The 288,358-nt window shown below is 38.9% G+C and overlaps 3 protein-coding genes across 9 annotated transcripts in view; all 3 read left to right on the forward strand.

Annotated features, from left to right (window-relative positions):
* The window catches only part of SALL3 (spalt like transcription factor 3), a 48,149-nt gene extending 40,685 nt beyond the window's left edge, over positions 1-7,464 (forward strand). Inside the window, exon 5 of the transcript XR_005627794.1 lies at positions 7,397-7,464. The gene's annotated coding sequence lies outside the window, so the exon portion shown is untranslated. The remainder of the gene's footprint in view (positions 1-7,396) is intronic.
* Positions 7,465-21,975: 14,511 nt separating this feature from the next.
* On the forward strand, positions 21,976-176,456 carry ATP9B (ATPase phospholipid transporting 9B (putative)). 2 transcript variants are annotated; one of them, XM_039712256.1, is made up of 30 exons: positions 21,976-22,100; positions 37,338-37,511; positions 46,344-46,494; positions 49,930-50,043; positions 53,631-53,739; positions 62,407-62,465; positions 68,875-68,926; positions 84,303-84,397; positions 92,377-92,457; positions 98,884-98,959; positions 105,915-105,991; positions 126,495-126,655; positions 138,006-138,148; positions 145,918-146,030; positions 150,280-150,528; positions 158,584-158,745; positions 159,348-159,440; positions 160,579-160,662; positions 161,220-161,390; positions 162,778-162,876; positions 165,349-165,438; positions 165,894-166,038; positions 166,372-166,436; positions 166,868-167,023; positions 167,176-167,240; positions 168,447-168,555; positions 170,136-170,193; positions 170,876-171,079; positions 173,548-173,580; positions 174,373-176,456. In XM_039712256.1, exons 1-30 carry the CDS (start codon positions 22,006-22,008, stop codon positions 174,507-174,509), a joined length of 3,420 nt encoding a protein of 1,139 aa, XP_039568190.1. In that variant the 5' UTR covers positions 21,976-22,005; the 3' UTR covers positions 174,510-176,456. The 2 variants fall into 2 exon arrangements, with proteins under 2 accessions (XP_039568190.1, XP_039568191.1); XM_039712257.1 differs by lacking the exon at positions 173,548-173,580.
* Positions 176,457-193,833: 17,377 nt separating this feature from the next.
* Positions 193,834-288,358, forward strand: part of NFATC1 (nuclear factor of activated T cells 1) — a 110,618-nt gene continuing 16,093 nt past the window's right edge. Inside the window, exons 1-10 of one of the 6 annotated variants that reach the window (XM_039712260.1) lie at positions 193,834-194,346; positions 203,221-204,319; positions 213,357-213,516; positions 237,495-237,697; positions 240,830-241,002; positions 242,927-243,067; positions 258,232-258,287; positions 259,517-259,649; positions 272,218-272,597; positions 272,709-272,904. In XM_039712260.1, coding sequence (XP_039568194.1) covers positions 194,214-194,346; positions 203,221-204,319; positions 213,357-213,516; positions 237,495-237,697; positions 240,830-241,002; positions 242,927-243,067; positions 258,232-258,287; positions 259,517-259,649; positions 272,218-272,597; positions 272,709-272,904 — 2,674 coding nt within the window. In that variant the 5' untranslated portion in view covers positions 193,834-194,213. Of the gene's footprint in view, positions 194,347-198,180; positions 198,401-203,220; positions 204,320-213,356; positions 213,517-237,494; positions 237,698-240,829; positions 241,003-242,926; positions 243,068-258,231; positions 258,288-259,516; positions 259,650-262,260; positions 263,501-272,217; positions 272,905-288,358 lie in introns of those variants that run through there. The other 5 variants (XM_039712262.1, XM_039712263.1, XM_039712264.1 and 2 more) reach the window with 5 other exon arrangements.

Here is a 288,358-nt window from a genome sequence, read left to right on the forward strand (position 1 = left end):
AAAACCATCCTATAACACAGTGGTTATACTTCTTTATGTGATACCTTTATTTAATTCCCAAAGTAAGGATCAGAGGAAGAATGCATACCATCATTCAAGGATGAAAAAAAGGAAAAAAATACATGCTTTGGAAATCGCTTCTCATATCATCATGTCATCATGTCATGGCTGAATTTTAGTTACTTAATACAGACTTCAGCAAGAAAATCAGAGAAGCAAGACCTCTTGAACCATATATTCCAATAATAATTGCTGTGCGCAGTCTTTCTTTTTCTTCTTTTTTTTTAATTGGATAGCTTATGTGCACATGGAAATATATATATAGTCCAGTTGACTACAGGCTTTTTACTCATGAATATGACCTTTGTATTAGGGATATGGAAACCATCTGAGGTACCCACCAAAGGAATTAGCACAGGGACAAGGCCAGTTATCTTAACTGTTTTCTTTTTATTTTGTAGAGTGCCTCCTCAATCTTGTATTGCAGTTTAGTAATGAGGAGTAAGTGACTGCGAGGATTTACACTATAATGATATTATAATAATTGTATCATGTCACCTCTTATTAATCTACCTCTTAAACAGACCTAATTTCTCCCCATGTGGAATTATTTCCTGGCGTCTGATCACTTGCTTGTGAGTCCTTCTGGTTTATTGTATTTTTGCCCTGTTTTGTGAGAAATGCTGATAGATAGTAAGCAGGATCAAAACTGAAGGGCAGCTATTAATTTGTAGGATCATATGATAAATGCCTTCTAGATAGTGTCTTCTATTCCATCTCTTAATACTTCCTAAAACACTGTGGTTCTGTTTGTGATGGTTTTATGTTCCCTTTTAACTTATGGCTGCACATTGAGCAGATGGCTTCATTTGAGCCACACACAAGGATGTCAAGGTCTTTTTCCTGAATGTTTACAGTTAATTTAAAAAAGCCCAAAACTCTCACTGAAGTCAATGAGGAAATTCAACAAGAACTGCTGAGGAAGGCTCAGAGGTTGTCAGGATGTTACAATCTAACAATCTTCTGGATAATTTGGAAAAAACAAAAAGAAGATAGATTCTTTTTCTGAGACACAAACTTATTAAAATGATAGTGCTAACAGCTTTCTTTTGATAAAACTGGATGTATGCAATGTGGCTATCCATTTCTTGTAAATTGGATGAGGTAATTAGAGAATTAAGCATTATAAATAGGTCACAAAATTGTTTTCTCATTCTACAGACCAGAATGATGTAGGACAAAACTTCCACAGCTGGAAGTTTCAGCATTCTTCTGGAGGCACATGGAGACATTGGTGTTTAGCATAACTGAGAATCACACTTTATTTAGGTGACTCTGCATGGAATCAGGATCCATTTTAGTTATTCAGCTTTTGAGCTAAATAACTTTTTGGTTTCCCTGGGTCTAATGGTAATGCTACAGAGGGTAATGACTCCTTCACACAAACCAAGGAAAAGTGACAGAGGGCAGCCCAGCAGTAGGAGCAGGACCATAAATTGGGCTGTTCTCATTACTCGCCTCCTTCTCCAGAAAACCACACATGGAAGATGTACAACAGCACAGGATATATTTCACATAAATCTAGAAGTACAGGGTGTAAATAGCTATATGTCAGCTCAGCTTCAGTGGTGGGAAACAGGTACTACTTGGGTGCCACGACTGATGTTTGGCACCTCTGTGGTCTTGGCTTAACTAGATGAACAAAGGCATCTACAATAGGGGATTTTACAATCCTGCCTGGAATTAATAAATGACTAACAGTGTGTGAAGAACTCTAGATATATGCATGTCCTTGACGTTGCTGGCCACATATGTAGCTGAACTTTCTGTAAGATGTCAGTAATATTTCAGTAGCTCATGCAGTTCTTATAGGAACTCTCTTTAGTATTTGAATAAAAAGCATACCGTCCTCTATCAAACTCGATTTCCATTCTTGTATCTTGGTGTTTGGTCCCTACATTTCATTAAATTTGTATTTCTTTTTGTAATGCATTTACATGGCAATATAAATCTATTCAAAGCAGTAAGTGGAATCCGCATGAACCTAAATTTTTATGAAATTAATCTTATCAATGCAGTTAAAATATCACTTTCATGTGTTATTGCAGTTTTTGCTATGCAGGTAGAAACTGAAGTTGTTTGTTGGAAATAATTTGGCATTGCCAAAAAGTCCTATTCTTTCTTTAACTACTTCACAAGTAATTTATGCAAATTGCTTAAATAACAACTACTTATATGCATCATATGCTAAAACAGATCTTATCTTTTAAGTCCATAAGGGAATTAGGGAAAACCATTTCAGTTACTGATTCTCTTCTATGAGTTGATGAATAATTCGACAGTTGTCTTCTTGCAAGCTTGTATGTTCATAGATAACCATTCATCTCTAGTGTGGCTATTTTACCTGTCAAATATTTCTTTTGCAATGGGAATTTACTTAGGGAAAAACAGAGAATGCCATGTCCAGCTGTCATAGGTCAGTAAGCATTGAAAGAAAAGAAAACATTTCTGTGAGGCTTTCGGTTTCTTATATTGACGTGGCTTGATTGGGAGAAATCCTTTAAAATCTTATTAAGGGTAAGAAAAAACCAAACATGTCAACTTTTCAGACAAAAGAAATTCTATCAATAATTAAAATCTATATGAACCACCAGTAACTCAGTGACAAAACTGCAGCTGGGTTCCAAATGATCAGGAGCCTACTGAGAAAGGTTTTATCTAGTTCCTCTGGCTGTCTCTTGAGTAAGAGTCTCACACAGTAGTTTGTCCATTCCGTTACACATGGTAGTGCTGTCTAAACTAAGAAGAACAAGAAGCATCAAGAAATGTTAAATAATGGATTGAAATCATGATAACTTTTTTTGAATGCTGACACCTAAAGAAACCAGATAGAAAAATCTGATCTGGCTGTGGTCAGTCCAAGAGGTAGTGAACATGCTTGTTCTGATCCATATTTCTGGCCAAGATGACAAGAAGTGGCATTTTACTGGGACATAAGAGGCCTGATCATGTCTCCTATGTACATATGTATTAGTGCCATCTGAGATTCCCCCAGGTATCCCATCTGATGCCCCTGGCCCACCACTGCAGCAAGGTTAAGACCTCTTCTAGTCCTATATCATACTTGCTAGGCCCATGCAGAGGTCTTAGGCACCACTTCCCTGGTTTTAGGAAAGTGAACTGTACACAAGGTGATGGCTGGAGCGCTTTTTTCCTCATCCAGTATTACATATAGATAAACTACGTGCAGTTTTTGGTATGTGTGCATATTGTATTGTATCTATGTGCAGTTTTGGTATGAGTGTTTTATGCAAAGGACTGAAGGTGAGACGTAGCTGAGTAAAGTGTTGGGTAACAATAAACTAAACCACCATAGCTGGTTTTGCAGTGAAGAATTCAGAGCTTCTTTTGCTGCTTAGGAAGGAGAAAATGGTGGGGGGTTTTCATGAGGGTTTTTAAATTGTTTTGAAGAACTATTGGATAGCAACAGCTTACACCATTACACAATAACAATACTGCAACACACAAACATTGTTTTTAACAAGGGGTCAAGATATTACTTTTTAATTAGGGAAGACAAAGGTTAACAGTTTACAATACTCCTATGTGTTCTTCATTTGGCTAGGCCCTTAGTTAATTATAAATCTAGGGAAAAAACAATATCCCCTCACACAAAGACCATACCATTATCACTAATTATTCACATATTTTATAATATCTACATTCAGGAGGAAATAGAGGACTAAACTGAAACATGGATTCAGTACAAACGAATATTAGCTTTATTTAAAGAGACAATATTCTCCAATGGCTAGACTCAATCCTATCGACTGCTTCCTGTGTTTCAGCCACAACTCTCATGTCACCCATGAATCTCAAGCTTTAATTTCTAGTCAAGGTATTTATTAAGCCAGATTGACTTCAAATGTCTACTGAATACAAATTACATCCGCCTCATGTAATGGTTTTGAAAGGACTGGTCCTGTGATCCTCTACCTTCATCAGTTCTTTGGACCTGTTCAGAAAAGTGTACAAAACTTGGAAGGCACCAGTGGATACTTGTAATGGTGTTGATTGCTATCCCATTTGTCAGGACTCTGCTTCCTGACAGCTTCTGCAGCACAGGAGGTGCTTCATGATCTATGCTGCTGATGGTCAGGCTGGGCAGGTGATTGGCATCTTTGAACTCCTAATTCTCGGGGGGTTTTTTTTGTTGTTGGTCTGTTTTTGGTTGTGGGGTTTGTTTTTTTTTGTTTTTTTTTGTTTTTTTGTTTGTTTTTTTTTTTTTTTTTTTACCTCCAACAATCTTGCTCTGTATCTAAATGTTTGCTATCCCATAATTTGATTTTTGGCCAGGACTTCAATGGTTCCTTGCTGACAATTTCCAAGACTGCAGAAGGCTGCCAAGGGGGTCATTAGCACAAATCCATAAACATCTGCTGTGAGAGGGAGGTTTTTTGCCAAAGATAGTAAAATTGGGAAGAAAGTAAATTTTGGGAACAAGGACTTTTTCTTCTGTGCTCAGATTGATGGTTCAGCAGTCTGGTGCCTGAGCAATCTCCTGGAAACTGGAGCTAAAGTAGGAGGCATTTGCTTCTGGAAGAAGAAAGATGGGAACTTAATATCCCTTCAGCAAGATGTTGAAGGAAGTGCAAGAGCATGCATACATACATACTTTACATACTGATTAGGGTGCAGTCATTTATATATGTTGAGGTTTATACAGCTCATCTGCCCATTGCATGCTGCCAAATGTCAGGTGATGATAGTACATAAGTGCTCTGGTAGAGTGAATTTGATATCCTTCCTTTTCCTCTTTTTTCTCTTACCTGATAAATCTGTGTGTGTTAAATGCACACAGATGCTTGTGTCTAATCCATTAACTATGTGCTAGGGAAGAAAAGGACTGGACTAATTTCTAGGGGACTGGGATGTCATGCAACTGAGTACCAGATCAGTGCTCAAGTCAACTTACTCAGGTGAAAGGCAAAACTTTTTATCCACCCATGTAGAACCCAGTGAGTTACTGGGAGAGGAAATGAATTGGGAGAACACTCTCTGCAGGTTAAGTATATTCCATTATAAATGAGACACAAAACTAAAGATTGTAGACATCTGAATATGTCTGATGCCCCTCAAACTGGCCTTCTAATGGCACAAGAGATCCTTCTCACCGCCAAAAATACAAAGAGCACAGAGGACCTAAGAGAGGATGAGATCAAAATATCTATGATGGACCACTTTGTAGGCACACTGAACAATTGCCTCATTAAGTACATGTGGATGTAACTTCAAGCACAAACTAATGAGCAATTAAGTAATGTGATCTAGGGGAAATTTAGCTAGCAAATAATTTTTTAAAAAATGTTTTTCAGAAAACAGCAAATTAAAATATTTACCTTTATGGATTACCATTGCTGCTATTTCTTTCTATGTAAATAAAGATGATAGGAGACCTAGAAAACAGTATCACCCATTTAAAGATATGATATAGCTAGAATTCTCCAAGCAAGATCACTATACTGAAATGGAGGATGGCCCAAATCAAACTTTCCACTCACCTTCAAGTGACATATCAAATAAGTCTTTTGGACTCTTGTGCTATTTTTTGCCAAAGATTATATATTATATAGAATTATCTATGTAATTACATAGGATATAATTATATAAGCAAAAATATAGTGATTCTATAATTATACAGAATAATAAATAAGAATAATTGGGTCCCAAGAAATTTTGAGAATATTATGGAACTCTTTCAGCCAGTCTCTAGTAGGAATGGTCTCTCCCTGTGGTATAAAGATACTACTATCTGTTGTCCACAATTTTGCTGAACTTTTAATCAAAGATTAACGCCATGGAGAATTGTGAGGAGGTGGGATTTTTTTGTTTGCTCACTGTAAAAATATTTCTGTTGCTTCTAAAAATGAGTTTAAGGAAAACACATCACTTTGCCCATATTAACGGTGCATAGAACTCTTTCACTAAGATGTCCTTATGCTCTCAAGGCTGGGAACAGAGATTTGAGGCTTGATGTGACACTGCAATATTTTCTTTCAGGGGTGTTTCTTTTGTCATTATTGCACATTAACTGCCCAGATATGGCCCCATTACACATCTTTAGAAAATGTCTGTCTTCATATGCTCTTCACAGGGTTGTCAGGCTGGCTGCTGCCTTTGTGAAAGGGCATATTTACAGTGAATGTGCTCTAGTTTTTGACAGCTGTTCTTCCTGGGTCCTTTGGTACCAAAAATGAGATCAGGCACATCCCTTCTCGCCCTTTCATGCCCTTCTCATGTACAAAGGAAAAAAAATACCTGAGTGGAATAAAAGGGAGAACGAACAAGTCCTAGACTAGAATGGTAAAGATGAAATAGGGTAAGGATCTGATAGGTTGGACTGTAGGGCCTTGGGGAAGTCTGACTGAGAGAGTAGGGGAGTCTGGCATACAGACTGAGGCAGAAAGGATGCCTGAGACTTAGTAATGAATTCAGAGGCAGGACAGAGGAGGGCATTCCCCCAACATAACCTGGGAGACTAAAATTATCATGTCAGAGATGAAGGTTAGCATGGGAAGAAGAGGTGTGAAGAGCCTAATGGAGTTGCTTGACATTAGCTAAGCCAGGAGTTTTAAGAAAATATAGTCTGTGTTCAGTGTAACTAAATGGCCTCATGAAGTGCATAGAGCTGTATTGAGACTGTGGGAATTTGGAGGTCAAACGATGATGCCATTTTTGTCTTGCTTTATTAGACTAATAGAGAAAGGCTGAGATTTTGGTTGGTTTGTTTGTTTTTTTCTTTGTGCAACTTTGAAAGGGAATTAATCCTTTTTTTTTTTTTCTGACAAGCAGAAAAAGAATTCTGTTCCTCAAAGTGCATTTATGAGGACTCGATGCAAGCAAGAGCCTGCAAAGCCTAGGAACATTTAGAGTGCTTGCCTTGGAGCATGTGTTACACCCTGCATGATACTAAGCACCTAGAGGACTGGTGTACCACAGTACACACAGTGATACCCTGCAGTGTGGTCGCTCCTGATATTTATACAGCCTAGAAAACACAGAGACTCCAGGGAGAAATGATCTCACAATATAAATACTTTCTGGTAGAATAAGGAGCAATGGCCTGAAACTAAGAGAGGAAACATTTAGGCTTGCTATTAGAAAAATGGCCTTAATGGTGAGAGCAATTGGGCAGAAGAACAGATTACAATGAGAAGAGATCAAGGAACTGCTGCTATTTTAGATTACATTAGGCTGAGGCTGACAATAATACCAAAAGCCAACAATACCTGTGGAAGTTCACTTCAAGTGTTTCATACTTATAAAAGGTAGAATTTTAAAATAACAATATACAGTTATTAAGGATTCTTTTTCTTCTGATTGTTTTTCAAAGCAGTGGATACAATATATGATTGCAACTAAAGAAAATGGACTGGGAGAAAACCATAGGAAACTGAAAAAATGCCTGATGGGATTTTGAAATTTCTTCACCAGAATGAAGCTACAGCACATCCACTCATGGTATTTCCTGCTTATCACTTCTGAACAATTTAGAATAATGCTGAGTACTGTGAACTGAACTACCTGCAAGAGCTAAGCCAGTTAGTGACAGAAGGGATGCGTTCAGCTGTAGCCAAATCATGTGCAACCTCACTTTTCCACTAGGATGAAGCTTTGCAGCTCTGAAACCTGACTGATCTGTCATGATGGATGCCTGAGGAGAGGTCATATGGAGGAAAAAAACTACATGTGTTGTAGCACCAAAGAATGTGTTTAATAACTTTGCCATTTGAAGAAGGTAGACTTCAAAAACCTTCACAATGCTAATAGGTTTTCTTCTGTTTGTGTGCAGTTTACTGTCTCTTGCCAATGCCTTTGTGTCAAGTCAGAATATCAGTCATGCACTAACTCTAAATGATGGCAGTAGTAATAATGAAAAAACTAGATAGTTATTACAGTTTTGGCTTACTACATGATCTAAGAGAACCAATAACATTATTTGAAAAAGAGAGGCAAGCATAATACCCAGTGCAAGATGTTGCAGAAATAAAATAATAATCTCATAATGTTGCTTTGTTTCTGATTTTTAATAGCAGGCAACATCTGGAATAAGTAAATGTTATCTAGTTTCATGAAGAATCGGAAAGGCTACATACCAAACCCTTTTACAATTGAAAATAATGAATGCCTGTGGAAATATTTTCAAGTTATGACAGAAAGGAAATTTTTATTGTTCTTAGTTACTCATTTGCACTGTTGATATTAGAATTTAACCCATCTTAGCACAAAGTCTCTGAACCAGAAATAAATACTCACTGACTGAGATAGTGAGATACCTGATTTAATGTAACACCTCATAATGGTATAGAGAGGCTTCAAAGCCCCAGCAGATATTATGGCTCAAAGAGTATGTTCATAAAAATATGAATCTATATATTCTTTTGCAAAGTGCTTGTCTCTTTCGGCAGTAACTTAAATCAATTAATATCAATTAATATCCTCTACAAGAATTGTGAGGGGAAGGTAACTACAGAAGGTAGTTACTACAGGAGCTGCAAAGGTAGTTCTTGAGCTCAAAATGTATTTTCCAAGACTAATGTTTCACTGCAGACATGATCCATAGTGCCTCACCTTTTTGTTACATAAAATATATGATGGCACAGGTACTTCAACTATTTGTCACACCAAGCACAGGAGACTTTTCTTGAACCTTCACTATCCATTGATTATTTGCCATACATTCTGTAGCCTGAGCTGATCTATTTGTTTTTATAGTTTAAAAATATACTGAGGACACACATTTTAAAAAAGATTTTGCTGTTGTTAAGACTTTATTCTTAACTATGCAAACAGAAGTATATAAAAAAAAACAGTGAGGATTTCAGCATCACCATACAAAAATAAACTTACTTGTGTCACATAGTCTTGGAAGATTAATTGATAAAGAGGCAAAATTAGCTTATTCTTATCTAGGCTGTCAATATTTTTATTTTGAAATGTAGGGGTTTTTTTAACACTATTTAAAAGATCTGCTCCATTACACTGTGGCTTTGCAATAAAAACTCAGTGTGGGACAGAGGAACAGCTGTGCTATCTCAGAAGTATCTTAGTGAACCTAAAATTGCCTCACACAATTTTTTTTCTCTTTGTCAGAAATTTGGATAATGTGGTTGAAGTTAGTTTGAGTTTTCTTTTATTTTTGTAAAGCTCTTAGAAAAATATATCAGCTTTTTCCTTTTGTCTGTGGGATAAATGTTTCAAAATATGTATTTAAGTATCCAATTTTCCTTCAATCAGTCTTATATGTATTCTTCTGATAAACCTGGCTTAGAACCACAAATCATCATATTTTCCATGGTCCAGAAGGGGACTAAGGTAGTTTTTCCATTTGCAGGGGCAGAACTCTGCTAACAAGAGCCAAACCTTCCTTTCAGCTCCTCCCTTCTTGCCTTTTCTTTGTAACTAGGAATCTGTATGCATCACTGGTCTGTGAAATAAGTAAAATAGTTTAGTTTGTGCCCTTGGAAAAAAAAGCATAAGGAGAAGATGGTCAATCAGCACCTTGTCTTTTGTTTCTTTCTTCATAAATAAGCACCCTTACTCTTCAAAGACATCACAAATGTAGATAAAAGATGGGTGAGAGTTCTCTCTGGTTCATTTACTGGAGCCAAATGTAGCTCTCAAAAGAGACCAGTAAGGACCATATTTTCAAACAAAGCAAAATGTGCCAAAGCACAGGGCAGGATTTGGGGATAGGTAAGAGGGCACAGACTAGGTAATATCTGCCTTAAGTATTGGATGTGAGTGACAGAAGTAGCTGAAATACTAGCAATGGTCCATCAGTTACATGCACTGAATCCTATTGTTTCTGCTTAACCTACAGAATTCAAGGAGGAGTGTCTTGGCTACAAACCTGATAAGGGTGGAAGGGTGTAACCTTGTGCTCTACAGAGTTGTGTACAGCATAAAATTGAATTATGATATCATAAACCATAAGAACAAACAATTCTAGCAAAATACTGAGTGTCTTTAGGATGGCAGGACTGCAACTGTAACAAGATGGGTACAGTCCAGAGTGGTTTGTGAATGCTACATGGACTTCATCTAGAACAAGATATTTTTTAAATCTTTCCTCATAAAATGGATATGTAGTTTTAAACAAGTTCATTTACAGGTAAAATTTAAGAATATTATAAGCAAATGTCTGCTTATGTTGTTATATTATTAATATTATATATTAAAATTCAAGAATAATATAAGCAAATATCTGTACACTGAAACTCTAAAAATAATAATAGTACAAATTTCAGCACTGCAAAGCTCTTTCTTGCCTCCTGGGACCCAGACACTGGAGAACACTGATTGCCAGATCTGTGCAGAACATGATGAGACTGGCGCTTTGGGGCTACATCTCTCTGCTGAACTGTGTTAAAAAGAGCAAGGGGTTATTTTGGTTTTTTAGAGCAATTATTATTTTTGTCATGTGGCTTTATAAGATCAACACTTAGAGAGAATATATGTGTGTGTTCATTATTACCAGCATAACAAAAGTGTTTCTGAAATATGCAGTTGAAAAATCCCTTTTTTGGTTATTTGTGGTATTTTTGCATTACTGTGGAAAAACCAACTCTTAGAAAAATAAAAACTTAGTTTACAAAAGAAGATGTTTGCACATTATGGAAGAAATCTGCTTTGAACATGCTCAATCATTTTGTTAGTGACAAGGAGAAGTCATATTCTTTGAGCAAATGAAATGCAGGACGTGATGGTTGCTCAAAGCAGCCTAAATTTGCAAGAACAGCAATCTTTGTCTTTATTTTCTTAAATCATTGAGGAAGACCTCAGCACTGTCCTGAAAAAGACAAGAATGCAATATGATTGGGTTCTTTCTACTTTTTGTTATGTATTTAATACAAAATCATTGGCATATGGGAGGCTGCTGTTAAGAGATGGGATTGCACGAATGAATGAAAGGCTAGAATCCTTGGGTCCTTTCTCCCTTCTTAAGAGGGTGCAGTCCAGCAGGATTTGAATCTATGGATGGGGTCCTATTTGCCCTGAATGCACAGCACACTTGCTCCAGAGCATGGTTTCAAGACTCCATGTCTTTTGGTCAAACACTAGTGTAGCATTTCTAGTCTTGTGGCTGACTGAATAGGACAAATAATTTGAGTTCATTTCAGCCTTAACCATTTGTTGAGAGAAGGAACTGTGGATAATTTTCCCTGTTTGCTACTTCTTCAATGCAATACAGAATGGGCATTACCTATGCCAATGTGCTCCATGAATCTGAAGCAGGAAAGAAATTAAAATACCATAATCATCCTTTTGGAAATTTAGACAGAAATTGGAAGATTTAGACAGAATTACTGAAGCTGGAATTTAGCCAGAATGCTGAGTCTGAACACATTTTCTGTCCCAAATACTACTGTGGATCCTTTCCTGACTGCATGTGGCCAGAATCTGATTTTTTGCATGTGTTATAGCAAGCTGCTATCTCCTTTCATCCTCATCCCAAATTAAGAATGACATATTACATCCAAATCATAGACCTGCATTATCAACAGCTCATAGAACAGTCTTCAACATAATCAGTGTAAGTAATTTACCAGATAAAAGAATGTTAATAGCAAGTACAGTATAATTTATGTGGACACAAATTGTACCTATCTTTCAGAAGAAGAAAGGCACTGCTGTGTACAAAGAGTGGATCAAGAGCAAGGTCAAGTGTAAGCACTTCTGTTTAACATGCACAGCCTGAAAACAGCAGGAAGAGCTTTCAAAGACAGACGGAAATTATACCAAATAAAGTTATTATAAATAATTGCTGTTTTTATGCTCCTAGTGGTTTGATATGAGAGGCAGTTATAAATGGAAGACCTATTCTTTAGAAGGCATTTGATGAAGACCTCAATTCATCAAAAGGGTTGAAAGTTTATAACTTGTAATACTAGAGGGAAATGGTCATTTTAATTAGCTAAGTTTCTTAGCTGGTGTGTGTAGATATATGTGAAACACTGGTACAGGAGATTTTGTTCACAGTTCTTGCATCTCAATTATACATGTCTTAAAAGCAAACACAGGTGAAATTTTGCCTTTGGATTTATGGACCGTCTTTTCTTTCTGAAATTACCAGTGCCTAATATGTACTAGGAATGGACTAGACTGTGAAAATTAAGTATTTTCTTGATGTGTTCCAAGGCTTGGGATTTGTTAGCTGCACAAAAGATCCCATTTTGCCTATTTTTTCTCCTCTTTATAACGCTGTTTAATAAGATTAAAGGAAAACATTCAGAACTGTCATGCTGTATCTTCACAGTATCTAAGGACAAATCTTCCACTTCTCAGGGAACCTGCTCTTTGTATCATGAGGAGTTTCCAAAATCTACTCCTTCAGCAAAGGAAGAAACCTCAGGCTCTTCCTTCTTGTGGTAAAACATAGACTTTCTGAAGCACAGGAGAAAATGCCCCTTTAATAACCGGCTTTCAGAAGGTTACTCAGGCAAGACACAATTTGTAATTGATGCAATATGAGGAATGGTTATTAAGAGTTGAAATTGCACTCTGTGTGGCATGGAGATCACCCCAAAAATGTGTTGTCTACCATTCTGAAAACCATTCATGCTTCAGAGATCAGCTATGCAAACTGGTGGATGGGGGCAGATTTCTGTCTAATGAAGCTCCATATTTTTCAGCAAGTTAATTAACCTGGAATAAGCCGGCAGACAGACGACTTTCCGGAAAGATACTAGACTAGGACTGAGGCAAAAATGAATTTTTCACTGGATTTTCCGTAGTCTTTTTTAGTTCATTACTGTTCAGTTCTGGTCCTATGTTTTTATGCTGTGGAAAAAAAACCAAAACAACTCTATCCCCAAATTTACTTGGGAAAAGTAGGGAATAAATGAAGCCAGACATGCCACACTGATAGTACCTTGTCAGCACATATCAGCACATTTGCTTCTGGGTATCTACTAATTTTCACCCCAGTTTCTTCACCTTCCTGTGTCAGCCCTGTGTCCAAAGGCCTGTGCCTCAGGCTTGTGCTTTGGGAGCTTTGCACAGCTGATAACATAACTCATCTGGTCAATTCTCCTAAGTCTATCCAGGCTTTTAGTCATGCTCTGACCAACAGTAAGGGCAAAATGATTTTAACTGGTAGGTGAACAATAAGAGATGTCAGCATTCTGCAGCATTTCTGATCCCAGAAACAGTGCTGGCGATACAGGGATGCTTTAGCTGATGTCTTTTTTTCTTGAAATACATGCCACGGCACATAACAAAGGCAGACTTTCCAAACTTCAAAGACAGAACAGGAATCTCAGCCACAGTCTATCTCCATATGTCTATGGATATACACACACATCTCTACTGAACAAAGGTAACTGAATGAAAGTCAGATAGCCACAAGTCCCCTTGTACTTAGATCATGTTTTCCACTGCCCTCAGTTGTGTTCTTCCCTGAGCTCACTGCCAAAAAACCTTTCATGCTGAACCCACTGCAAGGAAGCAAAGAAGACAGCAGAAAGGCTCCTTGCTGTAAAGACACAAGAAGGTGATTGGGGTGACTGAGGAGAAATTGAATTTCAAATACTCACACACACCCCATTCACCTCACAATGATTCTATAGGTTTACGAACCCGAAGGCTACAGGCCCATTCTGAACTCCACCTTTTATGTACCACTACACTCACATTGTTCAAGTTTCAGAAAGGGCACAAGGATACATTTCTCCTCTCTATCAGTGATGCTTCCATCTCAACAAAGTCTTCAAATAAGAATCCTGCAATGAAATCCATTTTTTCTTCTTAGAGACCATGTTGCACATTGGTACAAAGGGATATGCAGTGTAAAAAATTAATTTCTACTTTCCAGAAGAAACATCTTTGATCTTAAAATAAAGTTACATTGATTTTCTTGAAAATGTCATACCAAATTTGCAGGGTATCCTCTCTCTCTCTTCTTCTTTTTTTTTTTTTTTTTTTTTTTTAAATACTGATCAACTTGCCTCTTTCCAGAAAGCATACTGGATGCAACTTGAGACTACACATGCATCCTGGAAGATCAATATTTAATAGTAACGTGTATAATAATCTATACATTTAATAAAGAAAAAGGAATGGGCCTATGATCTTGGCAGGACAGTATGACACAGTCCTAATCCCAACTGAATCTGCTTGTGAGCACATAGTTTTAATCTGCATTGCCATACTGCACCAGAGGTCTGTTAAATTATTTTCAAGCGCCTATCACATTGCTTTCGAACTGATCACTCAGATCTTTCCTTATTTTAAATGAAAAAAAAAATAAAGCCACAAAAAAACCCCAATAGGATAGGAAAAAAAAGAGTATATAATTCCTCCCAAAAAGTCTACTTTCAGCAACAAGAGAAAATAGCCTATCTTGTGACATTGATAGAATTCAGAGAAGAAAGTATGGCTTTTCTTCTTCTTCTTTTTTTTTTTTTTTTTTTAACAGGAAATGTATGGGAGAAGAACAATTCCAACTTTTCTGAAGAGCTTTTTCCTTGACTCTTACCCTGCTTTCCTCTTGCCAATAACCTTCTAACTCAAAGGTGCAATGCACATCTTTCTCTCCCTTTTTCATTTCTTTTTAGCCTTCAAAAATGAATTAATTAAATTTCCCTGAGGTCTACACAAGACATGGACTCCTTTAGATTCCTCTCACAGAAAATTTACTTAGGGGTTAGAAAAATCTTTCCTTTGACCAGAAGACTGAAAAGTGACAAGCCACAGCTGACTGTTGTATGTACAATCTGCAAAAGAATTTTGTGCTGTTCATTCCCTTAGCTGTTCGTTTCAATTGGATTTTTTCTGTTGGGTTGTTGCACCTATAATTTTGGTTATATAATTATTTTCACTAACAACATGGGTTATGACTCCACACCTCTGTCATCCAAGAAATTAAATCCTGGCAACATCAGTCTAAATGTATTTCAGACCTTAAGTATTATTTTTAAACAATGGACTAATAATTGATATAATCACAGTCAATTTTTGTGGATGACCTATTTACTCTGCTATATGAAGTACATATCTCTTTTCAGTTTAAAGCCTCTTCACAACAATATTATCTACTTTCAAAAACCACTGTGTTTGGCTAACAGTTCTTCCAGATTTAGATAAGTTAGAATCAGATAAGGATATTGGAAGTTGTAGGTAACTAATGTTTGTAGAGTGCTAGGTCTTTATCCTAGCACTTTGGAGACAAAATTGATTTTCTTTATCCAGTATTATTGAGGGAAACCCTGGTTTCAATTTGTTTTGTGGAAGGAAGCTGACCCTTCTTAGTTCTGAAAAGAAGCAATGATTTCAATTTATGGGAAATTTCCCAAGGAATGGGAGAAAATGTTTGCAAATTATAGAAATAGACAAAACCCACTGGAATTATTTGATTATTATAATGGGAAGCAATCCCCCAGTGACAGAGTGCTGAAACAGATTGCTGCTCAGGGTAGCACTGAAAAAGAAGGTAGAGGAAGGACATGGTGGAGCCACACCTCAAATCCTGTGTCCAGTTCTGGGCCTCTCAGTAAGAAGGACATTGATGTGCTGGAGTGTGTCCAAAGAAGGGCAGTGGAGCTGGTAAAGGGTCTGGAGCAAGTCCTATAAGGAGTAGCTGAGGGAGCTAGGTGTGCTAAGCTTGGAGAAAAGGAGGCTCAGGGGAGACCCCACTCTCTACAACTGCCTGGAAGGAGGGTGTAGTGAAGTGGGGCTTGGCTTCTTCTGCCATGTCTCAGGTGAAAGGACAAGAGGAAATGGCCCTCAGTTGTGCCAGGGGAAATTCAGATTAGACATCAGAAAAAAAGTTTTCACTGAAAGTGTAATTGGGCTCTGGAATAATTTGCTCAGGGAGGTGGTGGAATCTCTGTCTCTGGAAGTGTTCAAGAGCTGTCTGGATGTAGCACCTGGGGATATGAATTAGGGGTGACTATGATGGTGTTGGGCTGACAGTCAGATGATGATCTTGAAGGTCTCTTCCAACCTAGATGACTCTGTGATTCTGTGAAAATAATGTTTCCTATATGGATAAGAGATACAAGAAAAACCTGTAGGTTCAAACTGCTGCTTGGAGTGAAATCAGTGTACAAAGAGAAGTTTAGGTTTTAGCAGAAAACAGATCTGATTGGATAAAATATCTGAGAAAAAACAGGTTTCAGAAGCATGTCTGAAAAAAAAAAAATTTTTTTCCCACTATTAGTCGGAGCTGATGGCTGAGACAGACATAGGGAGATACCAGAGAAAGAGGAGATTTCAAGTAATTTCAGACTTTTGTAGGATATGCTTTACAAGACACTAAGTATTTTTTCACTTAGCATTTGTGAACTTTTTCTTCATCTGCTTCTGTATAGCTCCCAGAACAAAGACTCCCTAACCCCATGTGAAGCTTCTGGTCATTATTGTGCCAGAAACTGCAAAAGAAAATCAGATCCAATCAAGTTTGATACTAGCAATCACAACTGGATACTTGCGTTTACACTTGGACCTTGTTTGTCCTTCCACGACCTTTTGAGAAGCTCTGAAACAACATAAAATTTGTAATTAATCCATGGGTGTATTTTCTTTCAGTTTCAAGAAATAGTTAAAACAGCTGTATTTATTTATTTGAAATATCAACAGCATGAAATTTGAAGAAATAAACCTACTGAGAACACTCAAAAAGAAAAAAGGGCCCTTTGAAAGTACTGGTGTGCTTTGCTGTTAATTTTGCACAACAGATCATGGGAATATTTCATCGGATATTCTCTCATTTTAAGAGAAGATCAGAAGTTGGTAATACAGCTCAAGAGTTTTAAGTCCATAGGGCTTTTTATTCTGCAATTAGAAATTGAAATCTAGCACTGAATATACATACACTAAGAGCATTAGAAAGAATACCTCAGAAGCTAACTAAAAAATCAAAGGCATGGGAATTTGAAATGTATATTGAAGCAATGTTTAAGATAGAGGTTAACTTAACTGAATAGATACTGTGAAAAATTACTAGAGGATTGTCAGTGAAGGGTCATTGTGAAAATGCAGTAAAATAATGAACATTGTATTACAAGTTTCTCCTTTTGTTTATTCACAATCAACACTTAATATCTCAAAGTGAAAGCATGACTGATATTTATATCAGAAGTCACCAAAGTTTATCTGTTTCTAAACCAATTTTATTTAAGTACTCTAGGATTTGCACTTTTTCTGCCTCAAGTGTTGCCAAGCAAATTGGAGAAAAAGCCCTATAAGCCAGGCTTGTTACTGTCTAGAAGACATATCTCTAGTAAAATCCAAAATACAGCATATACCTCATTTTTCTTATGTAATTGGAGAAGATATTGCTTGCATTTTATTCTGGATGTCTGACTTGGTGGAATACAGGTCAGGGTGACACAGGACTGATGCCAATGCTGAGGGACGCATGGTTTGGTAAGGATGGACTACAAAAGGAGGAATAGAGATTTGGCAGTCCATAAATCCTGCAAGGCTGCAGGGAGTTGGCATTTACCTAAGAGAATACCTTGAAAGAAGGTGTGAAAGAAATGTAACAGCTGGAAGTGCAATTAATTGACAAACACTGAATGTTGTCAATATTAAAGATAAAATGTGTAGAAATAGAATTTTCTTCTAGCTATGTAGACAATAATATTTTAAATATGTGAGCAGCATTTTATTTTCATTATTTTTTCAGTATAGTAATATTTAAAATTATTATTTTTACTTTTTCCTGTTTTTAAGCTCATTTATTTTGCCATATAAGTGAATTGCATGAGGCTTCATTATCTGAATAGGTCTTTTAAAACAAGGATCCTTTCAGAGAAAACAGTGTCTCCCCTTTTGTTCTTTCACAGAGCAAGATAAAATTTTATTAAATCCTACTGTAATATATTGAAGATTATGAAGGCACAGCTATTAGCATTATTAAAACTGATAACTGCATCTGGTTTAGTTCCCTCTATTTAGTATTTGTTTTGTTCCCTTTCTATGACAGTGTAAGAATTTATTTGGTGTAGCATTCCTTGTTGCCTTTAGCTCTTCCTATAAACAAAACCGTATTCTTTCTGTGTTGGTGTGCTTAGATCTTGCCAGTGATTTTTTTTAAGCCACCAGGTGTTTTGGACCAATTTACAATTTGATGAAAATTTGAAGACAGATACCAAGCTGGTTCACCACTGATGAAGAAAGTTACACAATTAAAAGAGAAATACCTGGAGGTTTGAAGGATAAGATGAGGAAATACCTATATAAGTAATGAAAATTTTGTACCTGTAACGTTATATGAGGCTTACTGAAACTTTTTCTTTTGTTTCATATTCAATGCTTTTAGTATAATTTCCACAGATTTACTCCAGTATAAATGATTTTATAATTTGGCTTTGAGAAGGATAGCAAAGAATGAATTAGCTTCAAACTGCCTTTCATTTCCCCTGTTACCCTAGCCAGACTGGATACGTAATCAGGATTAGGAGGGAGGGACCACTTAACCTTGAACATTTACAGCAGAAGTAGAATGGCAACAGAAGTATAAATTATTATGAAATGGCCTCTGGGGATATCAGGCAGAACTCGTTACAGATAGGTTCTGCACCTGTAGCAGATACATGAAACAAATGCAAAACAGTTTCCATGCCAGCTCATTCCTAGTCAAACCAAGAGTTCACCAGATCCATAAATCATAGGTTCTGGATCTCCTCCACTTATTAGAAATGCAAACGTTATGCAAAAAAGAAGCACAGAAAGGATGATATAGAAAGTTTATTTCAGAGTGGTGCTATATTTACTTATTATCACAAATGTATGTTATCATGATATTTAAGTTTCAAACATTACTTAGCCAAGTATTGAAATTAATATTACATTAATATTGAAATTAATTCCTGAAATGAAAAGCTTTTTTTTTATAAAGAAATATAACACCTTCCTAAAACACCTGAATACCAAAATCTGGATCAAAAGCAAGTTTATTGTATGATCAATCAGTATTGCTAAATAAGAAAGAAAATATATTTTCAAAAGGCAGGGATATTTTCTAAAGGCAATTTGAAAAGTCATCACATATCATTTGCCAAACTGTCAATTCTGCATGATGAAAACTTTTTCATAAATGTTTAGAATTTTCTTTAAAAAACAAAAGAGAGGATCACATCATAATCCAGAGGCAAAACTGAATGATAATGCATGCTAAAAAATCAAAGGTCCTGCGCTTAAGAGCTTCTACCATTTTATGAAAGTAGTGATGCAAAAAGGCAATTAGAGTGATCAGGAAGGTGAAATCATGATCGATTTCCACCAACTGACTTAACCACAAGCTTTAAACGTATATTTGAAATAATCAAAACAGCATGTATTTAAAATTATTTTGTCACTCTCTTGGCCATTGGCATACTAAAAAACTCATTTTGCTCTTCTTAGAAGGCTTTCTGGTCAAACTCTTCTCTGTACACAGGCAATAGAGAACTCTTTATTAAAACTTTAAAGTAATCATAAATAAAATAATGCTTTATAGACTACATGCAAGTCAGTAAGAAATGAAGACTCTAAAGGTATTTATGGTTCCTAATGATTGTCTCATGCTGAGTCCTTTACTAGTCTGATAATAATAAACCTTTCTTTATACATTCTTGATCATTTATTGGTCTATGCATATGGAATTTACAAACACATGCACATAATTGACTAACATTAGAGATAGTTACAGGCCAAACAACCTGCTAAATAACCAGAAATCTAACCAATTAACCAGAACCAAAGTTCTGCACAGACAAGAAGATTAATCTTAGGCTACTAACTTGTGAATGAAGTGCTTTCTGTTCAGTTCAAAAATTGCCCTGTCATGACCAGGAATCAATTAATAAACTGGAAACAATAGCTTTAATTCTTTTGGCCTCAGTGACCTGCAGTAATTTACTTAGCCACATGAGAATTTTGAATATATAGTTATTAATGTTTAATATTTTAAAGCTGTGAGATGTGCAGAATTGCAGTAACAACAGCCATGAAAGCACCTAGGACTGGCATAATTGTTACCCTGAAAGTTTTCCAGGCTGCGATTGCTTATTCCAGCATGTAAGCTACAGCCATCATGGCAGAGCAGGCAGGAGACGGGCAGTACCCCACACACCCCATAAACTGCCAACAGCAACGCACCCTTGGGCAGAGTCACCCACCCACACCTCGGGCACTATTACTAACTTATTGTTATAAACTTACTAACTATTACTAACTGTGTAGCCAGCACCTACAATAGGGAATTTACCCTTCTCCTCTGTCTGGTACTTGTCGGACTGCATCTGGGTTACCATGTCCAGTTCTGGTCTTCTCATTACGGAAGCTCATTGTCATTCTGAAATGAGTCTATGAAAAGGTGACTAAGATGGCCAGGGGGCTGGAGAACATGATGTGTAAGGAAAGATTGAAAGTTCAGCCTAGAAAAAGTTAAGAAACTTTGTGGCTGAATAAGATTACTTAATGGCACAATATCAAGAAGATGGTGCCCAGACTTTTCTCAGAGATGGATGGTTTTGGCTGACCCTGTGTTTCCCAAGTTGGAACACGGGAAGGGTTGAGTACTTATTAACAATTTCTTTATCACAAGATAAACACTGCAACAGGTAGCCCAGAGAAGTTACGGAAACACTGCGCTGTCCTTGGAGGTATTCAATACTCCACTGCACATGGCCGTGAACAACCTGATATTAAGCTTAATGTCTTGGTCTAGTTGATGTCTAGACATCTCTTTCAACATAAATTACAATTTTGTGATTCTACCGGTGAACTGATTCTAATGCCAAGAACATCAGAAGGATTAACAGAGTTAAAAACCTAAATACATATCTTTCCCCTTTCTAGCATTTCCATGTGTCACCTTTTGAACACCCAGCAAAGTCCTGCCACATGCCCAGCATATTTTTCCCTTATATTCATAGCCTTGTGCTTTCTTTGCAACTCTTGTTCCCATCTCCTGGTTCAACTTCGTGAGTTCTGTATCTGTCAGTGAGTTCAGAATGCAGATAGTATGCTTAAAGTTGAAATTCTGCTCAGAAATTTGCACTTGGGAAGCACTGCCAGTGCTCCAAAACCTTCACTCCAACAGACAGGAGCATCCTTCATTGTAAGCTGTGTGTTGTGGTGCCTCCACAATGACCATCTTCCCTTGGGTGAAGGCACACCTCAGGGTACAGCAGCACTTCAGTCCAAAGCGCCTGGGTCATAAGAGCAAACTTCATTTAGTAACAGGCATTGAGGAAAAGAAAATTATTTTCTTTTTCTCCTACTGTGGAAAGTCTTCTGTATTTGTAATGGTGTTAGGCATTTTGCTCCCCCACAGCATGTGATTTCAGAGGAATACCAACAGATAAAATCCTATAGTAGGTCTATGAATTCATCTATCTTCCAAACCAGCTTTTGCTGGTGGTGACTAGTACATCAGCCCTGTGAGGTAATACAGACTGGTTCATTACCCCTGACACACAGAATGCCCTCATCCACAATACTTGTCTCTGTTTAATGGCAGGAAACCATCACTGGCAGGCATGTCACCTCAGAAGCTGAATAACTATGGAATCACAGAACGGCTCAGGCTGGAAGGGACCAGAGGGTCCAACCTCCCTGTCCAAGCAGGGTCCCCCTAGAGCCCAGCTCACGGCGCTGGAGTATCTCCATCAAGGGAGACTCCACAGCCTTTCTGAGCAACCGCACAGGAAAGAAGTTCTTCCTCATGTTCAGGTGGAACTTCCTGTGCATCAGCTCCTGCCCGTGGCCTCCAGTGCCGGAGCCGGGCAGCACGGAGCAGAGGTGCCAGCCGGCGGCCCGTTCCCGCACTGCGGCTGCCCGCGCCCCTGAGGGCTCCCCGAGGGCTCCCAGGGCCCGGAGCTCCGCGCCCCGCCCGCCCCCGTTTGCCCCGCGCCCCCGCCCCGCCCCTCCCCTCCCGGCGTCACCGGCGTGGCCGTGACGTCAGGAGGGCCCGGGCGGCGCCCGGCTGGGCGGCGGGGGGGCGCCCCCAAGATGGCGGACCAGATCCCGCTGCGCCCGGTGCCGCGCAGCGCCCAGCGCAGGGCGGCCTATTACAGCAGCGCCGCCTTGGCGCAGCGGCACAGCAGGTACGGGCAGGGCCGGCAAGGCGGGCAAGGCGGCCGCCGCCCCCCTCCTTCCCCTCTCCTTCCTCTGCTCCCAGCCGCGGGCCGGGCGGCGTGCGCCCCTTGCCCAGTCCCGCTGCCCCGCGGGGCTCCGGGACCGCCCGCCCGCTCCGCGGGGAGGGCGGGAAGGGGTGGCGGCCCCGCCGTGGATGGCGGAGGGCGTGTTGGCAGCCGTTGGCTCTCGCAGGCCTTCGGGGCGGTGGCCGCCTCTCCCTGGCCGCTGTTGCCGTGTCCCGGCGGCGGGGCTGGGGCTGGGACGGGCTGCGGCGGCGGCGGGAGGATGCGCAAGGCGCCCTCGGCCCGGCTGCTCCCGGCGCCAGCCCCGCGCCCGCGGGTGCGGCCTTCGCCCGCCCGGCCCCGCCGCCCGCAACTCCGCGCAACTCGCGTCCCTTGACAGGAGTTCGCTTAGGAGAGGGATGCTCGCGGCGGGGGGCTTGTTTGGGCGTCCTGAGTAAATACGTTGCGACCTAGTTGTTGGGTGCTAGCACGGACACCATTCCTAAGCGTGGGAATTAAAATAGTTTCAAATTTCCTCAAAGATACACGATTTGGCATAAACAAATTGGAGAAGACGGTTTAAAGATCTGCCGTCAAATTGTTTCCAGGCAAAAATTGAACGTTGTTTTCCTTCACAGTATTCTGAATGATTTCTACTTGTGCTGTTGTTGTGAGCATGGAAAAACTCTGCTCCATAATTTTGGTATTTCCATTGGATAGCACTCTTACAGTGGATTGTGTGATTGTACTTACTAGTTACAGGTTTCTTGCCTCTTTTGGTTGTTGCAGAGCATTGTCTGTGGGTACGACTGGAGGGAGCAGTTGTAGGATCTGAAGTAAATAGACTTGCTAAGAACAGAATAGTTGGTGCTCTTTTTCTGGTTCAAATACAGTGATAAATCTGTTTCATAATGAATAAAATGTGATAAATGTTTCATAATGAATTAAATGTATTTACTTCTTTGGATGGGATAACTAACAAAAAAGGTAGTTTAAAGCTGTGCAAAATAGGTTAAGCTTATGTTGTCTTGTCTTATTATGTTGTCTTGATTCTTAAACTAGATAAAGGTTTTTTTTAAGAACATTCACAAGTTTATAGGACAATCTGCCACAGTATTAGCCTTCCCCATCTCACTAATACTTGAATGTCTGATAACTTGTTGTAGGTTTGTCCTCTGTCTTGAGGTAGGGCAGTTTCTCATCATTAACCCTGTTCCTTAGAGAACTGAATCAGAGAACGCTCTCACTGAAATTTGCTTCTCAGTAGGTGCTGTGCTTGGGAATAAAGAGGAGGCTTTGGTAGGCAAAAATTTAGTCCAGACTGTCAAAGGTATTGGGAGTGCTGTTGTAGGTTAATGAGAAGCATTCTGGTGATGCTGTAGATGGGATGGCTTGAGTCCATAAGTCAGATGGTTGCACAGGTTAATTGAAGGTGTGTGCACAGATGTCATTGTGGTTCTTTAGGTAAACTGTTTAATTGTGGCTTTATAAGCAGATTTGGCAATCTGTAGGAACTAGCAAGGAACTACCAACTCATTACAGATTTGCTTCTTGCCCTCTGTCTTTGGTCAACATTGCCCTCCGAAGATTGTGGATTACATTCCTTCCAGTTTAGATGACATCTTTCAGAGTTACGGTCTTTCATAATCTGTGTATTTAACATATTGATCCTCCATAAAAGTGATTATCTATGTTTTAGTTATGTTTTTGCGGCTTGTTGTAGGTATATAAAAGCTTTAAAAATTGACAGGCTCATTTATTGTTTCTTAATTTTTGATCGCTTGATTAATAAATTGCTTATCTGAGCTCTGTGAGAATCAGAATACTTACACCAGCCTCTTCACTCACTTTATTGGTTTTATTTTTCTTAATGTGAGTTGAGTAGGTTGGTCATTCTCCTTCAAGAATACCTTACCTTGGGTTTGTGAGAGCACCTCAGGAAGGTGTCCTATGGACCTGCAATAAAAACATGGGAATGCTTGTGTGGAGTCTACCACAGCTGTCTTGTGTAGTGTCACAGGGGTAATACAGCAGTGCAAATAGCTGAATTACAACTTGTAAGTCTTATGGCTCTAAGCTTGATTGAACTACAGCTTCTATGTCTTTATGAATGATTCATCCTGCTTTTCTAATCTTTATCTTCAGCACAGACTCTGAAGAAGCCTTGCATTCCTGTGGAAACGGCAGCAAAGGTCCTGATGTCAGATACTTATGAGAGTGTTGAAGTGAAGTCACTGAGGTCTCTGATATGCACAAACCTATCATGTGCATGTATGCTTGAGGATTTTGCCTAAAAGGGTGTAATGCATATCTCTGAAGATGTCTAGAAACAAACACCTATTAAATTGTACTGGAGTTGGTATGTCAGGTTTAATCCAGTGCTATTGTTTCTGGACCCTCAAGACTTTTTGACTTGCTGTGATTTAATTTTTCAGTGAAGAATTTACAGTCTCTTGGAAGTCTTATACACACATCCTTAACTTTAGTGTGGTGGTGTTTTTAACTCCAGTTAATTGTCCTGCTGCTGTGCAACATCAGTTAATACAACTCATCAGTTGCTAACCTTTATTGGCCTCGCAGCTAATTTGTAGGATGACTTCTTTTGCTTGGGCTAAGCAGTCTGTAGGAGTCTGCCAGTGTTGCTGTAACTCACTTTGCAGTGAGGACAAAGATTTTCATACTTAAGTGTTTGTCTGTAGTGCACGTTGTGCTTTTGAGATTTATTTAGACAGACTGATAGTGCGTATTTTAAAGATGGAATATGTTTTCCCACACACACCTAAAGAAACTTCAGTAATTGCGCAGTTCTGTATAAAATTGTAGCCAGCTAAGAATCATGAAATGTCCTGTCCAAATGTCCAAATAAACATGACCAGATTAATGTAATTTTATATATTCATACTGTATGTGTTAAGGCCTGTTAAAAGTATATTACAAATACATATTAAATATTACCTATGTTTCAATGAACACATGCATCCTGTTCTGCTTTTATTTCTGATGTTTAAGCATAACTTATTACTTTTGCAGTAGAAATTAAGTTTTTATATTTTCTCTCATCTTTCCCTACCTCAGATGGACAGAGAACTGTTCATGTGTTGCCGTTAACAATTAGGGAAATCTATCTTGGAGGAAAAAGCTGTTCACCTTAAAATGAATTTGAAAAGTCCTTGCTATTTAGTGTATTCAACTTGCATAGTTGTAAAAAGGCTTGGGAGAAAAAGCTGATTGGTTCAGCACTTGTTTCAACACCTTGTCCTTCAGCTTGAAGGTTGTTATCTACAGGAAAATAATTGCCGTTTTTTGTTTACATCGTGATGGAGAGAGAGGATCAGAGAACATTTAAGTTCACCTTAAATGTGCAGTGAGGCTTATTCTCATCTGTTTGACTTTTATTTGTCATCATCAACCACAGAGTAATCAACTGCTGACCACAGGAAGGAAGTTGAGTGTGCTCTCATGTGAGGTTGGTGGCAGGAAAACAAGAAGCCTGGTGGAATTTTGAAGCTGATAAGGAACTAAACAGTAGTCAACTATCATTTATCCATAAACAGAATACCTGGTTTATTTAGGTGTTCTATGCTTGCTGCTGTCAGTGCATGATTGTATTTGGCCTAACAGGGCTGAGGTAAGAGGTGTTGGGACTCCTGCGCTGGTACCAGAAAATCACATCTTTCCAGCTCTCCCTTATGTGACATGAATTCACTTGCACTCCAGATATTCATGAAGGTGTAATGAAAGATACCCAGCCACTGGAAGGAAATACCTTGAGCGCTTGTTCATGGTGTGGGCCACAGCAGTGTATTTACTAATGGCACAACTGGATATATTAAGTGGTTGTTGTAGGGCAAGTTGTGGAACAGATCAACTGCTGTTGCTTGTCTCTGCAGTTTGCCACTGATGGAGCAACTCTATTTGGAGGCAACTGACTATACTGTTATTTTGGAATTCTTTTATGTCATTGGTGAATAGGAAAATTGCACAAGAAGGAAAAACGAACCCAGTAATAGGATAATGTGTCTTTTGTACAGGTAAATGTAGGGTACTTGTTGCTTAACAATTTGTGAACTGTTATACATACTTCACATACTTTAATATGAAGTATGTATAGTAGAAAAAAATGAAATCTGTTCCAGACAAAAGGGAATGGAAGTCTGCAGAACTTGAAGTTCAGTGAAAATTCACATGGTTCCCTGATACTTACAAATCTCAAACCAGTTTTTGTAGTACGCAGAAAATAAGATTACTTAATGTAATAATACTGTTCTAATGCTTTTGATTTGAATGAAAGCTGTTCCCAGCAATCTTGTAGTCTTTATGGTTATGATTTCTCAGAATGTTTGGCTAGGTTCCACATTGAATCACCAAAAAAGAGATAAAAATGTCAATAGATAATAGTCAGGGCATGTACTGTAATTCTGTGGGATTTTTCATTTCTAACATAGTCTGATGTGAGCTTTGTTAAAATACCTTTATTTCCCTGCTGCCTTTCAGTTGTTTGTCAGAATTATGTCCTAATTCTAAACGACAATGTGATTTTCACAGTCTGGATGTTATTCTTTGTATTCCGGTGGTTTTTGATATTTCATGTGTAATAACTAAGAATAATGTCTCCAAATAACACAAAATATTATTTGGTAAGACCGTGTAACAATCAGAGCTTTTAGGACCTAACATGTCCTGTAGAATGCCGTTCACAGGAAGTTCATGACTTAAATTGCTTTAAGTGCAGGTCCGGAAAGCCTTTCAAAATGTCCATAATTGTTCAACCCCCCCAAATATTAATACATATTAGTGGAGTTTACCCATTGAATGGGCTATATGCAGTGATATTTGGTATTTTGTACAGTTTTGCAAAATGCTGCTGGTTCTTGTGAATCTCCTTCCCTGGGTATTTCTGAATGTTTAGAAAAAAAGTTCTTAGAGTATCTGGGCAGAGTTATACAGGTTTCAATTTCATCTTCTCTCCAACACACCTGTTAATTGAATGGCTCTACATATTTCATCCTGAAAATGAGCTTGGAAATGATGGATGAAGCTCAATGACTGACAATATTGGCATTAATTTGAATTTTAGTATAGTTTCTGTGATAAAAAATTCCAAAGATGGAACTGAATTTACTTTTGAGCATCTGTGTTTTAAAACTGCTTTTACAAAGTGACAGTAACTTCTTCCAACATCTGTTGTTTGACCAGAAGCAATAACTTGTTAAATCCAGGAACATAAACTGTAAATATCTATGGTTTTGTTGGTTTTATTTTTGTAGAAATAGCATTGTTAATGCTATTCATTCTGCTACTCTGGACATGATCACAGAAACTCCTGAAGTTAAGCAGCTGTGGGAGTGTGTGGGAGTGGGTACTGCTTATTAATTCTCCATATGTATACTGGCACACCTGCACATTCTTGTGGACAAAACTCCTAATGTCGTCCTGCTTCCTGTGGTGCTTCCTTTAAATCAGAGCTCCTGTCTTGTGTTGTTTTTCCTCTGTGACAAGCAAACAAGAATGGCAGCAAAATAGATGCACCATTACAGATGAGTCTTCTGTCTCTGTTGGACAGAAATCTTTGCTGGAGGTAGCTCAAACTGAAAATGAGATGCATCAGTAGTTACTGTGATGCCAAAATCTGCAAATGTTACAGGTTCTTTTGATACTTGCTAGAAACCTCATGAACTCTGAACAACTAAATATATTTTTCCTGGGAAGTGTTTCAGGCTACAGGTGCTGATACGTAGATGTTGTAGTGTATTGGTAATGAGAACATATTAAATTACACAGCTGTATGTTATGCTGATGTATTAAAATATATTTATTAATTACAATACACCTCTGTCTTTTGTTCCGGCATAAGGAGGAAAAGATCAAATGCAGCATGAAGAAATCTCTCTAGAATAGCTCTTAGGAGAGTTGTCTCTACTTTCATGCCATTCTTGGAAAGAGGATCAATCATGTCCTTTGTCCTTTTCCAGGAGAACTCTCACCTCTTCCTTTTTTATAGACTTCACCTGAAATTCGAAGTGTTTGTCTCTTTTTCATTAAAAAAAAATTCTACACTGATGTCACTATCTTGCAGGATGTACTGCGCTTTGTTTATTAGCCTTTCCTAGATCGTGGTTTTGGACAGAGATTCATCCCTGTTATTTGGAACTATGTCAGTGAATGACTTTTAGGCTTAGTCTTAGATCCCATCTCTGAATTCTGATTCTTCCAACAAGGTTGTTTGTGTGGCAGATTTTTACTTGGGATGCTGTATTTGTGTAGTAGTGGTTGAGTTTGGTCCGTTTTCAAGATCTCAAGTTATGGAGAAACTAGTCCTCTGGGTTTTAGAAAAAGGAGTAGTTCATGTATTCCCATTCCTGGACTTGTTTTTTGTTTTGTTTTGGTTTGTTTTTTTATATTTCTTTGCTAAACACTTTGTTTATAGGTTATTACTGCTGGTTGGGACTGACGTCTGATTTAGGATAGGTGCAGATTCTGAAACTTCTGCTTGGAACAAAGGTCCAAGGAGTTTGATGTATAGGTCTTGAAAAATAGTCTTGCCATATATGAATATTTTCAGGCCTTTTATGCAGTGCGTGTTGCCATTGTTAGGTTCTGGGGCTTTTACTTTTCAGAGCAAAATTTGATGATTTAATGATGCAGGTAACCATATAATATGTATATAAAGTTGTTCACATTAGCAATTGTAAAATAATTTTGCAAACAATTAAGACTTTCATTGGCGCCATGCCTGAGAAGCAGTTTGTCGTATTTTATCTGCAGACACAAATTTAAATGACATGCGAATCTTAGGTGATTTAAGTAAAAAAGTGGTTTTTAATTACAGTTCTTTAACTTGACATTATGTAAACTGTGCATTTGGAAAAAGTTGTCTTTATGTTTTTCTGTTCACTAGTAATGGTCTTTCATACCAAGATATGTTTACAGAAAGTCATAATTTTTAGCACCGTTATTCTTACAGAAACTATCCTGATTTGAAGTATTTCAGTCATTGGGCAAAAAAAAAAAGCTTGAGAACTTCAAATTACTATTGCAGGTGTTACTATTGTTTGCATAAGCACAAGTGACTGCATGTGTAAGCTATTATTTTTGCATGCCTTCCTGGTTTGTACCTATAGTATTTAAATACAGTGATTTGTATTGCTTGGGCAGGCATTTGGATTGTTAAGAAGAGTGAGAGAAAACAATTGATTGGGCTACAATGTCAATAACAATACCCAGTGACAGTGATAAAATGGCCCCGTTGTTCTGATCAATGACATACCCGACTAATTAAAAAAGGGTTCTGCTGAATGTAGATGATGTTTCCTGAGGTCCTACTGTGTACTTAGGTATTTCTGGTATCTATTTGTTAAATACAGGGGCTCACTCATCTTGTCATGGATTGAAAAAGATCTTGTGTTAAGGTATATAGCCCTTTCTAAGGTGAGCAAGGGGTAGTAAGGATGGGCGCCTTTTATCATGGAGTCTCCATTACATATCTTCTCAATTTGCTTCTTCTGTATGTTGTTCTAGAAAGAAGGTGTGATGTAGGAGAAAGTGAAGGCAAATAGCATTCAGAATATTTGATTTTTGTCTAGTGGCAGCTGTAGTTTTAGTATCTTTTTTAAGCAATTTTTTAAAAGCTACTGGTGAAAGGGAGATGCTGTGGTAATATGCTTGTAAACCTTTACCTGAACAGATGTGTGGAGTTTCCCCTTAGTTGTGCAAGGCTGAAGATATCAGCTTTTTGTTTGTTTGGGGTTTTTTGTTTGTTTAGTTTGGGTTTTTGTTTGCTTGGTTTTGTGGTGGGGTTTTTTGTTGTTGTTTCTTGGTTGGCTGGTTGTTGTTGTTTCATGTAGTAGTAGTAGTAGTAGTAGTTCAACAATGCTGCCTTGTGGTTTTCTGTATCATTTGGGGCAGGGAGGCAGTGATTTATTTGGTCTTATTGCAGAGTTTGGTCTTACTCATCTCAGTGACACAGTAATAAACTTGCCTGTGTACAGTAAAAGTACTTTTTCCTTTTATTTTGTTGTTCAGTCAAGAGACATGCACTATGGCAAGAATATTGCACTAAGTTTTTAAAAGATCCTGGATGTAAATGTTCTGCTCTACAAATATCCAGCATCCTTAAAAGCTGTTAGTATTAAATGTGGTTAATCCATAAAAGTTTGTAATAGCAGTATTTTGTGTGAGTGTCTGATTTTTTTATTTTTTTTTAGGTCAGGACCTGTGTTCAGAGACTTCCCAAGTAACACTGATTAGAGTGTTATACATGCATTAGAGGCACAGCTGAAGCTGAATAGGAACATAGATCCTATTCAATCAATTTTAAAAACTTCAGAAATACCTTTTCTATGTTTTTTTTGGGAAGAGGTTGAAGAAAATTCTTTAAATTTCATGCATTTAGCTGTAGAAGATTTTTCCATTTTCAACTTCTGTTGTAATCTAGGAACAGCATGATTGCTTTGTATTTAACAGAATTAACTGCTGTGCAAAGCACAGAGGTGTTTGAAATCAGAGGAAAAATATAATTTTTAATTCTTAGTAATGCAGGGTAATATTTGATGAAAATAATTATTTGTAACTTGATTTTTCTTGAGTAACTTTCTAGTAAAGCAATTTGTTTTATGGGTAAACTGGTTATTTGTTTAAGAAGAAGGGTTACATGAAACTACATTGTTTAGTTATAAATGTGGTTATGAATGAATGTGCCTTGCTAAATAAAATCTATGCAACTGCAGTTTCCTGGGAATTTTTTCTTCATTAGAGGACATGATCTGGACAGTTTTGTCAGTGATACAGGTAGTTGTTGATTTGGTGGTTCATCCTTTAAGAAACAATTTTTGCTCTTCATATGGACATGCCTGTCACTTTCTTCATTTTTTCTACTGATGCTTCTCTACAATTTGGCAGATTCCTCCTTTATCTTCAGACTGGGAAAGTGTTCACATAGATTGGAGGTAGAGCAGGATAGGGTATGAGTGAGACAGATTGTGCAGCTTACTGGGTCCTCTGCCCATGATGGGAAGCAGAGGGAGTCCTGTGGCTGCCACAGCCATGCAGCCAAATCACCACCTCTCAGCAGGATGGGACATGGTCACAGCATTGGTTGGCAGTAGCTCAGCAAGACTTTCTCAGCTTTTTTACTCAAGACTTTCTGCTGCAGCCTCTCTTCCATGCTACTCTGCATCTCACAGCCGTCTCCCGGGCCCAATTAATGCATAGGCTCAACCATGCATTCCTTTTTCCTCTCTCACTAGGTTTGAGAAATACTGCTTTGTTTTCCTTCTTGTGAATGATCATCTACAGCAAAACTGATAGGTGATGAGGAACAAATGTTTATGCAGGATCTGACACAGTGCTTACATTTCTACCTGTGTCTTTTGATGAAGCAGATAAAACATAAATATTGCTTTTACATTTGTTCAGTGAGTAAAATCAGAAAAGCATGCAGTCACAATTGCCCTGTGTCTTGCACCTTCCTGCTGCACCCTTGGATATTGCTCCTTTGGAGTAATGGAAAGCTGTCAGAAACATAGAAATTATTATGGACCTGAGTAGGTAGCCAAGTTAGATTTAAATAACTTATTACGGCTTCCATTAGCTGTTATGGTGCCTATGAAACTCTGCATCTGCATCTATTCTGGCAAACAGCTGTCAAAGTGGAATGTCATAGGTACATCTGACTTGAGGCATCATTTTCACAGCAGATATTTATATAAAAATTTCACTTAAAATTATTTATTGTACGTGACTTTCTTTCAGTTAAATCTGTTCAATGAGATTCCTAATAGTCAGTTTTTGTGGAAAGTTTTTTAATATTAATTTAGTATTAATGTTCCTTTTTTCTTAGGAAACCATATTTTGTCAAGATAGTTTTCTTCATACCTGATTTAGTAGCAGTCATGCTGAGAGTTTTGATGTCTCCACTCTGGCTTCGTTATTCATGTTGCTTTCAGTGCTTCCCTGTTTTAATAGAAGTTTCTAGGATTATACTTAATTGATTTGTCACTCAAGGAAAATCAGCACTTCAAGCAATTAAGTGCAGCAAAATACTAGGTAACAAAGACGCAAAGATTTTGTTCTCATCCTAGTTATGAAAAATCCATTATTCATTATCTTACTGTTTTTAAATACCGAAGTACAATTTTCCAACACAATAGCAAAATTGCTTTTGAAACAGAATAAATTGCTTGCCAGTTCACAGGCTGTATTTTGAAGTCAGGCTTACCAAATACGATGCTGCTTATGCTTATTATCTTCACTACTTGGTGAAGCTCTATATTTGAAAGTGCAAACGTAGATACCAATTGTGGGGAAAAACCCTTGTCTTTAATATAATGATAAACAAATCTTAAAGAAATTATGATTAGAAGATCAATGTATTCTGCAAATATTACCACATTTACAAAATAGATTTTAACATTAACCGTATCTGTGAATGTTTTTCTGTCAAATCTCTCCCATGATACTCTTGCATTAGTGTGTTTCTTCATGAAAGATTTTACCCTGTTTACTCTGTTACTGTTGTTTATAAGAGATACTATTTTTCAAATCAGATACTTGTTAACTTTGTAGGGAAGTAAAAGGGATGTGTTACTTTGTGATATCTTATACCCTCAATTACAGCTGTCAGACTGTGATCTCACTGGGTGGTGTTAAAAATACATCATTAATTAGCTGTCCAAGAGCAAAACACAATGCAACATGAAGCTCTCTATTAAAACTGTGATAATGTGATTTACAAATTTAATTAGAAAAAATTATAAAAGCATTGGACAGGTGTATGTTTGAACACAGACCTGTCTTATTGGAAGTCTAAGAATAAAGTAATATCTTGAGTTTTTACTATGCAGTGGTTTTATTATCTAGTGTTGATCTAGTCTGAGAGAAATCAATGTGATTTGGTATAATATGGAGGTTAACCTGTGTTTTGTGAAGGGAATTTTTTGTAAAATGTTTTTTCATAATGTCCATTATTGATAATAGTAAGAGAAAATATATTTCTAGATTGTCATATTAAACTAAACATCAGATACAGATTTTTGCAAACCTCATTGTGAAGACCAAGTTTTCTCATGTTTGTTTTAAATTTTTTTTTAAGTACACACTCTTAGCAATAATTTGGAAAGCATTTTCCATGCCATATTCTCACATAACTTTCTGGAGACTCCTAACTTTTAATATTAGCACAGTTTATTTTAGTTTGAAACATTGGTTGTGTTTTCTGCAGTGTGGCAGTGCTTTTGCACCATTTGAAACATTGATGAAGATTTCTCGTCACAAGGCCTAATGTACTAAAGGTTCCAATACTCAGTTGACTTGTAGTGGGGTATGGGAGATGTTTATTTATTATTACTCCAAGTTATGCAATATTGTCTAATCTAGTCTGAACACATCCCTTAATGGTGTTCCATGCCAAATGATTCCAAGGCAGTGCAGAGATCAGGGCATCACCTGCCAAAGAAAAGAGGGAGTGTCTAGCTCAAGACTTGTTAAACAGTAGAGGGTTTAGGACTTTTTGTTCCCCTTCCCTGTTAGGGTTTACTTCTTAACTGTGTTGATACCAATGTATTATATAGCCAGTGTAAAGTATGTGGTGTACCTTTCAAATAGAAATCTAATATTCAGTCTCTTGCTTCCTTCCCTCCCTTTCCTGGCATCCAAAAAAGTTAGTAACTGTTTTAATATATATCCTTGTATACATAGAAGATCTAGGGGGAACAGAAATAGTTTTGGGTTTTTGTATTAAATATATAGTGAGTTGAAAAAATGCAAGCCTTTTCATGCTTACCCCTTGTGTTTGTAATATTGCTTTAAAAAAAACCAAAACAACAAAACAAAACTGTATTTGATAGAATACTGTTCAGTGTGCTGTTCTGTCAGCAGAATTCCGTCCTGCTCAAACAAGACCATCTACAGCTTCTTGCTCAGGATCATGTCCAGACTGGTTTTAAATGTCTCAGGGGATGGAGATGCCACAATCTCCCTGGACATGCCTATGTTCAATCATCCTCAAGTTAAAAGTGTTTCCTGATGTTGAGATAAGGATGGAGATGCCACAATCTCCCTGGACAGCTCATGCCTATGTTCAATCATCCTCAAGTTAAAAGTGTTTCCTGATGTTGAGATAGCACCTTCTGTGTTTCAGTTTGAGCCCATTTCCTCTAGTCCTGTGACTGGGCACCACTGAAGACTGCCTGGCTCATTCATCTTTGCAACCTCTCTTCAGGTTCATAGACATTAATAAGATCCTGCTTGTGCCTTGTCTTTGCCAGGCTGAGCACTCCCATCTCTCTCCTTTCCTTGTAGGAGAGATGCTTCAGTCCCTTCATCATTATCATCATCATCATCATCATGGCCCTTCATCTTCATCTGTTGAGCATAGCCATGCCTCTCTTGCACTGGGCACACTGCTCCAGGTGTGGCCACCCCAGTGGTGAGGTGAGGGGAAGAATCTCTTCCCTTGATGAGACTGAAAGCTAAGGGCAGGATCCCTGGGTCCTCCTTCTTACCCTTCTTGAAAAGGAGGAGTGGCATTTGCTTTCCTCCAATCCTGAGCCACTTCCCCCAATTGCCATGATTGAGCCAATATTATTGGAAATGACCTTGCAATGACACCTGACAGGTTCCTCAGCACTTGTGGGTGCATCCCATCAGGGCCCAAAGGCTTTTTAAATATTTTTACATGCAAATATATATAATAGAATATTATATAATTATATTGTTAATACATAATACATATTTCATTGCATATTATATATATTGCATTTTTATGTAATATTGCACTATATAAAAGATATATATAGATATTTGTATTCGGTTTGCTTAAGTGTTTCCTCACTCCTCTTCATTGCTTTAGGCTTTTTTCCTATTCTCTGAGACCTGAGACTCCTGAATGTCAGTCTTGCTAATCAAGACTGAAGCAAAGGCATCCAGTACCTCAGCCTTTTCCATCTCCTGTGTAACTATATCCCCTGTGTTATTCAATGAGTCCCCATTTTCCCTAGTCTTCCTTATCTCACCTATGTACTTAAAACTTCTTGTCTTTGCAAATCCAGACATCCCTGTCTGGATTCAATTACATTTGGCTATAGCTGTCCTAGCTTTGTCCTTGGAAGCTTGGACAATGTTTTTGTATTTCCCCAGGTTACCTGTCTTTTTTCTACCCTCTCTGCACTTCTGTTTTGTGCTTGGACTTGAACAGCTCCTAGTTTGTCAAGTCAGAGTCATCTCATTGGATGGCAATCTCTTGAACTTGGAGTAGGTGATCCTTTAGTGCTAGCCAGCTTTTTGGGTGTCTCTTCTCTCTCCAAGACCTTATTCCATGGCACTCTTTCAAGCACTTGAAAAGACTGAATCCATTCTGAATTCCAGGGTTGTGAGTTGCTTGCTACCTTCTCCCCTGCCCTCAGGGTCTTGAACTACACTGTCTTACGGTCACTGCAGTCAAGGCTGTGTTGACCTTCCCATCCCCAGTGAGACCCTCCTTACTTGGTGAGTATGAGGTTCAGCAGAGCATCTTGTCTCATGGGCCTCCTCCAGAGCAATTAGAGGAGGAAGTTGTTGTTGAAGTGCTGCAAAACCCTCTAGGATTGCCTATGTCCTTTTGTGTTGTTCCTCCCGCAGCTACCAGGGTGGTAGAGGTTCACCATGAAGACCAGGGCTTGGGAATATGAAGCTGCTCTTCTGTGCCTGTAGAGGCCCTCACTCACATGCATTTCCTGTTCAGGTGGTCTTGCAGACACCTATTAAAATGTTGTCTTAACCTTTTCTCTCTTTGTTCTTAATCCAGAAACTCTCAGTTGCCTCCTCATCCATCCCTAGGCAGAGCACCATGCAGTCCAGCTGCTCACTTACATAAAGGGAATGAATTTCTAGTTTTCTTAATTACTATTTTTAAATGGTTTGGGGAGAAAATGAGACAGTCCCGGGATTCACCTTGTAAGAGATGACTTTAAATACAGCTTCATAAAAATTAAACTTACTTATTAGAGAAGTGCATCTTCTTTCAATCATCTTCCTTAAGGTACAAAAGTATGAAATGAGCAAGTCAGTAAATTTACATGCACTAAGAGGAATTTTCTTACTGAATATGCCAGTGTTTTGTCTTAGCTTAAAAAGCATTCCACATGTGTAAAATTAGAGTTTTAGGATAATAGTTTCTGGGAAGGAAAGGACCATTGTTAGTCTAACGTTATTTCCATGGGTCTGATGCCTTAAGTTTTAGCTGTCATATTTTCCAGATTGTGTGCTGCATTATTATATAACTCTTAACTTCATATAAAGTGTTAGCAAGTTCTCTTCACAGTTTAGTTAGACAAAACAATTCTTTTCCAGCCTGAGAACCAAAGACACCGTGGCAGCTTCAGGCCCAAACAGTGCAAACAAGAGCGAATTGAGTAGAACATGGGAGGATGGGACTTCATAAGCTGAAGCTGTAACTGGGCAATTAACCCCCAATATGTAAATGGACCAAAACTTATAAAAGTGTGAAAACTTGTGACCTGTCATCAATGTTGGGTGTAGCCTTCGCTAGGCTCTTGTACTGCTTGGGATGTATCCTTTGAAGGCCTTTTTAATAAATACCTATTTTATTCCTTTAACACTGTCTAGCCTCTGTTCTAGGTGACCTCTCAAGGTATCGGGTCCCACAGGCAAATCTTCTTGACTCACTGAATGTTTTTGTGTAGAATTTTAAGAGTAACTATAATGTTTTCATAATTAAAACCAAGATACTGATGAGTGGTGTAGAAATTGAGGCTCAAAGGCCTGCACACACAAGAAAATACATCAGGAAAGCAGATTGAAAAAGCACAGTGGAACTACAAAGTCTGTACTTCCATGAAAACTCAGTCACTTGTGTCTGCTATTAGCTTTACAAAGTAGCTTCTACCTAACAAAATCTTACAAAGCATCATTTGAAAAGTAGGAAGTCGCAACTTTGTATGCACAGATTATATAAAACCTAAGAATTTTCCTAGAATTATTTATAGTATGATTGACAATGATTGCAAGCTTTCTGCTGTATTATACAATTTTAACTAAAATCAGAATATCTTGTTAATGTGTTGACAAAAATGCATGAGATGCCTAGATGAAAATATCTCCCTAATGAAATTCCATATGGCAAAAATTAACTTGTTAGTTTAGGAGATTCCCAGTAATAAAAAGTGATGTACTGGCTATTTATGTAATGCTTTTATCTCATTTTACCAGGTACCAAGCGGAAGATGAGTCCTCTCATTTGGATGAAATGCCACTAATGATGTCAGAAGAAGGCTTTGAAAATGATGAGAGTGATTACCATACTTTACCAAGAGCCAGAATTTCTCAGAGAAGAAGAGGCTTAGAATGGTTTATCTGTGGCGGCTGGAAGTTCCTTTGCACTAGGTTTGTCACACACTAGTACTCCTAATTAAGTTTTAAAAAAATTAAATAAATAGTAACTTTGTATGATGTGTGCAGAGTACAGAACACAGAATAATTTGCTTGTCATTAATATTTTATTAATTTTATTTATTTGCCTGCATTTTCCTTACTAGGACACTGCCAGCTGTTAAAAGCAGTTCTGAAGAGCTGATGCTGTTGTGCTTCTCCTGTCTGCCTTGCTGACTTGCAAGAGGCATCATGAGCTAAACTTAATCTGAAGTCCATCATTTAGCATGTAATCCTGGTTCTCACTTCACTCAAAACTACGTTAGGGTAGAGGGGTTAAATTTTTTACTTTTGCAGATATTGTGTTAAATTTGCAATATATATAATAATTATATATATATATATAATATATATATAAATTTATTGATGTTCCTGTAAGGAAAAAGCAAATTCATCAACTAATGATTAGTCGACCCTTCAACTTTAATGGTTAAAATATAAATTGAACTGGTGGTCTTGGAGTGAATTACAACTGGAATTAACTCTTGTGATTTGGTTCTTACTTAAAAACTTTCTGTGCCAAACTCTGCTCTATGCAAATACTTTGGAATAGTAATTTTCTAATGAATTTTTAGCAAAACTTCTAAGTAATGAAACTGCTGTTAGAATTATTAAGGATCTTCCTTTTTATGTAGTTTGGAGCAATAAAATCTGACAATCAGTAAGGTGAAGTTTTTTGAGTGAAGCATTTTGAGTGCATTTAAATGGCAAATGCTTTATTTCTATTTTTAGAACAGATTTAGATAGAAGTCTTCACAGATGGTTTTCATGGCACATTAAGAGGCCTGTTGTTTTACTTAAGCAAACCTGTGTTTGTACACCTTCAGTTTTTTGAAATAATTGTTAGAAAGCTTTAAAAAAATGATCTGTGTTGATTTCTGTTTCATATAATGATTTAACAAAACCTCATGGTTTATTAATTTTATTATAGAGGTTAAGTGTATGGAAGGTGGAAGGAAGGTAGAAAAGTATACAGAAGTAGTGTTTGTATATGTAAATGGGTTTTAGAAGGAGTGTTAAAGCTGTTAAAAACATTTATAAGTATTTAAAGAAGTTGTTAATATTTTGGACATGTCTTAAAATTTAGATACCTTTCAAAACTATACTCCTATGTGAGTTCAGTTCGATAAGAATTAGTGATTATTAGTTACTGTGGTTATATTGCTGTAAGTTTGATGAAGACAGGGAGATCAGTAAAGACTGCACCCTGACATGGAATTTACAGTGTTTGGATAGAGACAGGCAATTACAAGTTGAGTTTATGTTAGAATTAATTAAACATTGTAAGAGAATGTCACAAGAAATGGTCATTAGTGCTGAAGATTACAAAATTTCATGTTCCCGCTTGCTTTTTAAAATTGAGAGATACGTCTCAGCTTTCAAGCCTAGAAACTTTCAAACCTGTTTTTTAAATTATATGAGTCATATTTATGATGGATATTTGAGAAGGAAAAGAGAAGGGAAATTGCACTATGGATTCTTTCTTACTTTTTTTTTTTTTTTTTGCTATGCTCTATACATACTTTACTGCTGATATAGGTGTGTGAAAACAGAAGTCCTCGCTAAGAAAGAGGCTTTAGGGGAGTATTGTGTGTGTATTGAGTTCTGCTTTGCTGATTTCCTCAACTGAATTTGGACACAGTAAAGAGTCCATTTGGTCTTGCATTTATACCTGCAGGCATTTTAATCATTTTAGTGTTCTCTAAAATAGAACATCATAGCAGATAATTTTCCTTTTTTAAATGGAAAAAATAATAAAAAAATGAGCATGAGATTCTAGCAGAAGCTTGAAGTTAGATATGAGGAGACAGAGAATACTCCCATAGGAAAGCTGCAGATGCCTGCTTAGATGAAGTAGGGAAAAAGATGTGGAAGGGAGGTGAATCCTATGGTATCTTATCTACTGGTCCAGTTAGGCTGCATAGAAACCTCCTCTTGGGTGAGAATTTCTGAGAGTGTAAATACCTGTCATTGTAGTAGGGAGATTTCATCTGGGCTGAGAGCATTATTGAGGCTTTGTATTTGATAAAAATCAGGGATGTGCAGTCGGTGTAAGTTACTCTTTTTGATGGTTTCTCATTATAATAGCACTTTACAAATTTTTTCTGGGGCCCATAAAATAGTTGAGTTTTTGAAATGCCAATTTGCAGTTGATAAAGTTACCTAGGATCATACAAAAAATCATGCAGGAAACTTGGAGGCTACTGTATTGTTACACCCACAGTATTTACTTTCACTGTGTAGTAGAATTAGGTAGTGTTTTTATGTGGTGTGAAGTATTGGTTTGGGATACAATTGTGTGTTGATGCCTTCACACTTGAAATGGAGAGGAGCATGTTAGAAAACAATTTTTTTGTGTGTTAGTGTATGGAAGTTAAAGGAACAACTGAAACTTTTTTTCCAGAAGACAAGCAGGCTTCTTTTAAATGTGATGTAAGATTAAAGAAGTCTGAGACTTAAACAGAACTTAAAGTTTCAGTTAAACAGAACCTAAAGTTTCACCCTATTTTTATGGAAATCAGTACCTCATACCTGCATCTGGGTGAGGCTGAAATCTCTGCTTCAACATTTAGAATGTCTTGTTGTGCTTTAAATGAAATTGTAAATTTTTCACAGCTGTGACAGAAAGATGAACACAAAAAGACTAGGCATTATTCTGAAGCCAAGCTCAGGGGGCCCCTGATTTCTTTTGGATTCTCAGCGAAAGTTTTGTGTTTGTGTTCCAAATCACTTTACATGTTGCAAACAAACAAAAACCCCCATACCCAGTAGGAGTTTTGGTCTGTCTTGCATTGTTAGGATTAATCTCATTTTTGTGAGAGGAAGTTTTCCATCTCTTACTTTGCAGCTTTAGAATTTTATATTCTATAGATTTTTGTTGCTACATCACAAACTCTTACTCTTTAGTCTAAAAAGTTTTACCTGCTTTTCAGGAGCAAATATGGAAGGTTTGACAAAGTTCTTTGTACTTGAAAAATGATTTTGTAAAAATCTTTTATTCAGCTTTTAACTTCAGTTTAGACAATACACTTGTTGATCACATCTGAATGGTGTGAACTTTCTATGCAAGTTTTTCCATTTGCAAGAAAAGCATCATAATTAAATCAAATGTTTTCTTTGATTTTGAACAAACTGAAGACTTAATTCAACCAATATAACTTTTAACTTCAGAAACTGCTTATTTCTTGCTTTCATAGCACAGTTAAAAGAAAACTTTGTGATATAGCAGCTGTTTTGTGGTTGTAATCATTTCCTCTTTAACTTACAAATTCTCTTCAAGCTTGTGAAATTATAATGCACATAGATCAATACTCTGGAGTTCTTTGGGCTGGATTGATTTCTTTCTCATGAGATTTACATTCCACTTGTTATCAAAAAACACTTTGTCCCTATGAAAATGGTGCCATTGAATAGCATTTCCATATGAAGTGAAGGGGATATCAAATGCTCGGATTAATTTGGGCTCTAAGATGGCCTGTACGCTTTCAATTAATCTGCAACGCATTTGTTATGCAGAAGCATGGGAAAATGCTGATCTTTTGAGAATGACATGACCACTGTGTTGCTTTTGGCCTGATTACTGAAGCTACCTGTTGAGTACAATAATTACAGTATGTTTTCTTTGCAGAACTAGTTTCTGCTACTTAAAACCTAATAAGGAAAAGCTGACCCTTGCAGACAATATAGAGCTTTTATGTTATCTTTCCATTCTGATGAAAATGCTGTTTTGTGAAAGATACTGGCAGTTAAGCTTGTAAGATAAAAGTAATGAAAAGAGAAAATTTAAAAAAAGCCTTTATTATTAGAGCTGCGGAGTCAGTTGAGACTTTTACTTTAGCTTTTGACTTGTAGAGATATGCTCTATTTATGAAAAAGTTAAGGGTGCTTATTTAACAATTACTCCAGGTTTTCGTTTGTTGGTGGGGAGTTTTTTTGGTTGGTGGATTGTTGTTGCTGTTTTTAGTTTAAATATGGTATTGGTTGCTAATATGAAGACAGTGCTTATTGTTCCTCCACATTAAAATAATACATTAGAAAGTAGGTTAGTAAAATGCTATTTAATAGATATGCCTTGAAGTTGTTTTATAAATTTGGTTATTTTTTATACATACAGTCTGTTATATTGATACAGACAATACAGCTTGCAACCAGTTTCAGGAAAAGACTTTCTGTACATGTGTTGAATTTTCTAGGCAAGGGCATTTGAAATACAAACTTAAATCGGTAAACAAGGATGCACTTTATATTTTGTTTACTGCTGAATCCCTAGCATTATATGTGGTTTTACATAAGAGTTGAAAAAATCTGAAGTGTGTCTCAATCATGCTGCGTGTTACATTATGTTTCTAGGCGTTTTGAAGCTTGGAGAATGCTACTCTCATTTATTATACAAATTTACTGGGTACAGAAAGCCCATGAAAGGGTCTATACCCTCGCTCAAAAATATGTTCTGTATTGGGGAATGTTAATTCAAGAACAGATTATCAATGTGTTGGATGGTGACAATCTGAGTTAAAAAAAAAAATTGGGTAGACTTCATAGGTGTTAAATTTTTTAATTAATGTAAATTGATTAGGATTTCTGAGGCCGGCATGTCCACCTTGTATTCTTTCTGTGATAAAGCAGTAATTGCTCCTGAAACTGTAAATACAAGAATTTAACTGATTTCTAATGTTATGGTAGTAAAGCTCATCTGAACCATGACAATATTGATTGGGCATAACCTGTAATATTTTCATAATCTGTGATTTCTCACATCTGAGAACTTGACTGTTAGCTCTGTGCCAGTCAAACCTTTTATCAAAGGTATTGTAGTTGTTTCCCAGACATGACTCTTGTGTTTGTACTTTTTGCATTTACTAATCTAATGGTCTTGATGGTGTTTGTTGATCTGTATCAAAATAAGTAGTTTCAAGGAGGGGAGACTGTGGCAGAGAAGGCAGTGTACTTATGTTGCTTTAGGTGAATGCTTCATTTTAGCAGTAGGGAAGTCCTTAATGTCTGAGGAAAGGATTCTACAAAAGAGACTATGCCTAATCAAATATTCCGTCTGTTTGCAGTTCAAATTCAAAAACTGATTGAACAATGCTGGATTTCAAAGATTGTCAGGGAATTTCTGTCTATGGGACTGTAGGAAGATCTGTCATGCTAGCTCACTTTCTCCAGGAAAAAAAGTTATTTTTCTTGGAACTTTTTTCCTACAGGTCTGTTCTTACACTTCTCCTGTATAACTAAGCTGTCTCTTCTGTCTCCACATGCCTGCCCTGGAAACTAGCAAGTTTAAAGCTTTAATGCCATGAGCAGTTTTATCAAGTTGGCACTGAGTGGAATCATTCTTCTGCCGCAAACATATCACCTGCATTGTTTCAACTATTTTTACAGTTTTTTAGATTTTTAAAGGTTGGCGATGGATATAACTGAAAATAATCCCCTTTTATTCTGCATTAGTTTACAGCTGGATTGATTTGCAGGCCTAGTTTTCCCATGCAGTTGCATAAGTATTTGTGCCAGCACAAGGGAAGGAACAAGAATCCACACCTTTGTTATGGGGGGAGGGAGGTACTGGACATTTTGGCAGCAGCAGGATCTGTTCACAGTCATTAAACTGATTGTGGAATCATGAAAAGGAAAGACTGCTGTTTATTTTGCTTTAAAGACAAGTGTAATAATGTTTCTCATTTGTATGTTACTAAATTACAGGGCTGAATTTTGAAAGCTGAATTAACACTTATAGTTTTTGTGATAGAGTAATTCTTTGTCACTATTTTAAAGTGACTGGGAGAAGCTGATGACAGGACATTTCATTTTTGTAGCAAAAATAACTGCATGTTTATGTCCATCCCATAGTGACAGTTTCGGGGAGAAAATCTTAAGAATTCAGGAGAAAATCTTAAGAATCCAGCATTTAAAATTGAAGTATTTTAAAGGTCAGCTTGTGAGTATTGATGTAGTGGTATTTCCATAACAATGTTATTGTTGCTATTAACAATTTTGCTATTGACATAACCTTTAATTTTCTTTAAAAGGAGCCAACAACTTTGAATTCCATTCTTTGGAAAAATTAATTTGTAATAAGCATGGGATTATGTAGACTACACACAAGCACACTTTAATAGGCGTTATGGCAATGTAAGCTATCAGTCTTCCTTACCTGCAGTATTTGTATGTTTCATGATTCTGTAATTGTGAATAAACAGACTAGGAAAGGACCTTAAGAGATTTCCAGTTGATTCCTTGCCTGTACATAATGAATTATATCTACCACTGATGTCTGATTTAACTACATCTTAGTGATCTGCAGAAATTCCAGCCTCCTTAAGTGTCTCCTCCACCCCTATCATGAAAAGAGTTTGCTCAATATCTATCCATGTTATGCCCACCCTGCTTATTGATTTGCTGCAGTTGAAGGTCTGTCATTAGTTAATGATGGTGGACCTAGAGAATAATGGTCCCTTTCCTCTTTGCAGCTGGTTCTTACATACTTGAAACCATATTAAGTCTACACTCAGCTTTCTGTGAACAGCTTTGTTTCTTTTGGTGTATCTAGTAGTCAGACTGCCCTGCTTTCTAGACCTGTAATTGTTTTCTTGCTCTTGTGTGTGGTCTCTGTTTTCCCAATAGGCCTGTTTGTTGAAATTTGGTATTCAGAATGGTCCTGAGATCATGCTAGCACTGCCTGAGAGAAAGGAATACATTCATGACTTGCTACAAGCATTCTTGTCCACACTGAACAGATTTGCACATGTATAACATTCTCATGCAGTAACTCAGCTGCCACCTGGTTTTTGAGCATTTCCTGGTTATGTATTTGTGTAGTTGGTTATTTCTCTGTAAATTGTGTTGCACTTGTAGCTGTTCAACTCCATTCTATGTCTTCCAGCTACTTTCTTAGGTTTTCTAATCTGTCAAGACAGCCTTGAACTCTGATCTGCTTTTTGCATGTACCCCTCTCTCTTCTAGTGTTTTTGTGGTCCAAAAAATGAAATATTCAACTGTCAATTACCCAGTAAGTTCTAAATAAAGCTTTTGAGACCTTCACTGAAATTACTTTGGTTTTATATAAGCTACTTTGCAATTATGATTTTTCCAACTGTATCAAGTCCAAGAGTATGTTCCTTTACTTTTCTTATAATGAATGTCTTGAGAGTTAAATTGTATTAGAGACATAGAATCATAGAATGATTTTGGTTGAAAGGTACCTTTAAAGGTCATCTAATCCAGCATCCCTGGCATGGGTACCAACATCTCACACTGGATGAGGGTGCTCAAAGCACCAGGAGTCCATAGAGGACGTGCACTCAAGCAGTAGTGCAATTAGTTCTTCTCAGAGTGAAATTAGTTCAATTTTGGAGGTTGTTCTTGACATGTCATTGTTGGCTGTGACTTCTGTTTTCTTACAGGTGTGTACAAATACATATGAATAGGTTGACTATACAGAATGAGTCCAGTATACAGTGCTGAGGTGATTTGATTTTAAATTTCTCTTTTGTTCTCAGCCAAATTCTACCTGTTGTGTGAATAAAATTTGTAAGGATTTCTTAATGTTTTTGCTGCATCAAAAATACTGCCAGTATATTCAGAAACCTCACTAGAAATTGTTTCTCATGTCTGCTTCATTAGCTGATGTAGCTGAAATCTGTTGTTATCAGCTCAGTCAACTGCAGTAGGTGAAGAGCATGGAAGGCCTGTCTGCTCAGTGTTCCTGATTCACTTGTCTAAAACAGATGCCCAGCCTGATTTAGGCACCTGCTCACTGTATTAACAGATAACTACAAATAATTTTTCCTTTAATGTATGGGATTGTAAATCAAGAGTATGCAGTGTACAGCAAAGCTACTTTTCTTTGCAAATGGTCTCTGGGTAGTCTTTCTGCCTTTGTAGATAGCACTAGCAAGTACTTAAGCTGATTACATTATGTGAGTTGAGTCACATCCATGTTTGTTCCTTGTTTTATGGCTGTTAGTAAATAGTCTGTTGAGCCTCAGAGGCATCATTCCATTTGCCAGCTTTTGTTCCTCCTTGTTGTGACCCCCTTCCCACCGTTCCTGTATCCTTGTCCAAAATGCAATTGTTTAAACGTTGCTGTGAGCCCTTCTCTATCTCACTGCTCATGGTTTGTAGATTTGTAAACTGGTTAGGCAAGGATGCTGTTCCTTTTTTCTGTGAACTGAAGTTCCCCTATTGCAGGTCATTGTGCAATCTGCATTTATGTAGTGGACTTGTTTTGCATGGTTTTCTGGTTTTGTTTGTTAGGTTTGGTTTGTTTGTTTGTTTGTTTGTTTTAACATTTGGCTGTATGGCATTAGCAGTGGTATGGAGGAAGCTGAAGATTTGCAAATTATGTGGTAATTGTATCCAAAGCTGCTGAAATCTTTTGAACTGTATCAAACATAAGCCTTAGTTCCTTTTCAATCATTAGCATAATCTGAATGTCAGTAATCCAAGATAAAGAGTTCAGCCAAAAGACTATAAGGCATAATGCAGAATCTTATTAACTTGAATTTTTTTAACCTGTATCAGGGTGTGATGTAGTGAAACTTCTCATTAGTTTATTAGGATTTTCTACAAAGAATGTGTAGGTGTTTATGTGTGTGTGTCTGGTTGAGTTCAGTACTCTGAATTGCCCTAAATATTAGAAGCTAACATCAAGCTTGCTTATATAGATATGGCAAACATTTTTTTAGCCTGTTTTCTTAGGTATTTGCCTTCGGGAATTCCAGCTTTGGAAATTGTGATCTTGTGTAGTACATTTTTAGTTTTAAAATAAACTATTGTCTTTCTTTTCAGTTGTTCTGATTGGCTCATAAACATTTGTCGAAGAAAGAAAGACCTGAAGGCTCGCACAGTGTGGCTTGGGTGTCCTGAAAAGTGTGAAGAAAAATACCCCAAAAATGCCATAAAAAATCAAAAGTACAACATCTTTACCTTTATACCTGGGGTAAGGCCACTAAACATTTTCTGGTGTTCTGCTTGACTGTATGTTCTGTAGTGTTTTTTGACTAATCCACAAAAGTTAATTTTATTTTACCAGGTTCCTTTTTCTATATTTGTCTCAATGACTTCAATGAAAATTAACAGTTTGAGAGCAAGGCTCCATTTTTATTAAATTGTTTGGTTTTTGAAGGAATATGTACTTAATTGCAGTTTGAGTAGTTGGATTTCAATGAAGCTTTTGAAATTTGAGATGAGTTTCTTTGCACTTTTCTATTCAGCATTAGAAATTTGTAATCCTTTTATAAAAAAGAAGCAGTTCTGCATGCAAAGGATTGATTTCACTTGAGAAGTAAATAGTTGAAAATTTGAATTTAGTCCCATGGATCTTTCCTCATACTCCTTGCTGTTGAAAGTATAATAAATAATGAATTACAAAATGGACAGCTCCTTAAAGAACAAACCCAACTAACATCTTCAATTTGTATGACAAGTAAGCCTAATTTAATGCTTTTCAGAGTTGCATTTGTTATTGCAGTCTTTTTGCAGGTATTTTTGACTTCGAGTGCAGTTCTTCAGCAAATACTTTTGTTGTGGAGTGAAAAGTCTTTTTTCCTAAGAAGTCGTATTGTGCCTTAATTTCAATTTTTTGCTTGTACTATACACCATGTATGTGAAGACAAAAGAGACATTACAGTTTTGTCTAGTTTATAGTTTTTTTTAAAAGTGTTGTTATAATGAAAGTTAGCAACAGAGAAACAATTTTTGAAACTTAAGTAGTTAAACCTAAAAATGTATCTTAGTGTGATATTATAAATTTTAGTATTACACTTTTAGTCATATATTTACAAATACCATCCAAGAGTCGCGTGTCCCATAGCAAAGACTGTCTTGTACTTTTGAATACATTGAATGCTTTGACTTAAATTTTTTATTTAAGTGATCATGCTGATTTATAAGAGTATTGATTCTATTCTTCTGGCCTCTTTAGTCTAAAGACTGGCAGGTGTTTTGTAATGCATTTCCTTATTAAAACAACAACAACAAAAAAATGGTCTTGTAATTAAGACTGATCTCCTGTCAGGAAAATAAAATGTCACTTATCACATGTGGATAAAATATTCTCATCATTATTGGACAAAGTAAATGTTTTCTTCCAAAGTTTAAATTATTAAATACACTGAAATTGGTTAAGCCACATATGCTTTCCTAAAGGTCACAAAATTCATTAAGCATATAGTAAGCCATTGATTATTGCAACTCAAAGTCTGCAGTGTGGATTACAAATCGTGAACAAGATTCGCGTTCCTTATAGGGATCAGACATAGTTTGCAATTCCCTATTGTGAAAGAGAATGTTTGTTCTTTTCTGATCTTTTAAAAATCTTGGTTTTACCCACTAGGTGAAGTCAGATTTTTAATTTGGTGCTAGTATTTGAAAACTCAATAGTAAGTTCAAAATGAAGTGAAATCCTAAATGTAAAGCCTAATAGTTGGTGAAAATGAAATGTTTTCAAATTTTAATTTTAGATATAAAGTAAGACTTTTCATTTATTAAAATATTGTGTAGCTGTCTTTTTTATGCTGCTTTACTAGAAGTAATTTGTAGGGAACATCACTGTATTGGTTCCAAATCCATAAATATAACAAAATCATAAATATTGACTCCAATGGTCTTCTCTGGTTGAGGTTTTCATCATGTGAAATTTTATGTTTTCTTCTATAGTTTTTTAAACATTGAAGCTGGCAATGGGTAATATTCAATGATTTCATATCCAAATACAAACTTAAAATAATGCTTAGATTAACAGAATTTTACTTGCTGACTAAAAGAGCTGTAACATTTCCAAACTATCAGCAAATTTCTGAACATTCCATAAAATACTTGCTGCTTCTTCCTTTATACCAGTCTGTTCAATTTCCATTTACAATTTCATATACATCTTGATACAGCTGCTTATGAATTTTGCATGAGTTTTCATAAAACATACCTTCTGTGATGGGTGGGTTTTGAAGATACCTCTCCTGAACTTCGAGGCAGTAGTTTCATTAGTTTTATGTAGCTGGAGAATTTTCAATTTGCCTAACTGGGCTGAAGTGCTTAGCTTTGTATTGAATGAACTGTCAGTGGTCTGCCAGGATTCAAAAAATTTGTAGGAAGGTGCTTTTTAATTTCCACCTTCTCCTACAAGATCTGCACCTCCTAAAGTACTGTCTGGACTTTTCTTTGACCGTGTGTATCAAGTTTTTGTAAATAGTTAAACATACTAGCAGAAATGAGTGTATGAACTTCATCAGGATCAACATAAGGTGCAGGTTGAGCCTGAAATACTTGTCTTTTGTAAGAACGCTCTGACCTTTTTGACAACTTCTGATTTCACTTTTTTATCTTTATAGTTTTATTGGTATGTCATGAAATAGCATTCCATGCTCTTTAAAAAAATCTTATGCTTAGAGGCTGTTTCAGTAGTCTCTAGCTGAACTGACAGCTTTGAGGTACCAGTACTTTGTTGTGCCTGCCAGAATGACGCTTTGAACTTTCCTGAATATTTTTTCCTAGCACATATGTTTTTACATAATTAATTAATAATGTTGGACTGGTAGGAGCAATAAATATGAGTCAAATAACTTTAATTTCTGTGCAAAAGTCATTGTAATATTAACTGAATTTTAAGATGAAAAGATAGAGACAATCCATGAATGTGGCTTTTTGTTCTATTTTCAATGTTTTATCTTTTAAGTATTTGGTTATTCATTTTCTTAAGTCTCAGTGTTCCAAGTCCAGTAACCACTTCTCTTAATGCTACTGGGGGTGCCATATTACCCTGGCTTACTGAAGAAATATGTGAAGACTTTGAAGATTCAAAATTCTATGAAGTGAATAATGTTCTTAACATTGTAATTACAACCAAAGCAATCTTGAGAAGGTGTGCTTGCTGAAGTGGTGCTTTTAATTACCAAAGGAATCTCTGCATCTGCCATTGCTTTTGAGTATGAGAGAATGTATTCTGTGATAAGTCTACTGTGGCTTCACTTAAAAGTTGGATAATTAGCTCTGAGTTTAAACCAAATCTTTGATTTAGTAATAAATATATCTTAATACCAATATTTAAATCTTTGTACAGTGATCTTGATACATAGTCCAGTTTTCAAAATTCTCAAAATTTAGCAAATTGGTTTTTTAGGGTGAAAAGAGGCAATACTGTCAATGGCTTTTTCTCAACAAAAATAACAATATAATATAAAAATAGCAGTACAATATTAAAATAATGTAGTAGTGTGTGATGTTATATAATATATTGTGCTATATAAGTACTGTAATAATGACATCTATAACAGTATGACATATAATGCTTTTATATCTCCTATCATGAAAAAGTATACTTTATGTATATTATGATTGGGAATTTTAAGACATTTATCTACTTTCTTTTTCCTTTTAGGTTTTATATGAACAGTTCAAGTTTTTCTTGAATCTCTATTTTCTCATCGTGTCCTGCTCACAGTTTGTACCAGCACTGAAAATAGGCTACCTGTACACGTACTGGGCTCCTCTGGTAAACAGAAAAATACTATTAACTAGAAATTTGGGGGTTTTAATATCAATGAAAGGTTCATGTCTGTGTACATTGCATAAACCTGCAACTGGTAAACTACAGGGGTCAAAGAACATAACAGAAGTAAAATGCTTATTTGAAAGCTGTTCTTTAACAGCCTTCCCTTCCACTTGCCTGCTATGCCTCTGCCCCACAGGAGAGGTTGTTTTTATTAACCAGCGTGTCAGTGTGTAATGCTCCATGCTGCCTGCTGGTCACTCAAGAGTTTAAAAAAACCAGCAAAAAAAGCTCCAGCTACTAAAGAAACTTACTGGGTAACATAGGTAATTTGTGTGTTAAATATCTTTCAATTTATTGTTATTTGGTGACTATTTTGTGTTTTCAGACTAGGCCAGAATTGTGAGCATAAATTTTTTGCATTCCTTCTGTATCAGTTTTGATCACAACCTTTTCTCACAAAAATTGAGATAAAATATTTTAAGTCGTGGATAAATCAGGAGGAAATTGTTCCTTGAAAAGAAGTTATTAATTAAACATGCTTCATCTAATTGATCACCCTGCCAGTTGCACTGACTTTCTTTTGATACATCTTTTTATTATTGAGTTCTTTGCAGTATTTTCTTGGGAGACTGTTCAAACCACTTGCTTCTGACTCAGGTTTCCTATGGTTTGAAAACTGATTTCTTGTCAGAGATGACCTTTTTGGTAGTCTGCCAGCTATAATGCCATGATTTGGAATTATTTTCTTATTTGTAACCAGAACATTACCTTTTCTTTCTTCTTCTTCCTAGTCCCTCCACACTAGGTTTAAAGGCAGGAAGAGCAAATGACTTAAGTTTTAAACTTTCTTTGAAAATTGGTATTTTTCAGTAGCATTTATTTTCAGTAGTATTCAAGAAGAACTGTGACATGCTGACTGCTTGAGTAAAGGTCGTTCTTAACAAGTCAATAGAGTAAATATTCTGGATTGATTTCATTGTTTTAATTGTTGTAACGTGTTCTTTTAACTATGGATAAATAGAGAGACCATCCTAGATGTTCTTCCCACCTCTCTTCCCAGAATTTTGCTTCTTCTACAACAAAAAACCACTTTCAAGATAGAAAGCTTGTTCAACAGTGGGATTTTAAATGGATATTTACAAATCTTTGTCACTGACACAGTAAAAAAAGACAGAAGTCAGCCTTGTCTGGAAGTTGCTCTATTCACCATGATGTACTGTGTACAGCACTATATATTAGTGGGATAGTAAGGAAAAGAAACAAGTAAACCCTTAGCATCTCAGCTCATTTCTGTCCTGCTCAAAGAAGGGGAAAATACTGTATTTTGTGAACACTAGTGATCTGTTCTGTATAAATATGTTTGTCTTATTCAAAGCTATTTTGAATTATGCATCCCAGTTTTCACATATAGCTTGAAAATACCAGTATCTCAGTATGTTTTTTTTGCTAAACTGACTTGATTCTACTTTAATAGCTTTTCTACTAATAATCAACCTCCAGGTAAAAGGCAGCAATTGAATGTTGAGCAAAGCTAAGCATCTATGAGGAAAAAACAAAACATTTAAGTCTGATCTGTTGGTCTGTTTTTGGTGCTTCAGATAACTGTAGGTTTTATTTGAAGAACATGTAACTACTGATAAATCTTCAGTAATAATCAGAGGAGTAGCTATGACTTGTATTTACTCTCAACATTTTAAAGGAAAATTGTTTTCCCTGATACATACAACGAAATGACTAGAAGCTGACTATTGCTAGAACTGTTTGGGGATTTTTTTCATCGTGTATGTGGATTTTGTGCATTGTTTTGTTTGGATTTTTTTTGCCTTTGGTTTGTTTCAACAGTTTTTTACAACACAGATACAGTTATATCAAGCCCCAAAGTTCTTAAAACAAGACTATTTTGCTAATTTATTTTCAATTGCTTTAGGGAATGGACTTCTCATTTCCATTCCAGCATACAAAAAGTTTTAAAGGATACAGGTTTGATTGCAGGCAGTACATTAAAAATACTTACCTGCTTACAGTTAAAGAAAGATGAGAGGTTCCCTTGATAAACTGACTTCACAATTTTAGCTCTCCTTTGGAAGAATATCAACTTCCTTTGAGCAAGTGAGTAAAAAGAGAAGTGTCTTTTTAAATTGTTTCTCATAGTCATGAGGTTAGCTGTACTCAGCTGCTCAGCAAGAGGCTGCTAGAGTAAATTCTTGCAAGTAACACCTTGCATTCTGTGTTTTGATTACTGTCTAGTAACAAAGTGTGTGCAAATGAGAAATATGTTTGAAGGTGCTTCAGGAGTGCCCTTTTATATGCTGCTTAATTATCTATATTGCCAAAGCATATGAAAATACCGCTGTTAGAAAGGGAGAAAATCTGATTTTTAAAATTCAGTTATGCCCTGTGGAATAAAAAGAGAATGCTTTTTGTATAGGGCATTTTTTGTTCTATGTAGTTCCACTATAAGTATAGCCAATGTAAACTTGAACAAATAAGTAGTGCTAAACTATAAGGTCATAGCTGGATAAGCCATGGAACTTTGGTCTGGAACTGCAAAACATTGCTAAAATTGGTAGGAGGATTTTAGTCAACACTTTCAGGAAAACTCTACACCTTCACTCCTTTCATATTGCTGGGACATTAGAGGAAGTTTGGCAAACTGTGGACTTCTGTAAGAGAAATCTAATGGCATACATTTTCTTCTATAAAATTGTGGTGTCTGTCTGAAGCTAGATAGATTATGTAGAATCTTGTTTCTTGGTGGATTTGTTAATATTTGAATTTTATATCCATCTTATAATAATGAAAGGTCCTTTTAGTGGTAAAAATTTTCTTTCTCTTTCATTGGTGAACATTGAAAAACTCAAGTGCTGAGTCTAAGCCAGAAGATCTGATCTGGGGAGGTTTAGAGAGGTAGAGAGGAAATATATGTTCTTACCCCTGAATTGTTGTGTTTTTTAGCTTACCACCCTTTCTAGCCAGAGACCATCACAGCTGAGTGAAGCACTCTTTGCACTTCCAGTAGAAGCTGCAGTAGTCTTGTCTGTGAAAGGAGCAGCCCAAGTATTTAGACACTTAGTTTTTCAGAACAAATCCCCTTTTCCTTGGTCCATATTTGTGATGTGTTGCTAAATAGCTACATTTAAAATGCAAAATTATAGAACTAGCCATCCATTTATCTTTTTCTTTGTATTAGGCACAAGGCAATTTTTCAACATTAGAATTGGAGGCTTTTTAAATGTTTTTGGTAAAGCCCTAAAGTTTGTGGATGATAAGGAAATAAGCTTATTGAGACTATAAAGGCTGTATTTAGGTAATCCAAAACATCTTCCTTTTTTGCATTTTGAAATGCTGTCTAAATTATATGTATTTGGAACTTAATTATATTAGTACAATGTGCAAGTCTGATTTTGTCTTTCCTGGACTAAACCAAGATACTATTTTAACTTATTGAATAAAAGACTCAAATCCAAATTTAAAAAAAAGAAAAGTAAATGTTCTGAGCACATGTTCTTACTCTGTGTAGTGTTCCTACTTGTCTATTTCTATTCTAGCACTGAGAATTCTGAACTGCATAATTGTGTCTTTAACAGGGATTTGTTTTGACGGTCACAGTGGTACGGGAAGCTGTTGATGAATTTCGACGTTACAAGAGAGACAAAGAAATGAACTCACAGTTATATAGCAAGCTGACAGTACGAGGTTAGCAACACCATTTTATAAATCCTTAAAATATTTCATCTTTTTCTTGTATATACATTTGCAGGCTTTCAGTTAAAAGAAATAACTAATAGTTTCAAGCTGTAATACTCAGTATGAAACTTACATTCAACTAAATAAAGCAAGTGATTTTCCTTAGACAAATATGTTTGTTAAATTTGGCCTGTTTAGGAACTTTGATAAATATTTGGGTGTTTGTCAAAGAAAGGTGTATGTATATAATCGTACATATTTTTAAGAATTCTGCTGTTTAGTACCCTGACTTCAAAGAGCAGTTTACCACTGAAATTGATGCTGAACAGTAACTCAACAACATTGTTAACTATGTATCAAGCATATATAGGAAATAAAGGAGTAGTAAATAATGAAACTAATTAAAATTCTTGGAGCTTTTCAGATTTGGTGGATATATTTGTGCCTAAGAAAAGGAAGGTGTATTTTAAGTCAGCTTCAATATAAAAATATTAATTTGAATCTTTGCATGTAATTTGAAATCTGTTTGATCATGCAGTATGGAACAGCCAGTTTTCTTTAATGAAAGGAGAAATCAGATATGACTTTTTTTGGACTCAACACCTTTAACAAGTTTTTGTGAAGACTTTTAAGGAAGTGAAGCACTTCAGATGTGAAGTGACAATTACATTTGGTAGGATATTGTAAATTTTAAACACGGGCAGAAGAGAGAACTGTGCCTTGCTCTTCACTTTTGTGTGCTTAGCACTTCTTACTGTTAGATTCAGAACAGAGTGCCACATAGAAAGAGGCAAAAAAATATTATCAATCCAGTTAATAACCTTACAATATGACCTTGCTATTACCTTCAAAAGGGGTTCTTTGTTAATGATTTTCCTTGGCATACGAATTCTAAAAGGGGAAAGTTTAAGGGAATTTAAGGTTGCACCTAAGGCAGAGTATATGGCAGACATTGTGCCAAATGTAAATTCTTTTTACTTCTTCCTAACATACATTTCAGTGCACTCTTTAGTATATCTTAGTGAATATTTTCTGAAAGTCAGTGGGAAGAGTAACATCACCAGTTCTTGGAATCTTGAATAGAAACTAAACTCATGGAGTAGCTCTGGATAATATTCTCTCCAGGAAATAAATGGATGAAAAGCTCGTAATGTAACACAAGTATGTTCTGTATGTTCCCATTTTCTGGAGTAATTGGGAGGTAAACAGTCAGCAGTCTTGCTAGAGATGGCATAACTTAGCAGCTGAGAGGCATTCATGCTGCTTCCTTGCCATGTGGCTACTTGCATTGTTTTCTGGAGTTTCCATCCTGAAGTGAGCAACTCTAGGAAATAGTCTCATGTTCTTTCTTTCCTTTTCAGTCTGAGATAGTGTTATCAAGATTTAGAAGTACAGCTGTTGAAATTTGGCATATGGGACAATTGGCATAACTATAATTTGTTTAACACAAGGGTTTCACTGCTGGCATCCAGATCTTTTTTACAGTCATTAATACAGTCTGTTAGGGAATGGACTCTTAATGGCTTTTGTTTCAAAGTTGTAATTTAAACTTCTAGTTAGCCTATTCATTTTTTAGATCTCTCATGGTAGGCCACTGAACACTCACCTTGAAACAGATAGTACAGTCTTACCCTATTCAGCAACAGTGTTAGTAATCTGAAACTCTTAATTTGGGAAACATATATACATTTTATAGTTACCCTTGTGATGTATGTGTTAAGAGTGGCATTTGCTCTTTTAAGAGCAAAGTGTGGTACCTTTTGTGACTCTCTTTTTTAAACATATGTTTAGAGTTAACAGACATTTAAGCAGCATTTAAGTAGAAGTTTTGGAATTGCAATTTCCTCTTTCCCTGCTCATGAAATATTTTGTGAGGGCATATGTATTTGAAAAACCCTTCATTTTGTGGCTTCTTCTAGAAACAAGGACGGTGTCAATGAAAATTTGATTTGGTCACCTTGGAGATTTAAAAGTAGTATACAGTAGTGTATAGGTAAAGCCCAGCAGTTATATCAGGAGCTGACACATAGAGAGAAGGGACTTATTAAAAAGAATCTTTAAAAATGCGCCTTTTTAAAAAAAAAGGATATCAGCTTTTAACCTACAAGAGTGTTTGTCATTTTGACTTTCAGATTTTGGTGTCAGTGCCATCATGAATTCATACTTGAGTTTTGTTCTAATTTATGTGTTTTTTGAAGACTGGTCTTCTACAGAACTAAAGATTCAAAAACTGCTTAAAATGAACTCTGAATCCCATGTTGACAATTATGTGTGATCATTGAATTAACAATGTTTTGAGTAATAACTAATTTTAAGAGTGAAAACATTACTGCAGTCACCACTCAGTTGTACTACATGTTGCCATAAATCCATATATAAAATCATAAGTAGTCATAAATTTCACTTTTTTCCTAATATAGGGTTCTTCCATAATGAGGTATTGTGAAAAGTAGAGGTATAATTTTGATACAAAAAATGGGACTTCCTCCCATCATAATATTAGACCAAAAATTTTTAAATGTTTAGAAAAGATGTTGGTTTATTTTATTTATCTGTGTAAATTAATAAAATCAAGTACTTTGCTTCCATACACTATTAATAACTTACAATATAATTACCTAATTTTTTCATATTGACAGTATTCTTCAAGTGGAAAAATTTGGTTAGGTCTACTATACTAAAGTACAACCTAATCATTTGGAGAAAGAAGACTTTGTTTCTTGTGAATGAATAAACTTGATACTGATTTAATTAAAAGCCTGAAAACTGATGCCATTCTTAAGAGTCACTTTTCAGAGTGAAACTGCACTTTATACTGCTCTAGCATTTTTTTTTCCTAATGATTTTATGACTTGTGCTAGTTTTATATTCTTCTATTTGAAATATTTATTTTTTTCCATCTTAAAGTGAGAGAAACTGACATAGGGATGTTAAGCAGGTTGCCCATGCTTAAACTGGACAGTAGAAAAACTTAAAAGTAACAAGGCTCAGTGTTCAGTTTTGGTTGATAAAAATGAAAATTTAATGAAAATAATATCTAGTTAGTTGTTTTCCAAATTATCTATTTACTAAAGGAAAATAAACATATTTGTTGCAATAGAAGTTATTGGGATCTAAATTGTGATTAATTACTTCCATAAAGATAGTGTGGGTCAGCTGATTTGTAAACTAATTTTTTCTTTTATACAGTGCTGCAGAAGATTAAAATTGGGAAGTCTGTGACTATCTGTCAGGCTAAACTTTCTGTTGGAGTCTTCCTTAGTCATGGGGAATCCTAAACATGTAAAGCATGTGAATGCTGTCTTATGACTTGCATATTGCTAGTGTAACAACTGTCAACTTTTGAGGATAACAATGTTCACGCTAGTAACTGTTGAAGACTTAGAATTTCTTTCTAGTAATTAAAAAATTTGAATATGTATTTATTGTAATCAGCTTTTAAAAATAATAATGAACAGGAAATCAAGGAGGAATGGGACATCTCCTTCAAATGTTACTTATTTGGACAGGTGTTGACCAGATTAACATCCGTAGACTAATTCTGATTAATGAGATATTCAGTGATATGCAGTTCCCTGTTTGTCATGTAACATGGAAAAGCTCACCATGTTGAATGGACACCCCTTGTTGAATTTGCAGCGTGTAACTTTGCACTTTGTGAGTTGGTGAACCTACTAACCATAAAGTTTGAATTGTTTCTATTTTTTGAACCCTTCATGGCAAGTGATGAAACATGCAAATCAGTAAATGCATTGAAATCCTTAAGTGAGCAAGTCAATTAAGTGTACCTGTCTCGTGTCTGTCATGTGATTATTTTCCTTTGTTTACTTGATGCTTGTTTATTGTATCGAATATATTACATTGTTCAGTGTATGAGGAATTCTGCTGTCCTAATCTTATCAAGATGTTTGCTGAAAAATCTGTTTTGCTGCATATGAAATTCTGCAGATCCCCAATAGACAGTTTTCAGTCAGCATTCAAATTTAAATTGGAAGGAGGAATTTCTGTTTCAGAGCAGTTCACCTGCATATCCTTTTCTAGAGTAGAAGACTGCACTGGGAAAAAATTTAGACCTGGGCATGCAGGTTTGGGAGGTCTGTTTTTCTTACCTAAAGGACAGTTATGCTTTTGACACAGTTTATTCTCTTGTGCAGTTAGGTATGACCAGTTAAGTGCCTATAAAAGACTGCAGTTCTGAAGCAGAATCACCTCAAGGTTATAAAAAGGCTATTATCTATTTCATTAGCCTGTGAAAAGCCTATTTAGATAATAAAATTGTAAAGCAATTTTAACTCTTCTTTTCTCCCTTTCCATTCTTGAAGTTGGCAGTTCTGAACCTTTCTTAGTGAAGTTTGTCTGTGCAGTGTTACTGCAGTTTCCAAGAAAAAAAGAGATCAAGAATAACTTACTTTTATAGTCACAACTACTAGTGGCAGAAGATTCCTGCATCTGTCACTTTATCTCATAATGTTCAACATGTTGCAGAACTCTCACTCTGCAACCTGCAAAGCAAAAGAAGAATTGAATGTCAGGAGACATAAGTTCAATTAAATAATTCCATCCAGGATTCAAGTGTGAAAGCTTAGGTCTTGGCTGTATCCTTAAAAGCTATTAAGGAATGTAACAAAGTTGAAAGCATGCATTTAAAATAGTGTGAAATTAAGAAAATATCAATAACCAGTAATTACTGTACAAGAGGAAAAAGTATGAAAGCTAGTATGTTTCTTCTGGAGACCCAAAGTGATTTCAATTTTTTTTTGTTAGAATTTCAGCTCTTCAAGAACAGGTTCTCCCTCTGCTTTGAAAAGCCAGTCCATTAAGAAACCACACTATATATAAGTCTAGAGCTACAACATTAGGTCATTGTTGCTTGTAACATTTCAGACCTATGGATGATTTTATTCCTGGTATTCAGACCATTTGCAACAGAAAAGTTTTTTTTAAATTACATAAATTTTATCTGATTAGAGAATCAGTACTATCAACCGAAACAGAATTTGAAATTTTAATGTAAGAAAGAATTTTAAATAGAACCAGAAGAGAGGAAAAATCAAGGGGACTGTTATTCCACTTTTTTGCAGCATTGAGGAGATTGGATAAGGAAGAATTTTACCCAAGAGTACACAGGCCACATAGGAGAGAAGCTAGGAAGCTTTTTTGTGAGTTTTACAATTGGTGGTAAAAGACTAACCTTTCTTGACTACGTAAGATGGAGTTTGAAAGAACAACCTACAGACCGCACTTGGTCTGAAAAATCAGCATCCTCACCTTGGGATCACTGGAACTTTAAGTTTTCCTCCACTGCCTGCCTGCTGTGTTCTCCTCCAACTCCCCATTATGTTATGTTATGTGTACTCTAATTATGCTGACAGTCAGGAAGAGCTTTCATATGATCTACACTGCCATCAGTCAAAAGAGTTTTGTATTTATGCGTTAGAGACAAATGGTATTACTAACTCCACAAACAGTACTTCAGACAGTATTAAAGGTACCATAGGTAAGGTGTAATAGCAATTTAAAAAGAATTTGAAAATGCCATTTTCAGAAGTGTCTGTTCTTTCAAGAGTGGCAGTCAGGTGATGGAGACACTTTTTAATAAAAAGAAGCGTAGTTTATACCCACATTTTGTTTACTTCATTTCCTGGTTTTTTTTGTGTGAAGTTCTTGTTAGCACATATGAGATATTTATTAGTTTTTCAAATCATTGCAGTTCATTTAAACTGGTTTATCTCGGGAGTATAATGACTTACTACAGACACATTTTAGTGTTCCTGTTCTGCATAATTTTATACATTGCTTTAGGCGAAAGCCTTGCGCCTTGGTGGACTATAAAGTCTGGATGCGCAGCCACTTCTGACAGCTTTGGACTTTTTATTGGTAATTACACAGATGGTGAGATGTGTTTTGCTATGGAGATGTTTTTAGAGAAAAAATAGTTTGCAAAAATAATTTATGCAGTGAATAACATTCAGTGCTTTTTTTTCCGAAATGCATCTTCACGAATATGTAGTATTGCATTATTTTAATGTTCTCTGAAATAGTATCTAATGAGTCTCATTTTTGCTAGCCTAAAAGAAAGTGTTTATGTTGACTTTCCAGAATTTTAAGTCACTTTTAAATTACTGCCACATTTTATCATTTAGTATTTAATGTAATGTATCCTGCCTTTCAAATTTATTGTAGAATTGTCCTGTATGTATGTAAGGCCTTTTCCTTATGTGTGAGGATGTACAGGATAATCCAACAAAACATGTTAATGTCTGATAAAGAGAGCATTTTCCTTTATACTAAGCCACCTAGAAAACAGTCTGATAAGGAAAATTTTCAATTCATTAAGTGACATTCCTGGAGTTGCTAGATGAAATACAAACACAGGTGCAGTGTGGGTTTCTCTTAGTGTACTTGGCACCAAAAATCTTTGCTTTATGTCTGCCCTACATCATGTTGCACATGAATGTTCTACCTTCTCTTGGTCTTTTAGGCTTAGTGTCTTTTGGTCTTTACTGTAGGTGCAGTTATGGGCTGACTGGAAAATCTCATTGTTTAAGGTGGTAAAATTGCCAGTAGTTGCATTTGGTTAGTACCTTGAGTAGTTTTACTCATACATGACTGTATAGGTAGTGTAGATCTGAGACTTGACATAGCTCGTACTAGAATTTTTGTGGTTGATACTGCTATCATAAAGTGATTGACTGATAAATTGATGAAAAGTGTTAACAGAAGAATGGAAAACAATATAGGTAATGCTATTCTTTTGGTAAAGCCAGCAAACTTAGAAAGCAAACTAATGTTACAATGTTTCTTCTGGTACATACTATTCACTTCTAGTCAAAACTTCTGAAATTTTAAGGAGAATGCACAGGCTTGTGCAGGTAAGCAGGTGAAATATGTTGATTTTATGTCAGACTGTTCCTTTAGTGATTGAGTTTTAGTATTAGTTGCTTTAAATTAAAAAAAAAGCTTTTGATGAATTGACACTAATTTAATTTCCATAGGTATCTCAAAATTCTTGTCGAGAATTGCTGATGTTCTTGCTACAGCTTTTTATATCTCTGCAGTCTTCTGCTACTTCCTCTCCCCTCACAAATTTATCTATTGAAGGTAGCATTTCTCTTATATTTGAGAGCAGAGGACAGAAAGTGCTTAATGGAAATGAAAAATGGAACTAGTGTAAAAGGTCACTATCAGTAGCAAAGTCTGGCTCTCAGAAGTAACTTTGCAGACAGGCCAAACAAAAATTGTGGTTTTCCTGACATTGCACATTTTTGAAGTGCTTTTTTAATGGAAAATATATTAAATATTAGCTATTTGTTACAGGAATACATCTATTATTGACTGAAGTGGACATAAAGCAACTGCTGCTTTTGCGTGAAGTTTAAAGAGCAAGTACTCTAAATAATTACTCATAATGTGAATCTTACTGCCTTTTACTAAATGTAAATATAAGGAATTATGGTCTCTCTTTATGGAGAGTTATAATGAGAAGGTCTCATGGATTTGCATCCTACCCCATTTTTTTTTTGTTATACTTGGTATAAATGAGATGTGGCTGTGCATTGACAAATCTGCCACTCACAGTATTTTTGATTAAACTTCAAACTTCTTGCTGCTCATTCTGTGCTTTTTTGTGTCTTCTGTTCTAATTCATTCCACTTGTCATTTAGAGCTCTAACACCTTGCCATGTTTTGACATACTTTCCATCTTATACCTGCTGCTTGGAATCATGGTAGTATTTCTGCTGAGGGAAGATCATACTTCTGGGGGGTGTGTTTCAGCTCAGCAGGCTATTCAAATATGTGTGTGTGTTTATATCCTTGGGGGATTTGGGGTTTTGGTTTGTTGCTAACTCAGGGAAGCCACTTTATTTTGGAGTTGTAGACCTGGGACTAGAACTCCTGAATTCTAATGAGATCAATAATAACATATTTTGGGCAATAGCTTGGCTTCTGTGTCTCAGTTTTCCAGTCCATCAAATAAGAATGCTAAAACTTAAGAGTCTTACAAATAATAATACCCTACAGATGTATGGAAATTAAATTGGAAAATGTGTTGTGTCTGTTTTTGAGTGAGTTGTTCACAGCAGTTACTGAATGGGCGGTTTTAGAGAATGAAAAACTTCTATTTCAGCTTTGGATATTTTTCTTTTCTAGAATTAAATCTTTAGGCATTTGACTTTAGAGAGTTTTACATCTTTTCTGCTACAATTGCCAACATTATCAGACAATGCCAATTACATCAGGAACTTTAGTGGTCAAGCAAAGGTACCTGTTGGTAACTGTGCTGTGAATAACAACTCATGTGTGCAAGACTGCCCCATGACTATAAACCTAACAATTCTTGTCAGACACAGAAGTGCTGCCTAGTAGATGTGAAAGATTCCTCTTTCCAATTTTACAGCTCTATTACAGCTACTATAGATCTGACTTGAGCATCTGTGATGTGTATTTTTTTCTCTAATACTTCTACAATAGCTAACTGGTTACAAAAGTGGAATTTTTTAAACCACTGGGTTATTTATTCAAACAGATGGAATGTATTTATCAATGTATTCAGCAGAGATCTGTTTTGTATCAATTGTAACATTTTCACTTAATATAAATAACACTTGCATTCTGGGATTTATGTTTTTGTTATTCTTTATTAATGTTGATTACATTTCTTCTTTTTTTTTTAAGGTAAAGTGCAAGTTAAGAGTTCAGACATACAAGTTGGAGACCTCATCATAGTGGAAAAGGTTGATACTTTTAAAATATATTTTAGAGACTAAAGATTATTTACATGCTAATTATCTTCTGAAGAAAAGTGTATCAAGGTACTTATCTGTGAAGTCCTAACCTAGCTAGTATTTTAGTTCAAGTCCTCTTTTAGAATCTTCAAGGAACTCTATTATATAATTAATTATATTTTAATTGAATGTATATATTTATATTTTATTAATAGTACTATGCTTAAATCAATCTTGTGAAGGGAATACAACTACAGAATTAAATTCCCTGACATATGCTCTGCTGAATGTTTTAAGATGTCTCCTTACTGATACCTTCCTTCTGAAGGATGAATCAGTGTTTCTCTGTCTGAAACTTTCAAGGTTCATCTTTATTTATGCGTGTGTGTGTATGTATATATATATATTTATATATCTGTATAATTTTAATATAATATGTATCTAACTATATATAATTAAATAATAAGAATATTTATATGGTTTTTAATGGACAGAAAGCTTTCCAGTTTGTTTGCAGATGGTGAGTGAGAGCTGTGAATTCTTCTTTGCTCTATATTAACATAATAAAGATTTTTGCTTATTTCAGTTGCCTTTCTGGGCTACTAAGAAATTATTGTGATCTTAGAAGTCAGCTTAAATTTATTGTCAGAAGTAACTATTTTTGCTTAAATTAATTCTGGAAAAGTGACTCACTTTCTGGGTGCCTACAACTAATTCCCATTATACTTTGTATCAGAGAGCTGATCCATTGAGGTGCTGGAAGGAGGTGCCTAAAATTGAAGCTTGCATCTACTTCTTCTTGGTTTGGAAAACTTTGTTTCCTTCATTTCTAGTTCTTCTAGTTCAAAGAAAAATACAATGCACCCAGGTCTCATTTGGCTTGCTGGTCTCAGCTTAAAATAGATATATTTTTATGTAGTTTTCACCATTTCTTGCTTTTTTTTCCTGTTCTTTTTTGTCCACTCTGTGTACCTATATCTTTTTGGGCCCATCTGAGCAGCAAGTATTAGGCTGTACAAGAAAGGCACTGGTACATCTGACCTTCAAATCTGTTTTGCTTTATACCTTGTTACTTTAGAGTGCAGGTGGAATTGGCTTGCACATGCTTGCTTCTGTCTATTCCAGAACTTCTAGGAGACTGAGATATTTGCTTTGATTTTTGTTAGGGAAGTTTTTTGGCCCTTCTTGAACTCTAAACCTGGAATTAATTATTTTAGAGTGTAGGGAAGACTCTGATGGCTACTTAGGTAGTCTGCCTTCCCTGAAATTCACTGTGATCCATCTGTCTGTTGGATTATACTAGAATTTGGAAAACTGGAGTTACTTTGGGGATCATTCTGTCATGCATGAAGTTGACAGAATTTGCAGTATTTGCAGTAGTGTAGAGCTCATATGTTGTGAGTACCTGTAGTTTCTAATGAAAAAGCCATGTTTAAGGATTTAGGGAAATAATGATTAATGGGCTTTTTGATGAAGATTTTAGTCAGGTATTATCAGTAAGGTGCATATAATGGTTTGATTGTAGTATTTCAGCTTCAAGCTCCCTACTGCTCCGCAGAGCTGTCTTTTTTCCTTTTGACCTAGCTGGGGGTGCTTTGAGGCTAATGAAATTAAATGTTTTCTGGTTCTGTTGAGGAGTGTATTTTGTTGGAGCAAGCAGTTTTCAATTTCAGAGTATGACTCTTAAGCCAAAGAACCAGTCAGGAGTGAAATGTTCAATTGCTCACTCTAATGGCAGAGAAACAAGTTAACATTGTATTTGACTGGTAGATGCATCAACAGCATCTGCAGTGAAATTAATGACTCATTTGAGCTGAAGATCCATATGTTAACTAGTAACTGCATCACAACTACTAACAACTTAAGTGAAAGGCTTTTCTAGATTTAAACTTTTCATATCCTGTGATTGTCTTTTTTTTAATAGTCCTAATTAATTTCAAAGTATTTCTTAAGTGACTGTAATATGCTTAAAGTGGTTTAGTTTTAAGTAATAAATCTATTGTTCCAATTGAAAATTTCATATAGCACTATTACTAGGCAGGATGAAGCCTGAACAGATGAAAACATTGCCTAATTTTGAAAGCTCCAAGGCATTCATATCTGTTAGCTGAAAAATGCCTTGAGCAGCCATGCTACTTCTGGATGTTCTCCTTGGCTTGTGTTAAGATACATTTTTAGTTTCCAGTGGAAGCACAGATGCACAAAGTGTTCTAAATAAGACAGTTGAAAGGATGAGTTGTTGATTTCAGATATTGTTATTTAGACACTGTACCTTATTGACTGGAATACATTTTGGAGATGTGAGTAGGACATAAACTCAACAACATATTTAGTTAATTATAATAACTACACATTTATGGGACATTTAACAATAACAACACATAATAGTGATTTAAAGCATGAGAACAGTAATGTTTTTTCTTCAAACCTTGAGAGCTTTTCTTGGAGTTGTAAGGTACACAATTTTTACCTTAATCTTATGTGTAAAGTGAAATGAATCCAGTATTTGTAAGGATTGCAGCTAATGCTAACATGCAGTATTTCACAGCATGCAGATCCAGGAAGACAACTGGGAAGTGCCTGTTCTATTTATAACTTAGAAGCAAGTGGGAGTACTTCAGTTAATGACAGATGTACATGGTTCATTGCATGCATGGAGAAGGAAGGACAATAAATGCAGAATTCCAAGAGTCTGTAGCTATGCACAATTGAGAGGAATTGGAAGACTGACTGGGGAATTGGAAAAGCTTATGTAAATAACAATTTCTTGATAATAACATGAGAAAAATATAAAAGTAATTTGAAAGCTATGGAAGAGTATTTTTTAAGTGAATATTGTAGCCTGTGATGCAGGAAAGTATAGATGTCTTTATGGGTTTCTTGTTTACCAGTCTGGCTGGTATTCCTGGATGGCATAGTTACTTATGGAAACCCTGGAGCTGGGGAAGCACTTGCCTTGTATTGACCATTGGCTGGCTGTAGCTAGATCTCTAGGACTGAATCTGGAAGTCTGTAAACACTGAGATAAATGGAAGCCCCCCTTCTCTGGATCTCTAATTCTGCCCAGATTTAAGAAAAACAATGTATTCAAGTAATTTTCATTACTTATATATTCAAATTTCAGGATATGTTAATTAGCATTTCTGGTATGATCTCAATGGTAATTCAGATTATGTAGTTTTTTCATGGGTTTCTGGATGCTTGAAGTTGTATCTATTGTCATTTTAACTTGTTCTACTTTGATAAATATGACATGAGATGGCTAACGTGATTGATATACTGCTGCTGTTTGACTGTGACAATGTACAACAGAATTTAATTTTCTCCATAATGAGATGTTAAAGATTTTTGTAGCATACTTGCCATCTGTTTCTATGTAGTCACACTTTTATAGTGGCTAGGTATGTATCTGCAGAGCTACCTTTGCTCTCCAGAGTCAGCAATAATAGTGACAATGTTTTTGGTACGTAGTACTCCTATAGTGTCTTTCCACCCACTTCCAAATTATGAAAAACCTGATAATAAAACAAGATGACAATTTAAAATACTTTAAAGACAAGTCAGTCTCTAGCCTTCCCTACATGGTAGGATACATTCAGATACATTAATGCAGAAAAGGTTTCATTATTTTACAGGAAAGAAAAATGAGCAAGAGAGAACACAAAAGGAGGAAAAATCAATATTTATTTTTTGTATTAAAATGAGAAAATATTCACATGACTAATTTGATCACAGTCTATAACTTTCTTATTGGGGGGCAGATAGGGAGGAATGGCTGATCACCCTCTGGTGATCAGCGTCAGGACACAAGGAAATGGAATCACAATGTTATGCAGTGACAGTACAAGGAGTAATGGCTTTAAATTGGAAAAGGGTAGATGCAGATTAGATAGTAGCCAGAAATTCTTTACTGTGAGGGTGGTGAAACAGTGGAACAGATGGCCCAGAGAAGCTGTGTATTCCCTGTCTCTAGAAGAGTTAAAGGGCAGGCTGGATGGGGCTTTGACCAACCTGGTCTAGTGAAAAAAGGTGTTCCTGCCCATGGCAGAGGATTGGAACAAGATGATAGTTAAGGTCCCTTCCAACCCACACCATTCTATGATTCTATGAATGAAGCTGTGTTAGGGAAAGTTCTGGGAAAAGGCTTGTCACTGAGAGGCTGGACAGTCACTGGAACAGGATTCCCAGAGAAGTGCCCATGGCACCAAACCTGTTTCAGTTCGATGTTGCTCTTAGTCAAATGATTTACTTATAGATAGTCGTTAAAGCTGGATATTACTTTAGTCAAATGATTTAGTTATAGATAGTCCTTAAAGCAGCAGGGAATTGGACTCTGTGATCCTTATAGGTCCCTTCCAACTTCAGATATGCTATGATTCTGCCCAATTTTGCCAGGCATAAAGTATCTGAATCTTGGATGCTCTGTGCCAGGCTAATGTTTCATTCACTCAATGTGAACTGAAATGTGTCCTCTGTGGAAATTGGTAGTAACTTGTGGGTACCTCCTTTGTATTACCAGAACTTCTATTGAATTCAGTATTAGATCATTTGACAGTTATTTTTGCAAAATTTTTGGATTTTGGTGAAGTGTTTTAACTTGTTTACAAGTAATTGGAAGTTTGTAGGCATGAAGTCAGTAACCTGAAACTCGTGTAATGGATTTATGTCAGAGCTGTCAAGGAAGCTGTAAAAATGTATAGCTAATCTATATGAAGACTGGATATCTGTTTAATCGTTATTGTCATTTAAGGACAGAATTATTTAATTTTGAAGTTCCCTTTTCCTTTTTCTCTTTTTTCCTTCTAATAGGTGCAGAATAATATAGTTTAAGGATAATATTTTTTTCTCCATTTTTTTTCCAAATTTGAATGAGATATTCCTACTTGAATCTGAGCTCATGGTGGATAATAAATTTCACTACATCCTTAATTATTAGATCTTATAAATCTTGCCTTATAAGATTTGTTTATTATTAAAGAAATGCTGTACTAGTTACAGATGAACAGCCTCTTCAAGGTGAATATTCTTGGCATACAAGCAAGTAACTTAATTTGTAAAAACATAAAGAGTTACATTGGGAAATGCTGCAAATCAGGAAATATTAATGCATGAAAATGCATAATTTTAAGTTATGCAGAGGGATTTTTGCTACCTATGTAGAATTTTCAGGTAAACTAAAACATGCATCTATGTTTTAGTGTTTCCCAACTTCCTCATTTTTCAAGCTTCATCTTTGCTTATGATGGGAGCCCTCTCTGTAGCCCTTTATGGCCCCTCTTGACTGAACTTCCCATAGGGAATACAGTCACAGTTGCTTCCAGTCCCATTTATAAACTGGTGTTGCTGACAGTATGTTACAGGCAATGGTGAGAAGTACTGGTGTCCCAGAGATTCAGAGAGCTTACATCATGATATTTTGGAAGCTAAGCCCATATAACACATAGTCTGGCAGTTGACTCTGGCAGATCTCTTCAGATCACACTATTTCAAATGGCACTGTTGTGGTGGCATGCTGATTTTGGGAAGGTTTCTTTGGATTAATGGAAAACCTTTTTTTTTTTCACTTTCCAGTCCTGTGTCTTGCAAATTTTGATATGTTGGTTATTTTTGCTTTCTCTGGTGTTTTATTCCTAAGCCCTTTGTTGGCTATGTGTAACTGGTGCTGGTAGATGCCTTGGGAACAAGAGAGCTGAGGATTTGGGTGGTCATGTAGCAGATACCATGTATGTGGGAGGCTGGTATTGTTCATTTTGTTTAACCTGTGAAAGCTTAGATTGGCCTTTCTGTGATCAACAGATAATTGAAAACTTGATACAGGCAGTTCTGTGCTGGAAAGGGAAATGATAGAACAGGTATATCTGACTGTGCATGTGATTCTGTGTCTTAGTGAGGAAGAAATTCTGTTCATTTTACATATGTGGAATAGGAAAATGCTGTTCCCTTATTTTCTATTTCCCCTGTATGTGTCTATGTGTATTGGAAGAGAGAAGAATGCTTGGTATACCTAACATTTGCAACTTGAGTGCCAACATAGATATTTTAAATTTACCTTTTTTTTCTTAACTGAAGTCAGAGTTTTGCTCAATGAAACTGTTTTAAGATGTATTGATTACCTATTTATATACTTGAAGTACTGTTTTCAGTCAAGAAAATGTTAATCTGTTCTTCAGGTATTTATGATTCACTTATAAAGAACATCTGAAAGGATTAGCTGTTGTTTGCTTATGGTATAATTTTTCGAAAATATTGATTTCTGAATTGCAAATGCTGAATGTAAAGTACTGTGAGAAATCCTCTTTTAATTGAGTTTCAATCCAAGTGTGACCTTTTGGTGATAGATCTTACTGGACTTTTGATTGGAATTCACTTTTTTTCATACTTACAAAAAATATACCTTTTTTCTTTCTTCTTCTCTCAGAATCAACGAATCCCATCTGACATGGTGTTTCTGAGAACCTCAGAAAAAACAGGTACGTTTTCACAATTCACATTGGTTACATGATAAGTTTGTAGTTGTGGTAGAATTTTAGATTGTACTTTATGGCCAATTTGAAATGGTTAAATAGATTGATGGAGCTCTACCTTCATCATAATAATGGGAGAGAGTCCATATGTGAAACACATTATGCTTGCACTGTAAACCAAAAGTAATCTTACTGTGAACATGAGACTTCAATAGATATGTTTTTCTAAGTGAATAGTTTTATGGGCTGTTTTAACAAAAGGTTTAAATACTAAAATTGCTAAAATATTTAGCAAAATTATAAGACTGCATTTGATCAGTATGATTTAACACTATTTTCACATTTTGACATGATTTGCAACTAGACATTGTCTTGCAACATACATTTAAATGTCATGTGATTGTGTTTCTTTTATTAAATTTGAAAGAACTCAAATCTGAACCTACTAATGTGTGTTTAAAATAACTATTTTCAGAAAATTTATTTCAACTCCTGAAATAACCTTTTTGCGTTCTTTTACTTCAAAATAATACTGCCTTTTTGGTCAGTCAAAAAAAGCTAAAAATCCACAAATTTTCTTGCATGAGAGAAAGTGCTGCTTCTTAGCTCCATTTCTCTTCACATGGTGATAGGTAAATACTCTTAATCTTTGAAAAACAAATATCTCCTTTGTAGGAACCCTATAAATTATAGCTGTTTTGTAAAGTTTAGAAATTACTACTGGATGCCCCTGTGTATAACTCAAATGAGTTTTCCTCCTTTATATTACCATTTCTCTTCAGATCCTAAAGAACTGTCTGGTATTTGTCAGCGAGCACTAAATTTCACAAAGCTAATAGCTGTGATATTGGTAATCCCTGTATTAGTGGCACATAGTATTTCACTGGAGTTCTATCATATATTTCAGATAAAAGCCTAAATTTGTAGAGATCATTTGAAAGAGAAAACAAAAATACTTCTGATAGCCTACGGAACTCCAGTAGAGCTATATATTTGCTAAAAGAATAAATTTCTGTATAGTTACTATGTCTTGTTAATGCTGATTCAATGCAGTGGGCATCTGTAACTGGCCTGGAGTGACAAAGTCTTCTAGTGGTCTTATATAAGCTCCATTTTTGTTAACCACCCTCTGGTTCAGTATACAGGGAATTTCTTTTTATTCCCTTTTAGAACCCCAATCTATTAAAAAGCCTAATTTTCTGTTAACTAGTCAACAGAAGCAACAGGTTAACTAGTTTTATTGGTGCTGCATTTCAAAAACAAAAAAAAAAGAAAGCAAAACCACGCAAAAATAATTTCCTAAACTTCAAGCATATGGCAGTAATTGTTTTTTGACTAACGAGTGAACACTTACATCTGTAATTGTTTCTTCCTGATGTTGCAGTTTTGACTGATTTATGCTTTAATTTATAGTTGAAACTTGTAAGTACTTTGTGAAATAGTTTTTGTATGGTTTTATGTTCTCTATGTAATTTTATCTTCTGTGTAATAAAGCAGTTTAACTATAGTTTCTTACTATAAATCTCTAAAGAGTAATGAACTCTTTAGAGTTTGAACTAATCTCAAAATCCAAACCTCCCTCTAAGCTTCTTTTGGGGTAAAGTCCAATTTTCCAGCTTCAATATTTACATTACATATTAATGTAGTCTGTAGCACTGCAGTATCCTACATCATCACTCAAAAAAAGAAGCAATTTGAGTTATAAATAGGCAGCTTACAAAGTGCATAGAGAAACTTACCACCCCAGTGCATTTTTGTAGTTTTCTAGGATATTTGTAACACTGCATAGCAGAAGCTGCATTCTGGAGTATCAAGCTTATCTTGATAAAACTAATTTCTTATTAGATGTATTTTTGCCTTTCTTTATCAAATGCATTGTCTTTTCAGTAGAATGATCTCTTCAAAGATCTGATATAATAACTTGATGTCAATTGTGTGCCTGTATCTAATTTCTAAGTTTCCTGTGTTTATTAATCAGACTTTACAGAAGTTATAGTCTAAAGGCTCATATTGGTGGGACTTTCTTTTGTATTCATGTGACAGTCTGTAACATTCATCTTCCTCTCTTTCATGGATGGAGGCAGCTAGATGGCTGTTTGTATTTTCAGTTAGGATTACTTTCTAGGGGGATGGAGAAGGTGGAAATCATTGCTCAAATGTGAATTCTTTGCTGCTGTCTGGCTCCCTGTATAACAGAAGTTTCCAAAATATTTTCATTGACTTCAAAAATAAATAAAAATAATTGTAAGAAATTAGGCATGAGAAGCTTATGGAGTTATGTGTCGGAGTTCTATGTATTTGAAAAGATAGGAGGGGATTATCTGTGACTGAATCTTGATTTTATTCATTATATATGGCAGAAGTGACAAGCGACTTGGATGATTTGTCCCATTTATCAGCCTTCCACCAAATGAAAGGAAATGTTCATGCTGAGCTGGCTGCAAAAGATGGTTTAAATGTTGTTTTCATTTTCCGTATAAGCAGGCAGCATGCCAAAATCAACCGACTACCTTAGTATAAAGCTGTTATCCAAATTTAGACAAGATCTCTGTTACACCAACACAAAACTCCCTTGGTGAAATTAAACTAGATCTTAAGTGGCCCTTAACAAGACTTTCAGGATAATTTTTAATTTGTTCAGCCCCTTCTCTGCATTTCATTTGTCTATATGCCGTCTCAATCAAAAATCAAAGGCTAGACAGGGCATTCCAGAGATTATCGTATAACTTTATAATTGTCCACAGAAGCTGCCAACTGAAGCATGTGTTAATAACCTCATTATGGGAGTATCAAAGATACTGTGTATGTAAAACACAAGAAAAACTTCAAAGATAAACTCTTTCCTTCTCAGAGCTACAATCCTTGCACTCCACATTGGCTGTGCCTTGGTGCAGTGACTGGCTTCTGATCATGGTCAGGTATTCCTATGGTAACACATGCTCTGAGCATGGGTCTTGTCCTGTCTGAAAATCTGGTGCATATGACTGTAAGATTCAGTGTTTCTGGAATATTTGTACTCTTTCTGCTTTCAAATGTGAAATTCTGAGAGGAATGCAAACTTTATAGGGTGACTACAAAGTGTCAAAAAAGAATGAATGAAGCTTATTTTTTTTCCAGACAAGCTTTTTATGTACATGCCTCTAATAATTCCAGATTCTTATTATTCATGGTGAAAAGCTAGCAAATGCAGTGGCTAGTTCTGAGCTAAGCAAATGTTGATTTTAATTATCAATTTTTGCTAGGTCCTGAAACAGATAACTGTTGGAGTTAGCAGCTTGGCTTTTCTTTTATTCATATGGTTCTTTCATCCTCTCTTGTTTCACAAAAACTCAGGCAACTTCCTAATTTTGAGATCATTGTGCTGTCATACTAGGTTGAAATCGGCCACAAGTCAAAAGTTTGTGGGAGAAAGACGGCATGGAAGAATGGCATTGTACCTGGAATTACAGCTAAAGGAACTAATTCTCTATGTCTGTAGCTGGAATAGCCAAAGGGGAAAAAAGCTTTAGGTTTTGTGATATGCTCCATAGACACTAGGACTGCAAAAGATTTTTTCTGTATTACTGCTAACTACTATGACAGACTACTCACAGTGCTGGCAGGATGCTGGCTTTCCTTAGTTGCTTTTTACAGGGGGAAGAATTGCTTAATCTTAGTCAAACCCGTCTGATTGTTCCCAAGGTCCTCTTTGTCACAGACAGTGCTTTGTGATGGTATGAAAAGAAAAGCTGGATTTTCTCTTTAGCCTTTTTTGGTGAAACTGAACTATCCAAAGGGTGAACAGGAAGTGGTTTTCCTGGTCTGCTTCATCTTTCCTGACCATAGTATTTGAACCTAGCACATGTCTTCTGCATAGAGTTAAAATTTTTGGTAGACACTTGATTTCATGTAGAGTAACAGCCAATATTTCTGGAAAAGTATTAATTTTTTTTTTCCAAGAGAGAGTACTGTATTAAAATATTTCTTTTTTAACAAACTTGTAAAAGTTCATAAAAAAGATGTATATGTAGATGTCTGGAAAAATAAAGTCACAAATTTATTTTAATGTCTCAGCTGCTCTAGATTTCTCAACAGCTACTAAATTGACAAAATAGGTTGTTGTTTTGGTTTGTTTTTTAGGGGGTTTTTTGACTGTAGAGGTACTACTCTGGAGAGAGCAACTCCCAGTGGCTGATCAGTTCCACTGCTCTCAAGCATACTCTCATAAAAACGTTTTTATCATAAACCAGTTTTGGTACTTTTTGTCCTTAAATCCAGTAGATAATAACTTAGTGGTGTGGACATTGCAAAACACTGTCCTCCACTACATCTGTGCAATGCAAGCAGTAGGGAAATGGAAAATCAATTAAACAGTCTTAACAATCCTTTGTGAAGAACATTTAATTCTTTCCAAGATAATACAAGTTGCACAGTTGCTACATGCAGTATTTTTCAGGCCAGTGTTACATTGTTCTGGTGCTTGCTGCTCAGCCCATTTCCCCGGCCTGTCAAGGTCCCCCTGGACATTTCCCATTGCACAGATCAGTGTTTTGAATTCCACTTATGAAATTATTTTAAGATTGTATATTTACTCAGGCATAAATTACTAGTTGCAAACATGTTTATACTTTTTAGAATTGTAGCAAAGTCAGTCATCTCCCTTGCATTAAAATTTATAGTTAAGAATTTTCAGGATTCTTTACTTGTAATTACTTTAACAACAATGGTATAAGTAAAATGTGGGAATAAAACAGGAAAATAATTTTTATTTTGAGGCTTTGTAGCAATTCATTTCTGTAGTAATATAACTCTCAGATGTGATTTTTATTTTAAATGCTAACCATTTAACTGGCATAAACTCTGCAATGCAAGTACAGACTTAAATAATCACTCATGCAAGTTGATTTTCTGTTGAGTTAACCAGTAAAGGCATACACCAGCATCTACCATCTGAAACAAAGTCTGCTCATTAAAGACATTTTTTGAAAATGATGAGTTCTTAGGCATTTCTATACAAAAAGTGAACATTGTGCCACCAAATACGTTTTACTTGTTTAAAATATCTAGTTTTGTAGGTATTAAAAAGCAAATATTAGTAGAACATTTATGTCAAAGAATGAAACTCCAAACTCACTGCAAGGAAGAATATAATAAAGGTGATGCTAGCACTGTCTATTTATTCTGCACAGTTAGGAGTAAGTGTTCTACAAATAACTTGATTGTCTGGGCCCCAGCCTGGTCTGGAAATTCAGATATTTAAAAATCAAACCAGAGGAGAAAATGTCAGTTTGGAATTCTGTTGTGCAGCTGATGTCACTTTTTATTTCTTCATAAAACCTGCTGCTGCAGAATAATAAGGCTGAAGGAGTTGCATTTGTCACACATTCTGGAATTTTCTATTATGTTTAGAAAACAAGTGGTGTAAAACCTACCTGTCTGGAAACTAAAATGCTTTGAAAATCTATTGCTATAGAGAATGATAAATGACTAGAGTTAAGTTTTGCACATACGGCCAGATAAAAGTTTATCTTCAGGGCATGAGTAGCTGCCAACAATCTGTCCGAACTACTTTAATCTGTTTCTCTATTTCAGTTCCTATTCTGTTTTTAGCATTTGATTTAACTCAGGTTTGAAATGTTTTGGTATCTTCTTTAAGCCACTGAGTACTAGTGATTTGACATGATCAGCTACTTGTTTAAGATGCAGTCAGATAGTATGAATGTTATGTGGTGGAAGGAGGTGGTATCAGCTGGCATTAGGCTCCCAATATTCTACTCTCTCTATTAGAACTGTAAAATTACCCAGCAAAATATTATTAGAAGACATGATCATATATACAACTTGCTAATTATTTTATTTTCTCTGCACACTTGTCTGATTAGTACAATACATGTGTTTCATTAGATTTGCAGCAAAATAAGCATTAGCAAAGAAATATTTTAATTTTTCTCTGTATTTAAAAAGAAACTAGTAAGCGTTGAGAAAATGGATGTGTAAGGAGACTGTGTATTGTGTTAGGCATAAATTAGCCTTTTCCTATTTGCCAGTGATAGTGTATTTTCCCAGAAATTTCAGGGGATTTGGTGGCTTGGCTTGAGTAGCAGCCTGAACATCCCAAAATTCCAAACAATTCCCCCTTTTTGGGAAACAATGCAGAGAAACTGAAGTGAGAATCATCAAAGCAGATCTCAGAGGCAGGGCAAGTCAGGCAAAAAAATATATGATATTATTATATTAACAGCTGATAGACTTGTTGATATGTTGTCAAAGGCTTTGAAAATAGGTAAACCAAAATAACTCTTGCAAAAGTAGGGTTCAAGAATTCCTTGTGTAGAAGTTTATAACATGTTGTCTGTAAAGTATCTGTAAGGTCTAGTGTTAAATCTTCATAGCTGGGTCTGTTGTTTCTTCCCAGTTACCAAACAGTAAAGGAAAATTTGCTTTTCCCTGCTAAACTTGAACTAAAAATTTATCTGTGGGGTTTATGCTGCCCTCAGTAGGTTCTGAGGGTGACTGATAACCTAAAATGGTGTCTAGGAAAGTATTTTGACAGTTTTTGTGGTGAATGCTCCCTCAGCATAGGTAGTAGCTGAAGCCAAATTTCTTTTTTTTCTTTTTGTTTTTCTTTTAATGACCTAAAACCAGGGGTCTTCTGGGTTAAACCAGTTGGAAGGTGAAAGCCCTGAGTAGGGGAGCAAAGTCGATGCCTCAGCCTAAACTGGGGGCTGTGGTGGTCCGAAAAGCCAGTTGTAAAAGGTTAGACATCCTTGGGCCAGTCACGCTGAAAAGGCCAATCCCAAAATTCTCCTATGAGCTTAATGCCAAAGGCTGAAGCCCTTTAAGCACTCGCCCATGCATTAACGCCCATTTTCTTTCTCCCTCTTAAACCATGTGAGCGACACCAGTTGCCCTCTTAGCCTTTCTCCCCTCTTAGCCCGCCCATTTTCTTTCTCCCTCTTAAACCATGTGAGCGACACCAGTTGCCCTCTTAGCCTTTCTCCCCTCTTAGCCCTTCCCCTCCTCTCTTGGCCCTTCCCTCCCCTAGGCCCTTTCCCTTTCCCCTTCCCCGTCAGTAACCACGCTGCTGCCGGGGATGGGATCCCCAGTAAACCCCCATCTAATCAGCACCCTCAGAAGCCGTGTGGAGTCTCCTTGCCTGCTGCTGCTGCCAGCCAACTCACAGCCTAGGGGGCTCTCCGGGGACACCCCAGGGTGCCCCCCCCCCCCCCAACAAACTGCAACATTTATCCTCTTGTTTTTCATGTGCCTATTGTACCCTGATGACTTTGTCCACTTCTTTGACTTGTACTTTTCTGTGTTTAAGCTTTATGAGATACCAAGGCTTTTATTATTACTCCCCCTAATTTAGTTTGACTGTCCTTCAAGTTGATTATTATTGCTGCTGCTAAAATCTTGGAAGCAAAACATGTTCTCAGTGGATACTGGTATATTTGGCCATATGCTTTTCTCAACCTCCTCTCTGAGCTCTGCTTTCATCAAAAGAGGAAATGCTCCTTAAGTCTTCTACAAGCACTCTTCTTTGAGATGTATATGTATTTTTTTGTGTTACTGGTCTTTAGAAATACATAAGTGCATTAGGGATGTTGATGGGGACAATGAGTTCTGCTGTGCTTCCAGAGCTCTCAAATCATGGAGCTGTTTAGCTGGTATTCATAATTTATGTGAAACGTGAGAATTTTTTCAGTGTTCTAAACATTGTCTATGGCAGACTGTTTTATTTTGCCATTACTCTGAAGATGTAAATAATGCACACCATCTTTTTTCTGTATCACTGGGTTTCTGCAAAAAGAGATTGCTAGTAAGCATCAGAAGAATAATGGAGCAAAGTGGTGCATCAAATCCTATTAAATGGAAAAAATAATGGTTTTTGAGTATCCTTCTGTATATCTCAAAATAATATAAATCGGTAAGCTAAAATTTGAGAATGTGAATATGAACGTAGACTTTTTAAACTTGGAACATTGTTTGCTATATCTGAAAATTCCATAATGTTTTAATAGAGATAAAAATTCCTAAAGCGTACTGAATCAATACTGCAATTCAAAAAAGATGCAATGTGATCAAGCTTGGATTAAAAAACATCTGAGTTCTTGTCAATAAGGAGCTGTGATGAGTTTAGGGGTATCATATTGACTGTGTATTAATACATGGTATCCTATAAGACCATCAGCTGATTGTTTAGAATGTAAATGAAACTGTTCATGGATCCAGTGACTGATGGCTTAAATTCCAATTAATCAATTGCTTCATCGGTTTCTTAATTCAGATCAAATATCTCAAGTACACACAGTTCTTCCCTGGTCTTAAGAGAAATTAATGCTTTTAAACTAATTTAATCAGTCTTTCATAAATGTGCATTCTCTGGAATGACAATGTAGCTTAAAGGTTCAGGATGTTTCAGGTGTCTTGTGGTTTTGTTCCTTCTTAGAAGCCATCATAATTGAAAGCTGCTCAATAAGATAGTAAATGAAACTCTGTACTCCAATATGTCATCTTGGTGCTGCTATTCACCTTATCATCAGTTTAAAATTTTCATGTACATAGTCACTGAAGTAATATAAATGATTTAAAAATTAAATTGTTTGTAAATGATCTGGTGTTAAGTGTGCAAGGTCAAAGTCTGTTTTTCTTTTGCTGAGTACATTCTAGTAACCCATCTCTTTAAATATTTTTCACTTAAAACAGGGAGGCTGGTAATATTGCCAGAAAATATAAAGCTGTTTATGGCACTGCAGTTCCACATGCCCTGTTTCCACTGACCCATCAATTAATTTATCAACACTTGACACAAGCTCTTCACTCTGACACTTATACCAGTTGATCTTAATTTGATTGCCGTTAAAACCTTCCTTTCCTGACAACTGTTGTCAATTATACAAAATAAAATCAAGTATTCATACGTAGGCTGTAATAGGATATAGGCAGACAGATTTAATAATTCAGTTTTGCTGAGGCTTGAAAGGCTTTAGTTGTAGCTGTTGTTCTCATTTGTAAAAAATTCATTGGATACAGCTTTGGAGAGAGAAGGCAGACATAATTTTATTTATTTAGATTTGACAGAGAAGAACCCAGACATGTAGTGATGGTTTAGCATTACCTCTGTTTAAGAATAACTGACAGGAATTCTTATCAGTTACATATTATAGAAAGTAAATGTAATTTACTTTTATGATTTTTTTTTTTTACTAATGTAAGTGCACACATTATAAGGTTGCTTTTTGACAATATCCGTAATGGAGTGTGGAATTCAACCCTGCATTTATGCAGAAAAAACAATACCTTTTCAAGACTGGGATGCCTGGTTTTGATTGTGCTTGTAAAATATGCATATTCCTGTACATCTGCTATATACAACTAAGCAACTATAGAACTATAGCTGCTTCCATCTGATGCATCTTCCTTACAGTATAACATTAAAATGTGTGCTATGGCATACTTGAATTATACCTATAAGTTTACTGTAGGGCTTTTTGGCAAGTCTACTTTTTAAGCTTGCTGATAATTGGCAAAAATTTGCAAGCAGAAATGTATTAACTTTAATGTTTTTTGAGAGAACATTAAATATATTTTCTAGAATTTCTGTGTTGATTAACTTCTTATACTTTGTTCTTTACTGTGTATATTGATGTTTGTAACAAATACCATAGGTAGGTTGACTGTAAGGCTCTGTGGATTTCCATGTATTTGTGAAATCTAAAAATATAAATATTTTTAAAAATAATTTCACTTGTAAAATGCTGATTAAATAGATGTAGTCAAAGACAAGAGCTGCTCTAAGTTATTGCTCAGTGCAAGAGCAGAAATAGTGAAGGATAGAAATGTGCAACTCCTTTTATAATGTGTCATTTACTTTGTTGCTTTTTAATGCTAGTCAGAACAAGTTATTTCTTAGCAGAGTTTGGATTTTTTTTCCTGAATTGAGAATCTTCTTTTGTCTCATCTCATGACTTAGAACTGCTTTCTCAGACCCTTCTTCCAGGCCAAGAGTTGGGAAATGAAAATTAAATTTGAATACAGGACAAATTGAATAGTTTAGTTATGTCAGGAAAAGTATCTTAATTTTTGATGTTGCTATTTGTCCAAAAACATGGCCAGTCAAGAAAGCAAGTATTAGCATGTTTTAGCTTTAGGTATTAGCATATTTTCCAACCTTCTCATTGTAAAAGCAAAGCCAGTAGACTTCATGATCAAGAAGGAAGTAGGGAGGAAGGTCTTTTCATCACACCACTCTATCTAAACTTTTTGCTTGCCATTTTCAGAGTCTGATTTGCTCATAATTTCCATCAGTTGATTAATTCATTTTGAGACATTTGAATTCAATTATGCGGTCTAGGATTATTCAAGAGCATTACTGCCTAACAAAGAAGATTAGGTCATACTTTTATATCTGGTAGGATATTCTGTGTCTGTCTGGCTATTTAAGGGCACTATTAGGCTACTAAGTACACAACAGAACAGTCTTTGCTTAAAGCCAAGTCTGAATGAAAAATGTCTGTTATATGCAGGAATGTATGTAATCTAACACAAGCGATGCTACAGATAACAGTTTTGATTCTGCAGTGAACGAAATCAACTCCTCTAGTGCAGTTGAGAATTTCTTCCACACATATTTGAAATGTTAAATCTCAGTGTGATTAAGATAACATGATTTTTTTTTCATTACAGCTTTCCATTAAAATCAGGGGATGTGATTTTACAAAAAATAAATTATTTTCCTTTTGTGAAGCAATTGCTCTTAGTCTGTCAATTTTGTGTCTCTTATGTTAAGTACATGTTCTATAAAAACTACATATTTAACAGGCTGAATACTAAGCTAATTGTTTTGAGGAGAAATTATCCATCTTTCTGCCTAACAGAAGCAACAACATTTCCAAATCAAATAAAATAGAAACAAATAATTTGATTAATACCCAAGAAATTTCGTTTTGAGTGACTTTCTTAGTAAACCTGGAAGACAGAATTCATTTAAGAAAATATGTAACATCCCAAGTAATAGCTTGTTTTCAGAAGCTTAATTTAAAAACTGTATTTAATATCCTGGAGTATATATATAAAAATAAAATGGAAGTGTTTGATAGTATCACAAGTTCATATACATTACTATCATTTCAGGAATTTAAAGATATCCATATAAAAAGAAATTAATACATAAAATATGATTAGCAAGTTTGGTAGTATAAAAAAACTAGATTAGGTTATCTGGTGATGATGCATAGTATTAATTAAGAGAAAGATCATAATATAAATGTGTTTTACTTTATTTGATTAAAGAGCTTCCCTTTCTGGTTTGGGGAAGAATTTTCCCCTTTTCTTTTCTTTTCTTTTCTCTTCTCTTCTCTTCTCTTCTCTTCTCTTCTCTTCTCTTCTCTTCTCTTCTCTTCTCTTCTCTTCTCTTCTCTTCTCCTACACATTTTTTAAGGTGAAAATATTACCAGCTTTTTCACAGGATGACCTGTATTTAGTTTAAGAATTTTTGTTCAGGGCCCTTTTCTTCAGGATTCCTTGAGGCAGGTAGGTGGCTGCTGCTTGTGTACATGTACAGCATTCCCAAAAGTGTTTGACGTGTACACGTCCTTCAGGTATTATCTGATTGAAGCCTTAAGTCCAGCACACACTAAGTAGAATTGTTCCTGCTCACTCTGCATTAACAATACAGAGTTTGTTTGACAAATCTAGGCCAGGCATTTCATGGCCATAGATTATTGCAATCATAAATGAGCTTTTTTATCACTATTTCAAAACACCATAAAAACGACTGAAGTAAACATTATTTTTCTTCCATATTCTTTTAACACACAAAATAGCTTTAAAATATGTTTTTGTCCATAATATCTCAAAAAACATAAATAAGAAATCTGTTAATAATTATCAATGTATCCTTATAATGTGAAGCTACATAGTTATTTCAAACTCTTAAATTTAATCCTTTGTACTGAGGTGCAGTTTTTCCATGGAAAGGCAACCTCAGGGTAAATTCTGGACAGAACTCAAAGAATTGAGCTCTTGCTAAACCACCAAACAGAATTGTAAAGCCAAGACAGAATTGTAGTCCCAGGACGTTCCTAACCATTCAAGTTTTAAAGTTTCAGCTGAAATGGTTTCAAAAATCAGTTTAATTGCTACTTGGCAGCACTTTGCATGCATTTGCTCTACATTGATTTCTGCCTCTCTTCAACTGATTAGGCTAAATGAATATTACATACTTGTAAATTAGTTTAAATGTGCTCATGAAGTTTGCACCACTTTTGATAAATGATTAATCTATGTAGGTCCAGTGTAATTTCCTTGAATCAACCTTAAATTCTAATTCAGGTAATTCCAAAATTTTCACTTGAATGATGGAAAGTCAGATGGATGGATAAGTCAGATATTTACAATGTACTTATTTGTCTACTAACTTTGAAGAACTGTATAGTTATGGGAAATGAGCATCTGAGTGCGTCACTGTATAAGGTAGAAGTTTTAATTTTGTGCATTCTCCTTTAAATGTAGCCTTATGAAAATTTGTCATGTTCAGTGTGTAATTAAATTTTTCTTTTTTAATTTTTTTCATTGTGCAAACAGCTACTTTTGATTGGTAAATACTTAAAATACTTAATGGCATTTCCTTAAATGCCTCCTTTTTTAAAGCAGCACAGACTTAAAAAAATTTCATTCTTTATGTGCAGTAAAATAATTATCAGGTTCAAGAGTTATTTCTGTACTCAGAAGGAATAGCAACTCCTGACATGTATAGATGATTTGGGGATTTTTTTTCCTGGCAAGTCATATTCAGGTTAGAAATGTAAGAGACTTTTCACACTATCCTAAAGTTTTCTGCTGAACTATGTAACACAATTATTACAACTTTTTTTATATGAGCTTTGTGGTCTTAATTTTGTTATTGGAGGAGGGGGGTGCAATGCTTAAAGCACTTTAAAATGGAAAAATGAAAATACTTATTTTTTTCAAAAGACTTTGATTTTTAGAAGTTTTATGTGCTGCTGACTCAAATACCTCTCAAAGGTAAAGTACGTGTGACTTCCAGACAATAAACAGTGGGGAATATTTAGTTTTACAAAAATTCAAGGTTTTTGGTAGGGGTGAAGAGTTCTTTTTTAATACTTTCTAATTACATATTTAATCTTCCATGTTTATAGATTAGTTAAACCATGTTACCTTAGGGAATAGTTAAAATTACTTAGTCAAATCTACTGCAATATTTGAGGTGGAGAAGAGGATTGTATTGTTTCGGTTTTGCTTTTGTGATCACTATTGAAAGCTGACTTGGCAGAAAGCAGTGCCTTTTTCTGGATAAAAGGGAAACAGGCTATGAGATAAGTTATTGATGAAATTAACTGCTGAAGTGAAGAGGAAATGTAGCTGGCCAATACATGTCATAGTGTGAGCTCTATTAAATGAATATATGTGCAGTCAACCATTCACAGCAGCCACACTGGTCTTGAACTGCATTGATCTATAGTATAATTCTAAATGAAATTGATGCAAGAGAGCAACCATTGACAGCAAGGGTAAAGAGAACCATGAAATGTCTTGTACAGGAAAAGTATGATGGAGAGTAGGCTCATCTATGCCATGGATAGAAAATGCAGTGATACCATGGGGTTTGTAGGTGTTCCTAGGTATGTCATGCTTCATTATAATGCAGTGGATGTTGCTGACTCTTCAAAAAGTGCTTTACAGTATTTTGTTCTTAGAAGACAATTCATAAAGAATTCTGTTAAGAATTTAAACGCAGCTTTTCAAGAACTTCAGACACAGCTTTGCAGCTTGCATCTCTGAGCTTTGGGTGAAATTTAGCTGTGATAATGTTTTCTGAGAGCTGTCTATATTAACATTTAAAGATTTGTTTATTTACAATGCACTTAATATAAATAGAGTTGTTACATGAAAGCTTGTAAGATTCTTTGAAGTCTGTTGTGCAAAACCACTGCTTTTTAGTCAGGTACAATTTCAGGTGGCTTTTCTCTCAAGCATGTCCTTTTAGGCAACCACTCATCAAACTGCTTAATTTTCAGGCTTTGATGGATAAAGCATTGGGTTCTGTTAGACTTTACTTACACCAGGGTCCACTTGTCCTATAAAATAATCTTTCTCTTAATTTATGTTCACTGATAGGTACCTTTCTTGGCATACTGCCTTGACACATTCTAGCAGACTCTCTTCTTATCTGTAATAAGACTCAAATCTGGACAAACTCCTTTGCAGTGTTTCCTTAATTGCTACCACATCACTTCTAGGGGTAAAATTACTTTGTTAGTTTTTATTGGATTGGTTGAAGTACAGATGGAAGTATGTGTGTGTTTATATACATGTCTGTTAGTAAAAATTTATTTGTAACTTGTAAAATCTATTCTTTGCACACCCATAGCACCCAGTAACAATAGTGTATACATTTGTTTAGTTGTAGTATAAAGGAAATTGTAATAGTACTTCAGAAATATTTATGGTTTCCCTAGTGTAGCAGTTGTGAAGAGTGTTGCTAAAATTTAACAACCTTTTTAAATGGCTTCAAGCTTAATGGAATGACAGTTAATTTTGTACTTTTAATAGATTTGCAGTGCTTGTGTGTGGTCTTATTTGAATCTTACATTAGTAATGTATGTAATACTCCAGACTTGACGATATCCATCAAACTAGGTATGGGGGTAAGAGCAGGCTCTGCAGTGGTCTCAGCTTTCTGTTTCTTCAATCCTGCTCTTCCGTCTGTACGGCACACTGATTCTCTTCAGTGTATATCAGTGTGTATCTTGAGTTTCCCTCATGTCTTAAGTACTTTGCATATGTTGACAGGTTTCTTTAGTATTGGACCACCAATAGTTGCAGATGATTCAAAAATACTTATTCTAAGTATAATACATTCAGATCCACATTGTTTTGAATGTTGTCCGTGTTAAGGACTTACTTAAATTTTTTTTTCAGAGAATCCAGGCGACAAAAAGCAATGAAATTTTGTGATGTCATACCAGCATGGAGAAAAAAAATCACAGTATTCTATAGTGCTGGAATTGTATGAGTGACAGAACTGCATAAAGAAATTAAATGAAACCTTTTTCAACACAAGTTGAAGTTGTATCTCTTGATGATAATATTTTAAAATTTGTTTAAAAACTTTAAAGACATTTGTAAAATAGAAGTTACCTCCATTCATAAACAAACATATTTCTAATTTTATTAGAAAAAAATGGTGCAATTTTGTGATATCTAAAGCATTCCTGGAAGAGAGCACAGAGACAATCCAAAATACCAATCCTTTTATATGTTGCATGTTAATTTTTAAATGGTTGTAAGTTGTGGGTTTTTTCACTCTTTTACATGTTTTTAACCCAAACTGAGTTTTTGAGATTGAAATAATAGTTTGATGTCTCTTTGTAACTTCAAGGTTCATGTTTCATTCGAACTGACCAGCTGGATGGAGAAACAGACTGGAAACTGAAGGTTGCTGTCAGTTGCACACAAAGATTGCCAGCTTTAGGGGTAAGCATTCTGTTTGCTATTAAGTTATCTTTCTGTGTGTGCATATATATTCTGCGTGTGCATTTATATCTGTTATCCAAAAGATTGTTACAGTAACTGTTGAAAGATACCTGTTACCAGAACCTTAGTTTTTACAATAAATAAGACACAAATATTCGTGGTTTAGCATTGAGAAGAAACTGAGTCACAACTGGATTTTTGTCTTTCAACCCAGTGGTTCTCATTGTTGTCCACACAGAGATTCACACTCTCCAGAAGCAAGTCACAGTTACAGTGTTTTCAACTGAGTGTTAGACTGCAAGTACAAATTATTCTTGTCTTGGGAACCATTGCTTTAATCACTTACTTGTGAGCTTGGGAAACAATAGTTTGTTCCTGGAAGTTGAAGTGCTTTTTGTTGTCACCATTCTTTCTGATCCAACTAGGTGCAATGTGCCAGTTCTTGCAAGCAGGGCCCTCTAAGACTGGCCAGAATGCGGGTATTTTTTGAGTGCATATATGTATTGTGTCACGAGTAGATCTAAAATCATGAAAGGATCACAGGTATGTGTGTGAGTGTGTATGTATATATACACATCCAAAATAGACACATACCTACAAAAGCAAATGTAAAATTGTATAAAAGTCTCCTTTACAAGAAGCAGAATTGTTTCCCTTGTACTGGGAAAGCTTTCTGTTATACCAGCGAGTTGGCTTGTTATTAGGAGACCTCCTTTGAAAACATACTCAAGTGACAAGCTTGTGGAAATCTACCTCTACAGAATTTCTGGTGTTTTTCCACTAAATCTTTTAGGTGTTTTATTAAAGGAAAATACACCTTAAGAAGACTGTTTATATTCCATCTCTATAGCAAAAGTATTAGATTATCTGCTGGATCTTAGCAAGACTTCTGCAGTTACACTTCCAGAAATAGAGTTGCTGCCACAGTCATACTAGCAAAAAGGAGAGGTTTTCTCCTGTGTTCATATTCTCTGACTACTGCCTTCACAAGTGACAGAAGGAAGAAGTAGTTACATTGCAAATGCACTTTAGAGGATTGAGAACAAGGTTTGAAACCAAAGGTTGGTCATGCCAGACAGATAAACCAAGTCAGGCTTCAAGTAATAAGTTCTGGTACCAGAACAGACTTTAACAAATATTCTGTAACCTGCAGTTGCATTTAGTGTTTGTAATGATGCTTCTCCTGTTGTTTTTAACATTTAATCAAGGCCTTCTCTTGTTTCCTCATGAAAAGAAAATAATATACAAATTTGGGACACATGTAATGTGTTTGACTAAAATACAGTCAACCTTCTATTAAGCTTTAATTTTTTTTTTAATTTAGTAGTACTCCTCCAACAGTTACTCCTGTATTCAACTTTGTCTTTTTTTTTGCAAACGTTACTGACTGCAGTTGCAAATACTCTGCAAAGCACTGCCTCAGAGTCTTATTTATTGATTATAATTTTGATATTCTGAGCTTAGAAGTCTTGGTCTACTGAGGCTGATGAAATCTGGAGTTATAATGCAGAGGCGTCTTTGAATTATCCTTTGGAAAAGAAAAAAAAAAACCTTTTGCATTAACTTTTCTTTTTCCCCTAAAAAATTCAAACACATGTTTAAAGTTTTTCCCTTCTTAGGAAGAAAGCATGGAATTACCTTTCTAGCTCTCATGTTAGGAGGAACATGAAATTTTTGAATTGTAATTTTTATATTATGATCTTTCTTTAAAACAAAATTATCAATAGACTTGATAAATAAAGCATTAGGCATCTATGGAGATAATGCACAATTATGGTTGAATCTATGCAGTATGATTTGGAGAATTAAATTATTGTACTTTTTTAGTCTAGTAAATCAAAATTGATTGAAGTTGGGATTTCTGCGTTTGAATGGTGGGCCATGCAGCCTCATCTTCCTGCAGACATGAAGGTTTGCTTTGGTTCGCTTCAGGTAGTGGTTGTTTTGGATGAGAAGGGAAGGCAAGATATCGCCAAGAAATTATTTGTGCATCTTGGAAACACTATAGAGGGGTCAACTGTTCAATATAGTAACCATTTCTTCCTTAGTTGTTTCCACTTTCCAGTATTAACATCCATCTAACTGATCTGGGCTTCCTGCAAGATCTTTATACTCTCCCTCTTGAGCTGTAAGTGATAACCTGAGTCATATTTTAAGTGTGGTTAATCAGGAGCTGCTTCCACTTAACACACCTTTCCAGGCTACCAGCAGCATCTGAAAGCCACAAACAGTTAATGTGCCTCTGCCCCTTCTCACACCTCTCAGTTATTGGTGCTTACCAGGTGCTAGACAAGGCTTTGTCTGACATTTCATCCTAAAGTGACTGATACTGGGTGTAATAATTCCTGTCAACTAAACTAAAACACTTTCAAGTTTTTCTAATATGGGGTTTGAACAAACCACTTACACTTGGTGATTCTTCATTGAGCTACTTTTAAATGGCTGCTCTGAGAAAGGCTTAGACTGCTTGCAGTGCTCATGTCTTATATCTGCTTTGCTCCTAAGCCCCGTCTGACTTACTTTGGTGGAGTGGTAGCCTAATGCACCCAAATGTAAATGGTTTTTAAGGGATTCTCATATCTGTCACAAAAAATGATGCTCAGTGCCCATCCCAGAATATTATTTCCATTCCTGTGGAAAAGCACATTGATAATTCTTAGATTTCTGCAAAGATGCTTTTACCTTTACTCAAATTACAGTAATATGCAGGAGTGTAAGTCATGTAAAGAAACTCTGTGGATAGACAACTTCAGAGATTGCTATGGAGGTCTAAGCAAGCTATGAATGTCAAACTAACAAAAAATAGCATTATGAAATTATTTTACTGTCAGCTTACTTTTTGTGCTTTATAATACAGTCATAAGCTATATTTGTATGTGGGCCCTACAGGAAGTCAAAATGCAGTGTCCAGAATTATTTCGCTCTAGTTCCACAGTCGGGTTCCCTTCGTGTACGGAATGCCAGGCAGGCCGTGCAGCGCCCCCGCCCGCTGCTGTCCGGCCGTGCCGCCCGAGCGCCGCTGCGTGCCGGAGCAACCCGCTCCAAACCCGCCCTGAGCGCCGCGGGGCCCGGCCCGGCTCCAAGGCTAAATCCCTCTGGGCATGTGATGATCCGGCACCCGGCTGCTTCTCCCAGGCAGAGCCCGTGCCAGCCAGGGCAGCGGGTTCAGTCCCTGCGGCTCTGCCCTCTCTGTCCCTGGGCTGACGTTATGGGGTGTTACTGGATGGATCACATTATTCCAGCCACCCTCCGCCCACAGTGACCTCCAGAGACTCATCACACATCCTTGCCATAATGGCTTCTCCACATGTTTTTGATGTCCTTTCAAAGCTGAGACAGTTCGTACTTCCATATTGAAATATATTTTTAATAATTGAAAAATACAATTTATGCAAGTTGAACATAAAATAGACTATGAACAGTTAGCTCTTGTGTTGGATAGAATAAACTCGCCATATTTGTCACTCATTTTGATTTCTTTAGTTGTAAAAACATAGTCAGTCATTAAGGTTTGAAAACACCTCTAAGAATGTTGAATCTGGTGAGCCGCTCCACTGTGTTCACCACTAAACTGTGTACCGAAGTGCTACATCCACATGCCTTTTGAACACTTCCAGGAATGGTGATTCCACCACTTCCCTGGACTGCCTGTTCCAATGCCTGACCACCATTTCTGAGAAGAAATTTTTTCTAAGATCTAAACCTCTCTTGGTGTAATTTGGGGCTGTTTCCTCTGCTCCTGTCACTTGTTACCTGGGAGAAGAATCTGACCCCTACCTCACTACAACCTCCTTTCAGGTGGGAGAGTGAGTATCTTGTGTTGGCATGAGCTGTCAGCTGTGTCACCAGAGCAGCACTGTAATCCTACCCACTGTGGCACCCAGAACAAACAAACCTGCAGACCTTCAGAGCTTTTCTTAAAGAACAGATGATACCACCAAGATGATCAGTACAGATTTTGTTGTCTTTCTAAAGCACTTAATGTGATCAGAGAATTAAAATTTCAGCAAGTCCCTTAATAATGGCTGAGCAGGAAAAATGGTAACATGTGGATTAGGTTTCTTGCAGTTTCATAGTTATAGGTGGGACAGTTCTGGCAATACACAAGTTCTGAGGCATTCTTCTCTAGCTTGTGTGATCAGCTATATTTATTAACAGCAGTGAGGTCACTGTAATTTTCAATAAATGGTGACTTGCTGATTTATATCAGAAGATCCATACGGCAGTAAACAATACCATTTACATTTAATTAGTTTTATTGAACCAAAGGCAATTTTATTTGCAATGAACTACATGTTATGATTAAGAATGTATTTTAATGATCTTTAAGTAAGGTGAACAAATGTTGCCCTTGACCTAATAGAGGAGATTTTTCTATGTTATTGATAACTGGTAATTTTTAAATTGTGATATGCAAAAGAGAGCATTTTCATTATTGTACCATCACAAAGTCATTTTCTGACTTGCAGTTTAGAAGACTGAAATGCATTCTTCTCAATTATTATTTTTAAGTATGAGATCATTAAATTCCTATCAATTTTTAAGAAAAAACACATCTGCTGTTGTATAAGAATATTTTTTTACTTGAGATTCAAGTCTATCATGTATTTTTTTAATCTAGAGCTGTTAAAATACCCAGGTTTTATTGTCTTGAGTAAGAAAATAACTGAGATCATTTGACCTTATTACATCCTAAAAGCGATGTAATTTTAGGTGTAGAATACTGTTTCCATTGAAGGTATCAATAAAACTAGTTGGCATCAGTGAATCAGCAGTGCAATGTATTAGTATGAAAATAAGTCTTTACTGGAGATGAGTTTCACAAATCCCCCATTAGTTAAATCATTAATAAAAAGTAGTTGCCTTTTCTAAAAATAATAGAATCAAATCCTTTGTTTAAGGTAATTTCCCCTGCTTTTGTATAAGGGAAAGCAATGACATAACTGAACACGGTAATTTTTTCTTGCCTAGTGAGCAGAAATTATATTTACATGTACTGTTGCTTACAAATCTTGATATCTCCTTGTTAAAGTCACCCTCACAATTTCTTTCAAGACATTGAGAGGAGAAATGCACAGCTTCCATACTGGAAAAGCAGCACTTGGTCAAAAAACACCTTTGTATTACAGTAACCTTTCCTGGTTGTTGAATGGAGTTCATAGGATATATGTCTTCTGGAACTGTATCATTCTTCAAATTTTTCTTTCTTTACCTTGTATTATAAAACTACCGTATTTTAGTGACCTGAGAATGGTGTCCAGTTGGATTACAGAACACTTGGCTACAGCAAATAAGAATCTTTAGCTCTTTTCTTTACCCTAATAATGAAAATAATACTTCAGAAACCTGCTGAGCTCATGTTTTTATGTCTTATGTCATAAAAGCTTATGCTTTTATGTCTTTCTGCTACTCATGAATGAAATGCCAATGGGATAACACTGTAGATTTCACTCAGAGCATAGGTTTTTCTAATTTTACAAAAAAACCCCATGAACTTCTGGAATACTATGCCAGTTCTAGCATGTAGAATTTCAGAGTAATGCCAATAATGTAGAGATCTGAGTTTTTCATAAAGATAAATAAGTTTGTTTCATAGTTGAAATTCAAAAAAGAAAAAAAAAAGAAAACACAAATTTAGGTGTTAAATCAGAAATACAAAAGAGGAACTAAAACATAAAAAGACACCAAAGGATTGTAGATAGGTAGACAGAAATTTTTACATTTGAGATGAAACAAAGGAGAAGATCACAGTAGGAAAAAAATAGATGACAACCAAGGAAAATATATTACTGTACAAATGCCAATTCACTTTAAAAAGGTGGATATTTCTACTTTCTTTTTTTTTTTTTTAAATTTTGCTTCCCACTAAGGCATTCTTTGAAAAGAGAGAAGTTGACGCATTTCACTAGCAGTTTTTATTGTGTATATGAGCATGTGTGTGGTATTAGTTTTCTTCTGTTATCCACTACTGAGAGACTCTTTATTTTTCTTTGCATAATAAAGCACATAATAGCTTAGATTAGCTAAATTGTAGGTGATAACAGATTGAAGAGAAGTGAATGATGAAGATATAGGACACCACATGTGTATTAGTTTCATATGAATTATTTCTCGTGAACTCGTTGAAAGTAGGTTGGAAGAACAAGGGTGCAATGAATGAACTTTGTGTGATAGACTTCAATAAATGTCTGGTGGTTTAAGATAAAGATAAGTTGTGAGATTCAGTGTTCAGATTTCATTCATGTTTTGAAAATCATATGAAATATGAAGTGTTTTTTGCTAGCTATGAAAGATGTATTGTCTGCAGAATATAAACACAATTTATTATTTATAGGGCTACACATTTTTAAATTAAAGTCAAACATATTTCATAAATGTACATTAGTTTTTTAAGAAAGCATTCATTTGATAAGGAAAAACAAAAATATAGTGATATTCATCAATCTAGCTATTGTATCAGCAATGATAAAGGATATAAATATGTTTGGCTTTAAGACATTAACACAGGTAGACAATTGCACCTTTGGTTCATTTTTTTACTGTTCAAATTGTGAAACATTCTTGCATTCAAAACTATGGGGAAAAAATAATGGCCTACTTTTAAAAGTAGCATTTGAGCCAAGCTGTGATTTCTATGTCCTTGAAAGAGGCTGTAAAATTAATTCTGCTTTGAAAGGCAGCACATTCTAGCTAGCATGAACAGGGTATTATACACATGTAATTTGGTCCCCAGAGATGGTGTTTGATTAGGCTTTTGCAAGATTCATCTGGTTGTAAGGGATGGAGATAACCCGAATAATTAGATGCTACATAGAGTGGGAAGGTGTACAACCTCGTGTTTGATCAGAGGTTGGAATTCTTAGATCGACTGGGAGTTGGTATCAGGCATCTGCTCCTCTCCAGAGCAGAAATTGGACTGTTGTGTATTCACGCATCAATGCTCAACTCCTTTTGAAATCCATTTGCTGCTGTTGGTTTTTACCACCTAAAAAGTACCAGAAATTTGCTTTCGTGATTGAAAAATTCCTTTCTATCACGGTTTTAGTCTGTAGTATTTTTGATGTGGAAGGTGGATGTTTTAGAACAATTATTTGATGAAATAATTGTTTCAGAATTTTAAGGTGAACCTCCCTGGGCCTCTAGGGACAACTCTTAAAATCTAACAATCATCAGATTTATTAGGGTTTTTTTTTTCTTTTGTTTATAGTATACTATATACCTATATATGTATATATATATATACTATATATATACATATATACCATCTATTTATAGAGGCTGCTACTGTACTGTCTTAAGTGTTTCCAGTTCTTCTTAGTTTTAGGGTAGGAACATTTGTGGATTGTTTGCTGTCATGAATAGTGGTACCACATATATTACACCAAATTTTATCACACTAGTTGTGATGTATCCCTGAATTTAAAGATTTGAGTAATCCCGTTGATGTAGTCAGACTTTCCTGAAGCTGATAGGGTTTTCTTGTGGGGTTTTCACCGGGGTGCTGGAGCATTCAAGAGAACTCTAATCTGTTTATTTGCTGCCTTTTGTACTCAGTTGGCTTTGCCCTTGCTGGAAAAGTATTTTTTTTCCTCTTTCATTAAAAAACCCAAACTTCAAACAAATCAACCCTTCTTCCTCCCGTTTTATTTTGAAAAGGACAAATATCTGGAAAATACTTTAAGATTGCACTATGATTAATTAAAATGAGGCTGTTAAAAGAAATTAGATAAAAATATCTAACTCATAAATGTAACACAGTTTAGTTTTGGAACTATCAGCACATTAAGGATATCAAATTGAAAGTGATTCCTCTACAGTAGGATGTACTGGAAAAAACCACCATGTTTCTTAGTTGGGTAAAAGTTGTGTGAGCTTAGTTTGGGGTGGGTTGGTGGAAGTCATCAACTGGAATCTTTACCAAGTCTTCAAAATAAATGATTATATTTAAGTAATAATAAGTGCATTATTCTGTTTTACAGGATCTCTTTTCAATCAATGCTTATGTTTATGCTCAGAAGCCACAGCTGGATATCCACAGTTTTGAGGGTACCTTCACACGGGTAAGTAGTCCATGGAAATACCTATTCTACTTTCCTCTTTAATACCTTAGTTGTACATGTAGTGTCAACTTTGTACCAGATCTTGCCTTGGTTTTACAGCAGTATATTTTCCTATGTTCCTGCCATGGCAATACTTCATATAAAAAATATCCTGTTAAACATGTATGGCAGAAAACTAATGCATAAAGAATATCTGAAAAAATCAGAATTGTAGAGTTGAATATTTATTGATTGGCATCACTTTAATCTTTTTATGTGAAACTCTTTGTGAATAGTATACTGTTTCCAGGCATGTGATGTATTGTTCATATATGTCAAAAACTGACAAGTTGAATAATAGCAGTAGCCTGAGACAATGCATCTGCTAGCTTATGTGCAATAAAAGTCTGCCTTGTTTAATAGCATTTCTGCTGTACTTCCAAAGTTCAGTTTTCTCAAAATGTAAAGAAAGCTAAAAGCTACTTATGGGGGCTTTGCATTGAATCTCTTCTCCATGGATAATGATATTCAAAACTAGTTATGAAAATAATAATGCGATAATATTGTTAGTCTTGTTTCTGTTGTTTTCAAAAGGTGGCCTGCTAAAGTTGACCTTTTAAAGCAGTGTCCTAATAGAATAGAAATCTATCTTTCTTTTAAGATAGTTTTACAGTTTTGTAGCAGTATGTTAGCAGATATAGTGATTATCGTACTGTTTGTTTCAGCCAAACTCAGTGGTGTTAGACTCATTCTTCTTGATGGGTTGTTGCTAAAATAATTTGAGAGAATTAACTGCTGGGGAGGTAAAGAGAAGGGGTTTTTACCCATTACTCAAATTGTTAATAGATTTTGTTTTGTAACTGGAATTCCAGTTCACAATTGTAAATACACTGATGAATGAGATATTGCAGTTGCTGGCTCTTGAAGACCAATTTATACCAGTTCCATAGTCCATGATGCCTACAAAGTAAATGTCATTTGTTCACACCTTCTAAAGCAGTAAGCAACAGTGTTTACTTAAGTCTTGTATTGACCAATTATCCAAATGAAACTTCTGTTAACAGCTGTAAATTCATATTATTCCTCTCAGTGGCTAAGTGTGAACTTTACTACATATATATTGAACTCTTTGGAATCTTTTTAAGAACTCTGGTATAAGTAATTGAGCCATTGGGAAATCATCACAGTAATTTGTGTTGTGGGTTCTGTTTGTACACATCGTAAGAGTGGTATAATTCAAATATCCCAGCGTGTGTAAATAAAGAGTGGTATAATTCAAATATCCCAGCGTGGTGCATTTTATGGTTTCAGGATTGTGTATATGGCTTTTTGGGTGCTTCAGTAGCAAAGATAGTTTAAACTGAACTTCTGTGTTCAGTTTAAAGCATCTGAGGGCATTGCCCTCAAATTTAGTTCACAGTGAATCACACTAGAGATTTTTCAAAGATTGGGTTTTGTTAGTGGTGTACCTTCTACATTGTGAAATGCTGTTTTAGGACACTTGTTTACTGATTTATCTTTCTGCTTTTGCTTTGAGCACTTGCTTCTTACAATAAATCAGTTCTTGGCTCTAATTTCTATTTTATGTTAAAGCAAAAAAAAAATTAGTGTGCTTAGTGATGCTAATGCATACATTTTTTCTACTTAAGCATTGATGTTCAAAGAATTCTTGTAAGGGTAGGTTGACAGGGTAATAGCACATTGATTTTTCTTTTTCTTTTTTCCCCCCATTATGGAGACAGAGTACTAACAATGTAAAAGACAGACTTAGATAATTTCAAAAAGTATGTGTCCATAAAGCAAACCAGAAACTTGGGAGCACAGTGCTGAAGTTTTTATGAGCGAGCAAGGTCTAAGTACAAATCTTTCCACAAAAAACCTGGGAACTGACAGAAGATATCTTTTGCAGAACAGCTGCATAATCATGTCAGGAGGCATAAAAGATTTGCTGTACTCTAGTGATATCTGCTAGCTTCACATGAAGTTGTTTTCCATTGTCCTCCATAGATTTTTGATGTGGTTTTCCATTGCTCTCCATAGATTTTTGATATGCAGTCAGTGCATGAAAGTGAGTGCATGTCCTTGCATGATCATGTCTGACCTTAAATAATGGCATAAATTAATTACTCTCCTCCTTTCACATTTACTAGACAGCCTATCAAAAAACAATAGAAGAGCTAAATTAGTGTTTTGTGGAAATTTATGAGGTAGTTTTATTTGTTCTGAGGGCATCATCCATGTCTTTGCTGAGCTTATTTTTAATAGTGGTGTACAGAACACCACATATATATATATATATGTTAATATATAATTTATATATATATATATAAAGAGATGTTATATACAGATATAACTTCTAGAGTTTCTCTTCTGTCTGATGCTCTTCTGTAGGCTTCATAAATGAGGGAGAAATTTTATTAATGCTGAAAATCTGTAAAAAGACAATAAAAGGTAACCATACTTCTTAACCCGGCTTTTACCAGTTATAGCCTAAAGAGTGTTCCAGAGCATTACATCAGTGTGTATTGGCATAGCCAGTATTATTTAACCTTTGCTTACTTCTGTATGGAATCATGGAAAGTCTCTCTTACTTTTAACCTTAGCTATTTTTTGTTTAAATTTGGGGGTTACTTTCGCTATTCCCTTAAGAATATTTTCCTTTTATTTCTTCTATATTGCAGCTCCGTTCTGTCCCCATGGTCTCTTCATTTACTTTGGAAATATATCTTAATTTTTTTAGATTCTAATAGCAATCTTAGAAAACAGAGTTTGGTTCAACTGCTTCAATAATCTTTTTCTTATGGTACAGAACTATATTGTATAATATATATAATTTTTACAATATAGCATCTTGTTTGATGTTTAAAATAAACCTACCCTGATGTAAAACCTGGTGCACGTAGCTGTATTCATTTATGAGTAGAATCTCTGGCCTGATGCTAGCTATACAGATGTTTTCTTGGATATGCCTTGCATTTTAGTAGAGAGGATATTAAGTAATTTTTTTCATTCATGTTTGTTAAAGAATTACCTATTTTGAAGCAATGGTTGTATTCACTTCAATCTGGCTTACTTTTGTATTGCCACTGAAGAGAATGGCATTGTGTTTTGCAAATCCTTTTGACTCCACTTCCTTTATGCTTGCAGTAACGACTACACAGACAACTTGACTAGGGAGCTAATGTGTATGGAACCTAATCTGATCCTGTATAAAACACATGCCAGTAAAAGGAACATAGCCAGGAAAATTAACTGTGGGGTTGGGTTGGGGAAGGAATCTCTTTCGGTGATTCAAGTATAAATTTATGTGTATTCCACTTCCCTACAAAAGTTGATGGGGGTTGTTGTGCTGCATCCTATCATGCAGGAACAGAGATAGAAAAGGTCAAATAGAAGTGGTACACTGGTTCACTCAAGGATTAGGTATTTCGTCTCGAAGACCTCTCTTGTTATTTACAAAAATGTCTAAAAAATTATAGCTTTGAAATTTTTTAAATGACTCCTTGAAATTTGTCATGATCCTTGGTCAGCTGTATTATGAATTCATGAAAGGACTTTATGACATTAATAATAAAAGGACTGAAAATGGGTTGTATTCAATTTTTATTTCACTGATCATCTTTCCTTTCTCTCTGCACATGCAAGAGCTACAGACTAATTTCTGAAAAGAAACTATAAACAATTTAAACCTCTATGATCAATGCTGCTCACAGATTAAAAAATTGAGCCTGAATATGAAGCTTGAATATAATACTGAACTCCACTATTTTGGTAATGAACTTAATTCAGAACTCAAAGACCAAGAAACATACAGCTGCCAAATGAAATTCAACCCAGCAGACCTTAAGTGGAAACTTTGTCAGCTGGACAAAGAAGCCCTTGTATGTCAAATTTCTGCTATAAGAGTGAGTGATGGCTTTCATTTAACCCGAAACATACATTGTTCTGTTAGTGTCAGAAAATTTCCAGAAATATCTCCTTAACACAGGTCTGGTCTCACTCAGGAATTGAAGTTCTTGTCCTTCCCTGCTTAATCTGTCCCTACCATCTTTGTAGAAATACAAATAAAAATAGTGTAAAACAGCTAAACTCATAACCCTGAAATGCACCCTGTATTTTTCATTTGAGTAACGTAGGACAAAAGAAAAATAAGGGTAAGTCATCATCTCTTTGGACATGGAAGGTGTGATATTTTGGAAATGAAATTAACTGTAGAAAGCTGAAAATATTAGGTGATGGCATAAAGACATGAAAGTATCATAAATAAGCAGAAGATAAGGGATTGGCAGACGATTCAGTGGATGAGCATGAGTGGAAAGAGAGAGCTCATTTGATGTTTTCCTATTTTGAATGTCCTAAAAGAAGGTATTTCACTACGTCTTGTAGCAGTGTTAGACATTGAACAAGTGACTTTTCCCTCACCCTGTTGTCAGCTCTGCATGATCATTGCAGGGCTTTTGATTTCTTCTTTCACAATTCAGTCTTACAATCTGCTAACTGAAGAATAAGGGAAAACAAAGGATTTACCTGGCTTAGTATCCTGTTCTTGACAATAGTCAGAAAGAGTACTGGAAAGCAGAATACAACTAGAATAAGGACCTCCTCAAAAGAGCTATCTGTCTCTTAACACAAGATGTGGGAAATTTCCTGAGTTAGAGCTGTTTTCTGTAAGTAACTTGCAATGAATTTTCCTTCTCTAAACTTACCCAGTTCACCCTTGAACCTGTGTAACCTTTTAACATTGAAATGGGAGGAAGTTACACAGGCTATGTTAAATATGTTACACATATTTAACAACGATTGCCTGTTGTTTCAATTTTGTTGACTTTATTTATGACTTCTTTCGTCTTCGGTAAAAATAAGCAGCATCTATCCTTGCTTTTTAGGTGCTTTCATAGATTTTTTTAGGTGCCTGTCTTATTCCCCATTAGAAGTCAGGTTTATTTAGTCATATCTAGTACAGAAGCTATGTTCCCTTATGGCTCTGTTTGAACATTTTCCAGTTCTTTTTACTTTCTGCTTGGAATAAACACAAGAAATAATCACAGAACCCAAATAATTTGGGAACAATTGTAAATCAAACCACGAATCTAAGCATTAAGATGTAGGAGTATAACAAATAATTCTTGCAGTACTAATTCCTGAGGTAAGAGCCAAAAATAATTCTCCTTTTTCTTAATTTAAGGCTAATCTTATAGAACATTAATGATTTTTCACATAATCACAGAATATTCTGAATTGTAAGGGACCTACAACGATTATCAAGTCCAAATCTTAGTGAGTGACTCATAATGGAGATTGAAACCATAACCTTGGCATAATTAGCACCATGCCCTAACCAACTGAGCTAATCCCAAGATCATCAGAATATAAGTCTTGATTCAAAATTTGTGGTTTTCTTCTTAGGGCTAATTCCATATCCTCCCTCTCTTTCCCTCTGTTTTTGACAGAATGGTTCTCCATGCCTTTTAAGTAACAGTTTTTCCTCACTTAGGAGAGTAAGAATTATAGTTTCCTTGCTATATTGGGAACTCTTGATCTCTGTACAAAAAGTTATGTATTTAATTGGAGATTTTTCTTTTTTTAGAAACAGAAATTTCTGTGCAGCTCATCCCATGCTTGGTGGTTGTTTCAAAATAGAGATGAAAAATGGGCATAGGTGTTGATTATTGACAATATGTAGAATTTATTCTGTACTTTGATAAATAAGTCATTGCAAAATATTTAGCGACAATCTGTAATTTGATCAAATACACTTGATTATCCTACCTCCTAAATTTTCCTTTAGTTGTAAACAGCACATTTCACAGCTGCTAATGAGTAACAAATCTGTACATGCTCCAAATTGATTATGAGGGATTGTTTACAATCTGCAGATCATTATTGCTTGGGAGGAGAGAGGGGAGGAAAAAAAGAGGATGTTTAACGTAATCATGGAAACAGTTTTCTGTTGGAAGTATTTTCCCAAGGGGTATATATTTTGTAAGCATGTGGTAAGATAATACAAGCCTGTGTTTCGTTTTGAAAGTTGCAATATTTTTTCCTGAAGTTTATATGATGGTCAGGTGCAAAATGATGATGACCATGACTTACTGTATGAATTATACATGATTTAAATACAGAACAGGGTGTTAATTTTTGGGAGGTAGTGTTCATAACTCACTGCATACTATAACATACTGTTCTGTAGTTTGATACATCTGAGGAAAGAAATATGTTACTTTTAAAATACTTTTGACTAGTTCTTTTAGAATTATTGCATAGAAGTAATATGAACTTCAAACATTATTTCACTTTTAGAAAGTTATTTGTATCTGTGTATGTGCAATGAATGCCATTATACAGTGATTGACACAAGGATGCAAGCATCCTGTGTTAGTTATTCAGATGGTTTGACTTAGTTCTTAACTGCTTGATTCACTTATTAGTTGCTCTTATTTTTAACAGGAAGACAGTGATCCTGCAGTTCATGAAAGCCTAAGCATAGAAAATACATTATGGGCAAGCACTGTTGTTGCTTCGGGTAAGTGCTGCAATACAAAGCTGCTGCAATACAAAGCTGCTAATGTATCTAAAAACTTCCAACGAAATGCATCCTTATTTTTCAAAAGCCATTAATGTTTCACATTGTAAAATACTTTCATCTTCCATGCTATTAAACTGTTGCTTTTCTGCCTTCCCATTGGTTTTATCATGCTGCTTGGAATATTTTCATACATTTTTAATCTTCCTTAATAGCTTTGGTTTTTTTTTAACTTAAATTTTGATCTTTCAGTAGTGCAATCCCTTGTAGCCCACTGACATCACTGACCTTTTTGATTTAATTAAAACTTTACGTTGTAAGGTGCTCTGTTCAGTCACAGTGGATGCTTTTCCCTGCTGAAAACCAAGGGTGGTTTTGCATTTTTTAGGAGTTTTTCTTCTATGTATACTTTGTGATTAGTATCTTCTTTCTTAGGGCAAAGTTTTAATCAGAAAGAGTAGATAAATTTCGAGGCAATTTTAAAATACTGGGATCTAAATGTTATTAGTGTTTCATGTATATCACAGATATTAGGAATGAGTACACATTAGTACCTAGATGTTCTATTCAGATTTTAAGCCATTGTAACATTTTTTTTTTAGAGCAGAAATCTATTTTCTTTAATTTTTGCTCTGTGTAAGAAAAGTCAAAAGGGCTGTGGTTAATCTTCTGCATGAAGACTGAGAATAAGGAATTGAGAGAGAATGATATCTGAAGAGAACTAGAATTTAAGAAGGGGAATTGGAACAACTGGGAATAGCCAATAAATGGGAAGAAAGTAAAAGAGTCTCCAGCAAAATTGTAAAGTTAGTCCGTACTATGAAGACTTCTTATATCAGTGAGGGGCCTGCTGGAAGGATGTAGGGAAGAGATTAATTCTGAGGAGGTAGAAAAGAAGTCTGTGGCTGAGCACTCCTTTCCTGAGTGCTGAAAAGATGTTCAGTCATGTTCTTTGATTCTTAGTGTTGTTTGATTTGATTGTGCTGGAAAATTATTCTCTCTAAAACTGTTTGGTCAAATGGGTGATGCCTAAAGTTGTTCTTAGGTTTTTAACTTAGGTAGCCAAGATCTTTAACTTTATATAAAAAGATGCTTCTCATGAATTATAAATTTCAGTACTGTGGAAACTTGGTTTGAGTTTCCTTTTCCTCAAATCTGTGTGTGGAAGAAAACTACAAACAAATAATATGCATCTGCAAACTCTTTAATTCTGAATCAGTAAATTTGAATTTTAATTGAAAGCTATTCATGTTTTCATTCCCATGAAAATAGATGATTATTTTGTTTAGAAGTGTAGCTATTGACTGATTGCTTTTAATCTGCTATCTAAATTTGGCACCCATATTAATGGAAACAGCTCTTCTTAAAATTTATACCTTAGGATAAGTTTGAGTTTTTTACTTCTGAGGGGTCTTGTGAAAGTTTAATTATTTGTGAAGGACCTTAGCTTGTTATTAATGATGGCAGTGGAAAAACATAGGAAAATATAATTCTCTTATTGGGACATATTTTTAATAGTGGAATAAGACTAAGGCAGACTAAGGGCAAACTCACTGAACAATACAAAGTAAAAAAAATTAAATGGCTCTTCAAGGCTGCAACCCCTTCTGAAGAGAAAAATGTGATCAAGAAATTAAAAATTGTGCCATGATGTGTATATAAAGAAGTTAGCTTGAATTTAGGTACCAGACAAAAATAATTTCCTTCAGTAACTGATTTTGTGACATTAATTATATCTAACCTTTGGAATATCATTCATTTAGCTTACCTCATTTCATGTATTACCTGCAATTTAATACCATGGTAATGTGTTTCTCTCATGTAAGTGCTCATTGTCCTGTAAGGCAAAAATCCAGATCTTAAGAATTACTCAGGAACTGTGTGGATGTAATTTTAGCATTTGATAGGATTAGCCCTTTAGCAAAAAGTAGGAAATTATTTCCTTCAGTCTGTTGCTTATCTAATAAGACATTTATAAGATCTTAGAGGTACACTGTGCATATAGTCGCAAGACCATAAGGTAAAACATCTAGCAAATTGTTAAAATTTAAATGTTCTAGATCTGGTTGATAACTTATGCATCATTCAGTTGCTTCCATCTCACTTCCAAGCTGAGTGTACATAACTAAGTTAGAACACTTGATGATGAGCTAATTAAATTTGCTTAGTTTTTTAAAAAAATTAGACTTCATAATCGAATTTCCAAGATTTATGACAACTGAAAATCTTAATAAAAATGCTGGTCACTGTCTGACTGCATTATAAACATATATAAGCTGACTTTCTTAAACCTGACATGGAAGGATATGAAAGGTGGACTCTGCCTACAGAAGTTTGCAGGTACCTCTGCATTCTCTCCCCTAGTAAAATCAGTCACAGCCCTTATTATATCTGAAAAATATAGTGGAAGAATATGCTTGTGGACAGCTTCTACAGATAAGTGACACTAGGATTCCATGAAAACAGAAGAATAAACAGCCTGTAGTATGTGAAAGTGTGCAGTTTTTCTACTCTGTAGACAGCTACCTCGCCTACACTTGTATCTGATTTCAGTGTCCTCACTGTTGAGGTTCACAGTTCTGTTACACACAGGTATTTTTCACTGAAAAAGTCTGTGGCATATGTGTTCAAGCTCAATAATTTTATTACTATTGCACTTTGGTTCAGGAAAAGGGTTTTGAGGCCTGAGTCCAGGTAGTGGAGGGTAGAGTTCCACCCTGCAATATTTCCTGTACATCTCTTCATTTACCCTAAGACTCTTCAGTATGACATCTTTAGTACTGTCTAGCTTGAAAGGCTGCTCCCTCCAGTGGTCTCTAAGCAGCCTGGACATCATCTGTTACTAAGCCAAGCAAATGTGTGACTCACTGGGACCCTGTTAGACCCTTTCCAACCCATTCTAGGTTGTTACAAAATGTTCTGGGTCAACCTAGCACTGTTATCTCGACATATTACCTGACTGATGCTGTCAGTCTCAGAGAGCTACATCACTGACACCCAGGAAGGGAATAAGTATCTGAGTTGCAGATATAAAGTCTTATTTAATTTTAAAAATGGTTTTGTATAGGACATACAGGACAATTTTTGGGTGAGGGGGCTCTCCTCCCAGGGTTTAATAGATGCTGAGTTTCCTGATAGTACTCTTTGACATATTACAAAAACCACATTGCATCAGGTAGGATAGCCCACTATCTCCAGGATAGATGCCATTGCTATTTGTCAAGGTGATACAGAGGGTCAAGGTTAGGCTGGGAAAAGTGTTTGGGGAATTATGTGGGGAATACCTCAGAAAACTTGAGCTCTGGTTGCTGATGCCATGACAGTTCTAGAAGAGAGAGACCACAAATCAATTATTTCACAGATCAGTAACAGTAAATTTAAGTGTATAACGGTTTCAAGAAATCTTATCAACTGCATCTTGAATGCAGATTACCAAAGCTCATGAGAATATCAGAATACTACAATAATGGATTCTGCAGGGGAAAAAAGCACCTATTGCTAGAGCAGTAGAAGTGACAAGAAAAGTGTTTGCTATAATTTAAGACTTTTTTGTTTTCTTCGTGAATTTTGGGAACAAAATATTGATTCAACAAAATTGTGTCATTCCAAACAACATAAGAATAAACTATTCCGTGTCATTTTTTATATCAAAATATAACGTTCAGAAAAGTAAGATTACTCAAATTTGTACATTTGGAAGGCATTTACTTTCTCTGGATATAGTATGTCTCTTTAAAGAAGAACAATAAGCTAAATGGGAGGGGCAGGAATCCATTTTACTATACCTAATATATACCCAGTTTCAAAACTTATAGTTTAGAAATCTAAATGGAGATTCCTACTGATATCCAATCTGCAGGGTTTTTGCCCTTTGCTGTAAAGTTCTGACAGAGATCTGGTGACCATCTGTATGATGCTTATCCTAACCCTAAAAAGGACAAAGATTAATGTGCCTGGATCACACTGGAAGCCTCTGGCAGGGATGGAAATCAAAAGCCTTTTTCCCAAGTCCAAAGCATGCAGTCATCCCTTAGTTATTCTTAATTAAGTGAGATAGGAAAAAATATTCTACTTTTCCACTAAAAGGCAGTATTCTAGCAGGTTTTTAAAAAGCAACAGTAAGGCACGGAGTCTCTGTCATTCTTAATATCTGTATTATCACTGTGGAATTAATAACAGTGCCTGAAGGAAAGGAAATTTTGGTTAGTAAAAACTTGGAAAACTACTGTCCCTGTAGAAACACTTCTAAATATAAGCAAGTAGCTTAAACCACTGGGTATTCTGAAAACCTCTTAGTTTATCTTCAATTAAATTACTTATCTTTCAGATCATTTGTGCTTGTGGGATCAATGACTGTGGTGTTTGTGCTTATTGAAAGCTTCAGTAGGCTTCATTTCAGAATGGGAGAGAGGAAGGTTAGCAGTTAAATTTTAAAAAGCCTCAAAAAGTCCACTACAGTAGGGACTTTAGCTTTTTGTTCTGCATTTGTGGTAATGATCAGTGTGGTTCAAATGCTGAACAAGATAATGCAGCTTTCTGAGAAACCTGCTGAGATACCTATTGAGAGAAGATTTGTATTAATGAAATTGCATCATCATTTTGGCAGATGTCAGTCTTGTGAAGTCACTATAGATAAAATCAGAACAATTTATATAAATGCACAGCTGTCAAAAGCAGTATTTTCTGCCAACTCCTACCTACAACTTTAATTAATTTGAGCACACCCTAGTTTTTATATGGTTCGTACCGTGAGGATGCATGCTTGGGAGATACCAAAATTGGTATGATCACACACCGGATTCAGAGTATGCCTGGCTATCACAAGTCTGCTCTTCCTTTTTTTGTCTGGGCCCACAATTGTTCTAGTGGTATCTCCTAACTTCTCTCCCCATCATTAACCACTCCACCCGTACCTATCAGTGATTGCCCAGCGTAGGAGAGCCAGTTTGCAGAGGCCCCATCCATAAAAATACATGAGTCATTGCTTTTAGTAAGCTGTAGTACAGCTAGATTCAGTTCATGTTATTGGACACCAGAGCTGTCCCTGGTACAACCACTGTGGGACAACAATGAAACTACAGATAGAGTTCCCTACACCAATGTACTTCAGATCTAAGGAACACTTAGCACTGATACTGTGCTAATGCCAGAAACTTTAACATCTAAGATCAACGACTTGTTAAAAGCAGCAGTTTAGTCAGATCTAATCAAAATTCTGCTCTAAGTTCAGTAGTTAAAATGGAATTTATCTGACTTTCACCTTTGAAACCAACTTTTCGAGGAACAAAATATCAGACAAGTAAGACAGTTTGTTTTTATGAGCTGCAGCAGCCAGGAGAAACTTTGTAGAAATGTGGCATCTGGAAGGTAGAGTCTTCCCCCACTTCTACTGAACTAAATACTTGTGAAGGCAAAGGTGGAGTGTACAGGGGGAGATTCCCTACAGTGTATTGTCCAGTACCTTCTGACTACTGGACAGAGGTCAGCTCAGGATCACTCCAAAAATAAAGTACCCCAAAAGGGATAGGTGGATATGGGTTGGAGACAGACTAAAGGGTTCAGAAATTATGGACTAGTGACTATTGCAGGAATTTTGGGATGGCCTGGACATTGATCAGTAGGCATGAGCAATGGTACTATGCATCACTTGTTTCACTTGGGTCTTTGTTTTCTTTTGGGGGGATGGTGTTTGTTTAGTTGTTTTTGGTTTTTGGTTTTTTTGGCCTTTTTTTTCCTCATTGCAATATTTATAATTATTAATATGATCACAAGTATTACTAGTATTGCTTTTATGTTTACTTTGTTTCAATCATTAAACCATTCTTATCTGAATCCATGAGTTGTGATGAGATTTTTTTTGGATGAAGGGATTGGTTGGTTTTGATTTCTTTTTAATTTTTTTTTCCTTATTCTCCTCACCATCCTGTCATTGGTGCTCTGGGGAAGAAGTGAGTGAACAGCTACATAAAACTTAGTTGCCTGGGGTTAAACCAGGATACATTTTTATTTTTGACTAAATGCAGACATCTTTAATGCAAACATCTTCCACTATCATCTTTTTTGTCTTTGGGAGTTTCTTCAATTTTTTATAACCTGTTACACTACAGGAGTAGTGGTAGCAGATGTTATATGTGGTTTTAATTGCCAAAGACAAATTAGGTTAATGTCAGACAAACATGCAATACTTCTACTTTTTTTAAAGTTTTCTGAAGACGGAGTTTTAGCATAGTTATGTTTATTATTTCTTTATATCATAGTGACCACCAAAAGAATCGTGTTATTGCTTGTACTGCCATAAAGCCATTTCAGATCACTTTATGAAGTAATAGAAATAAGGGAAGTTTTTAATGCCAAAAAGTGGTATGTGACATATTAATAAAATAATTTTTTAATATTAAAATTTATTTAGTTATGCTGAAGCCAAGTTTTCCTATACCATGCTGTAAAAATTGACTAAAACTAATTTAAAAATTAAAATGTTTATAAGCTAATGAAGAGAATATTTCTGTATAACATTCTATCAAGGTAATTCATGGGCTGAACCAGATTTTACTTCATTATAGATGGCAGAGGTAGCAGGCAATTGCTGTGTGATGTGTTCAGCACCGCTTTACTAATTTTTTATTCGCTGTGCAGTTATTTATGCCATCCTAACTTCTGAAAACTGTTGGAGGAAATTTTAAGTTCAAATACAAATTTCTAACCAGTTCCATTGGAAGTATTGTTTCCATAAAAAAGAAGGAAAGCATGTTATCATCTTTATGGATGTTTATTGCAGAAGTTAAAATAATTCTTCATTTTACTTTCTGAAAATCAGCACTCATAGTGTTATGCAGAAATGTCGGGGTTTTTTTATACAATTGATTTATTTAAGGAACTGAATTAGTGCAAGTTTTAATTTGGGAACATTTTCTCTCATTTACTTGACATCTCTGGGGTTTTTTTTGTTTTTCAGGAACTGTAATTGGTGTTGTTATTTACACAGGCAAGGAAACACGAAGCGTAATGAACACATCCAATCCAAAAAATAAGGTAAGTTAGTCTTACTCTGGAATTGCCAGATTCTGTTCTCAGAAAACTGAAAAAGAGATGCACCTAAACCCAAAAATCTAAAAGTTTTTACTGTGATGTGTTTTGTGTGTTCTGCTGTCTTGAATTTTGGTAGTCTCCTTTTGAAAGTAAAATTATTTTTCCTTTAGTCAGGAGTGTTACAGGTAGTAATAGGGGCATTTGTCTTGGCATCAGTGTTCATCTTCAGACCTTTATAACTCTGTCTCACAGCTAAATATTAATTTTCACTTCTCCCAGATTATTTTACTGTACAGTAGTTGGCTAAAGGTAGACAGTAGTTTTAAGTAGTGTTTATAACAGAATACAAACGTTTATTGAGGCTACCAGTGGTGGTAGAACAAGATAACTGATGTTCCAGTCAGTACCCAGAACACTCTTTCAGGGATTTTTGCAAGCAATTAAAATATTTTCAAGAGATTTTTCTGTCAAGAAGATAGCAGAGGTTTCAGTGCTTCTCTCTGTACAAGATTCTTTCTGTTCTAAACAAAGCAAATAGCTCTTCACTTAATCAGTAATGTTTCTAATGTAAGTTGGGGAGCACTATCAATTTTAAAGAAATAGAACTTCAGCTGTGGGCTGTACCTTACAACCTAGACCTGTGTTTAGTAAGAAGATAATTATATTAAGAAAGGAAAAAATTATTGCAAGAGGTTTAGAAAAAAAATCAACAGTGACAGGTTGCCATTTTCACGCCATTCATAATAAGTTGCTCTGAGTAGGAACATCAAGAGTGAAATGATAATACAAATTGCTTGAAGCAGTTATTGCAGTCCCCTGAGTGTATTGATTTGTGTTTCTAATAAAGAGATGCTTTTAAATGTCTCATTGACAGAGACAGGTGATATGTACCATTATGAGGATTAAGATGGCCTTTTATTATTTTAATCTTTGTAACATGCATTTTAAAATAATAGAGTAAAATGGAACCAGAATGTTTGTGGTGTATGGTTATTTTCTCTTCTACCTGATACAAAGATGAGCCCTTTGGTAACAGAATTTTTCTCTTAAGAATTCTGAACAACTTCTCTCTAATAAATAATTCGCACAGATGTTTAGAGTGAAATTATTTAATGTAATAAACTGATAGGGAAGTATGCATGAGTGTAACATGCATTACCTAAATTCAGCAGATTGTAGGGATGTATTAGGCTTTTACTAAATGTTAAATTTTTTGTATGTGACTATTTCAACAAGAGCATTGGCATGGAAATTTTGTCTCTGTGAACTGAACAACCATGTTTAAAGAAGTAACCAGTCTGTAACATGGCCAGTAAGGATGAAGTTGGGAACTGAAAACAGGAGAACACTTACAGCTCTCACAGCTAAGTGATAAAATACTGTACTACACTGTAAAAAATAGTTGTCATCATTTTTAAGATGTAATTTTAGCTTTACCTTTATTCGCAGTCTGCATCTTACTGTCTCTATCTTCTACCATGGGATGGAGATTGGTTTGCATACTTCTGTATGATGACACTTGTTGTCTGTAGGTGATATTTTGTGCTAGCTAGCCATGCTGAAGGTAGACAAACAGTTCTCAGTTCATTCCTCCTCTGTGTATTTGGGGATCTTCCCATATTTTCTCAAGCTTGAAAATAATGGTTACATGTTAGCTAGGGTATGTCACATTAGGACCCAAAAGGAGGGCAAAGGGAGGCTAAAATAGCTTTTGGAAGTAGAAGGTACATTACATTTGAGAGATTAAAGATTTGAACATTTAAAAAATAAATTAGCATACAACTTGCTGAAACAAAATTAAAATTAAATTGTTCAGTTTTGCTATTGCTGTGAACTTGAGAGGAAGTAAGTCTGAAGCCTTTTCTGCTTTAGGAAAGAATTGTTTGAAATACTGTTTGAAACCAGTTTTAAATGGCACATTGTTTCTCTCTGCTGCTTTCTGGAGACAAATAAATATAACATTTTAGAGATTTTCCTGTACAACATGTTGATACACTCTTATTGGGAACATAGTTCAATGATGCTAGTGTCTTCTTTCTCTGGGAGAAAGGAAACATTGAGATCTATGATTCCCAAATTGCACTGTCAAACTGAAACTCATAGGTCCAGAAATAAACAAGAAATTCATGGGCCTGACTCTTATCATTACTCTCTTCATTGAAATACAGATAAGTGGTACAGTTGTATTTTTTTCTGGAGAATAACATTGTTGCTGTACTTCATATTATAAATTTGTTTTTTCTAATGGTAGATTTTTAATATGCCTTGTTAACGCTTTTTGAATGAACCAGTATTAAAATTTAAAGATGCAGACCTGCTCTGTAAACACTCAGCAAAAGAGTAAAACTGAAATAAGTTTAGGAAAACTTACATAAGAAAAATTCTGAAATTTATGTACCCGTTCAAGCATGGGATTTATCTGTATGTTAAACTTAGAAGGATTTATTGTGTTTGCTGAAGTATTTAGTCATTCAAGCAACAATTTTCTTAACTTAAAGTCAACGCTTACTTGTTTTATTACAATTGTAAAAATTGTTTCATTGCCTAAGGATGCAAACACAGTCTGAAAAACGCAAAGATAGAGAGTGTAGAATTTCCTTAATGGATCAATTCAATATGTTTTTAATTCCAACAATATAAAGAAAAATTATTTCTGGCAAGGTTTAATTTCAGTCTAAAATTATATACGTTCTGTGCTTCAGATAAATGTGGAAGTGGTAACATCAACATTATAGTGTAATGACTCTCTGCATTTTACCTCATTGGCAGTCACATCAGCTTACTCAGGAATGCAGTTCCAGTCTTTAAAGCAAAAAAAATCAGATTGAATTGTGCTCCTCACAATGCTGTAATCAGTAATCAATCCTATTTGGATAGATATTCTTAAACCTTGGCTTTCTGGATGAAGTTGGACTTGTCAATGCTAAAGGTCATTTATAGGTGTTAATTAACCAAGAGGGAAATTAACAAACTAAGGTTATTTATTTATTTTGTCTGACATTTTGCAGTGTTCTCATTCTTCCTTAAAGTGCAGAACAGTTTTTTGTTATCTAAATTCAGAGATGCTTTTGCAGCTTTAGTCTTCATAGAAAGCAAGACTTTGGTGCAACCCTTCTGTAAGTGTGACTTGTTTCTATCAGTGGAAACAGATTTTGGGGGTGGAGTTAAAATACCACATCCTTGGCAGGAGATGGAAATAAATTCAAGGTAATGTATTTTGTGTATCAGTATTGAAACATTAAAATTTCTTGGACTTTGCAATATATATGCACACAGAATATACACAGTAATGCATCAAAATTAGTAGAAATTATCTTAAATGGAACTGCTGAGAAATCAGTAGCCTCTCTAAAGGAGCTACAGCATGTAATCTGCCTAGTGTGCTTCAGATTAGTATAAAAATAGTTTTAATGTTGCTAATCCTTACAAGCAGCATTCAAAACACTTTTCCTCTCCCCTTATTTTATGGAATTCTACATCTGCTGTTAAATTTTAACATCAGAAGTAAAACTTCATAGTAACTATTTTGTGTTCATCAAAATAGTAATATTGTCTTTACCCTAATTCTTAACTAGCCTGAAAGCTAACTACTCTTGTGGTTCCTGCTTTTGTTGCTTGTTTGCTGTTTTGATTTGTTTTTTTTAACATCTGAAAATCTCAAAAGTGTGGTTGGGTTTTTTTGGGGTTTTTTTTTTGTGTGTATATGTTGCCCTAGGTTATTTGAAAACAGCCTTGCTATTCTGGTAAACTGAGGCAAAATCACTTTGCTGCTCTCTCTCTCACTCTCTCTCTCTGTCTCTCATTCTTTCTCTCCTCCCACAAAATTTCTTTCTGGTGTTTTGTGACCAAATTTACTTCTCTATGTTTAAAAGGCATTTATCTATGTTCTTCCTCCATTTTTTTATGAGGATGATTTTTGAAAAATATTTGCTAAAAAAAGGATACCCCTCCCTCCAATTCATTATTTGGAGTGGAGTGGCTGGAGCAGATTCATGTGGTCCCAGAAACTGATGCCACTTCAGCAATTTCCCTGTTCAGCATAGGTATTTCAATATTCAAAATACATACTTCTTCTGCCTTGACACATTTTTTTGAATGACAATAAATTAGGTTGTTCAACATCTTGTTCGTGGCATTAGTAAGCCATTCTTGTCTCTTCTACCCAAAAGACTGACATTTCTAAGTCCAATTTGCATTTCTGTTCAGGGCTTCATAAGGGCATTGACGTTATCCTGCTGCTACGTTGTTGTGCAAGAGCCCAGTAATTTCACTTGCATTTTTTTTTTTTACTTAATTGATAATTTCATGTTCATAGCCTGTTTGAGAAGAATGCCTTTCTCTGGCTGTTTGTCTGAAGGGTCAGGGTCAGAGTAGAACAGTGAAAATTGTTACATGGCTCTTCATGGCAAATGTTAAGGATTTATAAGGAAAATGTTTATGCAACACTTTTTGTTGGAGTATAGTCTGCTGTATTTAATTCTCTTAAACTTCTCTTTGTATTGGATAAAACTGAGAGAGCTGTCACCTAAAGGTAGTATATCGGTGACATGTTTAGCTTGTCCCCTGACACAGAGCTTCTGTCCAAGGAAGTGCTTAACTACCAGCTTCCCGTGAATTATGAAAATCCCTTTCTTGGTGTACAGGAGAATTTGTGGGATCAGGCCACAGGGAAATACATATCATGTAGTGTTGTTGATGCTGCTGTCTCTGTGTGCTGTCATCTCTGAAAAAAGGAAGGAGAGTAGCACCTTGAAAAGCCTAGTGTCTCTCAGCAAGAGGGATGGAACAGTATTGGGTAAGGAGGAAGACAAAAGGTACTTTTCTTTAAAAATTTGGAAAGAAAGGGCTAAATGGCAGAGGAGGCACCTTTGTTCCAAAATTAGAATGTAGGAATGTTGATGCTTGGAAGCAGTTAGCAGTATTTTGGCAAACCAAAGACAAAATTTGTATGTCCTTTACTCTGAGACAGAGGGAACATAATTGTCTTTAACATCATTAACTGAATTAGCAAGAGTGTCAGAGTGGGGATTTCAATCCTTAGATGACTAGTATGGGAAAAGCATAATTCCACACATAAAGGAGCTGAGGTTTTCCATTTTCTTTCATATATAGAAAACTGAGAGAATGCTAGATTTATACCATGATTTTAAGACAATAAGAAAACAATAAGACTGGAAGCCTTGACTGACTTCCTTGAGTGTATATGAAGACAAAAGTCACTTAATGCAGTCTGTTGTGCTGGGGTGTTTTGTACACTCATGTATCTTATTTACAGCATGCTGCTTCTTTTCAGAGACTTGGTGGGGCACTTTTTATCCCCATTAGCAATGCTTTTCAAGTAGTAGTGTATATATTTTTATAATCTTCTTCTTTACATTGTTCTCCTCAAAAGATGTAAAATGGTAGTACTACAAATGGGAAACTGAGGCACAAGAGATAAAGGAGGTGTTGTGGGGGGAAAGCAGAACAGCCACAAAATAAACAGGAACTTAGAGTGGTCCTTTTAAGGTATTCAACTTCATTTCTCATCCAACCTTGCTGAATGTTTTACAGTACTCTTAGGTTTCAAAATCCACTAATTTTGGTGTTGTGTGCACATGATGTGTATGGGTTTCTGTGTACGTGATGCCTGTAGCCTTAAAGTTGATCCTCATGCATCTTCTTTAGCATCTTAAAAAAATTAGATCATCACTTGCTTATCTACTTTGCTGTTATATCCCCAAGCTGAAGTTGTTCCATGATGTGTCCTGCTATCATTTCACAAGTTAAAGTTACAGAATAATCTATGCCCTAGCTTCTTATTTGTTCTGAAACCAACAATTAGACATATCATGCAATTGATATACCAAGGCACGTGTTAGGTCTTTTCTGGCTGCATGTAAGTTGTGTGGTGCACTATGTTGCTGTGTGGTGCTTGAGGCACTCAACCTGCATGCTGCTCAAGGACTAGGCTGAAGAGGTTGGCTGTGCTGTATTATGGTACTGCTGCTTGGGACATGGATGTTGAATCACTTTTTCAGTTGGTGCCACTTTCTGTTTGCAATCCTATTGCAAAGCAAAGCCAACAATATAGAGTTTAGTTCTAAACAAAATTATTGCTGTGCAACAATATACAGAACAAGCTCTGGGGACGGCTCTTCAGTAGTGAGAGAGAATTCTCACTGTACTCTGGGTATAATCCTGAGTTTACTGCGTATTTTAGAGTTCATGCCAAACCCTCTCACTGCTTTTGCAAAGTCATATAATTTATTCACAGCTGTAAAATTCCTACAGTGTTAAATTTATTCCCTATTGCAAAGCTGTAGAAGGATGAAAATTGATATGTGCCAGAATGTTGATGGCAAGCCACAAACCATGTCTAACTTGGAATCCTAAATTCCGGTGATTCTCATAAAGAATGTTACTTGATGTTCTGTAATCTCTCTTTTTCCATTTTGGAGACTCACATAAAAAAGTTCCTTGGATTTTGTTATCTTAGTATTTTTAGAACATATGTAGGTTAGAATTTGTCTCAGTAGTTCAATGTCATTTCACACTGGTGTTTAAGGAAGGATCATTGGTGGAGTATACCATTTCTGAAGTACTCTATTAATCTATTAGAATAGATTAACCTCACAAAATAGAACAATTCTTAAAATGAATAAAGTTGTGGAATAGCAACAGCATGCTATTCAGCTTATTCACCAGAAATTACATGTATTTTGCCTGGGGTGATCTAAGCTAAAATTAGTGATTTATGGTATAATAAAGAAATCATCTGAAATGTTGTCATTCTACAGGAAACAGTGCAAAAGGGAGATTCCCTGCACATTTGGCTTGTGTGGAATATCCCAGTAAGCTCTCAAAGAGGCAGACCCTGATGGCTATTTCCTCTCAGTTGCTGCCTCCACTGCTACTAATCAGCTGAGGGAGTTTGCTTTTACCTTTACATTGCTCCTTATGGCTTTGTTGCCATTCAGAATTTAATCATGCAGCTGCTGGGGGATGAGAGAGGGTAGGGGCAAAGGGCATGGCCTCTCAGAGGGCATTTGGAATCTCATCCCATGGCTTAGAACTGCACCATTTTCAGAAGGCTCTACCTGCAAGGCCTTGCTGGCCTTGAGCAAGCCGAAGTGGTGGCAACTAAAATACTGATGTTGTGGAAGGAGGCTGCTGTGTGTTTTCCTACATTAAGGTTATGTTCTCTGCACTTGGTGTTTGTTAATAAGAACAATATACCACAGCCAGCATTTTTTGTTGTTTGGGGTTTTGTGTTTTTTTTTTTGTTTGGTTTTTTTTGTGGTTTTTTTGTTTGTTTGGTTTTTTTTTTGTTTTTTTTCTTTATTGTGTGTATTTTATTGGAAATCTGAAACCTTTTTTTTGGAATTATTTTTTCCTTAGTTAAGATCCATGCAATCACATTTTTTTGATGTATAGTATGTATAGTTCCAAAAACTTGATGCTTCAACTGTAGAAAGTCAGGTGTGCCTAAGGTCCTTATGAATTCTTGTTGTTATTAGGAAAAGCCTATATAATGTTGTTTGCATTATTTTCATTATTGCTGCAATTGTTTTCATATTTTTCTGAATAAGCTTAATTTTTTCAGTATGGAAAGGAACTCTATAAGAAAGAGCAGAGATATTAGTTTTAGTGATGGGTAAGTTGAAAGTATATTGATTATTATTTTTTACAGTTATTAGGAAAGAGGGATGTCCCAAATGTCAGAAACTAGGATGTTTAAGACCTGCAGAGCATTCCTAGAATAGATGCTCATCCAATTTTCAAAACTTTTATTTGGATGCTTACAAGCATTAATTATTGTTTACTGTTATTATTGGATAGCCTTCTCTTTGTGTAAAGTGTAAAAAACCCCATGTTTTGAGGTTTTTATGTGACTCAGTTCACATTCATGCAACTGAAATCTCATGTATTTCTCTAATTACTGGAGGCTCAGAAACCATCATGATTCACGTGACCTGAAACCTTAGTCTACAGTGATGGATATCTAGAGGGAAAGTTCGCTCCATATCAGAACATAGTATTTGTTTTGGTGTAGGCTGAACATAGTGATCATAACTAAGATAATTTACTGAGTTGTGTTTGACGCTTGAATAACAAGCTTGTCATAATCTTAACAAATACAGTCTTTGCCCTTCTTTTTTTACCTCAGTTCAGAGAGCAAGCCTGTGGATACATTGAGCATAAAAATCAGCATTCCAGCTTGTACCAGATGAAAATAAAGTGGTTTAGAGTATAGATTAGTTTGTAAAGAGTGGATTGCTCTTCATATTCTTAAAGCTCATTTCCTTCCCATCATATCTTTTGGAATGTATCCCAAAATACTGTTTATACAAAACAGCATTCAGTTTCATTTCTTTTATGATTTTGAGACATTGTGGAATCTTTCCTTAATCTCATAGTCTCCAAGGAATCCACTCAAATGTTTTCTTTTATAAAAGCGAAGACGGATGACTTGTGACAAAGCTCAAGAAAGAAAATAAGATTCTTACTGATGCCTACTGGGTTTGAGGGATAGGCTTTTTTTGTTTTGTTTTGTTTTGTTTTTTTTTTGTTAAGCCTATCACATAGAGCTCTTTTTCTAGTCTACATGTGACAGTGGTTGGACAGTTGTTTATTTCAGGTTTTTTGAAAGAACTGTTGAAAGACTTTTTGATTCAGTTTGTTGAGATTCCTTGACAGTGGTTGGACAGTTGTTTATTTCACTTTTTGAAATACACGTTTTTTGAAAGAACTGTTGAAAGACTTTTTGATTCAGTTTGTTGAGATTCCCTTCTATGTGTATGGTCTTTGGAAGAGATTCAGCCAGCATCAGTCCTCTGCTTTGTATTCAATATATCTTTCTTCTGACTTCCTTACTCCTTGCCTTGTTCTGCTTCTCCACCCTGTTACTCTGGTCTGTCTAATACTTTTACTAGTTCCACCTACCTCTTTCTTTCTTTCTTTCTTTCTTTCTTTCTTTCTTTCTTTCTTTCTTTCTTTCTTTCTTTCTTTCTTTCTTTCTTTCTTTCTTTCTTTCTTTTCTTTCTTTCTTCTTTCTTTCTTTCTTTCTTTCTTTCTTTCTTTCTTTCTTTCTTTCTTTCTTTCTTTCTTTCTTTCTTTCTTTCTTTCTTTCTTTCTTTCTTTCTTTCTTTCTTTCTTTCTTTCTTTCTTTCTTTCTTTCTTTCTTTCTTTCTTTCTTTCTTTCTTTCTTTCTTTCTTTCTTTCTTTCTTTCTTTCTTTCTTCTTTGCACTTCTTACACATTTGTTTTTCCTCTGACAAGGTAGTACATTTGTGAAAGTTTAAGTCTTTGATCAGATGAAATTATCAAATAATAATCTCTCACAATTTGTTTACCTTGAAAAATGCTGTCTTGGTTAGTGTGCTCTCATTTTGTGATGATAAAAGATGATGATCCTAGTTCACCTCTGCAGCTCTTACCTGCATCTTTCCATGGGTTCCTTCCTCCTTATCCTATCCAGCCCTGTCACCTTCCTTTTAAAGCCACTTCCGTCACAACTCATGTATCTTTCATCTGCTCTGCTATCGAGTTGTTGGCTCCAACTTGTGAATGCATGGTTGATTTTTTAACAGTTTTATGCATGGGAAGAGATTCCCCATGAGCAGCTGAGTAGCCATTTCATTGACTTTATCTATACATATTTTTGAAATTCCCAAAGGTTCTCTGGCTGTATGTCCAGCTCTTATTCTCACTTTTGGATGTTTGTTTCAGCTATTACTGTATCATTATTTTCTCCTTTGCACTCGAATCAATTTGTCTTTCCCTGGCTTGTTGAGGTAGTTCATACAGTACCTAGTGCAGTGCTGTGCTCCATCTAAGGGGATCTCACTCTTGATTTGCAGCTAAAAAAAATGAAGCAAATTTGTGTGTATTTATAAATTTGGAGATTGTGGGAATTAATTTTTGCAAATGAGATATTTTTAATTGTGTTTGAGCTGTGAAACAGTACTTTTGAGGGCACAGCAGAAGTGTGGAGGGGCATCCATTAAAGTGTTGTATTCCACATACGAATCTTTCCCTGGCCTTTTTTTCCTCTTGCATTGGAGCATGTTTTCAGTCAGTATCTTACTCATGAAGAAGAAGTGTTTATGTATCCCCTCCTTTGGGACACAGGTTTGAATTGTTTAGCAGATACATTAGCTGATGTTCCTACTAGTTTTGTAATGACTCTCCCCATTGTGAGGTTCAGATATGCTCTGTATGCACTGTTTTATTTTTAAATGTATTTAATTCTGTAAACACTAGGTGAGTGTTTTTAATGCTTTGCATAATATTTTATATTCTATTTTGACCTTCCAATTTTCTTTGAGAATGTGAATAATTTATTTCTAAGTACTGAAGTGTTTTATAGTTGTACTGCACAACAGTTTCCTTGTGGAAGGTCTGCTAGCTTCCAATGACCCTTAGCTACCATCTGGTACAAATTCAAAGTGCTTCTGTCATCTGCTGCTAATTGCTGTCACCTGCATATTGCAGTCACTGAGCAACTTGGAGTGCAGTAAAGCAGGAGGCATACTGCTTTGTATAGCTGCAATCTATCCATAATACCCATGATTTCTTTATTAATATTAATTTAATAATAAAAGAAGTACATGCCTCATGAAATGGTATGAATTAATGTAAATGACATTTCATGTTCATTTTAGTAACTTTTAGGGTTTAATCTGACATTCAAAAATGCGTGTAGATTTGTATTATAAATATATTATTTTGGTATTCTTCAGCCTGTTTATTCTGCTGAGATTGTTCAAACTGAATCTTACAGAAGAGTTCTTTAATCTTTTTTGTAAGCTGATAAGCTTTAGTCAGGGCACTAGCCTACAGCACCATATTATATTAATGTATTTTACTTGTAATTTAGAGAACAAGAAGAATATCCTGATCTGAAGGCTAAACTGTCCCCTGTGGCACTTGCACAGCTGATAATCGTGAACTAGAAAGATGTGTATATCAAATAGTTTACAAAATGAAGCCAGCTGTGTTTCCCTACATACTGTGGCTTCCTGACATGCATCATTAAACCTTATTAGCTACTTCCTTTTACAAAGATTCTTGTAGTCTTGAACATCGCATATTAACATTTTCTGCCCCTCCAACTGGAAATTATTTGCTTTATTGTAGAGTGTCAACTTGCTCTAGTTTCTGATATGCGTTCTAATTGGTACTTTGGAGTATAATCATAGTGAAATACCACTCAGTGCATTTCTTTATTTGGAAAATTAATACAGACCTTTTCACTTCATCTGTCAGTCTGTGCAACTTTTCACGTAATTCCCAACTGTTGGGATTGCTTGCAAACCATTAAGTATGAAGTGGTTCATAAAATGTCTTTAAGAATATAAACACAAAAAGAAGGAGTTTACTTTTATGGTAAGATTTTTTTGTTGCTGTTGTTGCTTACTTAATAGAAATAAAGCTATTTCAGCTGATAAATTCAATGATGTAAAAAACCTCAAAAATGTAGTGATATTATAAAGTTAATTTTTGTTGTTCAGATGAGGCTTTGTTTAATAAAACCACCATCCTGCACACATGCACACACACACCACTTGATTGTTGAATTCTGATATAATGAAATTCAGCTATTAAACCTTAGGAAAGCAGAATTTTTGAAATATTAATCTCTCTGTGGGTAAAAACAGATTTGGAATTAAGTAAAAAATTAAAATATGTGTTATATATATATGCATGTGTACATATTTACAGCTCTTTTGTATATCTGACAAGAAGGACAATTAAATACTTCTGATCTCTATGGACAACATTTTGGAAAATATTATTACAGAACCTTATTTGTTTGTATGATTCCAAGAATAATTTCAAAGCAACATGTTCTGTTAATTGTGTTGAAACATATTTTGTGTTTATTTTAGGACAGAAGAAGGCACTAGTAAGACTGACATTATATAGATTATGAATAACAACAAGTAACTGTATGAAGAAAAAAATTAAGAACCATCTTAAAAACCTTTTTTGTTGATATTCCTCATCTAAAACATTTAATAATCTGAAAATTGATGTTTTTACATAATACTAGTATGAAATTGCACATCAAATCTTATCTAGAAATCTTCACTGAAAAAATGTTTTTTATGTACCTTAAATGGCTGCGGACATTTGCTCTGGATTTATTTTGGGTATTTCTACTCAGACTTAAAGAAGGGTCACTCCCCTTTCTTGGGCATTTTTCCATATATTTTGACATTTAATTAATCTTTTAGGAGACTACTGCTGATTTCCCACTGTATGGAGCAGCTTTCAAGCTCCTGTTTAATTTTGAAGTAAAAATAAAAACAATTTTTTCTTTCAATATGTGTCTCAGGCTTTTTGAAACATTTCTTCTCAATTTGCAGGCTGACAGCATTTTATACTTGGGAATAGCTAGGGGCAGAGACAAAAGTTTGATGCAGTCAAAATGCTCTTTCTCAGTTCCTGTCTCACATGTTTTTCCATTTATTCTTGAATATTATTATATGTGAATATACATTCATATTCCTTATGAATAGGATTCAGATTTAAATGCTTCAAAACAAACTTTGAGATGCTTTGTGTTGTGTGGCTGTTCATTTTTTTTAACCAGATTTCCTGTGCAAGAATACCTGGATGGTTGTGTTTGTATCTGGACCTGTGCTGAGACGGGTTTAATGATGGACATGGAGTTTACAAAACAGAGGAGGAGGGAGGTTGTAGAAATGCTCTAGCAATTAATGAATCACTGCATACTGCCAATTGTAATTCTTCATTCAAGAACTTTTATTCATTCTTTTGCATTTTTTGACTAATCCATCTTCAGAAAGTTTCCTCAGTCACTTTAATAATCTGTGTGTCTATCTACTGTATTACCTTATTTACATTTCCATGAAGAAAGGTTGCAGCTCTGATTTCCATCTACTTTGTGGCATAAGCAACAATATATCAGTGTTTCTCATTGAAGTTTTTTTTCCAACTTACATTAACTTTTAAAATAAGAAGGTGTAATAAAATAAAATGTATGTAATTTACCTAGAAAGAAATTTTAAAAATGCACCTCTGAATTTAACCTCTAATAAGATGGAAGGAGAGCATATCCTTTCAACTGTTTTTAAGCTTACTTTCAGTTTGAGATAAAATGAAATTGTGAAATTTTAAAGTAAGCTTAGACTTTCTGGGTCCTTGGCTTCATTTATTTAATTATATTCTTAATGGAAAAATTGACATGTGTTTTGATAACCTTAGCTCTGACCTCTCTTACCCCAGCCCTGTGTGAGATTATACTCATTACAAAATGTAATAATCTCTGCTAATAGCTTAATCTAGATAGTCTATGAGGAGATGAGTTACTAACACCTTCTTTCGAATGTGGAGTACAGAAAATTTGGATTTCTGTAGGTATACATTTTGCAGTATTCAATTTCAAAGATATCTTGGAGAAAGTTGTAAGGTTCTCATACCATTTATGAAATATGATTAAACATACTGTGTGATATGTAAAACCCACAAATTCAATCCCTACTATGAAAATACTACATTTGTGCAGTTTTCTATTGGAAAAAGTTATTTAGACCAGTCAGCCACATGGTCTGAAGTGTAGATACATTACTATTCCCAACATTAAGCAAATGAAAGAGCTAGCTATTGTTGTCAATTTGGTTGGTACCTTTTGTAATTCTATTTTCTTGAAGGAAGTAGTACTCATTACTGAGCTATTTTTTTTTACATAGATGTCAAATTTTTGCATTTATTTATTTATATGCAAATTTTACATAATAAAAGTTTTGGAACCAGTTTTCTCTGTGCTGATATTGCAGTTATTTTGGTACAGCTAATTATCTTAATCTGTGAGAGAGTAAATCATGTTTTTTAACCTATTCAGATTTGAAAAAATGCCATCTCCATTGCATGTGTTTAAACAATAGTGTGTAATGTGTAAAGCTGTTTATTCTGTATTCTGACCCTTGAAAGACCTGGTTATGTGACAGCATCCTTGAAAAGTCTTGAGTTGAAGCTGATGATGGCTGAGTTTAAAGAAGGTATAACAAGCACATGTGAAAGGTACTTATGAAATATAAATCTGATTATAAAGTTCCAGTGTAAAATCAAGCACTTTTAAATCTTCCTCTTCCCCCACCCCCAAGAATTCCATGTCTTAGCAATATTGATCAGCTATAAGGAGGATTGCGAGTGCTTAGAAACTCTAAATGCCTTCTGTGCTGTTTACCTAGATTTTTTTAAATTGAAAAAAATCCTGACGAATTAGAGTTTCACTGTGTGAATGCTTTTGGTTGAAATTTCCAGTATGACTAGTTATCTTAGATTACTGAAGCAGTTATTCTAAATTGATGGGTGGTCTCGAGGAAATGTTTTCAACTGGTAGCTTTTAACAGGAGAAGAGCCTGTAATACAGCACAGTCCCTGTATGGATATCGGAATTCCAGGGGCTGTTAACCTTTTCGATTTCTTAACGCGCTCTGTATACGGTTTACTCATTCGCGTTCATGACAAATACGTAGCGAAGTCGGAGAACATATGGTCGCACAGCATCTGACTGCTGCTGCCTTGAGGTGCCAGACTGTGGCTGTATAAAGGTGTGTGGGGTGTGGCGTTTCGCGCGGAGCAAGCAGAGCGCTGTGAGCGCACGGTCCAGTGCCGGCGCGGCCACGGGCTGCGAGCGCCCCTCGCTCGGCCGCCGGGCGGGCGCGGCCGCCCTCTGCCGGCCAGAGCGCGCGTGGCAGCGCTGCCCGCGCCAGCCTGCCCTTCGCCTGCGGGCAGAGCGCAGCCAAAGCCAAATATCCACGGCTTGGCTTCACCGCTCTGCGTAAAGACTCGTTCTAAGAACAAACATCGGATTGGAGAGTATTTAGAGACAGTACTGTGGTTTACCAAACCGCAGAAGTGTTACTGAAATCCAGATTTATGGTCAGAAGGATATTAAGGATATAAGGATATAATATAAGGATATTAAGAGTCGTGTTCAGTTTCTCTCATTGGGATCATTTGAAGCAGTGTGTTTTACTACCAAAAGAGTAAATCGTTAGCATTCAGGTAAACCAGGATGCAATTGAAAAAGAAGACACATTTAGGAAGGTTATGAAATCTGTGACTAACATTCGACAAAACGAGTGCCTTTCTTCAAACAACTGAGCCCTACCGAAGTGCAGTTGTGGAAATAGCTCACTTACAGTTTTTATTGTAGTAGACAACTAGAGAGAGCTAAGCACCTCTAAAATCCCGGAGAGGACTCTCAAGCTTCAATTTGAGTATCCAGACTCAGATGATGTTGAGTCTGGAAAGGCAACAATATAAAATGGATGAATAAATGAGGCAGAGAGAACAAAAAGAAGGCACATTTAGGAAGGTTATGAAATCTGTGACTAACATTCGACAAAACGAGTGCCTTTCTTCAAACAACTGAGCCCTACCGAAGTGCAGTTGTGGAAATAGCTCACTTACAGTTTTTATTGTAGTAGACAACTAGAGAGAGCTAAGCACCTCTAAAATCCCGGAGAGGACTCTCAAGCTTCAATTTGAGTATCCAGACTCAGATGATGTTGAGTCTGGAAAGGCAACAATATAAAATGGATGAATAAATGAGGCAGAGAGAGAAAGAACGGTATGAGTCCTCTTTTTTTTTTTTTTTTTCGTTTAGAATTATAGATATTTCTATTTAAAAAAGGGAATTCTGTTTCCAAAGTGACATAAATATTAATTTATGAATAGTGTGTTAAAGTAAAGCCAAGCAAGTCAGAAGGGTAATTTCAAAACATAATAATAGTATAGTGCTTTTAAAAGCAGTTAAACCTCTGGTATGGAATATGCATCAAAACACTACAGAAATGTACTTGAGCATCTGTTTCATTGGACAATGAACTATATTGCTTCTTGAGTTCTAAAATTTCTGCTGTTTTCAATGCCTATGCATTGGAGACAGACTGATTTATGTAAGAATAAAGAGAAGTAATTTGTTTCTTTGGGGATATAATTAACACTAAATATCTAAAATTATTTGTTGCAATCAGTGTAGAAATTACATAATTCAGTTCTGTAAAACTGCAGTATTAACATGATACCAAATATTTCAGTTTGCTCAAAGGTTCAGTTGCATGAAGGGTGAATTTTTTTTTTTTTGCCAAAGGTAAGACAGAAAACGTTACTGGAATCAAATGAACTATTTTCTGGTAATTACTTCTGCATAAGTCAAATGGAGTGGACTAAATAAGTAAAGTTTATTTCAGTTTTATGAACTTAAGTAGACCAGTCCTCCCCCTGCATTATTGCTCAGTTCTAAAATGAATTTTAAATTGCTCAATTTTAAAACTTGTAAAAGGTTTTTAGTGCTTCACAAAATATTTTCAAGGTTTCATTGTTGCTCTTGCAGCTAAACCAGTGATGAGACTATGTTTGAAAATCGATATCAGAAAAAGCAGGGATAGGTGACTTTTTGTACTAAATGATCGCTTTATATATTTTTGTCTTTTCTTTGCTTTTCCCACCTTTGAATCTACTGATTAAAAGAATTAGAAAGATATTGATTAAACAGTGTACCACACTGTATGCAGGATTTGGTAGGTATGACATAATCCAGTCAGGTTCGTAGAGAAACATATTTGTGCAGACTATTGCATGAGTAGAGGGAATTAAGGCAAGATGCTTCCTAAACCTGAATTTACTTGTTTTGATTCATAGTTGTATTTATCTTAATATGGTTACTTGGATTGCTGAGCAGCCAAGACTTTGCATCATAGGAGACTTAAGAAAGAAAAAAACATTTACAGATTCCAAAGTTGCTCGTTGTGGTTTTAGTGTCAAAGATTAAGATAGGTAGATAAGGATGTGTTGCTTTATTTAGCTTTTAAACACAGATTAGTAATCTGTTATTTCCAGGGACTATGGGGAGGATTTAACAGATTACTCAAGAAAGTCATGGGGGTTTGGATAATGTAGCTGACTATACAGTAGAATATATATATATATATATAATTTTTTTATAAAAGATAGAATGCTACTAATCATTTTTCTTAGGCAAACCTTGTTTTTGTCATCCTGAAGCTGAAAGATGTATTATTTGAATTTTAGTATTTTTAAATATTTACTGTTACATACCATTTGGAACTAAGTGTAAGCTACAATTAATGGAAACATATATAATATACTAGTATTCAAGGATTGATAAATTAATTTCAGAGCATGTATTAAGAATAAAAAGAAATTTTTATGTTTACAGTGCAAATTAAAATCCAAGTCCCTCTCAAACATGCATACCATGAAATTTCATTGTAGTCAATGTAGTGTTTGACAGTGCAGAACCAGGCTGATTACTGAAATATAATTACCTTTGTGGAGGAATTTGGTTGCAGGGGGAAGTCTGCCCTAAGACTGTGCCTTAATACTTCAGTAGTATTAAAGTAGGGCATTTAAAGGCTATTCGTGGGCAATTATTTCTAATGCACTTTAAACTGTAATTGAATAAAAAATGGCTGCACTACACTATTTTGAGAAAACTTTACCATTTTATAACATTTAATTATCAAATTTTGCATTTCAGTATTCTAGCATTTTAAAAGTTCTCATTTTCAAAGTAATATACATTTTATAGTGCTAAAAGAATTGTTCTATTGCTACAATAATAGCTTCAGAAGATAACCTTCCCTAAAAGTTAAGCATCTAGGACAGAAACAGCAATATTGTTCAGATTATATTTCAGTAACCAGAAAAGTTCTTGTTGTTTTCAGCATTTTTATTAAATTAAGATAAATTCTCATAAGATAATGAATTATACCTCGTGGCCCAAAGTGTAAAGTGTAGACTTTGAATCATTCTCTCATTCAAATATGAAGTATTTTAAAAACTTGTCAGCTTTTTTACCATGCAAGTAGACAATTGATGGTATAAGCCATTACTTTATTGAGAACCATTAGCTATTTAAAACTCTGTGCATAAATTAAAGAGGAGCTAAATGGATTTGTGGCTGTTGCCATTAGTAGCATTTAAATTATACAGGCAATTATTGTGTTCATTTTCATTATCGTAGAGCAGTCCCTTTGCAAAATTATTGTAGTTTTCTTAGACATTACATACAAATTTTCCCTGGGAGATTAAAATTTCCAGTGATGTGTTTAATTTTGTTAAGTTGTTTCAAATAGAACAAATATTATGACAAGTAGAAGAAAATTTGTTTTACTAATATGGGAAATAGCAATAAACTTGGAAAATTACTCCAATTCTTAATTCATCTATTTCTAATATTTTCATAGTTATTCTAGTTACTATTTTCCAAAGAAAAGAAATAGCCTTTGGAAGATGGCATATTTTACAAATGCTTTGGTAAAATCACAGTCTAGTTAAAATGAAATTTATCCATTTTTCCAATATTCAGATGCATTTTAGAGAATGTTAGTGAATTTCTACATGAAATTTATATGGATAGTTCAACGGTGTTTCATTAGTTGACTTCAGAAATTGTTTAGTGGAAAGGCACAGAATTAAACTAAGTAAGTATCTTTTACTACATTGGAGTAAGTAGTTTTTGAGAAATGGAGAATGCATTTCTATTAAAACTTTCTTTGTGTGCCTTCTTAAGTAGAATTTTGCAATTCACTTTACTTACTATAGTAAAAAAAAATTAACATTTACTATGGCCAATAGTATGATCTATATTAAAAAGAATGGCATTATTGGTAGCAAAGCAAGTGTTCTCGAGAAAAAGATTTATAGTGTGAAAAGTTTTTCAGCATCAACTTTTTTATTATCATAACACCTCTCCAAACACATTTTTTTGGGTCCCAAACTTGAATTCACATCTGTCTTCATCAATTAGAAAGGTATTAATGCTTTGAGTTAGCTACATATGAATGTGCTGTGGACTAAATTTAATGTTTCTGTCCTAAAAGTGGCATTCTTTCCAAAGAAGCTCTTTATTCATTTCTGTTCTGGGGTGGGGTTTTTTATGGGGGGTGTAGAGGGGAGAGATAGGCTTTCACTACCATGATGCAGGGGAAAAAAAAGTGTGAGGTAGTAGTTATGCATATTGCAAGACAGTGATTCTTTATTTTATTACAAAAAAAGACCAACTCTAGAAGGCCAGATTAAATCATTCCTTTCACTTTTTAATGGGATTTGGATGAATAGAGTAAAATATGCACTTTGCATTCATTGATAGCATCTTTAGGTTGAGGTAATTGAGTCTTTTTTCCCTGACTGAATGAATAATGACTTCATCTGATCCTCAGCGAGGCCTGAAACTTAGGCTGCCTTTGTCAACGCAAAAAGATCTGGGCTTTGAAACATGCTCTACTTCCCTGGCTTCATTTTTCTTCATTTTAATCCAAAAACCTATTTTTCTCAATAATTCAAGCATAAACTATGTAGTAGTTGAAGCAGCGGAAATTGCAAGATATTTGTCCTCGTTGTGCTGCTTTTTAAATGCAGCTGATAAATCAGCCGCTGTGGTCTTCAGCTGCCTGGTTCTCTAGGGAAGGGACAGCCCATGTGTAAGCAAGATTGCTGGAATTTTTAAGAACTATATTTAAAGTGCTTCTTTTGCAGACTGTTTGTTATCTAAGGAAGTGTTATGTTTTACTGCTCTTACTGGCAAGACTTGGAGATAAAAGGGGCATCTGTGATGGGGCCTAGGAAACTCTTCCTGACATGATTTTCCCACATATTTTACTGACTACTAGAGCATCCCAAAAAGTCAATTAAAAATACCCTAGCTTACACCATACATGATTGAAATGGTGAGAGTCTTAGTTACATAGCTTAAATATATTTTTTCTTGAGAAACAGTGGATGAAGGATAGCTTTTCCTAATGTTTTAATTAAAATGTTTCTAAATCAAATGCCTTTTTATTCATGTGAAGTTGAAGCCCTGTTTCACTATATTGGTTTGAAAATGGATATTCCACTTGATTGTTGTTTTTATTATTATATTGGATAAGTGAAAGCTTTTTACAGTCAAAAGTAAGTTCTGTGGCATTGATTCAGATTTACAGAGTGGGATGAGAGCATAGCGATGAGTTGCAGTGCACTTGTCACGTGAATAAGTCACAGGCTCCGTCCCATGTGCCTGTTGATTCTTGAATCTAACAGGTATTTGATCTTCTAGCAGTCAATGATCTCCCTACAAATGTAATACACCATACCAGTATTTTTGCTGCAAGCATGACAGAAGAAAATTGTCCCTGCTCATTTGTTCATCTGTAATTATCTCTTCTCCTTGCCCTTCTGTGTTCCTGTCCTAGAACAAGGAACGGAGAAGTGATATGTCAGACTTGAAGGTATTCAGAAGGCTTGGCTGGAACAGTTCACATTGGTTCTAGGAATTGTTATTGCCACAAAACCAGGGAACATCTTTTGTGTGCAAGCATAGGAATAACAATCAATGCAATTATCAAAGTTGAGTTAATAGTTACAAGTGCATGGATTTTTAATAGGTAGGAATAACCAAAGCAAATGATCGCTAATTGTTTGCATTGCAGAAGCATAAATTAAGAAAAACTCCTGACTAACTGGATTTCTTTTTCTTCCTTCAGGTTGGCTTGCTGGACCTGGAGCTGAATCAACTGACCAAAGCCCTGTTTTTGGCTTTAGTTGCACTATCAGTTGTTATGGTAACTTTGCAAGGATTTGTAGGCCCATGGTATCGCAACCTTTTCCGCTTCCTCCTACTGTTTTCCTATATCATCCCAATCAGGTATGTATAAGAATGAAAGCAAAATACAGTTGCCTAATTTTACTGTCTGTGGCTTTCTTGAAATTTATACTTGCTTCTCATTGTAAAGGAAATTGATCTTATCAGGAAGCTGAAGGAGAAGGTGCCAACAAATCTGCTGATTCTTGAAGGATCACTGTACAGAAAACAATACTGCTGTATTTTTTTTTTTTTGTATAATGTTCATCTTGCTGGAGTAATCAGGATATCTAATCCTTTGCTAGCATAAATGTATTAATAAGGATACAAGGTATATGAGAAAGTGGTTTCAGGAACCATGCAGTTGAATGAACTGCTAGATGCATTATGGAATTTTATTTTTAATGCCTTAAATACAAAAAATGTTCTATTTCTCTGGTTAAAATACAGACATTTTACCCCAATAATGATTAATTTAAATTGGATGGCTGAATAATGTAAGTGCTCTTTTACAATGAGAGGAGTTTTAGCATGTAACCAAGTAGAGACTTGCCCTGAATTAATTCATTCATTAAGCATGAGTACTGTATATTCAAATTGCAGATAAACTGGAACACGAAATAATATCCATGTGTGTAATCAAGTCTGCTGTGGACACAAAAGTGAGAACACTGCCTCTGAACTGAATTATTTTCTTTGCATGGTATTGCCTTTGCAAAATGGAAATACTGTTTCCTGTTAAAATACCCAGTGTTTAGGTTAAGGTAATTGTTAATTTTAGATCCTCTTTAGAACTGTTCAGTTTGAGATACATCATTCAGTAAGCCAAGTGATCAGCCGGAGTTAGCAGCATCTAAACTGTAGCTAGATTTAAGACCTGTCCCCTCAGGCATGCACACAATATTTAAGTTCATGTAGTAAATAAAAGAAAAATAACAGGAGGATTTCATTAGGCCTTTTAATCTAAGCTTACATTACTTACACATTACTGTGATCACATTTTTAAAGTAGGTGTCTGTGTGAAGGAAATTGTATCATATTTGACCAATGGGATACTCAGGAAGCCTCTGTCTGAACATTTTATAACTTAAGACTTAATTTTTATAGTACTTTTGTGTTGCAAGAGAAACTGATTCTGTGGGAAGTTGAAGGAGAAGGTTATGGCAAATCTGCTGGAAACACAATTTTGATATATCTTTCTAAACACTGTCACTGTCATAACTCCTTTTACTGCTTGAATGATGCTGTTCAATCATGTTGCCATCCACCCCCCCCCCACACACAGTTACTGAGTATTAAGCAATTTATCCATGTGAAGAGGCAAAAAGGTCTCCATTCAAATGGCTAAATCTACATTTTACTCAGACATGCTCTTTAAAACTTCCAGGGGAGGGGAAAACGAGCTAAGGATATAAAGGATCACTTCTAACTAAGGGATAACTTTTAACCATTTAAATGTCTTTGTTACTGGATGCAAGAGAATTAAGGCCATATAGGTGTTGTAAATAAATTTTACTCTATATTGAAAGTTCAACATATGGCATTGAAAAATGTTTTCACTGAGCAGCTCATTTTCAATGAAGGAGTTCTAGAGTGGACTTGTGGAATAGCTTTTCTCCAAAAATAACTTCTAGTATGCATCTAATCCAATTTACAATTGTTTGTGAGAGATAATATAAAAACTAAAATTATTAGAGAATGAGGTTGGTCTAGTTCATCAGACAGGAATTTATCACAGAATGCTTTCATCCCTAGAGATTTATCTGTTTCTCTACCAAATTTTCTTCAACCCGAATCTTCATAAATACAGGGTTTCTTCCCACACTGTCAGCAAGATGGACAACTCGATCATGCTGGTGTTCAGACTTGACTGCACTTCCCTTCCTCTCTTCTCTATGTTAAGCATGGGAATGACTTAATTTTTAGGCTGTATTTTGAGTGTAAACTCTCAAAGATGTAAATTACAAAGCAAATTACATCGAAGCACCAGGTGTTGTATCCTCCCATTATTTTTAAAATAGCTATGTGGGGGAAATAATGAACTTAAAGATGTAAATGAAATGTCAGAAGTTAGGATTCACTGGTAGAGGCAAAGCATATCTGGACCCCGGCACACATGAAGTGTGTTGCTTGATACTTTCAGAGAATTCAGAAGGTTTCTAATTGTGGAGCTTTTTTGGTTTGCAGAGTAAGGGAACTGCCAGGTATGCAATAAAAATAGTTGTTCATGGCTAGACATGTTTGGTGAAGGTCATCAGGAAGATGATGATAGAGTTAGTAGAGTTTAACTGATCTCTGTGCAGCCTCTTCTGTAATTAGTAGAAAGAGGAACTTTTCAGATGCTTCAGAAAGAAGTTGGTTCCTTGTGTTTCAGCTGCATCATAAATACTCATGTATATCAGTGTCGCTTCACTTTTTGCAGGGTATTACTGTGGGGTATGTAAGACTTTAGAAGTATAAACATAAAACAACTGTAAAAAAACCCCAACAGCACAGCAAAATAAAAACCACCCTGATAAGCAACACTTACCCACCCCTCACCTTCAAAAAATCAGCCTCCAACATTGCACACATTCTGTGATGTACAAGGAATCAAGAAAAATGGAGAAAAAGTTGTAATAAGCAGATATCAAAAGCTTAGTCCATCTCTAAACTGTTTTAAGTTAGAATAGTTCCGTACAAAATGTTTTGAACAGCCCCACACCTCCAGAAACTTTTGGTCCTTGAAAATATTTATGTCATTGATGTTTTCTTTTGCCAAATGCAGAAACCATAGCCCAGAGAGCCTCCATAGGCAATCTGCTGCCCTAAAAAGTCAAGCTATTTTAATTTCTTAAGATTTATCAGGGAAAGAGGATATAAAGCAAGTCCTTGACAGGCTGTTCAAAACAAAGTAAATCTCTCTATGATTATCTTCATCCATTATGAGTTTTGCCCTGTTCCTTAGCATTTTTAGGCATTTTTCTAGCTTGCTCTAGTCAACTAGACTGTAGCACCTAGTGCAATTGTCACATAGCAAGCTAGCAGGGAGCATGTGTCCTCAAGTATGTCCATGATGCTGCTCTTTGTGATACCAGTTTGGAAGTTCTTAAGTCTGTGATGTCGCCTTTACTTTTTTAATAAGGTGCTTTTGTTGAACAACTTGTATTTTTTGGATTGTCTATTTTCTGAATGACAAGGGTCAGAGGACAATAACAGTCATGCTAATGAAAAGACAGCAGCCTGGGTGGGGGAAGATTTTTGAATTCTAAGTGGAAGAGAATAGAAGAGGTTTTAATCAGTGTGGGAAGCTAGATACCAGCTACTACTGAGATGAAAATTCCAATATTTGTGTGTATGGGTGTAGGAAAGGTGTTAAGGCTGTTAGAGAGCCTTGTCACAAAATGATTCTGTTCTTTTCCCTGGTCTTGAGTACTAACATGTCTTTATCAGCTCACTTGAGCTATCATAGCAAATGGTTCAGAAAGCCCAGGCTTAGAAAGAAAAGACTTAGTGATGGCACTGCCCCACAAACTCCCCTCCATCAACAGTGGACTTTGTTAATTCATTGTCCAGTCTTCTTCACCACCTTGAAAGACAAAGTGAGTTGCACTTTGTGTTGAGGTCTTCTGTATGTTTGGGTTTTGTTTAAAAAATAAATAAATAACTAAATAATGTAGCCAGGAGAGTTTTCCAAGATAATTATCCAAACAATGTTTGGTGGAATTGCTGCCTCATGTACAGATGTGTGAGTCCTGTAGCTGTATGTGCTTCTGCTTAGTTATTAAGAACTGTAGAGGATTTACCATAAAATTATAAGATATTGACTGAGGATCTGTTAAAAATGTGTATCACCCAAGCTCTATATTTAGTAGCAGTTTAAAGCTGGATTAACAGGGGCTTAATCAGCCATCATTTTAGAAGGATCCTTTAGTTTTAGTGTGAACAGAAGCTGAAATGTCTCTTGTCCTTTCCTTTGTACACCCCAAGGCTCCTTGTCACGGAGCTGTTCTGCCAAAAAAAGCTGTCCCAAGTGACTGGAAGGAACTGCCTTGCACTTAAGTAGTAAAGTTTTGGGGCACTACGTGGTTCCCAGCTGGGTTTTCTTTGGGGTCTTTAAGAGAAGCACTTAAATCAAATCCTTCAGATTATGTCAGTCTGTTCTCAGGGGCAGTGAGGAAAACACTGCTAGGAGGTCTTGCAATTCATTAATAGCCTCTCAAATCTCAGATCATACAGATAGGAATTTCCTTGAGATCCAGGGAACTCACACCTATGCAGACTGTCTAATAGCCGCAAGCGGCCATGCTGCTTTCAATCATGCTGTAGTTTCTGCTGTATTGGAGATTATCTGTATAATCTGTAGATGTGAGAATCTACCTGAAGTCTCACACAGAGACACAGAATATATATTAGATGTATGATGCAGAGATTTCAGTGTGGAAGAGCTAAGGAGCTGCTTATGAAGTGGCTTAAGCAAGTGGTTTAATACACATTTAGTGTATTGTGCTTTAATACCATATAATGATATATAATGCAATCTCTATAGAGACTGAAAATCACTATTATGTGATGCTTCATGACATTTTACTAATTAATTTTGCAGGAGAGGTTAAGGTGTGTCTCTCTTGTGCTAGGACTATTTTACACTGTCCAGTGTGGTGCTGTACTACTGCCTGGGCTGGCTTTTTGCTTCTCTTAAAATGTCTGATATTCACGGTACACAGAAAAAACACAGAATCAAAAAGTTATTTAGATTAGAGGAGACTTATAAGATCATCAAGTCCAACTATTAACCCAGGACTGCCAAGTCCACCACTAAAACATTTTCCTAAGTGCTAGTCAGAGCTATGGGTCTTTTGAAATACCTTCAGTGATCTAGACTGTACCACTTCCCTAGGCAGCTAGTTCTAACGCTTGGCAACAGTTCTGGTGAGGTAATTTTTCCTAACATCCAATCTAGAGTTCCCCTGGTGTGACTGGACACTGTTTCCTTTTGAGACCAACCCCCACCTGGCTACAGCCTCCTTCCAGGCAGTTGTAGAGAGTGATAAGGTCACCCTAAACCTCCTTTGCTCCAGCCTAAACACCCCCAGCTCCCTCAGCTACTCCTCACAGGACTTGTATTCCAGACCCTTCCCCAGCTTTGTTGCCCTTCTCTGGGCACGTTCCAGCACCTCAATGTGCTGCAGTCTTGTAGTGAGGGGCTCAAAACAGAACACATGATGTTGTGGCCTGATCAGTGCCAGGTACAGCGCTGATCGCTGCCCTGCTCCTGCTGGCCACACTATTGCTGATACAGGCCAGGGCCATTGGCTTTCTTGGACACCTGGGCACTGCTGGCTCAGGTTCAACAACTGCCAGCCAGCACCCTCAGATCCTTTTCTGCTGGGCAGCTTTCCAGCCAGTCTGCCCCCAGGCTGTGGAGCTGCCTGGGGTTGTTGTGACCCAAGGGCAGGACCTGGCACTTGGCCTTGCTGACCCTTTGACGCAGCCTGTCCACACCCCTCTGTAGGTCCTTCCTTCCCTCCAGTGGATCAAACTCCCACCCAACTTGGAGTCCTCTACAAACTTACTCACGAGGATCTAGATCTCCTTGCCCAGATCATTATTACAGATATTTATAAAACAGGACTGGCCACAATACTGAGCACAATCAGTCTAAAAAAGAAGTCATTTTTTAAACTGATCTATTGTAGTAAATCTTCCTCCTTTCAAATCTTGCAACATTGCCTATTTGTTTCTAGGTTTTTTCCTGGTTTTACAGCAAGTAATACTGAATTTGTGTAGAATATATTAAAAAACCTCCATGTTTTAAATATTATTTGTATTGGACCTCCAATATCAATATTGTCATGTTGGTATGAGGCCTAATGAAGGACAGCATCTGAGCTGGTAAATGTGATAATAAAGAAACATTTTTCATAGGAAGTGATCACAGTCACTCTGATCTGCACATGCTACATCTCTTATGCAAAAGTGCTTGTTTGACATGCGGGATTTTTTTTTTTTTTTTTTTTTGCATTCTTCTGTGTTTTAAGCCTGAAAGAAATTCACAGATAATTTTTTTGATTAATTATTCCCCAGATTTCCCCCTGGATTTTTAAGTTCTATGTATCTGTGTTACAACACGTAATTATCTGTATCTGGGTTGCATTTGGCCCTTGTAAAACTGCATGTGCCACAGTCACTATAGCAATACAGAGTCGATACACATTTTTTGCCACAAATATTTAATTGTAATTATGTGGGGTTGAGTTCTCTTTTAAAGTTGCATTCACTCCTAGGTTTCATGCAAAATGCTATGTGTACCTTCCTTAGTTTTCTTTTGGCTCATATAATAGACAAAATTTTGAAAAATTAGTGCAAGAGAAGTAGAGAGACCAGTTATGAACCAAACAGGAACACAGTTCTGAGGCTCTTCTTGGGAGTCCCAAACAGAGAGCAAAAAAAGCTAAAAAAAAAAATAAATATATATATATAGTGGATAAAACACAAAGGAATATTCTATTCCAGTTTCCTTGTCAAATAAAATATGAGAGATGGGGAAATTAAAGGATGACCTATAGGTTGATTTTTATTTGTTTAGATATTTATATAATATCGTGCTTAAATGTAGTAACTTCTGTTTTGTTCTATTTTTATTTCTTTAATGCCAGTTCATACCAGTTACTAGGTTCCAAAAAATCAATTTCTGTGAAGATTTAACTTTCCAGGCATGTTGACTTGAAAATATTCTGGTTGTTTCTTGACCAATAATTTAAAAACTATTCAATTTTTTCTACATTTTGAATAATGCATATATCAGTGTATAGTTTAAGACTGTTTCAAGAAAGTAGGGATATGTTAAGAAGGTTAGGGGTTGTAGCAATAGGGGATTCTGTACAGTTTTGGATAATAATGGGATCCAAATATCACTTTCAGTATCATTTTCACAGAGAAGGAAGTCCTGAAAATAAGACTACATCTCAATTACTTCATTTATTTTAAAAAGTAGATACCACTTTGGGTATTCATACTGTATCTGGAGTTTTGGCAGTGCTCTGGTGTTTTGGTTACAAAATTCTTACATATACAGAACTGCTCAGGAAGTTAGGGAAAAAACCTACCATCTAATTTTTAGTCAAAATCATAGTTGAATTTTATTTGGCACAATATCGCTTTGTTCACAAAATTGTCTACTGACTTCATTAGGTCTTGATTGCTTTTCTCTGAGTCATGAATGGTGGAATGTTACTGGAGTTTCTAAATGTATTTGTCAAACTTTCTCAGTGAAGGCCCTTGCTTATTGGCAAATTTGTCCTTTTGACACTGATTGCTTTTCTCTGAGTCATGAGTTTCTAAATGTATTTGTCAAACTTTCTCAGTGAAGGCCCTTGCTTATTGGCAAATTTGTCCTTTTGACAAAAAAAAAACACCTAAATCTGACACCTTTAGAAAGGGACCTTACATCATTAAAATTAAAAAAAAAAAAAAAACAAACAAAAAAAAAAAAAATTTAGAAGTCCTGTAAATAGGATTGTTTAATCTAAAACACTGGTGTTGTTTTTGAGGGAATAAGAGCAGAATTATTAATTTTTAACATGTAGTTAAAAGCAGTGTGAATTCTGAAATGTTGTTCTGAAGCTGAATTGAAGAGAAACCCTGGCTCATGATGGAATAAATCCTCAAGCTGGATAAAAGTTTCCTTAGGATTGCCTGCTCTAGAGTAACTAGTGCTGAGGTGGAGAGACAAGAAACGTATTACTGTGTTTGCTAAATATGCTCATTCTCTGCAACAGCCTTCAAATGCCTATATTTAACATACTCTGTCTAAATATTGCATGTTAATTGATTTGCTAAAAATTAGTTACTAATGCAACAGTTGCTAATGCAACATTGGATGCTGTTCTGTGTGTTTTCATGAATAACTGATGTGTTTGAAGTTTGTTTCATTTGATTAAATTGAGAAGGATTTGAAAACTGGTAGATTTAAAATGGTTTTTTTTTATATATAATGAGGTTTCCTAAAGTCTGCAAAGAAATTATGAGAAATGATAGCTAATATTATCAGGCACTGAAAGTAGCTTTATTTTGAGTAGGCTTAGTGTCTCCTTGTTTTATTATGCAAAAATTCTTGGACTTTTCAGTGAAGTATTTTTATCCATTCCTGTGAAGCTGTGTTGGAGAGGTTTCTAGTTTCAAAAGCAAACTCACTATTAGTAGGCCATCAGCATTTTTAGTATTGCATCAGTTTCCATAATGTGCTAAGCAATAGCTACAATAATTTCAAAGACAAAGATTTCCTCTAAGGCAAAAAAGCATAAAATGAAGGAAGTCAGAAAAGGATACAGTGTACAAATTTTAGAATTAATATTAAAAAATTAATGTATGGCACTCATTATTATTCCCATTTAATTCTTTATTAAATTTAACAATTCAAGCATGTACCCAATATCTTTCTGTGTGCCAGAAAGCTGTCTTGAACTGTTCTAGTCATTTGGGCTACATTATTTCTCTATAGACCAGCAGTGCCAGCTATTAGGTCCATCAGCATAAAGGGGGTATGTTCTGTTCTACCTAGCAGTGCATGCTGGAAAGCTAGAGTAATTCCTAAGATGCCATAATGCAGGAGAAATGTGGATTTCTCCTCACTGCTCAGCAAGAGAAGTTGGAGTTTTGTTTTCTTTTCTCTTTTTTTCCTTACCTTTAAATTATATTCAAGTATATTATAGTTAAATGCATAGAGTGTTTAGAATGTCAAAACCAGGTGATACACATGCTTATAAAAGGTGCAAGTAAAGATGCCTGCTGCACTTCAGCTTTGAGAGACTTTTCTGATTTTATCTTACTGAAGCACAGTTTTTCCCATCTGAACAGGTGTAGATCTCCATTGGTAGAGCAGCCATGTGTGTGCCATGTACATGAGACTGAAGTGCTTAAATAGAGTGTCCATCTCAGAATTTTTGTCTTGGTAGATAGCCTAAAAGCCTCTTTGAAGTGGGGTGGTGAGCAGCTTTCATCATTCAGTTAATCCACTTGCTCCTGGCTCGAGCAAATGTCCATCTGGTTTTGAATAAACTAAGTGTGCTCGTGTGTCTCTTGTCAAGTTAGACGGCACCCTTTGTACTTGACTGGCTAACTAGCAGGGTCGCATCCCCAAGAGGAGTACATCTTTTGCTCTTCCTTTGGTTTCAATATGAGGTGTGTTGCTTTGGTCTTTATATTCACTCTGAAAGTTAACATACAAGCATAATAAGAATGCAATTTGCACAGTACTGGCTCAGGATTGAGTAAGATGGGGTAGAACTGTAGTTAACCAGTGTGAAGCAAGTTACTTCCAGTATTTTTCTCACTATATTGTAGCATTTTCAGTAAAAAGAATCTGTAGAGTCCTCCTTCTGTCCTTTTGGTTCATGTATTTGCATGTCTGAAGACAGATGAAATTAGGGAAAATATTGCAAGACTAATTGGGGTATATCACCACAGAGAAGGATAATTTTCAGATGATGACGATTTTGGTGGGAAAATAAGATGTAGTTAATACGATCCTAAATGGTAAATCTTGTATCTAAAACGTACGTTTCTTTTCTGCTGCAACATGTTTTGTCTTCTGCTGTACAAATTCAGGAGGTAGGGGATGTAGAATAAACTCTTTTTCAGTGTGTGTCAAAATCTCAGACTCTCACATAATTCTGATTAAAGGCATCTCTTCTTTATGGGATAGTGCAGATTGTGACTCACTGTTCCTTCCACTGTTACCTCAGGTAATCCACAATCTGTTGCTGTGATTCCAAGAGGACAGATGAAAACTCCTGGTAGCTGCTCTTTTTGTTATGCAGTTAAGTCAGGATGATGTCAGGACTGTTACAAAAATGTCTGAAGTGCATTAGCAGTATTTTGACCTTGACAGGTACCTTTGAACAGTTCTAAGAGTTACATTACTGTAAGCCTGTTGCTTAACTTGGGACTCTTGTGTTGGCAACTTAGCAAGAAATAGTTTGCAGAATCACAGAATATGCTGAATTGGAAGGGACTCATAAGGATCATCGAGTCCAACTTCTGGCCCTGCCCAGGACCATCCTCAAGAGTCAAATTGTGTGCCTGAGAGCGTTGTCCAAACATACCTTGAACTCTGTCAGGCTTGGTGCTGTGACAGCTTTCTTGGGGAGCCTGTGCCAGTGCCCAACCATCCTTTGGGTAAAGAGCCTTTCTCTAATATTCAGATATCCCCTTACACAAATCAGGCCATTCCCTCAGATCCTGTCACTGGTCACCACAGAGAAGAGATCAGTGTTTACCCCTCTTCTTCCCCTTATGAGCAAGCTATAGACTGTGATGAGGTCTCCCTCAGTCTGCCCTTCTCCAGGCTGAACAGACCAAGGGACCTCAGTAGTTCACGTAGCTACTGTCCTACCTGTCTTTTCAGTATTTCTGTTAGAGCAGAGTCAAGAGAAATCAACACATGCCTTTTTCTTAGTCACTGCTCTTCTGACATGGCAGAAACATGGTGAATAGCCAGAGAAAAGTAGCATTTTAATGATTTAGAACAAGGTGGATAGAGTCTTGTGTTGGAGCAATTTATTATGGGGAAGATTAATGTGATTAAATGAATGAAGACTTTTTTATTGTAACTTAGGAATACAAGATGCATCTTACTTCTTATATGATGAAGACTTGAAAATATTAAAAAATGAATGCACAGAGTGAACTGGAAAAACATACTTTTGGTTTTAGACTTCTATATATAATCAGTAAAACTTGCTGCAAATTGTGTATTTTCTGTTAATAAGCAACCCAAAGATTACTTCATGTCAATGTGATATCACAAGGGTGCATTTTTCTGCTTCACACTCTTCTTTCATGATGGACCGTCTCTAGCTACAATATGGAAAAGACAAAAATATCATCGATTTGTTGGGAAAGAGGAATTGACAAATATAATTGTACTAACATAAAGAAATAATGTTGTTGGTTATTAAAAAAAAAACAACAAACAAACAAAAAAACCACCAGTGACTTGAAAAGGTACAAAAATATTTGTAATTTCACATCATAAAGAGAACATAGGTGGTGTTTGTGTTTTTTTGGTAGATAAAAACTGACTTGAATCTGTTTTTGCTGAATCTGTTCTTGCTATACGTTATCTCTCTGTGTAAGAGTAGTAATGTAATTATGTCAAGAGTCTTCACAAAGTGTTGGCATCTGTCTCATGCAGAATGCATGATACTGGATTTGTTGGTATTGCCATATCTTCTAAAAGTCTGGGATGAAGCCTGTGATATGTACTCTACAAACACATTAAAAAAAGCATTCGTCCAAATTTTGGTGCACATAGGTTTAAGATCTTTCTTTATTCAGATATACTAAAAAGAGCTTTTGGTGTTGTTTTTATGGTTGTCATTTTCACTTTGCCCAATATTCACACTGATTATGGTATAAATTTCCTTTGCAGTTTACGTGTCAACTTGGACATGGGTAAGGCAGCCTATGGGTGGATGATTATGAAAGATGACAATATTCCTGGAACAGTTGTTCGAACTAGCACCATACCAGAAGAGTTGGGACGATTAGTTTATTTGCTAACGGATAAAACAGGTATATCAGGTTACCATTCTGAAATCTGATAACTTTTATAAAATTTCTAAATGTAATTCTATGAATATGCTAATGTAAGGTAGATTTAGACTAATGATTTTTGTTTCTCAATAAAATGTTGCACATTTGCTTGAGGACTTTTACAAGTACCAGTAGGCTTGGGTAGGCCAGTACTTAGATGTTAATGTCAGTATTTGGTAGTACTCTGTTTTATTCCAGTGGGAACAGCTCTTCTATAGCAAGAGGATACTGTACAGCATGAGTAAGAGTACCATATATCTTCCTCTGAAAAGACTCTGGAATAGCACTCAGGAGGCTGGTTTATTTTGTACTTCATTGCTACTGCAATATTGTATGATAATAAGTTAAGAATGGCTTTTGAGAGAGCAAGTAATTTCCAAAACAAGTTAAGAGATCAGCCTCCAAAATAATAGCTGTTGCCCCACTGAATTTACTCGCTCTTTATGTTACCAAGCCCAGGTCTAGAGCTGCTAATTATTTCACTTTCATAACTGTAACCTGTTACTGTACCTCATCTCGTGAAATCCCCAACCCTTACCAGGATCTGACGGTAAGTACTGAGAGTGTGAAGAAGTAATAGCTTGTGTTCCACTTCCTTGTTTCTTTCTGAGATTGAATAAATAACTTCTGGTAGATATACATGGGTTTTTTTAAAGAAGCTTTACTTCTGAACAGAGAAAGTTGTTTCTAAAAAAATTTGAAGAATTCTTTTACTGGTTTTAAGTAAAATATAGTTCAAAATCATGAAAAGCTGCTGAGGAAGGTAGGGGTTGGCCTCTGTTATACTGCTCCTAAAGCATAATACACAATTTATATCTCCTTCTGTTTGATATAGTTTTTTATTCCCTCCCATGTTAACACTTTCATTACTGCATATTTGAAATGAATTGCAAATATAATATATCGTCACATTTTCAAAACATGCTTTCCTTTTTTCTTCTATAGACACGTGTTATCCTTTATACATCAGAATGTTGTTCTTCTATTTTGTAAAAGGAAAGTATATTGCTAATTATAGTGTGACAATTCTTCAGAGCAAGTGAATGATTGTTAAAAAAGTGTTATTTCAGTTACCTAATGATTTGTATACTATTTGAAATTGCTTATTGATTTTAATTGCTCCCTTCATCATGATAATTTATGTAACTTTGAGTGCTGTCACATTGAAGGCTTGAAATATGTAATTTACACCATATGTTTGGAAAAAGTATGTTCAAAAATAATTTATTTTCAAAACAATGCAGTAAAGTTAACTTACAAAGTAAATTCTAAAGTTACTTATGAAACACTAATTTCTAAGCAAAACCAATGTAGACTTTTTAAACTTTGCTGATAGAGATTCCACATGGTTGGTGTTCAACCTCAAAGGCTTTTCAGAGGACTGTGGTCTGCTGAACTCTGGTGGAAGATCTGAATCTGTAATAATGATGTAAAAATGAAAGTGAAGACCAGTAGTTTCAAAGTGTTTTGGAAAGAAGCAGAGTCAGCAGTCTCACCATATGCGTTTTTACCCAGGTGTCAGCTGAAAGCTCATGTAAGTGAAAATAAGGAGTCCTGGAGACATCACCAGCTTCGCACCACTGACTGTGCCTTGCAAATATGGGAAACACTGCTCTGTTTTCATAATCTTAAGCGCAAATTTTAAACTGTTCTGCATTCTGGACAAACACATCAACAATGTACCTTTTACCCAAGTATATTGGTAGCTGCTTCCAGTTTCCTTTCCTGAATACATTTGTTCTCATTATGCATTTTATGATAAATGTGAAACATACTGTTAGGTAATGAACAAAGTCTGTACTCTTAATCCATGATTGACATTGCATGATTCTACAGTTTATAAGAGCTGGTCTCAGCACTTTCTCATTTGAATTTTCATTTCTAATCATATAAACCAGTTGATTCTGTTCTTTTGCCCGCTTAAGGCCTGGCTGTCGGAGGATAAAGAAGGGAGTCAGTTTTGTAGCCATCTGCCCAAGTGGGTGCTACCAAAAAGCAGCACTAAAAGCCTGATTTAGTTAAATGTAAACAGGTGAAGTTTTTCTCAATACTGAAAAGGAAAGGGAATCTACAAAACTGTCTGAAAAAGTCTTATATTGTGGCCCAGGCTTCACTGGAAATGATTGAGAATTAGTTGTTGAGTCTAAGGAGCATTGCATTACTAACATAATTGCAAGGTAGTCCTTTGTATGATTGTAAATTGGGTTTGTGCTTCATCAATAAGCTTTTTGACAAGAAGCGTCCATCACAGTGGCTCTCTCATTTGCCACAGTATAATAGAAAATGAAGTATCCCAATAATTGCATTATAGTTTCCTTATTGTGGGACAAGAAAGCAATGTGGTATAATTAGGTTTGATTGGAGTGCATGTTTCCGGTAAGATCTGAAATTAATGATGTTGCTATAGTGACACATCTGCGGCCACCAGTGCGTGAAACATAAAGTAATTCATTCGACAAGAGAAGACATCTGTTAACTGCAAGGATGCAGAGCATATTGACACTGACCAGAAATACTAGACGTTATGTGATAAATGAACAAATGATGCTGAAACAGGAGGACAGATAATTTGTACTTAATCTGCTGGGAGAACTTTAATCTTCTCACTGGTTGCATTTGACAATGCCATTGTTTAAAGAACAATGCTGCAGAGAACTCATAAATTTTAAAACTTAACTCAGGGTGCAGCCTATTAAAGCAATACATTAATTCCTTTGTTAGGGAGTTTTTATCTTCATGTAGAACAAAGCCATTACTAAAAACACCCAGTAAAACAACAGGTTTTTTAGGACTCACATTTTAATTATAGCATCCATTACCCATAATGCCACGTTGTTTGGACTTGACTCATGTATAAGTTTGACAGAAAGGCGTCATCCATTATGATGGTGGGTAGCAGTTTGCATGAGTGTGGTTTCTCATGCTCTCCAGGATACAAAAAATTCTAATGATGAAAAAAAAAATAAAATTTGCCAATATTTAATGAGAGTTTTTGTTTCTTTGGATGTGGGTTAGAAATCCACCTGCTATTCACAACAACTACTGGTGTGTTCAGCTAAAACAAACGTGTAGTCTTCCAAGTGTAGTTATTTACTAATGAATGCACTTGTATTTGAGTTCTGTAATTAACATTTTAGTGGGTGTTTGGACCAAATGAGATACTTAACAGATATAATCATTGAACAGATGCATGGAGCAATGGGATTCTTGAATTTTTTGGAAAATCTGTGTATTAGAGGTTGGTGTATATGACGTTTTTGTTAAATGTGCCTAATGTAATATACTATTAGAACAGTGAATTTCAGTAATTGTTTATGAAAATTAATCTTTTTAGTTATACTTTGAGTCTTTACCTCTTCAGTGTAAGCAACTAGAGAGAAAGAATAATTTTAAAAAGTTGATGGAATAACATCTCCTTCCTTTAGGATCAATCTATATTTATGCTCTGCCTCTAAGATTTTTAGTACCACTAGGTTTGCAGGGTGAGTAGAGCAGACTAGAAATGAACTGTTTTGATGGAGACATCCTACAGAAAGATTTCAGACTAAGGAATCCTTACTTTTGTCTTCTGTTGGACTCCCATTCACTGAAAATATCCAGCGAGCATGATGTTGCTCTTACACTGCTGAATACACAGGTATTGCGCATGTGGGAGGCAGAAGGCACAGAGGAAATAGGTACTGCTCTTCACAACTGTGTGCCAGGGTTTAGGAGTGGTACTCCCTAACTCAGTGCCCCCAAGTTACCTGTTACCTCTACTGTGACCTTCTGCCCAGGAAAGATTAGGCTTAGCTCAGCTCTCTTGGTCTTTGTCATCATTCTTAATGGGTTGTACCAGGACTTCCTTGGTTTGAGGTTTTGTGTAGGTTATGTTCATGGCATACTCACAAATGGAGTAGCTGAATGAGCAGACATATGCTATGTATGCTTACCATGAGTTTTTTTTTTCATTTTCTTCTTATATTATAGAACAGATTATATTTTTTCCGGGTTCATAGAAAAAAATTTGTATTACCAGTTTGTTGTCAAGAGTCTTAATTATTTGACTGATTAGGCCTCATCTCCCTTAAAGTTTCCATAGAAATGATCACATTTACACTGACTTTTTATCTGTTTAAGCAAATAGCTTGAACAAAGTGCTCAAATTATATGAAAAGTTACTCATCGTCTTAATTTCTCACAAAGTTACTAATTTTTCTGCTGTACAAATTTTCTTTCTTTTTCTTGTTTTTGACTTTTTAGATTGCTGGTATTGGTCCAAATTTCCAGCTAGTAATACAGGATCAGACTGATCTGCATCTGCTTCTCAAAAAACAGCAACAAAAAATCTCTGCTGCTCTGTTGTGAATCACATCTGTTGCCACCCAAGGAATGATGCCTTCAGGACTTTTTCCTTAGAAATTAATTTCCTCTTTGCCTGCTTTACTCTGTGTTTAATGATACAATAGTAGGAAAGAAGGAAAAAACCCAACTCTTGGCTTCAGTAAAGAACACACTAAATTTTTCTCCAGCAATTCTACACTAACTTTTTTTTGTCAAGCTATTTTCTTTGTGTGGTACCTGCATTCCAGAGCTAAGTTCAAAATAAATAATAGTAGTAGTAGATGGTATGTTTACTGAAGTTCTTTCTGGAAGCTTTTCTAAAGTAAGCAATTTTTTAAAATCTAATAACTCTTTGTATTAGCAAAGTCCTGAAAGTGTGGAATTGATAACTAGGTCTTTAAAAATATTATTAAAAATAGAAATTTCCTTCCCTGTTCTACAGTACTTACCACCTTGAGCAGACGGAAAGAGCTCAGTTTTGTATTGTTTTTCTTGTTCAAAAAGGGGGCTATGTTAGAAAATCTGCATCTAGATATTTGAAGAGTTTGCATCTGGGGACATAAAATACAAGACATGTTGTTCTGTCATAGAGTATTAGTCTTCAACTAAAAGTAATTAATCTTCAACTAAAATTTAAGACAGAACCGCTGGTAAAGTTATAACATGACTGGTTGGCACTATGTAATGGATGGAACAAGTTGTTGGGAAAGTTTCTGTCCTATTTTGGCATTTCTTTAATTAGAAGAATTTAGAAGTTAATTCTTAATTTGCACATGTGATGAAACTTTATTTCCATGTGAATGGCTGAAAAAGGTGTATTTTGTTAAGGTGGGGTTTTTTCAGAATTTTTTGAGAGTATTTTCATAACTTCAGCACCCCTGTTTGTCTAACAACACATCAGGTTTTTTAGTCTTGAAAGTCTTACTCTAGTCTTGAGAAGCATGAGCAAACTGGAATTGTTGCTTCTTTTCTTTCTTTTTGTTTTTGGTTATTTGTCATAGATATTTCCTACTAACATAGCTGATAAAAAGGATTGTATAAGAGATGTATAAGATGCAAGTATTGAAACAGGATTTCCAGTTTCCAGCATGTTTATTTCTGTGTCTTTGTTGATTCTTTTTTCTCACCTGTTTTTCCTAAACCTTCTTCCTTGGCTCCTGTTGATTGCAAGATAGGAAAATCCATACTTTTCTGTGCAGAAGCTTTTCTTCTCTGCTTGCTGAGAAAGAGGGGGCGGAACATGGAAATTTTCCAGCCATCTACCTTTCCTTCACCAAGCATGATATGGAGTTGGATTTAGTGGTGTCAGAAGAAATAATCTTTCCATATAATAATCATAGGGCTAATTTTGTTTCCTGCTCAGTTTTCCCAAGCAGCAATTAAAGAAATAGTGGCAAGCAGGTTTGACAGTTGCCTGCTGTCTCACCTTTTGACTGGCATTTAGTTTCACAACTCCTAGAGAGATATTTTTTAATTCAAAGGCTTGGCAAAGTTAAGGACAGTGAGAAGGTATTAGCATGCCTGGAAAGTTTGGAAGGTGACAAAGATTGGTTTGAAAATTTCTTGCATTGAATATTTTTGAACAGTGTGTAGGTTTTGATTTTGCTTTCTTTTAAAAATGGAGATTTTAGTTTCTCATATTTATTGGTAGAAATTTTCATGTTTCTCATATGCAAACTGGACATTTAATTTTTCTAGACTTGAATGAAAGTACAAAATGTAATCAATTTTAATAAAAGGTCTCAATAAAAGTACACCTTCTAAAAGTAGAAAAAGTGGGTTTATGTGATTACTGTAAAACAAAATTTCATTTTCCCATGTATGAAAGTAACGAAAAATTTCCAATTTGCTAATTATAGAGATCTGGAACTTTGTCTTCCTGGGCTGTTTTCCAGCCTTGGGAATGTTCAGCTTCTCATGTAAATTTTTAATAATGTTACGCATATTTTGTAGAGAATTTATGCATTTCACATAAACCTTATTTTAATTTTTTTTTAAATTCAAATAATATAGAAAAAAATCCTCAATAACAGGTAAGGAAAAGCAAGTGGGAAAAGTAGTTTTTAGTGGTAAAGGGGGAATTTGGAACAAACATCTTGTGCTGGTAAAACAGAAAGACAGGGTTTGATAGTGCAGTGTGGTGGTACAACAGTGGAGATGAAGTGTCACTGCACAGGTATCACCAGGAAGTGGGAGTGGCAGACAGTTCAAATGCAACTGGGAAAAACATGAGACTTTTACAGCCCTAATGAATCTTTGAAGATCTCTGATAGTTCTAGCCCTGATAAGTGCATAAACTGGATGCTGACTGGCCAGACAGTGTTGTTTTGCAGATAATTATAGCATATGTCATGCTTTTAGTCTTTTCTTCTCCTGTTGCTTAGCATGATTTTGGCATACTAGGATAAAGATGGGAAATAAAAATAGTAGGGTAAATAAAATAATTACGAAATATTTTATTCTGCAGTATTTCCAGATAATTTTATTATACTCCATTTAAAAATATATTGGAAGCTTCAAGAATGTCTACTCTGGTACCATGTTTGGTTTATTTGTTTATTATCAGACTTATGCATTTTAATGACACAAAATTGTCTGGTTAAATATAGGAATAGCTTTATACTGTTTTTATACTTGCTCTGCCTGAGTAGCCGTAGGGAAAAATTTTAGGAAGAGGCATAATCAAAATAATATTTTCTGAGCTGACCATGGAAAGCTAGGCAGTAGTGACCCCTTTCTGCATCACATACCCCATCAGGCAAGGCTGAAGCCCCCACCCCTCAATTAGAGGTTTTCCAAACCAGAGGACATGACTTGTTGGCAGAGGTGGATGCAGTGTCAGTCTGACTGTTTCTTGCAAATGTGAAGTGAGCACAGAAAACAGTGATTTTGCTTGTTCTGCCTTATTCTGCTTGGAGGCTGAATCTGTCAAATTTAGAAGTAATGTTAGGTCCTCATGACTTAATCTAGATAACTCTGACACTGAATGTGCCCAATTGCCAGAATGTATGCCTTGGTACATGAAGTGTAGAAAATTTGTATGAATTTTTGGGGTTTCCTGTAGGGGGTTTTTTCTTTAGATTTTCTGATACATGGTGCAAACTCTTGCACTGGCTTTTGAGAGTCAGTTACATCTACATACTGCAAATTCAATTTTTTGTATAAAAAGAAAGGTTTTATTTCTTCAAGTTTGTGTATTTAATTATTGACAAAATCAGCTTGCAGGTGGAACCAGTGAGTTATTCCAGAATGACTAACTATGATCTTTCTCCACAAACGTTCCTTTAATTAAGTAAATTGATGTTAACTCGTGATTATTCCTGATTTCCAAATGAAATATTATTTGCGGGGGGAGGGGAGAGGACGTCTGTGGCCATGTCATAGTATTTTTCACTGCTTTGTGATATACTTCTCCTTTATTACAGGAACACTTACACAGAATGAGATGATATTTAAGCGCCTCCACCTAGGTACTGTTTCCTATGGAACAGACACAATGGATGAAATACAGAGTCATATTATAAACTCTTATTCACAGGTATTTCATAAATCATTTGCATATCATATGGGGGGGTTTAATGATACTGAAGCATTGTTGCTAATGATTATGTCTAGAATTTGAGATGCTATGGAAGTTGTCATGTGTAGGTATCTCTTAAGAAATATGATGGAAGGGAAAAAGATGAGAGAGTACATAGTTCTCTCGTGATTCCAAAGTTCCTCGAAATGCCCACTTAAAGAGATTTACTTTTCTGTTCTTCACTAGCAGAAATCTGTGTTAACCTGTCTCTACAGTGCAGTCTTTCTCCTGCAAAATCATCTAAGAGTAAGCTATTCATTACTGAGACTACAAATTATAAGGAGGTGTCTAGAACAACATGAACAGTAATTATATTTTTGAAGATAGTCATCAAGAATATACATCGAAAAGCCACATTAATTGTTATAACCAAATGGTATAACAGTAATTGTCAAAATAAAACTTACACAGGTATATTTAAAAAATCTTTTTCAAAAAATTAAGATGATTTCAAACAGCATAAAACTGGCAGGGAGAAATGGTGAGAAAATGGAAAACTCCATATTGCTTGACAACAAAGTGTTCCTGTGATGTATAAGAGTGCTTGGTCTGGAAAGCACACAAGAGGATTATGACTCCCTGTCTCTGTGTGGGTCAGTTGTGGGATTACTTGCATTTCCCATGTGTGTAAACTGTTTGGGTGCTTGCTGCAAGCCTTCCTAAACACCTGATTGTACTCTGAGATTGGGATGAACTTTGTGCTTTATTTTTTATTTCTACTCCTTGAAACAAAATAATAAGAAAATTTATGGAAGAGGCAACAAATGAAAAGTTAACTAGTATTTCTGTGTTGTTTACAGTTTGACAATAAAAATGTATATAATTTTTTTCCCCGTAGTTGACATGGATACACAAACATGACTGCCTGACCCAGTGTCCTGGTTTATGGCAAATTTGGGAGGAAACCTCTGAATGGGATCCCTCTAGAAAGCAAATTCAAACAGCCCCTCCCTCACCACTGGTTCTGGAAAATTTCCTTTGAGAAAAATGGAAAAAAAATATGTTTATTTAACAAACAAAGAATTCACAAGCATTAAAAAAATGAATACTACTAAACTATAAAACCTCTCACTGTTCTGATGAGATGGGAAATTCACAAAGTCCTTTTGTAGTTCCAGGAGAGTCCTCTGTGGGTGTTTCTTGACTCACTGAGTGTGTCTCAATCCCTCTGGCACTGGAAAATGCCACATCCCAGGCCCCAGTGGGCCACAGGCATATGAGGTCCGGGTTTTTTTCTGGCCCAGAAAACTGGCCCATTGATCAGTTCCCAGAAAAAGAAAAGCCACAGTACAGAGAAGTTCTCTGCCTCAGCTAGCTAAAAACTAACTAAAAGCAAAAGAGAGCTCCGTCCGGCTGTCTGTCCATCCACAGACAACACAGTCTATGAGAAGGAATGAGGGGGAGCAAGTGCAGTTTCTGATAACAAATTGAGCTTCTTCTCCCTCCCTATGCTCTCAGAACCAGTCTTAAAGGTGCAGAACTTAATATCCAGCATAAACAGAACAGACAATTGGGGATACAAGCATCATATAGTCACACTAGGACACCCAGTTCAGTTTGTAGACTGACCTCCTTGTCTGTGTCCTCATTTTCTCTCCTAGAAGAACTGTAGGATCAACAATTGATTGGAATATCTAGCTGTGCTGTGTTGTAAAGTATGGCTCCCTTCTTATTTGCTTAAAATAAAAATAAAAATTTAATTTAACGCCACACTGGACCCAGTTAATACTTTGTAGCTTTTGGAAGGAGAGACAGGAGTGAAGACAGTGATGAAATGTGTACACTTTAAGTTTGCAACTTAAATTCTTAATTATTCTCTATCTATACAATTCCACAAATCCCCTTCTTGAATTCTTTTCCTTGGATAAATCTATTTTAGCTTAATTTTTAGTAGGTATAGCCATGAATAGTAAGTGAGATACAATAATCATGCATTGGAAATGGGAAATGGAGCTCTTTCACCTAAAGATCAGCTGTCCAAATTTGGTTCAGAATGTATTACTGAAATTACCTGCTACTCACGGAGTTTATAAAAATCACCCACACCTAGCATTCTTATAATGTGTCACTTGGGTATTCACAGTAACAGCTGTAGTAATAAATGGTATTAACAGACAGTCTTGAGCTGGCACACCTTAGTCTGAGTGAGTTTGACAGCTAAGCAACAGTCTTCTAGGAGAGGCATGCTCACAAATATCAGTTTTATATTTTTAAGTTAAATATGGTATCTGAAAATAATTGCACAATTCTTGGAATTCTTACTGCTTAAAGGTTTTACTAATTTACTGTAAAATTTAATGAGTGGCAACCATGGTTATGAGTTTTTAGTAGCTGTAACATACTTAAAATAAGAAATGTGAGGGAAACTTTTCTTCTCAGTTGTGGGAAGGTTTGCTATTAGTAGATGATGAAAAGAACTTTCTTGAAACATCCTTTTTTTCAGCTTTATGTAACACTACTCTATGTTTAAATAATGCTTTATAAATAATGCTTTAATTGTGCTTGTGTTAGTAGCAACTCATTAAAACAGAACAGTGATGGAGTCTCAGTAACAAACCAAGCAACTGCTAAACAATTGTTTCAATCTGAAAAAGTATGGTGAGGTTTTTTATTTAATCTATGATAATAGAAGCTGCCGGTTAGCTAGGCAGTGGTTCTTGTGTGACATTGATTTTATCCCTTGTTTGTGTTCTGTTTTATTATTACAGTGGACCTACCAGACTATTGTCATCTTAATGTAACACACAAATCTATTATAACCTGATTATATTTCCCCACTGGAAGCATTTTGTGATAGAGGGCATAATCTTTAATGGAATTTGTGTGAAATTAAATTATACAAGCATCAATAAACATAACATAATTCAGAAGGAGTAAATCAGCTTAATTTATTTGTGACTGTAATGGCATCAGTGTTAGCAGAATGCAAATGCAGAGGTTTAAAGCAGTAGCTGAAAAGCAGTGCCAGATGAGCAGAAAGTTAAACCCTTTATTAGACAACACTGTAATTTGATGGGCAGAATGTTCACGGTTCAGCAGATTGCAGTCAGGAGGAAAAAAGCGTGGATTCTGAAAAGGTTTACTGAGTTACATGGGAGCGAACAGAAGAGCCCTGTGGTGGTACTGCTGATATATTTAATGCGCTGACTTTTAAACAAAAAAACAAAACCCAACCAACAAAAAACAATAACACCCCCCCCGAAAAAAAAAAAATCCACAAAAAACCAAACAACAATTTTAACAAATCATGAACGTATAGTATTTTTCAGAGGAAGATTAGCTCAGTCATGTGATCGAGCATTTGTGAAGGATAATTTAAAATAGTGCTAGTTTAATGGTTATGCAACAGTAATACAATCTTCAAGTATATGTCAAACTGTTATTTTGCATGATTATTTTATTAGATTATTGCATTCTTGTAAAGACAAAAAACATTTCAGCTGCAGCAAAAGAGTAAAACTGCATTAATTCACAAATAATACAGAAATTGTGTAAGTTATAAATAAAATCAGCAATATTTGTATTTTAATTTTTTAATTACCCCTAATATTTATACTTGAAAATGTTCCCTGATCTCCTCTTCTTCTGGTCTCTTCTGATCAAATGTGGTCATCTTTTAAAATACTGAGATTTAGGTGATTTTTTTTTTTTGAAAAGGTGTTCTTTTCAGTTTAATGACACAGGTGAAGAAGAATAACAAAACAGTAAATTTTGAAATTTTGTCTCAGTGTTTCTGGACTCATCCACTTGGTGGTTGGTTTAAATACTACTTTTGAAAAGGAAAAGAGAAAATAATTCACTGAATGCAATAGACACAAAAGGTCTACTGTGACAGATCATTGAAAAATCTGAAGTGAGTTAGCAGGTTTCTGCAGAATCCAATCAGCCTATTCAGCTCTTTTCCAACATACTTGTTTTCTTTTCACATTTTTCAATTTTCTTCAGGCTCTGTTATTGAAATTTGACTACAAATGCAAGGTGATGAGCCAATAGTTACGTATAATTTCTTTTAAAAAGTAGGTGAGGCTTTTTATTTATCACAAGCTGAATGAGTTAACCATAGGTATATCAAAATAAATGGATGCTTACTAGCCTTATTGTTTATCAACCTTTGTAAAGGGAACAGTCACATATAGATAGATAAGTATTCATGTTTTGTTTCCTTTTTTGAACTTTGGTTTACCATTCATTGTGTTGGCTCTTAAAGGTGCACTCTCAGAACAGTGGGAACAGTACGAGCTCAACACCATCCAGGAAGCCTCAATCCTCTGCACCCAAAGTGCGGAAGAGCGTGAGCAGTCGGATACATGAAGCAGTGAAGGCCATTGCACTCTGCCACAATGTCACCCCCGTGTACGAATCCCGGGCTGGTGTGTCTGCAGAGACAGAATATGCAGAAGTGGATCAGGACTTTAGCGATGAAAATCGGACTTACCAGGCTTCCAGCCCTGATGAGGTTGGTATGCAATGCTGAAAATATTTATAACTCCTAAAGAATGGGGTAAACTAAGTAAAAAAGAGAAATGCTATGAAAAAAAAAAATGTTTTGAGCAGGGGTTTCTTTAAAATTAGTAGTAATTTGGTTTTGTATTTTCTACAGCTTAGGAAAGATCTGCTGGTTCTGATGCCTTGTTGTATAAAAGTGTTTTCAGTTATTTGACTTAAAGACCTGGGAGGTCAGTGCTTCAGGGTCAATACTGCATTGAGGATTGCTATTAAAGATTTATGATTTTTTATTATTATTCTCAAAACATTATTCCATGTATGAATCATAGTATGCTATTAAAGGCAATATGAAACCTGTTACATTAGTTAGAGATGCTATCACATACCGGAACATATGGATTCCTAACAGGAAGAAACAAACTAACAAAACCCCCAGAAAGAAACAAACAAAAAAAAAAACCCATCAAACCTCAAATGCTTCTGTAGAAAAGCTTTTGAGCTTCAAACTCTAGGCAGCTTCATAATCTTTAGGGTTCTTACAAAATTGCATCAAGTGTTGCGCAAATTTAAAATACCATTTCAATAAAAACATGCCTTTGAGTTTTATTGAAATCCAAATTTTAAACAAATCCCAGTGCTTTCATATTTTTCTGAATAATCCTATTCTGGTCTCTTAATTGATTGCCTAAAATTCAATCTAAAAAGATAGTTGAAGAGAGAGGCAAAGCTCATCTTGCAAGATAATGCAGAGTTCACTTTATAATATGTATGTAGTTGATACAGTAAAATTGAGAAATAGACTATTTTGAGGTTGGTTTGTATTTCAAAGTGAGCAGGTTGAGAAGAATCTTTGTTTTAAAGAATTTCTAGCATTTTCTGAAGGTACTGTTTTTGTTGTAACCCCACTAGCTTAGTCATAAATAAAATAAGGTTTTTGTAAGATGTGAAGAAGGAATTATGTACCTGAAAGCCTGAATTTTTCTCTAACTTGCAACTTGATCTCATACAAGATAATGTTTCTTTCACAAACTTCACCCTAGTACATAGTGTATTATTCATGTATACATTTGGTTTTCATGTCTGATATGTCACTATATGTAATGCTAACAAAACTTAAGCAGTTCACACTGCAGGCTATCATTGCTAAAAGTAGCAAGTTTGTAACAAGGGTTTTTTAGGAATGCAAGAAATAAAATTACATCTCTTCATGTAGCAGAAGCTAGCAGACATTGCGTACCTTTCAGATGCCATAAACACAGTTCATAGTGTCAAAGGATTGTAGAATATAAAGAAGTGGCAGGTTCTCTGTGACTAAAAAATGGCAGTCAGAACAATTTTAAAAATAAAATTCTTTATTTTTAAATAAAGAGGTAGGACTTGAGATGCTGATCTTTGGCTAAAATCAATAATCCATAATACTGTATGTGGTGTTATATAGAGTGAGCTGATATACATTATGAATTGAGAATCCTGGAAGGGCATTTGTTTATGCCAGAAGAGTATTTGTTTATGATATATATTTGTGTAATGTTTGACTTGTATTATGCACAAGTAAACAAATTTTCATCTGCACATGCATTCATATTTACTTAATGTTTCAGTTTAATGAGCCTGTGAAGTACTACTGAGTATAATGAATGACTGCATGAGCAAGGATCTGACTATGAAGATATGATGACAACTATAAATTAAGTAAATACTCTGCTTTAATAGCCAAAGGTGTTACTAACTCAGGTGAAGAGGTGTGCATTTGAGAGAGACTATGTGAGTTTTTTCTCCTGCTTGCTCCTCTCTGCCTGTGGGCTTTTGTATATTTGATCAGTTGTTTAAAAGCTGAAAATGCTACCATGAAGAGCAATTCTCCTCCCATACTTACTAAGGAAAGCAGCTGTAAGACTCAAGAATTATTCAAGTGGTGCCCTGGGAAGACAGTAGGGAATTTGACCTTGAAAAGATGAAAGGAAGGAAAGGAAAGTTGGTAAAGTGCTAATATAATAGATCTGGGACTCAGGATGGAAAAGGAGGTAGAAGAAGAAGAAATCAACAACAGAGAAACTGTTCATGCTGCAAGGGAGATAATGTATTGTTTTAATAACAATTTTTGTATCATTTCTCACACTAATTACATAACTCATACCTTAAAACTATATAGCAGTGAAATGAAACGTTTCCATTCTAAAACAGGCTTAAATTTCATTTATTTTCTCAAAGACAATGCTTGAAACACTAGTAAAATTATCATATTGAACAAATATGCTTTTATATAATGAGAAATTGATGTTAAATAGAGTCTTATAAAAAGTTGAAGCTACAAAAAGCATGTAAACAGCATAACAGAAAAAAGCCTAAGAGTTGAAAGACTAGCAGGTCTTTATCATAATTTTTTAAAGACTTCTATTGATGCAATGTTTGCAAATCACTGGAGCCTAAGGAAAATAATGTAAATGGTTCATTATTTAGCTTATTGAACTTTCCTGCAGTTAGGTTGACGGATGATGCCAATGTTTCCCAATCACCAAAGTACCATTTTAAAAGCATTTTTTATTGAATAAAGTGCTTTGAATATTGCACCCTGGAGCTTTATTTAGGGAAATGGTTCAATTGATGTTTTCTGTTTAACCTCAGCACTGACCTATCACAACATACTTGGTTAATAAGCAACATTATCATTTAATAGACTTAACTGGTTTTATGCATTGTACTTTCTCCACATTGCAATTCTGTTCTCTTAGATTTTGTTTATGGATCTGGCTTGATTGCAATCTTTTGAAACAAGATGTTGTTGCATAGTTGTGTGTTGCATTATATAATATTGCATGATCACACCATAGAATGTAAAGAGCAGAGAGCAGTATGTATAAACTATTCTTCCATGTAGGAAGGTATAAGAAACAGCTCAGCAATATGCTGAGTACACTACATACTTAATTAATTGACTTGAGGAACTCTTTAAATTCCTCACATCTGTGCATATATGTGTGCATCCATATACAGGTATAATATAACCGTAACAAAGTATGCACATTTAGAAGTAGGTCCATTCATCATAAAAGATGTATTTATTCATTGTTAGAGTAACCTGAGATAAGTAACTGATTTTGTATTCATAATGCAAACCCTACTTATGCCAGGCTCTTTGTTTCTTATGATAAGTGATCAATATTTCATTTTCTCTGAAAGAGTAGAAAGTTTCATTTGTCTGTCATTTGTCCTCTACAGCTGTAGCATAGCAAACAATAAACATTCACTGAGAACCCACTGGATGGAAAAAAAAAAAGAAAAAGGAAAAAATGCCACACCAAAACTCAGCTTCGACTTTGTCATCATTGGTGTGGGTTCAGCTCATCTGTAGAAAGCCAGCTACCTTAATGTAATGAACAATCATAAAAGGATATAAGCTAAGTAGGCAAAGTGATAGAGTTCAAAGGTCAGAGACCCAAGCAATTCAGGGCATGCTATGAACAGGAGCCTTTGAAGACCTTTGCTCCCCTTAGTCAGAAAAGGTTGATCAGTCATGATTTTTAATGACTGCTTACTCTCATAAACCAGCCATTTATTGGTTATGCTTTGTCATGCACTGTTATAGTCTCAAGCATTTCTAATTCCAGGATCTTGAATATTTAAATACTGCCTTAAAGTGTGGTCAGTTATTTAATTCCAACGTTTCTGTCCAGAGACAACAGAGTTGCTAAAATTAATTACAAGGATACAAAGCCAATCATTTAAAAACAGACAGGGAAATTATATGCCCTTAGTGAAGCAGCTTTTATGTTTACAAAAGTGAAGCTGTAATGTATGAGACATGTTGTATTGTTTAATTCATTTTATTGTGTGTGCTTATTGAAGCAAGACTAATTGTGTTGTTTTGTCAATATATTGTGAAAAGCAAATCACTCAGTAGCATAAAACCATCACTTGTGTGACCTTCGAGACCCACAAAGAATAACTACTCCATAGCTTGTCTTGAATATTGATTGATAGTTTTTTCACATGATCAGGCTGTATTTTTAAGTTAATAATTTTATTTTAATTATGAAGGGTTTTTTATGAAAAGTGATGAACTGCAAATGTTAGTTATAAAATCATTGTTTATAAATATAAACAAACCACTGATTGGAAACAGATACGCATTGTTGAACAGTCCTGATGGAAATGGTTGGAAACACTCAGGCAGTGGGGAAAGGATAGCTCACTGCTTTGTTTCCGTTTCCAAAGCAATAGCCTTAACTTAAAAATACCACACTTACAATGTCTGAACACCTTATACAATAGTTTGATTTTGGAAACAGATCCTATTGTCTGAAGTGATGCTCTTAAATACTCTGAAAGAAATACAGGTGTGTTACATGACAATTCTTCCAAGCAGCAAAACTACCTTGCAAAATCTCTAGTCCTCCTTTCTTATCCTACAAATTGCTCCCTCGTATATGCCAAAACCATTGAAGGCTTTATTTATGCTGATTCTTTTTGGTTAAACTGGTCAGGTTCATAGCAGGGCTCCAGGAAAGATGTGAGTACAACTGTGGTGGAACTCCTGAACTGCCCTGTGAGGTAGAGAACTGCCAATTGCAGCCATGAGGCAGTGGATTTTTTCTTAAGCTAATGTTAGCTCAAAAGAGAATATTGTACGTATTGAAAGTGACAATTATTTGTTCATAAACTGTTTTGAGCAACAAATACTGTAAATGTTGAGCAGTTAAATATTTCTGCTAGGGAGCAGAAATTATAGTCTAGGCCATAAGGGAAGGAAAGTAGGAGCAGGGTATGATAGCCAGGTTGCTAGAGGCTGTGGTCTTAGCAATGAGGTGTACAGTCCCACAGGATCCAAGTGTGGTGAAGAGAGCATGTCCTGTGATGGAAACCTGCTGCCAAGAGTATTATTGTACAGGTCAACCCTAACCCTGTGCATAAGCTGTTTGGTTTGATTTGGTTCCATAAATGATAATTTCTTAACAAATGGGACGATAATGTCCCCAAAACATGGACATGAATGGTGCTTTTGAAGTTTCACCTCTTCATGCCCCTCTGGAAATGCACTCGTTCCTCAAGTGACTGAGTTAGAAACACACTCCTACTTAGAGAAGCTGCTTCTACCTCCTGAGCTGCTGCTGCTCTAGGTGATGTTGAGGGTTGCACAGTTACTGATTGATTTGGGAGAGTTTCCTTATGAAATCTCTGAATTTGACTTTGAGTGGTAATTGAAGAGTTTGGTATTTGGATCTGCAAACTATAGAAGCTCAGAGTGTTGGGTGGCCTTTAGTGGGGAGACTGCTGACAGAAGCAACCAGAGTTCAAGAGTGGGCATGTAGTAAATGGAAGCATCTAAAAGATTTAGGGTAAGAGCACTAAATGAGGTGTTTCTCACTAGGTCACATCAGATCTCTTGCATTCTGTTTCACAATGCAATTATTTGCTCCTTTCTTTCCTAATCTGGAAGTTGCTTCTTTGACATTATCATGTGAGATGTGAACAGTTATCTTTACCCTTTGGGTTGCTACTGAGGAGGAAGAAAATTAGCAAGTTAGCAACCACAAATCTCTCTTTGTCTCCATGTGTATTACCTGCCCTAGGAACACTACACAGTTAGTGGGTTCACTGCATACCTGTGCCTCAGTAATGGGAAGACCATTTACCCACCAACATGCTTATGTTTCCCAGGCATCCGGTTTCCCTAGAAGGGAAGCTTTGTAATAAGCCAGAGAAGATCCATAAAATATTCAAATAAGTCCTTAATCTGGATTCAGGAAACTTGACACATTTCATCTGTGTTTGTATGTCAAGCAAATTAATGGTTATCTGCAAATAAATATTATCGTTGTAATGGATTCTTTTAAAACAAAATGGTAGCATCACTATCAAGCACAAAAGGCTTTTATTTAATTCCATTAATGCAATTAAAATATAAATATAAAAATATAAAAAATATAATTGCAGATAATGCAACCTTTAATTGCATTATCTGACTTCATCCATTATGTCAAGCTCTGTAGAAGCCACAGCTGCTGCATTTTCCTGGTGTTCTAGGAGTTCTTGATTTAGGTACACCAGATTGCATGACCATTTTAATGTAAAGGTTCCGAAATGTATTGAAGAGAAGAGAAGAAATTTGTAGAGGGGAAACCTCAAGAAGGGAGGAGAATCCTTTTTCTGAACTCTGTATAGCCAGTCTTTCAGTATATGTGTATTTGTTAAGATTTATAATGTAGATGTTCATGCCTTTTGTGAAATACTTCTTTAGAAAAAAAATTCTGCGTTCTAAAAGCTTCAGGTATTTTAATGGTAAGATCTTGCTATGTTGTTTTGGGTGCTGCTCTGTTTCATTCTGAGTGATGGGAGTCAAATTTGTCTTTCTCTCAAGTTTTTTCAGTGTCCTTGTAGGCATCTGTTTGACTCTTGAGCCTTATTGACTGTTTCTTGTATGGTATTTGCCCTGATCAATTTAAAAGAAAAAATAAATATGCAGTTGAGTATAGGCCAGGTATAAGAATACAAAATGACTGTGCCACAAAATGCTAATTCAAATGGCATGTGAAGCCAAGCATAAGTATAATAAACAGATTTGAGTCACCAAATATAGAACACTTTAGTCCTCGCTGCAAAGGGACACAAATAAGATGATAGGGTTTTAGTAGAAAGATGCAATTTACAGGTCAGAATGTAATAATAACCCTTCACTATGAAAATTGAAAATTAACCTTGGAAGTACTGGATCATTTACAGCTTATATGCTACTTCTGGTAAAGAAGAAAAGTTTGTAAAAAGGCTTCCTGCAGTTTCCAAGAATTTAAAATGGTGCTTTTCAAAGTGTGCTCTGTTCTCTTCCATTACTCATCTCGCTGTATTTTCATCTGGTGATGCCTACACAGATAGCATTATTAGGGTTTTTTACAGGTTCACAGAGGATTTTTTTCCAATTTGAAATTTTCTTAGAAGCTGAGGTGTTTTATTTGCTTTGTGTGAAATTCTTAGTGACCATCATGTCCATTGAACTTACCTAGGGAATTTTCTACTTGCATGTTTTTTATCAGAGTGCTTGATTTTTATTTTTTTCATCTTGCCTGAGATTAATAGCAGGGCCTATTAATCCATAAAAATCCAGGATCCATAAAAATCATGTGACCTTCATTATAGTTATCTTTCCAGTGATTTAAAAATCTGGTTTCCAGTAAAGATTAGCATTTTGAAAACTAAAAGGAGATTAAGGAGAAGTTGTTTTTTTAATCAGAAAAAAAAAAATTATATATGGAATGTGTCTTGTATATAAAACAGTAAAATCAGTAAAGCAGTTTTCCTAAAATATTAATTTTTTGAAGGAATAAATCACGTGGTGATGGTGGGAGATATTTAAGTATAATATAGAAAATGTTAAAGCTAGATGTCATTCACTTCAAAGCAGCAGCATTTTGGAAAACAGAATTTTCCATGTGAGTTTGTAGGATGCAGTATTATAAACCTGGTTTCCATCTTATTTGATGTCTGAAGTCCTATTACTGTTAAAACAAAGTATTGAAATTATGCAAGTGAGCAAAGGAAACTAAAAATAAGGTCCTTTGCAAACCTATTTATTATCTATTACATTGTTTCAACTTGCATGTAACTGTAGATAATAATAAAATATTTTATATTGAAATACTCCCAAAGAATTTTACTTACATAATGGTATTGTTGATATAGAAATTGTCTTCTCGTTTTGCAAAATTTCTACTTGATGTCCTTGATTTATTGTTGAATGTATGTGGGTCTTTATTAGAATATTTATTTCTGAACAATATATTCAAAATACCTCATTTTCAGCAATAAGTTCAAAAAAGTTTTTATATTCTTCATAAGAAATTTTGTAAGCTCTTCAAGGGAAACATGTAATTTGATGTGTTAATATTTTATAGTCAGTCTGCTGCTGTTCACTTGGCTTTTTCCCTCGATTCTTGGAAGAGTTTACACTTTCACCCTAGCAACAGTTGTTTGGTTTTAACCTAATTTATATAACAGCGTCATAGACCTCTCACATTTAAATATGTCTCTTTTTTACTTTTTTTTTTTTTTTTTCTTTCCCTTCGTTCCTTAGGTAGCTCTGGTGCAGTGGACAGAGAGTGTGGGTCTCACTCTGGTTAACAGGGACCTGACCTCAATGCAGCTGAAGACCCCTGGTGGACACATCCTGACATACTATATCCTCCAGATCTTCCCCTTCACTTCTGAAAGCAAGCGCATGGGCATCATAGTTAGGGTAATTTGGGACATTTTCTGGCTGTTTGGTTTGATTTTTTAAAAAATGCTGGCAGGTCAGACTAATTCACTCCTGCAACAGACAATACCACAGAAATTCATTGATTACATTTGCCTATGTGTGGATTCACTGAATATGCAATGAATGTTGTATCATTCAAATATGTAACAGGTGTGTATATTAAGTTATTTGTAAATTTTTAATTACCAGATATTTCAAAGATACGGAGCTCTCTGGTTTGGGTTGGTATTTGCCACTCAAGAAACAAAATACAAGTTAGAGAGGATGTAATAGTGATATTTTAAAATTTAGTTTAGAGATGCTGAGAATCTCTTATGCTTGTTGACTTTAGTTAGAACTGGTCCTCTTACATGGAAATAGCAGACATGTATCTCAGTGGAATCAGAGATAACACTGGAAATAGTAACATAAAGTAATAAAACCTGCCCACTTCTTGGCAAGGTACTTCATCTTTTATAAATGGGAATCTATTGAGTGCTTCAGAAGGCAATTAAGTTATTAGTAGGTAATTGTTTGACTTTATAAACAGATATTCCTCCCCCCTCTCCCCACCCCTTCCCACTTCTTTTGTAAAATTTTAGGATGAATCTTCAGGAGAAATTACATTTTACATGAAGGGTGCAGATGTTGCCATGTCCACTATTGTACAGTACAATGATTGGTTAGAAGAAGAGGTAAGAAAATCAACATTCACGAAAATTAAAATTTTATAAAAATTTAAAATCCCAAATATACCAGATGTTAGGGGGATATGTTTAAAGGACAATCTGAGGCAATGCAGTAATGGATTTTGAACTTCAGTTATGTATATCCTGAATGGATTTTAAGGGATTAAAACTATTTCCAATTCCTGAGTAACATATAAGAAAAGTAAAGCTTGTAGTAGTAGCAGGACATGTTCCTACTTAAAACAAGGAAAGTTGTTTTTCATTGACTAACCTTTCACATTAAACCTAATTGCTTCTGAGAAGTATTCTGTTATAAATCTTTTTATCCCTTGTTTGGTCAAAATATGCAGTGAGGTATGATTATGAATTAAGGACTTTGACAAGCATTGTGTCCAAACTATTTTTTACCACATTTATTAAATTTCAAATAAAATAGTGACTGAATTTCAAACCTAATTAATATTTTTCATTATGTGTTCTAGGAGGTACCAGCAATCATCTTATTTTTGACCCTACATACAGCCAATATGTTAATACAATGATTACACCATGTATGTTCATAATGGTATTGGCAATATGAATCAATATCTGCTGCAGGGCAGTTTGATTTATTCAGGGACATGAATAAATTAAACTCCCTCAAGACCAAGCAAAATGTCATAAAAATTACTTTTGGCGATAATGATGCACAATTAATTGTAAAATACTTGTTTAATTTATTTAGCTTTATGAGGTCAAATCAATAAGTATTTGCACTGGAGAGCCTTGTTTTTCATTAAGACATGCTATTCCATGGCTATTTTTAATGTGTAGATGCTTTTCTGATAAGGGATAGGTTCAGTGAAAAAAGAAATGTAACTCTGTTATGTGCCTCAGAAGTAGTTTTGATTTATTTTAAAGCTTCAACCTAAAAGAAATTTTCTTTAAGCTAGGAGAGGAGATCTAATTGACTTACTGATAACAAACCACTTCATTTGGGAGACCTGAAGTATAATTGCTTTTCATCCTGTTTGTGGCTTCTCCAGAGTATTTTAAGAGTCTAAAGAAACACCAAAGCTACAGATACACTGTGTTAGCATAAAGTATAAAGCATGAACACAGGATTAAATATTTGTATAACTGTTCTGTGCTTTGGTTCATTTAGTGCGGTAATATGGCACGAGAAGGACTGCGCACACTAGTTGTTGCCAAAAAATCACTTACTGAAGAACAGTATCAAGATTTTGAGGTATGAAAGGACAGAGTGATTTTGCCCTTTATCATGTATAATTACTTCAATGAGAACATCCCTCTATTTTATTTTTTAAGGTTGCAAAAAAAAGATTATTCATATTTAAAAAATAGATAATTGAGGTATTGTCCACAATCTCTTAAAGTCTTTGTCACTCATTAATGATGGTTCTGCAGTCATATGTAGGATCCTGTTTGCTTTATTATTGGAGTGGAGAGTGTTTTCCCAGAAGCTAATGTAATGTTATTTTTGTAGTTTCAGCATGACCTAAAAAAGTCTATTTGTTCTCAAAGATAAGGCCTTTCCTCCTTAGAAGCTGTGATGCCTCATTCTTAATAGTTCTTCAGGAGGCATTTTCTTTAGGTGCATTGTCAGAAGAGCCCTGTATAACATTGGGTGTAAAGTAAAATGGCTCCTTTAGTCTTGTTCTTCATTAAAGATATATAAAGACAATCACTTAGCCTAATGGATCCATACTATCATTGAGTGGTAGACTGAATGTATACTTTATGAGTCGTAGCAAACTCTAAGTGGTTTTGTGTTTGTGCAAACAGAGTCGCTATAACCAAGCAAAGTTAAGCATACATGATAGAAACCTGAAGGTTGCTGCTGTTGTGGAGAGTTTGGAGCGAGAAATGGAATTACTGTGTCTCACTGGAGTAGAAGATCAGCTGCAAGCAGATGTTAGACCAACTCTAGAGATGCTAAGGAATGCTGGAATAAAGGTACTTAACAATATTGCTGACATAACAGGTTATCATTTATTAACTTTTTAAATCAAGACATAATTTGTATTTGTATGTATTTAGGTTCTTTCAAAGTAAGAAAGTGTCAAGTCCCAAGCACATTCTGGGCATGATCTAGCAGAAACAAGTAAGACACTGTGTGCAAAGTTTTCTTGCCAACAACAGATTTCATCAATCTCAAACTTACTTCTGTAGGAAAACTACCAATGGATAGATGTGTGTGGCTCAGTCATTTATCCGCTGGCTGTCTACAGCAAACTGTCCTTGCTGACACTAAATGAGTTTGAGCCAAGATTTGTGTGACACCAATGTTTTCAGGTTTGGCGCTCGTAAGAGGTTTCAGCAAAGATCAAAATGTGAATTATTTGAACTAGAATTCAGAACTGCCCTTGGAGTTTGTTCAGTTCATGTTAAAGGGGTGGCATGAAAAGCCATGCAGAAGAGTTGGTTTGCTAGACACCTATCAATTGCACATGTACAATAATGCATTTATTTGAGGGAGGGTTTCAAGTAAATATATGATCAATATCTTAGGGAAGGGGGCAAGATTATACATGTTTTGCTTTAAGCAGTGTCAAGCTCTACTCCAAATAGTTGTAATGACTTTGCATTGGTTAAACTGAGTCAGACACAGTGGGATATTTTGCATATGCTGCTTGTGCTGGACTTCAGCCCCTCCATTATCTGCTGGAAGGGCAGCTCAGGAGGGCAAAGCAAACCAGGAGAATTTTGGAATGCGATGACAATAATTTCCTTACACTGGTGATTGAGTCATCTTACTAACTAGTCATCATACTAACAAACCTTCTTGGTGTTAAGGGCTGAGAGAGCTGTCAGACATTGGGAACATAATAACTTTATCCCTTAATCTTTACTGCCTTCTCAGTTCTGCATGGTCAGTGGGCAGGATCTCTTTGGAGTGTTGGGACTGTAGCTCATGCTCCAAGATTTGCTGTCTCATGGTTTGGCTGCTGCTTCCTGAGATTATCACCAGGGTCACAGACTGTTGTGTTGCATCATTTTGCTGACAAACGTCATCTGTATTCTCACTTTTCTGATCAAGGTAGTATCAGGGCCATAGGGAAAGGATTTTTTGCTTCCCCAGAGCTTTACTTTGTCTTCATACACATTGTGAGAATGGGAGGGGAATGGAGCTGCAAAAAGTAAAGACAGTTCTTTTCTGCTTTGCATACTATTGCAGTAAAAACTGTTAGTTAATTTTACTTTAAAATGCACAAGTCAGTATATTTTCTTGGATAACCTAATCCCAAAAGGTGCCAGAGAAAACTTGGAGAGAGATGTAATTTAGATTTGGAGAACAGACATGCTAATGTCCGAAGAAGTGAACTCTTACATTCTTTTGCAGATATGGATGTTAACAGGAGATAAACTGGAGACAGCAACTTGCATTGCAAAAAGTTCTCACTTAGTGTCTAGAAATCAAGATATTCATATTTTCAGACCTGTAAGTATAGTTCTAACATTTTTTGTTGGTTCATCAAAGGATGGCTAATAGCAGTGTTGCTGTATTCAATTAGTAGTTGGCTGGCTGTTGAAAGTTGTTGGGTTATTGTACTGAGTGTCATTGTAATGATCAAGAGAGTAGTACTTAGGTTGTTGTTCAAGGCAGTAAAATCACAAAGCATTTAAGAGTGTTGTTTTCTGGAGTTGTTGATGTGCTGTAGAAATGTTTGAAGCCGTGTGTGGGTGTCCCATGTTCGACACACATTTTACACCCTTCATAAGAGACATAGCAAGATACCTCTAAATAGTGATGGAGAGGTCTGTGTGAGGTGAGGTGCTGAGCCACTAAAAAACTGTCCATATATTTAGGCTGTCTGAATGTCATTCTTGCTTGTTTTAGCATTTTCATTGATAGAACTCTTTAGACTCAAGCAGAATTAATCCTGAATGAAACTGTGAACCTTCCCTTGTGTAAACAGAGATCAAATTGGTATGAGAAATCTTTTTCATGTCATTATATATATGTGCATTAAACAGACTGTTTAAGTAATTGTTAGAAAAGTAAACTGAATCTTCTTCTATATGTTTTATATGTGTACTATTCACTTGACTGAAGCCAAACAGAAATAGATTTTCCAGACATTGATTGATGCTGTGTGATCAGACATAATGCATCTGTTGGTTCTAAATGAACCACTTGCACCTACAGAAATAATTATATTAATATCATTTACATGTAAATGTATTTTCTTCTGAAGCATCAGAATGGCAAATTAGGCCCTGCAGACTACTATTTGCAATTAAATTATTAATGCTTCTGATAAAACTTCAGATCAATTTTTGTTGACCTTTTCACATTGTAACACCACAAATTAAGTATTTCTGAACAAAATGTATTTAGTTGAGTCAGATTTTTATTTTCATTGCCTTGACTGGTAATAAGAGATCAGCATAAAACTGTGTTAACTTAGAATATGTAGTTTTAAATTAGTTAGAAAACACATTTATACAAAATTACTTCTGTGGCTATACTTGCTGCAAAGAAATAACTACTGAATTAATGCAAGAAAATATCAAGCACTATAACACTTCTACTGTAGTTATAAATTAGAAAGATAAAACCTTTTGCTACTCTCTTTCCAAAAAGCTGTGTTTTGTTTTTTACAAAATTGTTTATTCTTAGAAGTCTCAGCTTCTATATGTAATTCTGGAGGTATTTACAAATAAAACAAAACCAAAAACATTCTGTTAGGTTGAAATTTAGAATAGAGAGGAAAATCACTACTCATCAGTGTGCATAAGTGCTGACATCTCTTCATCTCTGCAATGTACTAGGCCAACAATCTGGTGTATCTAACAGCTGTCAGACAAGGAGGTTTCTCTTTTCATGCTTAGTTGTGGAAAAGAAGGAAAAAAATTCTGAACTGGGGCACGTGTTTGAGTTTTTCTCTGTGCAGGGGCTTTTTAATGTAACTCAAATTTTATGGGTAGTAGCGCCCATTTGGAGAGAGAAAAGTTCTTTGAACTTCATCAGGTTGGGTAGTAGTGGGTCAAGGACAAAACTTCACATTCAGTGTAATTAAGACAGAGACAAAATTAAAACTGTAATCAGAGCTTATGCTTTATTCTGTGCTTGAAACTTTGTCTAGCATGATAGCTCTGAAATACATTAATATTTTTTTGGGGAAAAACAAGAAAAGAAAAACCAAATTAAAAACAAAACTAATTTTAAAAAAACTGAAAAAAACACAAAACAAACAAAAAAACCACCACCACATCCAAACCTGCCAGTCCCCTCAAAATCTGGTTACAATTTCAATTTTTCATATTCTGTTTATAGTTCAAAACCTTCTAAAATGCATTTAGTAACATTTGACTGTTTTTTGCATTTCACAGCTGGGCTTTTTTGAAACTGTTATGTAAATTTTAAAAATCTATTAAGTAATTCTTTCATATTATGCCACTTGATCTTGTCTTCAGAGTTAAGCAAGATCCAAAAGGATTAGTACTAATGAGCGTCTTTATGTCCCTTTGAAATCTGTGTCTGGTTACTGAAACTGAAGAAACAATTAATAGGAACACTTTATGTTATTCTAAGAGCATATTTTGCTGGTTAATAAACAAAACAATTGAGGTTTGCTTGGGAAATTTTTCTGTTTTTCTCTAGACCTGCCAGGATGAAAAGACTTAGGCCACCTCAAAATTCAGATATTTTAATGTCGTTGATTCAGTACTATTTTAGCCCTTGCAAACTTTGGTGAGGAACCACTTAAGCTGACTGCATAGATTTTACTTGTTTGAGGATTACTCTTTCACTTCATAAGGTTTGAGGCTTATAGTAAAATTCCATAGGTATTAGACTTGCAATGGGATAAAACCCTTGAACCACGGCTTCTGGGTGTGAGGTCTCAAAACTTGATTTGTTTTTTAAAGAATATAACAAAATCTTTTAACTGAGTGTTTTTTATTGAAGGTTATCACTCGAGGAGAGGCTCACTTAGAACTAAATGCTTTTAGGAGGAAGCATGACTGTGCCTTGGTGATATCTGGAGACTCACTTGAGGTAAAAACTTGGTTTCTGTCAAATTGTTTATATGCTTATGGTCAGAAAGTGATGTATCAGCATCTTCACACTCTTTTTTCAAGTATTTCCCCATACTTTTAAGTAGTTCTTAGAGATACTTTTGCTTATCACTGAGCGCAAATTAGATTATATATGTTGTAGATGTGCAAATGTTACTGGGTTCCTAGTCTTCTGTACAGTAATAGAAACGGAAATTGTATACAGCATGCTTTGGTACTGTCTATTCTCTTAACCTCAAAGCATGTTGCTGCTCTATTCTCTTTGATTTAAAAATTAGAAAGCCACAGTCAGGAGAATCTTTCTTTTTTTTCCTCCCAGTTGGATATTGTACATGGAAAATATCATTAAAAAATCTTTATACTGTGTTTTTGTGTGGGGCTACATGTAATAATATTTAATTGTAAGTAAATCCAAGTAGTTTTTTTTTTCCTCAGGTTTGTCTCAAGTATTATGAGCATGAATTTGTAGAGCTGGCTTGTCAGTGTCCTGCTGTAGTGTGCTGCCGATGCTCTCCCACCCAGAAAGCCCACATTGTGAAACTGTTACAGCACCACACCGGGAAACGCACATGTGCAATAGGTAACTCTTGGCACAACCCTGCTAGTAAAGTCTGTAATAAATGTAATCAGCAGGTGGCACCACAGAGAAATAGCTGAAACTAAACCAGAGAGAATTCTTTACCAACCTTTACCTGCAGCCAGGTATTACATAGCTATGGCCCAAAATGCCATTCCATGAGAAAGGTGTGGTTATCTTCTGTGTTCTGCAGGAAAGTCTTGATTACTGAAGTAATTAATTATAAGTCATAGATTAATGGTAAGAATTTAAAAGCATGTAAGAGGTTTCTCAAATACTGTAAGGCCAGGAGAATAAAACCTCTGAAGGACTGAATATTGCAGTGACATTTTCCAGGTGATGGAGGAAATGATGTCAGCATGATCCAAGCAGCGGACTGTGGAATTGGAATTGAAGGCAAGGTAATGTTAACAATTTCATTGTGAAATGTGTGTCACATAGAAGCCTAGTAGAATGTGATTAGAAGCTTTATTCTTAAACAATAGTGAATTGATAATTTCTAATTAAAGTATTCTGCAAGATTATAAGAATGCTTAGTCTTTAGTATTTTTGCTTGTATGTCTTCTGCTTTATCATTTTAAAAGCAGGAAAAGTTATAGTTGTTTCTGTGTAGCATTTACCCAGAAGAAGCAGGAGAAGCAATTAAACTTATTTGTTACAGCCCACTGCATCTTAGGATATGCACAAAAAAATTGTCTTGTCTCATTGCAGGGTTGATTTTCAAAGAATGAACAAACTTGTCTTTTAAAATTAATTGTTGCTTAGAATTTTGACACTTGATACACATCTCTTACACTGGGTTCATATTTGAAATATTTTTCTTTTTTTCTAGGAGGGAAAACAAGCTTCTCTAGCAGCTGACTTTTCTATCACACAGTTTAAACACATAGGTAGGCTGCTGATGGTACATGGCCGAAACAGTTATAAAAGATCAGCAGCACTTGGTCAATTTGTCATGCACCGAGGCCTTATTATTTCAACTATGCAGGTATTTAATGCTTTGTTTTCTGACTAGCTAAATCCCTATGTCTGTCTTTGAAATGTCACAAAATCTTAACCAACCAGTATTGTTATTTTTCCTATATTGTATTGTTTTGTATATAGAATTACATTAAATAATTAATTATCTGCTTTTTCTAGGCTGTGTTTTCATCAGTCTTCTACTTTGCATCTGTTCCCTTGTACCAAGGATTCCTAATGGTAGGGTAAGTCAAAGCAAGAGTTACAATTTCTGGTAATAAATGCAGTAAACTAACTGGTTAAATAACACCATGGGCTTGGTGTCATCCATGTTTTCCATGCATTTTTCATGGGTACACTACCAATGATGGGTACCAGCCTGGGATGAGTGTACCAAGAAAAGTCACAGTAGGTTGGCTGTGCACTATATGATGGGGGAAGTCTCAATATCAGTTCTCTGGAGAGGGGGATCTGCATAGCCTTAGAGGAAGATACCGCAGAACCTGTGCACATACGAGGTAAAAACAATAAAGAAAATCTCCCAGAGCAGACCAGCTTCAGCTGTCCCACAGATTAATGTACAAATCTCAGTGACAATCACAGGGTTTTGTGGTAAAAATGGAGCTGAAGCTACTATGAAATTTCCTCTGAGAGTGCACTATCCAACTTTGCCACATAGATTTCCATTAATGTGAATATGTGCAGCATTAGGAGCACCTTGGTCATGTTGCAGCAGCTAGTTTACTAATAAGGTTCCCCAAGTTATACAGCTGAGAAATGTGCATGTGTTTGTGTTTGTCCCTGTTCTCTGTCCCTATGACCTAAGAGCTTCCTTCTATTCTCCCTATAAATAATAACAACTTAAATCAAGAGTAACTTAAATCTTAGTCAAACCACGGTCTGATTACACCAAACTTTGCAGAGGCAAACAGCAGATCTCTCTAAAAGATTTGCAGAAATTGTGCTAAGTTCCAGGGAAGTACATGTGTGTATCTCACATGTGTACAATAAAATCCAAAGCCACTTACAGAGCTGTTAAGACTCTTATTCATCCACCTACCTTCTCCACATTGTCCAGAATTTAGTGCCCTTTTTTTTAAATTCAGTTTTCATGCATCCATCTAGACATAAATTTAAATGTCACGTCTTTGGACTGGTTGTCCAAAGTGCAAGTGCACAGCGAGTGTGGTAACAGGTGATAAGCTTGGGTGATAGAATAAATAAATGTATTTATTGGTTTTGATTGTATAAGACCCCTGTAACTTCTCACAACTGACAGCTCTCAGAACCACAAGAGCAGGTTGCATGTGAAAGCTGTGTTGGTAAGCTGCCTAAGTACTGGAAAAAAATCAGTTTCATTTCACTTACATAAAAAGAATAATTGAACTCAGTAGATCAGTTTAAACTTATATCATACGAAAGCCTTAACGTGTGTTCTTCCTTTCTCCTAGGTATGCAACCATATATACCATGTTTCCAGTCTTCTCTCTAGTATTGGATCAAGATGTGAAGCCAGAAATGGCATTGCTATATCCAGAACTTTATAAGGATCTCACAAAGGTATGGATGTTTCCAGTGCTCAGCTATGAACAAATGCTAAAATCTCCAGTGTGCAAAACCAGGAATTGTTGCAGTCTTTTTCTTAAGGGATTCCAAGCAAGACAGATTGCACAACTATTGCCAACTTCTGTACTATTAAAATAATCCCCAGTACCAAACATTTCAATCATTTTAATTAATACATTTCTCCCGTCACAAGTGGCTATACTGAAATAATTCAAACCTGAAGGTATATTGATAAAGCAACCTTGGCTCTGGCCCCAAAATCTCTGACATGGAGTTATTTATGTTTACATATTCACATTACTTTTCTATTTTAATTGGTAGATGAATTTATAGATTTTTTTTTTCCTAACATGCAGAAGTTACTGCTGATGACTCCAAAAACTTTCTTTTAAATAACAGATATTTATAACTGATATATCTGTACTCAATTATCCATGGATACTGCTTTCTTTGTGTTTGTACATACTTGCAAACAATCAAAGTTTGTAATTTTGTTACCCACAAGTGTGAAATAAATCTCAAGATTATGTTTTAATAAGCTTTTTGAAAAGCACTTCTTCATCCTTAGCTGTCAGCTAGGAAAGTTATGATCCAAGGCAGAAGCAGACTCCAGTTAAAGACTCTAGCCCAAAATTTTCTGAGTCTGTCTTTTTAATTGCACTAAATTAGCTATTACCAATGTTAATCTGGGATCATGTTTTTTTCCTCTGTTGGAGATCTTGGTTCTTTCTCTGCTTGAGAATCTTTGAAGTCTTTGAGATTTCAGTCCTTTATCAAACTCCAAAAAGCATGGTCATCACCTGCTAAACAGAGCCATAAGCTTGCCTGTGGAAAGCTGTTCACAGAACTTGGAACTTGCTGCAGTAATAAACAAGTGCTGATTCTTGCCTGTTCTAGAGTGATTTTTTTTTGTGGCAAAATGGCTGCTTTTTGCCACTTTATCCCTTAAAATGTGTATTTTTTCAACTCTTCAGTTCTAACATATTTCATCAGTACCCTCAGAGAATGCAAGACTCATATCATATGTACAGCATTTATTCTTTGATTTTTTGCATATGTTTCAGTCTGTACCATTCACAATCAAAATATTTAAAATTTATTTGGTAATATTTACTTGCTGAAAATTTGCAGTAGTGATAAATTTATGCTGTGAAAGCAAATGGGCAGTTTATCCAACATTTAGAAGTTACTAGTAAATAACTGCAGATTTGCTTAATGTTTTGGTCAGTTGGTACAATGCTGTAGTTGTTTTGAAGACTACATTTTACAAATAAAAATTAATGAATTTTACTGTATTTATCATTCTGAAAACTAGCCAGAGCATTGCAAGCTAAAATTGCAAGCTAAAGCCTTAACTTCTTACTCCCAAATTTAGACTTTGTGCAATTTCTATACAAGCTTGAAATGAAGAATCATAAAAACAAGTAGAAGCTTTGTAGCCTTTATCACTTCAGATACTGCTTATTTTACTTGTAAAATGTTTCTCTAGCACTGAACTATTAAAAATATATGAGCTGAGTAGATTTTTTTTTTTTAAAGTTGTGTTTAACTGTCCTCTCACATGTTTTCCTTAGGGAAGATCTTTGTCATTTAAGACCTTCCTCATCTGGGTTTTAATCAGTATTTACCAAGGTAGGAGAGAGTCCTAATTTTGCTGAACTGAGAAATTTTTGTCTGCTATTAGCAATATTGTTTTTCAGCTGCAGGTTGAATTCCCAAAGCTTAGCATTTCATCAGTAGTTATATATATTGCTTTCTGTTTATCTTGTAAATCGATATTCCTGTAGTGTGCCAGGCCTATTCAAAACACAGCCTGATTGGTATTTTTATTGGTGCATGTTACCTAAAAAAGGACATGTTTTTAATTAAATGCTAATCCAGAAAAATTTTAATGAGTGCTTATCACATTGCATGTATTTACACAGTAGTTTTCTTTAATTGAATTACAGAAGTACTGTTGAAGAAATCTGAATTATGTAATCAGTTGAAAGTAATTACACTTTCAACAATATCTCATTTATTTGCAGCACTTGACAAAATGAGGTTAATTAACAGTTCATTGGATATATTGCTCTAAAAGGTGTTTAATTTCCTAATAGTTTTATTTCTGTATGGCTTTACTTTGGTTGGCTTATTTCACAAGTACAAAGTACAGTAAATATCCTTCTTTTAGAAAGATCAGTGTTATAAAAATTGCTGGACAAATTTTCATAATGAGCAATCAACCGTTCAGTGTACAGTTGTAAAAACTGGTACAGTGACATTTCACTGCAGGGTGTATTGCCAACCTTGTGTGCCTCTCCACCCCACCCAGGTGGTATTCTGATGTATGGAGCCCTGCTGCTTTTTGAATCTGAATTTGTACACGTCGTTGCCATTTCCTTCACTGCCCTGATCTTGACTGAGCTCTTGATGGTTGCACTGACCATACGAACGTGGCACTGGTTAATGGTGGTGGCTGAATTCCTCAGTCTTGGCTGCTATGTGGCCTCTCTTGCATTTCTAAATGAATACTTTGGTGAGTAAAACTACTTTAGCAAAGAATTGGTTTATATCTTTAATGATGTTTTTCTCTTCCCTTTTTTCAATTAAGAATAGGTGATGTTTTGAAATGCTGCTCTCTCTATAAGAAATATAATTGAGTCCAAATTAGTCCTACTTAGTGTTGGGTTAAAATATTCTCTTACCCTTTTCTCCCAGAATTCAACAATCTTTATCCTGTTAGTATGGTTTATCTAGATGATAAACTTAACTCAAAACACTCCTGCCTTTTCCAACCGTGGTCTGATATTGACAGTCCAAATTGCATACCTTAAATTGGCTTTGAGATTTGCACTATTGAAAATAGATATGGTTTGTTAAAAATCAGGATCTTTCACTGAATTGGTGCATTATTTTCTACACCAGGCCAAGAGGGTGTCATTAGATCTAACTCACAAGGCTAAAATTGCTAAAGTATTGTTAGGAAGTGATGAAGCAGCCTAGTAGGAAAGATACTTTACACAGGAACCATTGGTTCATAAGTATAGTAAGCTTGTATTAAGCTTGCTTTGCTTTAAGTTTTGGTATGCCATACAGTGCCTTAAGACATTGTTTACAGTTCACATGATGAAAGAACACATTTCAACTGCAAATCTTAGCAGTCAAGAATCTGAGCATCAAAATAATACCTATTTCTTCTAGGATCAACTTTTCCTTTAGTAAAAATAAAGTAGCTAGGTGTGATTTTACAAATGTAACTTACAGAAATATATGTAATAGCTTTAATTATACCTCACAAGGAGCAGAATCCAGCTTCTTCTCTGCCTTTTAGGATCTGATGAGCATGGAGCTGCCCTTCCTCACCTGTCATTTCACACAGCAGAATTAAGCGTTACATGGCAGTTTCTAGAAGTCTCACAATTCTGCCTTCATTCAGTCAGTTCCCAGGTGTTCAGTGCTAGGGTAGTGTGTGTGCATTATATGATTATTTATGTAATTATTTATTTAATCAGTAAATGCTTCACTGCCTGTTCCAGGCATTCTGGTACTTCCAAGATTTCTCAGGAGTCAAATTTTAGTGAAGAAACAACCCTGCTGGGCTTGGTACCTCTATTGTACATTATTTCAGGTTTGCCAGAGCACCCTTTTTTTTCTCTGACACTGATGCACAGACACATTAATAGAGATTATTGGGTTGATTTTTGAATCTCCACAGTCAAATTACAAATTAAAGGAAGAAACAAGAACAGATACATTTACTTGCACTTGAGTGCAGACTTCCAGGAACTTCATAAAGCAGAACTTGCAGCTTCACATTTAAAAGCCTGTAGTACTGGCGACAGCCAGTCCTTCCATCCTTTCTGGTGTTGTTCTGTGAAAAACACTTTCAGATAATGTTCAGAAAGGTGTAGAAACCACAGGAACTTTGTTTCTTGCAAACTTTTCCATAAAGGGGAGTGTTTTCCTCTCTGTGCTCATCTATTTGCTGGGCAAGCCCAACCAAGTCCATAAACGGTTGCACGACTTCTTGCAACCCAGGGACTTAACTTCACTATTTTTTGTATTTGAGAGTACTGAAAATGCTGCAGTTTCATGAGATTTTGTAAAGATGTATTTTACTCTGTGTTATTCACCACTTAATCTGAGAAAATTCCTTTCTTCTAGTCTTACTTCTGCTTAATGCTTTATTCTTATTGAATTTGTCCCATTATAACTGCAGGGAGGGAGCTTTTTTGTGTATGTGATGCAGCATAATCCTAAGTGATGGTTTGCACTTCGAGATATAGAGCAACATCCATGGATCAGGAAAAATGGTCCAGACCAATAGTGCTTGACTTCACTTGCAAATAAACTTATTTCAATGATGTTGCTTATAAGGATCATCTCCTTCCAGAGAAATTATATGATGACATGACACTCAAATTAGAAAGGCAAAAATACCAAAGGCAAAACAGATACTGTTCTAGAGCTCTGACTCATGAAAGTTTTTATGTTTCTGAGTTAATTGCACACAGTGGCCTTTTTAGAGTGTCTATGACAGGTTACACAGGCTTTCAGTATGTCTAAGCAGACTTAGGCTAAAAGTGCATAACAAGTTTATACATTGAAATTTAATATACTAAGTATTTTAATGAGCAGAGTTGGAGCAGGAAAGCATTCCTTTATTGCCTTTTCTGAAGTGAATTTTCATTCACATGATCAAGTTGTTTATACAGTAAATTTTACCTTGAAATGAAATGTAAGAAAAGTGCCAATCTATTCACAACCTTAAAACATGACCAAATATAAAATCTCTATGTTTTCAAAGTGTTTTGATTTAATTGCTGCTTAAAATAATCTGACTGACATGTGAAAGGCAATACTGATCCAGTTAATGCTACTAACATCTTTTTCATCTCCTCTTTGTGTAGCTAACGTCTTGGGGTTTGTTGTTGTTTTTTTTCTTTGCATGACTTTTGTATTTTCTGTAAAACTATCCTTTCATTTTCCCTCTTTGTGAAACAGGTATAGGCAGAGTGTCTTTTGGAGCTTTCTTAGGTAGGTGAAGTTGAACTTTTCTTGAAGTTTTGGGTTGGCTTTTATTTTTTTTATCTTTAAAGTTTCACTCAGGAGTAGCAAATTTCTTAATATATGCATTTGTAAATAATGGGGAAAAAATAAATGAAAAAAATCTTGGGGTTCCCTGAGTTCTGGGATCACTTCATGATTTTTAAGTATGATCTAATTATCATCAATAGGGTCAAAAATCAGCAAGCATTGTGTGTCAGCATTCTTGTTAATTTTTTTTCATAAACAATTATCTTCTCCGTGTGGTGGGTAACAATATCACTACATTTTCCCTTGAAATATTTGGCCTCTAATTTAATCTCTATTATTTTAAGAATCATTCAGCATTGATGTTGTAAGAAAAATAATACAGAATAAAAGATCCAAACTAGCAAAGAAAAATAATACTGAATAAAAGATCCAAACTGGTTGGGAACTTATAGCAGGTAAAAATCATTCTCACTAGTAGAAAAATAAGCGGAATTAACTTTTTATTATGAGAGAGTCTTGCTTTTAAACTGAGATTCTGTTTCCCCTAAAAGTTACTTCAGCTGCAAAACAATGTGAGGACCATAAAGGAACTCTGAAGTTCCTGTCTAAAAAAAATAATTTGTAAAAGCAAAAGGCTGAAGTTAACTTTCTGTTGCTTTATTGTCCTTTTTTTTTAAATGGGACAATAGCATAAGCAAACATTTAAGACACTTTTGTTGACTTCGCACTGTGGAAGTTCCAGTTTCCATGTTACTGGCTCCCATTACTTATTTTCCCTTTTTGTTTCTGCAGATGTTGCCTTTATCACAACTGTGACCTTCCTGTGGAAAGTGTCAGCAATCACTGTTGTAAGCTGTCTTCCACTTTACATTCTCAAGTACTTGAAGCGCAAGTTCTCTCCTCCAAGTTACTCCAAGCTTACCTCGTAAAAGTGATTATATTCCTCTGGTTTTCACTCACACCAGTCTGCAGATTGCATATTCACTGTGCTATAGTGTCTATGGATTCATGCTGGACTAAAGAAACTTTAAAAAAAAATAAAAAGGGATAATGTGAATAGAGCACAAAAAGAGGAAACATCTGAGAGATACAATAACACAGAAGTACACTAACAACTATTAGAGATAAACTAAATTTTCTTTGTGTTGATTTTCTTTTTTTCTTTCAGTTGTTATGATTATAAAATAAAACCAAATTACCTTTGATTTGACAATGCTTCTGAATGGTTTCATTGCTACTGTGAAGGATCTTTTGCTACTGTAAAGGATTTTTTCCAACTATATTTATCTTCTGCAAGTTAAATTGAAACTTTTGTTATTTATTACATAAATTTACATCTTTAATTATTGTATGACTTCCTAATTCAAGCCCTTTCTTTTAGTGTTTATATATGGCAAAGTTTATTCATCCATACTTACTCTAACAAACCTAATACCTGTAAATGCCTGTGTCTGTATTAGCAGCTATTATTCCTCATCAGACATTGATTAATATGCACTATTTGAATTATGTACTGATGTCTGCATAGCACAGTATTATTTTAGGAGCTGTTGTCCTATTCTGTAATCTCCATTTCTGGCACCAGTAAATTATAGATGTGTGATGTTGACGGCAGTTCTTTAAATGCACATTACAGCCAGGTTGCACAAAAGCTGTTTAAAAATTAAATTATAAATTCTGTACATAATTCCACAGCACTTATTGATCTGTACAGATATCAAAACATGGCTGCTCAGTAAATATGTTTTAAAGTTCTTATTCATTTTGTATTTGTAAAACTGCAAATAGTGTCAAAGTACATTTCTATATATGAGAAGTCCAGTAAACCTTGTATTAGCTAATATGTCTAAATTGCCTTGTAATCTGTTTACTTAGGTTACTCAGGTAAAAGAAAATAAGAGGAACACATGAACATCATGGTAGGAAAATCTATCATCTTCCAAGTTGTAAATGTTATGTTTTTATAACTTAGTTTGGGTGCAAACTTGTCAAAAAAAAAAATCAACACATTTTAGCTTGTAAGCCGTCAGTGTTGAGTGTCTTGGCTGAGTTACGACACTTCATCACAGCTAAAGATTTCTTCCAGAAACTCAAATACTCTGATGCAATCTGAAGGGTCCAAATCTTGCACACTGTACTGGCAAGTAGGATATATTAATTTTCTGTTGTGATATAACTTTGCTTTCTCACGAAGTACATATAATGAATTTGGCATAGTCTATTAATCAGAGGAAAGGAACAACATAACTATTAATGCTTTCTTTATTAAATATTTATGTGTGTGTTTTTAAAACCCACTTAATATGGATGTCATTTTTATGTTTGACTGTATGCCTTTACAACATAATTCCTCATTCAGTCTCTTTTCCCTTATGCCATTATTACTTTGGATGAGTAATATTTAAGTGACAATTATAATTACTTCCTGGGAGAGCAGAGGAAACGGCTGCAGAGCTATTTGGATTCCACCCCATTCCATTAATTTCTGTTTTCAAAGTTTTTCTAACTAGCTATTTATCTGCTTTTTTTAATTTTCATTCTTCATTATAAAAGCAATAAAGCCTAATTTCTACCAAATATTAGTGGTATATGTATTAAATAAACTACTGAGGTAGAGTTTCCTTTAATTACCCAACATCCCAGACTAGTTAGCCCTGTCCCTCTGTGAACTCGATTCTGTAAATCCCCACAAGATGTCACTGTTCTTGCATATTAGCAGGAGCCTTTCTGCATTCGGTGTGCGTTTGCCAAGATGCTCCTGATTTACGTTTTTAGCTTAGTTCTGTGGTATTTTTGTCACTGATTTGCTTTACTTTTTTCTTTTCCCCAATAAGTGGTGATTACTTTTAAACAATGAAGAAAGTCACTGGTGTGCAGTTCTTCTGAAATGTTGGTGGTGTTTTCTTCAGACTTTTTTGTCTTACACGTTGTGGGCTCACAACCATATGCATAAGATTTGGGAGATAAGCACAAGCTCAGAGTTGGTCGTCTTCCATCTATGCATCGCATCTGTGAAATTAGGCAGAAAATGAGAAAAAAAACCCCAGAAATTAAACTAACAGCATGAAAGTGATAGTGTTACTGCAATACATCTGTATGAGACACAATTGTACCCATGGGAAAAGAACTGCTCAGTTAGAACTTTAGTGTGGATTTATTAATTCCCAGCATTAAAACCCTTAAGGGTAGTGTGATAGCAAATGTATGGGTTCTGTACACAGCTACAAGCCTTTCAAAAGTGGAGTCAGGTCTCTAAAGTGCCTGTTTCCTTAGTATTTCAAAGATACAGCAAAGGTCCAGGTTCAGCTCACACTTTGTTTTAAGGATTGTGGAAGCTGACTCAAGTCACTTACCTTGCTTTTGAGGTTCAGCTTACATAAACAGATTTAGGCCTTGGCTCTGCAAGTTACACCCAGAAGGACCTTAGATTTTCTTGGTATTAAATGAGTGTTTACTTTTGTGAAGTCCTATGTCAGATATGTACTTCTGAAATGGTAATCATGTCTCTCTGAAAACATATTTGAAAACAATTTCAGAAGTGGAACAGAATGGAGGAAGGAGCAAGGTGAGACCAGGAAATACATCTTCACCAAAGTAACTTACATAACAATACGTGGACCATGTTTAATAAGCACATGAGCTGAACTCCTAGATTTCCAATGTAGTTGATGAACAGAGGGAGAGATCCTGCAAAAAAGGAGAGTATTGGTAATTATCTTGGGATTTTCTGATGCTATCCCAAAATTCTGTGTCCATGTAACTGCTGGAAAACATTTTACTACACAAGATATTAGTTTGCAATGGAAGATAAATTAAATCCTTGTATACTTAACATTAAATCTGTAGCACTTGTCCACGAGTGTGTGTTTACACCAATGTTTTTATGTTCAAACTGAGCTTGCTGACTCATGCAATCAGAATTCAGCTGTGTAGTATCTCCTGTTTTCTTCCTAAACCTTCATGTGGTTGTCAAAAAATGTGCCATTGCTTTTATATATACACTGAAAGTGTTTGTTATCTTGATGAGCAACTTCCACTCAAGCAAGCCTGTATTACAAGTGTCCTACCCTACATCTGCAAGAGTGTGAGCTGAAACTTTTCAGTCCCCATTTAAAGCATGTCTGAAAGAGGGAGCTTTGCAGTTGGGAACCTTTTTGGACTGGACAGCATTTCTGTAGGTATTTAAGCAAGAATGTTGATAGGCAGTTATGCAGTTAAACAGTTGTGCTGTTCATCATGAAGTTCAGACAGACAATGCTTCTGTAGATGAAGAGAAGGTGATTTCCCCACATATTGCTGTTGCAGCATTCACAGGAGGGTTCCTTCATCACTGGAGGCTGGGGCTGCTCCAGCCTGAAGGACCTGGGCTTGCATATTAACCTCGTCACTGCTGGGAAGCGAGGCCTGGTTCACTGTACAAAGGACAGTATGGGCTTCCTCAGAGGCTTTGGGATGGGCTGTTATCAGAGATACCCCGTTGTGACCCTTTTGCAGCGTCCACACAGCTGCCTATTCCTGAGTTTTATACTGGCAAAATAATATGAAAGAGGCTTGCATATGTTTCACACTTGCATCTCTTCACATGCTCAGAGCTACTAACATGGCTCCAACAACTCCTGCAGGGCAAAGGAATTCATTGCAGGGTATGTGGGCTCTGGATGGACAGCTCTCCTTAAAAAATGACAGCCACAGAAGGAGATTAAGCTGTCCTGCTCTTGCCACAGATGCAGAAACTGGTCTTGTAGTTCCTGCTTACACTGACATCCATTTCAATTTTACCTTCTATGGAGTTTCTCCTTATTTTTGCTGGCCAGAAGGGAAAAAAAATGGGTCAGCAGTCTCTTATAATACTTAATTGAATAACCTTTCTGTATCTAGGCTGTTATTATTATAACTCAATTGAAACTTGAAGGCAATCAAAAAAGCCCTTCAATATGTTAGCCCCCTGTAGAGAGGAAAATCAGTACAAGTGAACAAAGATAACATAGATCGAACATTGTATGTAAATAAACAGGAGGCACAATGTCTTTAACACTGTGTTAAAAAGCGTAGGAATTTCTTTTGTAAACAAAACACACTTAAATCGAGATACTTCCCAACAACTATTAACTACCCAACAGATGCCCTCAGCAGGGTTCACAGCTGTTATTGCAAGTGGGAATTTGCTCAGCCAATTGCCAACAAAATCCCCCTCAAATAGGCAATTGCACTGAAACACCTATTCACTACTTCATCGACCAAAACCATGGTTTTGATCAAAATATTTTACAGCAGAGGTGGTGAAAACTGGATGCCATGAACAGAATAATGAGAGCGCTCTGCAGTGGTGCTGACAAATTCTGCTTTATTCTTCCATCCCTGATCAGGTTTTAGCAGCTGAGGTTTCTCCTGATCGTAGCCTCCTCCTCTCCTCTAGCATGCTTTCAAAGTGAGATGGTAATCAGCAATATTAAACTTCTAAATTGCTCAAAAAAGCAGGCTTGAGTAATTTTGGCTTTGGAATTTAGCCTTTATGCATTACTGAGCTATGAAAAGATCATCATCTTCTCTAAGGAGATATTGTGTACTATAGCTGTGATGCATGATAAGAATTTATGTGCCTGGCTTTATTCTTCTGGCAGTAAACTATCTTTATTTCCTCTGCTTTTGACAAAACTGCTAAGAATAAAAAGAGCTTTGGTTATAATCATGTAGCTTTAAGCAAGCAGTACACAAAATAGACCATTGTAATTCTTATTTGTAGAGCTGCTTTCCATTGTTTCTTTATAATATACACATCTAGTGTTTTCCACAGGCCCTCTGTATTTTGCTCTAATTTCTAAGCATGCATTTGATTTTGCAAAGTAAACACATGTTGTGTGGAAGCAAATTATAGATAACTACTTCAAAAGTCTCTTGAAAATGAATTCCTGACTGGAAGGCTGGGGGATGTTAATGGATGAGCAGACCTGTAAGGGGTAAGTGTACGTACATATGTTTTGTATTTATTGCAATTATCTATTGCCTGTTTGAAGGAGAGATCTGGGAATTCTCAGTCAAGATGCTCCCCTGGGGAAAAGCTCTATGCTGCATGTGCTCAGTAGAGGAAGATGAGCTGTTGTTTCCCCTGTGTGTAATTGCTGGTTGCTGCCTCCTCTTGCCATTGAATTCCAAATTCATCTGCAGGAACACAGCTACATAGGCACTTCCTCTCACAGCTTCTGCTTCCCAGAGTACCTTTTCCCTTCATTAGGGTATTGACTCTTCCATGACAGTCGCTTCAATATGTCTGTTGGTTATCTTGATCCCAGCTGAATGGGGTTGATCCCAGCTGTAGAAGGTAATTTTCTGTGTGAGTGTCATGAGCAGGACAGGTGACACAGATGTGGTCTAGAACATACTTACACTTATCCAAATGCAACTAAAGCAATTGTAGACAATCTGTGATTGAAAATAAATAAATGCAACAAACCTGAGCACATACAATTTTATTGAATTCTAGGAAGGAGGTGAAGGGAAACAAAAGCTAATGGCTTTGAAACTTTTACCCTGTGGCTGTAGTGGTTTTGCCTTGCTTATAGCTGCCTTTCAATTTCTTGCATAATCTTCTTCACATGAGAAAATAATAAAATATTTCAACTTACCAAATTATTAAACTGATATTTTAAAATAACCTAGCTGGAAGTCTTCACATTACCTTCCTACCCATGCATGGCTAGTTTTAATTCTGGTAGGTCCTTTTACATCATTTTTGGTATTATAATACATGGAGGGTTGAAAGTTGAAAGCAACATATAAGGATATCCATACATTTGCTCGGAAATTGGATGTTATAGTTAATCTTAAGGTTTAAGACTCTTGAAGTGTTTTAATTTACAATTATTGTATGATTCCATGAAATAAGAGGTGGAAGGAAGAAATTTGCTGCTGACAGCAACTTAGAAGAAAAAAACCAAACAAGAAACCCACATGGCAAGTCTTATTTGAAAAAAAAATATTTAAGAAAGTAAACCTTTTAAGATGTCTGTGAGACTCACACCTGAATGTCTGGAACTACTGAGAGAAATTATGTTTTTAACAACCCATCTTGGGAACATGTGCCTGAAAGAAACTATTCCAGACAGTCAAAATGCCTTGCATTTCTGCCTAGCTCGGGTATCGGGCTGGCTCTGCTTGCATTAGAAGAGATTTGATTTCTCCTGACCAGGAATGACCAGGATGGGCTGCCACAACATTCGCACTGTCATGTTACCCTCATAAGGGCAACCACAGCATGGTCCCTCTGTGCTTTGGTTCAGCTGTGCCCACTGGAATGTTGGGACAGGGGTGAAAGAAGTCCCCAGCCTGAGCAGTTCTCCAGTTGTTGAAACAATTTAATTCTATGTAAACTGGTTTGTAGAGCTGGAAGGAAGGCAGGGAGGAGAAAAATAAGCTCTCTTTGTATAACCTGAAGCAGAGTTGGGGGGAGTGGGAAAAAGTCAAGCTGCAGTCACATAACCATGCTGCCAGCTGCCATCTGTCCAAAAGCAATTACTTGGAGATGGCAGGTGAGGAGGGAGAGCAAGGTTATAGCTCAGCTGTAACACAGAGCCAGCCACAGTCACTGATCTGGTACACGGCAGCACAGGAGTCTTTCTTCTTGACACGCAGGTAACTCACTCTGCCAGTTCAGACGTATCATCACTGTGAGTGATGGAGTCATTGCTGCAGAAGCAGGGAAAGGCTTCTTACAGCAAAGCCTGCCTTAGAGGCAGCTACCTCAGGGCATAGCAGCAGAGATGTCCAAAAGTGCACAATTTTACGTGTTCCGGTCAGACACTGGAAATGCCTTTGGAGGCAGAAGTCTGGGGAAGAAAATGGGGGAAACTTCATTTTGCCTGAGGACCAAGAAAAACAAATCCTCACCCCTCCACCATGTGCTACACATGCTCCGTGCAATGCAACCTCCAGACTGTGCCCTGCTGTGGGACCCATGCAGCCCTTCGCAGCTTCCACCTCCCAGCCCCTCTGGAGAAAAATCTGAAGGCTGCTTGCAGCTATCTTGCAGGAGCCCTGAGCCAAGTCCATGGGGCTGTCTGTCTGGCCCTGTGCCACCCAGTGCTCGGTGTGCAGGCACAGCCAACCCCTAAGCACAGCTTTGGCCCTGCTCTCTTGATGGGAAGTCAGTTGGCATCACCCTGGGGACATCAGGAGATCTCCCTCAGTCTTCCTGCAAACCATCTTGTTTTTTGTGTTTTGATAATTTGATTTGCCATGTCTTTGCCCTAGCTATTCATCAGCACCTTCCATTCCTGCTTGTAGTGTTCTCCTCTGACTAACCTGGGTGTCTGGGGCCTCTTTGAAATTGCAGCCTGCTGATCTTGTAGCTGTTGACTCAAGCACAGACACATCTGCATGTGGGTCAGGGTTGGTGACTACACTCAAGACTTCATTTATTTGTGTTGTATTTATTTTTAAAGATGGGGCACAAATTCCATGAGAGAGACTCATTTGGTGATCATGTGAAGAGAATGACCAGGCAGCTGCATGTGGCTGAGCTGCTTTCTGGCAAGCTGAATTCAGTATATGCCAGTATATACTGGCAGTAAGGGAGGAATTTTGGAAGGAAGACAGCAGATAGAGCCCTCCAGCAACTCAGCGAAAACACGAAAAACAAAGGCTTCTCTACAGTCTTTCTTTTACCTGCCAGTCCTGTTTGAGTCGCAGACATCTCACAGCTCTTCTACTTTGTGTCCCTCCTTTCTTGGTTTGATACTTTTCCCAGGCATAAAAAATGTGGGAACTTTATCTCTTCTTAAGAGAAAGAAAAAATGGGAGCTGCTTGCAAGTCTGAAATACAGCAGTAAATCAGCTTCATGTTACACAAATTTTAATAGAATATCAAAACCTGAGGCAGTAACTAAGAATTTGAGATGTGAGGCGAGTCAAGGGGGAAAGCTAATAATTTCCATTGTTTTGCCCATGCAACAATTTCTATTCCCAGTCTATTCCACCAGAAGTGACTGGTGATTTTAAATTACACTATTTTTAAGATGTTTGTTTTGTAAGTAGGAGCCTAGTTTCAAAAAAAAAAAAAGCTAAATACTCACTGTACAGGCCTTCAGTCTTTTGATTAATCTTAAATTGGGCGACCAAAAGGATCAGCTGGAAGGGAATAAACCACAGTATATGAGCAGCAAATAGATAATGGTGTTGGTATCACATTATGGAGCAGAGTAGGATACTGTAGATAATGATACAGGTTATTCAGAAACAGAAAGACCCCCTTTACTCATTAAGACACTGATAAGAGGTTTTGCCGCCACTGAGAATGAATGGAAGTGAGAAAATACAACAAGTAATAGTGAGAGAGAGTGAGATGATAAGGCTAGGATTTCTCTGTAAGGAGAAAGGTCCTAGGATGTCCCTGACATGACTTGGGAGGAAAGAAATGTTACCTTTTTCTTAGAAGAAGAATTTTCATCAAGGTGGTAAATCTACTGATTTAAAATCTCTGACATGGAGGGGGCTTGACAGTGTCATTTACACATGGTATGAAGGAAGGACTTCTTCACTTTTCACCTGAGATTGATCATCCTTCTTGTTTGAGGCACATCACCTTAGGACCACTTCACTTAGATTTGAATTTTTTTACATGAAAATAAAGTGTGAATTTTTGCTATATTCAGACATGGTTGCTCTAGAAGTTATCTGGTTAACTTTGGTGTAATTCCGTACCCATCACTCAATTTTCTTCTCATCCTCCAGACTGCTGCAATCTGACACAAATATGTGCACTTCTGAGTACAGGAAATACACCTACAGGGGCTTCTGTCCTGCTCACAGCTGTGCCTTGGTGCTGCATCTGGGCAGGTTTGAGCAGGTGACCTGCTGCTCTGCCCCTTCCCGGAGCTCCCCGGCCATCAGCTCTTTGTTGTAGCTGTGTTCCAGCCTGAGAACTGCTCAAACTCCTGTTAGTTTCGTCCATGGAAAGCACAGGCAGCACTGTCAGAAGCAGTTCCTGTGGAACTTAAGCGAGAGAACTGAAGCTTCTTAGCACAGTGTAGTGACCAAAATAGCTGTACACTCGTTCCAGGGAGCCGGCAGTGGGGCGAGAATGTCTGTACAAGCTCTCCATGCCAACCCAGTTTCACAGCCACCATCCCCTTTCACCCGGTGGGAAGCAACTCCTGCATCGTTTCTCTTGCCATTCAGCATCCCTGCTTTCCAAAGGTGGGCTCTGTTCCAGTCTGAATGATTGATCCTTTTAAGTAGATAAGCGTCAGCATCAATAAACATGGGGAGTTTTGCTTTAGTTTATTTCCACGGGCAAGTTTCTTGTGAAACTTTCTGGTGTTTTTATACAATCCAGAAGAGGGCGATGCAAGCCAACAAATAAGTAAAATTCCACATTCAGGGTCATCACAACTAAGGGAAAAATCCTTTCAAAGCACACGGTGCTCGTTTACTAAAACTGTTTCCACAGTTTGGGGGAAGTTTCCTGAACGGTAAAAATTTTAAATTTTTAAATCCTTAAATTTTTTAGATGAGACAAAAATCTGTTATGTAAAGAGCTTCTTTCCAATTCAGTCACTGTCAAACATCATCACCACAGTGATGTGAAGTGCAGCCACTGAGGATGCAGTCTCAGTGACAGGCTAATTTATTTACCAGTGGGGGTGTTGAAAGGTGGAGGTATTTCTGCCAGCAGTTCACCCAGGCTAGCTTCAAACCAAAGGCTTGGGTATTCAGAGGCCTTGCCCTGTAAGGCAAGCTTGTGTTTTTTATTGAACTTTTAATTGGATGAAGGGAGGAGAAAAAGCCCTTAACACCCCACAAAATGTTTGCTGTGATAACATCTGTATGGTGGAGGCAGCTGGGTCAGGACAGACTTTGTGTTGGGGCCCTCATTAATCACTTTTTGCCAGATTTGCTGACCACTAGTGCCAAGCATCAGAAGCAACACGATCCCATGATCCTAGCAGGACAGGGTGTTCCATCTCAGCAAAACACTCCCCTCCTCACCACTTCTGAATCAACGACCTCCACAGGGCTGCTCTGCCAGACCCAGCATTGTGGTGTGGTCTCTGAACTGAATCAGCGTTCTGGTAGCACTTCTCTGCCTTCTCCTGCTCCACTTCAGACCTTCACAACAACATTCCTGAAAGACTCTCATCACTCAAATGTGAGCCCATGCTTTGGCCCCTTCACAGTTATCCCAAACGGATGTCTTACTACCCTGCCTTAACCCTCCTCTGATCTGCCACTGATACCAACCTTAAATACTGTTCATCCAAACCAATCCCAGGACACAAGTAGTCTTGCACTGGGCTTTGTACCCAGGCAGCGGACATCCTTCAAACACCTCTGCCAGACTAAGTTTTTCCCTGAGGCCACCAAGTCTAGCTAGCCAGCTAACTCTGAAAGAGGGGATACTCCTGTGTGTGTCTGTGCCCATGCACGCACAGTTTCTGAGGTCTCAGTCTGCCTTACCCTGTGGGTCACTCTCTACCTCTTGGCACTCCGAGAACAGTGACAGGAGCTCCCAGATCTGTGTATTGCTGGAGCTCTGCAGCACAGCAACCAGTGAAGGAACTTTCTGTGGGGAGGAGGAGAGGCTATGGTGGGTGGAATTAGCCTTTCTTTGTCCTGCTAGGGGTTGCTGGCCACTTCTGTGAAATTGGTCTGCAGCCACTTCTTGGAGTGCAGCCAGTGAGACTTGGAGCCAAATCCCAGACTTACAGACTTGACAGCTTTGACTCATGTAACTTGAGAAACACCACGAGACTTGCATTGTGGCACAGCTCTTATGGACTGCTCAGGGCATCAGTGCTGGGCAGCAAGCAGGGAGCAGCCCCTGAGCAGTAAACACAAGTGGCTTTCACCTCAAAGACTCACCTCTGGTGACAGATTCTTCAGCTGAAGTCCCAAAGGCAATTTCTGTGAAACAATTCCATGAAACAATCTTCAGCTCCAGTCTTTAGTCTGTCTTTCCACACCTGCCTTCCCCAGAATCAGCCTGGTGGATAGACCCAGCTCCGGGAGGTTGTTCTGCCATTGCTCTGCCTCGTAGCTTAACAAAGGCATTCCTGTCTGCACAGCTCTGTCCCTGCAGTTCTCTCTTGCACCACGCGCACATCTATGGGCAGCCTCCTTCTCATACACCGCAGTTAAGAGGTTTCTTTAATTTCATAGTTTACTCAGTGTGCTTAAAAAGCAATCTGAAATCTAATTGGACTCTTGGAAGGAAGATAGTAATGAAAGTCCCGGAAGCGAAGGACAAGAGATTAATTTGTACCATCTTCATAGTTTTCTGTAACTGTTCCAGGCCTGCATTTGATGTATCTGCATTAACTTGATGTGGAAGAGTCTGCTGATGAGACCTGAGGCACAGTGCAGACGCAGAGCCTGGTGTTGGGATGTTGTGGGGTTTCGTAACACTCGCAGTTTCACTGTTGCACCAGAGCACCGTTTGGAGCAGAAGAATCATGAGGTGCTTTTTGGCATTTTTCTTAGCAATGAGGAAAAGGATTCTCTGGCTTTGCGGAGGGGAGAGTCTCATATTTGGACTGCTGGGGCTGTGTTCATCCTGAAAAACTTTTCCATGGCTTTTGGAAGGTCCTGCTCTACAGTGCATGCCAAGCAACTGCAATGACTTAACACATTTAGTTTTCAGAGATTCAACTGAGGGATCTCAGATAGAATTTTAACCCTGCTAATGTTTGCAAATGTGTCTTGTTCTAGCTGCTAGTGAATTTGCACTCTCACATACAGCAACAGATGCAAAAGAAGAGATGGGGTTCTTCCTGGGACTTTCTGGTTCTGCATACTCATTTAGAAATCAATTTAATGCATTTTAATTGCCTATTTTTCTCCTTGGTTTTCTCTTTACAGCTACACACAGCAAAAAATAATAAGGTAGAGTCTAGCCAGGCAGACTGCTAATGAGGAGGCTTGACTCAAGAAGATTTTAATTTTCAGCATTTGCTCTTCAAGATAGCTACTTCAGCATGCAGGGATGTCACAAAACAGGAATGCTTCTAATAGAACAAAGGCTTTGAGCTTGTACATCATTTCCGTACACAAACAACCAAACCTATCCTTGACCAAGCTACAGGAGTCTGGCAATTCTTTTTGGGTTGCTGGCCCCCTCAGTCAAACCACCCCAGTAAAGAAAACTCTAATTGTGCATGGAGTGAGGTGTGAAAAGAATGAGGGAGACAAAATGCAAGCTGTGAAAATGGTGTACATAAAAAGCCCAATCTCTTGCCAGCCTTTCAAGATCCCTCTGGCAAAGAGAAGCTTCTGTCCCTGCCAACCTGACTGAAGTGCTTCTCAAAAATTCCCCATCCTTGGGGTATTTCTGTGAGAAATTAGAATTAGTCGAGGTCTGTAGCATTCCTGGACAGCCAGAGCAAGCAGGATAGCACAAAGTCGTGCTGGGTGTTGGGATCAAAGTCAGCCTACCACCAAGGTGCCCCTGATTCCACAGTTATTGCAAGGTGCCCCTGATTCCCTGGTCACTTAGCCATGACCTTGGCACCACTAAATGCTGTACCTGAACCTTGCCATTGCTGCTGCAGTACATTGCAGCTGGAGACATCTGTGTCACCAACCCCATTATAACCCTTCATGTCCAATAGCACACAGTTCCTATCATTGCATCTTTTAGGTTGAAAAGCTCCGAGTTTCATCCCTGTTCAAGACCCTTGTCTTTGGAAAAGCTGGGCTGCTCAAAGTGTGGTGAAAATAATAGCAGAGGAGAGTATATTTCTTTACACCATTGGACTGTAATTCATTACCTACTTTACATCAAATGTAAAGGATGCTTCTCAATAGGGCACAGCCACAAATGAGGGAATAAAACCTTGGCACCACATTTCATAACCTGGAAAATATTTCATTTCTCCCTAAATACCTCTCATCCCCTGAGTTACCCTATCATGCTGCAAGTGCAGGGAAAAGGGGGAGCAGGGACTGGTGAATGCAAGCATCTGGCACAAAAGGCCATAGTCAAAATTGCTGCTAGAGTAGTCCAAATCCTATTCATAAAGTTTGTGAAGGTGAGCCCAGAAAAGTTTAAAGCAATGTTTTTGTGTTTGCTAGAGTTTAACAAGGTTACTGACTCTGCCTCAGAAAATGAGGTCAGTAAAATGTATACAAGTATTGGAGTATCAATATTAGGAGGATAAACTTGGGTTAGGGAAGAGAGAAGTGCAATAAATAGCTCTGTGCACCAGAAGAGAGCTTACAGGTCAGATCTCCTGGGGCTCAGAGCCGGGACTTGTTCTGTTTAAGGGTTTTGCACAAATGAGCCCGAGGCTGGCGCGATGTGCCGGGTGTCCAGATGCGGATGACATCATGATAGGAGGGGAGGCTGCTGATAAATTTCAGGAACGCACTAGACTACAGGAGGATTTGGAGACACTGGGGGGAACGGGCTAATACAAAGGAATTCAATATTACACAATGGAAGGTTATTCATTTAGGGAGAACCAATAGCACATTTAAATGCAGATTTAATGAACTAGAGCAGGAGGAAACTAATGAAGGCAAAGACTGCTGGTGCTGAGAAGCAGTAGGAATAGCAGCAGTCTGACAAGTAAATAATAGTGCAGCTGAGATATTGGAAAAGAGGGCTCATGCTGCTGCCAGGGAATCCAGGACTTCACATCGGGTCATTCATTCCACGTGGCAGTGAGGGTGCTCCCAGCAGTGAACTTGAAGTATGAAAGAGGCTGGTTACCAGTTATAAAGAGGAAGGCTACAAAGCGCACCTCACTGCTGGCCCTGCTCTGTGCACAGGGTCCCAGAACCTTGGATCTAAAACGAGATGCTTCCATATGCATAGAAGTGAAGGTGGCTAAGTACATGTTTGGGCTCACAGGGCACTTGGTTGTAACCACAGCTCAAGACAGGCTGCCTTTGGAGTAGATCAGCTCAATCTAGGTCTCTGACTGTGGGGGGAGATGAACTCAGGGACCAAGCACTGGCAGAGGGGAGAGAATGAGAAGAACTTTCAGAACCTGTCGCTAAAAGCAGAATTTCCAGGGGTTGTAGATCTTATGGGCTAGGCAAGAGGGAAAGGAGTCCCTTCTGCACTGGAAGGGCATGTGCAGCTTTTCCTGACTCCTGACCATCCAAACTTAACCACTGGCTCTTGGACTGCTGAGTGAAGCAATACTTCTGCACATGCAGACACCCCAGGCTTTATGTCCATCTTCCTGGGTCACTGCTTCCATTAAGCCTCCTGCAGCAATCCCGCTCCTTCAGATGAAACATGGACATCTGGGGAAAAAACGCTTTGCACTGGCTGAAAATGAAGGTGTGATCCTATGCCTTGGAAGATGGATGAGGTGAAAGCCACCATCCCCACAGTGTGCAGGAACTGATCCCTACCACAGGTCCCAGTCTGCCACAGACATTGTAAATGTGATGTTTCCTTCCCAAGGCAAAGGGTCTGCTCTGCTGCCAGCTTGAGTCCCTGTGTACCCAATGAGCCCTTCCCTTACTAAGTACTTCCAAATGAGGCAAAATATGTGTTACCACCCCCTATACCAGCAACTGGGGAATTCTGAAACTTTAAATATTTCCAGAGCTAAAATATGGCGCCTGGTACAAAACCCTGTCACTTTCTCTTTGCAAGTCTGGCAATACTGCACAAGTACAAATAGTTAGACATGCTCTTATTTTTTAACCACCCTGCATTGCACATTCCATCAGCAGGGTCCAGGAAGAAGTGCAGAGCATCGGTATTTTCATTGTTGATGGTTGTTTTGCCATGTGAAGAGAGTTCCTGAATCTCCACAGTGAGACCCCAGGGTCACGCAACAGAGACGGAATTCAGCCAACTGCTGGCACCCACCTCAGCTGGGACAGCTGTGGGGAGGATGCTGCACATTGACCCAGCCAGCAGCAAGGGTTCTGCCCTCTACCTGCCAACAATTTGGGTTTGTGCAAGGGGCAAACTAAAAAGGAAACAAAGGGGCACTGATGCAGCATGTATCATTATTAAATTATTTCTCTGAACTAATGTCCCAGTCTAATTCAGTCACGGCTTTCTGTATATGGGTCTGGTGTGGCTGTCTGATGTCTATCTTGATTTTAAAAAGTCGGTGTCTGAACAGATGACTGTACCTCCAAAAAGGTTTAAGGTCCTTTGCCCGCAGTCACTGGCTGCATTCCTAAACTGTCGTTTAAAAAGAGTCCACTAAATCAAAAGCCAGGTAAATCAACAGAGCACTCAACATCGTAATGAGACCGGTTATAAGGTAAATTACAACATTATTCAAGCACACAAAATTCCTCCTCTGGCATTTGTCCTGCTAAGTGCAATGCACCTTAAAAGTGGTGAAATGATTTCTGGCAGCCTCTGAAAGAGCCTGTGTCAGGGGGATGGGAGGCTGAGCTCAGCCTCTGCCTTTGCACCAGCTTCCAACTCTGGGCAGCAGCCGGCCACTGCTGAGGTGTGCTCCCTGCCTTGTTTGAAAGGTTTATGGGTGGGTTTTCAAAATGGTGCTGCACCAGCCATAAACACTGGCCATGTGCTGTCTCTGTTTCCAGCAAATCTTGTTACAATTTTCAAAGCAGGGGACTAGAAAGACTTTAATTAGGGCCTTGGTTAGGGAGGCTTGAGACTTATAAGTCTTTTGTTACAATGAATGAAATTCTGAACAGATGCTGACGCTTTTGATGCTGCCAAGACCCAAAAGATGGGCATGCAGACCCTAAGGAGATGGCCATTATTATGAATGTTAGATATAAAAGGCTGTAAGGATACAAGGGCAAGAAGCCCAAAACAGGACAAAAATTCCATGCAGAGCACAGGTGACTTCTTCTGGTACATATTTTGGATTATGGGATTCTGTGCACTTATTGTAAGAAAATGTTTAATATTGGTAAATACTGGAGAGAGGGGTTCTCCCCCACCCTGCTTTCAAAACACTTTTGTGTAGACAAAGCTGAAAGTTTTCATTTTACAGGACACAGCCCAAAGAAAAAATTTGCCCCAAGTCTTGCAAGCAGCTCAGGGTGCCAGTCAGGCACAGCCTGTTTGCAGTGCTACTAACCTAAATCCTCTGGTGGGGCGAGAACGAAGGAGTTTTGGTTGAATTAGAGGTTCCTGGATAAGTACTTTGGCTACTGTGTGCAAAGGTTCATGCAAACCATCCCTCCCAGACTACTGAGGCCCAACAAAAAGGAGAGAAAAGGAAAATGGAGGAGGAAATACACAGACTCACATAACTTCACATTATATGAAACTAATCCAGTGAACACGAATGAATCAGACTGGTGATTAAAACATCCTGTATAAATACTCTGCAGCATTTTTTTAAAGGATAACACTACATGCAAGAGCTGAGAACAGGGGGCAGGTTTAGTGCTTTGCTTGCAAAGATGAGCAGAAGGGGTAAATGTGGTAAAAAAGTGCCTACTGAAGCCTACATCATTTGGCTGCTTCCTGAAGCAAAGGAGTGGTGTTTGTGGCTGAGAGGAAGCATGTGTCAGATGCACAGGGAATGCCAGCACGGCTCTGGGACCCACAGGTGGCTCCAGCACTGGGGGGCCCAGCCCAGCAATTACCAGCAGTGGGAAGTACTGCGATTCTGGGGCACAGCTCTGCACGTCTGAGAGAGGAGAGGCTCCTTTTCTACTCCTACCCTCCCTCCTTCTATAACGTACAGATTTGTTTTTCTTCTTGTGATTTCTCCAGTACAAACTGATTGCTGTCAGGGCAGTGGAAAATGGGTGGGAACCCAAAAAGGCTCAGTCCCAACGCTGAGGCTCTTCTCTGTCCCCCTTCTTACCAAACTCTTATCCCAGTCCAGCTGCTTTCCCCTGGGAGAGCTGTCTCCCACGAGCACCGCCTCGACGTGCAGTCGCACAGACAAGTTTCTCAGCCTGACCCAGGCCACACAAGCCATTGCATGCTGTCTCAGCCACGGACCAAAGGTAGAGCAGGGCAGCTGATTAACCTAATTACTGGTTAAGTGCAGCAAGCGCTTTGCTTTCAAGCACAGCTGCCTCTGTGGAGGGGAAGGGAAGCAGCAGCTCACTCCATCCTTGCTGTGGGACATGCGGATGGAGAGGGACTGCCCGGGGAGCCCGTACAACTCCACGGCAGAGCTGGATGGTGAGAAGAGAGGGCCTAGCAAAAGCATTGCTGTGGAAAGCCAGAGAAGGCTGGCTGCATGACAGTGACAGGGGGGAGACATGTCCTGGTACAGCACTGGTGCCAAGGGAGGATTTCTAGCTGGGATGCATGCCTGTACAGCCCTGTGTGGAGCAAAGCCTGCTGAGGTCCCACCAGCTCTGTTGGGATTTAGCCATGAGGGATTAGGACCAGTCAGTGAGGGACTAGATTTGGACAGCAGGAGCCTTATCTCCAGTCTTAGTGCCTGAACTGGCATGCAGCAATACCCACAACGGAAAAAGAAGGGTGATGGGGAGTGAGGCAGCAGTAGCAGACACATCTCCCTGCTGTCCACTGCCGACCTCTCCCACATGTGGGCTGTGATGTCATGCAGGGGCCCAGGGAGGCCCTTAGAATGAAGCTAGATGTGGAGACCTGTTTCTTGTATCTTCCCTGGGAGGTGAAGAAGATCTACAAAATCATCAGCCCTGTCTCAAAAGCCACGGGGAGGATGATACTGGTCCCTGCTAACTCAGCACCAGAGGTCACTGAAAAGTACTCTGAATACTTTCATAACTTTTTTCCCCTCATTTTTAGCTTGTTTTTACTTCTGTTGAAAGAAGACGTCTTAAAGTTCAGAATAATGAAGGCTGATGGTGGCCGTAGCACTTACAGGCAGAATTTAGGGAGGATATGTAGGGAAGCAAAGCAAAGAGGGCCAGCCGGTGTGCGAGCCTCGGTGGCAGCACAGGACAAGAGACCTGGCACCAGGGAGGTGGCTCTTAGAAGAGCCGGGGCGCGATTGCTACAATGATCCACTGAAACAACAGCCGTCTAAAAATAAGGTTGTTTTCTGTACTAAGCTCCTTTTAACTTCGTTAGTCATCACCGACTCCCAAAATAAGCTCCGTGTAACAGTCTCTCCTGGTAGCGGCTGTAAACAAACTCGGGGCGGCGGGAAGGAGGCGCAGGGCCGGGGGAAGCGGAGGCGGGTCCCGCGTGCGCCAAGTCCGGGCGGCGCGCGCCGGGTGCCTGAGGGGGGGCGGGAGGCGCGGAGAGGAAAGGCCGCCGGGGGCTGAGGGCTTCCCCCGCTCTTCTCCCGGTCGGTTTTCCTTGAAAGAGAAGCGTCGTCTTTCTGGTTCAGGTGTTGGGGTTTCCCCACGCGACAGAACGGCCGAGGTCGGTGGAGGGGGCTGCGCTCCCCGCCGGGAGCGCCCCGTGCTGGTCACCGTCCTCCGCCGCTCTCCAGTGGAGGAGCCCGCCCCGAAGGACCAGCCGCGGGCTCCCGTTCCCCAGAAGCAGACAGGATTTCGTTTATACTGGGTTTATTTCCAACCACACATGGGTGTCAGGCACTAGATTTATGATTCCTTTTTTTTTTTTCTTCACACACCAGATATATGCTCAAAACCACCCCAACTGGCCCGCATGTCCCATTCCAGAAGTTTGGTTCCCTCCTGCCAGCTGTGGGGGCAGAGGGAGGACGGAGCGGGAGCTGGGGGCGAGGGGAGCAGGGCGGGCAGCGGGGGCGGCGTGGCCTCGCTCAGCAGCTCCCGTCCGGGAGGCTCCCGCCTCGGCCGGGGTATCACAGCCGCGTCGGGGGCCGGGACGGGGCATCCCGGAGAGGGGAGGTGGGAGGAGGAGTCGCAGTGGGATGGAAATCTCTTCTTCTCCCTGCTACGAAGTGATGAGACACAACTGTGTTGCTGAGATATTTACAGAATAATAATAAATAATAATAATAAATCTGGAGCGACTGAAACCGAGTCCGCGGGTCTGTTAGTAATTTAGCAGAATGGGATTTTCCTTTCCCTCGCCTGCCAGTTGATGCTCTTTTCCAAATTTCCACAGCGGGGGAAGCCTGCGATTTTTTACATAATGATTTCAGCATGCGAGGCTGCCTCGCCTTTTTTTTTTTTCCCTTTTCCCCTCTCGCTGCCTGCCTCTTTCGGTCCCCTGTCTCCCTTCTTTCCCCACCTTCACTTTGCGACCCCGCGCGCCCGTTCCCCCGCAGGAGGGCACCCGGCTCCTGCAGGCTGAGGGGACCCCGCGGGCGGTGGCGGCGGGACCGGGACTGGGCGGGCGCCGTGCCTCGTGGAGGGGCGGGCGGCCGGGGCCCGTCGGTGCCCGCCGGTGCCCGCCTCCTGGGGGGGGGGTGTTTTCCAGCTTTAAAAAGGCGGCGCCGGGCGCGCAGCCCTGCGTCAGAGCGAGACTTCCCCGCTCCGCACACTCACTGCCCCCGTCCCCCGGCTGCAGCTCTCCGCGGGCGGCAGCGCCCGCCGCCCCGTCCCGCCGCCTCAGCGCGGGCAGTGCCTCCGAAGTCCCCACGCACACCCGCCCTCCTCTCCATGCCCCGTCCCCGGGGGGGCGGCGGCGGCGAGCTCCTGTGCCTCCGCGGGCGCGGCTACCACGCTGGGGGCGGCGCGGCCCCGGTCACCGGGTCGTGAAGGCGGGCGGGGGGGAGCGGGACAGGCGGGACAGGCGACGAGGGGCCGGCAGTGGCCCAGGGCGCGGCGCCGGGCTCCGCCGCCCCGCCGGGTGGATGCCAAGCGCTGCCCCGTCGGCCGCCGCCGCGCCGCCGTCGCGGGACCCATCCAGCGGGAGAGAGAGGCCGGCGGCGGCCCCGCAGGACGGCGCCCGCCCGCTCGGCAGCACCATGAAGGCGGCGGAGGAAGGTAACGGGCGGCGCTGCGGGGGGCGGAGGGCGGGCGGGCGGGCGGCGGTGTCCCCCGGTGTTTCCCCGCGGCGGCCCGGAGGCTCGCCGGCGGCCGCTTGCCAATAGGTGTCTCTTTCGCCTCTCGCACGGCGCCGCCGCGGCCGCGCCGCTGCTCCCAGCCGCTTCCCGCCGGTCCTGGGCCCGGGCCCGCTCCCGGAGGGCGCCTGGGATCCTGTCAGGGGCACACGCTAGGGGATTCCCTCCCCATCCCGGGGTTTGATTTGGGGGAGGCCAGTATACAGCCCATCGTTACAGCCAACCCACGTTCCTGGGAAAAGGAAGGAGTCCCGGGCAGTGCCAGGCGCCGTACCGGCGCTGCAGGCACACCGAGACAGGCGGGCACGCCGCGGCCGCGCTGCGGGGCTCTGCCGCCCGCGTACCCCGCGCCCCCGGCGGGCGGGCACCCTGCCGCCGCCGTCCCGGCTCCGGGAGAGCGCTTGCCCTTCTATCCCAGCTCTGAATCACGGCTTCTTTCTCTGCCCCGCTGCGAAAAGTGTCCTGAAAACACAGTGGCAAAGTTTCTAGAGCGACAGATGGTGGGAGCGGGGCTCGGGACGCGCGCAGCTCCTCCGGGCTGAACTTGGCCCCTGCCACGGGTAGCGTCTGGCTGACTTCACCCTCCCCTCTTGCCAGTCGGGACACTGTTCTCCCCCCGGAGCATCGCTATCCAGCTACCGCCGAGACTTTCGGACCTTGCCACTGCTTACGGCTCCTTTCGGCCGCGGCAGCGGGATCTCGCGGGCATTCCCGCCGGGCATCGTCTCCGCGCCGTGGCAGGTGTGGGGCAGATCCCGGCTCCCCGCTGCGGACCCGACGGCTCCCTGCTCCCCTCCCGGCTGTTCCCCGGCTCCCAAGTTTCCTCCCTATCCGGTGGTGCCGCCGCTTTGCAGCGGCTGCTGCTGGGGCTCGGGCAGGGCGCAGCGAGCTCGCACGTCCCGGGCAGAGAAAGTTGTGAAGAAGCGAAGTGGGGGGGCGGGGGGGGGTGTCCATGTCCGCCGCGTTCTTTCCGCAGCGTGGGACAACGGGACTCCATTCCCGGGTTTCTCCCCAAAAGCTGGAAAGAAGCTCAAGACCCATCTCTCTCTCGCTCTCTCTCTCTCTCTCTTCTTTTTTCTTTTTCTTTTTTTTTTTTTATTTTATTTTTATATTTATTTTTACACAGCTGTTATCACCCTAGGGGTTCATTGCAGTTGACATGATTCTGCCAGTGCGAGATCTACAAGCGCGGCTCTGACTGTGGTTCCGCTTGCGAAGCGGAGAGCCTTTTGGGATGGAAGTTAATTACACTGTATTTAATAGAAGTGGCTGGCGTGCCAGTCGCACACTCAGGCATCCGTGGGCTGTGCGCACGGCGCTTCCAATGCCCTGGGCTCCAAGGCCACTGAATACACCATTTGTAAAAATTACATCCAGAGGCAGCTGACATAAAAAGCGTTCTGCAGTCTCTTGTAAAGGAAAAAAAAATCCCCCCCTCTTTACTTCTGTGGCATTTCTGATGCCTATGTTAAAATGTACTAACCCTCATTGACAGTTCTCTTCCCCGGTGGTGTATTTTGTATGGGATTAAGAAAATTAGTCCAGCCAGAAAGCGTGGCCCAGTCCAGGAAAAATGTAAGGGAGCCCTGCACGTCAGGATTGCTGCCTGCAAATTAAGGTGCCGTTTGATTGCCAAACTACAACAGTCAAAGACAATACTTTATTTCTTGTTTAGTCTGGGAAAAAATGCGCAAAGAGTCCCAGTGGGAGGACCTCTTTTTTTTTCCTTGGGTGGTAGTGAGGTGTGGAGTCCTTTACCTTTGAAAATGCCAGTGGTTATGCCAGGTTTACTGCCGTGGACAAGTTAAATTCCCCTTCAGGCTGGCGGGGTGCAGCTGGAGCAGACTGTCTGATGCATCCCTTGTTGAATCTGCTTTATGGAGTTGGAACAACTCCAGTTAACTCCAAGGAGAGGCTGGGTGGGCAGCGGCTGAGCTGGTAGATCGGTCCGTGGGTCGTGCAAGGGCGGCTGGTGACACGGAAATGGCCTTGCCAGGCAGAGCGCACCGCTTCCCCATCACTCGTTTCGCTCTCGAACTAGACTGTTAGCAGGACGGTCACTGTTACTCGGTCCGCACATGTGGTAAACGCTTTGTTTCTAACCTTTTCATGGCACGTCTTTCCTCTTTCTCCACGGGAAGGGCGCCAATCGAAATATTTCATTGACAGTACTAACACTAATGTCACTGACAAATGAAGCCGTCTGTAAATAGTGTGGGACAGTTCAGCAGCCTTGCAGGTACCACAGGTGGGAGAGGCAAAGGATCGAAGGTTGCAGGTACTTGGGAGCTTCTCCTCGCCTCCCTGCCAGGGCACTCCAGGAGATGGGCGTCTGGAGCAGAGCGGCATCGGGGATCGGGGGGGGTTGACACTGGTGGCACCGGGGGCCTGGCGGCTGGGGCGAGGCGTCTGTCCAGCCTGTAGGCCCTGGGCAGGGGGACAGGAGGCACATCCGTACCCTCCATACGCTGAGGGACGTGCCCGGGTGAAGCGGGCCGCTCCTCCTTGCGGCGCGGCCTGAGCCGGCACCTCGGGGCGACCACGGTCGGGCGGTCGGGGCAGGCGCAGGGGGAGGTGTTCCCCTGCTGTCAAGGCCTTGAGCGCACTCGAGTGAGTCAGCTCCGGCACTTCGGCACTCACGGCCCCTTCGGGGCAAAGCCCAACTCGGCCTCTGCGAGAGCCCAACCTGCAGTGAGGCTCATCTGGGCGAGGAGGGGGAAAAGAATAATGGGCTCAGAAGGAAAAAAAAAGTGTTTTCCTGGCACTTTAGAACGGAGATTTCGGTCGCAAGCCTGGAAAATGGTATTCCCTGAGTTTGTAAGAGAATACTATTTCCAAAACTGCTTAAAAAAAAGCGTTCCTTTTGAAACCCGACCTGAAGCTTCGGCAACTGAGGAGGAGCAGAGCTGCTGGGGCGGGCGCTCCATTGCCCGGCGGGGACCTTTAGACGGGCCCGGTGTAACATGACAGGAAAGCACCTCGAAACATAAAGAAAGTAATACTTTACTTTTTACCTAATTTGTATCCCGTACGAGCGGGAAGAGGGACAGGCCGGGCAGAGCCGTGCCAGCACCGCCACCGGAGCCCCTTTGCAGGCGCTCTCCCGGTGTGTGGCGGCAGCCCGGGGAGGACCTTTTCCTCCCCGACACACGGAGGCGGCCGGCAGGGTTCCGAGTCCCGCTTTACTGCGCTTTTTATAGCAGCTGGCACTAGTGGGTGCTGCGACTAAGTGAAATAAATAATAAATAAATGAAAGCGGAGCCTCTTGGCTCACCGATGCGGCGTGGTGGGTACTCACGGAAGAAACTTTAGCAGTCGTTAGCGAAGAGGGGACACGCCGGTGTCCCCCTTGAGTGGGCTGAGCAGCCCTCCCTCCCCGCTCGCCTCCCGCTGAAGCGCGGAAGGAGCCGCTCCGGCCCCCCGCCGTTACCGCCGGTCGGGACCAGGTGAAGTCCCGCTCCCCGCCCACCCCCGGGCTCCCCATCCCGCCCACGGCGAGCCCTCGGCGGTCTGGGTCTCCCCCGGTGCCGGGTCCCGCGGGTGGGGCGAGGGCTCCCCGCGGAGCACGGGCTGCGCTGCGGGGGCAGAGCCCCGGCGGCAGGGCGCGGGGGGGCCGGGCACCGCGGTTGTTTGCATCGACCCGGAAACATCAACAGCGGGCGGGAGGGCGGATCGGAGGCGGCGGCAGCGGCGGCAGCGAGACAGGCCGCCCGTCGGGGCCGAGATCACGTTACCGAGCGGAGCAGCGGCCGCCGTCCCACGCCGTGCCGGGGCTCCGCGCAGCCCGGCCCGCCGGCAGCAGGTGTCCAGGCGCGACGGGGCGAGCCCGACGGGGCGGGCCGCGGCTACGCCACCACCGCTGCCAGGGTGCCGGAGCGTGGCGGGGGTCGCGGCGGGAGCCATGACGGGCGTGGAGGCCGAGCAGGAGTTTGACTTCGATTTCCTCTTCGAGTTCAAGCACAGCGATGAGGGTGGAGGTGGGTCGCGGCGGGGCGGCCGGGGCACCTCCGGGGTGCCGGCGGAGGGATGCTGCCGGGAGCCGTCCTTGCGCTGCCCCGTTCGGGAGGGGAAAAGGCTATCTCCCTTCGCGGGGCGCGGGGCGGGGGAGCCGGCAATCCCGGCCGGACAGGTCGGCCCGGCTCCGGGCGGCGCTTGTCGCCTCAGCCGCGCCGGGAAGCAGCGAGCGGGCCCGCGGAGATAGGGATAGTGTCCTGACAGGGCGGCCGGCGCTCCTCCGGCGGATCCCTGGCAGCAGTCGAACGAGGTGCAAGGGGAGACGACCCGGGGGGCCGCCGATACAGAGTTTTTAGAAGTTTGGAGTTGTTTGAGATGTCCGGACCCCCGCGCTGAGCACTCGCACGGCTTCCCCCGCTGGCTTTGGGTCTTGCCCGTGACAGAGATGGGCCGGTTGAGAACTCACTTCAGCCCCCTTTCCCCATCCCCCGTGAGCCGGAGTTAGGCTCAGGGTTTAGCTTGAAGGTCATCCGCAAATAAAAATAACGGGCGTGAATTTGTCACGCGTCACAACTGTTTCCAACTCTGGTGTCTCGGTCCCGCTGTCTGTTTTTATGGCTTGAAGCAATGCTTGAGGTGGAAATGAGGCGAACAAGGCTGGAACTGGCGGAGAGAAGGTTGCCGCTTCCTGGTGCGTGGTTAACTCGCTGCAGTGTCGGTGATAGCGGGTCACCATAAAGAGCTCTTGTACAAGTGGATGACAACGCTGCCTCAGAGAAGGGCTGTGTTTGCTCCATGTCTTATCTTTCTTCCTGTAAATTCTAGCAGGTTTGCAAATCCTTGCCTGCCTAACGCAGCCTGCCAGGATATGAGCAAAGATGTTTGCACCTTCCTAGCTCTCCCCAACTGCCCACATCTCTGGGATAATGTCAGTGTCCAATTAGTTGTTATGACTAGTTCTAGTTTTTAGAATAAGGCAGTTTTTAGAGTTTCACACCAAGCTTTTCAGATAAGTATTCTAGTGATTAGACACGTAAGAGTCTACAGTGGAGGGGCCTAAGCAAATTATATCTAAGTCCTAGTGTGAGAAAGGTACCTAACTCCATTAGGCAATTTTGAAAGCATGAATTCAAACAGACATAGATGTGGCTTTATCTTGAACAATGTAAGACAGCCCTCATCTTCTCTAAAGACCCTACAAGCTGCAGGTGTTCAGCATTCCTATTTAAAGTATGTAAATAAATAATGATGGTGCTCAGTGCTTTGCAGGATCAGCCCATTAAAGACAGAAAGGAATAAAACTTGCTTGCTGTGAAATTAACTAGAGGGGAAAAAGGAGCTTTTTAACTGCTACAAAGGGAAATGTAATACGTGGAGGTGTGCTCACAACTCAAAAGGGTCCAATTTCTTGTCCTAGTGATACTTCACATAAGTGTGGATTTGTTGGAACAGAACTGATGCAAACCTGCGCTGGTCTATCTGATACTGGGGTTTGGCCCAGGATATTAAAATACCCTGTTAAGTGTGTCTTGGTAGTCTGTACACTGGTCCTGGGTGCCTCTGTGAATCACAGTCATAACTGTGACACCATTGCAAAGGCATTACCTGCCATTTATCTGCATCACGACTGTCAAAATATCCTACATAGCTACATTAGGGAATGCAGGATTTTATTTCTACCTGTCTCATTCACCCTGGTGAGGAAAACATCAGCATGTTATAAATGCTGACTATGGATGTGTGTTTGATGAATTTTGTAAATATGGAAGTTTTGGAGAATGAACTTATTTCAGAAATTTTAGATGGTGGTGGTTTTTAGCCCACAAACCAAGGTCTCTGTCTTGTTCCTAGTTCTGTCTTTGAGGCTTTTATATTTGGTGGACATATTTTCTACATGCTGCCTGTAATTTTAAGATACCTAAATATGTTTGGAAGTCTTTGGATCTTGCATCTTTCTGTTTTGTGTACTATTGTACACAAACTATGAGTTGTATGACGTTATTTTTCTTTGGCCTTTAAAAGTTGGATTTAAAAAAAAGCATAATAGTTCTAAAAGTGGCTATTCCTTTATTCATTGTCATGTGAATTAAGGAACTTGCTGCTTATAGCACTTGAGCCTTTCTTTTAATAACTTTTTAAAAACTGGATTCCAAAGGCTCGTCTGAGCTTTGTATTGCCTATTAAGTCTGGGCTGCAGATTTCTAGCGGACTGCAGTGTTTGAATTTCACCCTAGTCATGCATTCGAGTTTGAGCAAACTGCTGGGCTCACAGAACTTGTCCCTGTTATTTTGTTTGTTTACCTATTTATTTTTAATACAAGATCTAAAAGCACTGATTCTTCAGTCAGCAGAGGCAAACCCACCTAGTGGGTGCAGAGCTGGGGCAGCCTGCCAAGCCCCTGGTCTCCTGCCTGGGCTGGTCCGGCTGCATGGTAGGGACTGGCTGGGAGCAGTTCCCAGCTGTGCCATGTTGCCAGTGCCTTCCAGCTGTGTGCCAGAGCAGGAGGCTATGGAATGGTATGTGGAAGAAGAGCGTAGCCAGTGTCCCAGCAGCAGTGTGGACGTGGACATCACCTTCCTCTGGAGCTGGAGGAAGCAGTGAAGGGGCTGAAGCCGTCCTGAAGGCACTACTCTAGACCCTTCCTCTGAGCTAATTTCTGAATCAGACAAGGTTTTACCACAGTTGTACCATGTCAGGGTTTTTTCCCATGATGGGCAGGAGGGAGGGAAGTGATGGTGGTTGCAGTGGCCCTGGGTGGTGTGGCCAAGTGGCAGGGCAGCAACAAAAGACAAATTTGGAAGGAGGGAATTCTGATCCCCCTGACAGATCTGCATCTTGATGTGACCAATGCAGTTGGATTTTGTCAAGTAGCACCTCTTTTGCTGTATATCCTGCCTCCCTGGTTGTTTGAATAGACCGTGAAGCTGCAGCATGTTTTGAATAATCCAGTGTTATTTGTGGCACACTGCAGTGTAATTTAATGACCCTTCCTGAGCAAATGGCCAGTATCTGAGGGCAGACTAGAGAGCAAGTTCAAAAGGTGTTGTTGCTCATCATTCCCAACTGTTACCTGCTATGACATGCATCAGCTGGAGTTGCTGTGAAGCTGCTACAGCACATTAATTTTTCCTAAGTACCGTTTGTCTTGGAGTCGTTGCCAGCAAGAAAGGTGAGCGTGGGATCACAGGTGGATGACACCAGAGAGGGCTGAGCTGATAAACAAGAGAAAGAGAATAGCTGGCTGTGCTGGTTACCAGCTTGGAGGCTCGTTTGCATTTGCAGAGCTCCCTGGTCGCCTCCGGAATAGCAGCTGCAGTAATTAATACAGCCTTTCCATATCTTCCGGGGTAAGGTGTGCAAGATGACTGCCAAGGGAACTTGTCTCCTGGGATAGAAGGTGACAGGTTTCCCATGTGGACTGGCTGTGGCCATGGGGCATGTAGAGTTTCCCTCTGTCCTGCAGGAAAGTGATGCTGCTGCCATAATAAACCTCAGGGAAGGCTGATGCATTGCAAGCACAGCTTGGGGCTGGAGCTAGGTGAATTTCCAGATTCTGAGAGGAGCCTGTACACCAGCATTACCCAGACTCAGAGTTCAGCAGTCATTGTCCCTGATACAAAGATTTTGCTCTCTTTTCCCAGTAAAGTAAGAGATACTGGCATTAGGGCTTACGTGTCTGGCTTATGTGTCCTGGTGACACAGAGCCTCCCTATATCATCCCACCACAGCTCAGACCACCTGGGGCATGTTGTCCTTGGTTGAGGGCTGCCTATTTCCCCCATGGGCAGCCCACCAATATCTCTGGGCAGCAAAAAGAGTCACACGTGCATCCCTGGGACAGAGGAGCAGAGCTGAAGGAGTGCCTTCAGCAGGCAGACAGTGAGGCAAGGCAGAGATGGTCCCATCTTGACCAGCTTTGAGATAATGGTTACTGTAGAGCAGCAGGGATGGAGGCATGCGAAGGGCATGTTGTTCCTTGTGTTTGGTCAGGGAGCCCATTGGCACAAGGCTGTGATGTGATCTGTCACCTTCCAGGTTTTCCACAGTGGCTGTGCAGCTCTGCTCTTGCTTTTATACACCCAGCACTGTTAAATGGTTAGAGAGCTGGCCCAGAGCACGCTGCTGGCAGCTCTTGATGTGGCGTGTGCAACAATCAGCAATTGCAGTGGAATTTCAGCTGTCGCTGAGTAGTGAGACATCCATGTTTATCCTTCACCTGGCCTCTGCCAGTTGGGCTGGAGGATAAGTGGTCCCAGAAACCAGAGAAGATCAATAGATCCATCTTTTTCCAAAATCTTAGTTAACTGGAACCGGTTGGAAACTTGCTGTAATGGAAATTTCGATTGTGTATAATCTTTTTAACAGAATGCAGTTGATCTTTTTCTTTGCTTTAGTCTGCCTCCACTTCTGGTTTTTTGTTTTTTTTTTTTGTCCAGTTTTTCTGTATGCCAACTTTTCAGGGTGGGACTTAGGCTCACTTATGTAAAAACACATCTCTTCAGTCGCATCTCTGAATGATGCAGTCTCCCAGAATCCTGAAGCAATGTTGTTTGAAGACTCAATTTTTTTGCTTTGAAGGTTCACCTAGGAACCAAGACCAGCTCTGTCTGTGTACATCCCCCATCCCAAGATATCTTGTCTTGTTCTGTTCAGTTAGTGGCATTTTCAAGGATGCTAGTCTGCAGCCTTGCCCAACATGGCACACTTCTGGATGTGTTGTCATGGAGAGCTGTGCTTTTGTGTGTTGTGCCATGTCCCACCATTTCAGCTGGGTATGTTACTAAGCGATCATATTTGTGCAGCACCTCATGTCATTCTTTGTTGTTTGTTTGTTTCTTCCAGAACACTATAATTATGCATCTTCAAATGTAAATGCTGGCTTGCCTCTAAATGTGGCACATTCCTCATTGTCAACTCCATGTCATGGCCTGCAGACATCAAATCCCGTCATTTCAGTTGTCCCATCGACAAACCATCCCTCTGGATATGGAGGACACATTGACAGTGGAGCCTCTGAGTACTACCTGCCGCCAAACATGAGACCTAATGGAGCTCCAGCGCTGGAGAGCCCCAGAATTGAGATCACATCTTACATGGGATTGCATCATAACAACAACCAGTTTTTCCACGATGAGGTGGAGGAGGCCATCCCTAACGCCAAGCGCTCGCCTTCCACTGCCACTTTGAACTTGCCAAACATCGAGGCATATAGAGACCCGTCCTGCCTCAGTCCAGCGAGTAGCTTGTCTTCCAGAAGCTGCAACTCTGAAGCGTCTTCCTATGAGTCCAACTACTCATATCCATACACTTCACCTCAGACCTCTCCGTGGCAGTCCCCGTGTGTCTCTCCGAAGACCACCGACACAGAGGAGGGCTACCAGCGCAGCATGGTGGCCTGTACCTTGCTCAGCTCCCCAAGGCACTCTCCATCAACGTCTCCCAGAACGAGCATCACAGAGGAGAACTGGCTGGGGGCTCGCAACTCCAGGCCTCCATCTCCCTGCAACAAAAGGAAGTACAGCCTCAATGGCCGGCAGACCTCCTATTCCCCACACCACTCCCCGACTCCTTCTCCACAAAACTCGCCTCGGGTGAGTGTCACGGATGACACATGGCTGGGGAACACAAACCAGTACACCAGCTCCGCCATCGTTGCTGCCATCAATGCTCTCACCACTGACAGCACCATCGATATGAATGATGGGATTCCCATCAAGTCGAGGAAGACCACCATTGATCACACCCCATCCATGACTCTCAAAACTGAACCGGCTGGCGAGGATCATGGGACCATATCGCCAACTGCCGATTTGTCACCAGAAGACTTCTCCAGCTTTCAGCACATCAGGAAAGGAAACTTCTGTGAGCAGTACTTGTCTGTGCCACAGCATCCCTACCAGTGGGCCAAACCAAAGCCTCTATCTCCAACATCCTACATGAGGTAAGGGACCCTGACTTAGAGGACAATGCCAGTAGTATCTTTATTGCATGCTTTTGTTTCCTCCTTCCCCTTCCCGTCTCTGTTTCCTGCCAAATATACCCATCCACTCACTCCACTTAACTGTGTCTTGTGACACTGCCTCTGTTGTTGGTGCGGTGTGACCACAAGTCAAGCCTTGAAGGGTAAAAGAGGCTGTTCTAGGAGCTGGCTATGCACGGGTTGTAACCAGTTATCCACTTTCCAGGGTATGAGCCCCAGGCTGGGAAGTCTGGAAATCAGGCATTCAGAAGCTCAGGGAGCAGGACAATTTGGTGCCAAAAAACCCGTGACTTTACTTGAAGTTTATTATGTCTCAGTGTTTTTATATTGCTGGACAAGGATATGATCTCATTATGGTGATTGTTGCAGGGTCTTTTACATTTATGCTTTGTGCACAATGAATACAAGTTAATTAAGAATATGATTATTTTGTGAATTATTTTAGCTCATCTGAAGGCTGTCTATCAATCTTTTTCTGTCTCCACTGGACAGTGATCCTCTCTTTTTTTCTGTCTTCCCCACTACTCCTGTTTAAGAAGAAAAACGAAATTTTCAGCTGACAGTAGTTAAATCTGTTCACCAAATTTATTTATCACAACAGGGCTCTGGGTAGGAAGCAGCACAGAATAGCTGAAATCTGAACTACATTCAGATTTCATTGCATTCTCTTTCTGTCATAGTTATAGACTTCATTTTGGAGTCTTCTGGAAGCTGTAATATGCAGAAGCATGCGGTGCAGGAAAATAGTTCAGCTTTCCAAGGGCTTGTAGGCTGTTCCTAGTCCCTGGTTCTGATGGTCACCCCCTTTCCTCCTCCTCCCCAAGCACACATGGCTTCTTGCTCTTGACAGTGAAGCTGCCTTTCTCAAAATGAAAGCAGTAAGTGTGTAGCTGAAGTGTTTTAGTTAGCGATGCGTTTCCTGGTTCTCAGCCTTGTCGGTCTCACCTTTCTTCAGCCAGCACCTCTCTGCCATGTGCTGTCTCCTGAAACTGAGGTGGAGTGGTCCATGGCTCCTTATGTTGCAGCACACTCCCCTTCCTCATCATTCTTCTTCTCCTCTGCATTGCCAAGCTCCTTTCAAGACCTTGCCTCAATTCAGCGCTGGGAAACGCAGCAACTCCTTTGGGTCTGGCCACCCAGAGTTAGGCACTCACTGCCTTTCAGCTGGGTGGAGACTTCTAACACCAGGCAAATCCTTCAGAGCCTTCCCTTTTACTCAGAAAAAGCCTTTTATGTTACCCACTGCAGTGCCAAGTAGCCCACAATCATCAGAGAGGCTGGCCCTCAGCTGTTGTGTCGGGGCAGCTTTTTGCCGATGACTTCAAGGGCAGGCATAGGACAGTTTGACCAAACAGCCTTTTATCTTTCCGTTGCAGCAAGCAGCCGTAGGCGCTGTGCCGCGGTCCGTCAGGAGGCACCCGGCGGGCCTGTGCGCTAACACAAACAAGAAAGGTGAAGTGCACAGAACGAAGCCCCACTATGTTGTGTATTTAACATTTTTTCCACTGTTTTGGTCTTGTATAAAATATGTTTCCTGGTTTGCAATATGTTTCCATGTGATCTCATTAACTCGTGCTCTAGGGCAGTTGGAAGTTACTGTTGAAATGTGATTTTTAAGTTATTTTACCAATCAGATACACTGACAGTGCTTCCTTCCACCAAAAATACCCCTCGTTTTATGTATATGAAAGTACTGGGCAAGTGAGCACGGACGTCAACAGGATCACAGCCTACGCAACAGAAACTGTTATTTTAAATCTTTCCAAAAAAATTGGTTGAGAATTTGTCACAACAGAGCTGGATTTTTTTCCTGTTATGTTACACATCTGTTCTATTTCAAACGCGAGGGCTGGAGGGGTGGATTCCAACAAATAACTTAGGCTCCAAAATCTACCCGGTCATAATGATTTTGAGATAACCAGATTTGATTACCTCCTCTGTCTCTTCCTGAATATGCGGCACAGTTTTCATCAAAAGCCAGCATGCCTTGGAAAATCACTGACGCCTTTCCCTCCCTCTCTTGCATTCCCATCTCTTTGGGAGCAGGTTCAGGCACACCATCAACTGAGTGCTGTCTCCGTTCCCAGGATTTTATAGTGGGCATCAGTCTTAAAAGGAAACTGCTTTTTGCTATTGTTACTAAAATTGATGATGTTTTTAATTTGTCATAATTAAAGTTCAGTCCGCTTTAGGCTTTTCAAATCCTAGAGCAGGGGAATAATGAGTATATAATGAGACTATAATAATGCCTGCCTTAACAGAAATAGAGTTTTATGTGTTTTGTGAGCTCAGATGCTCAGCCCAGTCCCCAGGCCGTGGGCTCTGTGGTGCAGATCTGGGCTCACACAGCTCCCTCCAGACTGTGAACACGTGACTGTTCCTGCATGGGACTCATGGATGCAGAGGATCACAGGACAGGGTGGCAGGATAGAGCTTGACTTTGCAGCTGAGGCTTGAGCTGCACAGGTTAACAGGATTTGGCCCAGGGCATTGCACCAAACCTTTGGATGCAGAACATTTTTTTAAAGACCAAGCAGACATTTCAGGGGAAGCACTGGAACAAGCACTGAGGTAACAATGAGAATCATACCTTTTCTAGACCAAAAGGAGTTATCTAAATATACCAGTCTGACTCAAAAAACTGGAGTCAAATAATGACGCAGAGAGTCAAGAGCTGGTCATTGTAAAGCTCTCTTTCAGCTTTTCTCTCCAACATCATTTTTTTTTTTTTATTTTTGGTATTTGTGCATTGTACTGTCTTATTCAAATGCAACAAGTTTCTTTCTGTAGTATCTCTCTTAGAGTTACTGTAGCAAATAATTTTAAGAGAAGCACTCTACTGGGCAGCTACTGTACAAGCAGGGCCTCCCCTGTGTTTCTCAAACCCTTACTGTCAGTGGTGTTCCTTCTGTGCTGTTTCTCCATCTCTCCTAAGTGCTATGCAATGCAGAATGTCTTCTGGGCAAAAATGTCAAAGCCAAAATGAAAGTACAGGACTGGACTTCTGCCCTTGGCTATGGGGGCACTGTTAGTGACTACTTCCAAACTAAAATCCCATTTTTTTGTATTCTGTACCTGCTCATAAGCAGGTCCTAAATCATCCTATATCCCAACAAAAAGTACAGTCACTCACCAAACTGCCGTGTTTCTGAGTATCTTGCACATTTTATATTACTTCCTCTTCACCTGCTGTATTTGATTAAACACAACCTGAGATTTCCTGGAGGCAGTTTCTTACTCTTCGAAAAGTAGTACATTGTATTTATATCAAATGTAATCTATTTAATCCAAGGAGTGTGTTGCCCTTTAACACTTGAGCTTGCACTAAATGTAGTGTTTTTCAAGAGAAAGAGACATGGTTGGGTTTGTTGGTTGGGCATATGGCATATATGAGGTCTACCACACCAAAAGGAATTTCCAGGAATAGACAGGTGACTTTTAAAAGCTCCCTGTAGTGTTTACTTCCACAGTTCATTGTTTTTTAACACTCGAAAGCCACATTTTCTTTAGCTGCAGTCTCTTTTGCAACCTCAAAAATATGCATGTATGTTTTTGACCTCACAGGCATGTGGTTATGTAGTTTTACATATGGAGACTGAAGTTTGTACCTAGAGAATGTATGGTTGGGTACGTCTCTGCAAGTTGCAAAAGCACATTTGACTTTTGTCTGCATCAGTGAGCTTTTTTTGGGCTTTTTTGTGGATTTTTTGGATTCTACTTTTGGGACTCTGACAGTATTAAACTCAAGCATGTGAAAGTTGAGGCCCCCAAATGATACAATTTCCTTAAAAACTATGATTTTAAAATGTTGCAGACATTTTTGTTATTTCTTTCAATTTGCAGACCTTTACGATGCTTTAGACTTTGCAGGAGTTTTTTTGTTTGGTTTTTTGTTTGTTTTTTTAAGAGGTTTTGTTCCAGATCATGAGATAGAGGGCAACCCTATTTGGGAAAAGTTGAATTTCTCCAGAAAAAGGTACCAGCAGTCTTAAGATGAGATGAGATAGTCAGTGGTGCAGCAGCACCGGATTTGCTGACCTGTGCATCCATGGCGAACTTGCGTGTTTATGGCAGGCGAGAGGAAGTTCCTCAGACAAAGCAAAGGCAGGGCTGTCTGGGCAAGACTCAGTGAAGTGGGGACTTGTGGCTGTGTGGCAGTGACCATCTCCTGGGACTCATTAGTGTTAATTGAGGGGCTGGCACTGGGAAGTAGACAGGGAAGAGCCCAAAATGCCGCTAATCTTTTTTTATTTTCTGCTATATTCCTGCTGAATAGGGATGTTTGGATGCTTTCAACATGCTTGTTTTGTCACCACATAGCAGTGACTTTTTATTTCATTTATTTTTTGCTGCACCATAAGGCTGAAGACTACTTGGAAGCCTGTCTCAGTAAACTGATACATTTTTGTTTGTTTGATTTCATCATCCCCCGCTTTCTCCCAACTGTTTTTTAGTTCATTCAAACAACCCTGTGAGCATCTTATTAATGGCCTTCCTTCACCAGCTCATTTTAACACCCTAGGATTCTAAATTCAGAATAAGTAGAAATGCAATGCCAGCCACTTGTCTCCATTCCTGCAGCAATAGTTTCTTGTCCTTTCTCTAAGCCATCAAATGTGAAACCTCCCATGCAAACCAATCTCTGAGTGTGAATTTTAGGACAGAAGGGTGAAGTATTATGTGGGAGAATGATGACAACTCATGTTTTCAGACTTCAGCACGAGGAATTCCAGTGTGCCTTATGCACTTCACAGAGGAGCTACTTGCTCAGCATGCCAGCAAAATACAGCCAAGCCTAGGGTGGGACACAGCATCTATTTTAACATCTCACAGCCAGATTGCTCAATTGTCAGACAGGAAATTAAAAAAAAAAAAAAAAAAAAAGAGAGAGAGTAAAATCTGCCCACGTTAAGTCATAGGTGAAATATAAAGAAGGTGTATTTTTCTGACCACAGTCGAGTTGGTGGACACGTAGCCATCACCATTGTTTTCTTACTCCTTCAAAATCACACACAGGGATCTTTCACAGACATCCACTTCGATATGAGATGAGCAATAAATAATAAATCATAACCATATTTGCATTTGGTGGAGAGTTGGAGCAGGTTCAAGCTAGCAGTAACTTGGTAAAAGTTTAAGCAGCCCTGTGGTTTTTCTAGTTTGTGTTTTTGTTTCTATAGGAAAACTTGTCAGAAAAAACTAAGCTTAGCCCAGGGCACCCTGTCTCAGCTGTACTCCTTCTAGGTCACTCATTTCACTTTGGGTGCTGAAAGAGCATCTTCTCCTAGGCAGTGGCTTATGCCACTCTCAGGCAGCTGTCTGGGATAGGTGATTGTGCTGCAGTACTTGGCCAAGAACAGGGTTAGTCCCAGGGTAAGACTGGCAGTTGTTCTTATAACTTCTGCAGTTTGGGACAAAAATGTTTGTGAATGTCTTTTTCCAGTGCCCTCAGGCACATAGTAGCTTAGAAAGTGTAATTATAATTTAATTCCCAAATGGATAGCAGTCACGTGAAAATGGAGCTTAAACACCTTAAAAAATGTTTAGCAGAAGTTTTTAGCTTTGTTTTCTCCCTGTCTATATTTCAGTGGGCTGCTTAGTATCTTTGGGGTTTTTTTTTAGTTTTTTTTTTTGTAACTTGATAAATCTTTCTGCTAAAGGCAGAAGTCAGCCAGACTGGATAATCTGTTTTTGATTTAATCATATTGTGTATCTGGTGTATGCAAAATAAATCACTATTCATCTGGTTTTTAATCTGATTTATGTAGGACAGAGTTATATTGAGCCAGTTTTCTACAGCCTAGCACCAGGTTTTGTGAACCTGCCTTGAAGCAGCCATACCTCATTACAGCATTTTGGAGGACTACAGTAAGATTTATTAGTGCGCAGAAAGAGACGGAACAGGTTTTCAGCTGGTGGAAAATGTCATCTGAGGGAAAAACACTGATGTGTATTTGAAAGGAAGACTGCATGAAGACCTTTTATTCCTCTTCTTAACTGCTGTGGTGGCGCTCTTCTCCCTCCACGTGACACTGGCTTGATGAGGTAGTTTGGACCTTTTCAAATTAATATTTGCAGCAACCAGATTTGATTTTACCACTACACCATTTGTTTGGTGGCTTTTTTCTTTAGCCACGTTTAGCTGCAGAAAATTAAGTGCATGATGAAGATAACCTAACATAGGAAATAGCTCTGACAGCCCCAGTTCATGACACTGCTAAATGCATCACTTTGCTTCCTTTATCAGGAAAACTCCCATTAATTGTCAATTTATAATTGGGCAGGTGGTGCCTTGGAATTCTGATTGTAGATTTGAGGCTAACAGCAAGCTGTATTTTTGTTTTCATACTTTATTTGAGAAGATAAGTTTTACAATTTAATTATACAGACATTTTCAGGTGCTGATTTGAAAGGGGGGCTTGTGTGTTTTTCTTTGGTTCTTTTTTTTCAAAGAGATGTCATTAATTACAAAGCTATAACTTCTATATATCTTAAAAAAAAAAAACAACCCTCTTCACTTGGGGGCTACATGCTGTCACTCAGAGTTCTCCTTTTTAATTAAGTGTTAAAAATTTCTAATCTGATAGATGTTGTATCCTCAGAAAAAAAAATCCATCAAGTGAGAATTTACTTAAAACCAGAAACATCTGTTTAAAAATGTGTGCTGATCATTACCAGGAGAGACACAGCTGTTTTGCTCTACTCTTTGTCATTTATCATTACTCAAATATGCTTCATCCAGATTTATTTTTTTTTCAGACTAAAATATGTGTACCTAAAGTGCTAGGCAAAGAGCAGTGGCTACATACAATGGCCATCTGTGCATAATTTTCTGCTGTCTCCTCGTTCCTTGTATGAGCGTGCAGTAGCAGAAGAGCTTCCCCTCACCTCCAGAGTGGGCTCTGGCCATTCTGGGGGAAAGGTTTGCACAGGAGCTCAGAAGGTGCAACATCCTGCCTGTAGCTGAAGCCTGTAGGGGCTTCCATGTGTGGAGAGGCAGAAAGAAAATTCAGTTTGTCCCTGGCAGGATCTTGCCCGTGGAGAGGGTGCCCCCCTGTCTTCTCTTGACTCCAGATGTTTATGGAAGCTCAGAACGTGCAGGGACAACTTTCTTTTAGATAAGCTTTAGGGTGAGCTAGGATGGATACTTCTCTTCCTCTCTGTTACTGGGCTGCAGGTTCTGAAGGCTGGAGAACAGAATACCTTGATGTTTGGAGCCTGCAACTTGCCACTGAGATGTCCTGGAGTAACAGGAGGTGCCCCGGGAGCAAAGGTGATCCTGGTCCTCACCCAGGATGAGACTTGGTGGCTCCAGCTGACCCCTGTAATGTGTACACAGTGTGTGTCTATAGGCATGCAGATACGTGGCTCAGACTTGTAAAAAATGGAGGATGATAATGTAGGGAAACTTAGCACCACCTGAAGTCTCAGCAGTGCATACGCACACAGGCACTAACAGATGTGAGTTCAGTATCCTCGTGATACAGGGCTGGGTAAGCACTCACAAAAGCCCAAAAGGCAAAGCAAAAAAGTGCCTGTGCTAGTGGTAGAAGTCCTGTCCTGCAGTGGAGCCAGCAGGGCTGCTGAGATCTGTAGTGCCTGTCGAAGCCAGAAGTGCACTAAGTGTGGATCACTGGGATGGTAACATGGAATATCCAGCCTCCAGCTGAACATGTGTTTGTAGTATATGCATGCAGTATGGAACCTCTTGCACATCCTTTCCCCTTCAGGCAGCTCACAGGGAAAGGAAAGATTTCAGCTGTGATCCCTGCTGCTTAGACTCTCCTTACTCCTGGGCTGCAGCAGGGAGGCAAGGATACAGTAAATCCCCAGTTCCCAGCCTCCTTGCAGGCTGGGGAGAGCTGGTGAGCCCTTACCTGCAGGCTGTGGTGGCACAAGTCCTCTCACAGAGCCTTGGCCTATGGCACCTACAAAGGGCCACGATTCTCTGCTTGCTGGTTATCTTCTCCAGGCTGATGTGAGAAGTAATAACGTTTCACGTAAAAGGGCAGGGGAGTGTGTTGCAGTTGGGCTGTTTAACTACTTGCAAAAACTTTTGAAGGACTCTCAGTGGAGAAAATTCACCAAAGGAAAGAATACAGAGTGGACGTGAAATTAGTGTTTTAATTGTAAAGCTTATTGCTTCAATTTTAAGATGAGTAAGTCTGTCTCAGGGCTCCTATTTCTACTGTCCTTGTTTCTTTTCTTTCAAAGCATCAGCTTGGCATTTCTTAGAGGTCTCCCAGCTATTTTCAAGTGTGGTTTTATACTGGAAGAGGATTTCTAAGAATCTCACTTCCCCACCATTGCATACTGTCAGGCTGCTTGATGGTAATAGGTGCTTAGCATTTTAGTATTTTATTTAATTGTAGAATCAGTGTTGAGCCAGAAGAGTGAGCTGCGTGTTCTGCAGGCTTGCTCATCACCATCAATAGGATTCATAAGCAAGTTCTGACTTCAGAGCTTTCTCCTTTGCAGTGCATTAACCCAAAAGTGATAGCTTTGCTTCGAGGCTCTCAGACATGCTTTGTGTTGGGAGTGAAGCAGGGAAACAGCTTTTCTTTCTTCTTTCCACCCCCTGTAAACAGAGCAGATTTGTTGAAACCCGTTAGATTCATTAAATGTCAAACTAGTTTGGCATTCACTTTTACAGCAGAAATCATCTTCCTAAAAATTTTAGGAAGATGTGTCTTTCTGCCTTTTTTATTTTCTTTGAGTTAATATATATTTGTAATCTGTGTCTTAAAAATTTTTACTTCTGAATACAAATCAGATCGCATCTGGGCCAACAGATATACTCGACCCATAAATCTTCCTAAAATAGCCAATACCTTCTAAATTACTTGTCATGACATTATCCTTATTGATTAAATTTTAACTGTAAGATGGTGATGGATGAACTGCAAGACTTGGTGTATAAAGTAATAGTGCTGGCTGCTTGTGGTTTGTGATAGTGTACTTGATGTTAATTTTTAATCTGTTTTCCTTTCCATTGTAGCCCATCCCTGCCCGCTCTGGATTGGCAGCTGCCATCTCACTCAGGACCTTATGAACTACGCATCGAAGTGCAGCCGAAATCCCACCACCGAGCACATTACGAGACAGAAGGCAGTCGAGGGGCTGTGAAAGCATCTGCGGGGGGCCACCCCATTGTGCAGGTACCAAACTGTGCATCGAGCAGTGCAGCTTGTTTATCTCAGTGCTCTGTGGTGAGCACCGTTTCTTCTCTAAAACCAAAAAGTAATGGGAGATTTTTCCTGTCCTCAGAAATTCCTGCATGTAACCGCTCCTTAGACTGCATTTTAAACTGGGTGGACCAAACCTTTGGTGAAAATAATGCAAGAGCAATGTGAATACAGGGTGGATTGCTGCTCTGTCTGTTTAGGGCTCAGCGAGTGTTCAGCTGTTCAGTGGTGACCATGGACCTATTTGTGCAGTCAAACTCCAGGCATGCAGTTTATACTGAAATCAGCTGGGGACGTGTCTCAGTACATTTAGTCCTTAACTGGCAGTTGGATCTAATCAGAACTGTGAATGCATGTTGGAGTGCAGAGCTGTAGCAGTGATGTAGAAGTATGTTACTGGTTTGGATGTTGCAGTGAGTTCTGAGCAAGGGCTTTTAGAGTTTCTTCTGTTCAGTTTCTAAAACCCTTCCAGCTGCTCTGGAAAGTATCTGAGATCTGAATCTAGTTTCATGAATTCCACCAAACTCTTTAGTTACTCTGTATAAAGCATTTAATTTAATAATACTCTAAACTGACCCTTAATTTGTTTATATGAGTAGTCTCATTCATTTTTAAAGGGCTTTGCTCAGGAGTAGGAAGAACAAGATTTGGTTGTTTAAAACAAAAAAAGAAAAAGTAGTGGGAGAGAGTGGGAGACGGTGCCTGTCCCTCCTCAGCTGCTGCTTTCTCACCCAGCAGTTAATCTCCCAGTGCTACCCATCAGGGCTGTGCCCCTCTGTGCAGCACAGCCCAGGTTTCATTGCTGCCTGGATGCCACAGGACCCGTGGATGCCAGGGCACTGCTGCCACGCTCGCACAGCTTGGGCTTGTGCCACAAGCCGTGCTGCGGGAGCAGTGGCTTGTTGAAAGCCCAGATGGCTCGAGATGATGTACGGACCACACGTGCAGGGCTGTGCATGTTTGTTTATTTGCTGTAAGCCCCTGTTAGCAAACACGTCTGTGGAAGGAACGGTGGGAGGCTGGGATGACGCTGAGCAGAGAATGCTGCTGTGTAAGTATGTGCTGCTGCCACAGCTGGAAAAGGAAAGTGAGGGGAGGTGTCGGCAGCAAACACCCTTTAGCTCTGCCAGAACTTGTCAGTGACATGGGATTATGGAAGCTGTCTGCTGGAAGTTGAAAGGTTTTAGCAGAACATTTGTGAATGATATTAAAGAGGGGCATGTGGCAGACATGCTTGTTTACAATTAATGCCTACTCTGTTTGTGGCTTGATGCAAGGAAATGCAAATGGGGAGGTATCAATTTGCAATGGCCAGCTTGGCACTTAAAGTTTCTTACGTGCATTTTGGAAAGACTGAATGTGATGCCAACATTTAATTGCACTAAATGTGTCCAGACATTTCCCCTCTCATGCCCTGTCCCGGTCTGTCAGGAGGGAGCTTGCTGCTTACAAACACAAACAAGTGTCAGAAGAGAGGAGAGGAGAAGAGAGGAGCGGAAATTATGGAAAGCCATGAAGGGAGAGAGGAGGAAACAGACAGTCCCAGCCCTGTCAATTGGCTCTACCAGCTTAATAAGGATTAATGTATTTTTCAGTCCCTTTATTACAACCCAAACATCCATTTCTCCAAAAAGAACAGAAACATAAAGAGATGCAGAAAAAGCTTTTCTGTGCTGACATTGCCATCATGGCCAGTTATCTGTTTGAGGAAATGCATAGAAGCTCTGATTTAGACCAGAGTTGAATAGATGGATGGATTAAAAGTACTTCCAAAAAGAAAGGAAGTGTTTATAAATAATTTTTGTAAGACAAAGTACTGACAAATAAAGTACTGACAAACAAAGAAGTACTGAAAAACAAATGTATAAATAAATGGAAGAGAAGGAAATCTAGGGAGTATTTTCTGTTAAATTGGTGACTGGCACAACCTGAAAAATGCATCTCAGAAGCATCAAGAAGTTTCCAGATGTTGCAGCTGTTTGGATCAGGTTTGATTCATCCCACTGGGTTACACAGAAAGGAGCCCAAGTTTTGAAGTTCAAACCCAGATGTAAACTCAAACAGAATCTAAGTGTCTTCAGGAGAGAGATTTTGGATCAAGATTTTCAGTCTTTAATATTTCTGGTGTTTTCTATTCTGTTGACTCAGGAAAAAACGCTCATAAAACTGCCTTGACCTGGTGTACTGACCTTTTCTGTTACATTTTTCCTATGTTGACAGTCAGGTCTTTCTTATGTTGGTACTTTGGGGAAACTTGATTTCATTCTGCTGTTGTTAAAGCTCTTCCCCCTTTATCTTCAACAAGAAGAGAATATGGATGAGATCTCCCTCCTCTCTGTTTTTCTCTCTTTGTTTCAAACCCACTCTTGTCGGCATCTTGCTTCCCAAAGTAGGAGATGTTCTCACATTAATACCTCCACAAATCTGTTGGGCATGCTAAGGCAGAGGAGAAGTAAATCCAAAAACATCCACTGTTCATGGCATGGCTCCCAAGCAAAATTGCCAGGAGGTTGCCTTCTCTGCAGCCAGAGCAGGATTATCTATTTTTCCCAGGCAACATTAGTTTCCTTGCTGCTGATCCATCTCTTCTTTTAGGAGGTGGAATGTCTGAGGATCAAAGGTTTCTGAGGCAAGCCTGCTGGATGAGGAGACCAGTAACATAAGAGGACAGGAGTCTCATGGGTATGACACAAAGCCCAAGCTTGGGGGCCAATTTTTTCTTGGCTCCTCCACTCTGGTGACTTTTCTGTGTAGCTGGAGAGGGCCCCATGTGCAGCTGAGGAGCTGGCACTGTGCTCAATGCCACCGCTGTATGAGATTGCCTTTCTCTCCCAAACCTGAGCACAGGGAGGGGCAGGCAGAGCCGAGCACGCCAGGCTGCCTGAGGAGCTCATGCTGACCCATGCAAAGGCAAGCCTGGTGCGTGCTGGGGGCTGCCTGTGGCAGCAGTCGTGTTTACCACTTGCTCCTTATCATCTCTGAATCATGTATGGGACTTGCTCGCTGGAAGCTCCCACGTGCCATCTCCCAGGCGTATTTCAGCCAGCAGGATTTCCTGTGGATTTCCTTCTGTGGAATGGCAGCACCTTCCCCACTGTACTTAGGAATGATATGGTTTGGAGTGCTTCAAGTTGCCTGTGAAGGCTCATGAGCCTGGTAACACAATATTCTTCTCTCTCACATTTTGCTTTTGCCTGTTTGGGTGTTTGGCTGCCATGGCAGCTCCAAGCTATCGCTGTTCCTGATTGCTAAACGTTTGGAGAGTGGGATGAGCCGGCGCGCCTGGCGAGCTAAAAATGCCGCAGAGGATTGGCAAGCGCGTGGTGCTGGGGAGTGGTGCTGGTGAGCTCACGGCTGGCACTGGCTTTCACCCCTTGGCTTGGCGAAGTATTTTGCGAGTTGCTGTTGCCTTTGGTGATTTTAGACTGGAGTGCTCCCACCTCTGAGTCAGAACAGGGACGGTGCCCTGGCTGGCACCAGGCATTGGGAAGGTGCATATTGTGTCAGGTGACCATTAAACCTCAGACCACTCTGAGGAGCAAAATCCTGTCTATTACCATCCTGCTGTCACCTACTCCTTCTCAAGAGTTCGTGGCTTGGGTGAGGATTTTTCAAACAAAGCAAAATGGAGTGAATGAGTCAGGAAATTCACAGCATTACATAGCTACAGACACATTTTAAGTGAGGTGAATTTAATTCAAGGGGTTTACATCCAGAACACCTTTAAAATGTCCTCCGTTTGGACCTATCTCACAATTCTTCATTTTGAGAGTAGTGGTGAGGAGTTGCACAAGATGGGGTTTGCATTCCAGCCAGTAATGGCTCTGTTTCAGGTGCAGGTAAGTAATCCAGCAGATAAAACTTTGGGCTCCCCAGGGAGGGATGGCACCAGATTATATTATTATCATGGTCTGTAGATATTCTAATTAATAACTCATCTTAGAAATAAGTCAAGCACTTTGACTACCTGAGATGGAATTTTTACAAGCAGGGTGTGGTGTATCTATGAGATAAAATCCAAATACTCAGGAATGTTTAATTAAAGGGCATGATGTACTCCCATAGAAGATTGTACTCAATGGTGAAAGAAAATATTCAAATGCACGGAGTAGTCTAGTAAGCACTTTTAAAAGCCATGAATATTATTAAACTTTTTGACACAAAATATGCCATGAATTCTCTTCAAGATCACTCCTGACATGAAGTAGATAAATTGGTTAGAAAAAGGAAAGAAAATGAGTTGTAGGGGTTTTCCTTTTTATCTAAGTAACCAGTACTATCCAGAATTTGTTTTCCTCTTGAAAAATTAAGTTATTATGGAATATGCAGTGAATGCTGCCTTGCCTTTCACTGTACCTCTTAGAGGGAGGGGATAGAGGTTGTGTTTGGCTCCCGTGCTCCAACACAAAATTTCATCTGAGCCTCTGCAGAGCTGAATAGTCAGAACTCCCTTATTTTACAGGCAAAACACAATGATTTGTCTGCTGATTTACATAGTCAAAATGTTGTTTATGCTAGGAGATTTGCTCAAGAATCAGCTGTGTCCTTTCTTGACAAGATCTCAAGTAGGCATTTCAGGTCTGATTTTCAAAGGCCTTGAGGCATACACTGGGATTTTTAAATCCCCTTATGACTAAGAAGTGTCAGACTCTCCTCTATGGCAATCACTGCCTTGGTATTTTTTGTGCATCTCCACATCATCATAATTAGGCACCAACATGCCCCTGAGTGATTTGTGCACCTCAGCAACACATGGAGTATCTTACTGTTTTCTTCCCGTGGATCATTTGGTTTTGTTGCTTTCGGTTAACAAGCACAAAGTCCCAGTGCAGGTGCTGGCCACCATAGGTATCTGCCAGAGCCCTTTCATCTTCTGACCTATAAGAAATGAATACCTTTTGCAAACCCCTTGGGGAATAGAAAGCCTGTTGACAAAGAAGTGTAACTTCAGGAGCCATCACACTCTGATCAGCACCTCTCACGCCCCTGGCTTCACACACAGCTGCATGAGGTCAGACAGTCCTGTGATAACCACAAGGCTAGATGGGAACAAGAGAGAGCTGAAGAGCTAAAGGAAAAGACTGGAAAGAGGTGTTCACCAGTGATGATAGAAAGAAGATGAAGGTATAAGGAAGGCAAGAGGAAGGCTCTTCCAGACAGAGCAGACCAAGTTCTTTGAAGCAATGCTGTGGTGCTGCACAGCAAGAGTGAACCCATGGCGAGTCCCATTATATGGGACCTGCAGTGTGCTCATAAGTGCTTTTCTTGGTAGGGGTCCCCACTGCTGCAAGTTTGTTTTAAACAACAGAACTGCCACCATTGCTGAGTGAGTCAAGGGAATTAGAAAAAATAGTCCCTTGTGGGTCCAGCTCATGGCCATCTGACACCTGAGCAAGAAGAGAGGATGTGGAAAAAATAGTGTTAGCTGTTTCCCCCTTCCCTCTTTGAGTATATCAGGGCAGACCAGAGGGCATATTCTTGTTAGTAAGCAGTGATTCAACTCATCATGCCACAGTGGACTTCCTCTCTGTGCTGCTCTTAGCTGCTTTTTAGAAGGCAGCATCACCCTTTTGTTCAGATGGAAATATAATCCTTCCTTATGGTGGGCATATAAGACATTGGCAAGCACCTGTTAGCCAGGTTGCAATTAATAGTGCAAAGCCATACAATCACACAACAAACCAGACAGGGAACCTGCACTTTATAGCCTTGTTTTAGACAGCCGGTACTTCTTAAGAGTAAATCTGAGCTAAATAGCTTTCTCACTTCTTGCTAAAGCAAAACCTCAAACTAGCAGACAGATAATCAAAACTGAAAAGTAGAATGATTTGGCAGATGTTTTAAGGCTGCTATTGCTTCTATAAATCCAGCAAATGGAAGAATGCCCATTGAAAGCTTTTCATCACAGTTGTTGGGTGTTTTTTTTATTAGGAGCGTGTATTTTGGAAAGGAAAAAGTTTCTCATTTTTGGGGTTCACATGAAGTTGGTCCTACGGAGTAGCTCCACAAGCACAGCTGTATCACTAGCTTGTGGCCTCCCTGAGGAGGGGTAAGTCCAGAAGGGAGCCATCCTGGAAAGTGTGCAGCTGTCAGCTGGAGAAGATTTCATGACCCTGAAAATGCAACTTCAGTTCTGATTTATGAGCCATCCTGGGGACAGGCCTCTGCTGTTTGGTGCAACAGCCCTTTACAAATGAAAAATGAAGTTTCCATCAGCCAGTGCTTGGGGGATGCACTCTGCTCTCTGTTAAAAATGATACCTCGCCCACGCTCAGCATGATGGACGCCACAGTACATATCCCGGCTGTTAGGATGCTGAGATGTTCAATCTGGCTTTCCAGCCTGAAGGCTTCAGCCCTAGGTTTGCCTTCAGTTTGGACTCAGTGGCTGCAGGCAAAGCAGAAGTTGGTTATGGCCTTGAGGGACGAGAGGATGGAAAGCCTTCACCTTCCTCTGCTGGTGCTGTCTCCATTCCCTTGGGAAAGGGGGTGATGACATCAGGTCCCAGATGTCCTTTTCATTGGCCTCTCCTGGTTTCCTTTCTGTCTTCTTCTTTGCAATGAGGGAGTCAGTGGCATTGCAGCCACTGTGTGGGCTATCTTCTAGCTGGCCTCTGGGGGCAGTTGATATGGCAAAGACATTCTAGATTAGAGGGAAAGCAGAGGAATCATCTTTACCTCCAGCACTGCTCACAGAGCTTCTGCTGGAGGTAAAGATGACACCTTTCTGCTTCCCTTGTCAGTCTGTTTTTGGTAACCAGCAGTACATGGACCCTGAGTGTCTACAGCCAGTGTGATAGAAGTCTCTGCAAGTTCAAGAAAGGCAAAACATAAGTGTAGTAGTCCTCTCTGATTCCTCTCTGATTTACTTTTCCTCAGGTCTTGTGCTGCATCCTTTTTAACTCAGTGAACTCTTTTCATTGTGGACAGAGGGTTTTTTCTGCATGTGGTCTAAAAGGACAATTCATCATAATTTTGGAAGTGTAAAAATGGGCATTACTACTTTTCAGGGAGGAATCAGGACTCATCCTTGACTGTTAGATTGTGATACCTTTTCTTGCCCATTCCATCCTTTTAGTATTGCATCACTTCTGCTAAAAGTTGCAGATGCCATGTTTCTTGTGCTGTCACACAATCAGAAGGCAGAGATTACCAGTAGTGCTAGAAATGGCTACCCAGTTATCTAAGGAAAAATACAACCTGGGTAGATCTTTTGCTTGCAGACCTCAAAGTAAAAAAACAAAACAAAACAAAACAAAACAAACCCACCCAAACTCAAACCAAATTGCATTCAAAGCCATATTGGGGAACTCCTGAAGTCAGACAGCTTAGTCTGCTTAATTTAAGCACATGCTTAGGGCTTTGCTGATTCTTAGTTTAGCCATTTTTGAGAAAATAAGATTGGATAGGTGAGCTGTTGACAAGTGGATTTAAAATAGCTTTTCATGGAGGTTCAGGTGATATGTGAGGCTGTGGTCTGGGCATGAACCACAGTTGTCACTTGATGTAGTTTTGGTTGCAAGTTGAGAAGACCTACACCAAAGTTACCAATCAGCAAATCTGCTCCAGACTTGCCAGATTATTGCACGTTAACATGTACCCGAAATCTGAAATGAAACACAGTTAAAATTAAAATGCAGCTTTACCAGAAGCCAGATGCTTCATTATGAGCTGAGCTAACCTACCTGCCAAATACTGCTAACCTGCATGAGGCAGGCAATTAATTTTTTACAAGTCTGCTTTGGGAACTAGACATCTGTCCCCTGTTCCTAAAAGTAATATCTCAGGGCAAATGATTTTTTTTTTTCTTGGTACTCCAAATTACATAAAACATATATAATGAAAATTATATTACCTGCATTCTGTATCAAGATATTCTGGGGTTCAGTTCATATTTCAGATCCCTTTCACACCAACCTAACTACAATGGAATTTCTGGTTTTATATTTTCTAATTTTTATATGTAAGAAGAGTAAAAAATTACATCAATAACACAGTTGTGACCTAGAATATCAGCATATATGGTTATAATATAGATTTTCCATTTTAATTAGTCATTATTTCAAGTAACAGGCTGAATCAGTGGAAAATATGGTGTCCAATTACTCAGTTGCTCTCTCAAAGTACATTGCATCTTCCTTTATGAGCAGGGGTTTATAATTTCTTTCCTTCTGAAGAATAGCTTGAGATCTACTTTGATACATGCCATGAAAGGGAGATGATCCATTACAGCATCTGCTGTATACATACACGGAAATAAAATTTATTGTATGCTGTCAGTGCAGTGAAATCAAATAAACTTTCTCCTCCCTCCACATTTTTAAGAAATAATTTAGTGGGAGTTGCATATTTTCAATGAAACAGTTGAAACATGCTAGTGATCAGTTTACTTACACATGGTAAAAATAATACAGGTTGCAGACAGATTTGTAATGCACTTTTTGAACACCTGTTTTTAATGTTTCAATACCCAGTAAAGTAGAGGAACTCCTGCTTTTGGTTTGCATGCAGACGTTATGCACACTGGGATTTAAAAGTCTGCTGCCTAGGTTTCAAATGCAATAAACAGTGCTTGCAGGCACAGTGTGGGTACATTTTGGGGAGTTACAGACTCTGCAGTCTCCCTCAATGAGTTTTGTTCTTTGGGACACTGATAGCGTGGTGTTACGGTCAAATGTGAATCCTGGTGAAAACCCACAGTCCTCCCGAGAAAGAGAACGGCTTTCTTGCCACTTTCAATCCTGCTAATTTAGAAATACTGCTGGTCCAGTTCAGTGTAATGAGAGGGGGAATAAATGTTTGAGAGGTGGAGCAAAGTGATCTGTTACAGTGAAACCAAGTACTTAAATACACCCTTAAACTTTCATAAAGTTGGATTAAATGTTGAATACGTACTTAAGCTTTTTATCAATCAAGAATACATTGATTGGCAGTTAATTGTGCAATGTTTTGCCACTCAGGTTACTCAGCTGCAATATCTGGAGTAAGACACTTTTGCTGCCTTGCTGCAGATGTTAAAAGAGATTGGGTGTCAGGTGTGTGTGTGTGGGGCTGCGAACTGCCCAAAAATAGCATGATAAAGGGGAGCAAGTTACAGTAGCTGCATTTTGTGCTTGCAGGCCTCTCTGCTGCTTTTCAGAAGACCTACTAGGTTTTCCCTCTTAAAAATCGGATGCTTTTTGGGCATTAGTTGCAGATTCCCTGTATATTGCTACTTCCTTTTGATAGTTTTCGGGTGAATGCTACTAACTGGATCCTCCTTTTTCTCTGTCTTCAGTCTCTGTGGTTTTGGGAACCCTCAGGATGACTGCCTCTTGTTTTTGCTCTGCCACCATTGTGCCTGTCCACATCTAATGGCCATGAAGTCTCTGAAGCTTATACAGGATGTCTTGATAGCAAGTCAGGCGTGATGATACTGGAGCCAAGCTCTCCATCACTGTGCAAAATCTTCTCCTTACTTTCCTCTGTCTTTGGGCAAACTGTACCTTTCTTCCTTGCATCTGAGTCTGCAATTTAGACTGTTCAGTGAAGTCTACTCTATTTAGCTGCTTGCTGTCCTTGTGCCAGCATGAAAACAGCAGTATCAGCATGCATGTTCTGCTCAGGCCATGGATACCCACGCTTGCTGTGCTCAATAAGCCACACATTCCTGTCCCCTCGGCTCTCTGCCCACGGAAGGACAGTGGCTCGCCTGGGAAGCCCGCAGCACATCGTGACTGCACAAACAGATAAATAGCTAGAAGGGAGCGGGGTGGGAGAGAGATCATGTTTCATTTCTGGAGAGCTGCTTAGAGATGAGCTGTGCATGAAGCCCCGGTGCAGCTCACGCATAGTGGGATTAGTCCCGACTTTCCATCCCCCTCTTAGCATTTTCACCTGAGGCTGCTGCTTGGTGTAGCGTGGCAAGCAGAGACACCTGAGCTTCAGGTGGTTGCGACGGGTCAGGATGAAGAAGCTGGAACAGGGCTTGCACGGTGCTGCTTGTGTTCTCTGGCGGCTAGGACTAGCAGTGCCCTGGCTCTCCTGCATGCACCCGCTGGGATGTAACGCTCTGCTCCTGAGCGCAGGCACAGAAGGGATGCGAGTGCCTGTTTTGGTGAGACCGACCATTGCCAAGGCGAGCACTGATGTGCAGGGCAGCAGGGCACTGGATGAAGCTACTGGGCAAGGGGATGGATGTGGGCCAGAGGGATGGATGTGGGGCAGAGGGATGGATGCTGCACGGGTGCTCCCAGCAGTGTGCCGGGGACAGCAGGAAGCACCGGGGCCGGTGAGGGGCTGAGCTCCTGCTGCCAGCCCCCCTCACTGCATATCCCGGCCTTATGTCTCGTTGTTATGATTGCTATGGAAATAATTTCAATATGTTTTGCAGCTCTGAGTTGCCGTGTCTTGCATTGTTTGGATGGAAAGCTGCTTGACTGGTTTTGGAGAGTGGCTGTACATGCACAAATACTAGCTGGTGTTTTTGTGGTGGTGGAAAGTAGGAGATTCACAGCATGGTTTTAATTAGAACTGCTCATTTTGTCTTTCATTGCAGTGTGTTCTTTAGTTGAAAGATAATTTAATTTTCTTTGTTTTGGAAGATTTTCGTGCTTGTCTGTGTGAAATGTCTTTATTTACTGTGCCTCATTGTGCTTTGTGCATAGCTTTGATTATGAGGAGAGTCAAAAACAAAACTTCCCAGGGCTGTATTATTTCTACCTGCTGTGGGTTTTAATATAGTCCCACTTGTATATATGTACCAAGTGTCTACATTTCTAGGACAAAATCACCAGAGAAAATTGGCAAAGCATGAAGGGGTAGATTTAGCTGTAAAACTCTTACTGACTTGAACAGGAATAGTGTCTAAAAGTTGTGAAGTGCTGGAGAAGCGTAACTGGTTTGGGTCAGTTTGGTTTTTCATCTTGGAGAAGTCCACAGAAGATATCCCTTGTTGAAAAAAAGACAAAACCCCCAAAAAATCCTGCCTTCTCTTGCAGCACTCCATATTAAGATCTTGTAACACCTCCCCTTCAGTGAAGAGTATTTAGTCTGGTTGTAACACAGTGCAGCATGGATCAGTCTTGTTTATATATACAAGAATATTTAGACAGCATCTGTCATATCAGAACTTTTTTAAAAGCTACATAAAATATGCAAATCTCTCCCGTAGGTGCAGGAACTCATAAAATTGCTCAGACTATGCAGTTACAAAAAGAAAGAATTCTAGATGGTATTTTTTAATCAATTCCTTAATAATCCTGAAATAATTTTCTAAATGGGTTTCAAATTAATTTTCAACCACCTGTTTTGCAGTGATATTGTTTTCATTACATGGGCCTTACGTGCTGTAGCTCTTACTCTGCAATGATATAATATTCTTCAATATAGACTCAAATTTTGGTACTGAATATGGGTTATGGAGTGTTATTGACCACAAACTGGCATACAGTTGTAGACTTGTGCACAAACTCCACCCACAGCAAACTTGAGTTTCCAGGGACAAACAAATTTAGACCACAACTTGTAGGCAATGTGCTAGCATCTAGGTACACAAATAATCTCAAGCACATGTCCTGAATACATCAAAGCCTCATTTTCTAATCCCTCACAGTTTTCAGGAAAACCTTAAAATATGTGAACTGGAACAGCCCCACTGCTGGCTGCAAGAGCCCCAGCTGAGATGGAAGCAGGTTGGAGAGGTTTTGCAAAGAACAAGACAGTGCAGTGAAAATAGTGTAACTGGGCAATGGCTCTGCATTTTGCTGTCCTAAATGAAATCCCTGAAACTGTTAGCTCAAATAGATTTCACAGGGGTAGTTGGTCTAATCACAGGGCAGTGTTAATCTGGAAGCCTATCTGTAAGAGCAGATGTTTGTAGGAAAATGGTCTGTTGAGTAAAAGCACTCTTCTTCCTCCAGTTTGAGTAAAAATAAAGAAAAAAATATGAAATTTGGCCCTTGGGTTCTCCAATTATTATGAAATTCTCTTTTCCCTTTTTGTAGTGGAAAAAGGTGTGTAATACACGTTTGAATTGAATGTAAGAAGTGGTCATTAGCAGGAATAGGGCTCAGGATTCTATTTTTATTGTTATTTAAGCATGCCATCCAATTTTGGAACAATGACAGCAGCAAGGCCATCGAAACTGTACATGCTGGTGGTGCTCCAGAACTTCCTGTGTGCTCCAGAGCAGAGGTCGGGAGCACTGTTGGGACTAGGGGGGTTGCTGCAGTCCTTGCAGGGAAGTAAGCTGCTGCTTTGTGACACCTTTCTGAGGAAGGGAGCGAGGGATGGGTGAGTTGTCCCATCCCAGGCACAGGGAGGGCTGGTCAAGTGTCTGTCCCATCCCAGGCTGCAGAGAGAGCTGGTCGAGTGTCTGCCTTCTGGCCATGACCACCCTGTGCCCAGCCTGTGCTGAGGCTGACTCCAGGACCAGGCTAAAGCAGGCCCCCAAAGTCAGGGGGGAAAAGCCAAAGCACTGAATTTAAGCTTTGCTCTTTCCCTCTGGGAGAGGAAAGGGCTGCAAGGTACCACTGTCCGAGGTGGTGGTCTTGTACCTCTACTGTGGAAAGCTGAGGGTGGCTGCCTGAAATTAAATGCCTGCTGGTGAAGTTGCTGCAGAATGTTGTGTCTGCACTGGGCTCTGCCTCTGTGGGGTCTTTTTCCCAAGAGATCTGCTCCATGTCTCTTAACATAAAGCTCGTGTGCCTCACAGCCACTGCCCCGGGACAGTGGGACTTTCATTCTTTGAACTGTGGCCTGGGCAAGTGACAGGGGCAAGTATAGATTTCAGGGTTTGTTATATGTCTGCTGCTTAGCTAATTGCCTTGGTTTCTCTCTGTAATCAGGGGAAGGCTCATCAGTATAGAGTTTGGTGAGCTATTAATTTTATTCTAATGTGAACATCTGAAGCTGCTTGGGTAAATCACACCTTCAGAGTGCCTGCCTTGTTTTTCTGGCTGTGATGGCAGCCAAGGTGACTAGATCCTGTTGTTGTCCAGCCTGTACATGTTAAAAGTAAGGTGGCACGAATCACCTGGCATTTCCCTTTTTCTTTTGAGTGGATGTGTTGTGTACAATTGTTTCTAACTGTGCTCAGCAGGCTTTAAGGTCTTACCAGTTTGCCAAGAGTGAGATGTACTTCCTAGGCTGGATACCCAGGTAAGGCTGGAATATGGCTGGGAGAAGCAGTGACTTTTAAGACTTTGGCATTTCTAGCTCTGGCTTGGAACTTGACTCATACTGGAGCCTCATGTTTGAAGTCAGCAGGTTGATAGAGACACAGTCTTGGTTTGGGTGTAAAAACACAGATTCTGGGCACCATCACCTCCTCATCATACCTCCCCTCAAAGGAGATATTGTTACCCTCACCATCATCCTCAGTTCCCAGTCACGCACTGATATCCTGCTCCACCGACTGCAGCAGGGTCTCATCCATTTGCAGCCGCAGATAAGCTACTCTATAAGGCTTTTATTGGCAAGTTCTACTATTGATATTTGCAGCATTTTACTTGGCTGTCTTACTGGCTTTAAGCAGAGTTGTGGTGTTAGCCTGTCAGTATTCAAGTCAGAAATTCTAGTGAAACAGCTGTTCCTAAATAATGTTACTCAACGTGACAATATTTAGAATGATTGATTGAAAATATTCCCTGTATGTTGAGAAAGTTTTAGAAATCTTTCATGCTTATTTTATTTACTTGCAGTTGGAGATCTCAAGCCTTTCAGTTCATTGTAGCACTGGTGGCAAAGCACCTCTTGGTATGCTGTTCGGTCAGTCTTGTCTGTTCCATCCATTTGGTTTTCTGATTTTTTTTTTCATTAAAGAAAGAAGTGACATCAACCAATGGCATCACCCTCAAGCAGCTTACAGTGTAGAATCCAATCTCTCTATATTTCTCATAGTTTAATCAGAGTGTTCTGAAGGTCAAAACCTTGAACCCAAGCTATAAGATATACCTGACCTACTTTTATTGCTGCATTTGGATGCTTTCCATGGAAGACATGCTCTCGGATAAAACTGCAGCGTAATCAGAGCTGTAGCACTAGGTGGATCAAAGGAGGTTTGAGGAAGTGGAGTAGGACCAGAAGTGGTCTCCTGGCAGTGTGGTTACTGTCTTTGTTTTGTGAGGAGGCTGAAGCACAGATTGATTAAAAAAAGAAGTCTGGAAATATGTAAAAAGTTGTTACAATTTCTTTCCTGCTCTAATCTAATCATGATGTCTGATAAAGCAAAAGCTCTCTGGCAGTGCTGGTGATAGGAACTTGATCACTTCATACCCAGCTCACTGCATCTTCATCCTTGCTTTGCACTTTTATAAAATGCCTTGGAAAGTTTTACTTCTTTTAATTCATTCCTACATAAAAATTAAAAACAAAACAAAACAAAAACAAACAAAAAAAAACCAACCAAAAATGGACAGTACTGTGAAAGTTGGAAGCCATCAGTATTCATGTGACTTTCAGAAGAAGTGAGGAGTTTTATTTCAGACCTTCAGCCAGCCTCCCTTCGTGCTTCCTCCTTTCCCCAAACACAAAAAGCAGTCAGGGCTTGATTCATGGACTGTATGATTATAATAAGTCTCACTTGGGGCATACAGCTGTATACCATGCTACTGCACTACGTGCTTTGTCTGCCTCCACCCTTGGGTGTTAATTCCTGCTCAGTGCTGTGGCTTTTGACTCCATTAGCTAATTAAATAGCAAAATGTCTCACATAAGATTTTTTTGTCTTTTTAAACAAGTACTTGGCAAATCAGAGAAATTGAGAATTAGAAGTCTATCTGTAGTAATTTTCATGGCAACAGAACAGTAAGTGCAATATTCGTATTATGAATATGGCTCAGTATTTATAGCTCTCCAAATATTTACAGAGATAAAGCCTTTAAACATAGCCCCAGCTTTCTGTCTTCAGTAGCAGTTTAAATAAATGTCATTTGGAGAGAAGTTAAAATTGAGGAGAAAGGCAGCCATTTCTAGTTTAATATTGTCTCTGAACTCCAAAAGTTTTATGCATGAAACTGTGTTGTCTCTGTGCCATATGAGCCAGTGTTTATCTTGTCGTGCACCTCAAAAGCATTGGCCTTTAATCAGATAATTCTTGTGAGTAGGTGGGTGCCCCATTGTCCTCAAATTCACAAGGGGGAGAATTCAAAGTGATGCAAGTGATGCAGTTGCTGAAGCACTCGTGAGCCACCGAGTCAAAACGTGGCATTGAGGGTGTGCCTCAGATTGGAGGAGCCACTGAGGGATGCTGGCAGGGGTGCTATGGCATGGCTGGGATGGGCAGTGCTGAAGGACATTGTGCTGACGGCACCTGACACACACCCGAGGATCGCGGGCCAGCCTGTGCTCCCACAAACGGGAGCGTGCTGGGTGCGAGCGGTGCGTCAGCAGCGTGGCGAAGGGCAGGCTCACAAGTATGAGCTTGTCCAGGGTATCTGCCTAAGAACGTGTAATAAATTCCTTCTATTAGGGCATTTGTGATGATTTTTGGTTTTTTAACCCATGCATGGCCATGGGTATGACTGTCCAAACTGAAAGCCATGATGGATGCTGAAGGCAGATGTTTTGATTAGAAATTCAACAGAGTTTCTACTCTACTGAGTTTCTAGAGTTTCTAGAGTGAGGGGTTGGGTAGTTTCAAGGAGGACACTGTTGTGTTGGACTTACCCCCAGACCTGAATTTATAATCCTTGGAGAGTGATGAGGTAGCAAGGATTAGAAGAACATTTGTATGGTCTTGTGGTGGAAGATGTCATGAGAGCAGTAATGATTTCTTGGTATCCCAGTCAGTAAGGTGCCCAGGACTTACGAATTCATTCCATTAGTAACTCCTTTTCTGATGGGCATATCTCTTGTGAGTCTAACAGTTTTAGGAGGAGTGTGACATGGGTTGATTTTTAGGTATGTGCATTTTTTAGGAGGAAAATCCTTCCTAGAATTAGGGAGCAGCGTCTTGCAGCTGTTTAGACAAGGAGATTTCATGGCTCTGCTGAGAGCCAGCAGCCACGAAGACTGTTTTTCCCTGGATAGAGACTGAAATTACTTGTGAGCCAGTGACTGAGTGTACAGCATCTCTATTACATTAAGATTAATAATTCCTCAGCGTATTTGCAGCTGGAAGTTTTATATAGATCTTTATTCATCATGATGTGAACAGCTGCTCTTTTGCTGCTCTGTTGAGTTAAGGTCCAAGTGGCAGCACTAGAAAGTGCCACATAAAACACACTCCTGCTGTTTCCATTCACTGCTCTCCCATCCAGCTCTAGTCCTTGGCCCAGGGTTGGCCCCTTGCAGGAGCAAGCCATCTTATTTTTATTTGTGGACCAGCTCTGACTGCATTTGGATCCTAAAACAGAGTCTGAGTAAATCCAAGGAAAATCACATTCAGAAAGAAAAAAATAAATCCTGAAAGTAGCACAAAATTCTGTAGGAATTCCTGTTACAATTTTATATTAAGTAAGTGAAAGACTATGGGGCAGTAACATGTTTCATTGCACAGAGCATAATTTATTCTCTTTTTTTTTGTTTAACTGCAGTACAGCAAAATCTGTCACAACCAGAGGGTCATCTCAGCTCCTAAGGAAGTGTTTTATTATCTGTCTGGTTGTTTTTTGAAGGGTTGTTCTGTTTTACTGTATTTCATTTTTTTCATTCTGAAGTCTGTCTGCTCTGCTGTTTTGAATAAGATGCTCCCCTTTTTTTGGCTTGTCCTCTCACAAGAGTGTCCAAGCAAACCAAGTTTAGCACCCGAATAGTCACCGAAAAAGAGTCAGGAGCTGAGCTGTGCACGTCATCCAAAACCCGGCACCCCTTCTTGCTTGCCTGGCTGCTGGCAAAGGGAGGATTTTCCTGGTCAGGATGATGTGCCTCACTCAGTCCTAGGTACACGGAAGCGGGTGTCTAGACATCTGGAAAGAGCAAGGGGCACATGGGTGGTATGGCAGTGACTGAAACATGTACACCTGCAGAGTGTGAGCTGGAAGGTGGAGAGAAACAGCTGCATAGAGACAGGGATTCTGCAACACACGGAGCAAGACACATGCCTTAGTGGTTTGCTGGTGCTTTGTCGATGCTGCCTGTCTGCCTTGTTGACACTGCCAGGGCTGCTTGCTCCTCGTCCTGTGGGGACCTGAATCCCCAGAGTAGGGGCTGCCAGCCCCTGCCTGGCTCGTGCTTGGCAGCTTAGGGTGCAGCTGCCTGCTTGTGCCCTGCTGCTGCTCTTCAGCATGCACCCCTGATCTGCAGGGAGACTGCCCAGCTTCCCTCTGGAGTAGAGGGGTCCAGGAAAGTTCTATAAACTAGTTCCCATGGCACCTGGGATGTGGGAGAGGAACTTGAGAAGAGAGCTGCTACAGTCCCAGTCCCCTGCCTCAGGGCATCTGAGGTGTGGTTTTTTCTCAGGCCTCCCCCAGCAAAAGAGATAAGGGCCAAACCAGATCAGAATAGGTATTAGAGAATTTTGCAACAAACAGGGCAGTCTTTTCCTGACTCTTTTTCCCAGAGACGTAGGTTGCTGGCTCCCAGAACTTTGAGCGGCAGGTTTCTGGGCATTTTCATGTGAGGGCATGGTGGCAGGGCAGCTCACTTGCTGCCCAGGCAGAGGCTGGGCAGGATCTCTGCAGTGCACACCAGAATAGATGCCCTGGTCTCCTGACCTCACCCCCTGTGCCTGCGCTTCACATGACAGTCACTGCCCGCAAGATCAGCTTTTCCCTCCTGCCATTCAAACCCATGATGCAGTGGCTTACGTCTTCCAGCGCTTCTGTGTGGGAGCCGAAAGTAAATTCTTTTTCTTGAAAATCAGATTCATGACGCTATTTTTATGTGTGCTCAGTGCTAACTGCTGAAATCAATACCCAGAATGCTTGTGCACTTTCTTAGTAGATCCACTAAGTAGATTCTTAGTGGATCTTTGGTTTGGTTTTAAAAAACCAGGACGCTGAGCACTTACTGATGGTATTTTATTGAGGCTGTATATTAGGTGCACTTTTAAAACATGACAATTTGTTTCATTTTATCCTTCATCATGTGCAGTTCCTGAAAAAAAAATACCTGCTGCTTGAAAAGCAATAAAGCTATTTAGTGTATAGCTCCAAAGCTCTAGCTTAAAGAGACAAGCAGCACTTGTCGTGTTAAAATGTCCCTATTTTATAGATTTTATTCTGTTCGACCTTTTTTGAAAGCATTGCAATTCCTTTCCAAAACATTGGTGGGGATAAAAGGGAAAGAAGCCCCCTTACACCAGACTGGGTTGTTAGTCTCCCTTATGATTCTCACCAGACTGACTCTGGTATTCCTTGAACAGTTCTGGGAATGCAAATGGGACAGATGGATGTGTAAGGCATTGCTGACCACGAGCACTGTGGTAGCTGCTGCAAGCAGTGTGGCCATCAGTTGCATGGGCAGATAAGTAGTTATTGTTCTTAGTATTTTTAGAGGCATAAAATGGATTGTTGTCTTTATATATGTATATATATATATATATATATATATATATATATATACCAAACATAAAAAAACCAGGGAGAAAAACACACACAAGAGGTAGTGCTGATATGGATGTTCCCTGTGGCACATCATTATCATTAAGGAGGCAGCCCCTACAGGCCTCAAGAGTCTCAAGCACAGCTGCTGACTGGTTTTGAGAGTGAATACTAAATCTCTGGTCATGCCCTGCATTGTTTTTAGTGGGAGTTCAGCCTTTAATGCATTGAGACAGGCTAAGCCCTAAGTTATACCCCAATGTTCATTTAATACATTTGCAAAAGAGTCCGGGTCTGGAGGAATGCACCACTGTAGGGTTTTTGCAGTCCTTTCCCCAAACTCCCAGTAAGTACACTTGAAAGCTATTACACAGGATAGCTCCCTTTCTTCCTGACTGATGTCATGGGTGGTGCAGAGGGTGTATCTGGCTGGTGTGTCCCGTGAGAACACAGGACCATTCTTTCGATGGCCTCCAGGAGCCTCTCCAGACAGAGGCTTCCTTGTTATGACAGGTAGCTTTCTGAGCATTTCAACAGATGCTTGGGCATGCCAAAAACATAAAGCGCTTGGAAAGGGAACGTGCAGAATTTCAACTGTGTTTCTTAAAATAAATGCCGTGGCTTAAATAATAGAAGTTTTCCTCACTGACTGTAGAATAACCAGTGAAGCTGAAATAGTGTTTGAGTTATTGGATGTGGCGTTTGCAAAATTTCCTCAAAATTTAGTAACTGTAGGAAGGTTTAGGGAAGTCTTGCCTTTTTTTTTTTTTTTTCCTAGTGCTTATGTTTGAAACACCTCATCTCCTTCTGCTCATAGTTTTCCAAGTCTGTTCAATTCCAATTGGCAGATTTAATATATGTGTACCAGGAGCACATTTGGAATCCAGGCAGCCTCAGTATGCTCACGTCTGTGATGAACCAGAGGTCATTATAGCTGTAGGACTGAATCAGATAGTACCTTGCTCATGGCTGTGAGGGGTGACAGCCCTGTTTCCCTCACATTTCAGTGCCCACCGGAGGAAGATTCCTGATGTTCAGTGCCACGGCATCTGGACACATGAGAACATCCAGCCCCAGTGCATCTCTCTGGGTAAAGGCTGGGGTTTGCTTTGGCACCCTGCACTGAGATGAGCAGCAGCCTACTGGTGAGAATTGAGACATGTTGGTGGGAGATAGTGCTGGGAAAGTGATGACGGAGAGGTGTAGGAATCCCAGGGAAGGCTTGATGCCGTGGCTCAGCCCGTGCAGCCTTTTCCCTCGCTCTTGCATAAGACGATGTAAGGTGACGAAGAGCTTAGCTGTGATCAGTCCTGTTCTGGTGTTAATTACCAGTGACTGCATCGCTTTTGATAGAATTAGAGGAGTGTGTAATAGGCCTGCAATTAAGTCTGATTTTGATCTTAGCAGCTTCAGACAATAAAAATGAAAATGTCATTTGAGATTAGTTCAAATATTTTTAACAGTGTTGCTCAAAGAGGGAAAGAGCACAGTAGTCAATGTTTGGTCAGAACAAGAGAATATGACCTACTTTCATTTTGAAACCAAATGCTTGGCCACATAGTTCTTATCTGCATATTTAAGTCTTTCCTGCATCTCTCCTTTGTACCATACCAGGTGACTGCTGTATCACTGCCTTTTTTTGGGAAGGGAAACTCATTCAGAAACATTGTGGTCCTGGTCCTTTTTTGCAGCTAATTCTTTTTACAGTTTCACAGCAGGGGAAAGTACACCTCTTTCCACTTGGATCTACGTATTGCCAAGGAAAGCATGCTTGGTAGGAAAGACATGTCCTTATTATGAATGCTGTAGCTGAGAACACCTTTGTCACCCGTACTCAACCACTGAGTTATTAAGAGCTTTGGACTGTGTTACACAGAGAAAAAGATAAAAATAGGGTGTCTGACGCATGCATCCCATGTTGCACGCCAGGAAACTGAATCGCTCTTCCACTTAGTACAGTACCCAGAGCATACATGGAAAATATGCATGGATATGAACATGCGAGATCTTTCCTCACCAAGAAAAATGCTCAGTCACCCTTTTTTCCCATCACATTTTACATTGATCTTGTTTGATATTCCCTTTGACTGCTGGCAAACCTAACAGCAGCCTAAAGTCCTACACATGTGCTTTTACTGCCACTGCTCCTCACTGTTGAACCTGTCTGCCATGTTTTGAGGGAACTGTGGAATATTCTTATTGCACTCAGCTGGCAGTAAGCAGGATCTTACCCATTCACCAGACATCTGCAGCATGCTGAAAACTCCCAAGGCTCAGCACTGTCTGTCACAGAAGTAATACACTGGGTGCATAGTCTAAAATAAGTGATTCACAGTATGTGCCCCTTTAAATGTGAATCCTTGCATTGCTTTCTTTTATTGCTTCTGTTGGCTTACATAATTATGTGACACAATATAAAAGTAAATAATGTGATGCAATGGGTAAAGCTCAAAAGGAAATACAAATTAGAGATCAGATGCTTCCTAACACAGAATATGACATAAAACTTACAGTGACGTGACTGTGAATTTTCTTATGTTGAGGAGAGAAAAATCAAGCATATAGCAATTACATGAGTCGTTCTGGATGTTTCTAGCGCTTTCTAAGTCAGGGAGTAAGTGACTTTGGGTAATGGATCAAAAAAAAGGTATGGCTGTGCTCTAGGACAGGGCCTTTTATAAAAGCAAACATAAATTTAGCTTGATCATTACAAACCCTAAAAAACAATGCAAAACATGCAACTGAGATCTCATTGTTTATTTTCCAGCATGTGAACACTTTTCATGGGAAGGCAGGTGTGCAAAGCTGAGAGCTATGGGTGTTTGATTGCCTCCTGTTAGGAAACCTGTGGGAAAAACGCAAGCTGAGGCTCAGCAGTAGATTACAAACTATGACAGCAGGCAAGTTCAGATTTGAAGATAAAGCCTGAAATAGCAGAACCCAATGCAAGACCAACATTTTTGGTCCTCTTTGCCTGTATTCGGTAGAACATATGGGTACCTTGGTGTGCGATTTTGCTTTTGCTGAATTGAGGTTTGAGTTACTCGCTAGTCTATTTTTACATTTTAAGCGTCCTTGTAACTCAATATGTGTTTGTTTTAATTTTACACTCTCCATAAAAAGCATCCTCCATGACGACTTGGAGAAGTGACCGCTGGCAATGCATAGAAGTTTATTTGCCTGGCATGTCACACTGTCTTACTTTTCCCCCTGCAAACCCACGTGCTGGTCTTCACCAAAAATACCCTGGGATACCTTGTGTCTTCTTCCTTACCTAAGCTTTGCTGCTGAGGCTCTGGAAGTGGTGAGGCAGGGAAGATCAGCTTGGGACAAATCCAGGTCACTCCACCAGCCCTGCTCACACACACTATTGGAATTAATGAGCAGCCAGGCTGTCATGGGGGGGGAACAGGGTGGTGATGAGTAGGACAGTGGCTTCCCTGTGGCCACTGACTGTACCAGGAGCACACCTGTGATCACCCACCTGCAGCTCAAGCTGCATGTCTGTCTCTGGAGGAGAAAGCCAGCCTCTTTTTGCAGCATAGTGCTGATGTGTGTGTCAGGGGCTGTAGGAGTGGGTGTTCCATGTGAAGCTGGAGGGAGGTTCACAGGCCATGACATCCTACTGAAGGCAGCGTACAGGCATGGCTCTGCTTTTCTCTCTCTGTTGTTTTGCTGATAGTGCAGATTTTCAATCTGCTACTAATGTGTTTCCAATTTTACAATTCTGGCATGGAACCCTCATATCAATCATATCATATCCATATCATATCATATAATGTCACAACCCCCTGGCTCTGAGCTGCCTTGGTATGATGTCTCAGGAATGCAGAGCTGATAAAATAGTGTAGAAAGGCTAGAAATGAGCCTTCTCCTCCTCCTATCTCTGCATCCTTCCAGCATTCATGTGCCTTAGGTAAGAATATAAAAATTGCTGCACCAAATCATACAAAAATGCTTCTTTTCTCTTTGCTTTTCTGACCAAAATGTGGGGTGAAAAATTTACAGTGTGCCCGATTGGCAATGGAAGACGTGTCTAGGCTTATTGTCCTTCCTTCCTCATGCATCAGTCACTGTGGTACCTGAAACTTTGCCACTATGAATTGCTGTTGCCACTTACCATGTTTGATAGTGGAGGGAGGGGTTTGGGCCTCCAGAATTTCACCAGTCTCAAGGAGTAAGTGATTCAAGATTTTGTTTTTAATAGCATTCCTGCTATCACATGGTAAAATATCCTAGAGAGATAACATGAAATTGCTTTGTAAGATTTAAGGAGAGTGAAAATAGACAAAATACAAATATAAGCAGGATTTGATACATGGGTTTCACCACTTGCTTTCAGCTCGAAAATAGACAAAATACAAATATAAATATACAAATACAAATATAAGCAGGATTTGATACATGGGTTTCACCACTTGCTTTCAGCTTTATTTAGCTTTGAACTTGCATTTACCTTAAAACTAGTGTTGCTTCTTACCAAATTATGGTAAGTTTTGAGCTTCCATGTTCAGTGATGGTGAATAACTCATGCCCAAACCCACATGAACCATTCACAGTGGAACCTAAAACTACAACAAAATGAGCAGGTTTGCTCTGCGGTGGGGCATCTCCTAGGACAGTGCACCTTGCCCACGTTCCTCTCTCCTGTAGTTTCTACATCTTCCCTTCCCTTGGGACAAAGCTTCCCCACTAACCCCTGTAAGATGACTATTTTTGTGAAACTCATTTCCCAATGTCAGGTGGCAGCCACAACTGGGACGTTGTGGGAACGTCACAGCAGTGGGAACCATGAGTAGCTTCTACAGGATATGGTGTGGATGAGGTCAGACTCTGCTCCCTCCACATCCTGTGGCAGAAATAACTCTTGTTGTCATCAGAGCAGTCCCTGTAACGTGGATGAGGTTCAACCTAGGCCCAAGAGTTTTGACAAGATTTTTGTGTGATTATAACAAGAGTTTGACATACATGGTTAGCTGCTAATCATGTATATGTGATCTGTCTCCATGCTGTCCCAGAGGTATTTACCAGCATAAAAGTCAGCTAATGAGGTCACAAGCAGCAGACTGCTGCTGCATGAGGGATGTCCAAGGAAGCATGGGGGTGGGTGAGCTGTGTCCTTTCTATTTGCAAAATCTGTGGGTTGTGCATCCCTTAGTACTATGAAGGAACATCGAGTTCATTGTGTTTTTCTGCTGAACACTGGAGCAGAATTTATGTAAAGTTTTCTGTGGATGTAGCAGGAGTACTCAAAAGTTCAGCCCATCTAAAATGCCTCAGGTTCTTTAGGATAATGAGACATTTTGTGAGTGCACCTTTTTATTGTACCAATATTACATTACAGGAAAAATGGAAGGGGGGAACTTAACACATAGCACCTGTCACAAGTTCTCTCCTTGAATTAGGCTCTCCTGCTTATAAAACTTTAATTGATTCCTAGCAGTTTATGTGCGGGGTGCTCAGTGGGCGTTTTCTGTTCTCTTGCCAGCTCCATGGTTACTTAGAAAGCGAGCCGCTCACGCTGCAGCTGTTCATTGGGACTGCAGACGACCGCCTGCTGCGACCCCATGCCTTCTACCAGGTTCACCGGATCACTGGCAAGACCGTTTCCACCACCAGCCATGAAACAATACTTTCCAACACCAAAGTCCTGGAAATTCCACTTCTTCCAGAGAACAACATGAAAGCAATGTAAGACCAAGGCACCATGTCTGACTCCTAGCAGTTTTGTCTTGGTCAACTCACTTATTTTCTTTGGGGTTTGTTTCTTTCCTTTTGTACACAGTTTTCCTTTCACTGTCTTTTTTTTTCTCCTACATTTCTCTCTGTAACAGTAGGTTTTCACAACTTTGCTGAGACAAATTGCTGCTAATCAGCTTAACAGCAAAACAAACTGCCACAAATATTTATGACAACTGATTTGCTTTCATTCTAGAGTTTCAGCCAATGTGCTTATTTGCCATTTAAAATAAGTATCTCGGTTACTGAGCTGTAAATATCTCCTACCTCAGCTCCTGCATTTAGTTCTAAATATGACACCTGTTGCTCCTATACGCACTAGCAGAAGGAACAGAGCTGATTAAAATTTATCTTTGGATGTCAAAGGAAACTCTTAGAGAGCATTTCCAAGTACCCTCGTGGTTTTTCTGGGACGAATAAAACCACTAATTTCTCACATAATAAAACTCAGCATTTTTCATGGCACTTGCTTACAAGCAAATCTTCCAGAACTAAGAGTTACCTCTGAGAACCTTTATTCAAAGGGGATGCAGTTTACAGATTGAGTTGTTAAACTGGGCTAAGTTTAGTGCTATGCAGAAAAACAGGCATGGTTATCTTAGGATGCCTGGGTGATAATTAAGTGCCCTGTAAGTCCATTAAACATCTGTAAACATTATTATAGGATGGTATATCAAGGTTAAAATAGCCTTCTGTGTAAGTGATATACATGAAACCTTCCACACTATTTTATCCTTTCCCACTCGAATCTGTACCCTCCCTCAAATCAGCCTACCCACTATCTGAGTTGTCTCCCTGCTTCATTCAAATCATCCTAACCATTATCTGAGGTGTCTGCCTTGGGAGGAATTTGTGTGTGCTTGTGTGCAAGTACAACTCTTGGTGTATGTATAAATATAAATGTATTCATATTTATATATAGATGCATGCACCTTTGTGTGTGTATATATAGGAAGATAGAAAGCAAGCAAGAAATCCTGACCACCACCAAATCAATTGGAAATCATGGGAAAATCACAATTTCACTCCTTGTTTTTCATACAGTTTTCCTTGCCTTAACAAAGTGGAAAATGCTGTCAGACACCTGAAGTCCTTCCACACATGGTGGTTATTAGAAGCTGGTTTGCAGTGTCATGTACAGCATGCCCTGGAGTGCCTCATGTAAATCAGAGAGCCAGAATATGTTTAGCTGCATTGCCAGCTGGGCTTAGAGTGATCACTCAAGACCTGAGAATCTCTTGCAGTGCATTGTGTTAAAAGTCATGACAAGCCTTCAAAATTATTGGCCCTGTTTGCTGCCATCATAAGTTGGTGGGGCTGCATTGGAGTTAAGGAAATATCACCAATTTGTACCCACGCAGTATTTATCTGGCACTTTATTTATCCAGTTTGAATCATGGTTTTGGCCATCTAGGAGCATTATTACCATTTCATTCATCTTTCTCCCTAAAATAGAGGTAAGTTACACACCTTGGGAGCCAAGCTGAATATTTTTGTGGCATGTGTGCCAGACTGTGGTACAGCTCACTCAAGAATCACAAACAATGTTTTAGCATATATAGGCCTTACATGTCAGTAGTCTAAAACCTTATGTAACACTACCAATGAATTGAAATTTGGAGCCAAGGACTTTTCTCACACTTTGTGTTCAGGCCTTGATTCAGTGCTACACCAGAGCTCATCTACCCATTTAAACTTTTGCACATTTAGCTGTTCCTATTGACTTCAGATTTCAATGTCCGTGACTTTACAAGTTTGAATTTAGATACTTTTTCTTCTGTGAACATTTGGGTATGAATTGTACATCAATAATTATTCAATTTTTAAATGTTGCTGTAAGAGATACAAAGTGGAGAAATGCACCATTTCTTCCAAACCTTATGGATCTTTGCACAGAATTTTGACATGGGTACAAATACTCTGTGTTCTTATACAGAGTATAAGAATGCTTATGTAATTCTTATATAATTATTATGGCTTCACCTGCTAATATGCATTGTTGGAAATCTTTAATACTTTCATTAATTTCTTTGATCATATCAGCAAGGGCATTTTTTAAATTCTAAAATTCATACTCGAGAAAAAATGCAGATCAAAACCGTGCTGCCATAGCGCTTATTTGCAGTTTGCTTCAGAAGAGGATCTTCAAAGGTCTGGAGGGGGGAATTAAACTCTTTGAATGCAAAATGAAGTTAACTATGCATACTCAATGTAATAAAATGCATGGCCATGTAGCCTTTGTAGTCATGGCCAAGGCAGAGGTATTTTTGCAGTGGGTTTTTGAGTGCGTGTGTTTATATGTCTTTTGCTCTGGGAGCTTCTTCTGTTGAAATATTCTTTGACAAAATCCTGACTCGTAAACTCATCCAGGAGAAAAACCAAAGTTAAAAAACTGAAAAAAGAGAGTGAGGCCAGAAATTGTAGTAGTTGTATCTCATGAAAAGCACGTTTTTCCCTAATGTGGGGAGAGGACTCTGAATTTAGTTTTTTTCATGCAGAGCTTCAGCTCAGTGCTCAGCTTGGGAGTATTTCCAACTCATTGAAATACAAACAAATTGACAGTAGAATTGACCTGAGGGAGAGGTGTGCTCATTAATAAGAATTTCAATAGTTCACCCTAGATTGAAAATCTTGTCAGACTTTTTTCTAAATTAGTTGTAACAAGTAAAATTGTAAGTAGCCTGGCATTCTAAGTTAATAACAGTTTCTGCACTGCTGTCACATCCCACTGACTTTCCTAGTCTTGCTGTTTCTTTGGGCTTTGGTTTATCTTTAACTACCATCCTTAAAGGATGTGTTGGGGAATAAGGGTCCTTTAGATTTTCTTCCTCTGAGAGCTGAGGTAACATCCTAAATTTGTGTGCTTTACAGCAGCCACTACCTGCTGCTACTGATAGCCCCAGCTCAGCTGCTTGGGAGTGCAAGTACTAAACAAAGTCTGCTGCGTTCAGCCTGGTCATTGGGTTGTGCCTGATGCAATTTTTTAAGAAGAGCATGCAGGAGAGAGATAAGATATTGCACACTCATGTCTTCCTGAAGTCTTCTTGAGATAAATTGAATTGCCCTGTGTTTCCTTTTGGATAGCATTGACTGTGCTGGGATATTAAAGCTCCGAAACTCTGACATCGAGCTGCGCAAGGGAGAGACAGACATCGGTCGTAAGAACACGCGTGTGCGTCTGGTCTTCAGGGTTCATATCCCACAGGCCAATGGCAGGACCCTGTCCTTGCAAGTAGCCTCCAACCCCATTGAGTGCTGTAAGTAGCAACAAACATCCTCCTCTTGCTGGATATTATCAGCAAATCTTTTAAACAATGAGGTTGAAAGGGTGTCTGAGTTCACTGTTAACTCAGCACTGCCCTATCCACACACCTTTTGAACAGTTTTTAACTTTTCTGCTCCATATGCAGTCTGTCCATACCAACATGCTCTACATTGGTTTTGCTTTACCTGTCTAGTTAGTGAACTTTAATCTGCTTTCCAAAAGTACATAGTTTACATTGAGATCAGAATATATGTGTCTTAGGAAAAAATGTGTTGCTTTGTGCATTGAGTGCTGTAGAAAAACACACACAAGTAAAGAACAGTTAAACTAATAGTGGACCTGGAAGTGACAGGCCCTTTTGTTTTGGTGACTCCTTATCATAAAGGTAACTGCTGTAGAAGTTTTGGGAAACATCTCTCATATCCTATTTACTCCGTCTCCTCATCATAAAGCAAAAACCAGCAAACAAAACCTCACCCCCTTTGATAAGGAGCTAGCAATATAGTAGAGCTGACACACTGGCCTGCAGCTTCAGAAAACCTCCAGAAACCATGTTTCTGCACTGAGGTCTCTTTAAATGAACAGCCTGTATTTTATCTGATACACTGGGACACTATTCAAAGATACCTGTATCATTTTTGGTCTCTAAGCCTCATCAGCCTCCCCCACACAAAACAAATCATATCTGCTTTGTGTAGCTTTAACAGTCCAGCATAAGTAGTGGAAGCTGAATTTCAGTCTATCTTCCAATGCTATTTTGTTTGGCTGGATGGACTGAAACAATTTTTTAAGGTTTTGTTGAATTCCATTCACATAGTGGGTCTTTCTGATGCTGACAGAGTAAGCATCTGGCAGGTATGTGAGGTGTGGGCTCTGGCAGAGGGAATGGGGAGGAAGGCCTGACCATTCCTAGCTCCATTCATGCTGGAGGGCAAAGCAAAAAATGTGAGAGTCATGGTTTCATCCTGCAACTGAGGTTTATGAGAGCTTTTCAGTTGCTACACAGTGGGATAAAGCACAGTTTCAATCTGTCCTGAACTGATCTGTGCAAAAGTGCCAAGCTCATGGAACCACTAAATGTGAAGCTGATTGGATTTGTGTCAGGGTACTGCCACTTTGAGTGTTGCGTAATGAGCAAAAGCATGGCACATGCCTGCTGAAAGAAGTGGAAAACAGGAGAAAAAAATAAGTGCTAGTGTTATTTCCAGCGCCGATTGTGGAATAAGCTGGTGCCAAAAATTTCATACATTTTTAGTGCATGTGACATCAGAAGGAACCATATAATCTGGATAAAATGTCGCATTGTCCCTTGAAGCAGCACTCTCTTCATGTCCCACAGTTGAGGGAGGATAAAATTTGTGCCACAAGAATACTGGATTCAGTTTACATGGATCCATGTGTGCTTGGGCACTCAGGTTCATTTGGAAATACTTTTTCTAAAGTGTGAGCTGCTGCTGGATCACAAGGGCCCATGGCTACTGCTGGTGCTACAAGACAGTTTGTAGCATTGACAATAGGGTCTATATTGACTGAAACAAATTTTGGACATGTGTGATTACCTTGTCATGTGTACCTTGTAAACACACAGCATATAGAGTGAGAGAAAATTATTTAAAATAAATTAATTTCCATTAAAATGCACTTTCTGATATAGTACATACCAAGCTGAGTTTTAAAACACTTGTTCTCTGTGAGTCTTTTGAATCTGTACTGCTGTTTTACACTATTGTTTACAATCAAAGCACTTGAAAATGAACCATGTTTCCTGTAAACCTTGTGACCTTTCTTTGTTTCTGTATCAAACTCAGCTTATCTTATGAGGGTAAGCATTAAGTTACTTACTAATGCAGTATTTACTTTTTTGTGTGTTCGTGGTTGCCTTTTTCTTTTTTTAAATCTTCTTTATAACTCTCCAGCTCAGAGATCTGCCCAAGAACTGCCTCTGGTGGAGAAGCAAAGTACTGACAGTTTTCCTGTTACTGGAGGGAAAAAAATGGTACTGACTGGTCATAACTTTCTGCAAGACTCTAAAGTCATCTTTGTGGAGAAAGCGCCAGGTATGTCTTTTCAATCTAGACTCCAATCTGCCTTCCCCCCCACCCCGTTTGTGTCAAATGATGAAAGCACAAATATGGTAATGGCATTTTCTTCTGCACGTAATGTGTTTTCCATGTCACTGGGCAAAGCTGTGGAAAGGATCTGAGCTGTGCCTAATGCTGAGGTTTCACACTGTGACAACTGTACTTACAGGTAGACAATAGAGATGTTGAAAGTCAACCTTTGGCATTTGTTTATTGTAGCAAACCATGAGTGTAGCATGCAGGACCTGTGAGAGGGGTTTGAAATCTCTGGTGCCGTGTCCTCCTAAATCTGCAGTACGGTGCATCTTCTTAAATATTTCTGTAATTTGTGCTGCTGCTGGTGTGTGTGCACCTGTGTCTCCTGTGGCGTTTACAAGGCGCTGACTGAGGAGGACTTGGAGTACACACATTCATATGAAGGACAGGTTTACCTGGAGGACTGAGGGAAGGACTGAACACAACTTCCCCTTGCCCAGCACTGCTCCTGCAGTGCTGTGGTGGTGGGACTGGTTCCCCTGGAGAAGAGTCACAGGCCGGGCTGAAACAGGGAAAATGCATGGAGTGGGAGCTGGGGCTGGGGCAGGATGTGTCTGCAGGAGGGGTGGATTACAGGGTGACAGTGCCTAATGGGTGTGAATGCCCCCCGCGGGAATAAGCGGTGGCCGTGGAGCTGGGAGTCAAAGTCAGGCCCTGGAATGAGACTGCTAAGGATAGTTCTGAGTCTTGTTTTGGAAAGGGTTTCCCTGGTGCTGGCACAAGCTCTGAATTCCTCAGCTGCCAGCTGAGCCCCCCACCCCCACCCCGAACTTAAAACAATCTTGGGCACTCCTCAGGCCGCCTGCACCAGCTTGGACAGTGTGCCTGTTTAACCCTTTATGTCCACGAGGTTCCCACGCTGCTCTCCTGCCCACGGCCCCTACCAGCACCACAGGAACCTGGGACATGGGGCAGGATGGCAGGGAAAGCAGGGGAGGCTCCGGAGGCAAAGACACCCAAGTCTTTGGGCTTAGCAAGCTCAGGACAAAAGCAGAAGACTTCCCTGACATTCCCCAACAGAATCCTGGGTTGATGAGGTTTAAGTTGCCAGGAGTGCCTGGGCAGAGGCAATGCCTTGGCTTCTCAGAGAGAGACAGTTGGCACATTTCTGAGAACTCCAAGCACTGCAGCACACACTTGAGGATGTGGCTGTGACATCAGCAGAAACATCCTTTTTGTTTCCTAAGAAAGTTTAAAAAAAATGGGAAAAAGCTTGTATTGCAATTTTAAAAAACTGAATTCTGTTCTCTGTGTTCCTCCCAGGGGGGAAGAAAGTTAAAGTTTACTTTAAACTTCCTTTGCTGCACAGAACTGGGTTAGTGTGACATGTCAGGAGTCCTCAATCCGTCTCATTACAAGAAGGAAACCACATTAAAGGGTGCCTTCCTTAATACTTATTTCCTTTCCCTTCATTTTTTGAGTTGGAAAATTTTTAAGTATTGCGTTCTGAAGGATTGTGATTGTGATGCTGTTTTCTATGTGTGTTACCACAGCGTTGATCTGTCTGACAGTTGAACACTGTCTCTCTACTCCTATATTCCTATACTACGTTAGGTACACTAAAAGCAGGATATTCATTGTATAGCTTTCAATTACAGAATTTAAGGTTCTGCCTTTTTTTAGTAGTCTCACTGTACATTTGTTGCAGTTGCAGGGCAGTACGGCCTTCAGGGGCTGAGCCCTTAGAGTCAGTGTAGTGTCTCCAGAAGCTGCAATAATTGTGTCAGAAGAAATGACACACTAAAAGCAAAGCTGCTGGCTAATCTGGGCTGAGCAATTTTTAATGCTTCCATGGTTTGTGTGCTATGCTGCCTCACACAGCTCGATGCATCGGAAGCAAACAAGAGCAATGTATCATTACCTTAGTGGCAGATTGCTCTGGCTGGATTTTTGAACAGTCACTGTATTTAACGTCAAATGAACAAGCATTAGCAGCCTTCACTTTTGTAAATCAGCATGGGGTGTTTCTTTCCCTTTCAGCTCTTGAACATCAGTGAAAGTAGGTCAAGAGAAGGAGCACCAGCATAGTTTCTCTTAAGAATGCTGGTTATGAAGCTCTATGATTAGCTGGAGACATTCATTAGTTTTGCTGCTATAACCACTTTTGTTTTTGAGTTTGGAATGTTAATCACGTTCCTAGTAGGTAGCAGCCAAACACAGCTATTACAGAGTAATAGATCAAAGTAATAGATCATTGTGCTCGTAAAGAAAATGTATCTTTTGTATAAAATTTAAATATTGTACTACGTCAACTCATGTCTTCAGTCCTTCTCAAGCAGAGTCCCCAAGCTGAGAGGCAGTCTCCTGGAGCTTGTCTAATTCCTCCTAGTCTGCATACTTAATTGGATAATGAAAGGAGTTTGAGAACACTTTTTGTTTGCCTTTTCTTTCCCCAGCTTTCCCTACGTCTGCTGAGTGCATTGTGGTCTGCTGAATGTTTTTCCAAGCATGCATCCCAAGCTTTCAGTCTTCAGGGCTAGCCCTCAGCTGTTGTAGTCTCCGGAGGAATGGCATTATCCTGGCCTCCTTTGGTGGGGGAGTCAGTCTGAGTAGTGACTCATACAAGAGGGAATCCCTGAAGAATGATCAAATCAATCTTTCTGCTGGGGCGCAGTGGCTTCCTGCTTTTAGCTTAACCCCTTGCTAGCTGCTGTTCAGCCAAGAAGCATATGAAACAGAGCAAAACAAACTTTGCAGCCCTGTGACTCTGTCTCACACAGGGAAAATGGGGTATCTAGGGGGTGAAGGCATGGCACACTGACAGCACCACAGGAGAAGCGCTGTGAGGACCTTCTCTGGAAGGAGAACCCCTCATGGTGAGGTCAGGCACAAGGCACCCCTTTGGATAAATAATGAGTGTTCAGAAGTGGACTAAAATTTGCTCAAGATTCTACAGTACCATAAAAAAGTTCTTGCGCACTGATGTGAGGCCTTATTTTGCCAGATTTTGTGCAATATTCTGTTGCTTGCACATCAGATCATATTTTCCAGTGATGAGCAATGGTATAAAATGACTGTAGAAGAAACCTAGTAGTAGTGAAAATATGAATGTTAAATGTACTTCAAGAGGTTCAATTCAATTCAAATTCTGAGTTCTTTTAAATTCAGAATTTCCTTAGACTGGAGAGTCCCACAATGATTTTGCTTAAAAATTACACTAATAATTTTTTTTTTCTTATCTCCTTTCACTTTCTGTCTCTCTTTGTAGTCATGTGTTTCTCTTCCTGAGGTTCAGAAGTGTCTTGTGCATGTCATGGTTGTTGAGTGCCAACGTTGAGGATGGCCAACACCTGTCTGTTTGTCACCAGAAGAATCAGTACTTCGTAAAATATTGAAAAGTCTGCAACTCCTTACTGGCCAGGTCCCTTGATGTCTGTAGGCTGGGGGTTGATGTGGCAGCAAGGTGTGCATTTTAGTTACAAAAGTAGGTGAAATGAAATTGGTATTTGCTAGCTATGGCAGGAATTGTTTGGCTAGGAGTGAAAATGCTTCCTGTTAACATTTGCATCTGCGTGGATAATGATCTGGATTTATAACGGAAGACTGACTTAGTTACTTTAAACTTTAAAACCTTTTATTTTATTTGTAGATTATAAATGTACCAGGCAACAGAAATCTTGAGGAAAGTTCAGAAAAAGCAGAGATGCTTAAAGAGTGTGTTTTAGGGATTGCATATCTATCAGCAACCGTTTTTTGATAATGCTTTCTGCAAACACTGTTTTCAAAGCTAAGTTTTTAAATGTAATGAGCTACTAAACACAAAGCAGCACAAAACCCGAACTAACCAAAATGACCAGACACTGGCTCTCAGTATATCAGATTACGATCAGTGATCTATAAAACTGATCACTGCACTGAAAAAATCCTGTTTTTCATCCCTCAGTCCACAAGATGTATCATGTAACTGATGAGTGAAAGCTCAGTGATAAGACACAAACCCAGTATCCCAAGGGGCAATGCACAGGAAAATTATGGGTACGTTATGGTAAATTCTGGATTATAGCTCCTGGCATGCTGTAGGATATTTTCAATAAAAAGAGTGTTTTGGGGGTTAGAAAAAGTCTCTTATTGAGATCTGAAAAAGTTAGACTACCTTGAAAATCTCTCCTTGCTCAAAAACGCTCTTCACTTCTGTAGCTTTTAACACTGGAACTAACTCAAGTATTTCCAGACTTCACAGATTTGGCCAAGTCTAGACATGCCTAAAAGATCAGGTTAAACTGACGAAATCTTTATAATCAATTTGTGACCTATGGGCAGTAATGGTCATTGGATGTATTATTATTATTATTATTATTATTATTATTATTATTATTAATTATCATAGGGTTGAGTTGCCACTAGTCAAGTCAGAGCTCCAAACCCATTTCTTTGCTTGTGTGCTTAGTGATGAGAGCTCAGAGCAAGGGTTTTAAAGAGTGAAAAGGCAGAAATGTAACACTCAACTTTACTATGGGATTACTTTCTCAAATAACACTGACTTTGGTACTTTGGGCTGTTAATGTTGAGAGCCATTTTGTCCTGGTCAAAGGCTGTGTCTGATCTTCCCTGTAACAAATGCCCCTCCCTGAAGATGCATCACTCTCTTTGATAGACATCTGTAGTGTTCACAATGTCTCTTAAGTCCGGACTTAGAGACTTCAACAGTTTTGAACAACTTGTTAATTACTCAGACTTCAACAGTAATCCTGGCACCTATACAGTTCTGTAACCTAATTGCATAATATCCTCAGCAATTGTACTCAAAGTCTTTGACACTCAAAGTTCCTGAAAGATGGTGAAATAAACACGTGTAAGCAACATTTCCTCCAGGGATTTTTCTTTTTGAGTATTATCAAACAATGAGGAAGCTTTTCAGATTTAGTTATTGCTTCAAATTCTTCATTCTGCTGTTGTTTTTGTTTTGTTAAATGGATTTTTCTGTCAAAACTGTTCCTCCTCCCTGCTGAACAGGTTTTGCTCTTAGAACATGAAGGTGTTGATGTGTAGTAGTTATAACTAGGGCAGATGAAAGATAACTGGGTGAAATCACTAATACAATTTTAAAAATATATTTATGCCAAAGGAAATCATAACTTTCTGTGAGTATTTCAGATGGGAAAACTTAACAGTTTGCCTCCTGTTAGATGTGTGGTTGAGCTTAGTTGGCTGAATTTTTGCACAAGAAAAATGTGATTCAGAAAAGAAGGAAGCTGGATTAATATAACTGTCCACTCCAGCATTTCATAGTTTTTTTGTTCCTCTCAAATTTCTCTGTCTCTGGCAGAAACTAGAAACAATCAGTTGCTGCCTTAAGGTACAATTGTCAGTCTTATAAATTCAGTTCTGTTTCCCACACGTTGTGTGAGCAGAATTTACCTTGTGACATGGCAGGTAACTCGACCACAGTACTTTAGCTTCAGCAAAACATACAAAAAGTTCTGGAAAGTGATATGTTGACAAAACATTTGAGTAGCATGTGAATGGAACGGATGTGTTGAGGAAGCATGTGGGCTTTTTGGTTTGACTCAGATACGCTGTGGAGCTTAGGGTTTGGAGTCTGTTTTGACGTGATGTGATGGGATGGTGAGATGGGTGACCTGAGTCTTGGCAGAGGTTCACATGGTAAAAGATCTCACATTCTCAGAGATCTTTCCATTGCTCTTTCCATTGCCAGTAGCAGTTTGGGGGGCAACTGGCCAAGAAGGGGTCATGTTTCACACCAGTAATCATACTGTAGCTCACGTAATAAATAAGCAAGTGGCAAAACTCTCTTTCCCCCTCTAGTCAGATAGACAGATACTACTTAATTTTTTCTTTATCTGTCTGTTTATCCAAGTTCAGGACACACGTTCCAGTTGGCAGTGAGCAATTGCATGCTGACTCATGCACAGTGAGGTTAGAAATTCGGGAAACTAGATAAACTGGAAACTTCAAAGGCATACAAGTTGGGAGCATGGAGTTCATATGAAGGTCACTTGAACCTAGATCCTAGAGATGTATTGATAGCTGAAGGGGTTTCTGGCCACTGCCCAGAAATATATATCCTTAGGCGAATTGTGTCATCAGATGCTGCAGTCATTTGATGGTGGAACCCTTTCACGCGCACAGAGTAGTGATGCAGCTTGTAGGAAATGTCAGCACGTTTCAGTTTTTCCTGGCTGTTTAGTCTAGGGAATGGTGAAGACAGAGTGGGACAGCAGCCATACACATGAGATGGTGTCAGAAGCAGCAAGTCTCATCCAGGGTGTTGCTCTCGCAGTGAAGAATGAGATCAATCAATCACAGATACTTACTGTGGACAACAAAGAAATAAGGAATAACCACATGGTCTCAAAAGTCACTTGTCAGAGTAATCCTGTAAATTTTTTTATTATTATAGAAAATGTGGCTGAATGCTTCATGTTTATTCTTTCATATCTTCCAGACTAAGTGGCTTCAAGCAGCTGTATCTGTGCAATCAAAGCTTTGTCTCTAAACTTTTACAACTAGTCCAGGACTTCAAACAGTTTTTACTGTTACTGTTCTAGTAGGACTGTCTGTCCAAACACACAGGAATTCACAGCCCTTACAGGAAATCTGATTCTAATGAAGTGATCAGTGCCTAAAGACAGTGGAGGAAAGAAGTATGGTAGGTTGACCTTGGCTGGCTGCCTGATGCGCACCAAGCGGGTCTCTCACTCCTCCTCCTCTCTCCCCCCAGGACAGGGGGGAGAAAATAAGATGAAAAATCTCGTGAGTCAAAGTAAAGACAGGGAGATTGCATATCAGTTACTGTCACAGGCAAAATGGGCTCCATTTGGGGGAAGTAATTTATTGTCAATTAAAAATAGAGTAGGATAGTGAAAAACAAAGGTAAAACTGAAAACCACCTTTACCCTTGCTTTCCTTCCTAAGCTCAACTTCACTCCTTCATTCCTGACTTCTATTTCCTCTCCCTGAGTGGCACACAGGATCAGGGAATGGAGGCTTTGGTCAGTCCAAAACAGCTCCTCTTTACCATTGCTTCCTTCCTGTACTGTGTCCTTGCTCCAGTGCGGGGTCCTCCCATGGCAGACAGTCCTTCATGTACTGCTTCAGCATGAGCCTTCTCCACGAGGTTCTGTCCTTCAGGAAGAGCCTGCTTCAGCGTGGGTGCCCTGCAGCCATCATGCCTTTGAGAAAACCTGCTTCTGCGTGGGTTCTCCTTCACAGGCTGCAGCTCCTGCCAGGAGCATGGGCTCTGACTGGCTGCCTGTGGATCTCTGCTCTCGTGTGGTTGTCCCTATAGGCTGTGGGAGCACAGGTGCCTCACCGTGGTCTTCCCCACAGGCTGCAGGGGAATCTCTGTTCTGGCTGCTGGAGCACCACTTCCCCCTCTTTCACTGTTTGGGGCGGGGGGGGGCTGCAGGGGTGTTCCTCTCACTTATTCTCACTCCTCTCTCACAGCTGCTGCAGTTTTTTCGCCCTTCTTAAGTATGTTGATAAAGAGGTTCTGCCAACTTTGCTGATGGGCTCAGGTTTGGCCAGCTCAGGGTCCATCTTGGAGCCATCAGGAAGTGGTTCTGTCAGACATGGGGTCAGCTTCTGGAATCTTCTCTACCCCTGCAGCACAGCCACTAGCTAGACCTTGCTATGTAAACCAATAGAAGTGAAGGGGATGCCTTCAAAGTTCTTAGTTTTTGGAGGGAATGCCTACCTCTTTTGGAAAATGACAACTTGTGTCTTGTTGCTTTCCTGACATCATTAAGAATTGGTCCGCGTCTCAGATGGGTAGCAGAGGAAACGTGGAGAGACCTGAGGCAAGAGGAGCATGTTCCTTTTAGGTCTGTTAAGGAAGTAAGATTACACCTTCAATGTGGAAGAAAATACAATGACATTTAAGACAGGAATAGAGAGATAGATTGTTTCCTAAGTGTGCCTTGTTGCTGGGATGCTGATGTCAAGTCAGAAAACCAAAGGAGAGCAGGAGGGACCTCTTAAGATTAAGCTTGACCTTCTTGGACAAGAGAAACACGAAAAAAGACGTGAGGGGAACAATGTGATGGAAAAAAATTAAAAATGCTCTTCAAAAGTATCTGCCAGAAAGTCACAAGGAGTTGCCATAATGGGAAGTTTCTGGAAGTTGAGAAGTTGCAGTCACAGAGTTGAAGTGTTTGTGTCTCAAAAAATAATGAAGGAAGATTTGAAAGCATTTGGATCAAATTTACATCTTAAGATGAGAAATAATTAGAAGTAGCTATAGTACAGGTGGTGATGTTGGCATCCAGCACAGAAGTAGAGGAAAAGAATTGTTCATGTAAGAAAAATTTGGAACTTGATTTAAACTGGCTGTGAGGTTCGTTACTCCAATAGTCTGAGAAAATATGAGACAGATTAGACTGAAGAAGATGGACCAGGAATATTTTACTCAGTTTCAGCTGCAGAGTCACAGGTTCAGCCTACTAGAGTTTCCCAGAGGAAAGTAAAATTGTGAAGACAAGGAGATGACGTGAATGTAATCAAAACCAGAGTGAAGTGCTGTCATGACTGCTGGTGGGTGGCTGTGCTGGGTGTGCTTTGCTTGACCTGCCTGCTCTAGAGAGATTTATCAGGGATGTCAAGCTGCAGTTTTACTTGGAAGTTGTATGTCTTAGACCTGGAATTACTTAAAGTTATTAAACAAAACCCTCAGACCAATGATAATTTGAATAGGGGGAGGTGCCAGAGAGAACAAATTGCACAACCAGCTTCCATTCTGCTGAAAATAGTATCTGGCAGGTCTTTGCAATGGTTTTGGCTCAAAATGAACCTCGATCTGTCAGTTGTCAGCACCGTGCCTCCTTTTAATTACCTGGACTAAAATTACATTTCATTTGCAAACACTGGAACTCAGAATAATTGCGTCTGTTAGACATACTGTGGTAAAAGGCAGCTAAAAAGGCCTCACCATTCAGGCAAAGTGAGTCCCTCAGCTTTTGGCTTGCCCAGCTGAGCAGCCAGAGAGGAAGCGCGTGTCTGGCACTGACTCCAAAGTACGGTGAGATCCATTTTGTGCTGGATTTTTACACCTGCTTGCTGCATGACATTCTTACTGTTAATTCAAGGTAAAGAAGGGAGAAAAAGTATCATATTGATGGCAAACAGACCTAAGTCTACATGGTACTCAGCTCTATACTGCAGAAATGTATAGCTGAAGGAGTGGACAAAATACATATGCTGCAAAAATGCTTGTGAGAGGACACCAACAAATACAGCACCTTTGATGTGGAAACAAAAATAGGTCAGTTATGCCTGAGCCCTGCCGTACATGGATAGGGGCATGCCAGTAGGCTTGCCAGGGATGGGGAGCAAAGCTGCGGGGAAGTCTCTGTAGCAGCACAGTAGGCTGTGAGGAGGGCAGAAGAACATCTGGGGGACTTCCTGGCATGGAAGAGGGAAATAAAGTAAGTGAAAATCAGACCAGCTCTGTGGTCTCATAGCAAAAGTGGTGTAAGAGCAAAGAATAGGGATGAGGGTGGCTGGAGAGGAAATCAGAGACAATGTGCTGGGCAGTAGGCAGGCCATGGCACCGACTGGAGCTGCACCAGGAGGTAGAGCTGCTCTAAAGGTGGCTCTGGGACTAGGAAGCATCTCGCTACTCACAGGTCCCTAAGAGGCTGAGATCTCAGGAGAACAAAGTGCCTGAGGAGATCAAAGGAAATGAGACTGAGGAGATCAGAAGAAAGGTCCTGACCACTTGCAATTCAGATACTTGCTTTCTGCTAGCACACACTGTATTTCTGAATATTTCATTGTTCTCTTGCCCCATCTTCCCTGTACATCTCATGCCAGACTGCTTGGCTGGTGTTGGTTCCTCCTTAGTGACTGACCCTTGTAAATATCTTTAAGATGTACACCTGTGTATCAGGATAGGTGCAGAATCCCACCCACTTGGTGGGATCCCCTTTTCTTGCTGGTGTCCAGCTGCAGAAACATTGTTTGCAGGACCAGCTGAGAAAACTGCCCTGACTGCTTGTGGTATCCTCAAATCCAAAAGTCTGCTGCCCCTGCAAAATCTGGCAGCAGTACACCTATGCCAACCCATAAGTGCCAGCTGGTGAGACGGTGCCAGTGGGTCATGCCCAGGACTGCCCTGGGGAGTGCTGTCCTCCAAGCAACAGAGCTTCCTCCTTACCTCTTTCATTGCCAGTCCAACCTGCCCTTCCCCTGGAAGCTGATGGCATCTCTGCAGAGAACTGGATGGCTAAGTCTGAATGATGAGACTTTGCCATAGTCTTCATCCTCTTCTTTGCACAGAAACCCATCCATTCCTTCTGAACGTCTTCACAGATCAGTCGTCTCAGTGTCGTCAGGGCACCCACCAGGGGCAAAGGCTAGCAGTGCAAGTTGAAAGCTTTCAAATTCTTAGTTCCTCAGGGATTTAAACATGCATAGTTAGAGCCAAATACAGCCTTTGCAGAGCACCTCAAAGTGATGCTGCATTGCATCTGTGCCTGCCTGTTGTGGACATGTTAAAGTAATCTGGACTGTAACATAGGAATTATTGTTCAGGGTAATCTCACAACACATTAATCAAGTAGTGAGTTCCTTTGGGAGGGTAGGGCTTGTTTCACCATTTTACTTGGAATAAATGTATTTAAATACAGATTTACAGTGCAGCCAGTGCAGTCAAACTGTTTTGAAGCACAGACTGGAAGAATATAAAATGTACCCTGTGTATAGGCAGTGAAATCCTAGATAATGTCTATTCTTCTCATATCTCAAGTGAACACAGGTCCACTAAAGAATATGGACTGTTTTAATCTCCTGTAGTAAAGTGGAATGACTTAAATATATCTGAACGTTCCCATTATGCCCATTTCATAGAGGCAAGATTTAAGTGGTTGCCAGATGTTATACCATCCTGAGTTTCCAAGCTTAGGTTTTTTTGCATTTGTATATTCTTCCCACTTTCTGCAATCCATCATTTTGGAAAGTTATGCTGGTGGTTTGATTGTTTTGAACTTGCAAACCCCTGACACTATGCTTGCAGTTCCCTGAGACACAAAGGTAAATCCAGCCCTAGAAACCCCAGGGGATCTCTCTGCATGGGCAATGATGTGGGGAAGATGCTACAAAAATGTCTTTGGAAAGTCTTTACAGCTCCTTGTGTTGCTATTCCACGAGGAAAATTTGTATGCCATGGTCTGCAAGGCTCTATGGGTGAATAACTGAATCTGCTAGATTTACACAACTACTTTTTAGCCCTGCTTCTGTGTTAAAACAGACCTTTACAGTGCCTTTTTATGTGGAAATCTTGTAGCTGGGTGTGGTGGGGAAGCCGCTTGGTGACTCATGCTGCAGGGAATTCCCTGATGAATTAGAGTATTTTTACTTCTGGACTTGTGCGCAGTTTCCTTCAACGCTGGAGCGAGCAGCCGATAAGAGCAGGCTACAAAGGCCCATTCACCGTTCAGCCACCCCATGTTAAAACAGGGTGTTTATGCCTTGCAGAGCTGAAAATCCACTCCACATAACATGTAGGTTCACAGCATTTTTGTCATTAGCAATCCCAGGTGCTTCAAGTTACACAGCGACGAAGAAAACAAGGCGGATGGTGGTGAAGCACACACAGAGCAGGGATGGCTATAAATAACAGGGATGGGTCTGTAAATGTCAGGCTTCCTGACCAACCTGGTGTCTTCAGCTGGCAGTAGTGCTGATGGCCACCTGTCAGCACAGCCTCCAGCCTATGGAGAGCGGGTGAAGCAGCTTCTCCTTCCCCCAGCACTACCACTGTCTCTTTGGAGGAGGTGGGATTCGAGGGTCATTCATCCAGCCTGTGCGTGGTCCCCTGTTGAAGCCTTGGCTCTGTTGGGTTAATGGCTGTTGCTGCTGGCACTGAGAGAGCAGGGCACTCCACCAGGGACTCTGCAGGACTGCTGCCCTGCCGTTCCGCACATGGATGTTTTGGGATTATTTCCATTTGGTAAAAGAGCCCTCACAAAACGTAAGGCACTGCTATAATACATTGACCCAGCTTTTTAGCTATATAAAGAACTGTCTTTCTTTTCAAAATATTGCACTATAAATCTTAAAAATGCCAAAACAAAGCCAGGCATTTGGTTTGGAGAAGACACTTCTTATTACTTCGTAAAAGTAAATAGTGAAATGAAAAGGAATGAAATAAGACCTTTGGAAAAGCCATTTTCTCCCTTTTCCTTCGTGCCTCCTCCTCTCCTTCCTCTCCTGACTCCATTGCCCCCCCCCCGTATAACAACTGCCCATTTGGGTACGGTAATTCCAGAGAGCAAACTTTAACGGGAATGCCTGAAATGTGTCTGCTTCAGCTTTGTGTTATGTCTGTAATTTGAATTATTTGCATTTTGGAAAGGTATAAATTGCTCTGGTGTACTTGGGTTGGCTGGCGGCCAGGAGGGAGTTGCCTCGGGCCCAGACCAGGCGCGTAGCTGCAGATGTGGCAGGCGTACAATGGAAACTTTTGTGGGCGAGCAGCCCTCGCTCCTCCAGCACACGCTGACAGGAGGCGGCATCCCGCCTGCTCGCCAGGCTCCCCAGTGGATGGGCACTGGGGTAAAACCATTTTCTCCAGCATAGACGGACTATCTTGAGGCTTAGGGGTCCCACAAACCATTCCAAAGCCATTATTCCTTTTTTTTTCTTTTTTTTCTTTTTTTAATTTCAGCTGAACTGTTTAAACCTGCAAAACATGTTTACTGTAAAAGGTTGACGTAGTGGTCTAAGGTTTCCCTCCTGGAGCTGGTCCCAGTCCGTGGGCGTTGAGATTTCCCTCTTGGTTCACCAGACGTAATATGAGGAATTGTCTTTCTTTTTTTTTCTTTTTTTCTTTTTTTTTGGTCTCTTGCTTCATAACAACTTTTGCTCCCTGTATTTTGTTAAATGAAATGTCACTAGGTGTTAATGAGTTGTCTATTCCCTACTTCTTCCTTCTCTTCCCTTTCCCCTCAGTTGCCTATGGTCTGGACAGTCCCAAGGGAATTTCTTGGAGTAAAACCCGTATTGTTCTTCCTAGCTTCCAAAGACGAGCCACGGCTCTGGATTTTTTATTTTTATAATAGTTTAGATTACAGCATCTAAAATATTTCTGAACAAACTCCTTTTGTCATCATAAAAATTTTAAAAATGCATAAAGGCAGTGCTGCATGAAATAATTGAAAGAATAGCTGGAGAGGAGTCATTTTGTATTTTCCTGAAGTATCGGCAGGAAATAAAAACCAGAAACCTGAATCAGATCATTCGTCTTGCAAAGCACAAATTAAACATAGCAAAAAACCTGAACTTCTGGTAATCCATTTACAAAGGCAAATTGAACACATGTTAACTACTAGTCTGGACGTCTGTAGGTTTAAATAAAAACAGCCCAGCAAGCCCCTTCCAAAGCAGAAGTTCCTATATTTCGCAAAATGTGTGATAGTGTCAGCGTTGTGTTGCTTTTATAGCTGATTGAATTAATTAGGGGTAGGGAGGGAGTGCTACAGAGGATGGAGATAAAGGAAGCTGCTCCCAGACAGGGGATGTGTCTTGGCTTGCTGAATTTTGGTCAGGGTTTTCTACTGACAGCCCAGGGGAAGCATCTGTTGGATAAATTGTGAAGTGATTGCCAGTCCTCCCAAGAAGCCTACTTCAATTCTGGCACTCTCCAAAGGCATCGTTAAGGAGTCTCAAGCACAGTCTGGCTGCTCCTTCTCTCCCTGCAGCTGAATGTGGCAGTACCAATTAAAGGGATTCCTCTTCCAGCATCATAGGTTAAAATGTAGGAAGAAACTGAGGGTAGATCTGCTAATTGTTTTTCTATAAAGACCTGCCAAATTCACTGTGGTATTTGTGCTGCAGCCTTCATGTTGTGCTTCTTTCTATACATTTAAGAGAAAAGGGTTTTGGACATTAAAACAATCACTGGGGATAGTCCCTCAGCAGCATTCCTTTCACAGTAGGACAGCTGTACACAAAAATATTATTTACAGACATTTGTAATAAATCAGGCAGTTCTAAATGCATCACCTCCATCCTGGCCATGAAAGAGAAAAGAAAAAGAAAAAGTACCATTCACTCTTTTACCTTTCAGAGGGCTTTTTTTCTAAGGCAGGCCCACATCCATGTGACGAAGTTCAAAATAACAAATATTTGCATTTGCATGTCCCAACGCTTCAATAAATGTACAAAAGAGATGACATAAAGTCTCCGTTTCCACTTCATTTCAGTAACATCTGGTGGGACTCGTGAAGCTGCATGTGTCTCCACTGTCCAGATTATCCAGCAGTCTGCTTATGGCCTTTCATTTGTGTTTTTCTAGGCCTTCAGAATGGAAACCTTACATTCTGTATTACTTTTCTCATTTCTTTCCTATTGAGATCTGAAGATGCAAGGAAATAAAAGTTCACCTTGTTTTCCAGTGATTTCTGTATCAGTAATGTGCAGGAAAATTGACTGGACAAAGTCAGTTTCCCCCAGAAAACATGTTCCCAGAAGACGTTATAGTTGTGGCTTAAATCTACATTTGCGTGAAAACAGAAATTCGGTAAATTTGAAGGCCCCAACACACCACTAAAAGCAGCTCCAGAAGTGGGACCACAGTAGCTGAACAAAACCAACTTCAAAATGGAGTCTAAAGTTGTGTTTCCAAGCATATGGCTTTGCCTTTTGACCCAAGTAGCAGAATTATGACAAGCCAGACTAGGAGTATGTTAAAATCAAATCCTGCATGGTTGAGTAGCTTCCTTAATGCTACCTTACTTTTTGTATTGTTTAATATTAATATTGAATATGACTTAGAGCCTAGGTAGTGTTCAAAAGGCAGCATAAGTATGAGTAATGTTGTCTGAAAGTTCAGCGAATTGAGATGTAGAAGAATTGCATATTTTGTCCAGGCTAGTGGCAGAGCAAAGTCTCAGTGGCTGCCCCCCATCATGGTATCATTCACTCTGGATTGTGGTTCTTCCCTTCAGAAAAGCTGAAGGGGCTCCTGTCACAGGTGACCCAGATGGTCTCTTAGTTGGGCAATGCTTTGGACAATGCGTTGTGAGAGCTCCTTTTCACATAAGCAGTGCCCCTTCAGAGAGATTGTTTTTGTGAAAGTTGTTCCTTTCTTGGCTTGGGAAAGGAAAAAAGGAAAGAACTAGATATCTTTTTCTTTTGTCTTTTAGATGGTCACCATGTGTGGGAAATGGAAGCCAAAACCGACAAAGAAATGTGCAAGCCAGTAAGTCTGCCTTAAATATTTTAACATCAAGATGAAAAATATATATTGCCTTCTCCAGCACTGTTGCTAAAGAGGGATTTCCAAGGCTTTGGCACTGAAACAGAACAAGTACTTAGGCCTCCCCTCCTGGAAATCTTTCTTTAACGTGAGCATGGGGTAAAAAGCCTTCGCTGGAAGCTATCCCAAAAGTAGGAGAGACCATTTGGAAAATATTTTTTCATTGTCCAGGATGGGCCAGTTCCATCTGCTCATCTTTTGTCTTGTGGGGTCAGTTCTTTCTGCTGCTCCCAAAGCAATTTCTGATCATTTTCCTTGGCTTTCCTCTCTTCAGCAGGACAAACATGAGTCCCCTCACAGGATATCAGCTCCACATTGGAGAAGTGTGGCTCCCTCAGCTATGACTCTAAGTGGGAAGTGCATCCACTATTCCACGTCTGCAGGCATATGCAATACTTGCAAACCTGCAGGCAAACAATTTAAAGATCTCAGCCAAATTCAGGCTAAATGCTAAGAAGAGAATTCCCTGTTACTCTTTCCAAAAGCACCAAGGGAGGTTTTGATGGTCATTGCAGATTCACTGTGCATATGTGTGAGTTGATGCCCTAGAAGCTAAGTCATTCCTTAGCCCCATGCAGGAGTATTTGGTTTCTGACAGTGGAAGATCATTTGCACATTCTCCAGCCCTTTTTCATGTTGCACTGTTGCAACAATGACTCTCCCATCCACAGAAGCTAGCATGCTTAAAACTCCCTGAGTTGTTATTTTAAAATATATTTCACTGTGGAAAATGGAAATATTTGAGTAATGCTGTCCTAATGCCTTTTAAAGGAAATATTGTTAGGTTCAGATACATCAGGGATGACCTGCCAACCGAGCTGTTGTGCTTTCTCCTGCTCAGTTAGAGACCACAATTTGATTGTGGTCCCAGATTCTTGACAGAGGCAGGCTGGATAGAGTCTTGTGCATATGCAGTATCATATTTGCTGTCCAAAGGGAAGAAGTAAGGGCTAGTGATTTTGTAAAGATCTGAGCCATACTAAAATAATTACCCCACTTCTAGAGTCCTTGGCAAGGACACTGGGCATGGTGGGAAGCCATCCTTGCCCACAAAGCCACCAGTTTCCCTTCAGAGAGTGTTTCTCTTCCTTCCCGGGGCTAGCTTTTCAATACTATTGTACAGCTAGACTGCCTTAGTTGTGCCTTGACTTTCTGAATTGTTGCTTTTGCAGAATTCATTGGTGGTTGAGATACCCCCTTTCCGCAATCAGAGAATTACCAGCCCTGTTCAGGTCAACTTCTATGTCTGCAACGGGAAAAGAAAGAGAAGCCAGTACCAGCTTTTCACCTATCTTCCTGCTAATGGTAACAAAACAAATTCCTTATCTCTGCTAGTAAAAGTGAGAGATAATGATGATACATGGTTCTAATAATTCTTTAGTAATTTGAATATTTTGGAAGTATACCTGGTGCTATGGGAGTGAGAACGAATCCAGGAGAGCTGCCTTTGTCTCTACTGCCCATACAAGACACCACCTCTGCAGATTATTTCCATTTTCATTAGTGGCAGAGGCCTGTTGAAACAAGGACTTCGACTTTTGGGAGATGAAGAGCCACAGCACGAACTCAGATGCTTGTGAAGGCACTGAGCTCTCTGCTAAGCTGCTGTCAACCCTTTCTAACCCCAGAGGGTAAATTGCATTCAAATAACATCTCTAAATTCACACCACAATATTTTAAGCATGCTGGGCTCTGAGCTGGAGATGGTGTGTGGGTTCCCCTTGCAGTCATCTCGCACCTTGCTGCCTTGCACAGAGTGAACATTGAGATGGACAACGTGGGTAGAGATCGGAATGCTCCATGTAAAATGCTTCATGGATGGGAAATATTCAGAAACGTGTGACAATTTTTATTTTTTTTTTAGCTTATATTGGTAGCTGTGAAGTGACAATAAAGTCACTCATGATAGCTGAATTCCAAGCAGGCTTGTATGAAGATTTTAATAGATAGTAAATTCAGATTTTTTAAAAATTATTATTTGAAATGGCTTTTTTTACCAAGAACACGCTGGGGGAAAGCAGGAAAAGAAAGGTGGTTGTTTTGTTGTTGTCATTTGGAAAGCAAGAGGAATTAGAAAAAAATATTAAGCTATGCTTTTTTGTAGACTTTCCAAGCAAAAATAATCCTTCTGTGGGAAATACCAACAAAGCAATATTCAAGTCATGCCACATGACTTGAAGAGACATGCTAACTTTTTGTAGGTGAAATCCCATAAAGTACACATTTGCAATTTCACCCAGTTAGCATGCGTGCACTTTTATTGGGACTTAAATTAAAAATAAGAGTACAGGAAGCCTGACATGGCAACGGAGAGCTTATTGCATATGTTCTGTGTAGCTATGCTTCACTGAATCAGCCTACTTATGCAAACTTCATTCCCAGTGGGGATGTCTGTACATTTAAAGACTGTTCATCTCTTAAATTGTAAAGAAAAAGAGTTGTTATTCTCTTCCACAACACTTTTCAGCAACAAAAATCAGTTGTTGAGGCAGTCAGGTATTGCCTTGTCACCCAAGTTACCCTCATAAATATTTCAGATTCAGGCCTCTTCTTAGCTGCTGTTTATTAAGCAGCATCTTCCCTTTGGCCTTTACATAGGCCTTCTTTTACCACTGTATTCTAAACCCGGGAATAGTGTGCACTCCTGCAGAATTGGCTTATGCTATCTCTATTTTCTGTTTGGAACATTTGATGTGAAGAGATGGGAATACATACTAGTGACAGCAGACTTAGTGACAGCAGGGAACCAGCCTAGGCTTTATTCTGCAAAGACATCTTTAATTATGGTAATTGTTGAAAACATTAGGAATCTTGTTTAGTCTGCTGTACTAATTTAAATTCAAGTGAAATCTTTTAATTTCAGCATGAGGAAACCTGAAACAAAAAATGCAACACCAGGGTAGGGTAAAGGAAAGCAGGTATTCCTAGTAAATATTCTTTCCTTCCTATTTGGGTCTCCATTCACATTCTCTTAATACATATGTATATGTGCATATAGCTAATTGAAAAACATGTTGCGTTCTTTGCAGCCTCTCCCATAGCAGAGGTAAAAGTGAATGTGCTTCTGCAATCATCAGAATTAATAGCGTAGTATGTTTTTATTATGTTTGCGTTGTAATGCCTTGTGTTACAGCTGTAAGGTTTTGCCCTTCTGTGGCTGGTATTTTTTTCCATTGTGCCTTTCAAAGATAGATACAATCGCCTCCGCTATGTATTTAGAAACCACGTACAGTGATTGAATCAGTCATTTATGCTGCTGTATTTCTAGGAGTCATTTTAGGCTTCATTTGATTTCAGTCACAACATTATTTTACTGCTTCAAGGCGTTGTAGAAAACCAAAGTTTAACTCATGCAGAAAAAATTACCTGACTCAAGAACCACTGGGTGATCAGTGTAAAAAAATCTAGATGAGATAAGCATGATTTTGGCCCAGGTAACACTTTCTCTGTTGTTTAAACAAATCCCACAAACAGAGAAGGTGTAGGGTTTTGACAAGCAAATGTCAGAGTGATCATGAAGTGTAAGATGTGGTTTTACACAAATGAAACGGTATCCTGTAAGCTGCTTCTTCTTTTTCTTCTTCTTCTTGTTCTTCTTCTGTGCTTTAGGACTAATCAAATGCTGCATTTCAGGGCCTACTGTAGTTTTGCAGGTATTTCTGTGTGAGGGAGCTTTTAAAAGCTTCATGATGCACATCAGATATATATTGTACAGCTCAACTGGACTGTGCCAAAGCAAAATACCAAATGTGGACTAAAGCCTAAATATTATGTGAACCCCCTGGCTGTGCTCCTGGGGTGGGTGTGGGCACACACAGACCAGTGGTAGAGCCATGGGCTTGCTGTGCAGCTCCCACCCCCTCTGCGGGGCAGTAGGGGCTTTTTCCCGTAGCTCCTATTTCTCCTCATTCCCTAGGGGAAAACAGCCAGTGGATCCAGGGACACGTGACCTCACTCATCCCACCTCCCATGGATGGTCCTATAGCATCTCCATGGAGTACAGCTCTGTGACATGCAGCCAGCACAAGCTGCCATCTCCAGCAGTATAATTTCACCACCACAGGGCTTCTTCGTGCTGTGGAGGTGTGGCAGGATTGTACCTTCCCTGTGTTAGCTGAAGTGTTTGGCAGAGCAGGGACTTACTTGGTCTTCACCAAGTTTCTGCTTCAGAAATAAAAAAACTGCTATAAAAATGAAAATCTTATTGCACTGTAAATGAAAAGTTTAAGTAACAAAGCAAAACAGAAAATAGATGCTTTGCAAAAGGAGCCAAGGTCTTGAAAATAGGCTTGCCTTAAGTCTTTGGCTTGGGATAGACTGTAAACCTAAGTACTCATAATCCATATTAATTGAAATTTTGCTTTACTGTTCTGCTAAATTTGAGCAATTCCTGAATCCTGTATTAGCTTAAATTGTACATAAATGACTGTAATGTCATTTTTTTAGTGTTACTTCAATGATACATATCACTGAGAAATTGCACATCAGTTTTGTCCTGGAGCCTGCAGGCTTGTAGGCTCTTGAGACTCCTCCACAGACATGCCTGGTGCAGAAATATAAGTAGTTTCCATACCATTCTGGCACAGGGAAATTCCTGCAGGTCATATGGTAAGTACTGATAACATTTTGCATTGCCACATCCCATCAAAATTTGAGGAGAAAGGCTCTGGACCAGACACTGCAGTCAGAAGTCTGAGCAGAGCACAATGAGCAGACCCTTGGATGATCATCTCCATCACGTGCAGCAGAACATTTTGGAAAGCCACGTTTCAGGGTTAAACTAAGCCGGAGAGTCTGAAGAAGAATACAGGCATGTATGCTGTGGTTCCAAATCCTGTGCTTTCATCTAAGAAAGCTGAAGGAGTTCTCCTGCTCAGAAGACTTTAAACAATGAATGATAAGGATTAGATTTCTGTCTGTTTGGATTTCTTTTATGTAGGTACAAAAAAAAATAGAGGAAATGTGTTCAAGAACTTATTTTTGCAGATAGGAGTCAGTGCTCTCTATGTTTTCTGTTATCCAACCAGTATTGATATCAAGAATGTTGAACACAGGAAAGTTTTTCTTTGAATTTTATTTAGACAAGTAGTGATATTTGAATGACCAATGACAGGCTAGTTTGTCCAGGAAATATTTAATAAAAAGGAAAAAGGAAAGTTGATGTGTTTCTTCTACTGGAATGAAAAATACGCTTTTGCAAAGAGTTGATGATAAAGTATTTCCAGTTTCTGTTTCTGTCAGGCTTCTTAATTTTCAAAGCATTATTAAAAGATAATTTCATTGCTTCTGGTATTTATTAAAATGGTGTTGATATTCTGGGTAACTCTTACTTTGAGATGCGTTTCGCTACCCACAGGGCCAGATTTCCAACTACACAGGTTTCACACACAGATACAGCTTTTCTGCAGTCCCTTTGCCTCCCTGCAGTCATCTGCACAAGTCTCCGAGATGTTGAGCTCTTCTGAAAACCTGGCCACAGTGACTTGGTGGGGTTGGAAGTCCTTTGAATCTGTGGGTGTGTAGCTGTGCCGAGAGCCTGCCTGTGGTGACTAGATGTGCCTCAGTATTGTGGTTTACAGCCCAGTGGCACAGAAGTGAAGCTCTTAAAATTGTAGAATAGAATTGTAGGATACCTCAAGTTGGAAGGGACCCATAAGGATCATGAAGTCCAACTCCCCACTCCTTGCAGGACCACCCCTTGGTGTACATCTGAAAAGGGTGTGTGCTGCCCATGGCATATTGTTGTCAGCATTCTGCTGACTTACTGCCTCTGCTCTAGAATTATCCTCTGCCCACCATACAGATGGGTGCAACACTTTTCTCATGGCTGCATTGAGCAGCCATGCCTCTGTTTCACCTCAGGTGCACCTTACACCCACACCTCACTCCCTAAGTTAAAAGATGACATCAGCCCCCTTAGCAGAAATGAGGATGCAAAGTGTTGCCACTCTAATGTGACACAGCATGTGGCTTGTGCTGATTGTCTCCTGACACCTCTCACTTCTCAGTATTTGTTGTATTTTCCTGCTTGAGGTCGGCAAAATTATTGGCCTAGTCCTTTATGCAAACGATGGTGATTTGGGGGCTGCTGGGGAAGCATGGCCAATGCAGGGCCTGTGTTTAGCAGGCACTGTAACCAGTGGCTGGTGCAATTCCACCTCAGCACCACCTCAACAAGGGGACGGAGCATGGCTGTGTCAGTCTTGGAGCCTCAGACCTGCTGGAGGTGTTTTCATCCCCAGGAGCATCTGCACTGCTGCAAAGCCAGCACATGGCAGGACAGGGCAACAGAAGGGATGGGGTGAGAGGTTGGCCCCAGGGGACTTTATTTTAGGTGACAGCATGAATCACATTTACTCATTTTTACACTATACACTGACACAGTTTATTTAGTTTTGGCTACTCAGTGCCTGATTTGACATTTAGCAGAGTAATTAAAAGCAGGTGAGGTTTTGTCAGAGTCCTGTTCTCATTTATGACAATCACAAAATTCATCATCATTGGGTGTATGAGCCTCTCCACTCCCATCCAGGAGCCATGGGAGGTCTGTGGAGGAGCAGAGTAGGCTCGTGTTGCACTCACCAGCATTACACCCTCAGGTCCTGGGAACCCACTGGAGCTGCCCATGCTTCATGCACTGCCCACACTTCATCCATGTGACATCCATTTTCAGCAGTCAGACAGAGCCCAGCCACATCTGACCTGCACACAGAGTCTGTCTTGATCTGTGTGGAGGCATATGAGGAACGCTGCCTCTCTGTGGTGCTCCATCTTCACCTGGAAGGCCAGGAAAAAATAACCTGTCTGATTGCCCTGAGAAAGGCAGGAGTGGACAAGTGCTCTGTAGAAGCCCCATGGCTGTGTGCTGATGGCTGTGACCATCAGAATGATCATCCCTATCAATTAACTTCCAGTGCATAAAATTATCTTTTGTCAGTATCTCAATTTTCAAATATTTCCCTTCAGATGAAAAAAACCCAGCCTGTAGTTTTGGTAATTGAACTCCTCTGCATGAGCATTTTGAGGACTCCTTGCCTTGCTTCCCAGTGACTTCGCATGCACGCAGGGATAAAGTCAGCACTGGTGGTGTAATGTTGTGCAGCATCATCACAAAAGACCTCAGCTGGGTGTATTTTAACATCTGACAGACGTGACATAGAAAGCCTTGGCTGGTGCAGACTGAGTGTTGTGCACAGTTAAGTGTCCAGTTGAAGGCAGCAGTGGAGCTGCATGCTGCACCACACTGTGGAAGGAGCAGCAGAGCAGCACAGGTGGGCATATCACAGGACTTGATTTTCCTATTCAACACTGGAGGATTGAACAAAGTGTTATGCTAAAAAATTGTGCCTTTTAAGAATTTTTATCTCTTTCTTTTGAAAGAAAGCTAATGCATAACCTTCTGTACTAGTAAAACCCAAAATGCCCTCCACCTACCTTCTACTTCTCTCCACCTGATTTAGCAGGGCATGCAACAAGCTACCGTATATAATCTTCTGTCTCATAAATATGTGTAGAATAACCTAATAGTTTAACAGCTGTTGAAAATCATTTAGCAAATGAGTTAGCTGGAAAGCACTTCCAAATCAGATAATGTCACTGTCCAAGATTATGTGGTGAGGTGTATGCACAAGGTTTCCATCTCCCCGAGCTATTGTTGTATAAAACTGTATATATTCATCTGAACCTGTAAAAATCTCAAAATACACAAAATACACAAAAATACACAAAAATCTCAAAATACACAAAACTCAAAAAGGGCTGGCAGGTAGGCAGTCATCTTTTGGAGTTAGATCTCCTTATGAGTAGCACCAGTAGTAATGTACAAACAAGAGAGGGCAAGTTCAGATACTTGTGCAGATAAAAGTTGCACACACACACACACGGGTGCTCCCTGCAGTGTCGTGATGGCAGGGGGCTTCCTTTGTGTCTGAGTCACCATGCACTGGATTTAGTAACTAAAAGCAAAGGCTTGATAGCAGCTTGACCTTTAAGTGTTTTGGTTTAATAGGTGCCTGGGGAGAGCACCAAGTTCATAGACAGCATCTGCACAGGTCCCTGTAGTTGACTGTCTCACAAGATCCCTGAGACCGAGTGCTCGTCCCTTGTCACTGAGGTTGCCACTGCTGCACATATGTTGGCAGGGCATTTCAGAAAGTTTTGCTTAGCCACGCTGCTCAGGTGTTTCTGAAGCAGGGATTATGTTTGGTGAGGACAGCCAGCCCCTCGCCTCTCCCCAGCACTGGCTGCTCCACAGTCAGAACAAGGGGTGAGGCCTCAAGTATGCTGGATCCAGCCAGTACTGCAGCAGCAGCCAGGATTTTGTCTTTGCACAAATCCAGAGTGGCTGAACTGCACATGGAGATGTGTCCACATCCCTAATTAGTCCCTGGTCAACCAGCAGCAAATCAGACACAGCAGCTGGGGTCACACACAGTGCTGTGTCTTCTGAAGGTGTGCTGCCAGTATCAAAACTGACTGACAAGGAAGGATTTCAAAGGCACAAATGGCCTTTCAGAGCTCAACTCAGTAATGAAGATTTAGATAGCTAATTTCTCAGCTCTCTTTGAAAGTCCCATCCCAAATTCTTACCAATTGCCAGACATTTAGTCCAGAAGTTGAAGAAATGTGTGTGTGCACATGATGAAAAAAGTAGTGTTTTGATTTTCATACTCTTAACTAAAATCTGTGTGCAGGTGCCAGGCAACTACATCATAGTCTACACCATGAAAGGAAGCTATTTTGTTGGATAAGTTCAATCAAACTTGAGAGTAAAATAAATATATTTTAGTGCTATAAATGTCTACACTGACAATACTGCATGGAAATGGGAATTTGATAGCTAAATGTTAATCAGAATAATTGTTTCTTTGATAAGATTTTATTTTTTGAGTTCACATATTTTAATAGCATTCCTCCCCCGCAAAAAATGAAAAAAAATTAAAAACACATCTGGATTGCTGAAGTGCGAAAGCAAACACACACTTATTAGAATTGTCAAAAAATATGTATAGTTTATATCTGAGCACTTTCTGACTCCCTTTACTGAATGTGCATGATTTATTATTTTTCTTCTAGGTTTGATATATTAACTTTTTACCTGCTAGAAAGGCCTTTCATTTAAATGTGGGCTTGCAGAATTGGCTGAAATATTTCTCCCAGATTCAGAAACACACAGAAGGACCATTGTCTTCCACCAGTGCCTTGGTATGATGTCATAACCCTGATCTCTCTGAGTAAGAAGCTTTGATTTATAGCTAGGGCTGTTGCCAATGCGTGGTTCTCAGAACTTCATATTAAATTAGATGACATAATGACATGAGTTCAGAGTCTAAGAAGGCATCACCAAACCATTGAAAACCAATTTGAAATTAATTTGCTTATCAGACTAATTTAGAACAGTGACTTCTGTCATATTTTACTATTCAAAATCAAGGACTGTTTAAAACAGTCTGTCAGCTGACATAATGCATTTTGAAGTAACAGGCATTAAAAATTTCACTGTACCAAACTTGCATTCATTTTTACCTTTTTAGGGCAAGGGCCAGATCTTTCAGCACTCTTAAATGAATAATGTGGCTTCTGAGTCTCATCTTTTGTGTATACAATTTTACAAATTCTGGCTTTATTGCTGCAGTTTATTATAGGTAAATCTCAGTGTATCGCAAATTCAGTCACAGTTTTTTATTTTAGCCAGCTGAGAATCTGCAAGGCTGGGTGCTACCTCAGCACCATGGAGCAGTTCTGAGACAGAGCAATTTTTGCTGTTTGGTATGGCTCTGCTGGATTTAAGAAGTGACTGTTTCTGCTGAAACTGCTCACAGGTTCTGAACAGCTGTAGGACTTTGCAGTTAATTGCCAGCCCAGGTCTCCTGTGTGACTGACTAGGAGTGTGTCTTTTAGCTGGCAGGGTGTTACCAAGTAATTCAAGATTTGACATATTTGAGCTAGAAGTTAGGCTAATACTGTTCTCTGTTAAATATTAATCCTGAGAAAATTAGCGGTGCTGTCTATGTCACATTGCATCTCCCTCTCTGAAATACTCACTTGTAGAAGTCAGTGATGAAGTGAATGTGTGTTATGACAGCTAGCTTACCATGCCTCCACGGGGATGTTGAAAAGGGCTCAAAACCCCTTTTTCAATCTTAGTTTTGTAAAGACTGGCAGTTCATCAATCATGAGTCAGTAGATAAGTGGTAACACAAGCTGGCCTGTGAACTGTGCTGTCCGCTGTGTTGTCTTGTGCAGAGGGCTCCCCTGTGAACTGCCTAGGGTTCTCCTGTGCAGAGCCCAGATTTGGACTTGATCCTTGAGGGTCCCTTCCAAGTCAGGGTATTCTATGATTTTAATATCTGGGAGAAAACGGTGAAGGTGGGTACTAAGGTTTGTATCAAGTTCTAAGTCAGATGCAGTTGCCCACCCCAGCTGAGCACCTCAGTCCCCCAGAAGTCAGTGAGACAATGGGTGAGGATGTATTAGTTCCTTGTAGCCTCATTACAGTGTTTGAGTAACACCACAGACACTGTGATGGTAAGTAGGTAGCCAGTGAATACAGCTACCTGCATTGGTCTGGGGAGGTGTGCCTTGAAATACTCATAGCTCTTACTTCGAGCCCTCTAAAGTCCATTGAAGAGCGGAAGAAAACAGTTGCCCTTTCAAAGAAAAAATGTGAGGTGGTTTTCACCAATTTCCGACACAATCAGAATTGATACTTTCTTAATATATATTATTAATGGTATTTTCAGAATGGCCAGATCAGATGCACAGGTAGTTTGAGTTGAGTTTGCAAATAAAAACATTGGGGAAGAATTTTGGCCTTTGTTACTCTGTTTGTTGAAGATACATAGGCTGGAGAGAAGCAGGTAATAAACAGAGTAGCATAAACAAGCCATTAACTGATGTAATGTAGCAATTTGTAGTATTGTGTCCTCCCCAAGTCAAGTACTATGGTTATTCATGTAAAATACTAAAGTTGAGATCTGGCTGGAAGGGCAATGTTAATGTCTTCCATTTCTTCTGGCATGCTCGGCTTTGCAGGTATGATTCCAGATCATCTGGTTTCTTCTTGAGAAAAACAAAATAATCTTCCAGACCTCCTTTCTCCAAACTGGTACCTCATGAAGACGTTTGCTTTTTTTTTAAGGGGGTTGAGTGGCTGCCATCCCAGCCTGTATGATGCTCGCACTCACCCTGCACAGGGTTAATGGCTATGCAGCTGGCAAAACACAGAAAAGTCAGATACAAATACCTTCACCATTTCAGCAGGAATACTTTTTCTGTCTTCTAGTGTGATACTTATTCTAGTGATGAGATTAGCATACAAACAAAATATATGAAACTGAGCAAGGGCTGACTTTCTTTACTGTGTTGAAAAAACACATTAAAAAAGGTAATGAAGATAGTTCAGTCGAACAAGTTCAGGCAGCTCTAAGCATAAGTGCAGGTTGTATTTGTCCATTTAAAGACAATATGTTTCCCATTAAATAACTGATGCCCATAAGTATTAGCTCAAAGCAAAACAACTCTGACTAGCCCTGAGCAGTCTCTGTTTTCCCTCTGAACTGGTAGGCACCAGGAGTGTCTTTGGCTGCTGTCACCATCTTCAAGTGAGTTTTGGACTAACAGGTGTGGAGTAGAGTCCCTGCCACCCATCAGTCCTTCACCTCGTGCAGAGCAGGACTTTCTGGTGGTCCTCCATTGGCTGCAGTATGTGTATTCCAGTGCAGCAACATACAAAAAAAAATTTCACAATATTCATGACCACTAACCAGACCTCCAAATGGACCCCATGGCATTGCTTTTTTAAAGAAAAAACTCAGACTGAAGTGACAATAAAATGCAATGGTGTGCTGCAGAAGAGCTGCAATGAAAAGGCAGCCTGAGATCAGGAACCTGTCTTCTGTAAAGCCTCCAGCCTGCCTGCCACCAGGGCTATAATCCTTCCCTGGGTTATAACCAGTCAGACAACTCCAGGGTTTATTGGAGTTGTATTGCCAGTGGTTGAGTGTGGAATTATTTAGCACAGGTGTTTCTATAACAGTGATATATTGGGAAAATTCGGTGTTCAACAACCATCATATTTCCAGCTGTGCTGTGGTTAGTGCTAGCACAGTGAACCTAATATAAAACATGTGAGAATATTTGCTAGCTCAGGAACTTATTAAAGGTATTTTCTTACAATATCTGAGTTGCTGTGTTTATCTAGGTGCGTTTCTTCGGTCTTGCATTTTCCTAAAGGGTGTGATAGTGGTTTTGTCAAGCTGTCACTGGACGTGGAATCTGTTTCTCTCCAACCAAGTGCATTAGTAGCCTTGCTAGCGACTATGCAGCACCCAAGCTGGTGAAAATAAGATTATGAGAAATCCAATGACAGTCTATCACACCTAGCCTATTTGTCTTGAGCAGCACCTGTGCATCTGTTACATATATAGACCTGTTTTTACTGGGGTGCTAGAAATCTTGAAACAAGTGTTGCAAGCATCTACATGTAGAAGAACATAAAAGGAACAAAGTTAACAAGGGGCTCAGGGACTCTAAAACAAGGGTAGTGAAGTGCATTCACCACCAACAAAATCTGTGAGTGTTAAATGAGGTTTTATATGTACAGATGGACACGTGCATTTTAAGGGGCTCAAAAAGACTCATACACAAACATAATAAATGGCTGGAAAATGTGTAAGTGTTTTGTAAAACACATGCAAATAAAAATACATTCAGAGACCCTTGTGCAACACACATGTATCTGAGCTGAGTTGTGAAATGATTTTTCCTTATTAACTTTGTGCCACAATGGGTTGGTTAGTAGAGTATTATGAAAAATATTCTCTAGTGTCACCAGAAATTTTTTAGAAAGAAGATAAATGCCACTATGCATCCATACTTGATTGTTGCATGCATTAGAGCTGCATCTGACTAGAGAAGAGTACATCTACAGTCTAGCTTGGCTCTATTATTTGTAATTTTCCTTACAGAGAATTTGGTCAGTTTTGTCTGTGCACTGCATCTGTTGTAGGAGAAGCTTCAAAGACACCTCTCTTTGATCTGAGAGAGAAAGCAAATATTGAAAAGACACCTCAATTTGACAAAGGATCTTTCTTTGATTGGAGAAAGCAGCTCTGCATTTGTCATGACTGAGTTGATGCTCACTGGCAATAATTTCTGTCCACATTCTGGTAGTTTTTAGAGATGTGACAGCTCAATTAGGGCATTGTTTGGGACAAGGGGTAGAGCAAGCAGAGGTCTCTAAAACAGGAATCAGTTTTTCTTGGTAGCCAGAGACTGACTAACATTTGTTAGGATCTAGCATTAGGAAAACCAAATGCAATTATGTAAAAAATTAAACAAATAAGATCTTATTCTTTCAAAAATATTCTCATAATTGAAAACTTCTTGTACATAGCACTTTGTCACGTGTCTTTGCAAATTTATTTTCATTGAACTCTAAAAGCCCCATCTCTACCTTATTGTTCTCCAGTTCACTGCATGTACAGACATTTATCAAATGGGCCATCGGTAGCTGTAGAAATGCAGTAGTCTATCCAAGTTAAAATTCTTGCCTTGATTACTACAAATCCATGGAGCCCTTGGGTCCAAAGCTTCCACTGAAGCACAGCTATTTGCAAATAGATTTTTATAGCACATTAGTGCTGGAGGAGAGTCCAAAGAAAATAGTCCTTTTCAATATTAGAACCAGCTGTGACTTTCTTGTGCTGATGACTCATTCATTTTTTTTTATAGGGTGGGAGAACTAGGCAAAAGACACACAGAGTCTTATTCACAACGTTGTTTGTTTTGCAAAGGGTATCCTAGACACAAGCCAACTTGATCATACCAATACGCAACTCATGTTTATTTAAAACCTTTTTTCTTTTAACAGTTCCAATTATAAAAACAGAACCCACAGATGACTATGAGCCTGCTCAAACCTGTGGACCAATGAACCAAGGCTTAAGCCCTCTCTCTAAACCGTACTACAGTCAGCAGATCATGATGCCCCCTGATCCTGGTTCGTGCCTCGTGGCCGGCTTTGCCTCCTGTCAGCAGAGAACCACGGTGATGTCACCTTCTCCCAACGCAAGCCCCAAGCTGCACGACCTTTCATCCTCTCCTTACAAGTGCATCCCCAACCCAGGCCACAGTCACCTCGGACTTCAGCAGCCCGCTGGAGGTGTCCCCACCATACAGGAAGTGCCAAGGTCTATAGTTGTGCACCCAAGCCCCCCCGAGCAATCATCTCACGTCATGCTGCAGCCGCAGGTGAGTCAACATCTGAGCAGTAGCTGTCCCCTTGGTTATCAACAAACACTCTATCCCAACAGTCCCTCTTCTCCAGTTCCATCTGTTACCCAAGAGCCAACCTATTTGCAGTCCTGCAGTCCAACTCACTCATCCATAATGGGTCAACAGCAGCAGCAACTGCCGAAGGTTCACAGAAATGAGTCTCCAACAACCCAACCACTGTCATTGCCAGAGTTGCATGAGGAAAGTAATCATAATTTGGCCCCTATTCCTGTAACGATCAAGCGAGAACCTGAGGAATTGGACCAGATGTACCTGGATGATGGTAAGTCTTCCACAGCACAGGTTTGCGTTCACCATGTTGCTCTATCAGTGAGTTCCCTTAAGCCCCTCTTCTTTTGAATCCTGGTGGAAAAAAAGTTCCGTTAATGGCCTGGTGGAAAGGTGCGGACTTTGCTTGGATTGTCTTTATACAGGAAAGGGCCCTTTCATTTCATTTGCAGTAATGAAACCGCATTATCTAAACATTAAATGTTGTTAGCACAGAGCTCTAGCTGCATGACCAATAGCTATATTGTAATAATCTTAACTGTATGTTCTTGGCTTATGCCCATGCCAGTGACCTGCAGAGCTGCAGTAAAAACATATTTAGCATTGTCCCGTTCATAATGCAGTGAAACGTCTGATGTGCAAATCTGTTCACTGAAACTAAATGTTAAACTGCTCTACTTCAGTTGAGAAGGTTCAAATTAAAAATGGAAGCGTATCTTTCAGCGTCACTTTTCAGTCTGTTTGCATCTGATGTTTAAGACTACCTTTTTTCCATTTTTATTGTGGCCTTGCTGCTGCTTTTTCTTTTCTTTTATTTTTCTTCTGGTTTTGTAAGATTCTGTATGTATATGTGTTTTACATGCAGCACTGAAAAACTGAAATGCTGTGATAAACTTGTAAGATCTTAGTTCCCAAATATTTACTAGTTGAATGTAATAAAAGGGATAATATGGAATTTGGTTATGTGACCTTACTGAACTGCAATTTAGCATTTGCTGCTAAGTATCCCAGTAGTATTCTGGACCCTTACCTTAATGCGGGATGGGAATTCCCTTCCTATAGCCATGTAACTTTATAAAAGATGCCATGCTTGTTGAAGGAGAAATGCCACGTAAATGGCTGCATTGAAACTAATTGGTATCAAGGAACATCTTAATGTTATTGTCCTTTAGGGAGAATTTAAGGACAATTCATTGCACTGGTTTGGTTTTTTTTAAATGACATTTTGTCATTCTACTTTAAACAGCATGCTACTCACTGAATTAGGATTAAAAATTAAAGTTCTGGAGCCTGAGTAGCAGCGCTTTGCTTTTCATCTGTAGTAAAATTACTTTTCTTCATAGTTGTTACTGTTTACATGATAGAGAGGTCTAGAGAACTTTTCCTAATTCGGAGATAAGGTCACTAGTTTTGCACAACACATCTTTTTGACAAGGTTGTCTTCATACAGTGTGCATTTTTATCACTTACCTATACTGCAAGAAGCATGATTTCAACAAGCTAAATGAGAAATGTACACAAATAAAAAAAAAGCCATGCCGTGACAGAATATTGGGTTTGAGAAAAAACAGAATTTATCTATGTAAGGATGAGAATTTAGATAACTAAACCTAGTGTATAGCTGTCTTTTTGAAGAAAAGTGCAAGTAAGGGGCAGCCTTCCTGCCTTACCTCTCAAAAATATAGCAACCTCTTCTCAGACAGAATCATGAAAGCTGCCTTTGGCTGGTCCCTACTAGAGACATGAGAATGTGTCTCAGGAATGAAGGGTGAATGAAGCTCCTCAGCCATGTCTGCTTTAGGTTTCTCATGGAGGAACAGAGGGGCTTTGTTACCATGTGGTCTGAGAGAGGGGTTTTAGTATTTTCAGAAATGCACATTCTCTCTGACAAAGTGTAAATGGTTTTGTGTTTAACCTCATCTCTGTTCCATCACTCTCCACTGGACACACACGCACACCAGTCCTCTAACAGATGATCAGAACTAATTGTAGAAGCCACCATATACATCTGCACTGATACCTGAGGTTGACTTTGAAGATCTCTTCAGCTAGCCAAATCCACATATACTTCCCTTTGGCATCCAGCAGGCTTTCAGAATCCTTCTGTGACTTACCACAAGAACTATAGACCAAGAAAGATGTAACAGTCCTGATAACAGCATATAATAGGAAGAAGCCCAAGCCTTTGTAGTTCAATGAATTAAGTACCACCAGTTCCATCAAGGGGGTCAATCAGAAATGGCTAAAATTATATTTAGGTTTGTCTCAGGGATCACACTGATGGAGTTCAACCCACATGTTCAACCCTTTTCATAACTAAACCTTACCTCTGCCTGAAGAAAAGGTCATCCACTCTATGTATATCTGAAGTGGACTACTACCCTCTTTATATTTTTCTCAGTACCTGAATGAGGGGCTAAAGGCAGGAAGTGTTTCTTGTTGGATTTGTGCTGGCCAAGATGCCCTGTTCAAACCATGCAGAGCTCTGGCATGCCTCAGACACGCAGCACAGGAGCGTGAAGCTATGAGCCAGGCTGGAAGCCTGTTTAGGTATATGCTATATGCATTTCATGAAGGCAGCGTTTTCACCACCACTGCAGACATTGGTCACATTACATTTAATCTGATGGAACTGCAGGCTCCTATGGAAAGGGTGGCCTTAATCTGACTTGCTCTGTCACATGTTCTTGCTGCTTCCTTCAAGTCATATCAATTGATTATGGAGCAGCAGAGCAGACTAATGGAAAATTAGCCTCCCCAAAATAGCAAAATCCACACAGCTGAGTCATGTCCACTAGCTGGGTCCAGCCCTTGAAAGCAGGACAAGAAACTTGGTGCTGTGGGTCAAGGGGTGCTGCCAGGTCACTCTGGATGGCAGAAGCCCACCAATAGACCAGAGCAAGTGTGAGTTGAAACCACTTCTGATGTGATCTTATCCTCCCCAGCAACTATCTAAACTCTCATCCTGTTTTGGTTAAAAATCCCCTTCACCTGTCAGTTCCGGAAGGATGACGTCTGGGCTCCATCGCAGAGTCTCAAAGGGCAGTTTGGCCACTCTGGTGACTGCCTGGAAACCAGCAGTGATTACTCCTGGTGTCCCAGAGGGTGCTGCTCACTGAGATCAGCAGGGAAAAGGCAAAGCACAGATGCAGCAGCACCTTTGTGCCTGGTGCTGTTTCATTCACACCTCTGACCATAACAGTGGAACAAGGCACTGTGAGTTTTGGCAAGTGACTCGTATCCAAATAGGAGCAACTCGTTTTTTCATGTACCTAACTTTTTTTTTTAAATAGCAGCTTTTTGAAGGTATCACCATTTTTAATTACTAGTATATCCACCTCTAAGTGGTATCCATTCACTCTTCTTGGAGGAGTGGGTAGAATATGTGTAGCATTTGTGAACAATATGAAAGCCAGAGATGGGTCAGGTGTACTTAACTGCTTTCCTTGCCTGCTATTCTGAGTATAATAACTCTTTTCCTCATCCCTGATTAATGAAATATATTAATGACATTAAAAATTAAATTCTCAAAGCATCACCAATTTTACTATCTTCACAGGATCTTATAGCTATTTAATACCTCAATTTTTATCTAAAAGTATTTAAGAAATGTGAGGTATTGACATCTAACATACTTAGGGGACTGCCAGAAAAATAAAATATTCAATTGATTTTCCCAGATTATAACTAATAAAATTTTGGTTGCTTGTTTACCACTTTAGGAAGGTTTGATTTATGTATCTAATATACATAGAGCAGTTTTGGACCAGTATAAGCAGAAATCATTTGGTTTCAGCTTATGGGTTCAAAGTAATATTCATTCCTTTAGTTCTGGAATATGTCCAAATATAGACCATTTACACTGCAAAGTATGGATGGAAAAAATAGTCAATGAATTTATATAAATAGAGATCCTTTATATGACATTTTTCTGCTTTGGTAAAAGGTGGGTAGCTGAAGTAATATAAAGGGAGCACACAAAGAGAATTCCATTTTGGCAAGTAAGTTCTGGTCTTGGCAATCTTATTTTAAATGAAAATCTACAGTAGCCACCTGGGCTACTCATTAAATGTGCTGTCAATTTCAGCATGTGAATATGTGATTCCACATATAGAACATATTTAAAACTCACTCCATAAAGTGATACCTGATATATTATGGCTGTGCTCTTGATACTGAAAGGTATCTGGCTTGGATACTAGCAACCGTTTCAAATCATTTTGAGTTCAGCCTCTTAGCAAAGATTATGGCTGACTACCTTTGCTGCTTTCACAGGAAAATTTGATTGAAAGCCATTGAAATTGTGACACTTATGCCTGGTTTTGGTCCTCTGTGAGAGTCCATGGTCCTTTGCAGGTGAAGAGGGAGTGTATCCTGTCCTCTGCACCAGGAGCTCTTGCAGATACCTGCAGGACACTGGGGCACTCTGGTATGTGATGCTGGGACTTACGGTGTCTCCATGTGCTTGTGCCACTCCTGCCCTGGGCAGTGAAGGTTAAGTGATGTTTGCCTTTCAGATCTAACCTGGGATGAGTGTGGGTTGCTTGGTGCTGGAGCTCATGGAAAATCATTAGGCAGACAGGCTTGAGGGACCTCTTTAGTACACGAACATGCTGTAATTTCTTTTAAGAAAATACATGTTACTTAGGTATTGATGTGTCTGCTATAGAACCCTTTGAGACGTGAAGTGGAATTAGTATTGTCCAAAGAGATGGATAGTTTGGGCAAGCCACAAGCTGTTGAGAATTTTTCCTGGTTCCTTGAACCAGATGTGAAAATTTACCTAATTTTTATCTTTGAGATCTTTACATTTGGAGTGTGCTTGTCTCTGCAGTTATCTAACTAGTACTTGGGTCAAAAGCTATGCTAGTCTGCTCTTGAACTAATCCTCCTTCTTTTGTGTTGACTAGGGCAGCTCAGGCAACTTTTCAGAATTTTAACTGCTTTTCTTAGTGGTAGAAGAAACCCAAGAGGCAGGAGAGTGGAAGTCCACACAGCTTTCCAGATGTCCAGGCAGCTGGGAACTGGCCAGGCTCACAACAGGAGATGCTGTAGGTGACTTGAAATCACCTTCATCATCCCCATTTCCCTTTCCTGGACCTAGTGTAGCCTGTGTGAAACACAGAAATGAGCTCCAGGTCTTTCATTTTACCAGGACGGATGATGCCAATAAATATTTTTCAGGTTGTAACTGGCATTCCCATGAGCTATTAGATATTTTACCTGCAGCAGAATGAAGCTCATTTGTGAAATTATTTCCTGCTTTTAGAAACATCAAAGAATGTAGTTTTCATTACAGATGAAAATGAACCTATTTTGAAAAAGAAAGGGAGAAACACATTGATACCGGCAGGAAAAAAATTATTACTTATATTCTCAGCAGATTTCAAGGTGTATTGTAAATTCTGTAATCCCATTTGTTATATGAGTGCACAAAACTTTACAAAAGTAGTTTGTAATGAAAGTAAAGCAGCATCCTGGAGGATTCTTTAATCAAAGTACTTGATTACTCTGTTCTTGAGTACTGAAGGCCTGGCTTCTAATCTCAACTTCTGAGATGCAGTGGCAGCCTTGTTGAAATCAGGAGCACACTCTCATTGCTGGCCATGAGGCCAGGGTTCCACATGCTGTTAAAAAAAACTTTTCCAGAATGTCCTGAGTCCTGTGTAGGAGCCAGAACTGAAATAACAGCATCTGAAAGACAGATCTCCTGTCTGAAGTTTTGTATATTAATTCAGCCTCCTCCTCTCCACATGAATTCTTTCATAAAGGTCTCTATCCTGATCAGATCTATAAATCTTTGCATAGTAAGATGAAAATACACACGCCATAAACAAAAGTATCTGATGTTTGGATATGTGGCTAGCAGAAAGTATCAGAACCACATAATCATCTTTTTTAAAACAAGAAGGCTTTTGTTCTTGTGATTGTCTTGCACAGCTGTGAGTTTTATAGCACCATGCCAATGAATGCACTCATTGCGACTTGTATTTTACTCTGAAAAGGTAAATTGGGAGTATTAAGCCCCCAATAAGTATGTAAAAGTGGCAAAACCACAGGTAAAGTGTTACTGAAAGCTGCAGTCCAGCCAGCCATTTCATTTTGAACATGGCTCTTTTTAAATATAACTTTTGCAGTAAAAGCTGTAACTCCTGGATGTAATATGAGCTATTGCTAATGTCATTCCCATGAATTGCTTACAGTGTTGAACCATTAGATGTCTGACAAGTCCATATATCTCCTATACAGTGTATATGAAAGTTTTTTGCGTCTAAACCATATGTTCTTTTTTTACTTCTCTATATTCTGGAAATGCACGTGGTTTGGTGATATAGTTTATTTGAACAGGAACCGTAGCAGACAGAATTATTCTTTTGCTGAAATGTATCCTTTTTCATACATCTCAGCTTCATGATTAAAGCAATTGGCTCTTCAGGCGTTAAGTTTAGTCTGCTTCTGCCACAATTATGCCTTTGAAAACTCCTGAGTTCACCCAGTGATTTCCAGTTGTCCAAATGTCATTAGAACAACATGCAGGTAGTCTGTAAAGTCCAGTAACACTGTCTACACCTTTGGCTTGGGCGAGCTTCTCCCTTCCTCCCTCCTGGACAAGCCTCGCAGCTCTGGGAGAAAACAAATAGCTTTCCTCATGGAAAGTTTTACTTAACCTGGCGTGGTGCCTGAACCTAGACCCTCCTCGTCTCTAATGATGATTGAAAGTGTACATGCTACTGTGATAAAACATGCTGAGTCGTTAACATTTGGGGCTTGGGTTGTAGGCGATGAGTAAGGGAGGGCTGAAGTAATGCATTCGAGTCAGACCTTCGTTGGACTTGCACGTCTGGGTTGGAGGGGGATCCTGTTACACGAAACCACACACCCACGGGAATGCATTTTGCTGTCTCTAGCAAGTTTGATGAATTGGGTCTCCCAGGAGGCCCGCCAGAAGAAAGCCCCCAGAAGCACTGATGACCAGACTAGGTGTCTTTCCTGGTTTTCTGCAGCCCCAGGTGTGCAGCTGCCCACAGAGCAGACCTGCCTACCTCCTAGCTGTGGTATGCTGTGAAATATAGTAGGGAGCTTTGCTTTCTTTCAATGTCAGCACTTACATTTCCAGGGAGGTCCTTGAATCCCAGGCTTTCAAGAAAGTGTCCAGTGCCTTCAGAGAAGTCCTTAGTGGCTCCAGCCCCATTCAGTGATGCCAGACACTGGTGAAGGGAGCCAGAGGCTGACCAAGAAACAGAAAAGCTGCAGAAAGCAGTGTTGAAAAAGCAGCCTTTGGTTGATGTGCATCTGCATGCACACCTTCACATTAACACTTGGAGTTATTAAGTGTTTGTCTGCAGCTGCGTTGCTCCCCCTCTTTCCAGCTAAGAGCAAGTTGGAAGAAGTCACTTCTCACTCCTATGCCCGATTCATTCTTCCATTTCTCTATCAATGACTGTTGGCATTGCTGTTTCAAATGGTAAAGGTTTTGTTGGTTATTTTCTGTAAGCTTTCCCTGGCAGCCGGGAGGGAAGAAGTTGCTGTATCTGAGCCTTGGTAACATTTACATCTGCTTTTAAGCCTGGAGCAATGCCAAGGAAAATACATGGCTTGCAGAAGCACAAGCTTCGTGAGAAAGCTTTGTTCCAATGCAAATTATTTTAGGAATATGTTGTTTGTTTGAATGGTTTTTGCTGAGCTGAGCAATATTAGCTGCTCAGGTGTGGCTTTGAGCCTTGGCCTCTCTGCTCTTGTGTTCTGAGCCCCTTCTGTCAAAACATTTGTGGGGAAGCTGTGGTAGCGTGCCCCTCTTCTCAAGGGAGCAGAATATGGCACAGGCCCCCGCAGCGCCTCTGTGGAGGTGGGCTGGCGGCTCAGCCCAGCAAACACATCCGTGTCAGAGGGAGCAGCCTCCCTGACTTCATGTACAGAGCTCTTGGAGAGGCACTGGCAAGCTGCTGGATCCCCGAGCTGTGGAGGGCCTGCCTCTGCTCCCACTTAAGTCAATAACACCATTCCCTTTGGGTTCGTTGGGAACAGGACCAAGCGCGTGGCTGGTAGTTAAAGCACACATAATAGCTGCATTCATGGAAGCCTGGTCCCTGATAGACAGGCAGAGAGGGAGTTTTTTCCAAGCAGATTTCTGCCCGGCACCACTCATTGTTTCATCTGTGTCTGCTGGACAGCTGGGGGCTGGGTCAGGAGCCTGATAGTGGCTTGACCATCGCTGTAGAGAGCAGGCTGCTTGATAACCTGGCTCCAGGTCTTTCCTCCCATCTGAGGAGCTGATGCAACCAAAGGGGGAACAGGCTTCCTCAACAGGCTTATCACCAGGCTAGAAGGAAGCTTATGAAAAAAAGCAGACCCTCAAATGTTCCCCTCTTCCTCTGTCACTGAGGAAGTCTGCAAAGCCTAGGCATTGAAAATACCTGGGAACAATTGGTGAGTAAGAAATACAGTAGGAAAACTGCAGTCCTAGTCCTCGCTGGCCAGCCTGGCTGGGTTTGGCAGCAAACCAGGGAGCTGGACCAACCCTCTATCTCCCTTACAGGCTTCACTTTTAGGTCTTCTACATTTTGCCCACCATGAAACCTACTGTAAGACAAATCGCAGAAAGCTGAGTGAGACAGTGCTGCAAGTGTGTCAAAACTCTCAAACCATATTGTTCCTGAACATATAAATTGCAGTATGAGCACTGGAACAGTCCTGAAAAAGCAATGCTACAGGTTATCCAAATCCATAATTAGTGAGTTAATTCTTTGATCCTTATGTAGTTATAGCTCATTATCTAAGCATCATGTAAATGCAAGAATGCTCCTCACTTGCCTTTCTTTGCACAACTAAAACATTATTTCTCTACTTAATTTTGACTCTTCTGCAGTCATACTGCTGCAGAGAATGCCGAAGACAAGATTTTATTCTTCATCTCTGTACTGTCCAGATTACTTTTGATGTTAGATTTCTGTGGGAGCTAGGGCTGAAGATCTGTTCCATTTCATAACTCTTGTGATACCTTGCAGAATAGGTATTGCTGTAGATATTATGAATCCATTTTGATATCCTGGGAGCAGCAGTCAGTTCCTTTTCTAGTGCTTCAGGGAAAATATGTATTTCAGTGCCACCTCATAAGCAAAGTCTTCTGCAGATTACTTAAGAAGTAGAAAAAATGCTATTTTGGGTCATAAGAGAAGCCTCCAAAAATAAGTAAGTGAAGAAATTTATTTTGACCTTTATTTCTATCCTGCATATGCAAATCCATACACAGATAAAGTGTCTGAAATTATCTATAAGGCCTTGTGTTCGAATTCCTTTTCATCTTTGTAGTTGTGGTGGTTGAGAGTGACCTCTTCTACTCATGAATGACTCCTGAAATTCCTGCAGGTGCCTGTTGAGTAAAATCTTTTAAAAACATGAGGTCAGGTGGAGAAGCCCATCCCTTGGAGGTTCTGTTGTGCACAGTCAGTTCCTGAACCATTGCAGCTCCATATTGCTGCTCACCTCTGAGCTGTGATTGTCATTAGTGCTGGCATCTGAGCTTTTGCTATCCAGTTTTTCTTTTGGAAAGCTGAAGTGACTGGCAATTTCTTTGCTGTTAGTTGACATGTTTTTTCCTCTGTGATCACTGTGTTCCACCAAGCTCCAGGCTGTACTTGTACGCAGCTATTGGCTTGAGGCCTTTCACCTCTGACCATCTGCATGAGGCATTAACAACTTCTCCAGGCATCTTCTTCTTACAGTAATGTCTTTGGGTGAGTAATACTGGGAAGTTCAAATGTTCTTCACAATCTAATACGACTTTGCCATATAAAAAGATAAACTGGGTTCTTTTGGTTTTTTTTAATTGCACTCTTTATTTTCTTTGTTCTGAGAAACTTCCCTGACTCATTAGCTGTCCACCACTGCACGACACACCGTGGGTCCCAGCAGTCAAAGGCTAGAGCTTCCTGAAGGTGCTAAAATTGATGCCACGCAAATTCTGGTTTGGCAGAGTGTTGTAATGAGTCCAAGTTTTGCCAAGTTGTACCTCAGCCAGACACTGCACAAGATCTCTCTGGAAGGTCCACCAGAAATGGAGATGGCTGTTCTGTTCCAAAACCTGAGCTCCTACGTAACTTTGAAAAAGTTCTCAAGCATTTTTTCCTTGGGTTTTTCTTCCCCCCACAGAGAGTATGTTAGGATGAGGAAAGACCTCATTACAAAAGAAAAAGAAGCAAAGCTGATATTAGGGCAGAAAGTGCCATCAGCCACAGAGAGAAGACTGCTTTTAGCATCAGCAGACAAACCCAGGGGCAATGGCTGCTTCAGAAAACTTTTCAGGAATTCTCCCACTGTTTCTGGAAACCTGTGCTGAACCTTTATAGGCCAGAAAAGCACACTACTATCTATTTAAACCACAGACTCTGTTGGATGAGCTGTCACCACTTGGTAGGAACCTGAAAACCTCCATTGTTACCAGACAAACTACTGATTTCTGCCCTATTCAGCACATAGTCAGAGTTGTAGAGATAAAGGTGATCATGGCCTTTGGGGTTAGAGGGTTCAGACTTCCCTTTTTGCAATCTGATATCCCAGATATTTCATGCCATTTCAATGGCAAACTAAAGTCTTAAAGAGGAACCAGCAATGCTGAAGTCAAGGAAAGGTTTGCCAGAAGGACATGCTAATGTGAAAGCAGCTCCTTGGTGCTATTTTAGTAGCTAACTCACAATTCCAGAGATAGCTGCAGCCCTCAGCTTAATTGGTGTGAGTTTGCTGGCAGAGGCAGATCTGTGTTGCAAGACTCCAAGACCCCCAGTCAAAACTGGAGCTGCAAAGGATTCAGCACATTGGAAGGGATGGGGGAATGGGGCCCTTTGTGACAATTACAGGCAAGTGCATGTGTATATATACATCTACTCCATTTGGGAAACTTGGTAAGGAAAATAAAATAGCAGCTGTCTCATGAAGCTGTGGCACCTTCAGCAAGCATTTTAAAGTTTCAGACTTCGAATATGAAACTACCTGATGACGTAATTAGAGTGAAAGAAGGCCTGAGAAAAAGAGAAATGAGAGGAGAGTTAAATATAACATCTCCATTAAAAACAACAAAAAATTAAAAAAAAAAAAACCAACAAAAAACAACCCATAGATGAATTCTGGAAGAAGAGGAGAAAGGATGAGTGTGGGTGTGAGAGAGAGGAGTTTGTCTAAAAGTGAAATGGTACAAATGAGTAGTAAGAGCCCAGGATTTGACTGCCATGGAAAAGTGTGTCTAAAGCATTCCTTACTTTGCCCCAAAATAATGTAAGTATAGAGAAAAATGAGAGAAGATGATGACATGAGCATTGTGCTCCTTAAACTTATATAGATCCAAGGAGAGAGGGTAGAGGAGCCCTTGTGTCTGTATTGATCTGCATTGAGATGGCTGCATTGCCTGCAAGTGCAAAGCTTTGGTGGGCAGCTCCCCCAGGGCAGGACCTTCAAATAACCCCATGACTTATTCCCATATTCTTACCCAGACAGATTTTCTAAGGGGCAAGGAAAGGGCTACAGAGCTGCCACTGGGCAGAGAAAGCTCCCATAGAGAGACCAAAAAACCTCAGAAATATGGTAAAACTGAAGGGGGTGAGAAGTAGTCTTTGAATAAATATAATCCCATCACCTGAACTTAGTGAGAAATTTTCATATCAGTTTTAAGACTTAGAGTGTAACAGGGCATTCAGTAAAAATGAGAAAAATAAGAATATACGATCCATTTATTTTTCCCCAGTTGGAAACTACCCAGAGTAAATAGTGCTAGAAGGAGTAGAAGTGATCAGACCTTGACAAGGCAGTTGAGGATTTGTAAAAGCTCACTTTCAGGATATACAACTGAAGAATAGAACAGGAAATCCCCTTACTTTGCAACTTTCGAAAGATGGCATTCAAGTTACATTTAGGATGTCATCCAAGTGCCATGAAAAATTTTTCCATCAGCTTTGATGGGTGTTCTAAAACAGGATGTGTTAAATCAGGGAAAATAATAACAGAGTCTCAAGTAAATCAACAGAAGATCACAACAGATTATGAATCACTAAATTAAAGAATCAATTAGTCAGCTATTTACATAAAGGCAGAGTAGTAGCAAAATAAATTTTGAACTAAAAAAAATGGAATATCTGCTGAAATTTCCAAAGCTATATTTAATATTATCTTAGGAAAAGCACCTGGACTGAATGGTGTCTCATCACAAATTTTTCAGTGTTTCCAGACCAAAATCACTTGCATACTTCTGAAAAAAAAAAAAAATCATCTGCTAAACTAAAAGAGAAAACTCCCCTCTAATCCCTTCCCTTCCATTGAATTTTGTCATGGGGAACATTACCATTTTAACCCAGAGCACCTTCTGCTGCCATGAACTACTTTGCTGGAACCAAGGCCTGCCCTTGCATAACAGTACCATTAGCTAACTGTAGTGTAGGCTTTATTATTATAAGGAATATTTTGGATTCAAGCACTCAGCACAGAGAAGTGTATGAAAAGTGAGCAGACTTCGATAGAGATGCCAGATTTCCTGCCAAGAAATCTACAAATGGACGGACCTTTTCTTTGTTTGTTAGATGAATATTCAGGGAAAAAAATCTGCTTTTGAAATTTGCAGCAAACCTACTGTCATTTATTTTAGTGAGGAAGGGGGTAAGATACAGGGCTGTCTACATCTCATGGTGTGAGCTGTGACCCTAAAAACTTTTGGTCAGCCAACCAGAGGTCAGCCAGATGTATACCTGATGTTTCAGGGCTATTTTTATGATTTCTCTGATAGTAAAATCTAAATTTTTCCAGCAACCAACACAATTTCTCTGCTGTCAGTTAAGAGCCTGTTTCAGGGAGGAGCTGGCAGATGCTTGTGATGCTAGATGAGGCTGTATCATGCTTTCTGTCGTGCATGGTCCCCTGAGGGATGTGGCCACCACCTCCCTGAGCCTATTTTTGGAAAAATATCTGTGTTCAGAAAATTGTCTGAAGACAGATTTACATCTCATATGAAAAAAATTTCATTGGGGGAAGCACCACTGAAGGGGGAAAACCCCACATCTTGTGACAATAAAATGATTGTAAGAATTCTTCGCTGAGATCTGTAGGTGGGAATATTTCTCATAATATGGAAAAGACATCTAGATTTTACATTGCTGCAAAATTAAAATCCTGTGAATGCGAGAACTTACCATTGGGTATTTTTGGTAGAGGCAACTGGAGTAACTCAGCATAGATCCATCTAAGTTTAGTGCAGCTGCACTGATTTCTACCTGTTCAGACCCAAACCCAATTTATTTAAGAATGAATGTACTAGCTGCAGGGATGATTCTTCTAGCTACATCTTGACTTGAGATTACCTTTCTTTTAAGTACTAACAGACATATTTGTGTATCTTTCTCTTTTACTTTGCAAGCTTTTATTTCTGTTATGTATTTGTGTCTCACAAATGAGAAATCAGGAAAGGAAATTAACTTGTATGAATGGACTTCATAAACTTCATGATTTACCAGTAATGAAATCCGGGTTTGCAGAATGAGAAATAATAGGGCTTTTCCAAAATATCTTAATCCTTGGCTATGATTAGTGGCATAAAATGAACCATTCTTTCCTACATATCTGAAGTCCAAGTTGTGCTCCATGTGATGTTCTTTCCAGTCTCATGTCAGTAAATAATTGCCATGCTGCTCTTTAGACTGTCTCTGACCTTCACTATGCTCGCTTTTTTTGAACAAAATTTGGGAATTTTTGCAGATTGATCTCCTACTGTGATCTGATCTAGTCTAGTGTGAAAGGAAAGCTTGTTAATCCTACTCCCAAATTCCTTACCCAGTTTGCTGTAAACGTACTGCTCTGTAAGCATATGTAATGCAGCACAGCCATAACAGTGCTTAAAACAGGATTAGGCAATGCCTCCTATTTTCTCACTACTTCTACAGGAATACAAATTCATTCTTTGTATTGTCAAGAGTAACTTTAAAAAACTGGTTTAGCTATTTTCAGTTTCGTGAGTTTTTGCCAGAATATTGTCTAGTCTGTCTAAACTTGGCCAGTTTGTTTAATTACCTGAATATGAACAAGGTATGGTTCATATCTTAAGGAGCCACTTCTGAGGATGGGAAGAACCAAGTACCTTAACAGGATCTTGTGTTAACAACTAAAAATTGGCAGCTGTGCTGTGTACTCAAGTGAAGCAAAGATTTTTAATTCTAGAGAAATTGTTTAAAATCTAGAAAAGACAAACTACATGCTGCTACTAAAACCCTGTGCATGGTTTTCCACTATTCTCTAGAAAGTGGATGGGGCACTAGGATCACACTGTACCCACATGCATATGCACTAAAACCAGCACACTGAAGTAAACATATAAATATGCCTGTCCTGTTTGAGTGGTGGAAATCAGAAGTAAGTCTGTTGACCTCAGGAAAGTCTTGAGTGCTTCAAAATTCAGGCAAAGTAAGAGAACACATCTACCTGCCTCTTTTGCATATCAATATTAAAATATTTCAAACGATCTTTTGGGAATAATGAACAAAATGGAGTGTTTACAATGCAGTCACTGCCAAGCCATCAGACCAGTACATTGCGTATTTGTAGATTACCTTTTCAGATGTCTGTCTTTGTTTAATAAGAACTTGATGCAAAGCTCATTGGCGCAAGTAGGAATTCGTCAGTTGTCTCCTGCACTCTTTGGATCAGGCTCCAATTCACAGTCATGATGACCTTCACTTAATAGTCTATTAAAAACTCTTGTGTTGAAAATAAATAATGCATGAAAATCTCTGATATTGGTTGAAAATTTCAGGACCCAAAACTTGACGCAGTCACAAGTTATAGGTCCCAGAGTAACTGTAGAATTACATTAATATGTTAAGTTTAATGGCACATACAATAACCTGAAATGCTGCCTGTATTTCACTGACTGGCAGTGCTTCAAGCACACTCTGATTCTTTGGATGTGCTGATATTTAAAGCAATGTTTTTGTTGGTTGCAAGGGATCTCAAGGAGATCTCAGTGTGTTCTTGCACACTGAATGGGTGAGTGCACCATATCTGTTTCTGTCACCCTTTATGCCAGTAGGACAGAGACATCCTTCTCCCAGAGTAGTTCTCATACAAATATATAAGGTCCCTTTTTGGAAGTCTCTTGAGTGGCTGTACTCATTCATGTGGTCTGTAATGAGACAATGACAACACTGCACCATGTGTTCTCCATGGAAAACAATGTAATTTCAACAATTTTCCATTTTCTCTGATGTTTTTTCTCTAAAGAGGGGACCTTCCGTATGTGTACAAAGATTCCTGTTGCAGCTCTCCATAGACAGACATGCCAAAGAGAAAGCATGAAACCTTCTAAGGCAGGACATTCATCCTGACTTATCTGGCCCTCAGAGACATTAGCTAATCGAGGCATGATACTCTATACAATAGGGCAAGTGCTGTAAAGCTACCTCTGTTATCCCAGCAAACATGGAGACTTATCATTCCCATGGCCATTTTACAGGATTTGTTTGCCTCTGACAACAGCATCCACAGGCTATGTTGATATCAGCTCCAACAATTAATCTGATGCTGGCTCTCTGTGTTATCGTCTCCCTAATAAGTCTTTTTTTTCTTCTTCTTTTTTTTTTTTTTTCTGTTCCCACCCCATTTGTGAGAATTTTTCCCCTGGAGCTCTTCTCTATCAGGCCCCTGCAGCTGCTGTTATTTTAGATATGGCAGGAAGTAGGTATCGGAAAACAGCAAGAGCT

Source organism: Passer montanus, unplaced genomic scaffold (assembly GCF_014805655.1).
Source record: "Passer montanus isolate IOZ18808 unplaced genomic scaffold, ASM1480565v1 scaffold26, whole genome shotgun sequence".
NCBI lineage: Eukaryota > Metazoa > Chordata > Aves > Passeriformes > Passeridae > Passer > Passer montanus.

What these genes read in the sequence shown, in the direction of transcription:
- ATP9B (XM_039712256.1), top strand. Translation starts at nt 22,006, where the DNA reads ATGGCGGACCAGATCCCGCTGCGCCCGGTGCCGCGCAGCGCCCAGCGC. An exon ending in TTGGCGCAGCGGCACAGCAG is followed by an intron (nt 22,101 to 37,337) that starts GTACGGGCAGGG and finishes TCATTTTACCAG; the next exon opens with GTACCAAGCGGAAGATGAGT. An exon ending in TTATAAACTCTTATTCACAG is followed by an intron (nt 146,031 to 150,279) that starts GTATTTCATAAA and finishes TGGCTCTTAAAG; the next exon opens with GTGCACTCTCAGAACAGTGG.